The sequence below is a fragment of the Sus scrofa genome, chromosome 13 (genome assembly GCF_000003025.6).
Source record: "Sus scrofa isolate TJ Tabasco breed Duroc chromosome 13, Sscrofa11.1, whole genome shotgun sequence".
NCBI lineage: Eukaryota > Metazoa > Chordata > Mammalia > Artiodactyla > Suidae > Sus > Sus scrofa.
In genome coordinates, this window is record NC_010455.5 from 192,224,587 (window position 1) to 192,512,944 (window position 288,358).

The 288,358-nt window shown below is 40.0% G+C and overlaps 6 protein-coding genes across 30 annotated transcripts in view; 3 read left to right on the forward strand and 3 right to left on the reverse strand.

Annotated features, from left to right (window-relative positions):
* N6AMT1 (N-6 adenine-specific DNA methyltransferase 1 (putative)) lies at window positions 23,925-41,337 on the forward strand. Of its 3 annotated transcripts, XM_021070868.1 has the most exons (6): window positions 23,925-24,797; window positions 24,901-24,903; window positions 27,301-27,385; window positions 28,181-28,271; window positions 38,949-39,090; window positions 40,381-41,337. In XM_021070868.1, the coding sequence occupies exons 1-6, from the start codon at window positions 24,485-24,487 to the stop codon at window positions 40,506-40,508; spliced, it is 762 nt and encodes a 253-aa protein (XP_020926527.1). In that variant the 5' UTR covers window positions 23,925-24,484; the 3' UTR covers window positions 40,509-41,337. The 3 variants fall into 3 exon arrangements, 1 of the variants encoding a protein (XP_020926527.1); XR_002338026.1 differs by lacking the exon at window positions 38,949-39,090 and adding an exon at window positions 34,454-34,537 and having other exon boundaries at window positions 24,617-24,960; window positions 27,299-27,385; window positions 40,381-40,555; XR_002338025.1 differs by lacking the exons at window positions 24,901-24,903; window positions 38,949-39,090 and adding an exon at window positions 34,454-34,537 and having other exon boundaries at window positions 24,619-24,797; window positions 27,299-27,385.
* LTN1 (listerin E3 ubiquitin protein ligase 1) lies at window positions 71,178-134,176 on the reverse strand. The gene is made up of 30 exons (XM_013982552.2): window positions 134,024-134,176; window positions 128,036-128,239; window positions 127,290-127,388; window positions 125,761-125,991; window positions 123,017-123,069; window positions 121,650-121,830; window positions 116,348-116,521; window positions 115,561-115,751; window positions 114,357-114,492; window positions 112,716-113,525; window positions 111,874-111,915; window positions 108,839-109,028; window positions 108,083-108,322; window positions 106,475-106,628; window positions 105,322-105,466; window positions 104,700-104,886; window positions 100,410-100,569; window positions 99,069-99,173; window positions 95,893-96,035; window positions 91,196-91,331; window positions 90,850-90,994; window positions 89,270-89,483; window positions 88,255-88,492; window positions 87,834-87,908; window positions 83,870-84,056; window positions 78,793-78,964; window positions 77,696-77,916; window positions 75,926-76,120; window positions 74,280-74,447; window positions 71,178-73,701 (listed from the first exon to the last, which is right to left on the reverse strand). Exons 1-30 carry the CDS (start codon window positions 134,063-134,065, stop codon window positions 73,639-73,641), a joined length of 5,301 nt encoding a protein of 1,766 aa, XP_013838006.1. The 5' UTR covers window positions 134,066-134,176; the 3' UTR covers window positions 71,178-73,638.
* RWDD2B (RWD domain containing 2B) lies at window positions 135,386-149,768 on the reverse strand. Of its 2 annotated transcripts, XM_003358895.4 has the most exons (6): window positions 149,193-149,363; window positions 144,706-144,880; window positions 143,733-143,959; window positions 143,569-143,636; window positions 143,079-143,441; window positions 135,386-142,461 (listed from the first exon to the last, which is right to left on the reverse strand). In XM_003358895.4, the coding sequence occupies exons 3-6, from the start codon at window positions 143,937-143,939 to the stop codon at window positions 142,227-142,229; spliced, it is 873 nt and encodes a 290-aa protein (XP_003358943.1). In that variant the 5' UTR covers window positions 143,940-143,959; window positions 144,706-144,880; window positions 149,193-149,363; the 3' UTR covers window positions 135,386-142,226. The 2 variants fall into 2 exon arrangements, with proteins under 2 accessions (XP_003358943.1, XP_013838009.1); XM_013982555.2 differs by lacking the exon at window positions 144,706-144,880 and having other exon boundaries at window positions 149,193-149,768.
* On the forward strand, window positions 152,264-181,888 carry USP16 (ubiquitin specific peptidase 16). Of its 20 annotated transcripts, XM_021070870.1 has the most exons (21): window positions 152,266-152,433; window positions 152,593-152,660; window positions 153,196-153,385; window positions 153,529-153,608; window positions 156,045-156,146; window positions 158,361-158,536; window positions 162,051-162,154; window positions 163,489-163,592; window positions 164,843-165,030; window positions 165,802-165,897; window positions 166,484-166,614; window positions 166,958-167,045; window positions 168,101-168,179; window positions 170,045-170,136; window positions 170,733-170,789; window positions 171,674-171,850; window positions 173,723-174,377; window positions 176,022-176,116; window positions 177,047-177,133; window positions 181,198-181,354; window positions 181,460-181,747. In XM_021070870.1, the coding sequence occupies exons 5-21, from the start codon at window positions 156,086-156,088 to the stop codon at window positions 181,582-181,584; spliced, it is 2,472 nt and encodes an 823-aa protein (XP_020926529.1). In that variant the 5' UTR covers window positions 152,266-152,433; window positions 152,593-152,660; window positions 153,196-153,385; window positions 153,529-153,608; window positions 156,045-156,085; the 3' UTR covers window positions 181,585-181,747. The 20 variants fall into 20 exon arrangements, with proteins under 20 accessions (XP_005670378.1, XP_020926529.1, XP_020926530.1 ...); XM_021070871.1 differs by lacking the exon at window positions 153,529-153,608; XM_021070876.1 differs by lacking the exon at window positions 153,529-153,608 and having other exon boundaries at window positions 164,846-165,030.
* On the reverse strand, window positions 183,245-198,880 carry CCT8 (chaperonin containing TCP1 subunit 8). Its single transcript, XM_003358899.4, is given in 16 exon segments — window positions 183,245-183,470; window positions 186,920-187,039; window positions 187,281-187,445; window positions 187,539-187,610; window positions 188,327-188,442; window positions 188,530-188,617; window positions 188,695-188,761; window positions 189,393-189,571; window positions 190,642-190,763; window positions 190,766-190,778; window positions 191,650-191,711; window positions 191,823-192,003; window positions 193,121-193,270; window positions 194,788-194,867; window positions 196,152-196,242; window positions 198,723-198,880. Coding segments are annotated over 16 exon segments (1,644 nt in total). The 5' UTR covers window positions 198,783-198,880; the 3' UTR covers window positions 183,245-183,392.
* Window positions 264,351-288,358, forward strand: part of MAP3K7CL (MAP3K7 C-terminal like) — a 45,890-nt gene continuing 21,882 nt past the window's right edge. The window contains exons 1-5 of one of the 3 annotated variants that reach the window (XM_021070881.1): window positions 265,048-265,066; window positions 265,165-265,218; window positions 266,683-266,784; window positions 277,340-277,347; window positions 281,899-281,959. In XM_021070881.1, the coding sequence (XP_020926540.1) occupies window positions 265,064-265,066; window positions 265,165-265,218; window positions 266,683-266,784; window positions 277,340-277,347; window positions 281,899-281,959 (228 nt within the window). In that variant the 5' untranslated portion in view covers window positions 265,048-265,063. Of the gene's footprint in view, window positions 264,631-265,047; window positions 265,067-265,164; window positions 265,219-266,682; window positions 266,792-277,339; window positions 277,348-281,898; window positions 281,960-288,358 lie in introns of those variants that run through there. The other 2 variants (XM_021070880.1, XM_013982556.2) reach the window with 2 other exon arrangements.

Below are 288,358 nucleotides of genomic sequence, written 5' to 3' on the forward strand. Positions count from 1 at the left end.
ATGTATGAACTCTGATGACAGGAAGAATTTTACAGATTTGTCTGCCTTAGAAGACATCATCCTAGAAGTCTAACAGCTTTCCTTTATTCTGTTCCACTTGCTCTGTCCCTTTAGTTCAAACTGGCGGTGTCTCTGCTAGTATAATCCCATCTCTATTCCTGGCTTCTACTGAGAGGGCTGATCAAATCCAGAAGGACCCATGACCTCTTTATCAAATGGTTGTTCAGCCAACATCCTTTTTGTTCTTTTCAGAATGCAGTTCCTCACTTTTGGCATTACGGATAAGCTGTGATTTTCCAAATCACAGTCCTGGCTGCCTTTTGCTTAACAACTCCTTCAATTTCTCTCTTTTCTCTCCAATTTTACTATAAGTCATAGAGAGAAACCAAGCTGCTTTTTCAACCCTTTGCCTAGAAATCTCCTTGGCTAATGGTCCAATTTCATGCTCACACTGGAACATTATTCAGCCAAGTTCTTTGCTTCTTTATAACAAGGTTTGCCTTGTCCCCAGGTTCTAATAACCTCTTCCTCATTTCCATTTGTGACTTCACTGAAATTGCCTTTAAAATGCATACTTCTACCACCCCTTGATTCAAGACAGTCTAGGCTTTTTCTAGCATGCACCTCAAACCTCTCCCAGCCCCTGATTACTAACTACCCAGGCCCAAAGCCACTTCCTCATGTTTAGATATTTGTTCCCCATTTCTCAGTCCTAAAATCTGTATCAGGAGTTCCTGCTGTGGATCATTGGATTAAGAACCCAACTAGTATCAATGAGGATTCAAGTTCCATCCCTGGCATTCCTCAGTGGGTTAAGGATCCAGCATTGCTGCAAGCTGTGGTGTAGGTCACAGATGTGGCTTGGATCTGGCATTTCTGTGGATGTGGAGTAGGCTGAGCAACCTCAGTACTAATTTGACCTCTAGCCTGGAAACTTCCATATGCCACAGATGCAGCCCTCAAAAAAAAAAAAAAAAAAAAAAAAAGTATCAGTCAGCTTCAGCTGCTGTAACAAAATACCATTGGCTGGGCCTTAAACAAGAAAAATATATTTTCTCACAGTTCTGGAGGCTGGAAAGAGGTCTAAGATTAAGATTCCTGGTTAGAGCTCTCTTCCTGGCTTGTAGATGGTCATCTTCTTACTGTGTTCTCCCATGGCTTTTTCTCTTGGTACAAGCAGAGAAAAAGAGAGAGACATCATTCTGATATATCTTCTTCTAAGGACACTGATCCTATCATACCAGGAACATTTCACAATGATAAAGATTCAATTCCCCAGGAATACATAACTACTCTGAATTTGGTTATTATTAATATATGCTGAAAATCTATAATGCAAAAATTGAAAAATCTAAAATAGAAAACCAGAAATTCACAGTCGAAGTGGGAAACTTTAACACACGTCTTCCTATAACTGCTAGAACAAAGAGACAAAAACAATCAGTAAGGTCAGAGAAGACTTCCACAACATGAAAGTTGTCTTTCAAAGACTGAAACCAAAGCAAAGACAAAGATAATATATGCCTTTTAATGACCCAGAATTATTTCAGAAAATATCAGCATAAAATGTGGGATAGTGGGAGTTCCCTTCATGGCTCAGCCATTAAGGAACCCGATTAGGATCCATGAGGATTCAGTTCCATCCCTGGCCTCACTCAGTGGGTTAAGGATCCAGCATTGCTACGAGCTGTGATGTATGTCACAGACTCAGCTGGGATCTGGCATTGCTATGGCTATGGTGTAGGCCAGCAGCTGTAGCTCCAATTTGACCCCTAGCCTGGGAAATTCCATATGCCACACTTGTGGCCCTAGAAAGCCAAAAAAAAAAAAAAAAAATGTGGTTTAGTGGTGGGGAAGAGAACAAGTGACATGAGAGGACTCTAAATTACCTGTCTGGTTCAAGGGAAATATGAATATTTAAAAGCTTCAGGACTCAAGACAACCTACCAATTTTCTACAGGAAAAAATAGGTGCAAATGATGCAACCAATAGGGCTTAATTTCCAGAATATACATACAACTCAATAGCAAAAAAAAAAAAAAAATCGAAAAGTGAGCACTAAGACCTAAATAGACATTTCTCCAAAGAAGACATATGGACGGTCAATAGGCACATGAAAAAATGCTCAACATTACTAATTATTAGTGAAATGCAAATCAAAACTACAATGAGGTACAATGACCTCACACTAGTCAGAATAGCCACCATTACTAAGTCTATAAATACCAAAGCTTGAGAGGATGGGAAGAGAAGGATACCCTCCTATACAGTTGGTGGGAATATAAATTCATACAACCGCTATGGAAAACAGTATGGAGGTTCCTCAGAAAACTAAATGTAGAGCGATCATAAGATCAAGCAATCCTACTCCTGGGTGTATATCCAGACAAATCTTTCATTCAAAAATATGCATGCACCCTTTGTTCATTTCAGCTCTATTCACAACAGCCAAGACATGGAAACAACATAAATGTCCATTGACAGATGACTGGATTAAAAAAATATGGTATATATAACAATGGAATACTACGAAGCCATAAAAAAGAACAAAATAATGCCATTTGCAGCAACATGAATGGAGTTAGAGATTCTCACACTAAGTGAAGTATGTCAGAAAGAGAAAGACAAATACCACATGATATCCCTTATATGTGGAATCTAAAATAAGGCACAGATAAACCTATCTACAGAACAAAAATAGATTCACAGACATGGAGAGCAGACTTGTATTTGGTTGCCAAGGGGGAGGAAGAGGACAGAGTAGGATGGACAGGGAGTTTGGGGTTGGTAGATGCAAGCTATTGCATTCAGAATGGGTAAGCAATGAGGTCCTACTATACAGCACATGAAACTATGTCCAATCACTTGTGATAGAGAATGATAGAAGATAATATGAGAAAAAGATTGTATATATGTGAATGGCTAGGTCACTTGACTATATAGCAGAAAATGACAGAACCTTGTAAATCAACTATAATTTTAAAAAGAAATAGGAAAGCAACAACAAATAAATAAATATTCTAGGCCCTTGAAACAAAAAGAAATGTTTCAGGACTCAATAGAAAAAAAAATAACTATGACAATAGACTTAAGCATGGAGCAACCACCATAAGAATAAAAATAGAATATATGGCTTTAAAGCATAGAGGAAAAAAACTCTATATAGCTAAAGAAAAGTGGAAATTTGAAATGACAGACACAAACGTCCCCTCTTCAAAAAAAAAAAAAACACCCACACTGAGATAGTAAGTTCCACTAAACTTTAAATAAAATTGCATTTCGCAGTTCCAGCACCGAGACTATGTGAGCTTTGCAGAGGTTATTTTACCTCTCTGAGTGTAAATTCTTCTTCTGTAAAAGGAAATTGTTATTGCGCATAAGGAATTTAGCACAACGTCGGGGTAAGAGTAATCTTACTAACTTTTATTAGTATTGTTACTGTTTCTACTCCCATTATCCATGTTTCTTTATAGTCTCCTGAGTCCCTGATATAATGAACTCAACATTTTTTTTAGTTTGACTTATGCAAATAGATGTAATTAGATCTTGCAGATGTATGAGGAGTGTTTCTCAGCAGGATGAGATCCAGACAAAGAAAAGTTTGTGTGAGCTTCAGAGTAAGCCAGAAAGAGTATTATATGGTGGCATCGCTTCTGGAGGCGTAGAATGCATTAGAAAGTATTGGTTACAAAGACTGATTGATTTGGGTGTGGAAGGTATTCTTGCCCAGTTGGTGGAAGTGAGAGCAAAAAAGCTGAGAAGAGCTCATTCTTGTCCATGACTTACTGGTAGGGAGTCAGGAAGCATGTCACTATGTCTGTATGTTAAGCTTCTATATCTTCACCAGTGTTTAAGGCAGGGCAAACCTCAGTTCAACTTGGCTTTGCATAGAGTAGGTACTCAAGAAATATTTATCAACATTGGTCATTTTGTGTATTTAGCAATTTCAGTCATTTTATCAACATATCAGTTAGGTCATACAGAGTTTGCCACTCTTTTTCAGATTCCAAACTTTTCCAAAACTGATTTGTTTATCAATATCAGGTCTTCAGGCTAAGGAGACCCTACCTAATAGAGTAAAATTCAAACTAGGAGTCTGTGTTATTCATTATGGATGAATAAAAGAAAATTCGCTTTTCTTATCAATCCCTACAGAATGTGATGACCTGCTCTACCTTTCAGGAGGCATGGCTTGAAATTTTATAGAGTACTTATTAGAAACAAGAAAAATGAGGAGCTGCCACTGCTGCACAAGGACGCAACAGGATCCAGCATCTTGGAAGCACCGGTTCAAGGGTTTGATCAATGGCTGGCACAGTAGGTTAAGGGTCTGGTGCTGCTGCAGCTGCAGCTTAAGTGGAGACTACAGCTCAGATCTGATCTCTGGCCCAGAAGCTCCAGATGGGTCAAGGCAGCCAAAAATGGAAAAAAAGAGAGAGAAAGAGAGAAACAAGAAAATGAACACCTGAACAGTCAGGAAAACGTATCAAGGATAAATGCCTAAGCTCATAGCAAAATGTTTGGCAAGAAAAAGAATGTTGATGTTAGTGTGAAATACACAGTGGATTCAGTTATTAATTTTCCCATCAAAGTTTCACTTCAGAAAACAAGCTGTGCAGACTAGTCAATGTTTCATAATGGGAAGAAAAAAAAAAGGCATACCTTTGGAACTAGTTCAGGGAGTTATTTTAGTTCCCTTGCTTTGTTTTTCAATTAATCACTTGACTATTTTGTGTACTTCCTTTCCTTGGGGAGATATTCTTAATCTGATCTGACTGTTTTCTTAAACCTATTTCGTGTGTGCAAAATACTTCTGGTATTTTCAAATTTGCAAAATGTTCTTAACCTCAAGAGAAAATAAATAAGTTAGAGGAAATTAAAACAAGTCCAAATCATTAGGCACATTTTTTGAAATCCCTCAAGTGTAGGAAGAATGTAGGTAGATGAGAACAACAGTCAGGCTTGGCCCAGAACCTGGAGAAATCTCTGAAGATGTCAAAAATGATTTCATGTGAATAGTTGTGTTTAGGTTTTTTTTTTTCCTAAGGATTTCTTAAAAAGACAGAGAAGAGGTGGAGGAAAGCATAAAAGAGGCAAGCTTATCAGAATTCAAATTTGGCAAAGATATTTTGGTGTAGATAGCCCTCCCTAGCCCATCCAGCTTAACATCAAATGATAGTTTGATTTCCTTCAAATCAACGGGAAGGAGCCCAGGCTAGCACTGAGGGCAAAGAGAGCGATGGACAAGACCGGCTTCTCACTCACACAAACTATTTAAGATGATGACACTGGTTGAAATTTTTACAATAATATGATAATGTTGTATAGGATCATAACCTAATCATTTTATAAAGAGGATTTCCCAGGTCATCTTCTCCCAGAAGCCAAAGAAAGATGAACTCTACTTCTCGTCTGTTTAATCCTTCTTATCCCTTAGGCTTTGGTCCCACATCTGTTTCAGGCTCCACAAAATTTTCTACCTTGCTAGTTGTTAATGCTGCAAATGTGATTCCATTATAAACATTTCTTTCTTTTTTTTTTTTTGTCTTTTTGCCTTTTCTAGGGCCGCTCCCGCGGCATATGGAGGTTCCCAGGCTTGGGGTTCAATCGGAGCTGTAGCCACCGGCCTACGCCAGAGCCACAGCAACACCAGATCCAAGCTGCGTCTGCAGCTTACACCACAGCTCACGGCAACGCCAGATCCTTAACCCACTGAGTAAGGCCAGGAATCGAACCCGCAACCTCATGGTTCCTAGTCAGATTCGTTAACCACTGAGCCATGATGGGAACTCCTATAAACATTTCTTGATTTTAGTTCTAAAATCACTGAAAGAGTATCTTTGGCCCCAAGGGAGAATGCGGCATAATAAGCATGGGTAACAGAGCATAGTGGCTAAGAATTCAGACTTCAGAGCCAGATGATTATGGTATAAATCTCGGGATCACCAATGGGCAACTTTGGAACAGTTACTTAATCTTTCTAAGCCTCAGTTTCCTCATCTTCAAAATGGGTATATTAGCAGTTCTTACCCCATAGAGTTGTGAAGATCAAATGAGGCAGCAACTAAACTTAGAAAACTAATGGGCATAAATATTAGCTACATAGGCATTAGCTGTGATTAGCATTTTATATAGATATTTTCATTCGTGCAATCCGCAAATATTTCCTGCATGTCTATTCTGTGCCAGGTACTGGTCTAGGCACTGGACCTCAACAGTGAAAAACACTGACATGGTCCCATGAAGATTCCACTCTCTTCTCAACAGGAAAATTGGCTCCTTTAGGAAAAAGAGCATCAAATATTATTCCGTATCTCCCGTGATGCTTTGCACAAAATAGACAAGAGGTATTTGTGAGGAAATTACAATATAATAAGTGGAAGAAAAAAGATGTGCTTCTAAAATCTTGCATTCCTGGGCAAAGAAAATAACAGTTCTGTAGACAAACCAATTGTATTCAGCTAAGAAGTTCTGGAATCTAGCCCTTTAACATTTTTTAAAAGTCACTTCCTTGGTAAATGAAAATATAATGGATCACATGAAGTTTCCACCTGCCCCATGAGGCAGAGGAGTACGTGACATGAAGTTTCCACGTTTTGTCATGAGGTAGAGGAATAGATGGCATGGAGCACACTTCTGGGTTGTGATATTGAGCCAGGTAAACCAAGATCATCTTGGGTTTTGTGGTCGTTCAGTCTGAAGCATTTGACTGCCAGTTAGAAGGCTTGGCTTTGCTCTCAGCCTTAGCACTGCAGGAGATAGTCATGAGGCCAGAGTGACTGCAGGAGGCCAGGGAGGCCCAGGAACTCCTGGCTAAGGAGTTTTCACTTCTCTGAGACTTGAGTTACTATGAAAACATATATTCCTCTAGGGCAGTAATTTAAGTAATTTAATTTTTATTCACTCTTCATGGTAAATTAGAATCAGATATTGTCTTTTAAAAAAAAAAGAACTTCAGGAATTTCTAGTCTAATTTTAAAAATTATATTTTGTTCATTGAAAAAAACTGGAAGCCACAACTTTGCACACCTACACAGTCTTTCTAAAGAGCAAGTTTGGGGAGTCCCCTGGTGGCATAGTGGTTAAAGATCTGGCATTGTCACTGCTGTGGCAAGGGTTCAATCTCTGGCCCAGGAACTTATGCATGCTGTGGGCGTGCTCAAAAACAATTTTTTTTAATAGGGCAAGATTTAAGAATCATGGAGAAACTTAAACTAGGTTTGCAAAAGCATTGGTCTGGGGAGTCAGGAGACCTGGGTTCTAGTGCTGACTGCAATAAAGTAGCTTGTTGAAGCTAACAAGAGAAATAACATCTCTGGACCCCAGTTACCATATTTCTTAAGTGCCCTTTTCACTTCTATTTTTTTAAATTATTTATTAAATAATCATGTACCATAAGCCCATCTCTTTCACACAACCTTGTATGATAGTTACACTTTATGATGAGGAATTTAAGCCTCAAAGAAGCTTCTTTATTTACCCAGAGCTAAAGGATACGGGGCAAAGGTGTGATTTATGGGCATCTTCTGACTCAAAGTCATATCCTCTTCTTCCCAAACCACAGCTGCCTTTAATTAACTAGGGTGTAGGCATTCCCACTGTGGCTCAGTGCTAACGAACCCAACTAGTGTCCCTGAGGATGCGAGTTCAATCCCTGGCCTTACCTAATGGGTTAAGGATCTAGCATTGCTGTAAGCTGTGACGTATGTAGGTCACAGACTTGGCTCAGATCTGGCATTGCTGCGGCTGTGGTGTAGGCTGGCAACTGTCCCTCCATTTTGACCCCTAGCCTGGGAACTTCCATATGCCACAGGTGTGGCCCTAAAAAGACCAAAAAAAAAAAAAAAAAAGAAAAAAGAAAAAATTTACTACGGTTTGAAATGGCTCGAGGATGAAGAAAAAATGGCCCTGACAATACAACCTCCTTGCTTACCTGACCCTTTTGCCCAAGAGTATCTCTGGTCTTCTACCTCCTATAGAAAATCCTCTATGTTTTATATCTGTGAAATGAAGAAGTTAAAAAGTTGAGTCTTAGAGTTCCCTTGATGACTCAGCAGTTAACAACCTGACTAGGATCCATGAGGATGAGGGTTCAATCTCTGGCCTGGCTCAGTGGGTTAAGGATCCAGCATTTCCATGAGCTGTGCCATAGGTTGCAGACTGGGCTCAGATCTTGCGTGGCTGTGGCTGTAGTGTAGGCTGGCAGCTGTAGTTCTGATTCAACCCCAAACATGGGAACCTCCACATGCCATGGGTGTGGCCCTAAAAAAAGAAAAAATAAATAAATAAAATAAAACTTGAGTCTTACCCAGAGACTCTGAGTTTCGCTGACTGGAGCTTCGAAAGTTGTGCTCTCAGGGAACTATATACAATCTCTTGGGATAGAACATGATAGAAGATAATATGAGAAAAAGAATGTGTGTGTGTGTGTGTGTATGTATATATACATGGATGAATGGGTCACTTTGCTGTACAACAGAAACTGAGAGAACATTGTGTATCAACTGTAATTTAAAAAATTTAAAAATAAATAAAATAAAATACACAGAGAAAAGACAAAAAAAAAATTGCTCTCACATAAAAGTCTTTGTCTTTTTCCACCAGTGCTCCAATGATGGCAGTGGGATGTAGTCAGAAAATAAGATGGCATGGAGATTGAATCCAGCCGTGACCATCTCCCAGGAGCCATCAGATATATCAGTCATTGTGCCAATTATACTTACAACCTCAGTAAAAATAAGATGAGATAACCACCCAATCTCCCTGCTGAAAGGAAAGTCCTTTATTTTTTATTTTTTATTTTTTTTTTTTGTCTTTTTGCTATTTCTTTGGGCTGCTCCCGCGGCATATGGAGGTTCCCAGGCTAGGGGTTGAATCGGAGCCGTAGCCACTGGCCTACGCCAGAGCCACAGCAACGCGGGATCCGAGCCGCGTCTGCAACCTACACCATAGCTCACGGCAACGCCGGATCGTTAACCCACTGAGCAAGGGCAGGGACCGAACCGCAACCTCATGGTTCCTAGTCGGATTCGTTAACCACTGCGCCACGACGGGAACTCCCAGGAAAGCCCTTTAATTACCACTCAAGTTTGGCTCAGAGTCAAAGACCTGTCCCATGGCCAGCCAACCCACAGATTGGTCACTGGACTACAATGACCTGGCCAATAAATGCTTATCCAAACAGACCAGAATGCCAGTTTTAGGAATCTGAGGAGTGAAATACAGAAACATTAGGTCATTTGGTAGCCATAGCAAAGATACTGGATGTATAGTGTCTTCGTATTAAAATTGGGCACTCAGAACAAAATTAACAGGCCCCTACTTCTGAGGATCCAAGACTTGTGTTAGATTCCAAATCATTTCCCAGTCCCTGTTCCATTTTCCAGGGAAATTTTTCTATTAACCCTGTACTTGGAGACCGTTTTTCTAAAAGATGTATGTATACTGCTACATTAAAATGTTTAAATTATTGGGATAGGTGACTCTCCAGTATTTACAACCAAGAGAGCTGAATAAAACTGTGCACAATTATTTTATTACACTATATACTACTAAATCCCATTTAGTAGAACAAATAAAGTGTATTGGGTAGCATAATAAATTATTTTCCTATACTACATGCTACTGAACTCTGCCATGTCAAATAAGACTGAAATTAACAGGGATTTGCCACTTGGTCTGTTGATTTCAAGGCCTGATTTATTTCATTGCTGCATTATACTGCCTGTCATTCCTTGGCTAATCTGACTGGCTCAGTGATAATCACTGAGAATCTTAAGAATTCAGTAGGACATATCAGGAAGAGACATCTAGTACCATGACTTACCTATCAACCCAAAGACCATTTTCTTCTAAGACCAGTCCCATATTCTCTGGGAACAAATTTTGGGCCTTTGGTTTGAATCCATCCATAACTTCTACCAATAAGAAGCTGGATTTTTTTCAAATGTGATGAAACTATAGGTAGAAATACATGTATTGATTATTTATGAAAGTAATAAATACTTTCATAGTAGGTTGAGCAAGCTTCTCTTTAGAGGAACTTTTTGGCCAATAAAGTTGAATCAAAGGGTTTCCAACCTCTGACTTATTCAAGGCACTCAGCCCTGTAAGTTTCATTTCCATCAACAATAATGAGTTCTGCATGCCTTAGAAAAGAACAAAACACTTGGTTCTTGCCCTGAATTCTGACTCTCAACGTCCCCACTGCATCTAGCTCTTCTGATGCTCCTAGGAAGCTTCTTCACCTATTTTAATGTTAACGTTTCCCTCACTGGCTCATTAAATGCCCTCCAGTACAGAACCAATGAACCCCAAAGAGGTCTCCAGTTGCCCTGCAATGATGGTGAGCGATTCTCACCCTGCACTTCAGCCAACAAAAATGTTGGGCCTTTTTTACAAGCAGTAGAAGTCCCAGAAGGCCACATGGCTCCATGGCATAATATATGCAAAAAAATAATAAAAAGGTTTATATGGCTCTGGGAGAACCAACCGGTCTCAGTAAAGCCTCAAGGTAGGTAAACCTGGTGTGTCCTCACTCAGTCTCGTGCCTTGACAACATAACCAAGGGCACTTAGACTTGAAGTCTATTTGGGATAACCACTTGAACCAGGTTCTGCAAAGTGCATTTATACCAAACTGGTACCTTGCCTAAGAAATCGGGAGCATTCTTTTTTTTTTTTTTTGTCTTTTTTGTTGTTGTTGTTATTGTTGCTATTTCTTGGGCCGCTCCCGCGGCATATGGAGGTTCCCAGGCTAGGGGCTGAATCGGAGCTGTAGCCACCGGCCTACGCCAGAGCCACAGCAACGCAGAATCCGAGCCGCGTCTGCAACCTACACCACAGCTCACGGCAACGCCGGACCGTTAACCCACTGAGCAAGGGCAGGGACCGAACCCGCAACCTCATGGTTCCTAGTCGGATTCGTTAACCACTGCGCCACGACGGGAACTCCCGGGAGCATTCTTTATTGGAAACATGAAAGTTATTTTAATGAATGGGATTTTTTTATACCCTTGGCAAGCTAAGAAACATACATTCCACTTCCCATTGGGAAAAGAAGTAAGACTTTTGTCAATGGAAGTTCCATTGGATATTAGTGTCTGGTAGCTGACTTCCAATACAAGTGTTCATTGAAAAGCTTTCTCATACTCCCTGTGTGTATACCACAATGACAGATGTCCACAGGGACATCACCAGAAAGTGTGGAAACCTTTCCAGAGGTTACCATTTCTTTATAGACCCCTTTAGATGGTCAGTACTAACACCAAGAGGGACATGCTGGGTATGGTAGTCCCTACAAAATCAAGTGGAGAACTAGAGGTGGGGAAAGATGATCCAGGTAATTTAAGGAGAAATCCACCCACTAAGAATCATTTATAACTTTCATTCAGTTATTGACATTTTAATGTTTGTGTAGATTTCCTTAATATACATATTTGCTCAGGCCAAGAGTCAAATCATGAACGTTATGCCCTAGATGATACCTGCATCCCCTAAATGTCATAGAGAACCTGAAGACAAGGTCATTGTCTTTTATCCAACATTCGTCACTTTGCTTTTGCCATTATATAACTATATATGTATGTGTATTAGGAATATACATGTATGTATGCACATGTAACTATACACATACTATATACATGTATTATATGTGTTAATATATACATAATACATATTATATGTATATATGTGTTATATATGTGTGTGTATATAAATAATATATATGTATTGATATGCTAATACACATATATAGTTTTTTCTTCACTGAATCTAAGGTAATCACCACCCACAATATAATTGCTTACAGATTCTGTTGCGTTTCCTAAGATTTCTTGATCCTACAAACATTAATTTGGTCCAGGAAATTACACTGGCTAGATGCCTTCGTGAAACATGGACTGGATTTCAAAAGAAATTCTATTTCCTCAGAAAAAGAAAGATGTCATGTTCGTGAGGGCTTGTGAGAAGACAAAAAAAAAGACCTAAATGATCCCAAACTATCCCTCCTGCCTGCAGGCACAAAGGCATATGTACCCCGAATGTTGAAGCTGTGGTTTCCATATTCCTAAACCATATTGAAATTCACCCATGTCCAGGCTGCTCTAACTTAATCATTCATTTGCTAGCATGCTCAGTTCTTACCCAGACACATTTGTGTTAGTGAATCCAAAAGTTTTAGATTTTTCCTAACAGCTTCGATTAGATGATTTCATGCAGGCCAGCTGCCTCTTCTTTTTCATTCTAAGCCTTCCTTGTGAGTATTCCTACAGCAGACAGGGAAAATATGCTTTTTATTTTACCCTGACAATGACTTAATGTTAAGATTTTCATAGTAACAATGTCTTCATATTTACAGACCACCTTTCCTTTCTTGGAAAGAAAGGCAACAAAGCATGTGCAAAGATCATCTTCACCCATTCACCAAAGCACCTTTCTTCATGCCAAAATGTCACCTTTGAGCTGCCAACATTATTCCCTGCAATTCCCCTAAGCTTTTCCTCCAGATCTTTTTTTCAAAATCTTACCACAGTTGAATTTGAGACTGTGGAGATCAGACTCTAGGAGAAGGTGACTATAAAAAAGGGAGATCGTAATTGCTAAATGCATCAAATGTGTATAAATAAACCATGTAACGCTTTCAACTGCATTTGTATATTCATTACTCAATAATATATTAATCAGCATGTAAATAATCTGTATTCTGTTAATTAATTATTAAAAGAATTGTCTGTTTAGAACAGGATTGTCCAATGAAAACATAATATGACCCACCCACATATGTAAATTAAATGTTATTTTACATTCAAAAAGTAAAATGGAATTGAAATTTAATACAGTATTTTACCCATTATGTCTAAAACAGTAATATTTCAACATGTGGTCAATTTTAAAATTATTAATGAGATATTTTCCATTCTTCTTTACAACATCCATAGTATGTTTTACACTTGCAGCCCACCTCATTTCACACTGGCCAGATTTTCAGAGCTCAGTAGCCCCAGAGGTGTAGGCAGTGCAGGTTTAAAGGGTGATGGATCTTAAAAGACAAGTCTTGTATGCCCACTACCAGCTCCCCCAGCTTTCAGCGAGGTACCAATGCATGTTAGAGCCTTAAATTAGCCAGTCTTTTAAATCCACCACCTTGCTAAAACGTCAGGTGCCTCTGTACACGATGCCAAATAGAAACATGGAGACAGAGTTGGAGGACACAGAAAAAGTAGTTTCAATTGCCAGGCAAAGAGGGAAAACGGTAGGCTAGTGCCTCATTTTGCCCCCCCGGGAGAGGGTAGTGAGGAGTCTCATAACGTGCAAGGAGCAGAGCATGATCAGCTCATGGACAATTTCCTGACTGGTGGATGGTGAGGTAACTGGGAATCAGTGTCATCAACATTCTGGTTCCAGCCAGACAGGTTTGTTGGCAGCATACAGTTAACTTCTTCCACCCTTTGGGGGCTTCAGCACCTGCAAAATAGCTCCAAAGGCATGTTCAGCATATTTTCTATAGTCTTTGAGGAACAACTAAAGGTCCTTGGCTTTGTTGAATGATTAAACTATTATTATTCTGTCTTGCTTGATGGTTAACTAAAGTTTTCCTATAGACAAAAAGGCCAGTGGAGGACCTGAGTGGGGTCCCCTCTAGGAAGGCCTCACGGGGTCCTGCTTGGTGACAGCCATGCTTGTGTCTTTAGAGATTTGGAATGAGTGTCTAAAGTTTAAATTGCTTTTAATTGGTATTAGTAGAACCATGTTAAGAAAATAAAATCAGTGGCAATTGACGTATTATTTCCTATGGCTGCCGTAACAAATTACCACAAACATAGTGGCTTAAAACAACACAGATCCATTATCTTACAATTCAAGAGATCAAAGTCTAACACAGGCTGGCAGAACTGCATTCTTCTGGAGGCCCAGGGAAGAAACATTTCCTGGCAATTTCCAGCTTCTAGAGGCCCCCCATATTTCTTGGCTTGCTCTCTTCCTCCATCTTCAAAACCAGCACTTTCAGGTTACTTTCTCTCAATTTGACTGCTGCAGCCATCACCACATTTCCTATGCTAACCCTGACTCTGCTCCCTCCCTCTTAGAAGGAGCTTTATGATTACACTGAGCCCACTCAGATAATCCAGGATACTCTCCCCCTATCAAGATAATTAATTTCATCACATATGTAAAATCCCCATTTGCCAGGTAAGGTAAAATAGTCACAGATTCTGGGGATTAGGATGTGGACATTTGGGGGGACCACAATTCTGTCCACCACAATGGAATCTGTACAACTTAGGTCTATAGGTAAAATTCCATCACAACTCATTTAGGTATGACATAGATTGACAAGTGACAAAAACTAGCCATGTCTTAGATGAACCCTTACTGTTTCAAGTAATATTGCATACAGTAAATATCCAGGACCATAAATATAAGACATATGCATATGCTCAGCATCTGTTTTTAAAAAGTAGGATTTGGCAGTTTCTAGAAGTAATTTAGGCTGGAAGTTTGTATCTTTTGATGACCTTCACCCACTTCAAAGTTAGAATAGGTCAAAAGGTGCAACCTCCTACCTTAAATTACTTGTGGTATAAGTGAGCCATAAAAGCATACTTCTGACAAGAACATAATAAAGTTTTTGATAGGCATTCTATTCTTTGCTAAAGTTGTGCCATGAAATAGAAAATATCTTCACCCAAATGAAAAAATATTTAATGAGAGCAGTATGAGGAAGGCATAGTGCTCAGCTCAGAACATTCCATGACTTAAATTATAAATTCAACTTTCTTAAAATAATAACTGCTTCTAGAATTTCCCTTCATTAGCAGACAGTGCAGGCAAAATGATCATCTGACTTACAAATTGTTCATTGATCCCACTGGAATGCTACCCTTTTAAGGCTGTCCCTTCAACTTAACTGTCTTCTAAGGTTCTATTTATATACTAAAAGAGGCAGAAAATGAAACTGTAAAGCATGTGTTCCTGAACTGCCTGGAACACCATTTGAATTCCCATTGGAACCTTTGTGTGTGCTCTTGTTCCAAGTATCTTGTCCTTGGGGGATATGTTAGTAACTTAAGGCGATCATAACAAAATACTATTAACTGAGTGGTTTAAACAACATTTATTTCTCACAGTCCTGGAGGTTGGAAGTCTGAGGTCAGGGTGCCAGCATGGCTGAGTTCTGGTGGGGACCCCTTCCTGCCTTGCAGATCACTGCCTTCCCTCAAAGAAAGAGAGACAGCAAGCTCTCTGATGTCTCTCTCTCACTATCTCTATCTCTTCATCCATGGCATGCGGATGTTCCCAGGTCAGGGATCAAACTTCCAGCACAGCAACAACCTGAGCCACAGCAGTGACAATGCCATATCCGTAACCCACAGATCCACCAGGGAACTCCTGGTGTTTTTTCTGATAAGGACATCAATCTCATCATGAGGCCTGCCCTCTCATGACCTCATCTAAACATAATTACCTCCCAAAGGCCCCACCTCCAAATACCATGACATTGGGGGTTATGGCATCTACGTGAGAAGGGGCAGGGGGAACACAACTCTATCCACAGGAGGGCACACATAAGATGTAAGCAAAGAAGAGCCTCAGAGTGATGGTACATGTTCTGGCAACCTGATAAAAGTCAGCACTTTAGTCATCATCCAGTTCATCTGGAGATTTCTTCCAGACTGGGAAGAAATAAAAAAGCTCATTTTTCAGATCTCTAAACATGGCTTCAATGGGCAACCTCCAAAGGGTGTTTTCTACCCCAAAGTGTAGCTTTACAGTTAATCAATCATATTCTTGAAATGATGTAACAGAGAAAAATAAACCTGATTCATATTGGATCTGTTCCTTTAGCTCTTAACTTTTGTGCTCTGTTGCCTATGCTTAGCCATGCTGGTTCTGCACCTTTTGTAGAACATTGCCTGTAGCCTGAAATATACAGGATAGCCCATTCTCAATGCTCTGACCTCTATTTTTTCCTTCCAGTTTTATTGAGATATAATTGACATACAGCACTAAGTTTAAGGTATACAGCATCATGATTTGATGTACATACGTCATGAAGTGATGACTGCAATAAGTTTAGTGAATATCCATCATCTTATGTAGGTAAAAAATTAAATAGAAAAAAATTTTTTCTTGTAATAAGAACTTTTAGGATTTACTCTCTTAATAGCTTTCACATATGATATTCAGCAGTGCTAATTGTATTATAATGTTATACATAACATCCCTAGTACTAATGTATCTCTCTTTTTTTGGCCATGGCCATAGAAGGCTCTGACCTTTAAAGTATAACACTTTTCCATTCATATAGAGAGAAAAAATTGCAGCACAAAGAATTACATTTGTCTTGTTGGAGGTTTATAGGAATATTGTGACCATACCTACCCTATACAGCTGCAAGAACAAAAAAGTCCAGCACCAAGAAGTTTCATACAACCAGCCCTTTTAGTATAAAAAAGTCTGAGTTCTAACTCAGATAAGGTGGTTCTTTGGGACATTAGTCCACCATCTTCTCAGTCTAACAGCTTTCTCAATAAAGTTGCATTCCTTAAACTCATCTCTACATGTATTATCCTGTCATGCTGTGAGCTGTCTGAGCTGGGTAACAATGTCTAGAGTGATTGAGTTTTTCTGAATTGACATATCTAAGGAGAAACCAAAAACCTAGGTAGAATATGACTTTATTATTTAATCTTGCCTTTTAAAATATTTTTATTTGTCTTGTGGAGTTCCGTTGTAGCTCAGTTGTTAACGAATCCAACTAGGAACCACGAGGTTGTGGGTTCAATCCCTGGCCTTGCTCAGTGGGTTAAGGATCCTGCATTGCCATAAGCTGTGATATAGGTCATAGACACAGTTCGGATCCCATGTTGCTGTGGCAGCTACAGCTCCAATGAGACCCCTGGCCTGGGAAACTCCATATGCCGTGGAGCGGCCCAAGAAATGGCAAAAAGACAAAAAAAATAAAATAAAATAAAATAAAATAAAATATTTTTATTTGTCTTGAAATAGAAATGGAGAGGGTAACATTTCATAATCCAGGAGAAAGACTCAGTTTATAATTCCTAAACTAAAATATCACTGTGCTGAAAAGAGAAATGAAAGATGAGTACCCATGAGGATCATTTTCATAAAAACTCAGTTTCAAAAAGACACTGAATTCCACTCTGGAGTTCTCATTGCGCCTCAGCAGTAACAAACATGATTAGCATCCATGAGGATGTGGGTTCGATCCCTAGCCTTGCTCAGTGGGTTAAGGATTCGGCATTGCTATGAGCTGCAGTATAGGTCACAGAAGTGTGGATCTGGCATTGCTGTGGCTGTGGTGTAGGCCAGCAGCTGTAGCTCCAATTCAACCCCTAGCCTGTGAACTTCCAGATGTTGTGGGTACAGCCCTAAAAAGCAAAAAACAAAACAAAACAAAACAAAACAAAAAACAAAAAACTCTGAATTTCACTCTTGATTCATCTTTTTGAAAAAAGAAAGGGTAATCATTAACCAGAGAGGTTAACTGCAAAGGTTGTCTATTTTTATGCTTTATCCTGTATAAACACAATGTAATTACGATTTCTGTTATGAATTTCAGTAAAGCATGATTTAAAACTACAGCAAGGGTGCCATTAAAATGGGAATATTAACTTTCCAATAATTTCTAGAAATTGAAATGAAATCTGTTTGGCAATAACACGACATTTTGACACCAATGAAAATATTTTATGTAGTTATGTAAGCGATAAAAATAAATATTTTATAAAAATTTACCCAGAAGGACTTATAACTAGGAAAAACAATCATAATTAACAAGATTTCATAAAGTACACAGAAGCCAAAGATAACTTTTAGACCAGCTGAATGTGATGAGGTCATTGCTGGTCCTAAGTTCATAAGATCTGAGCACCTGTAGAGATTTTTTTCAAGCCCTTAAAAGAATTAATTTTCCAACTATAGCCAGGCTGGAAGAGTCTCCTTCTTTTACATGACTTTCTATTGTGCCAAAATAGTGGAACTGAATGCATACTTCAGCTTTTCTAGCAGCAGTTCCTATGGTGCAGAAGTAAATGTGGAAACCCTACCAGAACCAGCTGGAAAAAAAGACATGAGTCTACTATTTGCGAATGTATTATGGAGCTTGGATTTTTGTTTCCAATGTAGAATGTGTCCAAAGCAATCAAATTTAAGAAGAGGACTGTGAAATTATCCAGTGGATGAGTAACCATCTTGACAATTCAACTGGCTGATGAAAACAGAGCTATGTTGGCGGTAACGATACCGCTTACTGTGCTGGCTGTGCAGTACTGGAGAGATTATTTTGAACATTTTTAACTAAATTCTTATACCACGAGAAAAGTTACAACAGCAACATCAGAGGAACAAAAAACAATTTTGTCAAGTATGTATTTTTTTTCAATAAAAACATCACTTGATCACTAAATTTATAAAGTCTATTGCAGGTTCTTAAATTATTATGATAATAGTAATAATAGAAGGCATTTCATTGACTTAAACATGCTTATCTTTTGACTCTTAAAAAAAATTTAAACTTCTAAGCCTAAAAAATACCAAAAAAAATATTTTTAGTGTGGCATAGTTTTCTTTTAAAAAAAAAAAAAAGCAGTTTTAGATTCACAGTCAAATTGAATAGGAAGTAAAGAATTTAAATATATCCCCTGCCCAGACAAACATACTGTCTCCACACTATCAATATCCCCCACTACAGTGGGACATTTGTTACAATCGATGAATATGCCCTGACACATCATTATCACTTAAAGTCCATAGTTTACAACTACGGGTCACACTTGGTGTTGTACATTCTATGGGTTTTGACAAATGGTATAACGACATGTATTCACTATTTTGTATCATACAGAATATTTTCCCTGCCCTAAAAACCCTCTAGGTTCTGTTTCTTCACCCTACCTCCCCCCCTAACTCTTGAAAGGAGTGATATTTTTAGTGTCACCAGAGTTTTGCCTTTTCCAAAATGTCAATGGGTTAGAATCAAACTGTATATCACCTTTTAAATTTGGCTTCTTTCACTTTGAAATATTTGTTTAAGTTTCCTCCCTATCTTCTTGTGGCTTGATAGTTTATTTCTTTAAAGAGCTGAATAATATTCCACTGTCTAGAAGTATCACAATGTAACCATTCACCTACTGAAGGACATCTTTGTTGCTTCCAAATTTGGGCAATTACGAATAAAGATGCTATAAACATTTGTGCACAAATTTTTGTCTGGACCCACATTTTCCATTCCTTTGCGTAAGTATCGAGGAGTGCGATTGCTGGCTCATATGGCAAGGGTATGTTTAGTTTTGAAAGGAACCACCAAACTGTCTTTCGAAGTGGCTGTAGGAGTTCCCTTTGTGACTCAGTGGGTTAAGAATCCAACTAGTATCCATGAGGATATGGGTTCAAACCCTGGCCTCGCTCAGTGAGTTAAAGGATCTGGTGTTGCCATGAACTGTGGTATAGGTTACAGACGTGGCTTGGATCTGGCATTGTTGTGGCTATGATGTAGAACAGCAGTTGCATCTCCAGTTGGAATCCTAACCTGGGAACTTCCATATGCTGCTCGTTCGGCACCTAAAAAAAAGCAAAAAACAAAAAAACAAACAAAAATAAAACAAAAAACAAAGTGTCTAACAATTTTGTATTCCCCTTAGCAACATATGAGAGTTCCTATTGCTCCACGTCTTTATTAGTATTTGGTGTTATCAGTGTTTTGGATTTTAGCCATTCTAATAAATGCATAGTCATATTATTTTAAGATTTCCTAATTACAGATAATGCAGAACATTTTTTCATATGTTTACATGCAATCTGTATGTCTTTGGTGAGATGACTGTTCAGATCTTTTGCTCAATTTTTAATCATGTTGTTTGCTTTCTTGTTGAGTTTTAGGAGTTCTTTGTATATTTTGGCTAACAGTATCTTATGTGTATTTTGCAAGTATTTTCTCCCAGTCTGTATCTGTGTCATAGAGTTTTTAAGTATAGGGAACAATCTTGAAGCACTCATGCTCGAAAGATTTAGAGCCATTCTTGAAAATGCACTAAAAATGATATTTGATTCAAGTATTATTTCATCAACTATGAAACCATGGTGGAATAAAATGAAATTATCTACATAACCACCTTACATCAAGAGGAGACTTGGAAAGTAATCAAGGTTGGTTCCATTCTTGGATATCATGAGGAGAGCCAGCTGCCACTTGCGATTTCTATTAAAATGTAAGCCGGGTTAAGGTAAGACAAGAGCCTGGTAAATATTTCTTGCCAGAAAAAAAGAAAAGCTATTATTTCTTATGCAAAAGCCTTGTACCAAAACATTTTTCGAGTAGAAACATAGCTTATACAGTATGCTATTAGACACCATTACCTTTGAGAAAAAAAGAATTCTCACCAGGAAGATGAAATCAAAATGCCCAACTAAGCATTTGATTTTACTACCATACCACCAAGACCACTAGCAATGATGGAACCAAATTCCCTTAAAATAATAAATGTAAATATCTCTGAAATAAGAGGGCATTAACACATGCACAATACCACAACATATGAGAAAATGCAGGCAATCCCTTTATATAGTGAGATTTTTGTTGCATACAAGAGAATCCACTTTAATTCGTTCAAGCTACAGGATATCTAACAGGTGTTATAATCATCAAAATGCTTTAAATGACCAGCCCTGAACTGAATTTCCAGGAGCACCACCTAAATAAAGCCACATTGCAGAATTGAGGTGCTAGCCCTACCCGAGTCAGCAAAGCTTGAAATCAGGAATCAGCTGCTGCAGCTACTAACTCCACAGCCAGACCACATATACCCATGTCCACAGCAGCAAAATGAAGCTGTGCTCAGCCTCTCAAAACCTGTGAAGCTAGAGGCGTAATGCTGAGACTCCTGCCACAGTTGTAGCAGAAAAATCAAACTCTTCTATAACTCAGCTTGCCAGCAGAAATAAGAGAGGCAAGAAGTCAGCATCTACATTAGAGGATGTCACTCTTCCTTCCAAAACTTACGTGCTTGTAAATGATCGGTGGGACCTAAATCACATCTAACACTGGAGTTTCAGGGGAAGTTGAAACATGTAGTTTTCAAGACCCTGGTTTCCCTTCAGATCGTATAAATCTTTCACCTTTTTAAAATATGTAGTTTTCTTATATGTGGAAGCTAAAATATGGCACAAATGAACCTATCTACAAAACAGAAACAGACTCACAGACATAAAGAACAGACTTGTATTTGCCAAGAGGGAAGGGGAGGGAGTGGGATGCATGGAGAGTTTGGGGTTGGTAGATGAAAACTATTACCTTCAGAGGAGTTCCCATCATGGCTCAGTGGAAATGAATCTGACTAGTATCCATGAGGGATGCAGGTTTGATCCCAGGCCTCACTCAATGGGTTAAGAATCCCGTGTTGCCATGAGCTGGAGGAGGTCACAGACGCAGCTCAGATCTGGTGTTTCTATGTTTGTGGCATAGGCTGGCAGCTGCAGCTCTGATTCTACCCTTAGCCTGGGAAGCTCCATATATCATGGGTGTGGCCCTAAAGAAAAAAAAAAAGAAAGAATGGACGGATAAGCATTGAGTTCCTACTGCATAGCACAGGGAACCATGTCCGGTCTCTTGGGATAGGCCATACATATATATAGACGTCACGAGACATGTTTCTACAATATTTTTTTAACCCTCTTTGCTGAAAACTCCATCTTGTCCTGCTTTACTCTATCCCGTCTTCCTGCTTTACTTTATCCCATCTTCCTGCTTGAAAAACAGTCACAGTGCTGCTAAATGACTTAAGCTTAAGAACAAAGACCTAAAGGCATAAGCTATTCATAGGGTCAGCTGAATGAGGACATAATGTGTTGGTCTAGGCACACCAGACCTGTGCAGATTGGCACGCTGTTTGCACAAGCATGATATATCCTCTAAGGAATAAGAGAAAGAGTGAACCTCAAGGCCAAGTGGTTTAGGAGCGGTTGTTAGCAGAACATGCATTAGCAAAGAGAACCAAGGTGCAAGCCTAGGCATGCAGGGTTGCTGCAATTAGGCATGCTCTTTGTGGAAGCACAGAGAGGATTCTCTGGAATGCTATGCATAGCTAACTCAAATGCTAATGATTATTATGTGCCTAAAGGTCAGAGTAAAAGCTTAACCTTTTACCAGCTAAATGGCTTTTAAAGTAATAAAAGAACTTATAAAATAGTAAACCCTATATTCTCTACCCATGGCCCCTCCTCACTTGAGAACAATAAAAGCGGTGTGGTTTCTTGAGGTGGGGCTTTTGGTCCCTGAGACCTTGTGTCCCCTGGTTCCCACTTTTACTTAAAATAAATGTCTCTGTGTCTTGTTTTATGTTAACTTTACTCCTTAAGTTTCACAGCACCCGTTCTTCAGCCCCATCCTGCTCAGCTGGTCTTGGCATATAGACATATATATATGTATATATGTATGATTGGGTCACTTTGCTGTACAGCAGGAATTGGCACAACATTATAAATCACCCAAAATTCTTAAAAAATGTAATACAAATAAATAAATAAAATGGCTTTACTGCCACTCCAAAAGAATAAAATAAAGTGTAGTTTTGAGGGTTGCAGCCTCAGTAATTCAGTAATATGTTCAATTAAAGAGATGATATGATAAGATGGTGTAGGGGGCGCTGTAGTGAGCCACCCAGATTCCTCTTTATGGACCAAGGCACTCAACCTACCCCCTGTTGGCTGCCGACAGTTCTCAGCCAAGTCTCTTCCCAGGAACTGTCTTCAGGAAAAAGAAATGCTTGCCCAAGTTTACATCCTCTCTTCAAAGGCACACAGGTCCTCTTACTTGAAGTTCCATGTAAGGACAGCTGAGGCCTTGGTTGCAACTGCATCATGGCTCAGCTTCTCCCTTTGCTCTACCCTGCTTCTCTCTCCCTCACAGATATTGTTTCTTAGAGAATTTTGGCAATAAACTTCCCATACACATACCTCCACATCGAGTCTGTTTCAGGTAGTCCAATCTAAGACAGATGGAAGGAATAAAAATAAAAAGACCTGCAGTTCCTGATGTGGCTCAGTGGGCTAAGGACCCAACCCGTTGTCTCTGTGGCCTGGGAATTTCCATATTCCATGCGTGTGGCCTTAAAAAGAAAAAAAGAACAACATAAGGCCATTTGCAGCAACATAGTTGCAACTAGAGATTATCATGTTAAGTAAGTCAGAAAGAGAAAGACAAATACCAATCCAAAATATGACACAAATGAACCTATCTACAAAGCAGAAACAACTCATAGACATAGAGAACAGATTTGTGGTTGCCAAGGGGAAGGGGGAGGGAGTGGGATGGACTGGAGGTTTGGAGTTAGTAGATGTGAACTATTACATTTCGAATGGATAGGCAATGAGGTCCCACTGTATGGTACAGGGAACTGCATCCAATCTCCTGGGACAGAGCATGATGGAAGATAGTATGAGAAAAGGAATGCGTATGTATCTATGGCTGGATCACTTTGCTGTACAGCAGAAATTGGCACAATATTTCAAATAACTGTAATTATAAAAATGAAAAAAAATGTGTATACATTACAACACTGTTGACCCATTCTGGGCTGAATCCCAGGAGATTACTGTAAAAGCTAGAAAAAGTCATGTTTAAGGAAGCCAATTACAGTATTTTTCATAATAGTGAAAACGTGGAAAAAACTAAATGCTTACCAATTGATATTGGTCATTCCAGACAGAATTTTTTTTTTTTTTTTTTTTTTTTTTGTCTTTTCTAAGGCCACTACCTCGGCATATGGAGATTCCCAGGCTAGGGGTCTACTCGGAGCTGTAGCCGCAGGCCTACGCCAGAGCCACAGCAACACGGGATCCGAGCTGCGTCTGCAACCTACACCACAGCTCACGTCAACGCCGGATCCTTAACCCACTGAGCAAATTTTATTCACAAATTTCAAAAATTGACTTAAAAAGAATGCAAATATCTGAATAGTCTAATAACGTATAGGGTATGCCCCAAAACATCAGAGAAGCACGAAGCCAAATCAATATCATAGGTAGTTCTACCATATGTTCCAGAAACAATGACCAAAGGATAGCATAACCCTGATAAGAAACAGAGCTAGACCATTACCATTCCAAATACAGCAGTGCATTAAAAGAAAAATATATCAATCTTGCTTGAGTGAGGTTTATAAAATTCACCAGTCAACAGGCACTTTTTGTAACATACGACACTGAAAAATGAAATAAAGGAAAAAATTCTTAATCTTAAGGCTGAAAGTTGACAGTTCAACTGATGTAGGAGAAATAAAAGGTAAAATTTAGTAACCATTCCATCATGTTTTTTTTTTTCAAATCTTTGCAAACTAGGAATAGAAAATGTGTAGATGCTGAATAAGGAGGGGGATAAAACATTCCCCTTAACCAAAAACAATAGAAGATGCCTCTACGTGCTCCATAAAATAAAGTAAGTTTTAATATTCTAAAGAAGAAAGCAAATGTCTGTAGTTGCAGAGTATGCAACTTTCTACTTAAAATTTCCGACAGCAGCTACTAACAACCTGCGAGCTAAGCGACTCTCCGCCCCGGTGCCCCGCCTCCACCGGCGGGCTGGCGCCTTTGCACGTACGCATGCGCACTTCTGGCGCTTGCGCGTGAGGAGGAAGCGAGAATATGGCGGCCCGGCCCCGAGCTTCCCCACGCCGGAGTACGGGCATGTGGGTCGTGGCGTCTTCAGCGACGTGTACGAGCCCGCGGAGGACACGTTTCTGCTGCTGGACGCTCTTGAGGCGGCGGGGCCGAATTCTCAGGGTGCGAGGAGGGCGAGGGTCCCCGCGGGAGAGGGCGAGGGAGTCCTGGCGAGGCGGCGGCGGAGGACCAAGGCAAGGACTGTCGCCGCCCTCCCCGGGAGGAGGCGGTGTCGGCCCGCTTGGCGACCAGCACACCGTACCTGAGGATTTTCCCGTAGAGAGACGTAAGCAGTGTGGCAAGCATCTATCCGCTTTTGCCAAGGTGATGTCTTGGTTCCCGGAGGCCCCGTGCTTCCTTACCACGCCAGGATGTATTTTTACCTTTCAGCTGTTAGTCTGGAGGGTATGTCCCCCTACGAGGAGCGGTATTGTGACACATTCAAAAACAAAACTTTCCGAAAGCACTGCTTGAAAAAATTGTTAGGACATTTTTAGTAAATATCAATTTTTAGGAAGTATCTATGCTGCGTGGCACTGTTTAATTTACTCGGTGCTTAAAAGCATCCTCTAGCAGTGGAGGGGTGCAGAAAATGAAACGAGGGTGTGAAGTATTGGCGAGGGTGTGTAGGGGAGTGTATTTAAGCCCACTGAATAGCATACTCAGCTGTGTGGCACCAGCCCTTAGCCACATGTAGCTCCTGAAGTGAGACTAGTACTGAATTTTTCATTTAATTGTAAAAAAATGTAAAGTAAAATGCAGGTAGCCGCCTATAGAATTTACCCGAACACCCAGTAAAGTATTAAAATTGACTTTTTTAAGTACTCAGTGTAAATTATAAATTAATATGAAAAGAGTGAATATCTACATTGTCCTTTTTTTTTTTTTCAATGAAAGACATTTGGGTAATTGATTTGGAGATCAAAACTTGAAATGGGTTTTCTCAGGATGAAACTGAGCTGTCATCTTCCAAAATCCGTATTATATTTGTTTCTGTTGGTCAGATTTTTCCATATATAAAATGCCCCAGCCCTTATTAAACTAGTTTTTCATTAGAAATAGTAGAACTTTTGGACATACTGGAATATAGAATGGAACAGTACTGTTTTTGTTTTATAACTTGTCTTTTATTCTCAAGATACCCCAGAAAGATTTACAAGCACAAATTGCCTTGCAAAGTATGCTGTAAAAGGAGTTGATTTTGTTTTAAAGCCTTGGATATTTCTGATCTTGGAATTCTAATTGTTTATGAGGGCATGATAGTTATTTTCAAATAGAAGCCGCCTGGTAGGATTCAAAAGACTTCCTCCAGCACAATAAAGGCTTGTCTGATATGGAATGGTTCCAAAAGTTAGAAACCCCTAGAGTTTGTTGTTTTTGAGAGTTGTTGGGGAAGGTAGTGCTAGAGAGGCCCCTAAGTCCCATCCAGCCTTTTTCTGTAATGGGGATAATGGGGCCTTTGATGGATATATAAGATTATAGGCAAGGACAAATACAGTAAATCCAGAATTTACTATATTCAAGAGCACTCTTAAGAATATTATTAACATTCTAAGATCAGATACTTGGATATTTCCCAATTTAGTGAAGAGGTATACAAATTTGGAACTTCTTTGCCTAAGTCTGTTTATTAGTAGAATGGGGGAACTTTGCTTTCTCTGGGATATGCTGATGGATTTATGATTACTTCAGTTTTTTGGGTTTATTTATTTATTTATATTGCTTTTCAGGGCCACATTTGTGGCATTTGGAAGTTCCCAGGCCAGGTGTTGAATTGGAGCTACAGCTGCAGCTGCCAGCCTACACCACAGGCACAACAACTCAGGATTCAAGCAGCATCTGCGACCTACACCACAGCTCATAGCAACGCAGGATCCCCAACCCACCAACCAAGGCCAGGGATCGAACCCCAAATCATCATGGATACTAGTCAGATTCGTTTCTGTTGCACCACAACAGGAGCTCCTGAATTACTTTATGATTTTTTTTTTTTTTTTGTCTTTTTAGGGCCACAGCCATGGCATATGGAGGTTCCCAGGCTAGGGGTCCAATTGGAGCTGTGGCTGCTGGCCTACACCACAACCACAGCAATGCCAGATCCTTAACCCACTGAGCGAGGCCAGGGACTGAACCTACAACCTCATGGTTCCTAGTCGGATTTGGTTCGCTACGCTGAGACGGGAACTCCCAGGAGCTCCTGAATTACTTTAAAATGATAAAGAAAATAATTGTTCATATGTGAATTTTAATAGTACTAACCCTAGCATTTTAGGAAATACCAAGTTTGGAGCTCCTTGTGAGAAGGGCTGATGTCTTCCATATTAATATTTCCAATCCTTAATTAATGTTCTATAGTTTTTTATGTAATGTTTTATAGAAAAATTGAAAACTATTATATTACTATTTTACAGGCTTAAATTACAAAATTTTAAGTTTTGAGCTCTGCGATATTAAAGAAGCAAAAAGTGGTTATCAGAATTAGCTTATTTATAAATTTTTTATACTTCTATACATGTTGCAGGTGAAGGATGCTAGAGAATCCACATTAAAAGCAGCATGCTTTGTTTTCTCTTATGTATATTTTAATACAACTGTATAATACTTACTCTATTTTGGTTTTTTAGAGTGGAAATATGCCTTGAAGTAGGGTCAGGGTCTGGAGTGGTATCTGCGTTCCTAGCCTCTGTGATAGGTCCTCAGGCTTTGTACATGTAAGTATAAGTATCCAAAGTCATCCATATCATCTCTAAACTTGAATATGTAATTCTTTATAAAAAAATTGGAAATTACTAATTTATTTTTTTTTTTTTTTTTTTTGTCTTTCTGCCTTTTCTAGGACCGCACCCGCAGCATATGGAGGTTCCCAGGCTAGGGGTCTAATCAGAGCTGTAGCGGCCAGCCTATGCCACAGCCACAGCAACGCCAGATCCAAGCCGTGTCTGTGACCCACACCACAGCTCACGGCAATGCCAGATCCTTAACCCACTGAGTAAGGACAGGGATCGAACCCGCAACCTCGTGGTTCCTAGTTGGATTCGTTAACCACTGCGCCACGACAGGAACTCCTAAAATTTCTTTTTAGAATATTTGAGAATATAGAAATATAAAGAAGAAAATAAATTTTCTTTATTCACCTATAAATTTTACCACAGGTAGTCCAAGTGTATTTCCTTCACTTTTTTAAATTTCCTCTTTTTCATTTCATATTGTATCAGAAGCATTATCCTTTTAATATTCGTTTTTGGTAGCTATGTAGTATTCCTTCATTGGATTCATAATTTAATTCCTTCAAATATTTATACTTATAAATGTGTTCTTCTATTCTTAGACATTACATCAGTATAACAGTTTTTATTATCAATGTAGTAAATCTTGGTTCTTTTTTTATTCATCATTACTAAAGCATTCCAGTTTTTTTTCTAAATCTGCTTGATGTAAAAAGAATGGAACATTCCTTGAATTTTTGTCCAGAGACATAGGATATAGTTTTTCTTTTCTGTTTATAGGTGCACTGATGTCAACCCTGAGGCAGCAGCCTGTACCCTGGAAACAGCACGCTGTAACAAAGTCCACATTCAACCAATAATTACAGATTTGGTAAGCTATTAGTCTTTGTCCAGTACTGTAATAATTAATTTTCTTTTCAAGTAAGTTAAGGTCAAGATGATTTAGGTCAAAGAAACTTGAGTGAGTAATTAACTTTTTTTCCTTTGCCGTACCTGTGGCGTGCAGAAGTTCCCAGGCCAGGGATCAAACCCAAGCCACAGTAGTGGCCAAAACCACTGCAGTGACAATGCCAAGTTCTTAACACACTGCACCATAGGGAACTCCTAGTTAATTAACTTTAACCTGCTAAACAAAGTAAATTCCAGGAGTTCTCTTGTGGCACAGCAGGTTAATGTTTATCACTGTAGCAGCTCAGGTCACTGCTGTGGCAAAGGTTCAGTCCCTGGCCCCGGAACTTCTACATGCCTCAGGTGTGGCCAGAAAAGGAAAAAGAACACAAATAACAAATGTTGGGAGTTCCCATTGTGGTGCAGCAGAAATGGATCCAACTAGTATCCTTGAGGATGTGGGTTCATCCCTGGCCTCGCTCAGTGGGTTGATAAGGATCTGGTGTTGCCATGAACTGTGGTGTAGGTCAAAGACACAGCTCAGATCTGGAGTTGCTGTGGCTGTGGCATAGCAGGCAGCTATAGCTTGGATTCGACCCCTAGCCTAGGAACTTCAATATGCCGTGGGTGAGGCCCTAAAAAGCAAAAAAAAACAAAAACAAAAAAAACGTAAATGTTGGCAAGGATGTGAAGAAAAGGGAACTCTTATATAATGTAAATTGGTACAGCCACTATAGAAAACAGTATGGAGTTCCTCCAAAAACTAAAAATAGAACTAATACATGACCCAGAAATTCTACTCTTGGGTATATATCTAAAGAAAATGGGATTCCATTGGCATGTTACGAAACTAGAACATGAGGCGGGTGCCTGCTCAGGGTAGGATTGGAGTGGGTGGGGAGGGCAATGAGTGTGGTGGTAGGGGTACAGTGAAAACTAATCAATGAAAAAAAAAAAAAAAAAAAAAAAAAAAGAAAATGGAAACACTACTTTGAAAAGATACATGCACCCAGTGTTCATAGTAACATTGTTTACAATTGCCAAGCCATATGGAAGCCACCAAGTGTCATCAACAGATGAATGGATAAAGAAGCTGAGGTGGAAAAATACGATGGAAGACTACTTAACCAAAAAAAAAGCAAAGTAAATTCTTGACTGATATAATCCATCTTTCCCACAATTCAAAGAAACTTCCTATTGGCTTATGTAGATGAGACATCCTTCAGTCAGAAATAAAGAGAATCTGGGAGTTCCCGTCGTGGCGCAGTGATTAACGAATCCGACTAGGCACTATGAGGTTGCAGGTTCGGTCCCTGCCCTTGCTCAGTGGGTTAGGATCCAGTGTTGCCGTGAGCTGTGGTGTAGTTTACAGACGCGGCTCGGATCCTGCGTTGCTGTGGCTCTGGCGTAGGCTGGCGGCTACAGCTCCGATTCGACCCCTAGCCTGGGAACCTCCATTGCCGCAGAAGCGGCCCAAAAAAATAGCAAAAAGACAAAAAAAAAAAAAGAAATGCAGAGAATCCATCAAACTGGCTTAATAACAAGAGTGGATTGTTTGAAGCACAGCTGGCTGAGGAACTCAAATAGTTATAAGGATCTTTCTTCTTAGCTCTACATTTCTCTCTAGTGGGCTTTTCCTCACAGTCTTTCCCTTCATGGTAACAAGATGATTACATGTCCTTATTTCTCAGTATCCTCTATGAAACTAGAAAATTCTATTCAATTACTCTGGCAAAAGCCCCAGAATGGGTATCATTTGTATCAACTTTGGTCATATACCTATCTCTTAATGTCTTGCTTGATCAAGGGGGACTGGAATATGGACATGATTGGCTTAAACCTGTGCCTCACTCTGGCAGCTGGACTGGGATAAACCCTACCCAAGCCACTGGACTGAGAATGAGAGGAGGTAGTTTTCCCAATGAAAGTCAAGGAGATGTAATCAGGAAAAAAAAAGGCAGAAAAGGTGTTCCTGTTGTGACTCAGTGGTAACAAATCTGACTAGTAATATCCATGAGGACTCAGGTTCAATTCCTGCCCTCCTCAGTCGGTTAAGAATCCAGCGTTGCTGTGAGCTGTGGTGTAGGTCACAGGTCGGCTCCAATCTGGTGTTGCTGTGGCTGTGGTGTAGGCCAATTGAACCCCTAGCTTGGGAACTTAGGTGTGGCCCTAAAAAAGCAAAAAAATAAAAGAAAAAAAGCGGAATGGATCCTAGGCAGATAAAAACAACGAACGACAACCACAGAACCATCATTTTAAGTAACACATCGTACATTTTTCAGTTACAGTTTTAAAATATTTCAGATTATATTAGTAAGATTTGGATAATTTTGAACTTATTTTTAGTTATAAATGTGAATGTCTCTTCATAAGCAAAAATCATGATAGCATGTACCATATAGGTGTAAGAAAGAAAAACCACTTTCCATGCTTCTTGACCTCTATTATTCTTTTTTTTTTTCTTTTTCTTTTTGTCTGTTTTTAGGGCTGTACCCACAGCATATGGAGGTTCCCAGGCTAGGGGTCAGATCAGAGCTATGAGGGATCTGAGCCACATCTGATGTGACCATGCCAGATCCTTACCCCTCTGAACAAGACCAGGGGTTGAATCTGCATCCTTATGGATACTATGTCAGGTTCTTAACCTGCTCAGCCACAACAGAACTCCATTATTTTTTTTGTTTTTGTTTTTTTTGCTTTTTTGCCTTTTCTAGGGCTGCTCCTGCAGCTGTGGAGGTTCCCAGGCTAAGGGTCCAATCAGAGCTGTAACCGCTGGCCTATGCCAGAGCCACAGCAACGCGGGATCCGAGCCTCATCAGCTCACAGCAACGCTGGATCCTTAACCCACTGAGCAATGCCATGGATCGAACCCGAAACCTTATGGTTCCTAGTCGGATTCGTTAACCACTGAGCCACGATGGGAACTCCTCCACTTTCTTTTTAACTCCATGATTTTCTATTTGTTTAATATCAGTTTTTTCCCTTTATTTAAAATCTAGTACTGAAATAATTACTAGTATATAGAACCTCAAGGCCATCATAAATAGTTACAGAGCAAATTCTTTTCTAATTTCGTCATTCACATTTTTGGAAAATTACATTTTGAATTCATTTTACAGTTGGGAAACTTAATTTCTTTATAGGATTGAAAATAGCTTCTGGTTATTTCCAATATAATTCCTCATTCTCCAGTGTTAGTAGAAGGAAGAGCAGATTACCTAGTTACCTTTCTGCTTGCAGAGAAAGATGTACCTCATCACTTCCCTCAAAATAATCATCTCTTCTCTTTTTAAATGAGTAGAAAAAGAAAAGTTACCTTTTTCTTTTTTTTCTTTTTTTTTTTTCTTTTTATGGCTGCACCTATGGCACATGGAATCTCCCAGGCCAGGGGGTCGACTCAGAGCTGTAGCTGCCAGCCTGTGCCACAGCAACACCAGATGTGAGCCACATCCACAACCCAAACCACAGCTCACAGCAATGCCAGATCCTTTAACCCCTGAGCGAGGCCAAGGATGGAACTGTATCCTCATGGATACTAGTTCTTAACTGTTTAGCCACAATGCGAATGCCAAGAAAAATTACCTTTTAAGAGTAATATATCTTTTTTCTTTCTTTTTATGGCCACACCTGCAATTCCCAGGCTAGGGGCTGAATTGGAGCTGCAAGCTGAGGCCTACACCACGGCAACGCTGGATCTGAGTCACATCTCTGACCTAAGCCGCAGTTTGCAGTAACATGGGATCCTTAACCCACTGAGCAAGGCCATGGATTGAAGCTGCATGCTCACAGATACATCAAGTCCTTAACCCACCGAGCACAGTGGGAATGCCAAGGGCATGTGTCTTTAAAGATACTATTCATGTGCTTTGAATTGCATAGTTAACAGGATTATTAAGACGATACAAATGAGATTGCTCTCAATAAGTAGATAAGGTCAGAACAGTGTCTGGTGATGTATGTAAATAGCCCAGTGATAACCAAATACTTGATGGTAATACTGAGTATTAAGTAATTTTGAATCACATAATATAAAATCTGTTCCCTCCTTAATTCTTTTCAGCCATTCTGATTTCATCTAAAGAGAAGGTCTCAGTTTGGTGCTATTCTTTAATACCTTTTAAATACTTAGAAATGCCCCTTTAACAAAGAGGATAAGCCTGGGTCACTCTTAGACTGGCCCTAGTAACTAACAACATTTTTCATTTATATTGCATTTATTCTTGTAGTAATTTATTTATATTTCCAGGAAGGAATATGGATTGTCCACTTACAGCAGTAATGTAAATCTCCCTTTACAGCAAATTTAACACAGAAAGGTTTATTCAAAGAAATATATCCAATAAATGATGGCAGGTACCTGTGCACATATGGGAAAATTGTGAGAATGTTAATAAAATAACTACACTGTGGACACTGCCTTGGGGTACTTCAGTTAGTTACTCCATCTCAAGAAACAGGGTTGGTGAGTTCCTGTTGTGACTCAGCAGGTTAAGAACCTGACTTCTCTGTGAGAATCTGAGTTTAATCCCTGGCCTGGCTCAGTGGCTTAAGGATCCAGCGTTGCCACAAGCTGCAGCATAGGTTACAGATGTGGCTCAGATTTGGTGTTGCCTCACCTGCAGATCCATTCAGTGGTGTAGGCCTCAGCTGTAAATCCACTTTGACCCTTAGCCCTGGAACTTTCATATGCCATAGAGGCATTCGTTTAAAAAAAAAAAAAGAAGAACGAAAGAAACAGGGTTGGAATTCATAGTTAAGAGTTGGTGTAAACTGATAGTTGAAGGAAATGGCTTTAGGGGTGAGAACTTATCCAAATACAGTATTTTTACCTAACTGCCCGTGAGGGTATAGGATGATATCATCAGACATAATTTTTAAAATACTTAAGTATTTAATTCAATCAAAGGAATACTTTAAATGATATTTTGCCCGACCTGAACTTTTTTTTTTTTTTTTTTTTTAGGGCCACATCCTTGGCATATGGAGGCTCCCAGGCTAGGGGTCGAATCTGAGCTACAGCTCTGGCCTATGCCAGAGCCATAGCAACTCGGGATCCAAGCCATGTCTGCGACCTACACCGCAGTTCACAGCAATGCCGGATCCTTAACCCTCTGAGCAAGGCCAGGGATTGAAATCGCTAGGATGCTAGTCAGGTTCGTTAACCACTGAGCCACAATGGGAACTACATGCACTTTCTTTAAAATACATTTTTCAGGAGTTCCCTTCATGGCTCAGTGGAAACAAATCTAACTATCATCCATGAGGACGAAGGTTCGATCCCTGGCCTTGCTCAGTGAGCTATGGTGTAGGTTGCAGACGCGGCTCGGATCTCGAGTTGCTGTGGCTGTGGTGTAGGCCAGCAGCTACAGCTTCGATTTGACCCCTAGCCTGGGAACCTCTATATGCCTCGAGTGCAGTCTTTAAAAGACAAAAAAAAATCTTCATTTAACTTAGGGTATTTACTCCTACTGCTTATATTCTGTCTGCCAGGAGAAACCAGTTGGGCTTTGCAAATTAAAAAATAAATAAATAAATACATTTTTCCTGTCGTTCCACAGAAAATTGTATCCAGATCAAAGACTTATATAATGCCAGGCAACTGATGTTTTTGGTGTCTCTTCCCACTATTTCTAGTCATTTCTTTCTTTGATATCTGTTTCAGCCACTATATTTACAAGTAATTAAAGAAGTAGAACAAGAAAATCCCATCTTCTGGTATTTTTGTCATATATATGTTTTCTATCATCTTGTCAAACATTTTCCTTGGTTATAGAAAATAAATGTTTAACTTAGCAGCTATAACTTTATAGTTGTGTACAAATTTACATAGAATATATAAGAGCTTGCCTCCTTATTTTATCTTCTGAAAGTGAGCCCAGAGTGTAAATATGTGAGCTGTTGAAGAGCAGAGATTTTCTTGAACTTTTTTGTTCATTCTGATAAATAATTTCCTTATTTTTAGGTAAACTCATATAACTTTTATCTGAGTGAAAGTCTAAAAATATTTAGTCTCCATTTCTGTCTTAAGTTTTGGCCCTTTAACACATTTTTTTCTAAAAACATGAGAGAGTATTTTTAAAGACTGATTGATCTGTCTATTCATCTATTTATTTATTTATTTATTTATTTTGGGGTCTAGCTTAAAGTTCTATTTCAAACATTTAGGTCAAAGGCTTGCTACCAAGATTGAAGGAAAAAGTTGATCTTCTGGTGTTTAATCCCCCCTATGTAGTGACTCCATCTGCAGAGGTAAGACAGATACAAAATTTAATTGCTAATATTTTCAGCTATTTTCTATCTAAAATCAAGTCTACATCATTGTATACCAATCAGCTGCTAATTTAACACAAACTGCTCTGATTTTACTCATTACTGACAATTATTAGAATAAGAAAGGAACCAAAAATTAATGGAAATACAAACTGTGACCCATATCCATTCTTAAAAACCCCATTCAGTTCAGGCCATCGTGTTTAAATACGTATATGTGTGTATCCTTTATCATGAATAATAAATTTGCAAACAAAATGTTTTTATCAACATTAAATTCACATAAGAATTCTTTCTGGGAGTTCCCGTCGTGGCGCAGTGGTTAACAAATCCGACTAGGAACCATGAGGTTGCGGGTTCGGTCCCTGCCCTTGCTCAGTGGGTTAACGATCCGGCGTTGCCGTGAGCTGTGGTGTAGGTTGCAGACGCGGCTCGGATCCTGCGTTGCTGTGGCTCTGGCGTAGGCCGGTGGCTGCAGCTCCGATTCAACCCCTAGCCTGGGAACCTCCATATGCCGCGGGAGCGGCCCAAGAAATAGCAACAACAACAACAACAGGAGTTCCCGTCGTGGCGCAGTGGTTAACGAATCCGACTAGGAACCATGAGGTTGCGGGTTCGGTCCCTGCCCTTGCTCAGTGGGTTAACGATCCGGCGTTGCCATGAGCTGTGATGTAGGTTGCAGACGCGGCTCGGATCCCGCGTTGCTGTGGCTCTGGCGTAGGCTGGTGGCTACAGTTCCAGTTGGACCCCTAGCCTGGGAACCTCCATGTGCTGCGGGAGCGGCCCAAGAAATAGCAAAAAAAAAAAAAAAAAAAAAAAAGAATTCTTTCTGAAAATCTCAGGTTTCCTTCTTTCACATTTCAGGTAGGAAAAAGGTATAACCTTGAAATACGTGGTTGGAAAATTTTCAGTGAAGAGGTAAACCATATGAACCACTTCCCAAAGAGAGAGAATGGTCAAAGTTTAATAATGGATGAAGCTAGCTTTCCTTTGAATTACTGTAATTATCTTACTCTTCGATGATCCATCTCTGGCAAGGCTGATAAGAATTACATTCACCTCTACCAAGATGGGAAAAGTCTAAGTTGCTGCTGTTACTACTAAAAAGCTGTTGTTCCCCTGACATGAATGAACTCCTATGAGAAGTCATTGTCATAAGTGGATAGCAGTGGATAGAAATGCAGTTTAATAAAACTCTTTAGGAAAGCACTATAGGATAAATACCAAGAGTGACAGAAATGTTTTAGTCCAATAATCTGTCTTTGAGATCCAACTTAGGAAAATAATTCAACAATAGAATAAAAATTATAACTTAAAAAATATGTTTATTGCACTTTTATTTATAATGGCAAAAAAAAATGAACCTATACCTGTAACCAAAGAGAAACAATTGGAATTAAATCATGGTTTATCACGTCTACCAACTGCTGGGAAGACTAGTGAATGAAGAGGAGATTCTGTGAACCTGATCACCCTTTCCCCCATGTTCCTCCTACCAAGCTGTATGCTTGCTTAGCTACTGGGGCATATAGGTTATTGAGGATAGGCAGTGCTTTGGGCTCTGTCACAGTTCTAACAGCGAGTGTTAGGATGTCCATTAGCTGAGCAGTTACCTGGAGAGCAGGATTAAAATGCAGTACAACAAAGGAGTTCCCGTTGTGGTGCAGTGGTTAAGAATCCGACTAGGAACCATGAGGTTGTGGGTTCAATCTCTGGCCTCGCTCAGTGGGTTAAGGATCCAGCGTTGCCATGAGCTGTGGCATAGGTTGCAGACTCGGCTCAGATCCCGTGTTGCTGTGGCTGTGGCGTAGGCTGGCGGCTACAGCTCAATTTCGACCCCTAGCCTGGGAACCTCCATATGCCGTGGAAAGTGGCCCTAGAAAAGGCAAAAAGACCAAAAAAAAAAAAAAAAAGCAGTAAAACAAAGATTTCTTGGAGCTTAAAAACCTGTTCTAATTAACCTGTTTAATTCTAAAAGAGAATGTAGTCTCAAGACCTGAATCAGCGGTGTGGAAACCAAATGAAAGAAATATTTCAGTGCATAGAGCATAAGATAAAAAAAGAAATCACAAAGGCAAAATTTAAGAGACTTAGAGGTTAGATCCAGGAGACATAATATACAAGTAATAAGAATTTGTGCATATAGAAAGCTGTGGCTGTACTTACTATTACATCCCTAAACACGAGGTTAGGTACTGTTGGTTTGTACTCATGACCTATAAAAGATCAAGAGCAGGCACCTCGAGACCAGGTAGCAGGCAGTCAGCAGACCACCAAACCCAGCTCCTCCTTCTGAAGATGGAAACCTTCCTTCTGTGGCCTGTGAGAATGTGGGTGGTCCTCCTGGAGGGCCATCTCTAGTGCAGGCAGACACACCTGGCTGGCATCCCTGGGGAGGCATGTAAACAGGATCCAGCTCAGGGGACTCTTAGTCCGCACTGAAACAGCATGACAAGGGAAAGGCTGCCGTATCCACACAGTCTGTCCACAGATCACTTTACCTATGAAGCATCCAGAAAATGGGCTCCACCAAAATAAGGGAGTAAGCTAAGGAGGAAGACATGAGCCCCAGAAAAAGGGAATTCTAGGAATGCTAGGAAAGGAAATCTCCAGGAGGAAAGTCTTGACAAAAAACAGAGGAACTGATAAATTCTCTAATGTGATTACTTTATGGAAAATAATATTGAGAGGCTTATGATAAATGAGAATAATTTAAATTAGACACAAAATGTTAAGCAAGTAGACATACTGAATGCTCATCAATAGCTAAATAAGATATACTTTTCCATCATAAAGTATTGTGCAGTCATTAAAAAGGAAATTACAAATATACCTGATCACATGAAGAGATTTCTATAAGGTATTGTTGAGTGAGAAAAGCAAATATAGGGTAAGACTGTACATATAATCCTATCTTTGTAAATATCCACATGTTATAAAACAGAAAAGAAAAACTGTGTGTGTGAACATGGGGGGTTGGGGAGGCAGACAACAAAAAGTAAAAGAGGAAAGTACTTTTTTTTCTTTATATGGCTGCACCTTCAGTGTATGGAAGCAGGCTAGGGGTCGAATAAGAGCTGCAGCTGCTGGCCTACGCCACAGCCACAGCAATGTGGGATTTGAGCCACCCCTTCTTGTGGCAACACTGGATCTTTAACCCACTGAGTGAGGTCAGGGACCAACTCACATCCTCCTGGACACTGCCAGGTTCTTAACCTGCTGAGCTACAGTGGGATCTCCAAAAGTACATTTTCTTAAAACAGGTTGTTAAAAGCATTTATTTTTAAAATTAGAAGTATACATGGTTATACGTATAATAATTTTTAATAGGGAAATATATGCCATGATAAATGAATAAAAGCAGAATATACAATTGTATGTAAATAATTTAAAGCATGGACAAAAGCCATTGAAAGGATTAGGAAGAGGAAGTTCTTTTGTGGCTCAGCAGGTTAAGAACCCAACTAGTAGCCATGAGGAATTGGATTCAATCCCTGCCCTCGCTCAGTGGGTAAAGGATCCAGCATTGCCACAAGCTGTGGTTGGTTGTAGGTCACAGATGCAGCTCAGATCTGGTGTTGCTGTACCGTAGGCCAGCAGCTGCAGCTCTGATTTGACCTCTTGCCAGGTGCATTCCTAAAAAGGAAAAAAAAAAGGATTAGGAAGAAAATAATTGTATTAGGGTTTAAAGTGGTTTTGAGTAATATCTTCAAAGTATTCCTTAATTTTAGAAACCATATATGTGATGAAGATCTAAAGATTTTTAGTACTATATAAACGCTCATGGGCTTTGTTTCTATAAGATAATTAGGGTATTATACGAACAAAAATGCCTCAATATACCTTTATGTAATAAATGTTTCTTTAAAAACGCTATGTGATTCTTACTGTCAGTAATCTAGAAGAGGTCCAGATACAATGGGACATTTTGAAACATTGTTTCTAAGAAGTAGATGTCTCATAACACAAGTTCTCCCTTCTAGTTTCTTCCTAATTGTACTATATTAAGTATAAGAATTTAAACAACATATTAATAGTAGCAGCTATTATTAAGCCCTTAATTTGTGCAGGGCCCTGTTCTTACAGTTTAAATATACTTCCTCAATTATTCCTGATGGACAAAAATATTTTTTATCATTTTCCTAATTTTATAGATGAAATTGTTATTTTTCTAATTTCACAGTAAGAGGAAATTAATTCATCAAGATTACAGACTTACATAAGGTCACACAAACTAGGAGATCATGGGGCTCAGATTTAACTTTACTGCCACCTCATCAGCAGTAAAATACAAAATATATACCTTTTTGGTGAATATTACTTGTCCAAAAGATTCAGCTTTTTAAATATAGCTTAACTCAAAATAGACAATCTTTCTAATTGGTCACAGGTAGGGAGTCACGGGATAGAAGCAGCTTGGGCTGGTGGCAGAAATGGTCGTGAAGTAATGGACAGATTCTTTCCACTGGCTCCGGAGCTCCTTTCACCAAGAGGATTATTCTATTTAGTTACCATTAAAGAAAACAATCCAGGTAATACAGACCTGTGTGTCTTTTAAGCATCTACTTAGCTGAAATCAAGGTCAATTATGTCAAAGACTGACTTATAAAGTAACCTGGAATGTGAATGAATGTCATCACTGACAATAGCTAAGACAGACAACATTCATGCTGAAAAAAAGAGATTTTTGAGGCAGGCTTTTCTGGTTTTAAAGAGTGTTGTCTTTTTTGTGTTGGGGGGGGAGTTTTTTTCCCTAATTTACAAAGTAATATTCAAATACAGAGTCTGTAATTTCTTCTTTGAATGCTCCCTCTCAGTACTGTCAGTTTTCTCTCCATCTGCTAGTCTTCACATCCTTGACAGTTCTGCTATAAACTCCTTAGTTCATCTGAAGTTTTATCATGAAAGGTATCTCCTGATATTAATTTTAATATCTTGATTTTCAGATTACTTAGCAACTACATTGACCATAATCTTTCTTCTGTTTTCTGTACATCTCAGGTTTGATTTTTAGTTTATATTCTCAGTCCTTCAAACCACATCATAATTACTAGAGCTTTTTGGTTTGGTTGTTTTGAGGGGCTTTGTTTTGGTTTTTTTTTTTTTTTAATATCTCCCCTTTTTTGTTTGGTCCTTTTAATGTTACTTATTTACAAAAGGAAGGTATTGCTTTTTTCACTACTCCCGAAAGAAAAAAGCTATTTCATTCACTGCCAGTATTCAAAGTTGTTATATTGTTTGCCCATACCCTCAGCAATTTTCATCGAAAGGAAGGATATAGGACAGAGACTAGAGCCAAGCAACTAAAAAGTGAACCAATTACTGTAACAACAAGTATAATTTTTTTTTCTTTTACTTTTAGGGTTGCACCTGCAGCATATGGAAGTTCCCAGGCTAGGGGTGGAATCATAGCTATAGCTACTTGCCTACACCACAGCCACAGCAACATGGGATCCCAGCCCATTGATCAAGACCAGGGATTGATCCTGCATCCTCATGGATAACTAGTTGGGTTGTAACCTGCTGAGCCACAACAGGAACTCCATAACAAGTGTGATTAATATTTCTGTTGAGTCCAGAGTAGGCTACCACTGAAAAACACTCATTCGGTCTTATTAAAATTGTCAGCAACACCCTGAAAATACAAACTGTTTTCATCCATATGAAGTCCAAGTTCACTTTGATAGAAATTACATGGTATATGCTCTTTTCTCAGATGACTAGAACTTATAGTCTGTTTATCATCTTATTAAACTGCTTAGTGATTATATACACTTCAGCAAATGATTTGATTGGATTTTACCTTTTAATTTTCATTTTAGAAGAAATTTTGAAAACAATGAAGACAAAAGGTCTCCAAGGAACCACTGTACTTTCCAGGCAAGCAGGCCAAGAAATGCTTTCAGTCCTCAAGTTCACTAAGTCCTCATCTACAGTGTGCGCCACGTAAAGCTGAATGCATTCAGCATATTTTGAAACTGAAGTTATTTCTTGGTTAACAAGTAAAATTGTCAGAAATTTGTCATATAGAAAAAGAAGAGTAGGGCATTTCCTTTTACCATGGAATCAGGTCTACAGAAATATTTGCACAAATGCAGGTAAAAAATTTATATTTTATATATATATATTATATATACATATATATTTATATATACATATGCAGTTTACATATATATATATGTGGAGTATGTATTATAAAAGTTGTATTTATATTATATATGAGAGGATGTTCATTTCAGCATTAGTTGTAATAGGAAAACAGTGAGGTAACCTAAATGTCCATCAGCAAAGGGGTTGGCAAAATAAATCACAGTATATTCATGTTATTGAACATGAGTGAATATCTAGCCATTATACATGTCAGAGGGGGTCCCTTGTGATGCAGCAGATTAAGGATCCAGCACTGTCACTGGAGCAGCTCAAGTTGCTGCTGTGGCATGGGTTTGATCCCTGGCCCAGGAACTTCCACATGCCCCAGGGGCAGCCAAAAGATTAAAGGAAAAAAAAAAAAACAACCATGAGTGAGGTCTGTTTATGCTGAACCAGAAGGGCCTCAGGATGTACTATTGAGTTGTGAAAAAAATGCACATTGCAAAATATTATTAAGCTATATGTATATTTTGAAAAATTAACAAAGAGTCTATGTGTGTATGTATATATAAGACATTCTTAGAAGCTAAACAACAATTGGGAATAGAGGAACTTTGATTCTTTTTGTATAATGACGATGTATCGCTTATATAAGTAAAAAGTTTTTATTTAAAAAAATTTCAACTTTATATTTGCTTGCTTCTTGCTTATTGTCTCTATTCTCTGTTATTTAGAATGGCTTCTGCCTCCACTCTTCTCCCTGGTCACATTTTCCTACTTTTTAACTTATATCATGTATTTCTATTTTCTTGTATATATAGTGTAAACTATTTTCCTGTTTTTCTTAGATCAAGGAGAGTTGTAAGTAAACTCACCACTCAGTCACATTTTTAAGAGCTCACATGTATATTTCAAGAAATTTACTAAATTTACTAAATTTAGGAACCTCCTCTGTAACTTACCCATTTAAAAATATACAGTTCTTCCAGAAATAAAACTATCACTATTTGCAGGTGACATGATACTATACCTAGAGAATCCTAAAGACTCTACCAGAAAACTGTTAGAGCTCATCCGTGAATTTGGCAAAGTTGCAGGATACAAAATTAATACACAGAAATTGATGGCATGTCTATACACTAACAATGAAAGATAAGAGAAATTAGAGAAGCGTCCCATTTACCATCACATCCAAAAAAATAAAATACCTAGGAGTAAACCTACCCTGTCAAAAGACCTGTACTCTGGAAACTATAAGACACTGATTAAAGACATCAAAGATGACACAAATAGATGGAAAGACATAATACCATGCTCTTGGATTGGAAGAGTTAATACCAAAATGACTATACTGCCTAAGGCAATATGCAGATTGAGTGCTATCCCTATCAAATTACCAAAGACATTTTTCACAGAACTCAAAATATTTTAAAGTTTATTTGGAAGCACAAAAGACCCAGAATAACCAAAGACATCCTGAAAAAGAAAAATGGAGCTGGAGGAATCAGGCTTCTGGACTTCAGACTACACTACAAAGCAACAATCACCAAAACTGTATGGTACTGGCACAAAGACAGAAATATAGATCAGTGGAACAGGATAGAAAGCCCAGAATTAAACTCACACCTACAGCCAACTAATCTATGACAAAGGAGGCAAGAATATACATTGGAGAAAAGACAGGTTGTTCAGTAAGTGGTGCTGAGAAAACTTGACAGCCACATGGAAAGAATGAAATTAGAACACTCCCTGACACCATACACAAAAATAAACTCCAAATGGATTAAAGACCTAGATATAAGACCAGACACTATAAAACTCTTAGAGGAAAAAATAGGCCAAACACTCTGGCATAAACAACAGTAACATCTCAGATCCACCCCTTAGAGTAAGACAGTAAAAACAAAAATAAACAAATGGGACCTAATTAAACTTAAAAGTTTCTGCACAGCAAAGGAAACCCTAAACGAAATGAAAAGACAACCCACAGAATGGGAGAAAATCTTTGCAAATGAATTGACTGACAAGGCATTAATCTCCAAAATTTATGAACACCTTCTGCAGCTCCATACCAAAAAAAACAACCCCATCAAAACATGGGCAGAAGATCTAAACAGACAGTTCTCCAAAGAAGACATGCAGATGGCCAAAAAACACATGAAAGCTGTTAAGCATCACTCATTATTAGAGAAATGCAAATAAACACCACTATGAGGTACCACCTTATACCAGCCAGAATGGCCATCATCAAAAAGTCTATGAACAATAAGTGCTGGAGAGGGTGTGGAGAAAAAGGAACCCTATTATACTGTTGGTGGGATTGTAAATTGGTGCAACCACTGTGGAAAACAGTATGGCGATTCCTCAGAAAACTAAACATAGAACTACCGTTTGAACCAGCAATCCCACTCCTGGGCATCTATCCAGAGGAAACCATGACTCAAAGACATGTACTCTGATGTTCATTGCAGCACTATTTTCAATACCCAAGACATGGAAACAACCTAAATGTCCATTGCCAGAGGTGTGGAACAAGAAGATGTGGTACATATACACAATGGAATATTACTCAGCCATTAAAAGGAAGAAATACTGGCATTTTTAGCAACATGGATGGACCTAGAAATTATCATGCTAAGTGAAGTCAGCCATACAATGAGACACCAACATCAAATGCTTTCACTGAATCTGAAAAAAGGACAGAATGACTTCTTTGCAGAACAGATACTGATGCACGACGTTGAAAAGCTTATGGTCTCTAAAGGAGACAGTTTGGGCGTTGGGATGTGCTGGGGTTGTGGATGGAAATCCTATAAAATTGGATTGGGGATGATCATCGTACAACTACAAATGTAACAAATTCATTGAGTAAATGAAAAAAAATTAAGAAATAAAAATATACAGTTCTTCCACGAAATAATAGAGGAAGGAACACTCTCAAGATATTCTCTGAGGCTACAATCACCCTGATACCAAAACTAGACAAAGATGCCACAAAAAGAGAAAATTACATGCCGGTATCATTGATGAACATAGATGCAAAAATCCGCAACAAAATATCAGCAAACTGGATTCACAATACATCAAAAGGATCATACACCATGATCAAGTGGGATCTATCCCAGGGATGCAAATATTTTTTAATAACTGCAAATCAGTGTTATATACCACATCAACAAACTAAAGAATAAAAACATATGGTCATCTCAATAGATGCAGAAAAAGCCTTTGATAAAATTCAACACCCATTTGTGATAAAAACGTTTCATAAAGGGGGCATAGAGGGACACTACCTCAACATAATAAGCCCATGTATGACAAACCAATAGCTAACATCATTTTCAGTGGTGAAAGCATTTCCACTAAGATCAGGAATAAGATAAGGATGTCCACTTTCACCACTTTTATTCAACATAGTTTTGGAGGTCCTGGCTACAGCAATCTGAAAGGAATTCAAACTGAAAAAAAGCAAAACTGTCACTGTTAGTAGTTGACGTGATATACGATACATAAAAAATCCTAAAGATGCTATCGGAAAACTACTAGAGCTCATCAATAAACTCAGTAATGTTGCAGGATATGAAATAAATACACAAAAATCTCTTGCATTCCTATACACTAAAACAAAAGATCAGAAAAAGAAATTAAGGAAACAGTGCTATTTACCATTGCATTAAAGAAAAAAATACCTAGGAATCCACCTACCTAAAGAGGCAAAAAACTTGTACTCTGAAAACTATAAGACATTAATGAAGAAATCAAAGGTGACACACACAGATGGAAAGATAAACCATGTTCTTGGTTTGGAAGAATCAGTATCAAAATGTACTACCCAGGGAAATCTACAGATTCAATGCAATTCCTCTCAAATTACCAATGACATTTTTCACAGAACTAGAACCGGAAAAAACTTTAATTTATATGTAAACACAAAAGACCATGAATAGGCAAAGCAATCCTGAGAAAGAAAAATGTAACAGGAAGAATCAGTCTCCCTGGCTTAAGACTATACTACAAAGCTACAGTCATCAAAACAGTATGGTACTGGGAAAAAAAACCCAAATACATCAATGGAATAGCATAGAAAGCTCAGAAATAGGAGTTCCCACTGTGGCACAGCTGGTTAGGGATCTGTCATTGTCTCTTTGGTGGCATGGCTTCAATCTCTGCCCTGGTGCAGTGGGTTAAGGATCCAGCGTTACTGCAGCTGTGGTGTAGTTTGCAGCTGTGGCTTGGATTTGATCCCTGGCCTGGGAACCTCCATGTGCTGCAAATGTGGCCAAAAACAAGGCAAAGAAATAAATCCATGCACCTATTGTCAATTAATCTACAAAAAAGGAGGCATGAATGTACAGTGGAGAAAACATAGCCTCTTCAATAAATGGTGCTAGGGAGTTTACAGCGTGGCTCAGCAGGGACAAATGTGACTAGCATCCATGAGGACGCAGGTTCAATCCCTGGCCTTGCTCAATTGTTTGAGGATCTTGTGTTGCCATGAGCTGTAGTGTAGGTTGCAGACACAACTCACATCTGATGTGGCTGTGGCTGTGGCTCTGATTTGACCTCTCTCCTGGGAATGTCCATAGCTGCAGGTGCGGCCCTAAAAAGACTGAAAAAATATAGGAATAACTGAAACATTGAAGAGTTACATATAAATTAGGTCATTTTGATCAGGGTCAAAGTGTTCTAAATTCTTTGCATTGTTCAGGAAGTAAAGATAGGACTCAAATTAATATGTGTGTATCAGGCTGAATAGTAGCCTCCAGAGATATCCATATTCTCATTTCTAGAACCCTGTGAATGTTACTTTATGTGCAAAAGGAATTTTGCAAAAGTGATTAAAGATTTTGAGATATGAAGATTATCTGGGATTATCCAGGTGGGCCCTAAGTGTAATCACAAGTGTATTATAAGAGAGGCAGAGGGAATTTTAATACAATAAAGGAGAAGGGATGATGATGAGGATGATGATGTGGATGGTGACTCTGAAGATGGAAAAAGGGACCACAAGCCACAAATGACAAAGAATGAGCCCTGGAAGCTCAAAAAGACAAGGAAACGATTCTCCCCTAGAGCCTCCCAAGGCAATGAAGCCCTGCTGGCACTTTAGCTTTGGCCCAGAGAAACTCATTTCATGTTTCTCTCCACCAGAACTGCAAGGGAATAAACTCCTGTTGTTCTAAGCCACTGAGGTTGTGGTAATCTGTTCTGGCAGCCACAGGAGACTAATACAGTATGGTCAAAGTTCAGGGAAACCACCTAGATAGTAGAAATGGGAGGAAAACAGCGAATTATAAAACAAAAAGCCCCAGTTTAAAAAAAAGGCAAATAGAAAGGGAGGGGACATGCAAATCAAAGATAAGTGATATACATACTGGAGCACAAAGCTAACCTCAACAAATTTAAGAATACAGAAATTATTTCAAGTATCTTCTCTGACCACAATGGCATGAAACTAGAAATCAACCACAGGAAAAGAAATGAGAAAAAACTTACTACATGGAGACTAAACAGCACGCTACTAAAAAACCAGTGGGTCAATAAGGAAATTAAGAAGGAAATTAAAAAATACCTCAAGATAAATGATAATGAAGACACATCCACTGAAAATCTATGGGATGCCGCAAAAGCAGTGCTCAGAGGGAAATTCATAGCAATACAGGCCTTCCTCAAAAAAGAAAAATCTCAAATTGACAACCCAACGCCTAAATGAATTAGAAAAAGAACAACAACAACAACAAAAAAAAAAAACCCTAAAGTCAGCAGAAGGAAGGAAATCATAAAGATCAAAGAGGAAATCAATAAAATAGAGATTAAAAAAACATTTGAAGAAATGAATAAAACCAAAAGCTGGCTTTTTGAAAAGGGAAACAAAATTGACAAACCTCTTCTGCTAGACTCACCAAGAAGAGAAGAGAAAAAACCAAATAAAATCAGAAATGAAAAAGGAGAAGTCACAACGGATGCTACAGAAATACAAAAAACCATGAGAGAATACTATGAACAATTGTAGGCCAACGCATTTGACAACCTGGAAGAAATGGACAACTTTCTAGAGACTTACAGCCTGCCAAAACTGAGTCAAGAAGAAATAGATCAACTGAACAGACCAATCACTAGAAATGAGATTGAATATGTCATAAAAACACTCCCTACAATAAAAGTCCAGGACCAGATGGCTTCACAGGTGAATTCTACCAAACATACAAAGAGGAACTTATAACCATCCTCCTTAACTTTTTTCAAATGGTTGAAGAAGGAACACTCGCAAAGACATTCTATGATGCCACCATCACCCTAATTCCAAAACCAGACAAAGATACCACCAAAAAAGAAAACTATAGGCCAATATCTCATGAATATAGACACAAAAATTCTCAACAAAATTTTAGCCATTCGAATCCAACAACATATAAAAAAGATCATACACCACGACCAGGTGGGATTCATCCCAGGTGCACAAGGATGGTTCAGCATATGCAAATCAATCAACGTCATACACCACATTAACAAAAGAAAAGTCAAAAACCACATGATCATCTCAATAGACGCAGAAAAAGCATTTGACAAAGTCCAACATCCATTCATGATGAAAACTCTTAACCAAAGTGGGTATAGAGGGAACATACCCTAACATAATCAAAGCCATTTATGACAAACCCACAGCAAATATAATACTCAATGGAGAAAAGCTGAAAGCCTTTCCACTAAAATCTGGAACAATACAAGGATGTCCACTCTCACCACGGTTATTTAACATAGTACTGGAAGTCCTAGCCACAGCAATCAGACAAACAAAAGAAATAAAAGGCATCCAAATAGGAAGAGAAGAGGTAAAACTGTCACTTTATGCAGATGACATGATACTATATATAAAAAACCCTAAGAACTCAACCTAAAAACTAATTGAACTGATCAACAAATTCAGCAAAGTAGCAGGATATAAGATTAACATTCAGAAGTCAGTCACATTTCTGTATACTAACAATGAAATATTAGAAAAGGGATACAAAAATACAGTACCTTTTAAAATTGCACCCCAAAAGAGATCAAACACCTGGGAATACACCTGACCAAAGAGGTAAAGGACTTATATGCTGAGAACTATAAAACATTAATCAAGGAAATTAAAGAAGGTGTAAAGAAATGGAAAGATACTCCATGCTCCTGGGTTGGAAAAATTAATATTGTAAAAATGGCTATACTACCCAAAGCAATCTATAGATTCAGTGCAATCCCTATCAAATTACCCATGACATTTTTCGTAGACCTAGAACAAACAATCCAAAAATTTATATGGAACCACAAAACACCCAGAATTGCCAAAGCAATTCTGAGGAATGAACACAAAGCAGGAGGCATAACTCCCCCAGACTTCAGGAAATATTACAAAGCTACAGCCATCAAGACAGTGTGGTACTGGTACCAAAACAGACATACAGACCAATGGAACAGAATAGAGAACGCAGGAATAAATCCGGACACCAATGGTCAATTAATCTTTGACAAAGGAGCAAGCAACTTATACAACTCGACAGCAAAAAAGCCAACAACCCAATTGAAAAATGGGCAAAAGACCTGAATAGACATTTTTCCAAGGAAGATGTACAGATGACCAACAAGCACATGACAGAATGCTCAACACCACTGAGTATTAGAGAAAAGCAAATCAAAACTACCACGAGATACCACCTCACACCAGTCAGAATGGCCATCATTAATAAGTCCACAAATAACAAATGCTGGAGGGGTTGTAGAGAAAAGGGAACCCTCCTTCACTTTTGGTGGGACTGTAAGCTGGTACAACCACTATGGAGATCAGTATGGAGATACCTTAGAAATCTATACCTAGAACTACCATATGACCCAGCAATCCCACTCTTGGGCATATATCCAGACAAAAAAGACACATGCACCTGCATGTTCACTGCAGCTCTATTCACAACAGCCAAGACATGGAAACAACCCAGATGTTCATCGACAGATGATTGGATTAGGAAGATGTGGTATATATACACAATGGAATACTACTCTGCCATTAAAAAGAATGAAATAATGCCATTTGCAGCAACATGGATGGACCAAGAGACTCTCATACTGAGTGGAGTAAGTCAGGAAAGAAAGACAAATACCATATGATATCACCTATATCTGGAATCTAATATAAGGCACAAATGAACCTTTCCACAGAAAAGAAAATCATGGACTTGCAGAAGAGACTTGTGGTTGCCAAAGGCAAGGGAGTGTGGTGGTTGAGGAGCTTGGGGTTAGTAGATACAAACTGTTCTCTTTGGAATGGATTAGCAATGAGATCCTGCTGTGTAGCACGGGGAACTATGTCTAGTCACTTATGATGGAGCATGATAATGTGTGAAAATAGAATGTGTACATGTATGTGTAACTGGGTCACCATGCTGTACAGTAGAAAAAAATGTATTGGGGAAATAACTATTAAAAAAATTGAAAAAAAAAGATCAAGTGATAGAGAATCTCTCAGTTATCCAAGTAATTGAATTAAACCCCAGAAGAAAAATGTTCTAATTTTTTAATTTCACAAAGTGATTATAAGAGACTTGCTTGAAGTAGAGTACATTTTAAGACTGGAAATAAAAGGATGGAAAAGGATATACTAGACAAATCAACAAGCTGAGATAGCTACATTGATAGTTGACTGTCCTGGGTTGAATATATTCCCCCAAAATTCATGTCCAACCAGAACCTGTGAATGTGACCTTAATTTGTAAATAAGGTCTCTGCAGATGTAATCAAGGTAAGTGACATCATACTGGGTCAGGGTGGGCCCTAAGTCCATTATGACTGGTGTCCTTGTTAAAAGAAGGAAATCTGGATGTAGAGACACAGGCACAAGGAAAATACCATATGAAGATGAGGCAGAGATTGGAGTCATGAGTCTACCAACAAGGAATACCAGGGATTGCCGGCAGCTACCAGAAGCAGGAAGAGGCAAGAGACGGTTCTTCCCTAGATCCTTCATATGGAGCATGGCCCTTCTGACACTTAGACTTCAGATTTCTAGTCTCCAGAACTCTGAGCAAATACATTTCTATTCAATAAATTGTTTTAAGCCACCCAGCTTGTGGTATTTTGTTACAGCACTCCGGGAAACTAATACACTGACAATAAGTCTAAAAGCATTTTAGGGATAGAAATGGACTCTAAAGAATGATAGAGTTCCTGTTGTGGTGCAGTGGAAACAAATATGACTAAGACCTATGAGGTTTCAGGTTTGATCCCTGGCCACGCTCAGTGGGTTAAGGCTCTAGAGTTGCCATGAGCTGTGGTGTATAGGTTGCAGACATGGCTCAGATCAGATGTTGCTGTGGCTATGGCATAGGCCAGCAGCTATAGCTCCGATTGGACCCCTAGCCTGGGAACCTCCATATGTCACGGGTTCAGCCCTAAAGAACAATAACAACAACAAAAGATAAAAGATGTACAGGCAGATACAGTTATAAACTTCAGTGAGGCTAGTAAAAGAGCCTCATACTATACAAAATAAAAATATAAATGCAAGTATGAATTGACAGATCTATCATACAGGAAGATTTTAAAACCCCTCTCAATTACTACATCAAGATTTACAAAAAAAGAAAGGTAGAAAATAGCTATAAGTTTGATTTTTAGACTAATGTAGAACTCTGGAGTCAACAAGTAGAGATTACATAAATATATGTGGGATGTTTACAAATATAATTAGGCCAAAAGCAAGTCCCCATGAAAATGAAAGAATTGGTATCATATAGCCCATATTTTCTGACTATAAAGCAATTAGGTTATAAATCACTAAGAGATAATTCTTAAGACTCTTCATACATTTGCAAAACTTAAAACATGCTTCTAGGAGTTCCTGCTGTGGCAACAGTGGGTTAAGAATCTGACTGCAGCAGCTCGGGTTGCTGTGGAAGCTTGGTTTGATCCCTGGCCTGGCATAGTGGGTTAAAGAATCTGGCATTGCCACAGCTGCAGCCTAGGTCACAGTTGCAGCTCAAATTCAATCCCTGGACTCGGAACTTCCATATGCCACAAGTGCAGCCACTGAAAAAAAAATTAAAAATATGAAGGCTTCTAAGTAATTCATAGGTCAAAGAATAAATAATAATGGTCTTTTTAAAATTAATGATATGAAAATTTTAATAACAGAACTTAGGGAATCCAGTATAAGCAAACTTAGAAGGAAATGTATAGCCTTAAATAAAAGGAAAGAAGAAGGCTTAGAATTAATATATTAGGTGTTCAGTCTGAGAAGTTAGAATAAATTCAAATAAAAGTAGGAAAATGGGCAATATGATAAAGATGAGAGCAAAAGTTGATTTTAAGAAATACCATAATATAATGCCAAAGGGAAAATATTTGAAAAATAAGAAATTCTATCAATAGAGAAGTCACAAACAAAAATATTGAGAAAACTTGGCTGCCAATAATTTTTTTATATAGAGATGAAATGGACAACTTCTTAGACCTTTCTCAAGCTTCAGTCTTCACTACAATATGCTGTATGCATTGTTAAACCTCAAGATGAAAGTAGCACATGTTTGCATCTGAGTAGTTTTCTCAAGATGGTCCCTGTTTTATAGATGTTTGGCGGTCCAAAATCTCTTTTCATTTTGTATGCTCTTTGTCCCTTTCAGTCCAAGCTGGTTTTCCACTGATATAATTCTCTTTAAAACTAGAAATTCTCCTGAAAAACCTTTCTAGGGTTAACCTGATTAGATATATGCCGTATACATATATATCTTGTCAAGATAAGCCCTTCTCTACCTTGGGTTTCTGCTGAGATATCTTGTTAGAGTTGATGCCCTTAAGCTTCCTAGAGGCCCTATTACTTAAGAGAATCTATGAAGCTCACCCTTAAAATATTTCAAGAGCCTTTATTCTAACCAAAAGTGCTTTGAGATACCACCTTTGATCTTTCCGAGGTCTCAGTGAAGGATTTTAGTGTTCCTTTACGTCATCTTTAGGCCATGCTTTTCTGAGTATGCCCTAAATTTGATTTTTGCCCAAATTTTGCAAAGTGGAAGCAACTTAGGCCAAGTTTCACTGTCAGTTTCACAGATCTTTAAATGCCAACTTGATTGGCTTAGCTCTTTGGCATAGGCAGTAGTACAACTGGCAACAAAAACCTCATGATTTAAGTGAAGAGTGGGAAAGGAGTGTGAAGTATAGGTCATCAGGGAAACTTGTTTCCACGCTGTAGCCCTTGGCTATGGGTCCTTTGGAAGTACTTTTGCAAATGTACCATGAGGACATTTTTGGTGGTGGACTATCGCGTGAAGGCCCATTCACTCCAGTATGCCAGCAGTATTGGAGATTCTGTGGGAAAACTGCAGGACACAGCAATGTCAAGAAATATGAAAGATCTGAGCTTTTACCTATTTGTAAGCTAATGGGTTAGCCTGACACAATTTCACCATTTTCAGAAGAAAGAAGTCTTCTGGGTCGGAAACAAAGAACTTATCACTCAGCATAACAATTAATACGAGTATCAGAATATTTTCATCAGCTTCTTGCTCCCAAGTCCTGTGGGAGCAACATGGAGGGATCCAGGTGGCTACCTGCATACACAGTGGGTTGCATTATAGTAGAGAAATCCTGAACTTAGGGAACCCCAATTTTTGTTATGGGCATTAAGCATGCCTTCCCTTTGCTATGGAGAGACACTATGTTTATTAGACTAGAGGGTAAGAATTCCTGCTCTTTATTCAAGAAGTGTCTTCTGCTTTGGAGAGAGATACTATCCCTATCTTCCAAAGGATGTTTACTGTACAAATATTCTTGAAAAAATAATCCAGAACAAAGGGACATGACTGCCTTGATTTCAAGACATGAAGAAACACAACAGAACCACGAAGAATTATCTTCCAACGTGTGTTTTCAGCCAAGTGAGGGAGAGACCAGGGACTAGGAACAGTGACTGCATGTCCACAGAGCCTTCTGCTGAGACACCGCTTATGTGGCAAGAGTGCCAGAGACAGGGCCTTCTGGCTCTGAGATTGTTTCTCCTTCAGGACTGCCACAATAGGGTAATGGTGGGGATTCTGGTCAGAGGTTAGGCCCTATGGCTCCAGTCCTATTCAGGACAAATGATACCACAACTAGGGCTATGCAAAGCAGCTAGTATCAAATGTGTGACAACTAGGAAAATGTAACCCCACTGACTATGGCCAGAATTCAGACTACATTACTGAGACTCCTGAAGTTTGGTGGCACTGCCAGAGCCTTCTGTTGAAACTCTGGGATGCTGCTCATGTTGTGTCGATCTAGTTCGAGGGATGGCAAACTACAGCCCACAGACCAAATCTGGCCTACCACCTGTTTTTGTAAATAAAGTTTTATTGGACCACAGCTTTTCATTCACTCATCATCTGCTTTTGTGATACACTAACAGAATTGAATAGTTGCCCATAAAGCCTAAAATATTCACTACCTGGCTCTTTACAGAAAGTTTTCAAGGAGAAAATAGATCAATATTTCTTAATTCTCACTGCACATTATAACTGCTTGAATATATCTCAAAATATACTGATGCCAGAGGTCCCACCGTACACCATTGAATCAGAATCTTGAGGATGACAGCTGGGAATTGGTATATTTTCAAAACTCCCCATGTGATTCTAATATGCATTCCAGGGTGAATAACCACAGGAATTTGGTAAGAAATGCCCATAACCTTCACAGATGCACTCTAAGCAATGCCTTTGTCTCAGAGTAAAGGAAAAGGGGACACTTGTGTTGGCAAGGATTGGGCTTTTCCTGAACTGGCCCTAGAATACAGACACTGGACCTAAGAAGAGAGTCTGAACCAATGGCCATTATATCCCTTGTTTCAGCACTAGCCTCTCACCAGAGTAGTTCACCCAAGAGTCAGAGAACTGGCATTGCCAATGTCATTGCCACTCTTAGGAGGGAGGCGTAATCTATGTTGATGGGCTAAGTCCTCAAGCACCTGCTAGAGCTGTTCCATTTAAGGTACAAGTAGTCATGTGGAATATGCACAAACAACACAAGATGCAGTGGCTGGCATGTGTAACATGGCACTAGTGCAGAGTGGGGCTGAATATGCCACAGCTAAGGGTGCTAGTAATAGAGAACTTAAAAGTGATGATGGAGTTTCCGTCGTGGCGCAGTTGTTAACGAATCCGACTAGGAACCATGAGATTGCGGGTTCGGTCCCTGCACTTGCTCAGTGGGTTAACGATCCGGCGTTGCCGTGAGCTGTGGTGTAGGTTGCAGACGCGGCTCGGATCCCAAGTTGCTGTGGCTCTGGCGTAGGCTGGTGGCTACAGCTCCGATTCGACCCTAGCCTGGAACCTCCATATGCCGCGGGAGCGGCCAAGAAATAACAAAAAGGCAAAAAAAAAAAAAAAAAAAGGAAGAAAAAGTGATGATGGAGACTCTGAGAGTTGGTTGATAAAGGTATCACAGCTTCTATCCTATGGTCCTGGACCATTCACTTGGGAGGAATCCAGATGCCTTATTTGTAAGAAACTCAAGCAGCCCCTTGAGGATGTCTCTGTGGTGAGGGGCCACAGTCTCCTAAACAGCTCATGTGAGTGGATCATTGGGAAGGGTATCCTCCAACTTTGATCAAGCCTTCGGATGGTAGGTGCAGACACAACCAACATCATGACATCAACTTCACCACAGACTCCAAAACAGAACTACCCAGGTAAGACATCTTCAAACCTGACCCACAGAAACTGTTATAAAATAAACGTTTGTTGTTTTAAACTAAGTTGTGTGTTTTGTTTTTGTTTTTTGTCTTTTTAGGGCTGCGCCCATGGCATATGGAAGTTCCCAGGTAGGGGTCCAATGAGAGCTGCAGCTGCCGGCCTACACCTCAGCCACAGCAACACAGGATGGGAGTCGCATCTGCAACCTACACCACAGCTCACAGCAATGCCGGATCCTCAACCCACTGAACAGGGATCAAACCCACAACCTCATGGCTCCTAGTCAGATTTGTTTCCGACGTGCCATGACGGGAACGCCTACATTTTTGAAGTAGACAGATGTGGCGGCTTATTTAGCAGATTTGCTAAGTTCTGATACCACCCTGGCTCCCATAGTGTATGGTAAATATCATATTTTAAAATTTTGTTTATTTTTTGTTTTAAGAGCAGCTTAAATATTTAATAGTTCAGTTAGTATAAAGTGCATGTGTGTGTGTAGATTAACTACAGGAGTATTTGGTAGAATATCACAGTTTGGATGTAATCATAAATAATATAGTCACTGCAACCAATTTCAAATTCATTCCTGCATCATAGCCTTCTCTTTCCTTCTTTCTTTTTTTAGGGCTGCACCCACAGCATATTGGAGGTTCCCAGGATAGGGGTCGAATAGGAGCTACAGCTGCCGGCCTACACCACAGCCAGAGCAATGCAGGACCTGAGCTGCATCTGTGACCTGCACCACAGCTCACAGCAATGCCAGATCCTTAACCCACTGAGCAAGGCCAGGAATTGAACCCGCATCCTCATGGATACTAGTCGGGTTTGTTAACTGCTGAACCACGATGGGAACTCCCCATAGTTTTCTTAAATTAGAAATTTGCACAACACTGTGCTTCACCATAATCTGTGTGTACATTAGCTCCACTGTGGGGATTTTTAAAAGTCTGTCCACAAATTCTTTGACACGCCTCCTTTCAAAAGTAGATGCTAGTTTTCAAGCCTTGAGTGTGAGCTGGACTTAGTGACTCACTTCTATGGATTAGAATATGCAAAGGGAAAAATAGTAACCACAACAAAGTAGAAATAATAATCACAATGAAGTCCATTTAGAAATTTACTTCAAAAAGTGAAAATAAAAATGAAAGCCAGGAGTTCCCATCGTGGCACAGTGGTTAAGGATCTGGCATTGCCATGAGCTGTGGTGAGGTCATAGACGCAGCTCAGATCCCAAGTTGCTGTGGTATGGCTAGAAGCTCCAATTCAACCCCTAGCCTGGGAACTTCCATATGTTGCACATGTGGACCTATAAAAAGAAGAAGAAAAAAAAAGCATTTGTATTTGCCATTCACCATTCCTTTAGGGTTTAAAAATGTAAGAAAAAAAAAGAAAATTCCCAATACAGAGTATGTACCTTAAACTTATAAATATGTATCACATTTAGTACTTAAAATATTCTATTTTAAAATCAATCAAAAAACAAGGAAGGGTGCTTAGTGAGAAGTCCTGTCAGCAAAGTAAGATGAAAAAAACAAAATGTGAAATTCTATAGGACGTTCTCAGAACAAATACTGTCAAGCAGACTATGGCAAAGTTTGAGTTATGTAGGCATGAAAGGGTACTGAATTAAGGAAAGTGCTTTCCAAAGAAAAGCTACTTAACTGTAATCTTTTTTTTTTTTTTTCCCTTGGTCTTTTTAGGGCCATACCTGCGGCATATGGAGGTTCCCAGGCTAGGGGTCCAATCAGAGCTATAGCCGCCGGCCTATGCCAGAGCCACAGAAACACAGGATCCAAGCCGTGTCTGCGACCTACACCACAGCTCACGGCAACGCAGATCCTTAACCCACTGAGTGAGGCCAGGGATTGAACTCACGTCCTCATAGATGCTAGTCAGGTTGGTTAACTACTGAGCCACAAAGGAAACTCCTAATTCTAATCTTGTAACAACTAAAAAATCATTTCTAGTAAGACTTGTCAAAATATACATTCTTTTGTTAATAGAAAATGTAACTTTCACATATCTGTGTGGGGTTGGTTGTATATATATATACACACAAAATAAAACTGCAGCCAAATGAAAGCAGAAGCAGACATGAGCAGCCATTTGTCTTCTATCAAGTCGGAAGTTAAAGAATTTTGCAAAAACCGAAAATGGTGCTCTTGCCCTAAACATTTTATTCTGAAAAATATAATTATTTGTCATAGAAATATCAGTTCTATGTTAACAGGTGATATATTTGTTACTGTTACTGCAAATAAATTAATATGTATTTTTTTTAAAAAAAAGAAGATAGAACCTTTTCACTTTGTAAGAGCTGTCAGTTCTGTTATTACGGAAGAATTAGGCTTTGACTACATAGTGTCCCCTTTGCCTTCTCCCTTTCCTGGCAATAGCGAGAATCTTAGCAAGAGCTTTTGGAAGATACGACATAAGCAGTAGAGCAGTTTCTTCAACACTTCTAGCACTATGACTTACTGACTCACCTGGAGATAGTGTGACATGCTACTCACAACAGATTCTCTAGCACCAAATCTAAAGTTAAGAATTATCTTTAAGGGAGTTCCCGTCGTGGCGCAGTGGTTAACGAATCTGACTAGGAACCATGAGGTTGCGGGTTCGGTCCCTGCCCTTGCTCAGTGGGTTGAGGATCCGGCGTTGCCGTGAGCTGTGGTGTAGGTTGCAGACATGGCTCGGATCCCACGTTGCTGTGGCTCTGGTGTAGGCCGGTGGCTACAGCTCCGATTGGACCCCTAGCTGGGAACCTCCATATGCCGAGGCAGCAGCCCAAGAAATAGCAAAAAAAGACCAAAAAAAAAAAAAGAATTATCTTTAAATCTCTCTAGGACCATCAAGAAAGACCTAACTGTGGGTCTCTTTAACTGTGCTGTGGGAACCTACTGCCAGCCTTTCACTTAGCATTTCACTGCCAGGACAGTGTCTTCAGACTTCATTGCTTGCATAATACCTCAAAACAAATTTGTTTTTTCACTTCACATATTTTAAAACTGATACCTAACATTTACGATCATGTTAACTAAGTGTAAGATAATTTCCACGGACATACTATTATATCATTTTTAAAAATGTTTCCAATAGAATCTAAATACTATAGCAATTGGATTCTCACCATAAAACAAAATAATAAAATATAAAATAAAATAATACATGAAAACTTTCCAACAGTTGGATATTCAACATCATTCATTGGATCTGTATTTTTACTCCATTTCCCTTACAGAGTTATAGTCTATTTGGAGGCTTAAAATGTTCTCTTTACCCCCTTTCAATGCCACTATATGATAAAAATATGACTATAAATTAAATTTAAAAAATTAACTTCCTGTTATTGATAAGCCATGGGTATTAAAAATATTTTTCTAGGAGATCCAGCATTGCTATGGTGGTGGTGCAGATTCAATCCCTGGCCTAGAAACTTCTGCGTGCCATGGGCATGGCCGAAGAAAATAATTAAATAAATAAATAAATAAATTCAAACTAAAATATTCAGTGAAAATTACTGAACCAAGACAGATTGGATTCGTTTGAGATCAAATGAAAAGGTCAAGTGTGATCTGCAGCTGGCTTCACCAGTGGTTCTACACCACAGCCTCTGCCCACCCATGCATGAGTTGGTAAATGTATATAAAAGCTCTACATAGACTGAGACATAGACAGGTAAAAGATCTCCAAAAGTGCTCAGGCAAAGATAACTAAATATTGCATGTGCATACAGTATTGATATGAAGGTTATAAAGTTTTTAAAAGAAGAAAGAGGAGAAAATGAATGAAATTGATATTTTAGGAATAAACTCAGTACTGCTTTCCTCTAGTGGAAACTTTTGTCATGGAACAGACTGAGGGGACCTCTTACTTTGGCTATAGATTTTAGCAGGCCAATTACTCTAGCCAAAAATTAGAGTTATAGATGCAGAGATGGAGATCTCTATGGTCTGCTTGAAAAAATCAGAGCCACCAAGGCAATTAGGACTTGAAGAATCTAGACCATGTCCAGAAAGGAAGTATGAAAGTGAGATTGATATTTAGCACCTATTTTCCCCTTAAGGCAATTGCCAATTCACAACAAGCAGTGGCCTAAGGTTGAAAAGCTAAAGGTGGGAAAATCTGAGCAGAAAATGGTAGCCTAGGAGTTTCCATTGTAGCTCAGCGGTAATGAACCCAACTGGTATCCATGAGGATGCAGGTTTGATCCCTGGCCTCACTCAGTGGGTTGGGGATCCAGCATTGCCATGGGCTGTGGTGTAGGTTGCAGACATGGGTCAGATCCTGCATTGCTAATGGTTGTGGTGTAGGCTGGCAGCTGCAGCTCCAATTCAACCCCTAGCCTGGGAACTTCCATATGCCATGAGTACAGCCCTAAAAAGCAAGAGGAAAGAAAGAAAGAAAACTGGTAGCCCAAAGGTTGAAAGAGTAAGTAGAGTTTAAGGCAGTCTTAAAGGTCTGGAGATGTGAAGATTGATTGGAGTTCAAGATGAAACAGGACTGGCTGAAATGTAAATACACTAACCCTCAAAAGGACTAAAGATCAGCTTTGAACCAGCTAATTCACACTGATCTGCTCTTAAAAAAACTGCCTTCTAGGAGTTCCCTGGTGACCTTAAGGATTTGGCATTGTCAATTCTGTGGCTTAGGATTGATCCCTGGCTTGGGGGCAACTTTTGTATGCCATGGGAATAGCCAAAAAAAAGAAACCAAACTGCCTGCTAGCAACAAAAAGTAAATCCTTTCTGAAAGAAGATAACTTCAAGAGTTAATATCATCATCTCAATAATTTTTCATGTACAACGTCAGGTGTTCAGGCAAAAATTACCTACCATACCAGGAGGTAAGACCAAATGATTAAAAATCAAGAGAAAAACAGAAACTGGTAATAAGAACTATTGAGCATGCGCTTCCAAATAACTTTCAAGTAACTGTAATGTGTTCAAGAAAATATAGAAGGATGAAGAATTTTAGCAGCATTCAGATAATAAAAAGGAATTAAGTTGATATTATAGAAATGAAAAAGAATGTAGCTGAAATTAAGGACTCAGATGAGTTAAACGGCAGATTAGATACAGCTAAAGAGAACACTGGTAAGTTAGAAGATAGGACAAAAGAAAAAAATCCAGGCTGAACACGAAGAGAGAATAAAACAACAAAACAGAAAAGCATCTAAGACATATTTGATTTATAGTGCAAGTCCTAATTAAGCAGGAGAGGCAAGAGAAAGAAGAACATGATATTAGAAGAATTTATGACTTGATCCCCTTGCTGTACAGTGGGAAAATAAAATAAAATAAAATTAAATTAAATTAAATTTAAAAAGAATTTATGCCTAAGGTTTTCCCCCAAATGACTAAAAACATCAAATCGCAGATTAGTTTTACAACTCCTAGCAGAGAAAAATCCACATCTGGAGACACCATAAACAAAACAGAAAATTTTAACAGCAGTCAGGGAAGGGGGACAGGGTGGGACAAGGGACACATTTCCTTAAAAGGAATAACAACAGCACTTACAGATTATCTGCAACAGAAACAATAAAACTCTAAAAGCCAAATGAGTGACACTGTCAAGGTAGGTGATGAAAGAAAAAACTGTCACAGATGCATGGAGTTCCCGTCGTGGCGCAGTGGTTAACGAATCCGACTAGGAACCATGAGGTTGCGGGTTCGGTCCCTGCCCTTGCTCAGTGGGTTAACGATCCGGCATTGCCGTGAGCTGTGGTGTAGGTTGCAGACGCGGCTCGGATCCCACGTTGCTGTGGCTCTGGTGTAGGCTGGCGGCTATAGCTCCGATTCGACCCCTAGCCTGGGAACCTCCATATGCCACGGGAGCGGCCCAAGAAATGGCAAAAAGACAAAAAACAAAAAACAAAAAAACTGTCAAAGATGCAGAAAAGATGAAAAGCAACACAAATAGTAATTATGACATATATAAATTAATATACTTATAAAATGATACTGTCTTATGCATTTTAAAATATAAAGAAAAATAAAATACTTATTTTATAGCAGTATAAAAAAATAATACTGAGGTTACATTAGGGTCCTTGAATTGTCCAGGAAGCCCAATTTATTTCTCCAAGCAAGATATACATATGATCAACAAATATATGAAAAAATGCTCAAAATCACTAATCATTAGAGAAATTCAAATCAAGACCACAATGAGGAGTTCCCTTTGTGGCTCAGAGGTAATGAACCCAACTAGTGTCCAGGAGGATGCAGGTTCAATCCCTTGTCCCGCTTAGTGGGTTAAGGATCTGGCATCGATGTGAGCTGTGGCGTAGGCCAGAAGCTGCACCTCCGATTTGATCCCTGGCCTGGGAACTTCCATATGCCATGAGTGTGACCCTGAAAAACAAACCACCACAATGAGATCAAACCACATACCCACTAGGATGACTATAATTTTTTTTAAATGCAAAATAACAAGTGTTGGTGAGAATACGAAGAAACTGGAACCCTCATACATTGCTGAGTAGGAATGTAAAATATGGCAGCTACTGTGGAAAAGTTTGATGTTTCCTTAAAAATTAAACAGAATGACTAGCAATTCTACTCCTATGTACATAGCCAGAAGAATTGAAAACAGGTTCTCATAAAAATACTTGTACACAAATGTCCTTAGAAGCGCTATTCACAATAAAGAAAAAATGGAAGTAACCCAACAGTCCATCAACAGAAGAATCACGAGCGTTGTGGTATTATGCATGCTATGGAATATCATTCAGCCATAAAAAAGAACACAGCATTGATACTTGCTACAGTGTGGATAAATCTCAAAAACATGCGAAGTGAAAGAAAACAGGCATAAAAGGTCACATGTTGCACAATTCCATTTATATGAGAGTCAGAAAGCAAATCTGTGGTTACCACGGGTAGGGTGGGTGGGAGGTTGGGGAGTAATTTGTTTGTTTATTTTTTGTCTTTTGGAGGCTGAACCCATGATATATATGGAGACTCCCAGAGTGGGCAGAATTAAGAGCTGTAGCTTCCAGCCTGTGCCACAGCCACAACAATGCCGTATCTGAGCTATGTTTGCGACCCACACCATAGCTCACAGCAACACCGGATCCCTAACCCACTGAGTGAGGCCAGGGATCAAACCCTCATCCTCACTGATACTAGTCGGGTTCATTAACCGCTGAGCAATGATGGGAACTCCTGGGGAATAACTGTTTAGTGTACTAAATGTCCACTTTAAAATGGTTTAATTTTACGTTATGTGGATTTTACTTCACTAAAAAAAAATGTAAATCTAGCAAAAACTACATAACCAACAAACCTATTTCTTCAAGACGTAATGTAATCCTTTATTAAAGTATAGTTGATTCACAACAAATTGATGTGCCAATTTTGGCTGTAGAGCAAAGTGACTACATTTTGTGTGTGTGTGTGTGTGTGTGTGTGTGTGTGTGTATAAATTTTCTTTTCCATCATGGTCTATCCCAGGAGACTGGATATAGTTTCCTGTGCTATACAGTAGGGCCTTCTTGCTTATCCGTTCTAAATGTAATAGTTTGCATCTACTAACCACAAACTCCCAGTCCATCCCCCTCCTTACCCCTCCCCTTGACAACTACAAATCTGTTCTTGATGTCGGTGAGTCTGCCCAACAAACCTATTAAGAATAACACAGCCTCCTTCTCCACAGTCTTGATAAAAGACTGCCTGCTAAATTAGAATCAGTAATTTTTAACAAGTAGAACCAGTAAATCTATTTAATCGACAATAATCTGATTCAGTAACCTTGCCTCCGGAAGCCAGTCATTCAATGACAGTCAAACTTTTGAAGGTCAACCAGTCAACAATAAACTTACCACTGAAAGAATCTTCTGAAAGCCAGATGGCCAACATGTCTTGCCAGAATGACCACGTTTGGAGTTCCTGTCATGGCTCAGTGGTTAACGAATCCGACTAGGAACCATGAGGTTGCGGGTTCGACCCCTGGCCTTGCTCAGTGGGTTAAGGATCCAGCATTGCCATGAGATGTGGTGTGGGTCGCAGACGCGGCTCGGATCCCGTGTTGCTGTGGCTCTGGTATAGGCTGGTGGCTACAGCTCCGATTCGACCCCTCGCCGGGGAACCTCCATATGCCGCAGGAACGGCCCAAGACATGGCAAAAAGACTAAAAAAAAAAAAAAAGAATAACCACATTTGTAAGGGTGACGTCAACCCACTCCACCTCTGTAACCAACACAACACCAAAACAATACCTGACTCAGAAACCGTATGTAAAATTAGCAGTTGGATTTACTCAAAATGACAAGCCTAACCAGCACAACTCTCCCTTTCTTAAGTAATACAGTTTTTATTTCAGATATCATGTGATCACTTTGGTCTCTCCCTTAGACAATCCTCACACTGAGATTTCTAATACCTCACCTGACAGTAATCCACCGGACCCTTGGACCAACAGGAAAGATCAGTGGCCTCTTGAGTCCCAAACGCCAACAGTCCTCATATCTGTTGTCAAGTGAGTTTCTCAGAAACTATCTGAACTCTGACTAGGTTCACTGAGCTTTAATTGCTGAATTGATTTTATCTAAGACTTCTAAACAAACAGATCTTCATATAACGTTACTTAGTACATTTAGGTCTGTCTTTATGATAATCAAGACCCCCTGCTTGGTTTTCCTTCACGTTCTTGTTCATCTATTTATATAAATTCTTGTCTTCTGTGTTCTTAATTTGTCCTTTATTGTCTTGTATCTGTTTAACATACAAGGAAGTACTTTAGAGGAAACAGATGGAGGTATAAGTCAAGTCTCCAAATCAACATAAGTCGGCGCTAAAGCTAATGATCCATTAGGCTGATGTCCACTGGCTGCTAAAATGATTGGTCAAACTTAGCCTTGGGTTCCCTGCGAGATCCTCTTAAGAGTAGTCCCCAAGGCCTGGCAGTTTGTGAAAGAAGTTCATTTTGTTTAGTCCATATTTTAGGATCAGTTGCTGGAGTCACTGACCACATGGCTCCTTCCTATCCTCTCGGTTGAAGAACTTCAATCACTAGCAAACACACTTGACTGATGTGCCTTTTTCTTGTTTTTCACTGATTGTCTACGTCAAAGGCACAATCTCCTTCTGGCCAAATTTTTGTTATAAACCTAACTCTTGCGCTTAACTTTTTTTGATTGTTTGTTTGTTTGTTTTTTGGTCTCTTTAGGGCCGCATCTGTGGCACATGAAAGTTCCCAGGCTAGGGATCCAACTGGAGCTGTAGCTGCCAGCCTACACCACAGCCACAGCAACGCCAGATCCAAACCATGTCTGCGACCTACACCACAGCTCACAGAACACCAGTTCCTTAACCCACTGAGCAAGGCCAGAGATCAAACCTGCGTCCTCATGGATACTAGCTGGATTTGTTACTGCTGAGCCATGACAGGAACTCCATTGTGCTTAACTTGATAAAGGCAATTTTTTGCTAAAAATGACTTAGATTTACAATAGCTATAATAGGGAACTTCTGATATATCAAAATTAATATATTTCAAAAGAGCTCTAGAAAAATTAGTGGGGGGGAACCCTAGAGCATTCAACAGTCAACTTTTTTGGGGGGGGCCATACTTGCAGCATGCAGAAGTTCCTGGGTCGGGGACAGAATCCCCACCACCACAGTAACCAAAGTCACAGCAGCGACAATGCTGGATCCTTAACCTGCTGAGTCATAACGGAACTCCATCAACAGTCAACTTTTGATTAAAAAGCTGAGGCATCAAAATGAAACAATGACTCTTTGAAAGCCTCTCTCAAAACACCAGTTTGTTCCATTCAAACCTTCTGAAACTCACCCTCCTCGCGCCTTTTCTCCCTACCCAGCTGTATCTTCACCACCAACACCCCTTCTATCCTCCTGCAGCTTCTTTTTTTCTCATACCCACGGCATGTGGCAGTTCCTGGGCCGGGGGTCAAATCCGTGCCTCAGCAGTGACCCGAGCCGCCACAGAGACAATTCCAGATCCTTAGCTAGCTGAGCCACAGCAAGAATGCCCTTTTGTACCGTCTTTTACCTCCAAAACAACTAATACCTTCCTCAAAGTTTTTCTTAACACAGATCAATCACATTATATAATATCCTTTCAAAACTATCAGACCAGAATGCAGATCTAAAGACACTGATATTTGAACCTTGGTTTGGAGTCAAGTTGAGAACTTGAATCAAGGATTTTCTTAACCTCAGGAAGACAAATTTGTACAGAATTCAGGATTTTGTTAGATATTTATCGTCCTGGATTACTAGGTCTGTATCAAGCTGTTCATTTAATTATCAGCTCCTCAGATGAGAGAAAAATGGTTAAAAGTAGCAAAATCAATGACAACGAAACGCACACACAAAACTAGGAGATAGTTTAAATAACTCAGCTCTTCATAATTTAAGAAATTGAAAGTTAAGCAAACAGGAAATGCACTACATAAGGCCATTTCAGATGCCTTTCCTTTATGAAAAGTCTTAACAAACAGCAACCAAAAAAAAAAAAATCAAAACGATAAACAAACAAACAAAGAAGATGAGTAATTAGCAGACTCCAAAAACAAACCCAGGAAAAATTTCTGACAATATTCTGGAGTATCCCCAAGAACTAACATAAAGACAGACAGCCTTGTCCTTTTTTTTTTTTTTTTTTAAAATGGACTCAGAAATGCCAATTTAGATGACCTCCAACACGTCATTCAACATTTCAAAAATCTAGGAGTTCCTGTCGTGGCGCAGTGGAAACGAATCCGACTAGGAACCATGAGGTTTCGGGTTCAATCCCTGGCCTTGCTCAGTGGGTTAAGGATCCAGCATTGCCATGAGCTGTGGTATAAGTTGCAGTCATGGCTTGGATCTAGTAATGCTGTGACTCTGGCGCAGGCTGGCAGCAACAACTCTGATTAGACCCTTAGCCTGGGAACCTCCATATGTGTGGCCCTAAAAAAAAGACAAAAAAAAAAAAATTTAAAAATCTAGAAACTTCTGACCTTCAAGATAAAGCAGCTGATAGCCAAACAAAAATAAGACCAAATGGTTCTCTGTTCTATGAGAAGTGAGCAGCTGTGATTAATAATACTATAAACAGAAGGACCAGGAAAAGAATTAACGTCCTATAATGGCTAAAAAACGGACAATTATCCATATTCTCTCCAATGATGCCACTCCCAGAAACATTAGCATTTAATAATTCCTGAACCTTTTCTAGACTCCTAGAGATATAAATATAATATGAAAAATAATGCACAGGAGTTTCCCTTGTGGTGCAATGGAAACGAATGCGACTAGTATCCATGAAGATGCGGGTTCGATCCTTGGCCTCGCTCAGTGGGTCGGGATCTGGCATTGCAGGGAGCTGTGGTAGCTGTAGCTCCGATTTGACTCCTAGCCAGGGAACTTCCACATGCCGCAGGTATGGCCCTGAAAAAAAAAAAAAAAAAGGCACCAAAAAAAAATACACAGACATGGGTAACTATATCCAGTAATAGTCCTAGTACCATAGAACATCAGATCCCTCAGACTACTAAAACTACTCCAATTGTGGCAATGTCTGACAATCTATATTATTTTGGGATCATTATCAGAACATAGTACTTCACAATACAACCATTTCAATAGACAAGATTCTGCTTAATAAATGGAACTGCCAGGTAACATTCACTCCAGGATTATTTTTTAAAATTCTGGAAAATGCTACATACGACCAAAGTATAGCTGATTTTCACATATAACTACACTATGTGTGATCCAAAAAAAAAAACCAAAGGATAAGTTATGATTCTAGAATTTTTATTGGCAAAAGATCTCAAGACACAGGTAAAGTATCTGGAACTGAGTGTAAGAGTCCAGATTAGGGCATTCCCTTCGCGGCTCAGTGGTTAACGAACCCGACTGGGATCCTTGGGGATGTGGGTTCGATCCCTGGGCATTGCTGTGAGTTGTGGTGTAGGTTGCAGATGTGGCTCGGATCCTGCGATGCTATGGCTGTGGTGTAGCTCCAATTCGACGCCTAGCCTGGGAACCTCCATATACCGCAGGTGCGGCCCTTAAAAAAAAAAAAAAAGAGAGAGAGAGAGAGAGTACTGACTAATTCTTCCTAGATCATCATACACTGTTCTGTTCATATGTACCTGCAGGGTTAGGCCAGCATAGCCCAACATAACAGCCACTATAACGATCATTTGAAATGTGCAAGTGTGACTAAGGAACAAAATTGTAAATTTTTACTTCATTTCAACTAATTAAAATTTCAAAATGGACACTGGCTCTACTTATTGGAAAACATTTAAGACTGTTTAGAAAAAACCTGATATGTGAATTTGCTTCTTGAGCTGTAAACTTTCTGAAATATAAATACCAATCGAGTATTTCTGATCAAAATTTCCTATCTAAATTGAAATGGGCTATAAATTTAAAAAACACTGGATTTCAAAACTTAGTATGTGGGAATTCCCTGGTGGCTCAGCAGGTTAAGGATCTGGCATTGTCACCGCTGTGGTTCTAGTTGCTGCTGTGGCACCGGTTTGATACCTGGCCTGGGAACTTCCACATGCCATGGGTGAAGCCAAAACAAACAAACAAACAAATCAACATAAAAAAGAATGTAAAATATCCAACTTTATTTTTTCTTTTTATAGCCACACTTGCAGCTTATACAGGTTCCTGGGCCAGAGGTTGAATTGGAGCTGAGCTGTAGCCTATGCTACAGCCACGGCAACACAGGATCTGAGCTGCATCTGCAAACTATGGTACAGCTTGCAGCAATGCTAGATCCTCAAACCCTGAGTGAGGCCAGGGATCGAACCTGCATCCTTACAGAGACAGAGTTGGGTCTTTAACCCACTGAGCCACAAGAACTCCTCAACTTTCATTAGATTTTGAAATAGTATTTTGGTTACCAAGTTCAACAAAACGTGTTATTAAAATTAATTTCACTGGGTTCCCTGGTTGCTCAGCAGGTTAAGGATCTGGTATTGTCCCTGCTGTGGCTTTGGGGTTGCTGCTGTGGTATGGGTTCCATTTCTGGCCTGGGAATTTCTGCATGCCACAAGCACGGCCAAAAATAGTAATAATAATTTCACCAATTTCTTCTTAAATTTGGCTACTAACAAAACTTAAAACAGTACATGCGGCTCATAATACAGTTCTACTGAATGGTACTTGATTAGTCTATTCTCTAAGGAAATGGCTGTCAACTGAGGGCAATTTTGCCACGCAGGGGACACTTGACAATGTCTAGACGTTTTTGGTTTCACAACTGGGATGGTATACTAGCATCGACCTGCTAAAACATCCTACAATGCACAGGACAGTCCCCAAAACAAAGAATTATGCAGCTCAAAATGCCAAGAGTACTGAGATTGAGAAACTCTGCTCTAACGGTTTTTCAACAGCATGGCGTGCATCAAAAATGTGTTGCCTCTTAGAGCCTATCCTTTATTCAATAGCTTATTCTCCTTTGCATTGAAAAACTGCATCCTAATCAGCTGAACTATCTTCAGAATTAGTACTTAGTTTCACCTTTAAATCTGACTGTATCAACCACAGCTAACATCACAATGCTACAAGACTGAAAGCTTACTCGCTAAGATCAGGAACAAAACAAAGATATTTGCGCTCGCCACTTGTGTTCAACACTGGAGGTTCTAGCTAGATGCCTGATAAAAGATCCAGGTTGGAAAAGAAGTAAAACTATCTCTACTGCCAATGACAAGATCTTGTATATAAAAAATCCTAAGGAATAAACACACACAGAGAACTAATAAGTGCAGCAAGATTGCAAAGTACAAGATCAATATGCAAAAGTAAATCTGATGATAGCATATAATGTGTATTTGTACTTTCTCCTCATTTTGCAATCAACTGGTGTAGCCCTCTCAAATCCAGAAACTCTCTTAACTCTAGCTGATGAAAGATATTTCCGTGATTATGGTTCTGCAGTTTAGAAAGTCCATGCCCAGAACAGACATTTTCAACACTCCAGCACACTAAACTCTTATACTCATTGCTTGTTAACGGGCCTTATCTTAAAGAATGAAAAGGAACAATACTAACTGACTATACACTAACTACACCAGAATTTTTTAAGTATCCAGTACCTAACCAGATAGGCTCAAGTGGTCAAACTTACAATCTTCTATAGGACATATCGTACTGCTAAAAAAATAAAAGACTAAATCGATATACTGTGGCGTTTTTGAAACAGCACATCAATATGGAATGCCATGAAAACTGAGATTTCTTAACCTCCTCAGATACCCCTATAAAATCTGGATAACAAATACATATAAATGATATGATGCCTTGGTGCTACCCTAGGAAGCTGATATCCTTTAAAAAAAAGTCATAGGAATTCCTGTCGTGGCTCAGTGGTAGTGAACCTGACTAGTATTCATGAGGACTTGGGTTTGATCCCTGGCCTCGCTCAGTGGGTTAAGGATCCGGTGTTGCTGTGAACTCTAATGTAGTCACAGATGTGGCTCAGATCCCCAGTTGCTGTGGCAGTGGTGTAGGCTGGCATCTGTAGCTTGGATTCGACCCCTAGCCTGAGAACTTTCATATGCTATGGGCACAGCTCTAAAAAAGACCAAAAAAAAAAAAAAAAATTACAGTATATACATTTTAAAAAAAGACATTACTAAAGCTATTGGAAACAGCTGACCCCATGCTAAACAATTTGATCAACCCAAAGTCTTTTGCAAGGAATTTTTTTTTTTTTTTTTTTGTCTTTTTGTCTTTTTGCTATTTCTTTGGGCCGCTCCCGCGGCATATGGAGGTTCCCAGGCTAGGGGTCCAATCGGAGCTGTAGCCACCAGCCTACACCAGAGCCCCAGCAACGCAGGATCAGAGCTGCGTCTGCAACCTACACCACAGCTCACGGCAACGCCGGAGGATCGTTAACCCACTGAGCAAGGGCAGGGACCAACCCACAACCTCATGGTTCCTAGTCAGATTCCTTAACCACTGCGCCATGACGGGAACTCCGCAAGGAACTTTTAAAAACTGGGAAGAAAAATTCCATAGAGAGGTTCAAAGATTCCATCATAAATATATAATTTTTTTGCCTCTAATTTTGAAAACAAAACAAACAGAGAATAACTGGACCGAGCCTCCTGGTCACACTAGATAAAACCTAGGATGGACACTTGCCTAATTTTCCCATTCGACATCTCGTACAGTTAATGACAAATTGGCCATGATAGTAAATAAGGGGAAAAGAAATTCTTGGATAGCAGAGGATGTGACTACCCCAGAAAAGTCTTGAAAAAGAGCAAGAGTAGAAAACTACCTGTCTACTCTTCAAGATTAAATATAAAGCTGATTTTTAAAGAAAAATTTGTGAGAGTTAACACAGATAAATAGACCAATGGAATGGATTACAGAGGGCAGAAACCAACACACACACAAGGAGATTTGGCAGTCTAAGAGAGGAGGCCCTACAAAGTCAATGGGTGATGGCAGACTAGTTAATAAATGATAGTCTGAGAAATGGCTATCAATATGCTATAGAATTCGACCTTACAATAGCCACAAAATTTAGTTTCAAGTGAATTAGGTATATTTTGAAATTCATAACTCTTAGAACAAAATATAACAGAAGATTTTAAAATTTTCTCAGGGAAGGAACAAGTTTTTAAACCTAACACAGAAAAAACTCAATCATAAAGGAAAAGAATGATAAATGTGACTAAAAATAACTGACAAAGTCTGTAGAATTAGGGACAGCCACAGACCATGTTAAAGCCAAGTCACATACTAGAAAAAGCCCTGTAAGAGACAAAGCATTAGGATCAACAAGAATATATGCAACCTGTGGCAAAAACAGGCATATAGAGAACATATTCACATACACACAAACAACCAATAAATATCCTGGTATCCAGCAAACTACAAATTAGATATAAAAAGAGCTACCATCTCACAGCTCTGAAAGGAAAACTTTTTTTTTTTTTCTTTTTTTAAGCTCTTTAGGGTCTCACTTGGGGGATATGAAAGTTCCCAGGCTAGGGGTCTAATGGAGCTACAGCTGCCTGCCTATGCTGCAGCCACAGCAACAAGGGATCTAAGCCGCCTCTGTCACCTACACCACAACTCATGGCAACGCCAGATGCTTAACTCACTGAGCAAGGCCAGAATTGAACCTGCATCCTCATGGATACCAGTTGGATTCATTTCCGCTGTGCCACAACAGAAACTCCAGGAAAACTTTTTTAAAAGTCTGATAAGACTTCATTGTACTACCATAAAAGTAATGAAATTCACTGAGTAATTAAAAAAAAAGAGAAATGTCTGGGAAAATATTATAGAGCAAAAAGATAAAGTAGGAATATGTATTTTAAAAAATAAAAAAATAAAAGTCTGATAAGACCAAGAGTTTTGGTGATGATGTAAGAAAACCAGAATTTTCTTACACTGCCATTGGGAGTGCAAACTTGCACACCACTTTGGATGGCAATTTGACAATATCTGAAATCACAGAGTATCTACTACCTGAAATTCCATTTGGGGGCATCTGGCTGGAATATCTAGCACATTTACATGAGAACACATTATTAAGAATGTACACTTGCAGCACTGTTCAAAATGGCAAAAAAGAAGAACTGAAATGACCACTGGTGAGCGAAATGGCAGGCAAACTTATGATTCTGAACAGCAGTTACGCTGGGTGAAAAGGGAAGTTACGAAAGAACACTTGCAATAGGATATCGTAAATATAAACTTTGAAAAAACTGCTATATATTATTTACGGATACAAACATGTGGTGAAATATAAAATCTTAAATAGGAAGGAATCACACCAACCTTCAGAATAGTGGATTAGCTCTAAGGAGGGAAGGAGGAAATGGCATCAGGGAGGAGTACAAAAGAGTAACATTTTATTTCTTTAAAAATCAGAAGCAAATATGGCAAAATAGTTTATGAAGAGTACAAGGGCATTTATAGTATTATTATGTATATTTGAAGTATTTCGCAATTAAAAAAATTTAATGGGCACATATGGTATAACAATCAAATAATAACATTAATTATTCACACCACAAAAACCTGTCAGGTAATAACATTAATTGCTATTAATTAAGCCACAGAAACTTATGTACATACATTACAGCAGATGATAAATAAGAGTTAAAAATAAATTTTAAAATTTGCAATTTACATTACGGTTTTAAATTAATAATTTTGCTTGTGGGCTTTGAACCTCATGCAATTTTAAGATGTCCTTATGCTAGAATTTTAAGAGATGCTCTCAAGTTGTCAAGGCTATATAAATAAACTTTAATGTGGTATTCTGAACTTCAGTCTTATTTTGGAAAGTTTTTTTTTTTTAGCATATAAACAATAATGAGCTTTACATTTATATTTACAAATCTCAAAGAAATGTGCTAAGAGTCCTAGGTATGAAGAGTAAGGTATCCCACTTAATTATAGTGTTTCACACCAAGAACCTGATGCCCTAAATAATAACGTGGAAAAATAATGCTCCATTATTTCCTTTTCTTTTCTACTTGGGGTTGGGTCAGAAGCCTAGCTGTACCAATATTGGAAAAGTTATAAATAAAGTCTTATTATAAAACACTTTTTTTTTTCTTGGAGCGCACCCGGGGCATGTGGAAGTTCCTGGGCCAAGGACTGAACCTGTGCCCCAGCAGTGACAAAGCTGGGTCCTTTAACCTGCTGAGCCACGGAAGAACTCCTGTAAAACCATTTTTAAAGGAAAAGTGTGTAATTTTCACAGAGGAGTAACACAATCCTTTGGGTTTACTATGTCAGAGAGACATAGAAAGTCAGACAATGTTTTAAGAAAGGGGTTAAGAAGAGGTAGTAGAATTTTACTATCTGCCCTTCACTTCCTGACTCCTTGAGCCTCAAGGCTGTAAGATAATAAACACTACAGAGGGAAATTTAGGAGACAGACAAAACTGGGCAGGACACTGCATCTACAAATATATCTTTAACCCACACATAATACTTCACTCTCCACTACAATACTCTGACCACATTCATACTATTTCAATAATACCATTTTACCCAGTTGATGGTAAGCAGTACTTTTATTTAACATGAGTTGCTCTTGGCCAATCAAACATTTCCAACAGAGATGATTAGCTGATCCTTCAAGTAACCTTGCTCTTAGATATGCTAATATTTTCCATGTAATGGAAGACTGCAATAAAATCATTCCAAGTTCCAAACTTCCACACTTTCATTCTTTGGGCACAATTTTTAAGGGCAATAGCGCTGTGACAAAAGGCAGTTTTTCACTTAATGCCATTTCAGCATGTTGTACTGAATTTTACTTAGTATCAAAATTCTTAACTTGCATTTCTGAAGGCTAGAAAAAAATTAGCTCCCCCAAATCTCTAATTTAGCGTAACTCTGACCAGTAAGAAGAGCAAAATTTGCTTACAAAATTGAAAGCCTCCTACAACATTTTCACATCCTTTGTTTTTCCAACACCCTTAAGTTTCAGAAATAACTCATTTATTTCTTTGCTCCTGACAGAGAAATTACTACTCTGCTTCATGACTAAAATAATCTAATTCCTATTTCTCTCAAATTCTTACCCCCTGGAGACTCATCCCAACTGAGTAATAAATTCACTGACAAGTCTGCAATTCACAAGGAAATTCTCTTACAGTAAAAGGTCAGTGTCATGAATTTAATTTTCTGAATTTCATAACCCTTGATAAATGGAGGCACCTTAAAGTTCAGTTTATACTTTTATATATAGGATTTCAGAGCATGCTTTAAATAGCTTAAGATAAGCTATATTAATAGCTTAATGTCATTTTATCATTAAAATAATCTACAAATATCAGTATACTAATTAATTTTGTGTCATAACTAACAAATAAGTCTTAAAATATTTGTTGTAGGTGTAAATCAATTCTCTCAATTCATTTGCCTCACTTGGACTGTTCTAGAACACAGATTAACAAACTGGGTTTATCGGTATAATACAGTTGTACAATGCGTTCACAAATTCCAATTCTGTAATTTAGGAATTTCCATATTTATTTTTAAATATACAAAGAGATTAAACTATTAATATAAATATTTTCTCTCCAATATGTAATATTCTTATGTAAAAGAAAACGTTTCCAAACATTTACAAAGCAATCTAAAGGTAAGTAAACCTGATTTTAGGATCATTACATTAATCAAAATAATTTTCCAGATAAGGTCTTATTCGAAAGTAATGCTCACTCGCCTCCTCAAATCAACGCTTGAAGATGAATCCAAATCCACTGTCTTTGCCTGATTTACTTCAGGATCATTTCCAATGTGAAAAAACAAAAACAAAAACAAACAAACCTCAGAAAAAGGTCTCACGACAGAGTGGACAAGTGGATTTGTTGCTAGACGTGAACCATTTGTACTGAAAAAGAAAAGTTTATTTCAATGTTAAAAGAACTTCTAAAATTGTCATTTTGCATATACATCTCGAGCAACTTTAAAATGATAAAGTAAAAAAGGGTGACTACTGAAATGTTTGCTCCCTCCATTAATCTCCAAAATCAGCACAACTCAGCATTCCTTCCAAAGGCCACAGTGTGACGCCTTCCGCCTAGGCTCATGCACCAACCATGAGGGTACGTAAGGAAGACTCCCTTCTGAAGGAACCGAACACATACTGACTTCTTCTCAATATGATGTTTAAAAAGAGCAAAAAGCTCTGATGCCAAGTGGCTACCAGTTCCATTTTTTTCAGTTTCCTCTACAGTGTAGATTTTACAGGACCATCTATCTATTTCTTGAGTGCTAAGAGCTACTTTAGAAACATCCACATATTAAAGTGCTTTGATGCCACTTCAGTAAATGACCATTTTTAATGTTTCCCATTAACTACAATGAGGAGTTTAACATCCATTGTGTTCCCAGGTTAGATATCATATATATATATATATATATGATACACATAAGAATACAAATAAGTTAATTTCTCTTTAGACTTACCAAGCAGGCTGAATGGAACTTTTTCTTGCATGTCCTACAGGCTTTTTTGGGAAGAGAATAGTTGAAGCCGTGAATGACCGAGAAACAGATCATGCAATCTTCAACACCCTCAAAACGTTTGTCTACATTATTTTTCCACAATGCTAAGCCTTCCATAATACTTCCATTCTGTTAATAAGAAAAAAATAAAGTCAATATACACTGAAAGCCACCAATGTCATTTTTATTCAATTTCACAATTTTTTTTTTTTTTCTGTCTGTTGTCCTTTTAGGGCCTCACCAGCGACCTCATGGATTTTAATCGGGTTTGAGCCACCATGGAAACTCCTCTTACTGCTTTTGTTTTGTTTTGTTTTGTTTTTGGTCTTTTTGCCATTTCTTGGGCCGCTCCCGCGGCATATGGAGGTTCCCAGGCTAGGGGTCTAATCAGAGCTGCTGCTGCCAGCCCACACCAGAGCCACAGCAACACCAGATCCGGGCCGCATCTGCTGCCTACACCACAACTCACTGCAACACCGGATCCTCAACCCACTGAGAGAGGCCAGGGATCGAGCCTGCAACCTCATGGTTCCTGTCAGATTTGTTTCCACTATGCCATGACGGGAACTCCCATATCTCACAAATTTTAAAGCTGAATTATAATTTGGAGAGAAAGAGAATCTGCTTGGCTATGTTCACAATTCTGGGTTTTATGCCTATTGGTTTTTACTTCCCAAGTATTAGGAACCAGATATAATTTTTTCCAAATTAAAGGCAGGCTTGAAAGAAAGGCTTCCGCCTCAGTTTTCAAGTTTTACAGTCTCAGCATGTTGTCTGATGAAACATTGAAGCTAATGAAGTCATTTGGATAGGTTCTCCCAATTTTTAACTAAAAATGATGAAATTAATTCTCTCACCTTCTCAAATGCTGATTTGTTCCAGCTCTACAATACTGGTGAATATACTTGTTTTAAAATAATTTTTCTTCACTGTAGAATGCCTGAGATCCAGCACAATGTGCAAACAAAACTAAAGAAGACTTATCATTTGTTTAAAGGGCACGGGTATTTGCAAGTACTGGGATTTCTCTAACCACAGGAGAGCTGATCTATATCTTACAAAAAGATTCTCTCTCAAAAATTTTTTAGTGTTGTCTGACATCATCTACAGTATTAATGAGGTAAAGTCGATTCTTCTCAGGCACCAGAAAAAAAGTTTGGAGAGCCTTAAAAATTAATACAGCATGGCAGGCTCATGTCATTTAGGCAAATAAAATATCACATCCATTTCTTTTTTTTTTTTTTTTGTCTTTTTGCTATTTTCTTGGGCCGCTTTCGCGGCATATGGAGGTTCCCAGGCTAGGGGTCCAATCGGAGCTGTAGCCACTGGCCTACGCCAGAGCCACAGCAACGCGGGATCCGAGCCGCGTCTGCGACCTACACCACAGCTCACGGCAACGCCGGATCGTTAACCCACTGAGCAAGGACAGGGATGGAACCCGCAACCTCATGGTTCCTAGTCGGATTCGTTAACCACTGCACCACGACGGGAACTCCCCATTTCTATTTAAGCAGAAGAGATATAGTTTAAGTTTTACTGCCCTTTCAAATAGGAAATTGGCACTATCTCTCTAGTTTGGGAAGCCAAGTGTGTATGCAGACGCCTACCTGGTGGGTGAGGTAAGTGCTTAGCTGTAGCATCCAGTTCCGCCACTGCTGAACAGCCACGCCAACTCTTTTCCCACTTTCTACTGTTATTGAACCCAATGGGTAATTCGAAGGCAGCTGTATTATAAGTTCAATAACTATGTCCTCAATAGTATAAGTGGCCATGACTTCCCGAGTAGTAGCTCGAGCTTTAACCTGCCACACATGAAAGGTGATTTTTTTTTTTTTTTTTTTGCTAAATTTCTTTCTTTCCTATCATTCAAAAAACATCCTGACTGGTTGACAACTAGCAGCTAGTTCTCCAACACAGCACAGGTAAACATGTTTAATTAGCTGACGTAAGATATTTAATAGAGAGGTTCAAATGCCTGTCATATTTTATAGTGATGTTATAACATTCAAAGATGTTTCAAAACAAATGTAGTGCTCAGAAAATAGTATGTTTATTATATTAGGCTTGTCACATCATAGTTTTTGCATAGATCAAGAACAGAATGGATTATTATTAATTATTCCTTCTCTTCCAAAACCAGCATATCAAATACCACTTCTATTCAGATGTCTTCCAAACCTTTCTCTACCACAGAATTCTCCTGAACTTTAGAGCCAACCATCAACTGCCAAAACACTTATATCTGATCTTGATTTTCTTACTAGCATTGCAAACTCAACATAAAACACAAATTATCGTCCTTTACAAATTTATTCTTCTGCCTTTCCTATTCTATTTCCAGGCTGAAAAGCACAGCACCAACTTAAATTTCCCCTCTATCTTACCCCAGATATTAATTTAGTTTCAAGTTTGGACATATCACTAAAAAATCTCTCACATCCCCCGCCCATCTTTAAGGACGAATCTCACGGATACTACCTCCCCCAGGCCCCCTTCAAAATGTGCAGGAGACCAAGAGCCTCCCTAATGACTCATCTGAACTCAAGCTCCATGCCAACAGCCCAGGTTATGGGTTTCAGTCAGAGCAGTTTCACAGATTATAACTGACAGCATCACTGCCTCAAAAGAAAACTGTCAGTGCCGAACTGAGGACCAAATATTTTAGATTGTTACTTGAGGCCTTTGCCAGTGTGGCCCTAATCCATCATAGAAGAAGTTTGTTCTCTCCATGAATCCTACTTAAATGAACACTGCACTATCCTTCATTTCTTAGGAAATCACAAACATTACATTCTCATCTTCAAGTTATTTGCTACTGCCATGCTATTTTCTCTATGCCTCTATGCGTACATGCCTTTCCCCTCATTTTTCCCATAACAAAATCCTACCTCCCTCAAAGTAACTTCCTCCATAAAGTCTCACTAAATGCCCTCAGCCAGAGGAACTTTTCCCACTCTGACTGCAGATGAATCTTCCTCTCAATGGAAGCTTCCAGTTTCCAATGCAAAACACATTATTAGTATTGTTCTTTTCCCTTTATTAGATCCTATATTACTATAGGACAGGAACCTGACCCTTCCAACTTGTTCATTTTGCAGGTGAGTGGCACACAGAGCCTGGCATCTGTAGGTATTCCAATATATATTTTGAATTAACTAATGAATGTCCAAAACCTATTTGGTAGGGATAAATGAAATTATAACATTATTTCAATCTATGCATTAATTTGATATTTGATATAAAGAATCAGAAAATAAAATGAATAATTTCTGTACATTCTGAACCAGGAGCTACAACTGTGATGATTCCCACTAAACCAGACAGACATAACCAATATTGAAACAACTTTTCTAAAAAAAATTCAAGACAATACTAACCGTCATGCCATTAAATAGCTGTGTACTTGTTTGCACAGAAGATATTTCTTGAAAAGAAAGAACATTGCTAACATACTTGCTCGTAAATCTATCTACAATATTGAAAACACGTTTCTCACTACTATTCCACCATAGCCTAACCATGGCAGGCAAGTCTTTCAGTGTCATATGATAGACTGAACAAGCCAAGTGTGGGATATGGTAGGGAAGAGTTGAGGTATCTGAGGAAAAAACAAATTCTTAGTTAGTAACACACATTTCTTAGAGAGAAAAACAGACTTATATTAGTATTTTCCTTAGAAAATCATCTTTAATAACACGAGTGCTAGAACTCATAAAACAAACATACCAAAGAAGCCAGAACTCTACAGAGCATTTAGCTTTCTCTCGCACATTCAAAATCAACAGTTAGAATGGCCAAGAGTGAAGGTCCTGGATAACACTGAAAAATCTGCCTCGAAAGAGCACTCTATACTTCACATGAAAGATCACAAACAAATGAAACAAACAAACTTTAAAAAGGAGGAAAATTCCTTTTTCTTATAAATTATGAGAGTTTGGCCTCCTTTACTCTTCCTAGAGCTCACTGATGTGGTATACAAAAGTCCCAAAATCCCACCTCAGTATGCACAGGACCAAGTCCCATCCTCAGATTTCCAAGACATTTTAAAAATTCCTGTTCTCAGGAAATCACGTAGAATGCTGTAATACAGCTAGATACATGCATATTTATCCCTTCAGCTAAAATGTGAGCTCCCAGAGTAAAGAAAAAAATACATTTGACTCATCTTTGTTTCTCCAATTGAAGACTACTTATTTGCAGGCCTACGAAACATTATTATATAACAATTTTTTAAAAGAGTAACAGTCGCAACCAACTAAGCTTCAAAAATGAATTAACTTCTTAACAGCTTTATTGACATGATCTAATTGTACATCCTATTTAGAGAAATACGGAAAAGCTTACACCTTACACTTCACCATTCTCGAAGCTAGGATCCATGTTCAGCATTATTCTCCACACCCTCAGGGTAAAGCATAATACAACCTTCTGAACCTAGTCTCTAAGAAAGAACACAAACACACATAATACTGACCTCTAATACTCAACTGGAGCTCTTCTGTAAAGAATGTTTTAGGGTCCTTATTGGAGAGCTCAATAGCTGTCTCTGAAAACGTTGGGTTTTCGGGCATAAGCCTGAACAGGTGATAGAGCAGTTTATTCAAACTTTTTGTTTTTCGAAGGTACATTGAATACAGAGCTCGAAGCTGGTGGAGAGTAAAGGATTCTTGTTAGTAAGCCCAATTAAACCAAGACAATTGGTAAATACGAACAAATCAAAAGTATAACAGATTGCATAAGAGCCATTGCAAAAAATGCATTCGTTTAAACACTGAGAATCACATGGACGAGTCCTACAAAATATATGCCACAGTCTTAGTTTCCAGTGTGTCACCTAATGGCACTGCTCCTCCTTCTTATAAAGGACAGAAGTTTTCCCTAACCCCTCATTATTAGACATATGCCTCCAGCGTCTTTCTCTGTCTCCCTGTTGATAAGCTCTCCCCAACCTGGAGTCTCTGATTCGAAAAATCTACTTGTCACCTCCCCCCAAGACAATTTATTTACTCTCCTCCCATGTTTCCACACATTCCTTCCACACCATAATCCCTAATCTTTCAAAATTCATCTTAAAAGTAATCCTATTTTTATGGCTGAACTCACTCTATATCATTCCAGCATCCATTTATGACAGCACAAACTAGTAGTCCAAAACATCCTGGGGTCTTCTCAGTTATTCTATGAATCAGGAAAATTCACATAAAAATATGGATTTCTGGTTTGTTTGGTTTTTTCTTTTTTTTTTTGTCTTTTTTCTTTTCACATCTGCACCCATGGCATATGGAGGTTCCCAGGCTAGGGGTCCAACTGGAACTATAGCCACTGGCCTACATCACAGCTACAGCAACACAGGATCAGAGCTGCATCTGTGACCTACACCACAGCTCACGGCAACGCCGGATCCTTAACCCACTGAGCGAGGCCAGGGATCAAACCTGTGTCCTCATGGATGCTAGTCAGGTTCGTTTTCACTGAGCCACAATGGGAACTCCTGGTTTATTTTTTTAAAATAGGAAAATCTAGCACCACTGGGTGCACCATAGTTATCTGTATGAGGCATGTACTTTAAGATCATTCTCAACAATAATAATTTTCAGGTGTTCCCATTGTGGCCTAGCAGGTTAAGAGTCTGACTAGCATCCATGAGGATGTAGGTTCAATTCCAGACCTTGCTCAGTGGGTTAAGGATCCGGCTTTTTCACAAGCTTTGGCACAGGTCACAGACATCGCTCAGATCTTGAGTTATAAAGACAAAGGCAGGATTCCTGTGTGGCAGGTGGAAACGCACCCGACTAGGAACCATGAGGTTTCGGGTTCAATCCCTGGCCTCACTCAGTGGGTTAAGGATCCGGCGTTGCCATGAGCCGTGGTGTAGGCCACAGATGCGGCATTACTGTGGCTGTGGCCAGCAGCTGTAGCTCTGATTGAACCCTTAGCCTGGGAACCCCACATGCTGTGGGTGTGGCCCTAAAAAGACAAAAAAGACAATAAATAAATAAAGACAAAGAGTAAAAATAAAAATTAAAAAATATTAAGTTTTCATTTGTTCACATTTACTTTGCAGCTCCTTGGTATTTGTACCTGTTTTAAAATTATTTCTTTCACTATATCACATGTACCTCCGTAGTACAAAGACACCATTTTCTGAACACAATCAATGCTAAAACACTAAGATCAAGCCATAGGATTTGGAACTGATTCTTTAAAAACTGATCAAAGAACCTTTACAATGGAGAAGTCTAGCACTACCTTTACCAAGTAATAAAAACTAACCTCTCCAACAGAAGGATACATGACATTCTGTGCTCCTGAAGTGATACACTGAAAACACATCACCACTGTGCAGCAAATACTCTTACTGAAAAGTAACCAGAATCTAATCATGAGGAAACTATCAGCCAAATCCAGATTATAAAACAGTCTACAAAATAACAGACATGGTAAATGACAAGAAAGTAGAGGAATTATACATTAAAGAAATATGACAGAGAGGAGTTCCCCTCACGGCTCAGTGGAAATGAATCTGACTAGTATCCAAGAGGATGCAGGTTCACTCCCTGGCCTCACTCAATGGGTTAAGGATCCAGCATTGCCGTGAGCCGTGGTGTATAGGTCATAGACACAGCTCGGTGCCACACTGCTGTGACTGCGGTGCAGACTGGTAGCTACAGCATCGATTAGACCCCTAGACTGGGAACCTCCAAATGCCAGGGGTGCAGCCCTAAAAAGACAAAAAAAAAGAAATATGACAGACAAATGTAAACATGATTCTTGACTGAATCCTCAATAGAGAAGGAAAAATAACTTATAAAGGACATTACTGGGACAACCGGGAAAATTTAAATACAAAGTAGATAATATTTAAATACCAATAGATAATATTATCACACCAAAATTAAATTTGAGTGTAATAATTACATTTATGTTGAAACATGCCCTTTTTTTTAGAAGATATATGTTTAAATACTTTAAGTAAAGCATCATGATATCTGTTGTTCATCTTCTCTGTAAATATGAGTATTTTTCAAAATAAAAAGTTGGAAGGAAAATGAATTTTTTTAAAAAATGATCACATATATCAATAGGCTTTTAAAAACACATGTCGGAGTTCCGTCGTGGCGCAGTGGTTAACAAATCTGACCAGGACCATGAGGTTTCGGGTTTGGTCCCTGCCCTTGCTCAGTGGGTTAACGATCCGGCATTGCCATGAGCTGTGGTGTAGGTTGCAGACGAGGCTCGGACCCCACGTTGCTGTGGCTCTGATGTAGGCCGGCAGCTACAGCTCCGATTCAACCCCTAGCCTGGGAACTTCCATGTGCCGCAGGAGCGGCCCAAGAAATAGCAAAAAAGGACAAAAATAAATAAATAAATAAATAAATAAATAAAAACACATGTCTATTGCCCAGTAGTCCCACTCTTAGGTATCCAATACAAGATAAATGAAAATATATGTCCACACAAAAATGTATGCACCAATGTTCACAACGGCTTCCTGCACAATAGGCAAACACTAGAAACAACGTAATGTCCACGGATGAATGGATAAACAAACTGTGGTAGTCATACAACGGACTATTACTCAGACATTAGAAGAGGAATGCCATACTGATATAGGCTCCACTATGACTGAATCTTGAAAACATTACGCTACATGAAATAAACCAGACACAAAAGGCCATGTATGTGAAAGGTCCACCACTGGCAAATCCACTGAGACAGAAAATAGAAAGTGGTTGTCAGCGGATGGGAGGTCGGAGAGGAAATGGGAAGTGACTATAATGGGTAAGGGCTTTTTTTGGGTGGGGGTGTTAAAAAGTTAGTTCTAAAATTAGTGGTAATAGTTGTACAATTCTGTGACTATAGAAGCACCAAACTGTACACATTAAATAAGTAAAATTGATATGTGAAATATACCTCAGTAAAACTATAAAACAGAGAGTTTTGTTTCCAATTTAATCTGATTTACTAGTTTTTTTTTTTTTTTTTTTTTTTAAGAAAGTCAAAAAGGACTCAGATTAAGGACCAAAGATTTTTTGAAAATTCTCAGTTTGTTTTAGGATTACTCTAATTAGTATTATTTACTGGGTTACTTCGTTTATATGTTCAAGGCTCAATAAATTCTTCTGTTGTGTGGTCATGTTCCTAATTTCTGAATAAAAGATAAGAACATTCTTGAACATAAAAATCTCCATTTGCTGCAACTTTTAAAAGATCAACAATATTTTAAGAAATGAACATAAAAATTCAACAAGGAACTCCTGAAATATACCACCAGCAAATTAAAACTACCTGAAATCACAAACATAAGAGGTAGGCTTGAAAAGAAGTAAAATAATTTTTTAACATCTAGTTCAGTATTGCCTGTGATTTGACTTCCCCCTTAGATAAACAAATGCAAAAATGCATATGTTTATCTATTTATACCAAGGTATGGGTAATTAGGAACAACATAAATTATAACTTAAAGATTCTGAAAAATCGCATTGGAAATGAGCGTCATCACATTCGGTCCCACTTTAAAAACAAATCAATTAAGTCTTTTTGTATTAACCTGTCAAAGAAGCCACCTACTTAATAAACTGATTCAATCAGAGTTATCAAATCCAACTAGGAATCATGAGGTTGAGGGTTCAATCCCTGGTCTTGCTCAGTGGGCTAAGGATCTGGCATTGCCGTGAGCTGTGGCGTAGGTCACAGACCTGGCTCAGATCCCACATTGCTGTGGCTGTGGCATAGGCCAGCAGCTGTAGCTCCAATTCGACCCTAGTCTGGGAATCTCCATATGCCATGGGTGTGGCCCTAAAAAGCAAAAAAATAAATAAATAAAAATAAATAAATAAATAAACTGATTCAATCAATGTTTGAAACTTTTTAAAGTGAGGATATGTCTAAAAGAATTTTTTAAAATAGAGTAGATTTTTCCAGCTTCCTTCCTGGACGATGACGTCTTTCTTTTAAACATGAGACAACAGAGACATCTAGTGGCTGCCAAAATAATTTGAGCAAAATAATTACTATGGGGTATTTTCATTATTTAGCAGTAACAGTCTGAACTACATGTTAACATCTCATAGATCTTTTTCTAAACGCTGATCTTCAAGTAAGGTAAATTTCCAATAATGAATTAAGTGACATCTCCACAAGAGTCAGAAGCTGACCAAAGGGGTTAAACAAAAAATAGCAAGATCCAATTCTCTGGAAACTATTACTATGGGAACACAAAATTAAATCATAGAAATCTGGTTTACTACAATAAAAGGACTTGGTGGCTACATTCAGTTAGAATAAAAATAGATCCAAGCACATTAGAGAGGTTAAATTACTTTGCAAAAAGTGTGTGTGTGTGTGTGTGTGTGTAAAAAACTGGAAGGGTAAGGAAGCAGAGACAGAAATAAACTTAGGAGAATGTCTTAAATTATCCAGATACAATTAGATTAAAATGTGAGGCAGTTCTCCCTTTCTTTCCAAAAGGAGGGGAAGGAAGAGGTTTAGGACAATAACAGAAACACATACAGGACAGAACGGTCAAACACTGTCTCATATTCATTTACCTGAGACGAAGCAGCTTTGAAGAAAGTAAGTATTAATTTCCAAGTGAGGAGGTATCCCAGAACATAGCAGAAGTCTTCACTCAGAGGCTTAATAGTAACTATCTGTCCAACAGGAATACACCCCAAGACATTTTCTAGTAAGTCTTCTTGAGTACTAAGAAGAGACATCAGTGCTGCTGGTGGTGACCTAAGAATCGATGATTAAACATCACATAACTCATCCCTTAACAAAACTGACAGCATATATAATTTTGCACATTTTAGAAAAATCTTTCTCTATTTTCCAAAAACCACTTTAAATGCTCCCCCTCCCCTTCGCCTGCTTTTTGGCCGGTGGAAGTTCCTGGCCAGGGATTGAAACTGAGCCACAGCAGTGATCCAAGCTGCTGCAGTGACAACACCAGATCCTTAACCTGCTGCACCACAGGGGAACTTCCAAAAGTCCCCCGTTATAGATTCAATATGACTCCTAATTACACATTAAGGCAATTACAGAATCTGAAAGGCATTAAGCTATATAAACATATATTTTCCTATTTTAAATACATAAACATATAAAATATAAAATTGTATACTGTAAAACATGCTATAAAATAGGGACTCTGGCACTTAGCAGCACTTAAAGGAAAGAATACTTTTTTTTTTTTTTTTTTTGGTCTTTTTTGGGCCGAACCCACGGCATATGGAGGTTCCCAGGCTAGGGGTCCAATCAGAGCTATAGCCGCTGGCCTATGCCAGAGCCACAGCAACGCCAGATCTGAGCCACGTCTATGACCTACACCACAGCTCACGGTGACACTGGATCCTTAACCCACTGAGCGAGGCCAGGGATCGAACCTGAGTCTTCATGGATGCTAGTCAGGTTCGTTAACCGCTGAATCATGACAGGAACTCCAAGAATCCTTTTAGAAAATATACATCTCAATCTTCTGCTTTACAGATGAAAAAAAAATTCACACATCCAAAGAGGCTAAATGATTATTAGTCTGAAGTTCCCTGGCTGACAGTCAGGGGAATGATTAGGGTTAACAAATCCTACCAGGTCCTTTATTACCCTACAAAGGGTGAAAAGATCGTTAAGACTATGTGTCTGTTCAGTAAATTTAACATTCAAATTAATTAATGACATGAGTTAATTTTTTTTAACTGAAGAACTTACTGCATTCATTAATACTTTCAGATGAACTAATGAGATTCTCAAAAAGAGAAATATTTGCACATATCTCCCGTAAATTCTCTTCTCCATGATCTTCTAGCTTGGTTCTCTCCTTTCACCTCTGTGATCTGTGTCCCTTTATGGCTTCCTACTATCAGCCCATGAACAAAAGTCTTCTTCAAGCTTCTGCCCTAAAGTTTTTGTTTGTTAGTTTGTTTTGTCTTTTGTCTTTTTAGGGCTGCACCCACTGCATATGGAGGTCCCCAGGCTAGGGGTCTAATCGGAGCTACCGCTGCTGGCCTATGCCATAGCCACAGACACGCCAGATCCAAGCCGCGACTATGACCTACACCACAGCTCACCAGATCCTTAACTCATGCCCTAAGTCTTTACCTTCAAAATCACTATCTCATTACCAACCCTTCTCTCGATCCCATACCAAGAGTCACTAGAGTCTATAAAGAACAGCTCTCCACTTTCCACACTAACCTCCATGCACTGTTCATTATAACTTCTGGAATGGTCTCCACCTCAGCTTGCTTCTTTGAACAGCTTATGATTTATACTATGCCAGAATCAGCTGGTGGTATCCCATCTTCTACCAAACAGTAACTCCTAGAAAATGCCATTTTTTGGAGTTCCTCCTGTGGTGCAATGGCATCCGAGGCCTCTCTTGAGCACAGGGACCACAGGTTTGACCCCCGACCCAGAACAGTGGGTTAAGCGTGCAGTGTTGCCACAGCTTCGGTGTAGATCGCAACTGCAGCTTGGGTCTGAGCCCTGGCCTGGGAAGTCCACATGCCACAGGGCAGTCAAAAAAAAAAAAAAAAAAAAAAAAAAAAACCCAAAAAATGTCATTTTTAAGGTCCTTCATTATCCTTCCAGCTTTATTTTCCATTCTACCCTCCCTGCCTACTCCACACATACTCGTTCATTAATTTTTCATCAACAAACGGTGGAGTTCCAGTCGTGGCGCAGCGGAAATGAATCCAACTAGGAATCATGAGGTTGCAGGTTCGTCTCTGGCCTCGCTCAGTGGGTTAAGGATCCGGTGCTACCGTGAGCTGTGGTGTAGGTCGCAGATGCGGCTCGGATGTGGCATTGCTGTGGCTCTGGCGTAGGCCGGCAGCTACAGCTGATTAGACCCCTAGCCTGGGAACCCTCCATATGCTGTGGGTGCAGCCCTAAAAGGACAAAAGACAAAAAAAAAAAAAAAAGCACTGTTCCTAACTGTTTGAGGCCAAGAACCTGGATACTGTGAACATAGGAGTAACAGACAAAATGTCTGCCTTCACAGAGCTTACATGCCAGTGGAAGAAGATACAGACAATTTAAAAAATACATTAAATGGTGATTACTTGATATTCCCTAGGCCTGCCCTGAACATTCATGTCTCAATGTTTCTGCACATGGTGTTGCTATCTAACTTGTCTTTGCCCGGCCAAAATGCTATCTAACCTGAAAGGCCTCAAGTCAATGTCTCTTCCTCAAGATAAAGTCTTCTCTTTCTGGACACAGGAGAGGTGGCCTCCTAACATCTTTTTCTTTTCTTTTCTTTTGCTTTTTAGGGCCGTGCCTACAGCACATGAAGTTCCCAGGCTAGGGGTCAAATGGGAACTGCAGCTGCAGCTGCCAGACTATACCCCAGCCACAGCAACATGGGGTCCAGGCCCCATCTGCAAACCACACTGCTGCTGATGGCAACGCCAGATCCTTAACCCACTGAGCGAGGCCAGGGATCAAACCTGCCTCCTCATGGATACTAGTTGGGTTCGTTTCTGCTGAGCCACAACAGGAACTCCTATCCTTTTTCTTAGCACTTGTCATACACTGTCTTCTGTTACAAGATGGTAATATCATCTAAATTGAATTATAAGCTCTTTAAGAAAAAGACTGTTTACTTAACACTGCACTCTCCCCTCAACATTTAATACTTTGCACAAAGGTGTATGCAATAGATTTATGAATTGGTATACTCCTTCCACAGCTACCATGTAGAAAGTTTTACTAAACAGCAGCAAACTGAAAATTATTGAAGAACAATTAAGAAGAGAGAATGACTATCTTTGGGGGTGAACTCTAAATTTCATTTATATCTTACAGATAAATTTACAAGATCTATTGAATGAATATATACTTTATTTGTTTTTTTTTTCCCTTTTTGGCCATCCCACAGCATACAGAAGTTCCCGGGCCAGGGATGAATCCAAGCTGGAGCTGTGACCTACACTACAGCTGCGGCAACATCAGATCCTTAACCCTCTGTGCCAGGCCAGGGATCGAACTGGTGACTCCACAGAGATAGGAATTTAATAAAACAAACAACAAATTGTCTTCAATTTATGATGGTTTGACCTACAATTTTTCAACTTCACTATAGTGTGAAAGTGATAAGCATTCAGTAGAAACCATGCTATGAATTCTGATCTTTCCCCAGGCTGGTGATTTGCAGTATGATACTCTCATGATGCTGAGCAGTGGTGGCAAACTGCAGCTCTCAGTCAGCCATGTGGTCACAAGGGTAAGCAACTGTTCTGTACCCAAACAACCGTTCTGCTTTTCACTTTCAGTACAGTACCCAATAAACTAAATGAGATACTCAACACTCTGTCATGTTAGATGACTGTGCCCAGTGCAGGCTAATGTAAATGTTCAGAAGCACACTTAAGTAGCTAAGCGAGGCTGATGTTCAAGAGGTTAGGCATATCAAATGCATTTCTGACTCAACACTATCTTCAAGTTACGATGGCTTTATCAGGATGCAACCCCATCATAAATCAAGGAAGATTTGTATTTAAAAAAACTTACAAGGCTGGTTCTTCTTCTTCATCTCCGTATGATTTTAGATTATCCTGATCATACTGTGGGAATTCAGGCATCAATCTGGAAGTTAGAATATTATTTTAAGCTACAATTTAAACTGTTTGTTGTCAGATCATGCTTAAAAGAAGAAAGACCAATACTTATTTGGCAATGAGTATATCTTTTTACTGAGTTTTTTCTGAAATAACCCCTTATGGCCAGGACTATCTAAATGTAAACTTTGTGTGGAGAACAGTGACCTAAAAGATCAAAAACACGGCATCCCTGTTACTGAAAGGCACAGTCAAGTTTACTTCATTGTTGCTGCTTTTACTTTGACTTTTTTTAACGACTAAGAATTAAAACTAAATACATATTCCATTTCTTTAGACCACCACAACACTGATTTGATTGAAAGAATTCTTACTTGTATAGCATATGATAAACAGCAATTTGCACAGGCCGAGCTCTGTAAAGGAGTAATGGGGCTAATGTATTTAACAAATTCTGGAGATACTCTGGCAAGTTTGTTTTTTGGCCAGCAATCAATCTCGCAGGGAGCTTTTGACTCAGCAGTTGATCCTTTGGGATATAGGTTAATGTTTCACACATGGGCTTCAGCATCGCATTCTGAAACGATGTTTCAGATGTATCTTTGCTTTCATCTGAGGACAAAAAGGAAAGAAATATTCATACCCCAAAGCTAAATGAGTTAATACAGCTTGACTGATTCATAGACAACCAAATGTTATTTAAGAAAATGAAATAAAAATTTGACAAAAGTTAAAGCAGTCCCAACTAGAAACATGAACTGAATAGAGATTTTAGATAATCTCAACTGTGTAATGACTTCCATTTTCTCACCCTTAAAGGAAAACAGGTTTGAGTTAAAATAATCTATTCATGTTCTCTGAATTATTATTTTAATTTTTATTTTAATTTTTAATAGTCTTCTTTAATTTTAATAGTCAATAGTCTTCATTTTTCAATTCTTATCCATAAAGCAGAAGCATATATGATGCTTCTGAGGTGCCAAGCTTTCTCTCTGGATCTTTTTTACTATTTTGTACTGTATGACCTAAACAGCCAAAGGATTTTTTCTGGCTTTTATTTTTTTTTAGTTTTATAGCAAGCCATCTTCTTTTTCTTTCTTTCATTCTTTTTTGCTTTTTAGGGCCGCACTTGAGGCATATGGAAGTTCCCAGGCTAGGGTTGACTTGGAGCTACAGCTTCCGGCCTATGCCACAGCATAGCAACGCCAGATCCGAGCTGCATCTGTGACCTACATCACAGCTCACCAGCAACACCAGATCCTTAACCCACTGAGCCAGGCCAGGGATCACATCTGCTTCCTCATGGACACTGTGTCAGATTCTTAACCCACTGAGCCACAACAGGAACTTCCCAACAGGTCATCTCCTATTATTCCTTTTTTTACTTGCCTGTAAAAGTCACCAAAAGAGGTAAAAGCAAACTGTGGATGCCTTGAGAAAAAAATTCTTTCCATTCACTGATTAGATTTACAGGAAGACTGCCAGTGGTATCCGGTGTTGTGGAATCAAAAAAAGCGCTGAGTTCACAGGCCAAATCACAGCTGACACAGGCAAACAGTTGCACAAGTGGAACCGAATACAATGCCTGATTCTCATTTGTTGTCTGAAGAAACAAAAATCAAGTAAGTAAGCAGACTGCTTCTAGAATACTACAAATCAAGGCAATAAAAAGTCCCTTTCGCTTCTCTAAATGTAAAAATAAGAGGCAGTTGAAATGGATAGTCTCAGGAAACATGTATATATTGTACATCAAAAGAACGTTTTTTTCAAAATTAAATATTAGAATCAACTCATTTATTCTGAAATGTTTTTTATTTCTAAAACCATGAAAGGAAATAATTATCAATTGCCATTTAACAAGTTACATACATTAACAACACATTTATAATTTTCTCAGGAGTCCCACCAGTGGGTATTATTAAGTTATTTTATTAATGTTTTTGGCTGCACCTGTGGCATATGGAAGTTCCTGGGCCAGGGATCAAATCTGAGCCGCAGCTGCAACCTAGGCCACAGCTTTGGCAATTCTGAATCTTTAACCCACTACACTAGCTGGGGATCCAACTTGTGCCTCAGCAGAGACCTGAGGCACTGCAAAGACAACATGGATCCTTCACTAAGGATCCATGCACCACATGGAAACTCCTATTAAGTTATTTTAAAATAAGGAAACTGAGGTACGACTAGGTAAAGTTTAATACCCTAAGCCACACAGCTAATAGCAGGTAAAGCAGAGATTCAGACCAATTCAACTCCGACTTGTTGCATCAGAGCCCACAAGAATTACATATCTAGTTGCTCTGGATCATAAAAAGAACACTAATTGCCTCTGAATTTGCTTATTCTTTAATACCCTGCTCTGGCAAAACTGAAACAGTACATTTTAAGAATAATTTAATTAGAAGCAAAAAGACCAAAAAAGCTTGTCATGAAAAGATAAAACCTGAAAGGGCTATGCTGCAAATATTACATTAAAATGAGCTAATGGAGAGAACATTTTAAAAGCAGACAGAAATGCAAACTATTGCATTTGGAGTGGATAAGCAATGAGATCCTGCTGTATAGCACAGAGAACTATATCAAGTCACTTATGATGGAACATGATGGAGGATAATGTGAGAAAAAGAATATATATACATATACATATATGAGACTGGGTCACTTCCTGTACAGTAGAAATTGACAGAACACTGCATACCAACTATAATGGAAAAAATAAAAATCATTAAAAAAAATTTTTTTAAATAAAAAAGAAAAGCAGTCAGCAGATTGGTTACTGGCAGATAGCAAACTACAATCATTTTACTCATCTGTCAAGTAGTAGCTGGTGAAGAATATATCTATAAAGTGTTTAAATGTTTGCAAAGGAGCTAACTGCAATCACAACTTAAAGAAGATTAGTAAAGAGTTCTGGTACACAGATACACATAAAGACCCAACAAGGGTGATGACACATCAGGTTAATTTACCTCCAACCAAGCCAACATGGAGCACATGATAAAGTCCCATTCACTCTCTGCCAAAGGAGATGAGCAGTATTTCAGAAACAGGGATAGGAATCGGATTATTTCTATATTTACACCCAGTATCTCTGGGCTTACTTCTGACAGATTACTGAGATAAAGACAAAAACAAAACAAAATATTGAAAAATTATATACACATTCAACTAGAAAAACGTAAATCTTATATAGTTATAATAGACTGACTTAAATGTCCACTATCCTATTATTCTACGAAATTGTGACCTTAAGATATATAATCTGAGTCCATATCATAGAGAGAGAGGAAAATATAGTATAAAAAGATTACCTACCAACTGAAAAGAAAAATATCCTCATGGTCTTTCTTCCAGGTTATCAGAATTTTTAATATACCATGTAATAGTTCTCCATCATCTATGCTTTTAGTTTGCAGACACGAATTGAAAATGGCAAGATGTCCAAAACCTCCTAAAGAAAAATTTTTAATTAAAAAAAATTGTTTAATCATACTCTACTATAAAAAAGAAAATCTACTCTGACATAGGTTAAAAACTTCAAAAGTGTCTGGGCTGGAGTTCCTGCTGTGGCACAGTGGGTTAAGGATATGGTGTCGTCTCTGTGGCATCACAGGTTTGATCCCTGGTCCAGGGACTTCCATATGCCCCAGGGGCGGCCAAAAAAAGAAAAAAAAAAAAGTCCAGGTTAAGGACTCTAAAAATTAGGGCTTATATGAAAGAGTCGACAAATAAGCTTCTAAGCTCCACAGGGCACGGACCCTTTCTCACATGGATGCAGCACTCAGGACAGCACAGAAAAGAAAGTGTGGGGGTGGAGGTGGGGGAGGGGAGTGAAAGATACTGTGCATTAAACTAACCTGTGCTGTTTTTTTGTCTTAAGCATAGGACTCATTAAGCATGTTCACCTCTCAAAAAACAAACAAAACCCTAACTAGAGTGCAAAGTTAAATAAAATAGAACATACTGTTTCAAAATTCATTCAATAAGCATCTACTATGTGGATTCCCTCCTCTTCGGAATCCCTGTCCCCCCTTATGCTTCAGCTCTCAGCTCTGAAATTCCTTCCACTCTGCCTCCTCTCTGAAATTCCCAAGTATAAAAAATATGCCCCTCCTCACTTCTCTAATATAACTTGTTCATTGCCTTTATAACACTAATGTTTGTTTAGTTATTATCTCAATTAGAAAGTATGCCCGCCTAGCACAATGTCTGAGTTACAGATGTTGATTTTGACTGACTAAATCAAGAATAAATGAGTGAATACAAGCACCGCTAGATGCCAGGGAGAGAAAGCTGAGTAAGATTCTGTCCCCGAAGGAACTCATCTAGCGCTACTGGCAGACTTAAAAACAAATTAGAATACAATATGGACAAAACTGAGAGTCCAGGACAGGAATCTAGACTGAGTCAGAAAAGGCTTCCCAAAGCTGATGTTCTAACTGGTATTTATCAAAAGATAAATAAAAGTCTGCAAGAGTAGAAAAAGGATACTTCAAGGAGTGTGAAGGCACAAAGGTATAAGAAAGTATAGAATGTTCAAAATTCATGAGAATTTAGCATGGCCAGGGTCCCAGGAGGAAGCAAAAGAGGTAAAAATAGGGAAATCAGATGCAATTATAATTAAAAGTGTCTTATCAGCCAAACTATAGGTTTTTTTTTTTTTTTTTTTTTTTTTTTTTTGTTGTTTTTTTCCTATATTCAGCTTGAATCAGACTTAGCCACGGCCTACGCCAGAGCCACAGCAACGCGGGATCCGAGCCGCATCTGCAACCTACACCACAGCTCACGGCAACGCCAGATCGTTAACCCACTGAGCAAGGGCAGGACCTAACCCGCAACCTCATGGTTCCTAGTCGGATTCGTTAACCACTGCGCCACGACGGGAACTCCAGGACTTAGATTTTTTTATCGGGTAGGCAAAAGGGAACCAAGGAAGAAAGCAAAAATAAATAAAAATTTAAAAAATAATAATGTAGAGGAAGAATTTTTTTTCTACTTAATCTTCCTGAAGATTAAGGAATAAATAAAAGAGGCCCAAGTTTAATCAGAAACAATTGATTTTCTGATAACTAAACTATATTTGTTAGTTCATTTTCTTTCATCACTTTGGCTAGAAGAGCAAAATTGATTGTCAAATTCCCAAAATGTCCTCCTCTTCCTGGTGGCCTCTATATGGCTGGGTACTTCTGGTCTCTGTGAGCAGCACGCTGTTGTGTGAACTGCAGCCCTGTCTCCTGCCCCTTCGCTCAACACCCTCCTCCTCCAGTTACAACCTATGCTGGAGGAATCACCTGCACTCCCACGGGGTAACCCTCTCTTCCATGCAGTCAGTTCAACTGCATCCCTGCTGTTCCAGGACTGCAAATCCCAACCAAATCCCATAGTTTAATGATGTAAAGTAAAATCAACAGTAAAGTTTATGCCACATAAAATTTATTTTTGACATTGGCTGCCCTTCATGTTATCAAAGCAATTATTTTTTATTATGTTTGTTTATGGACATATTCTTCTTCCACGATTTCAAACTTTCACTACTTTCTTCTTAAAATCTACAATCTAGTTCCCACTTACTAAGTGACCAAAGAGACTTGAGGACATGAAGTTCCCAACAACCTTTATATCCACATCTATACCCAACATACAACTTCTCCTTATCCTGTGTCTACCTACACATGGTTGATAACTTTTTTTCCTTTTTCATTTTAGGGCCGCACCCATGGCATATGGAAGTTCCCAGGCTAGGGGACAAATCGGAGCTGCAGCTGCCAGCATACGCCACAGCCAAGCAACCTGGGATCCAAGCAACCTACACCACATCTCAAGGCAACGCCAGATTTTTAACACACTGGGCAAAGCCAGGGATCAAATCTGCTGATCCATGACGGGAACTCCATCTGTACCCAGCCTATACTGTCTCCTTATCTTGCCTCTACCTACACATGGTTGATTTCTTCTAACTGCTCTTTTTTTTTTTTTGGCTGCACCCACAGCATGTGGAAGTTCCCACACTAGGGATCAAGCCCATGCCACAGTAGCCACCTGAGCCTCTCCAGTGGCACAACAGATCTTTAATTCACAGCACCGTAAGAGAATTCCTCTTCTAATTGCTCTCGATCCCATGCTACATGCACCCCATCATCTTCTAAGTGGGAATTGCTGCAATTATTCCATCTCTATTTTCTATTCCTCTTCTCCCCCATAACCTATACCCCCCTTTGGCCTTGTGTTCGCCTCCAGCTTTCACCTCTTTATACATCCCCTTCCACCAAACACTTAGAACAGACTAACTGCCCCCACTTTCTCACCACTGTTCATTCCAACAATGCCAAAGCTAATGGATACTTTTCAGTATTTTAACTGACCTGTGGCATTTAACAGGTGATGAATATTAACCCAACTCTCCTTTGCTTCTCTTTTCTTTCTCTTCAGTGCTTATTCTCAGGTGTCCCTCCACCCACATACCCCCTTAAATCTATGAGCTGGTGTTCCCTTGATATTTTTTACACTCTTCACTCTCCCTAAATAAACTCCTCATTTATAGATTAGACAGCAAACTACATGACATGGACTTTGAAAGCAGTATTTCCACCTAGCCAATAGCCTATTGCTTATTGACAATCTCCATTTGAAGAGTTATTCCATATCCACCTAATCTCAATCTAATCTGTCTAAAACTTAACATCAGCTCCCTGTATACTCCTTCCCCATCGTCCTCTCAACCCTCAAGTCTCCTAAAGGGTTTCTGCAGGGCCTGATGGTACTTTCATCTACCCATTCCAGAAATATAATCACAGAGCCTCATCAATTCTATTTCCTACCTCTTCCATTTCCATCTCCTTTCTTTCACCTGTGCCCCGATTCGAGCTCCCTATCTTTCATTATGATTCTTCCACCAGCTCCCTATCTGGTTTCTACCCCCCATCTCTCTTCTCTCACATTTACCCTTCACACAGTTGTCAAAGTAATATTTCTAATAGAGATGTGACAATCTTACTACTCTCCCACCTAATTTGAGCCAATAGCTCCCTACCTCCAACAGCTTAAAGCTCAAACTCCTTAACCTCCAAAACTAGGCCTTTATATCTGTTTCCTACTATTTTTCAAAATCAACATTCTTGAGCACCCTAACACCCTTTGTCCCAACTTTCTACCTTAAATGCCAACCGAAATGAACAATCTGCACTCTGCTATGTTTCTAATGTACCTGGAATGCCCTTCCCCAACTATGTCCACATGGAAAACTACCCTTCATCACTCAGTTGAACTATTTCTCTTTGCGAAATCGCCACTGATATCTCAAAGCAAAGTGGAAAACTCCTTTTCTGCCACTTTAACACACATGACATCTTTTTTGCTACATCAGTTATCTTGTAACTTTCTACCTGTTTTCTCTACAAAAGGAACTGCCACTAGCCAGGGCTCAATAAATGCCTGTTAAATTAATAAACAAATGAACTAAAAGGGTACAGAATGTCCAAAAAGTTTAAAATATAACAAAAGCCATTCCCTCTTCTGTCTTTGTTCAATCACTGGTTGATGAGGGAGAAATGATGCATAGTTAAAAAAGCTATATAGAGAGAAGATGGTTAGAGGATAACTGTGGTTGTAAAACTTTCCTCAAGGCTGTAGCATTCCTCGGAAAAAAAAAAAAAAAAAAGTTCCCTGGTGGCTTAGCAAATTAAGGACCTGGTGCTATCATTGCTGTGGCTTGGATCACTGCTGTGGTGCAGGTTGGATCCCTGGCCCAGGAACTTCTGCGTACCAGAGGCATGCCCCCCCGCCCCAAAAAAACCCCACAACACTGTAGCATTTCTGTACTACAAAATGATAATAGCTACTCTCCAATGACACTCATTCTATTGAGTCTACTTATTACGTAGCAATAGGTACAAATTAAGAAAAAAAATCAGCTATAATTCATCTCTGCTCAATTGGACTTCGACACTAAGAAGCACCTATTTCATCTCAAATAACAATTAAATTAATGAAATATTTATTACCAAGCAACTAACCATTAATACTGCAAACATCTTCCTTGGTCCAAGCCAAAAGGGCAGGTATACATTGAGCAATGAATTCTTTCTTGTCTTCTTTTGGCAAAAATGGACAGAGACTCTGAATGGTATGCATATTACCTTCTGTTAGTGGGAAAAAACTGTTTAAAGAAAAAAAAAGGTAAGAATACTTATCTTAAATATTCAGTTATTTCAGAAAATTACTTTTACTCATACTATTCAACACGACTAATATTTCCACTAAATAACTACATAGAAAAAAAATAAAAGCAATAAAAAGAGATTGACACTTGCTAATTCTGAATCATGAGACTGCAGATAATTTTTTGCTGTTTCTTTCTCTTTTTAATGTTCCTAATTTGTAAAATAAGCATACATAACTTCCCCCATGTATGATTTTTTAAAATTATACAAACAATACATGATTACCCTCTGTTTAAGAGTCAAGTGATTCAGGAGGCCAGCCGCACGATGAAAAATGCACAATGAATAATGCGTCTGACGATGGATCAGAAGAGTCAACTGATTCAAATTAAAGAGCACCAGTCGCATGTCCTTTGTATGAACCGATAGCCCCCTATATGTGCATGTACGTATAGTTGGGTTTTATTTACCTAAGTTTTGTATTATTTGCCACTTACATACTCTGTACATCGCTTTACATCAGAATATCGGTGTGAAGTAGTCTTTCTATATTAAAGCTGCATAACCAAATTGAAAGCAAAACCAAAAATATTCCATATTATCATCATTTAACTATTTCTCTATTAGCGACCATTTAGTCCCCCCGCCCCAATTTTTCCTCTTACAAATAATTCTGTAATAAATGTCCTTGAGCAGAGACTAGTCTGCATACATGCAAATATCTCTTTAGGCTAGATTCCTGGAATCAGAACTGCAAAAAATCAAAGGATTTGAATGTATTATATTTTGATAATCTCAAACTGCTTTTCAAAAAAGTATAGCCAATTTACACTTTCATCGAAAATGTACAAATTTGATTGTTTTGCTGTACTGTTAATCAATTTTTAAATTCCTGGCAATATGGTAGATACAATTTTCTACTTTTAATTTATATTTCTGTCATCATTAATAAGGCAAATCCTTTCATATTTCACACTTCACAAATGAAATCTCCTTATATGACTATTTCATCTATGAATTATTTGTTCAAGTCCTAGGTACATTCTTCAATTTGAATAGTTTTACTAACAGAAGCTATGTACATATTATGGATATTACTTATTAATTTACAAATATTTTCTTCCATTTTGCCATCTGCCCTTTACCTTTTGCTTAATGTATTTTTATCATACAGAAATTTTCAACACAACACTGTAAATCAATTATATTTCAACAAAATTTTTAAAAATGAAAAAAGTTTTTTTCTTTTTAAATTGCAGTATAACATACATCATATAAAATTTATTATATTACCTTTTTCTTCTTTTTCTTTTTTTTCCTTTCTTTTTTGGCAGCCCCTGCAGCATATGGAAGTTCCCAGGCTAGGAAGTGAATCCTAGCCATAGCTGTGACCTACGCCATGGCGGCAGCAATACCAGATCTTTAACCCACTGTGCCAGGCTAGGGATGGACCCCACGCTTTCAGAAATGATCATTAACTCACTGGGCCACAGTGGAAACTCCTACAGTTACCATTTTTAAGTGTATAGTTCAGTAGTTTTAACTTCATTCACATTGTGGTGCCACCAATCTCCAGAACTTTCTCATTTCACAAAATTGAAACTCTACCCATTACATAACAACGGGCCATCTTCCTGCCCTCACCCTTGACGATTTACTTTCTGTCTCAATGAATTTGACTATGCTAGGTATCTCATATAAGTGGAATCGTACAGTATTTATCTTTTTGTGACTGGTTTACTTCACTTAGCATAATGTCCTCAAAATTCATCTCTTTTCTAGCATACCAAAATTTCCTTCATTTTTAAGGCAGAATAATATTGTATGTATATACCACATTTTTGTTTACTTATTCATCTGTCGATGGGCACCAAGGTTTTTGTTTTTATAAAATAAGATTATCTATCTTTTCTTTAATGGACTCTGGGTTTTGTGCTTTGCTTAAGATCTCTCTCATGCAAAGATTATACAGAGTCTCTTATTTTCCCCTAATACTTTTACAGATCTGTTCTTTTCATTTACTTTTCATCTGGACTTTGCTTTTACATGTAATGCAATGGAGTAGATCTCACAATTTTTTTCAAACACATCCAATTTTCCTAACATCATTTACCATCGACTCCTCCCACTATTTGAAAGAGTACTTGTATCAAAAACTAAACTTTCTGGAGTTCCCACCGTGGCTCAGCAGTCAACGAACCTGACTAATATCCATGAGGATTCGGGTTTGATCCCTGGCCTTGCTCAGTGGGTTAAGGATCCAGCGTTACTGTGAACTGTGATGTAGGTCACAGACATGGCTCGGATCCCGTGTCGCTGTGGCTGTGGTGTAGGCTGGCGGCTACAGCTCTGACTGGATCCCTAGCCTGGGAACCTCCATATGCCACAGGTGAGGCCCTAAAAAAGACAAACAAAACAAAACAAAACAAAAAAACTAAACTTTCATGGACGTTCCCTTGTGGCACAGTGGGTTAAGGATCCGGCATTGTCACTGCAGTGTCTCAGGTCAGTGCTGCAGTGAGGGTTCAATCCCTGTAGTGGGCATTTCCACATGCCACAGGCGTAGTCAAAACAAAACAAAACACAAAACCCCAACAAACCACATTTATTGCATTTTTAGAGTATATTTCAATCGGATGATCCCTATTTAGGAGAAGATTAAATAACATTTCCTGCCACTTCCATATAGCAAATAATGGAAGAAGCATGTTAGTGAGGAGGAAAAAAATAGATTCCAGAGAGATCTCTGGGGAAAAGAGAGTAAGTTTATGAAATGCAAATTGTTTAAAGCAAGCATACAATTCCACAACAAATGTTTTAAGATTAAAATGCTTATTTAAAAAAGCACTGTGTCCTCAACCTAAAATAAATGCAATTGTTTTATACTCTCTAAATCTCATTTTCTTTAATTTAATTTCCTCAGATTTCCTAACCTTGTTTTCTTGATTCCTTAGAGAATGTTAGTTTGGGGCTGCCAAAGTGACCAATCATAATAAATTTCAAAGTAAAAATATTTTAAATGAGAATACCCTTCTTTTCTCCTATAGTGCCGTTTTACTTCATCAGATGAAACACTTCGGGAAAGGATCAACTTAGCAATAATAAGAGACCAAAGGGTGCCATTTTCCCTGGATCTAAAAATGGAAAAAAAAAGAATCTGTTTGGAAAGTGTACTTAAGATTCTTAAGATTTTTAAACACTGTTTACACCTAGATTCCTTTTACAGAACAAAATAAAACACCTTGTGAGGATAAGAATTCAGACTCTTGCACCTAAACAACGGCTGTTACCAAAAGGAATGGGAACATAGGCTTCTGACACTCCTTTACCACTGGTTCTAAGTTCTCACCCCAAGGAAATCCCAAAGCCCCTCAAGTCCCAACAAGGGAGAGGACCTTAAAGATTAGGCTTTAGGACCAAAGGTGAGGGGGTATATCCCGGACGACACCTAGGGCCGTTGAAGGTGAGGAACCAAGGAGGTATTAATGTATTAGTATCTGCTGAGGAAAGTTTGAGTGTCTAGTATGTGGAATAGGATTGGAGAGGAAGACCTGTTCACCTGGGGCCTCTGATACTGCAAAGCAAATGAAAAATACTATAGGCCAAAGAAAAATTATTAATGAGGAGAACCCAACACAGTACTTTCAACAAGCTAAACATCTAACTGCTGTAATCTTTACAACTCTGTTTTCATACCTAGTTCCTCATCAAAGAGAGTTTTGTGGTTATGATATTAAGACACATCTGCAAAGACATGCAAGGAAAAAGGGAGAAAGAATAGTGGAAGGATGGGCCATATATGACAAATGAAAACAATTTCTACAGGGTTCAGTTTCCTTCTTTGTCATCTGTCCCTTGGTATTTAAGGATTTAGTAACACAGGCAAACTCCAAATACCTCCCCAGAGGAGTAAACTGAGTACTTAGTATCCACAAAGTATTTATCCTTAAGAATTGACCAAAAAAATAAATAAATAAATACATAAGAGTTCCTGTCTTGGCAAAGTGGAAATGAATCTGACTAGGAGCCATGAGGTTGTGGGTTCAATCCCTGGCCTCACTCAGTGGGTTAAGGATCTGTGAGCTGTGGTGTAGGTCACACATGCGGCTCGGATCTGACATTGCTGTGGCTCTGGCGTAGGCCAGCAGCAACATCTCCCATTAAACCCCTAGCCTAGGAACCTCCACATGCCGCGGGTGTGCCCCTAAAAAGACAAAAGACAAAAAAATTTTAAAAATTAAAAAAGAATTGGGATCAATCTAGATCAACCCTCTCATTCAAAGATTAGCATGAAGCCTGTTTACGTTTTATAGACACAGAGCCATAAACTAGCAAAACAGTTGTAAAAAATTGGAAAGTGATATTCTTACCTGTTAAATAACAGCTGTAAAAGGCCAGAAGTATTACCAAGTCCACATAAGTTATCATATGTAATGTTCATTTTTTGAAGCATTTCACAAAATCCAGTTAGAAAAATAGGTGGATTGTCTAATTCTTCATACCACTGCAATGAATAGAGCAGTTCTGCAACTAAGAGAATGGACAACACACTGTCAAATGCACTTTGTGAACAGACCTTTCAACTGTTTTCACTTCTCTGCCCCATTTTTAACATTGCTGTGCTCGCTAATTTCAAAATATCTATGAACTGATGTTCAACGATAATGAAAATAGAGGATATCCGGCACAAACCTTACTTGATCCCTTTTCTGATGAGTTAAGAATGTGATAGGGACCTCAGTTACCAGACACACTGACAGAATCTTTGTACTATTTTTGCTCCAAACGATATGAAGTTGCATCCAGGATAAACAACTATGTGATCCAAGACCTGAGGAGTTCGAGCTACTGTGTTAAGAAATGGGAGACAGAGTGCTATAGCAAACATGGCATGGGGCTCAGAACAGACTAGTCTGGATTCAAATGAGCTGTACACATATCAGCTAGGATCCTACAAATCTACCTCACAGGATACTGCGAGAATTAAATGACAAAAGTTTCACAAAATCTGGCATATCACAGATTTTTAATACATAATTAGAACTCTCTTTTATACAGCAAGGTATAAATTTTGGAGTCGTAAGACTTGTAACCTGGTTCAAAATCTAATTCCATCCCTTGCAAGCTCCAGATAAGGAAAACAGGACTCTCCGTGTGGCTCACAGCATAACCATCCGGCGTTGCTTCTACAGATAAGAAAAACAATAATATCTAACTGATAGAGTGCATGAGAAGATTAAATATCAAATATAGTAATGTTGTTAGTTTGTAATTTGTAACGCAATGAATAAAAATAAATTGCTACAAAATTTATTACTCTAATTTCCAGTTCTGTTTTTGGACAGATTCACTCTATGAGTAAACGGCACTGCAGGCTAGTCTCCTTGATCTCAACTACAAGTGCAGCTGGCTCACCCTAATAGGTGTTCCAGCTTTCTTTTACAGACCACATAATCTCCTCTGCAAGTAACTATACTCAGTTGAGAGCTCACAATCAAGACGGACACAGGAATCACGCAGGTCCTCCACCTTTCATACCATTCTACACAGGCCACACTCCTTCCTACGTGTCTGCATCGTTACCACAGGAAGCTTCTTAATCGTCTTCAAACTCAGGCCTTGAAACTCCACTTGATAGGAGAAAATGACAGGCCCACACAATGGGAGAATGATTCAAAAATTAACCAAAAATTCAGAATCCCCGGAGTTCCCGTTGTGGCTCAGTGGTTAACGAATCCGACTGGGAACCATGAGGTTTTGGGTTCAATCCCTGGCCTCGCTCAGTGGGTTAAGGATCCGGCATTGCCATGAGCTGCAGTGTAGGTCACAGACAAGGCTCAGATCCTGTGTTGCTGTGGCTCTGGTATAGGCTGGCAGTTACAGCTCCAATTAGACCCCTAGACTGGGAACCTCCATATGCCGTGGCTGTGGCCCTAGAAAAGGCGAAAAAAAAACCAAAAAAAAAAAAAAAAAAAAAAATTCAGATTCCCTGATGAAACAGAAGACTAACTTAACTGGTTTCTTTAGGGTTATATGTCACAGGATCTGCTTGACATTGACGTCATGCCAGTTTAAGTAACTGATCTGCTCTACTGCTAACAAGATCATAGCAAGATTTTAGTATACTTCACTCGAGTGCAATTTAACATTCGTCTCTTAAGTGCCCTCAAGTTTCTCATCACTAAAATAATGAAAAGGAGCTAAAGGTTCCCGATTTTTTTTAAAGATTTAAACTGCAGTATGATCTTACCCTAAGCAATCTACAGATGAAATGTGATCTCTGTCAAATTACCAATGACATTTTCAAGTAACTAGAACAAATAATCCTAAAATTTACATGGAACCACAAAAGACCTAGAATTGCCAAAGTAATCCAGAGGAAGAACAACAAAGCTGGAGACACTGCCCTCCCAGACTTCATATACCACAAAGCTATAGCAATCAAAATAGTATTGTATTGGTACAAAAACAGACATATGTATCAATGGAAAAGGACACAGAGACCAGAAATAAACCCACACATCTATGGTCAATTAATCTTTGACAAAGAAGGCAAGAACACACAATGGGGAAAAGACAGTCTCTTCAGCAAGTGGTGCTGGGAAAATTGGACAGCCGCATGTAATTCAATGAAGTTAGAACATATGCTCAACATGCACAAAAATAAACTCAAAATGACTTGAAGACTTAAATATAAGACATGACACCACAAAACTCCTAGAAGAGATCATAAGGCAAAACATTCCTTGACATAAACTGTACCAATACTCTCTTAGGTCAGTCTCCTAAGGCAACAGAAATAAAAACAGGAGTTCCCACTATGGCTAAGCACTAAACGAACCTGACTAGTAACCATGAGGACATGGGTTTGATCCCTGGCCTTCCTCAGTGGGTTAAGGGTCTGGCGTTGCTGTAAGCTGTGCTCCAGGTCACAGACTTGGCTCAGATCCCGCATTGCTGTGGCTGTGGCGTAGGCTCCAGCTGCAGCTCCAATTTGACCTCTAACCTGGGAACTTCCATATGCTGCAGGTGTGGCCCTAAAACAAAAACAAAAACAAAAACAAATAGGACCTAATCAAACTTATAAGCTTTTGCACAGCAAAGGAAACCATAAGGAAAATGAAAAAATAACCTACAGAATGGGAGAAAATATTTGCAAGTGATGCAACCAACAGGGGCTTAATTTCCAAAACATACAAACAGCTCATACAATTCAATAAAAAAAAAAAAAAAGTCAGAAGACCTAAATAGACATATCTCAAAAGATGGCCAAGAGGCACATGAAAAGATGCTTATCATTGCTAATTCTTAGAAAAATGGAAATCAAAATTACAATGAGGTACCACCACACACCAGGTCATAATGGTCATCATTAAAAAGTCTACAAATAACAAATGATGAAGAGAATGTGAAGAAAAGGGAACCTTCCTACATTATTGGTGGGAATGTAAACTGGAGCAGCCACTATGGAAAATAATGCGGATGTTACTCAAAAAAATAATATAGAACTACCACATGATTCAGCAATCCACTCTTGGGCCTATACCCAGACAAAACTATAATTCAAAAAGATACATGCACCCCTGTGTTCATAGCAGCACTATTTACAATACCCAAAACATGGAAGCATCTTAAATGTCCACTGACAGATAAAGAAGATGTGCACATATATACAATGGAATATTACTCAGCCATGAGAAAGAACAAAATAATGCCATTTGTGGCAACATGGATGACCTAGAGATCATCATACTAAGTGAAATAAGTCAGAAAGACAAATACCATGTTATCACTTATATGTAGAATCTAAAATATGGCACAAATGAACCTATCTACAGAATAGAAATGGACTCACACACATGGAAAACATTTACGGTTGCCAAGGAAGGGGTGGAAGGAGTGGGATGGATTGGGAGTTTGGGTTTAGCAGATGCAAACCATTACTTTTACAATAGATAAGCAATGAGGTACTGCTGTATAATACAGAAAAATATCCAATCACTTGTGACAGAACATGATAGAAGATAATATGAGAAAAAGATGTATATGTATATATATATATGTATATATATATATATACACACATATATATATATATAAAACTGGGTCGCTTTGCTGTACAACAGAAATTGACAGAACATTGTAAATCAACTACACTTTAATTAAAAAACTAAAAAAGAAAACCCAACAATAAATAAAGAAGTTCCTCAACCTACCACAGCAGGTTAAGGATCTAGTATCGTCTCTGTGATGGCATGGGCTAGATCCCCGGCCCGGCACAGTGTGTTAAGGATCTGGCGTTGCCCCAGCTGTGGTGTAGGCTGCAACTGCAGCTCTGATTCAGTCCCTGACCCAGGAACTTCCATGTGCTGTGGCTGAGGCCAAAAATATATAATAAATACATATATACATAGGGAGTTTCCTGGAGCTCAGCAGGTTAAGGATCCATTGTTGCCATTGCTGTGGCCTGGGTCACTGTTATGGCATGGATTCAATCCCTGGCCTGGGAATTTCCACATGCTGCAAGTGCCGCCAAAAATTTAAATTTAAATTTAAAAAATTTAAATAAATAAATTGTAGTACAATCAAAATTACTTCGAAATTTCATTATAATTAATCCAACATTACATGTACATTCCTGAATGCTCACATATACTTACTTATTTTCTCAAGCTCATTATTCTCTAGAACTATTTCCTTTTTCAGTGCAACTAATATCATTTTGCTTAATAACGCTGAAGTACACAAATGGCTGGGAAGTTTCTTTGTATTTTGTTCTTCAAAATCAGTTTTGAAACACTCATAATTCAAACTCAGTCTTCCTTCTAAAAGAGGTCGATGCAACCACTGTAAAAAACACATTAATTATACACAAAACCATTCAATAGTTTAAATTATTTTCTACCTATGCAATTAAAACAGGGAACAAAAATACATTATTAGAATATCTTCAAAATGTTAACTTCAAAAATGAAGCTATTGCTAGGTTATTAGTAAAATCACAGAGGCCTAGAAGTTAGGTTTCTACAAAGGAAATCATCGACATTGGGACTCCTTCAAGGCAGAAGTAAGTCTTATGCACCTTATACCATGGCGACTGCCAAGTTCAACTGCTGACGTGCAAAGAGCAAACATCCAATATATGAGCATTTAAAGGCAGAAAGGCAAAGTAAGATATTCATTTCATTTACTTTTCTTTCCCCCAGAATAAAATTAAAATATTTAAGCGTGGATGAAATCCAAACTTGGAATAAAATAAGCACTCTACAATCTCAAACATACCTGCATAGGGAGAGACTGCCTCATCTTTTCCCATTCACTGTTGTCTGGCATTACACTTCCAATATAAACTCTGAGAAGATAAGTATCTTCACTCTCTAAAAGCGCATTGAGCAAATCATCAACAGCAGACAAGAGGACCTGAAGACTGGGAAAAATGCAAAGAACTTAACTGCTGTAGTTAATGCTATGACCAATATGAAGGCCCTGTTTCACATTAAATACACTATGGCAGTTAACTGCTTACCTGAACAAAAAGACAAATAAAAATAAAGCAAATTTGTACCTTCCCCCCTCCAATATACACACAATCAAAAAGGGGATTTAATCCAACATTTCTTTTTTTTTTCTTTTTGCCTTTTCTAGGGCCGCTCCCGCGGCATATGGAGGTTCCCAGACTAGGGGTCTAATCGGAGCTGAAGCTAGCTGCCAGCCTATGCCACAGCCACAGCAGCTCAGGATTCGAGCTACATCTGCAACCTACACCACAGCTCTCGGCGGATCCTTAACCCACTCAGCAAGGCCAGGGATCGAACCTGCAACCTCATGGTTCCTAGTCGTAATCCAACATTTCTAATTTGAAATTGACTGCTGCTTCTATTTCAGAGGAAGGGGACATGACCTATTTCAGATCAGATATTTCTGAAATATAGCTACTTTATTCCGTGAAAAGAACATAATGATCAGAAAAAGATTTAACCCAACCCCAGTAGCAGGGGATGCATTCTCTTCATTTTCATTTTTATATGTGGATTTACATATGAGATGTGAAATACATTTACAATTTAACCCCTTACAGCAGTGGCTACCAGACCCCCTCCCCCTAAATAAAACAGTGAAGAACAACCATTGTCTGTGGTGGCCATGAGAGGCTTATGGTTATAATCCCCAGTGGCCTAAGACACAGTAGATAGCATCACCATCACATCACCGACCATAAATCAGAAGTCACGCAGATACGCTAAAACAAATCATTCTTCAATTAACTGAGTTTAAATGGATGATCATTAAAACAAATCCCTTTTGGAAAGAAATCTGTTTGGACCTCCTTTTAGAGTCCTGTAGATTTCTTACATAAGTCATTTTTCAGTACTCAAAATAATCGCAGAATATTATTTAAGGACAACTCTGCAGCTGAGCACACAAAAAAGGTTACCTTGTGATATCCAAAGATGAAGATTGAACTTGGTTCTTCAGCCACTGAGCAGATAAACGTAAGAAGGTACTCTGTTTGTATGTGTCGCCAGTTTGATGGACCAATAAATTCACACCAGAGAGCCAAGTATTTTTCAGTTTACAGATAAGAAAGTCTAAAATCAAGATGTCAACACTAATTTGTAATCTCTCTGAAGTTACTATAATCAGCACAAAATGTGTGAAAGAACACACTACAGATCTGAGATTTTTAAGGTACCATTAACAAAACATAAAATTACTATTCAGTTGTCAAATCAAAATAGCTATATCATAAACATGCAATAATGCAAGCTATCTCACGCCATACAACTATAACAATTTTATTTATCTATTCATTTATTTTTGCTTTTCAGGGCCACACCTGTGGCATATGCAAGTTTCCAGGCTTGGGGGTCCAATCCAAGCTGCAGCTGCCAGCCTATGCCATAGCCACAGCCACAAAGATCAAAGCAGCATCTGCAACCTACACCACAGCTCACGGCAATGCCGGATCCTTAACCCACTGAGTGAGGCCAGGGATCCAGCGTGGCTATGGCTCGGATCCAGCATGGCTGTGGCTGTGTTGTAGGCCGACAGCTACAGCTCTGATTCGATCCCTAGCATGGGACCTCCATATGCCACGGGTATGGCCCTAAAAAGAGAAAAAAACAGTAATAATAATAAAATAAAATAAAATGGTAAGATTTTTTTAAGTTAGCTCTTTTTCTGCTCTGAATTTATTTATGAGTGTTATCCCTTTGGAGATATGAAAAATATTATCCTTTTTCAAACAATGAAGTTAGTATTAAAGAAAGAGTTGGGCAGAAGGGCTCTCCATTGATAGTATTTTTTTTTATACTCCTTTCATAAATAAGTCTGAATTAATACATAAAACAGGAATATAGTCCTTAAAAAGGCAATCTCAATTTCATCTTAATATACACCAGGATTGAAAGTTTTAACTATAAAAGGAGATACTAATTTCCCCTTTTATGAATATGGAAATGAATATATATCAAGAAAGGAAGCAACTCAGAGTTCCTATCGTGGCTAAGCCAAAATGCATCTGACTAGTATCCCAAGAGGTCACAGGTTCAATCCCTGGCCTTGCTCAGCGGGTTAAGGATCTGGCATTACCATGAGTTGCGGTGCAGATTGCAAATGTGGCTCGGATCCCATGTTGCTGTGGCGTAGGCTGGGAGCTGTATCTCCGATTCAACGTCTAGCCTGGGAACCTCCAGTGCTGCAGGTGTGGCCCTAAAAAGCCCCCCTCCCCCAAAAAAAAGAAAAAGAAAAAAGAAAGGAAGCAACTTGCCAGAGCTATTGAAGGGGTTAAGATTCTAATTCATCTATCATGGCTCCTTCCAAAACTGTTTCCTTGATATCAGACAAGAACTTTGGACATAATGTCCACATACATTTTTAACTTGGTTTCTAAAGCTGAAAGAGTTTAAAATTTGTAGCCCTTTACTCAAAATGCTTTCAACTTTCAAATACATTATGATTCAATTAATAAAGCCTGGGCACTTACACTATGAAGGTCAGAGCCGGAGATTCCCAACAAAACATTTGAGCAGTAGGCTATTACCTGGCAAATGTGTTTTTTCTTTGCTCTCAGCACATAACTGAAAGAGAGTTAATAATAAATCTTCAGAGGATGACATTAGCAAGCATCCTTTTGCTGAGCTGAAATAGTTATAGGCCACATCACAGATAAAAGACACTGATGAGTCATTATTTTCAGCTTCTGACAATTTCTTTGCTTTGGATAAAGTTTCATGAAGTTTAACAATAATTCTTTCAACATATACTTCTCCAATCAAGTAATCTAGAGAAAAAAATTCAAACAGACAAAATATAAAAAATATTAACAATGCATTTCCTTTTTTTCAAAAAATATTTAAAAATATTTTTTTAAACACTTAATATTTCACGGTGGGTTAACATTCCATCGTGGTCTCCCCACACGTTTAAAAAAAAAAAAAAGTGTTTATGTATTGGACAAAAGAAAATCACATTAACAAATTAGTCTGTTCTCTCAGGCATAAAAAGCCCTCATACAAAAAAGCAGTTTTAAATGAAAAAGCAAAGTTTGACAAAATCAAAGTCAGCAGCTAAATTCAAAACCCATTAAAATATAATGCTAATATAGTATTAAATATCTTCCAGTTCATGTTACAAAGATTTATAAACATTTACAGTGCTTACAAAAGTAAGATATTTGAATGAACTAAGTCTAGTTGTTCTCAGCTAATACTATGCACACTGAGGAGCAAAGAATCCCCACAAAAGGTGAAGAAGTCGCTCCCTCCCTACTTAAAAACAAGAACATATTTTTACCTACCATTTTTAACATGTTGGGATAATACCAAGCTTAAGAGAGTCCATCTTTCTGAGAAGCAAGGTTCAGAGGATACCGTGGGTTCCAAGTCCTTATTACAAAGATGATCTGCCAAGGTTACCAATTTCTCTCCAAGGATATCTCCTTTTAGCCAAGAAGTTACTAACGCATGTTTATCTGCACTAGAACATGCCTAAAACCATAGAATTAAAACAAAGATTAGAAGATCAAAAAAGTGTAACTGTCCCAAATATTACCTGTACCATATTATCTCCCTTCACTATCATGGTCCCAACATTATCCCCCACTCCTCCTCCTCAAGTTCTGAGAAGGCTGGTATCTTCCCTAATCCCTATTAAGCCTTGCTTACATACATTTCCACGCTTTGTTCATGCTATCTTCCCAACCAGAAACATTCCCTCTTCTTTATTTATCAAAATCACATCCATTACTTGAGAATCAGTACAAATCCTACCTGCTTTATGAAGTTTCCCCCATCCATGCCAGCCCATACTCATCATTGCTTTTCTCTGAATTTCTAGAGCACTTACTGGATTGTATTATTATTTATAGTGTTTCATCTGTGTATGCCTTGTTTCCAATGAGATTTTAAGTTCCTTGACAGCAGACTGTGTTAAAACTTCTTTGACACCTGCTATCAACACTGCAGATGTGTTCAGTGAGTAAGGACTGGGTGAACTTTAAAGACAGATTTAAAAATGCTCTACAAATATTAAGTTTTTGTTCATTAATTTTGCTAAAATTAAGGAACAATATCCAATAGTGGTAAATTACTTCAATATGAACAATGGGACTTATTTCCCCAAATTCTCTAAAACAGTTACTGGGGCCAGATATCTGACAGCAGCTGGTTTATTTTCATAGGGCGGGGAAGCAAGGAGAAAAACTGTAAGTCCACCCCCAAAAGCATGGTGATCCATGTTCCCAGAGCTTCTGATTTAAATGCTGAGAAGAAAGGAATTTGCAACTTGATTCATTTCAAAGCAATCTGGAAAAAAAAAAAATCCAAGTGCGGATTGGATAGTGCCTGAGAACCTGTTTTTCTCTTTATTTAAAAAATTGTAGGCAACTAGAACGTTTATTTTAGCCCAAGTTTTACCACTATTCTGGCTTTAAGGCCATGGACAAATCTCTTAACTAACCTTGGCCTGCTTCTAAATTTGAAAAATGAAGATTAACTTAGAAAATCTCTAAGGTCCTTTCCTGGTTACAAAAATCAGGTTTGTTTTCAAAGAAGCTGACTTTAGAACTCTGCTCATAAAGTATGATGTTGCATAAAAACAAGAAAAATCAGAATTCAGATGGCTATAATATTGGCTTTCCTGAGATAGTTAACCAAATAAAACCAATCTACTTTATAGAATCTTACAGAATCCAGAAAATAAACTTCTAAATAAAATATCTCTCAGGTTGGCAAGACATGAAGTCCAAATGCTCAAAGTTTTAACATCCCCACAGAAAGAATCTGACCAGTTTAAGGGGATGGAGAGATTAGCCAGTCATGGAAGTATAGGAGGCAAATTATGAACTTCCAACATTGCCCAGGAAGAGGAGTTCTCTAAACAGATATATCTGAACTACCTGGCTGGTACATTCTAAGCTGGAAATGGATATATCAATCTCCTCTCTTTTTTAAAAAAATTTTTTTTATTTTTATTTTAGTTATTTTTTTTTATTTTATGCTGCACCCTCAGCATATGGAAGTTCCAGGACCAGGGGTTGAATCTGAGCAGCAGCTGCATTGTATGCCACATGCTGCAATTTTTTTTTTTTAATTTTTATTTTTTTTTTTAATTTTATGGCCGCACCCTCAGCATATGGAAGTTCCAGGACCAGGGGTTGAATCTGAGCAGCAGCTACATTGTATGCCACATGCTGCCACTGTACTGGACCAGGGATTGAACCCTCATCTCCGCAGTGACTCAAGCTGCTGCAGTTGGACTCTTAATCCACTGTACCACAGCAGAAACTCCTCAATCTTCTCTTCTCAAATTATGAACTACTTTCACTTATCAGCAGCTTTCTCATAGTTTGGCTTTTCATATAGCCTGCCTATAGGGAGAGAAGGTAGTGCACAATGTAATATAGATGCTGTGCCTGATACATTGTATTTCTCATTGAAAAATAGTAAATTAATACTCTATTTTGTAAAAATAAACTATTGAGAGAAATGGAGAGTTACTGTATAATGGGTTTAGAGTTTCAAATTTGCAAGATGAATAAATTCCAAAGACTGGGTGCACAATATGTGAATGTACTTAAAACTACTGAACTGAACACCTAGACATAGCTAAGACGGTAAATTTTATGTTATGCATTTTTTACCATAATTTTAAAATATAGAAAAAAAGGAACTTGTAAATTAAAGGATTATCTATGTAAAATTTTAAATGCATTAAAAAAGGGAATAATTTTAGGTAGCTAGTCATAACAACATTTCACAGAAGTGTTACATCATTTACATCCTCATTAGGAAAGAATATTTAAAGTCATTTTTTAAATTTTCTAAATTATGTCCCTTGATTTTTTTTCATTATTCTCATCACCAATTTTCCTAATTAGTCACATGGTTATTAAACAAAGGTAGGAAGACTTTCAAGTTTTTATAGTATTCCAAGGTAAAAGAAACTTAATTTCCTGATGTGTTCTAGTAAAAGCTAGAACCACTTAATCCATTTCTACAGAAGAAGAAATAAGTAGGATAAGATTAGAAACATACAGCCTTAGTTTAAAAGATAAACTATGATAAAAGATAAAATGTTTAACTCTTCCTTTATTACCTACTAAAGAAGAAGCACTGGATTTTCCAGAACCTGTTCATTGCTCCCCGATATTCCTAACTAGAAAAATACTATAGAAAGGTGAACATCATGTTTCCTCAAATTAAGGGAAGAAAATTCAATAATAAGGAAGTTCTCTAACACAGACACCTGATCACATACTAGTACATGAATAAGCAGTGGTTTCAATTTTTCTATACCTATTAATATATAAAAGAGAAAGATTCCCTAAAATACCTTTTCAATGACCTGAAGAATAGAATTCCATTTCAGATCCACCTGAAAGAGGAAAAGAGAATCTCCTCTAAGTAAATAATAAAACTGTTTACAAGTAAATGAATTGACCATGGAACCATTCCAAAACTACGTTTTTCAGTAAGCCCTACTTTTAGTGAGTCCAACTTCTGGACTAAAAGAACTTAAAACTTTTATTAGCAAGTTTTTGTCATCTTAAAACACTCAGCCTTAGGAGTTCCCGTCATGGCGCAGCGCTTAATGAATCTGACTAGCATCCCTGGCCTTGCTCAGTTGGTTAAGGATCCGGCCTTGCCATGAGCTGTGGTGTAGGTCGAAGTCATGACTCGGATCCTGTGTTACTGTGGCTGTGACGTAGGCTGGCAGCTACAGCTCCAATTCGACCCCTAGCCTGGGAACCTCCATATGCCGAAGGTGCAGCCCTTAAAAGAAAAACAAAAACAAAAACAAAACACTCAGCCTTATCGAACATCTACCCAGAAGTCTCACACACTCCCCAATCACAATCCAGAATATATTGCTTGTCGGAGTTCCCGTTGTGGTGCAGTGGTTAACGAATCCAATTAGGAACCATGAGGTTGCGGGTTCGGCCCCTGCCCTTGCTCAGTGGGTTAAGGATCCAGCGTTGCCGTGAGCTGTGGTGTAGGTTGCAGATGAGGCTCGGATCCCGAGTCGCTGTGGCTGTGGCGTAGGCTGGCGGCTACAGCTCCGATTCGACCCCTAGCCTGGGAACCTCCATATGCCGCGGGAGTGGCGCAAGAAAAGGCAAAAAGACAAAAAAATTAAAAAATTAAAAAATAAAACATTAGTATTTAAAATAGTACCTCAATGAGATCATCCAAGACAGCTTTTCTTTCCAAATCGCTATCACAGCAACGGAGGGCACTGTACAAAATGTCCACCAAGAAACCGGCATCCTTCCTTTGATCTTCATTTAGCCAACCTATTATTTTCTGGTATAAAAACTGTACTGCGGGATTTTTTTGTGCAAGTCTGGCTATTTCAAGAGGTTTGGATTTAACAATATTCTGTTTTTCATCTCCTAGTAGCACTTTAAATACTTGGCTTGAAGAAAAGGAGTTGAGCAGAGTGGAAAGAAACCTTAGATGTTGCTCTGACTTTTGTTCATTGACATAATTAATACTCATCTCTGCTAGTTTACAGACTAAGTCTTCCAAAGGTTTTTTCCTTAGCGGAGATATGAGGTCCGAGCAATTCTGAGTTAGAGAAGGTTCAGCCATTAATTCAGAGCCTTCACTATTCTCTCCTTCTGAGGAGACACATTTTTCATTTTCTTTATTACTTTCGGGCATCTCATCAGCAAATCTAACCTTTCCAACTTTTTTTCTATTTAACTTCAAGGAGCTCTTTGGCTTTTGAAGGATCTGTAATAGGTTAGAAATACCCAAAACTGACTTAACATTGGCTTCTGGCTCACTGATTTTCTCAACACAGATTTCTGACAATCTTTCCCAGAAATTCAGTAGCACTTTCTCCAAATTGTGAGCTATTTTATCATCTTTTTCCAAATCTGCTTTGGCTTCCCATGAACTTAAAGTGTCTGCCAAATGGTTAAACAGCTGCCCATCCTGTAATCTTGGGTCTTTGAGAACTTCATCAATAAAAGGAATCAACTGAAAGAGAAGGTAGAAACATACCAATTCTGTTTTCAAAAGAAATAAAATTTAAACCAGGTAGTTGTAAAACATTATACATTTTTATATTTAATAACTGAAAAACAGGAATTTTTTCTTAAAATTCTGAATAGAGTTAACTTGAACTTGAAAATCATTTTCATATCATTCAAAGAGCCTAATGATTCCACTGTATCCCCCCTGAATTACTCCTTTTCTATAATATAACTGATCAAGATTACTGGTCATCAAAAAGTGATAGTTTTCTTTGCATCTTCCTGAACTTATCCAAGCTTCTTTCTTTCTTCTAAACCAGTATGAAAGACATATAGGATGAACAGAATTCAGAATGCTTTCTCTTAATTATAAAGATAAGAGAAGTTATCTAGCTGAGATCTGAAGTTAACTAGGATTATGTAATTTACATAGAACCATATTCCAGCATCAGCTCTCATCACAGGTTCTAAAGCCAAGCACAATTGTTCACAAAAGAATAAGTTCAATGCATGTTTTAGAAACAACAGACGATTATTATTTAAAATAAAATACAAAAGACTAAAATCGTGTCTTCTAAATTGTTTTGCATTACAGCTCTCTAAAACAGAGTTTGTACATCCAGAGGCTGACTAGTCCTGAGGCATTATAGTATTTCGCTAGTAACTGACAGTATAGAAATTTTTATTTCTCTGGTCAGAAACATACATTACTTAATCTGCTAATCATAAAAATGAAATCTTTACAAGGTTAATTAATAAAAACGGCAACAAGATACAGGGAGCTTGATTCTTTAGTTAGTGTGCAAAGGCACTGATAATTTTTACATACACGCACCTGATCATTGACGAGCATGTCTTCTATCTCTTCCTCACCTAAGTTTTGTTGCATTATAAAACGTAAGCATTCAAAAAATGCAGATATTATTGCTGAGCATTCTGAAACGCTGGTTTTTGTTCTTTCTGTTGAGAGCCTAAGAAATAATAAATAACTGTGGCTTACTTTTCATGAAAAAGAAAATATGCAAGTCAGAAATAGCAAAACAAAGGCATGGAAAAGTGATCATACAAAAAGAGGATTTTTAAAATTAAAATTCTTAAGTGAAAAACTAAAAACAAGCAGCCAAAATATAGGCTTACTAGAATAAAAACTTGAAGAACTGTGAAAAAAAACCATATCTTCAAAAGTGTGTCAACAAAAGATAACATTTATTTTCTTCTCAAGAACCAAACCACCTGCAAATTTCAAAAAGGGGGCTTAACCAAATAAAGCTAATAGTGCAATGAAAAAAATTTTTAATCATTAATAAAACTGGGTATCCTTTAAGTTCAACAAATAAACTGAAATGACATTTTTAAGTGCAACTTTAAAACAGCTATTTAAGGGAGTTCCCGTCTTGGCTCAGTGGTTAACAAATCCGACTAGGAACCATGAGGTTGCGGGTTTCATCCCTGGCCTTGCTCAGTGGGTTAAGGATCCGGTGTTGCTGTGAGCTGTGGTGTAGTGTAGATCACAGATGCAGCTCAGATCCAGCATTGCTGTGGCTCTGGTGTAGGTCGGCGGCTACAGCTCCGATTAGACCCCTAGCCTGGAAACCTCCATATGCCGTGGGTGATGCCCTAAAAAAGACAAAAAAAAAATAAAAAAAAAAACAGCTATTTAAGTTTATTGGAAACTTCACTGGTTCATTTTCTGAATTTGTGCATTTGTATTTATCAACACACAAAAAATGGCCCATCTGAAAAAGAGCCTATTTCTACCTAAGGGCCTTACCATAATTTATCTCACTTTCTGCTACATACTACCACTGAAGCCTTGAAAATACCCAAGAAAAGAAATCCAACTGTAATTCTCCGAAAATTTTAGTTATACTGTGAGCCACACAGGAAGTCCTGTAATCCTCTGAAAACTTTAGAAGTGTTTAATGAACAGCAAAATAATTCAGAGAAATTTAAATACAACAACAATGTCATTCTACCCATTTATGAAAATATGAAAAAAATCTATTTTGCTTTAAAGGTCAAGAATTTAAATTCCTTACCCTGCAACTAGGGAGGTAAGAAAATTTTTGAAGAAATCCAACTTTGGATCTGTAATGGACTGAGGGAGTTTGCTGATAAATGGCAGAAGATAAGGATATATGACAGTAGCCAGACCCCGACCTCCTTCACGAACCATAGCTGACAGCTTGGGAAACACACTTTTTTTTGCATTTACGTGAAGCCAACAGTCCTTAACAAAGAAAAGATTATAAGGATAATTAGAGATCATAAACATATATGCCCCAATTAAGAGAGAAGACATAAAGGATCTCAAAAATAAAAATCAAGTATTCTACCTAAAGAGGGCAAAAACCTGTCATCACCATTAAAAACTAAAACTCTGAGATTATAAGAAATTTATTATATATAGTAAAACCATGAATCCAACGTGCTTCCAGGACAATACTGATTGGAAATAATTATTTAACTTAAAAGATTTCTATAAAAGCTGCTTGCTAAATAAAAATCAAAACAAAACATGCTTTCTAAAAGAGACAGCAGTATTTAAACATAAGATTCAGATATACTGACTTCAGTGGGCCACATAGGTTTAAAGAATAATTGATACTGGTTAAACTGAAAGTAAAATAAAAACTACATACCATTTTCTAGTCAGCTTAAGATTTGCACCAAGTTCTGGATTAAGTATTTCTAAGAAAGCATTTTTCTAGTAAGTTTTAAATATTATAATCTGATAGGCTCTCTTGCATGATATGTAAGGCTTCTAAAACACAACTAAGAAGACAGGTATTCCCAGATGTACTAAAGGTACCTCTCTTTACTTACCTCAATAGTTGTAAGTGTATAAAGCACAGCCTCCCAGAGAGCTGGGCATACAACGGGGTCGCTGTCATCAATACTAAGAAGAACAGAGGGGCTCACTTTGGATGCTTCATCTTTCATCAACTGTGGAATACGCTGGCACAAAGCAGAAACTAACTCAAAATAAGCTGAGCGGATCTAAAAGAAATAATGGAAAGCCAAATTAAATTAAAGCCTAGTAAAGCTATGATAAGATTTTTTATTTATGGTAACAGTAGGTAGGTTATTCATACTAACCCTCCTGTTAATAAATAAAAGCGCTAGAAAAAAATACTTTCTAAAATCTTAAGAATGCCACATAGCTGAAAAGACATTAGGAATTACCAAGCCTAAAGCGAAGAGAGAAAGAATTCAACTTTCTATTTCTTTGTGCTGAAGCAACTACGAATCCTCTCTAGTGTCAGAAGCCTTCACTGGGGTGGAGGGGGAGTTCCCATCGTGGCTCAGTGGTAGCGAAACCAACCAGTATCCATAGGGACACAAGAAGGATCTGGCGTTGCCATGAGCTGTGGTGTAGGTCACAGATGCGGCTCAAATCTGGCATTGCTATGGCTGTGGTGTAGGTCGGCAGCTGTAGCTCAGATTCTACCCCTAGTCTGGGAACTTCCATGTGCAGTGGGTGTGGCCCTAAAAAGACACATACACACAAAAAAGAAGCCTTCATTAGGGGCCTCAAATTATTCCTATGAATATACCAGCCAGCACAGAGTTAAATATAGTCAAACAAAAATTAAGACACTATGAGCCACTATTAGCAGAAACAAAAGATAACACAGAGGTGTGAGACTCTAAATCTTAGAATTATCTATCAGTTACAAATTCCATATCAACAATGTTTAAAGAAACAAAAGTTTAAAGAAATCTGAAGGGAAAAAGATATTAGAAGGAGTTCTGTTGTGGCTTAGCAAAAATGAATCTGACTAGCATTCATGAGGACACAGGTTCGATATCTGGCCTCGCTTAGTGGGTTAAGGATCCGGTGTTGCCATGAGCTGTGGTGTAGGTCGCAGAGGCAGCTCAGATCTGGTGTTGCTGTGGCATAGGCCAGCAGCTACAACTCCAATTCCCTAGCCTGGGAACCTTCATATGCATGGGTGCAGTCCTAAAAAAAAAAAAAAGATATTAGAAACAGCACAGCAGATCTGAAAAAGAACCAAGCACAACTCTCAAACTAAAAATAAATAAGAGCACAATTCATAGTTTAAGAGCATCATACTTAACATTGAGATTCCACAACTATTTAAATTAAAGTTAGGAACAAATAAAAGATGCCTGCTACCAATACTCCTATTCAACGTGGTACTGAGAACATAATTAGGACAAAGAAAAGGGGGGAGGAAAACTGGACAGTAATCCCAATTACTGTCTATAGTCATAGCAAGATAAAAGGGTATTAAAAATATTCAAAAAGATCTGAAGATAAACTATAAGAACTAACAGGAATTTGGAAGAGTTGTCAGATACAAAATTAACATACAAAAGCATAAAATTCCTATACAACAGTAGAAACAGAGTAGAAAATGGAATCAAAAGAGAAAACCCATTTCAAAATAGTAGCGAAAACCATAAAGGCATGTTTGGTATGTAGCATATTATGAAATATTATTCTAGGATGACGAGAGCCTAATATAGCCTATACAATCTTAAAAAAGAACAAAGTTGAAGGGTTTCAAGACTTAGTATAAAACAATCATAATCAAGAGTATGTGGTACTGGTATAAAGATAGACATTAAATGTAATGGAATAAAGATTCAAATGAAAATCCCACAGAAGTTCTCATGAGGCGCAGTGGGTAAAGGATCTGGCATTGTCACTGGAGTGGCTTGGGTCGCTGCTGTGGCGTAGGTTCGATCTCTGGCCCAGGAACTTCTACATGCCTTGGGTGTGGCCAAGAAAAAAAACCCTCAAATCTCACATACATGGTCAAATGAATTTGTCAAAGGTGCCAGACTGGAGGGGGCAGGAAAGTCTTTCAACAAATGGATATCCATATGAAAAAAAATCTGACTCTCACCTTTATGCCATATACAAAAGTAACTCTAAATGGACCTAACCTTAACATTTCTAGAATAAAATATATAATAATCTTTGCAACCTTGAGTTAGGCAAAGATTCCTTAGATTAAGACATCAAAAGTGTGAACTGTAAAAGAAAAGTATTGATAAATGGGACTTTAAAACACCTACTCTCCAAAGACCATGAACAAAGCAAAAAAGTAAGCCACAAACTCAAAGAAAATATTCATGACTCTTTATCTGACAAAATACTTGTATCCAGAATAAATAAATCACATTCATAACTCAAAAATAAAACTTAAAAAACCAACTTAAAAATAGATGAGAATACTAGTAGTGAAAGACTGATACACTGACCTTCCTGCAAAGCACAACTATGGACTCTGTGAGCCAAACACAAAAAGCTATCTGAGGGCTCTGAAGACTGAAATGCACATTTTGGAGCGGGTATCATAACTTGGAGTAAGCAATCTACACATTCTGAGTTCCCATTTTGTGCAGCTTTGCCCTGTGCAGAAGCACAGGGGCCGCTACAACTCCAAAAGAAAGCCTGACATCCTTCTGGTCGGAGGAACTGAAAGAACCAGGAAAAGGAGCCCAGGGTAACGACAAAGCTGCAAGAGAGTGACAGGGAACTCTAGAAAGGAGAAAACCAAAGAAGAGAATCTCACCTTCTGTGTTTAAATAGCCTAAATCTACAGCTGACACTTGAACCAGCTCACCGCAGGTATGAGTTTGCTGTTTGAGTCTAACTGCCCACTAACACAAAGACATCAACACCCTTTGGAGCATTATAAAATAATCCAGCCTCCCAAAACATAACATTTCAGGATACAATCTAAAATTACTCAACCTACTGGAAGACAAGAAAATGTGATCCCATCTCAAGGGATAAAATAATTAACTGACGCCAATCCCAAGACGACCCAGATGTTACTATCCAACACAGACTTCATTTTTATTTTAACTTTTTGGCTGCGCCTATGGCATGTTAAAGTTCCCGGCCCAGGGATCAAACCCATGCCATGGCAGTGACCCAAGAGCTGCAGTGACAAGGCCAGATCCTTATTTCACTGTGCCACAAGGAAACTCCCAGACACGGACTTTAAAGCAGCTATTATAACTATACTCAGTGAGGTAAAGAAAAACATAACAATGAATAAAGAAATAGGAAACAGACTCATGTCATTATACTTTGTCCGAACCTACAGAATACACAACAGTGAATACTAACGTAAATTATGGATTCTGGATGATAATGATGTATCAACAGAGGTTCATCAACTATATAAAAAGGTACCACTCTGATGAGGAAATGTTGATAACAGAGGAAGCTATGCATGTGAGGGGCAGGGAAATCTCTGTACTTTTTCCTCAATTTTTCTGTGAACCTAAAACTGCTCTAAAAGAGTCTTGGAGGAGTTCTGCTATGGACCACCAGGTTAAGGATCCAGCACTGTCACTGTAGTGGCTTGGGTCGCTGACTCCATCCCTGACCTGGGAACTTCTGCACACTGCAGGGAGAGCCAAAAGAAAAAGAAAAAGAGGAAGCAGAATAATGCCTAGTCCTGCCTAGGATATAAAGAGCACAGTATTCCTCATGTATTGATGGTTGAGTCTAGAGCACTACTTCAAAAAATTAAGTACGCTATACTCTTTGACTCAGCAATTCAGAAAATGAATCTCAGAAAAAGAAATTCTCATAGCTAGGGATACATGAATAAAGACGCGCATTGCTGCTTTATCTGTGAAAGCGAGGAGTCCAGGCAATCAGGGTATCTATCACAGAAGGAATGGACAGGTACAATGGAATGAACACAAACTTCTGAATACTACACAGCAGTTAGAAGCCGTGGACCAGATATACTTATAGGAATGTGATGGATTTAAAGTATTTTAGTACTTTTTAAAAAAAATTACTAAGTAAAGAGCAACAAATGGAATGAAATACAACACAATATCATTTTTGTGAATTAAAAACACATTCAAAAAGGCGGTGATGTGCCCAACAAAGAAAATTAGATAACCTTCTTTCAAGCATTATGTACAGTTCAATGTTAGTGAATCAGCAATGTGCATTAAATAAGGTGTCTTTAAACAGACACACACAAAATAAGGTTATATACTGACCAATTGTCAAAAATGTTCTGACCAGAGACTAACAAGAACTTAATTCTCTATTTCCCCTAAGTGCAATGCTTCAGCATGTACTAATTCAATGTTCACACGACTTTATAGAGCATAATTCCTGCAAATAATGGAATCAACTACACAAACAAAAGCACATACATTAATCACACTTAAAATGATCAGCTGGTAGAGGTGAAGAACAGAAGAGACAAAGGGAAAAAATAGAAACATTAAATGAAAGAGCCTTACGCACGGTCACAATTATTTTTTTCTTTTTTCTTTTCTTTTCTTTTTTTTTTTTTGCTGCACAGGTCAGGGATCAAACCCTCACCACAGCAATGACCCCAGTTGTTGTAGTGATAATGCAGGATCCTTAACCCACTGTGCTGCAAGGGAACACCACACACCCATAATTTTAAAGTGCCATGAACAAAGAAAGATAACTCAACTCTGAATCTGAGCTCCAAATAACTAAATAAAAAAACGAAAATAGGAAGTTTCTTGTGGCGCAGGGTAAGGATCCATCATTGTCACTATACCAGTTCTGGCTGCTGCAGTGGCGTCAGTTCAATCCTGACCCAGGAACTTATGCATGCCTCAGGTATGACCAAAAAAAGGAAAAAAAAGAAAGAAAAGGGGAGTTCCCATTGTGGCTCAGCAAGCGGTTAAGAACCCAACTAGTATCCATGAGGATGTGGGTTTGATCCCTGGCCTCACTCAGTGAGCTAGAGATCTTGTGTTGCTGCAAGCATCGGCAAAGGTTACAGATGCAGCTGTGTTGCTGTGGCCTGGCAAAGGCTGCTGACCATGTCTCCAATTCAATGCCTAGCCTGGAAACTTCCACATGCTGTGGGGTCTGGCGGAAAGAAGGAAGGAAGGAAGGGAAGAAGGGAGGAAAGGAGGGAGGGAGGGAGGAAAAAGGGAGGAAGGGAGGAAGAGAGGGAAGGAGAAAGAAAAAGATAATACATTCTAGTAAGATTCTAGGAAGACAGGCAATTCAGTCCCACCACAAAAATGTGTTTGCAGAGCTTTAAACATAAACATAAAGCATAAATAAAACTAACAAGCAAGGAGGGGAAGGAATCAGAGAAATGTCTTAAAATATAAAAGATTAAGATACCTGAGGTATACTGTGTTTTCCATACTTCCAAAACTTATTCTGTGATAAAAGAGACTTGAATTTCTCCTCCAGAGAATCAAGCTCATTATCAGGTAAGAGGCAAAGCAATTTCTTTAATGCCAATAAGGAACAAGTTACAACTCGATAGAATTTAGCTTCTCTCTCTTCCTCTGGAACAGTTCTAGATGTAAAAAGAGATTGAGAATAAGAAAACTACAGATTCAGTCCTTCTATTTTATTTTTTATTTTTATCTTTTTGCTTTTTAAGGCTGCACCCACGGCATATGGAAGTTCTCACGCTAGGGGATCAAATCGGAGCTACAGTTGCTGGCCTACACCATAGCCACAGCAACTCGGGATCCAAGCTGTGTCTGCGACCTACACCAGAGCTCATGGCAATGCCAGATCCTTAAGCCACTGAGCAAGGCCAAGGACAGAACCTGCATCCTCATGGATACTAGTCAGATTTGCTTGTGCTGCACCACAACGGGAACTCCACAGTCCTTCTATTTTAAATGTTTAATCATTAAACATCTACCAAAGTTGCTTCATTTCTATATTCATTCTCCCTGTGCCCCCCCAAAGTACAAACATACATAGAATTTTAATCACATATTTTTCAAATAATACAAGGTGAAAGGAGATGAAAAGCTATGGCTTGAGGGAAGTGTGCATGTAACTCCTCTCAGTTAATCAGATGATTCAAAAGAATAAGTAACATTGCATCTAAGATTATTTCCCTTATAAACTACTAATAGTTTGATTAGAACACAGGAGTAAAATGTAAATGAAACATTTTATTATTATTTCAATAGAACTACTCATAGTTCTTCACATTATTTTCAACCAGACCTTAGGACATTTCCTGCTATGACCATAAAAAGAAAACATGGAAAAATTCTGAAAACATGTCTTTGTAGAAGGACCAAACCTGTGAGCTCCCAGATAACTCAAGTTAAATAGATGGACATGGAGTTCCTGCTGCGTTGTAGTGGGTTAAGAATTCGACAGCAGGCTTGGGTTGCTGCAGAGGCCTGGGTTTGATCCTCGCCTCAGCAGTGGGTTAAAGGATTCCACACTGTTGCAGCTGTAGCACAGTCACAGCTGCTGCTCAGATTCAATCCTTGGCTCGGGAACTTCTACATGATGCAGGTGAGGCCATTAAAAAAAAAAAAAAATAGTGAGACAATTTGCAAGTAATAGCACTTAAAGCAGCACCTGGCATATAGCACTATATTAAATATTTTTATCTCTACATTTAGAATCTCCTTTTTTTTTTTAATGTTACATTGAAATTATCATCTTATTACCTATGAGTGAAATACAGTTTCACGTAACCTGAATTACACAGATACAATACAACTTACTGTGGGTCACTGAGTGTATCAGGTGTTTCTTTTATAAGATGATCCTGCAGCACCTACAGAGGAAAGGAAAATCCCATATCCTTGAGATTTTATTGAGAGGCAGAGCATAGGCTTCATCTCATCTAAAAGTCTATAATCCCAGTGCTCACAAAAGTAGCAAAATTAAGTAGCAAAACTAAAAGATTTGAATTTTACCATTTTCCCCCCATCAATCCCCAAGGCCACTCCAGGGATAAGGATAGGGTACTTCTTCCAAATACCTCCAGTTTCCATCGAGAGGACTTTTCCCCTAAATACTCCTGGCCTCTTGCTTCCCCACTCCTTTTACACATGGCAGTGAAGTGAACAGGATACCCAATTAGTAAGTTTAGGAAAGAATTAGGCTCTGCTTTTCTTGCCCTGTTTTTTTTTTTTTTTTTTAGCACCTCCCTACCTACAAAAAGAACACCCATTGTACTCTGCTCCATCATGGAGGAAGGTCTAAGGTTCCATTTGAAATGTTAAGTCCGCTTACTTCTGGGGTACAGTACTAGCAAGTCCACTGTTCCAGTATCAATTTTATTAGCAATAATAATAGCTAATATTTATTGAGCTTTTCTACCTGCCATGTACTGCTTTGAGCATATGTCATGCATTAACTAACCCTCACAACTCGCTGCGGTACAAGTTAATTCCCACTTTAACAGATGAGGAAATGCAGGCACAGAAACTTGCCCCCGATCAAACACATCTAATTGCAGAGTGGGACTAAAAGCCGATGGTATGACCCAGAGCCCATGTTCTCTTGTACATGGTATGACATTTTGATCTCATTTGCCTAACTCTTCTCTGATAAACTGGTTTTGAACTTGGGAAAGTTCATTCCCAATATTTGTATAACTGTACAGACAACTAAAGGTAAAATAATCGAAGAAATAATCCCATATTCATTGCCGAGTTATCCATTCATAACAAAGCCAAGAACAAAAAATCAAACAGGATCTGGCGCTGTCTCTGTGGCAGCATGGTTTCATCTCTGGCCCCGTGCACTTGGTTAAGGATCTGGCATTGCCACAATAATGGTGCAGGTCACAGCTGCAGCTTGGATTCTATCCCTGGCCTGGGAATTTCATATGCGGTGGGTATAGCCGAAAAAGAAAACACAAAACAAAAAACTATGAACAGCCAAATTAACTGTCTCGAAATCCATTTTCTAAAACTCTTAGTGTCCAAACTCATGATACTTCACTGTCTTAACATTTATAACTTAGTATTTTAAATAAACCAATGACCCCCTTTTTTTTTTTAGGGTCACATATCAGCATATGGAAATTCCCAGGCTGGGGGTCCAATCGGAGCTGCAGCTGCTGGCCTGGCCACAGTACAGCAATGTGGGATACAAGCTGCATTTGTGATCTGTAACGCAGCTCACAGCAATGTGGGATCCTTAACCCACTGAGTGAGGCCAGGGATCAAACCCACATCCTCATAGATACTAGTCGGGTTCTTAATTCACTCAGCCACAATGGGAACTCCTAAACCAATGATTCTTACTTTACAGTTGGGTTAGAGAACTCCCTTTGAGAATATGATTAGAGCTACAAACCCTCACCCTAAAAAAATGAACATACAGCAGAAAAATAATGAATGGAAGACCCAAGAACTTAAATGGGGAACTAGAATGTATATGTGTGCTTACGTGGAGAAATGCTGGGTGAGGAACCAGAGAGGTAAGAAGGGACCCGATCATGCAGAGTCCTGTAGCCCAAGAAAAGAAATCTGGACTTGTAAGTATAATGGGAAGCCAGAGAAAAGCTGACTAATTAAAAAGAAAAAGGAAAGGGGGAGGAAGGTGGATGTTTGGGTAGGAGTACACACAGGGTGCTATGGAAATGTGAGAGTACTAAATAAGGAAATGAATGTAGGTGCGATTTTTTAAAAATCCTCACTTCTCCTCAATGGACTCAGAGTCCACCGACTTTTACTTCTTGTTATAACACTAACAACTCTGACATCTAGTTTTTTCCAATCCATATATTAGGAATAGCAAATAATGAGGAGAAAAAAGGAGGAAGATGGCATTACATATATACTGAAAGCCACAAAAGTTATGGCTGATATCAGTCTGGCAAAAGTGTTGGCCAAGTATTGGAAACATATATCTGTTAATGGGACTAGAAATTTGTATGGCCTTCTGAAGGGCAATTTATTCATACCTACATATAGTTACTAGAAGTTCTGGTAACTCTCACCCCACAGGGTATGAAGAGATCTACTCAAGAATGTTCACTAAAGCACACTGTTATCGTAAAAAACTGGGGGGAAACCCTCAAATGTATATTAAAAAGAAAGAAGTTAAATAAACTGTTGTAATAGCTACTTGGTACACCAAAGGAACACCAGGATAAAACAGATCTGTGTACATGTATATTTGGAAATACGGGGGAAAAGTTTAATTTTTGGGTGTATTCTTTTTTTAGATTATATATTACAAAGTAGATATCTAAATTTTTTAGATATGATTAATTAGGATATTAAAGAGGAAAATTTAAATAATTTAGAAAGATCCAACCAAAAGCGAATTATGTTTAAAAAGCCAAAACGGTCAGTTTTGTTAAACACCACTTAAAAAAGGCAATCTTCCATTGAAAATATTTCATTTCTCATGCTTTCACAATGCTAAGTTAAAAAAGCTCCCTTTGTAACATGCCTTATATTCCTTAAATACTTTAAAAAATAAATATAGAATCGGTCCAAGGACTTACACTTGTAATTTCATCCTTACAAAATGCTATGGCTTCAGGTTGCTTGCTCGGAGGGAAAGCTGCTTCAAAGGCATCTTTTGCTGCAGAGGCAGCTGGTGTATAAGTGTCACATTGAGCCATGAGCCAATAGCCCATTACACTTTTCAAATAAGGAGCCAAGTGTTTCTTTACTTTCAGGATAAGTTTTTCAAAAGCTTGCTGTGTGGCTTCTCGAACCCGGCGGTCATGATCCTATTGAAAATATAATAAGGTTTAAAACAGCTCTAACCCATGAAAACAAATACAGACATCTCTGAGTATGCTATGATGACCCATTAAAAGAATTCACCTAGGTGCAAAGTGAAACTAAAATCAATAATTACGTAAAAAATTGATTACTTTTTCCTTCTCCCCTTTTCCCAATGAGATAAAAATGACCACATTCAAGATACAGTAAAGGCTAAGGCTTGAATAATTAAGCAATTCATCCACATTATTCTACAGTGAATATACAAAGAAATTAAATTGTCAGGATTTACTATGACTGAAAAATATCTGAGTAACTCTATAGTAATGACCTAATTTTTTTTTTCATTTTTTTTATTACTCAAATGAATTTATCACATCTGTAGGTGTATAATGATCATAACAATCTGATTTCACAGGATTTCCATCCCACGGCCTAGGCACATCCCCCCACCCAAACTGTCTCCTCCGGAGACCATAAGTTTTTCAATGTCTGTGAGTCAGCATCTGTTCTGCAAAGAAGTTCAGTCTGTCCTTTTTTCAGATTCCACATGTCAATGAAAGCATTGGATGTTGGTGTCTCATTGTATGGCTGACTTCACTTAGCATGATAGTTTCTAGGTCCATCCATGTTGCAAAAAATGCTGGTATTTCGTTCTTTTTAATGGCTAATATTCCATTGTGTATATGTACCACATCTTCTGGATCCACTCCTCCGTCGATGGACATTTAGGTTGTTTCCATGTCCTGGCTATTGTAAATAGTGCTGCAATGAACACTGGAGTACATGTGTCTTTGCGAGTCGTGGTTTTCTCTGGATAGATGCCCAGGAGTGGGATTGCTGGATCAAATGGTAGTTCTATGTTTAGTTTTCTGAGGAATCTCCATACTGCTTTCCACAGTGGTTGCACCAATTTACAATCCCACCAACAGTGTACTAAGGTTCCTTTTTCTCCGCACCATCCCCAGCACTTATTGTTTGTAGACTTTTGGATGATGGCCAGTCTGGCTGGTGTAAGGTGTTACCTCAGAGTGGTTTTGATTTGCATCTCTCTAATAATGAGTGACGTTGAACAGCTTTTCATGTGTTTCTTGGCCATCTGTATGAGTAATGACCTAATTTCTGAGAACACAAACTCCTGCATACTTTTCACAACCCAAGATGATCCTACCTGCATAATACTGACATAACATTCCATAACCCTCACCCAAAATGAATCATATAAATTTGACAGTCCCCACAACTTCAGCGAGAAACCAACAAACCCACAATAGAAATAAACTAGTAAGGTCTTAATACTTACAAGTGAAATTTTGCAGAAAATTCTTGGCCAGTATGGAAGAACACCTTTTACAATTTCCGTATCTCTCTCTGTACACATGGTACCAAATTCCTGCATTGCCTAAAAATAAATTATTAAAATCATTAAGAATCAATAGCCATAACATTGTCTCTTGATTATATCTACACTGTTCCACAAGCTTAGTCTATTTTATGTAACATAAAAATATACTATTTCTGTTTGTGCCATATAGGACTAATTTGAAGAGTTCCTTCAATTACTATGGTAGAAATTTTTCAGGTTTTTTTTTTTAATACAAAATGTATATAAACAAACATTTAGAATTGCAGGATCAAAGTTACATTTTCTAATAGGAAAAATATAAAGTCAGAAATCCAAAGTGATTCTAAAAAGTTCAGAACAACAAACTAACTTATAACCCAGAAAGTAAGTATAAACTAAACTTAAAACTGTCAGAAAAAAGTTCAGTTGTGGGAGTTCTCTTGTGGCATAGAGGGTTAAGGACCTAGCAATGTCATTGCTGTGGGTTTTGGTTACTGCTGTGAAGCAGGTTTGATCCCTGGCCTGGGAATTTCCATATACTGACAGTATAGTCAGAAAAAAAAAAAAAAAAAAAAGAAAGAAAAAGTTCAGCTGTAAAAATACTTATCGGTGAGAAATGATTCTTCATTTTTCTTTATGTAAAATATGCCAATGACATTTTAACAGACTATCTTGATCATTTTAATGAAAGCAGTAAAACTTGCTTTTAGTTTTGTTGTGACATCTTTCTTAGAAAGTTTCCGCAGCACCATTCGGAAATCAGAATCCACAAGACTGTCTATTTCTTCAGCTCCTTGAATAGCAGGAACATAACCTAGGTCACTGTGAGATGTTCCAAAACCAATAAATCCAGGCACCGTTCCCTGTTCCTTGGCAAGGAGTTCTGCAGCTCGGCCACTGTTTGAAGGCTAATAATAAAGTAGGGAGAGAAAAAGTCAGAGTCCAGGAAGAGCACCAACTTTGAGTTCTTTAGAGTAATCCCTTGAAGCAAACTTTTATTTGAGGACTTTTTCCCCTAGCCTACGCATCTATTCCAATGTTCCCCTAAAATGAATATTTTTGTCACTGAGTACTTATCAATAATGACCCTAGGAGCAATTTCCTGGTTTCCTAAGCATCAGAACAATGCTTTTTACATCATGATTACAAGCCAGTAGAGGCCCGTGATATCAACTTTACAGACCATGACAACATTTTAAAGAAATAGAATAAAACTGTAAAAATCAGAATACATCATATATGGTAAGAATACATACTGTTTTATGAAATTTTTTATTTCTAATTTTTGTATAAATAGTATATATAAACACATATGTGTACTGTGTGGTGATGCAAAATTAACTCATAAATGGATTACATCTTTTCATTCATCTACTCATCCAACAAATATTTATTAAGCAACTACCATAGGACAAGTCTAATAACAGCAACTTTTAGACCAGGAGTTCCTCATGGGCAGACACACTCATTCCCACACACTCAAAGGCTGGTGGACTGTCCTTGGGCTAAAATGGTTACAAATTACATTATTAGGGAAATAAAAAGCAATACAATTGTTAAGATATAAGACATACTCCTTTGTTTTAAACCATAGTCAACAGTTGCATTTGATAAACAATACAGTAGCTTCCAGTACTAAAAGTTAAAGGATTTGTTGCGACAGAGAAAGTATTTAAACCAATGAAAGAAATTAATATATTTACTGTCATCTAATAGGAAAATGCCTCAGTTCGAGGTTCAGAATGACATCACAACCCATATAAACTCATCAGTTTCTTATTCTTCTGTAACAAGGTCTGAAAATCTTGTAGTTCCCTAGTGGCCTAGTGGAATCCAGGTTAAAGATCTGGTGCTATCACTGCTGTGCCTTGGGTCACTGCTGTGGCAGGGGTTCCATCCCTGGCTTGGGAACTTTCATACGCTATGGGCACAGTCAAAAAAAGAAAAAAAGTGTCTGAAAATCAAAACATGTGATACAATTTACCCTACCTAGCAAAACTGTTTGGGAGATTTGTTGATCAAGGAATAATAATCTGTACTCCTTTCTAAACTGAAATGAATGAAATGAAATTAGTGACCAGAAATGAAAATGGCCTAAATTAATTTTTTTTCCAAAACAGAGCATTTAAGACTAATTTCAAAAAAGGTTCTCTATTTCAAAACTTTATTATGGAGTTCCCGTCGTGGCGCAGTGGTTAACAAATCCGACTAGGAACCATGAGGTTGCGGGTTCGGTCCCTGCCCTGCTCAGTGGGTTAACGATCCGGCGTTGCCGTGAGCTGTGGTATAGGTCGCAGATGCAGCTCGGATCCCGCGTTGCTGTGGCTCTGGCGTAGGCCGGTGGCTACAGCTCTGATTAGACCCCTAGCTTGGGAACCTCCATATGCCGCGGGAGCAGCCCAAGAAATGGCAAAAAGACAAAAATAAAAGTTAAAAATAAAATAAAAATAAAACTTTATAAAATGAACTATCATCAGGAGTTCGCTGGTGGTCTGGTAGTTAGAACTCAGCACTTTCACTGCTGCAGCCTAGCTTCAATCTGTGGTCTGAAAACTGAGATCCCACATCAAGCCGCTGCATGTGGCAGCCAAAAAAAAAGAACTAACATTATTCAGTTCACCTTTCTCAATACTGATACATGAATAAAGAGGTACAAAGGAAGTTAGAGAACTATAATTCTGAAAAACAAATATGACGGCATTAAGACATTGGAATTTTATCTACAATCTCATATGTAAAAAGTTTTATTATGAAACAGTCAAGGCCGAATTCTTTTTTTTTTTTTGGTCTGTCTTTTCTAGGGCTGCACCCATGGCATGTGGAGGTTCCCAACCTAGGGGTCTAATTGCAGCTGTAGCCACCAGCCTACACCAGAGCCACAACAAAGCAGATCCTTAACCTGCTGAGCAAGGTCAGGGATTGAACCTGCAACCTCATGGTTCCTAGTCAGATTCATTAACCACTGAGCCATGACAGGAACTCCCAAGGCTGAATTCTTAATTAACCTGAAGACCAGAGCTGACAGTGATAACTAGGTATAGAAAGAAAGGTATCAGATTTACTGCTTCGAGGTAACAAATTATTTTTAAATGTACTAATTGTATCTTTTTTTTCAAAGTTTACTTTGAATTTAAAATATAGTTACTGCTTTTTATCACTTCCTCTACTGTATGTTATAATGCTTATACCTGTGGTCCAAAAATTAAGAACCTTGATTCTACTTCTGGCAGTGAATTTTCTTATACTATACCTACTTCATTCTTTTGTACCTGGCTTCTAGAGGTATTTGAGGTGGAAATCCTAAATCAACAGTTTAAAGACTAAATTCAGGAAGACATGCAAGATCTTTTGTCATCTGGCCTCAACCTCTCCTGTCATCTTCCTGCCACTCTTTTCTTCCCTTATCCCACTTCCTCCTCCCCTCTCCCAATTTTGCTCCCACCATTTACATTCAAGTCCCAAAGTGAATACAAAGTTTCCCCAAATCTGTTATGCCTTTTCACAATTAGGTCTTTGTGTAATCTTTCCTGTGCCCCAAAACCATTTCTTCCTTTTCACTGCCTGATAAACTCCTACTTATCCTTCAAAACACATTCATGTTTTCAACATTTGCCCCCCTCAGGCCAATCACCATTCTGCTCTGTTCTCCCACTTTCTTTCTACTAATAACTGCATCATAATTCTTTAGTATAATTATTTGCTTATCATCTCTATCATCAAACTAATAGTTCAAGAATAGAAGAAATCTGTCTATTATCTTTTTTTTTCCCCTTTTTATGGCCATATCTGCAGCACATGGAAGTTCCCAGGCTAGGGGTCCAACTGGAGCTGCAGCTGCCAGCCTATGCCACAGGCACACCAAATCCAAGACCCATCTGTGATCTATGCTGTGTGTGGCAGCTTGGGGCAACTCCAGATCCTTAACCCATTGAACAAGGCCAGGGATTGAACCCTCATCCTCACAACCCACTAAGCCACAACAGAGACTTCTATCTAGTATCTTTGAATACATGGCATTCAGTATTCAAAGTCTTCTGTTGAATGAATGACTGCTGCTCTGAAGTTCAAATCCCAACTCCACAATTTCCTGACTACATGAGCTTAGGCAAGTTCATTTCTCTAAGCCCCAGAATCATCATTTTTAAAATAACAGTAACTAAATTATTACTTAGAGTGCTGTCAAGGTTAAACATAAGTTTTCAAACCACTGTAATAGCAAGATGATTCCAGCAAGAATCACCAGAGAATTATCAAAGAATCATCAAACACCATTAAGTGAAAGTTTGTGAGAGAACAGGTTATTTCCAATTTCAAACTACCACTCCACATATAATTTGTTAATAGCCAATGGAAAGAAGCATACATACAATAGACATCACCTTAATCAAGTGATTAAATATACACTACCAATAATGGGACAAGCAGGCATCATGTGCCCCTGTAGTGTTAGAAGCACTGGGAAATATACATCATCTATGAAGCATTTCTGTCAAAAATTAACATGAATCTAATCATAAGGAACAAGTAAACAAATTTAAGTGAAAGCAAATCAGCTGCCTAGACTCTTCCTTTTGTCCATGTCATAAAAATATCCCTCTCAAAAAAAAAAAAAAAAAAAAGCAGCACTAAGAAATTGTCTACATTTAATCTAAATGATAATCCTTGAATGGATCTTTTTTAATGTTATATCTAAAATAAAATTATAGAGAATATTGAGATGACTGTAGAAATGTTAATACAAAAATGTATATTATTAGATAATAGTATTACACTGAATGTTATAATTGTTCATAATTATGTAGAAGAATGATGCTCTTTTTCTAGTAACATGCCATGGGGAGTTTCCATTGTGGCGCAGTGGAAACTAATCTGATTAGCATCCATGAGGATAAAGGTTCAATCCCTGAAGCACTCAGTAGGTTAAGGATCCCACGTTGCCATGAGCTGTGGTGTAGGTCACAGATGAGGCTCAGATCCTCCGTTGCTGTAGCTGTGGCACAGGCCTGCAGCTGTAGCTCTGATTTGACCCCTAACCTGGGAACCTCCATATGCCCGGGTGTGGCAAAAGAATATACATGCTGAAGTATTTAGAAGTTAAAGGTCATGATTTCTGCAACTAACTCTCATATGGTTCAACAAAATACATATATTTAGAGAGAGAAAACAAATGTGATCAAAGATTAATAATTGGTGACTCTAGGTAAAGAATTTACAAGTTGCTCTAATATTCTCGCAACTTTTCTTCATTTTTAAAATATTTCAAGGAGTTCCCGTCGTGGCGCAGTGGTTAACGAATCCGACTAGGAACCATGAGGTTGCGAGTTCCATCCCTGCCCTTGCTCAGTGGGTTAATGATCCGGCGTTGCCGTGACCTGTGGTGTAGGTTGCAGACGCGGCTCGGATCCCGCGTTGCTGTGGCTCTGGCGTAGGCCGGTGGCTACAGCTCTGATTAGACCCCTAGCCTGGGAACCTCCATATGCTGCGGGAGCGGCCCAAGAAATAGCAAAAAGACAAATAAATAAATAAAATATTTCAAAACTAAAACACGGAGGAAATTTTTAAATAAAAATTAAAATGCAAATACAAATGAAGCATTTAAAAAAGTACTGGACACAAGGTAAGTTACTATTATTATTGATATTATTAAGCTTCAAAACAGCTCAAGTGGCAGATCTAAGAAAATGTCATACTGAAATCACTAGAATTGGACTAGAAACAGGGAAAAGCATTCTCATAAAACTTTGTGTCATAATAAACCTAATACCACAAAAGAAATCATTATAACATCCCCAATCGTACAGGTGTAGTCCACTTTGGGGTTTAAACACATATTTAGTGAGCTATATGCCAATCCTTGTTCTAGGCTCCGAGGCTAACGGCACCAGACCCACCTGCCTTCCTAATACTTATATCCCATACTTACATCCTGCTGAAAGGAGACAGTAAATGAAGCGGGACAGTCAACTAGAAGTCATAAGTGTAATGGTGCAATAAAGTAGGAAAGGATAACGGGGAAGGGGGCTACAATTTAAAATAGGAGAGATCTGACTGAGATGTCTCAGGCAAAATTTGGAGCCACCTAACAAGAGAGCATCAGGGAACCTGCCAGGCAAGGTCAAGGCTCAGTGAAGAGATCAGTGTGGCCAGATGGGGTGAGGGAGAAGGGAGTTGGAAGACGGGGTCGGAGACGGAAAGGGGCCCGAGAAGACCACATACCGTGTATACCATCGTAAAGGCTTTGGCCTTTACCCCGAAGGATATGGGAAGCCACAGCAGGTTTTTGAGCGAAGGAGCGACGTGGTCCGAGATACCCTACACACCAAGCTCACTTCAACTGCTTCCCACCCAACTCCCTTGTTCACGATACTACCTACCCCCGCTACCCTGGCCAGGTAACCTTCCAAGTGAAGCTGACACTGAACAAATTCTTAACGAAAATGTAGGAAGGAGGGTTGTGCTCGAGTAGGGACAGCTCTGGCATGGGACATCTTTCCTCTCACGACTCCCCAGTCTGCTCAGAGATAACCCACCCCGCCCGCAGGGACGCACACACAACAGAGAGGTCACACTCGACACGCAAACACACGCTTCCCCACAGCCACGCTCCACATATCCTCCAGCCGTGCACACGGGGTGGAGTCTGCCGCTGCGAGGAGAGGACTCCCCGGTCGGCTGGGCCACCCCGCACTCACCCTCAGGTTCCCCTTGGTCCTCTGCTTGTTCTTCCCGCCCATGGTAGCGGTCTTAGCAGCACCTTCAGCCGGCAGCCCCCGGTTGACACAGCCGGGCCACAACTTCCGGTCCCTCGCACCGGAAAAGGGCCCACAAAAAAGACTGCCTTCGGCCCGCCCCTTCCGCCACCTACCTCACCCTCCTGCCTCCCCACTTCCTCTCCCGCCTCCAGCCGCGCTTCTGACCCTCAGCCTTGGGTGACGTCATAATTAGAGCCGCGCCCACCCACCTGAATGACGTCATCTCTGTCCAATAGGAAGCGAAGCATTGGACCCACGGCGCCTAATTGTGCTTTCCCTCTTTTTTGCAGCACGATTTGTACCCTGTTTAGCCAGTAGGGGATTAGCATAAGTAAGAGGCATTTTCACACATGGACAGCAACAGAAAGACATGGTAGTGGCTGAGGGAAGATGAGAAAATGTTAGACCTTTCAAAATGCTATTATTTCCATCATCTGGATGTTTCTTAGAAATACAGACTGTCAGGCCCACTTGGGATAATTAAATCAGATTTTACTTTTTTTTTTTTTTTTTTTTTTTTTTTGTCTTTTGTCTTTTTGTGGTTGTTGTTGCTGTTGATATTTCTTGGGCCGCTCCTGCGGCATATGGAGGTTCCCAGGCTAGGGGTCGAATCGGAGCTGTAGCCACCGGCCTATGCCAGAGCCACAGCAACGCGGGATCCGAGCCGCGTCTGCAACCTACACCACAGCTCACGGCAACGCCGGATCGTTAACCCACTGAGCAAGGGCAGGGACCGAACCCGCAACAGCTCTGATTGGACCCCTAGCCTGGGAACCTCCATATGCCGCGGGAAGCGGCCCTCGAAAAGGCAAAAGACTACAAAATAAAAAAATAAAGTTGGAAATTTACAGGTTTTTTTAGTTAGTGATTTTGCTTCTTAGAATCACATTTAGGGAAACATAAGCAGTTGTTGTTGTTTTGTCTTTTTTTGCCATTTCTTGGGCCGCTTCCGCGGCATATGGAGGTTCCCAGACTAGGGGTCGATTTGGAGCTGCAGCCACCGGCCTACGCCAGAGCCACAGCAACGCAGGATCCGAGCCCTGTCTGCAACCTACACCACAGCCCGGCCAGGGATCGAACCCGCAACCTCATGGTTCCTGGTCGGATTAGTTAACCACTGCGCCTCGACGGGAACTCCAGAAGTTGTTGTTTATTGTCGCTCATGCCCATGCACTCAACCTTTTATACTCAACTCTATGATACTGAGGCTCTGCAAACTATTTCTCCTTTAGTCAACTGGCTTCCTGTTATGTTCTGTCAACAGGGGACTAGATGCAGACCGAAAGAGAAGAGCAAATAGAAGGGACTTGCTCCATACTGTTAGCATCATCCGAGCAGCAGCGCTTTGCCCGGCAGCAAAAATTGGTTTAGGCAGAAGATGTTTTCAGTCTCCAGCAATCAGAATCATCCTTTAGGGGCACCAGCAGCAGCCAGGCAGAACTCTAGTTCCCCTCAGAGGTCTGAGTGCTACCTCCATGGAGCCCCTCCTCCGAGCTCTTGAGACAGCCAATGGTGGCCTCATCTCAGAAATCAGAGTCCCAGCATCACGGGGTCTCTTCTTTGAGCGCCAGAGAAAAACTACAGCCAGGAACCCCCCCTCTTTTCATGGGCTTGAGCTGAGACCCAGCTTTTCAGGGCCTCCTTCCAAACTTCAAAATTCAGATTACCCCAACCTCTTCTTCCTTCCTTCCCTTCCCAGCCCTAGGGATAGTAGCTGCTCAGTGGAAATTCCTCTTTGTTACCTCAGGAGTCTCTCTTTGTTTTTACCATTCTTTTAAACCAATTTACCATGTTAAAATTTTATTTTATTTTATTGGCCAGGGAGTGAAACCACACAATATCAGTGACCCAAGATGCTGCAGTGACAATGCTGGGTCCTTAACCTAATGCTGGTTCACTGCACCACTGAATTCCAAATTTTTTCTTTTTCTTTTTTTTCTTTTTAAATAAGTAGTGAAGTTTCTGCTTTCCTGACTGAACTCTGAAAAATGCATAAAATGGAATAGACCTGCTGTATAGCACAGGGAACTCAACCCAATATTGTGTATGGAAAAAGAATCTGAAAAAGAATGGATATATGTATATGCAGAACTGAATCACTTTGTTGTACAACAGAAATTATCACATCATCAATTATACCTCAATAGAATGTTTAAAAAATGAAAAAGACTACATACACACATATGCAAAATAATATACAAATTTTGTCTTCTTTGGGCTAGTGTCCAGCAACTTGATGTTCCAGATCAGTGATGAACCCAAGTCCCTGTGGTGAAAGCCCCAAGTCCTAAACACTAGACCACCAGGGAACTCCTAAGGGGGTGGAGGCCTTAAATCCAGTTATTTGTACATTTTCTATAATGGCCATCTTTTCAAACAGAAATGTATTATACACATTTATTTACATAAATTTGGGGGGCAGGAAGAAGCAAGAGGGAACAAATTCACACAATCTGAAATGCTAATTGCCCCCAGGGAGAAAAAATTGAGCCCCCATATTATATGAGCAAAATTTCTACACTTAAACATCCAAAGCAAACTATTATTGGATTTCCCAGTGTAGCTCAGTGGGTTTAGAACCAGACATAGTGTCCGTAGGATGCGGGTTCAATCCCTGGCTTCACTCAGTGGCTCAGATCCAGCATTGCTTGGCTGTGGTGTAGACATCAGGGGCAACTCAGATTCTCGACCCCTAGCCCAGCAACTTCCATATGCCACAGGTGTGGCCATAAAACAAACAAAAACCAAAGAAAACTATTATTTAGGAACTATTCGAAAATGGATAAGCTGAAAATATTTATTATACGCTAGATTTATTTAAGAACAAGAGAAAAATAACATCAAAAATCACTTTTTTCTATCATATTGGATTTGGGGTTATATTTAGTGTTAGTTACTTTAAAGAATCATAAGTTAGAACTTAAAACCTCTCAGGAAGGCAATAAATATTGCTGTGAACACATCTCTGATACTATTTCAATTTCTTTCAAACAATGCAGTATCAGTTTAAAACCAAATTAAAATACATGTAATATTAAATACATTAAGCCTCCATTTCAGTTATTCCTTCGGGATACCCTGAACCTCGAAGGTGCCACCCCGGCCCAACTACTCCAGCTCTTAGAAACATTCCAGAAACACCTAGGCCTTTTTTTTTTTTTTTCCTCTCTCAAAGACGAGTATTTAAAAAAAAAAAAAAAAATCACATCTAAAGACAGGTCCACAGCACAAGACTCAAACCAGGGCCAAAACCTTCAAACTAGATCCCAAGAAATCCAGCAGTCCCAGATGTGGTTATGCTATTTGTCCACTGGCCCAGAGCTGACCATGCTCCCACCCTCTGGCTAGTGCTGTCTGGGCGCACCGAGGAAGATGGGGCTTGTGTGTGCAGCCTTGTAGGGCCCTCCCTGCTTCCATCTATGCAGGAAGCTGTGCAGGCAGCAGTCTGGGAAAAGGCCAAGGTGTTGGATACCAGTGCATTTGGTATCCACTTGAGACTGGGTGTCTGAAAGTAGCCAGGCCCCTGCCTTTCATGCTGAGTTAGAATCTTACCTCACCCAGCCCTGTTCCTCCAAGGGGTCCACTTTGACGTTTGCTAGTGGTTGGTAAAGGATTTCAATGTCTACATGCCTCCCCTGACACTGTGGGATCAGATTGCTGGATTGTGCTAAGTGAAAAAGCTCCTTGTGGACCTTTGCAGAATGTTTGTGGCCTAGGTTTATAGGAAGTGGTTGTAATCATTTTTTCCAGCGGGGGCAAGGAACTGGAAAGTAATGTATATGCACCTGTCCTTATATGCCATTAACTCTATGTTGCCCTGCAGCTTTAATGGAATTTCATGAATGGTACATTCTGTTGGGTTTCCCGGAATTACAACTTAAAAAAAAAAAAATCTGTGTCACAGTTATTTTGACATAAATGCAAAAAAAAAAAATCGTCAGTTCTGCATTGCAGCAGATGCAATTATTTTTTTTCAAATGCAGTTTATCAAATTAAAGTGCAGATGATGAGACTGGCTTTGACTTTGTCACTCCAAGTTCAAGTAAATTGGATTTGTGGAATTAATTTTAGAATTTTAAAATTTTGTTTTGTTTCACTTTGACATGAGAATAGTATTGTTTGGCAGAAATGAATCCGATTAGGAACCATGAGGTTGTGGGTTCAATCCCTGGCCTTGCTCAGGGTGGGTTAAGGATCCAGTGTTGCCGTGAGCTGTGGCGTAGGCTGGTAGCTGTAGCTTCAATTAGACCCCTAGCCTGGGAACCCCCATATGCTGCAGATAAGGCCTAAGAAGCAAAAAAAAGCAAAAAATGCAAAAAAAAAAAGTTTAAAAAATAATACTATTGTTTGTGCAAGAATTACATTTACAAATAAAAATGGACATGTAGTCAGTATTTCCTGCCGACACTCTTGCTTTCTATAGATCTTTTAACTTTTAAACCTAACTTGGTTTGGAACTAATAGTTTCTTTTAAGGATTTATCATCATTTCTTTATAGATGATTCTAATATAAGATATTTTTCAGATTAATACATTGACAAATTGTCATTATGGAATAAACATACATGCAATCATACTGAATGTAATTTTACATTTAAGGGTGTTCATATATGAAACATAATCATTGGTGAAACGTCTAAGAAAACTATATTGCCTACATTTCTAACATTTAACTATAATTTCTTACAGCTTTTATTGTGTCTCTTACTTTTTTTTTTTTTCAGGTTGTGCCAGTGGCATGCAGAAGTTCCCAGGCCAGGGATCAAACCTGTGCCACAGCAGTGACAATGATAGATCCTTAATCCACTGTGCCGTGAAGGAATTCCTAACTTGTTGGAGTTTTTCGGTTTTTTGCTGTTTAGGGCCGCACCTATGGTGTATGAAAGTTCCCAGGCTACGGGTCGAATCAGAGCTACAGCTGAGGGCCTACGCCACAGCCACAGCAATGCTGGATCCAAGCTGCTGCATCTGCGAGCTACACTGCAGCTCATGGCAATGCCAGATGCTTAACCCACTGAGCTAGTCCAGGGATTGAACCCACAACCTCATGGTTCCTAGTTGGATTTGTTTCCGTGCCACGGCAGGAGCTCCCATAACTTGGTGTTTTTTTGATGACAATACTTCCATCCACTTTCAAAAAAGTGTACTAATCATGAGGTTGGGAAATTTGTACTTCTCTTGGTCACTCTCTTAATAATCCAATGTCTAAATTTGACAGGTCTGTCTCAGAAGAAAACTTATAAAGCTACCTTATTGCAGTCTATGTTTTTATATTACACTTCAGATCTATATATTTGTACATAGCAATGCTATTTTTTCATTAAAATAATGTACAAGGACTAAAAAGGTTTTAGCAGTTCAGTTCTACTGAAGTAATGCGTGCATCATCCGTCCCCTTTGGTGGCCTCTAGGGTTGCCAGTCCCATGCTCTGTGGAATATTTCATCCAAATCTGGATGAAAGTGGCTGGGGAGTAGGGGAAGTGAGAAACTAAATGTAGAGCTGGTCCATCTGGCTGTGTGGGGGCAGCAGAGGAAGGATTGGCATTTTCAGGGCAACTGACAGGACAATGGGGAGATGGACATCAGGGTAGCAACATAAGGCACATAAGATTTGCATCCAGGGAGTCCCCATCGTGGCTCAGTGGTAAGGAACCCGACTCTGATCCACGAGGACTTAGGTTCAATCCCTGGCCCCAATCAGGTTAAGGACTTGGCATTGCCATGAGTCGTGGCTGCAGACGCAGCTCGGATCCCGAGTTGCTACGGCTGTGGCATAGGCCAGCAGCTACAGTGCTGATACAACCCTAGCATTGTGCTATGAGTACCATTTGTATTCCTGTTTTCCTTCTTCTTTTTTGGCTGCCCTGAGGCATATGAAGTTCCCAGGCCAGGGATCAGATCCAAGCCTCAGTTGTGACATAAGCTGGAGCTGCAGAAATGCTGGATCATTAACCCACTGTGCCGGGCCTGGGATCAAATCTGTTTCCGGTGCTCCCAAGACACTGCTGATCTGACTCATTGCACCACAGGGGTTACTCCTTTACTTATGTTTATATTTAAGATCTATCCACACTACCTTCTTAGTTCTACCTTATTCCTATTGATTCCTACCTAGTATCGGATAAAATGTAGCATAATGTATTTACTGATTCACTTAGTGTTGGGCACATAGGTTGCCTCCAACTTTTTACTGAGGCGAGCAATGCACTGTGAGCGTTCCTACTGTGCACTGGGTAAGGACCCAGTGTTGCCGCAGCTGTGGCTCAGATTCTTTCCCTGGCCCTGGAAACACATATGCTGTGGGTGCAGTGAAAAAAACCCAAAAAAGGGAGTTCCCGTTGTGACTCAGTGGGTTACAAACACGACATAGTATCTGCTAGCATGCAGTTCAATCCCTGGCCTCTCTCAGTGGGTTAAGGATCCAGCCTTGCTGCAAGCCATGTTGTAGGTCGCAGATGTGGCTCAGATCCTGCCTTGCTGTGACTGTGGCATAGGCTGGCAGCTATAGCTCTGATTCAACCCCTAGCCCAGCAACTTCCATATGCCACAAGTGTGGCCCTAAAAAAAAACAAAAAAAGAAAAACAAAAAACCTCCAATGTTTTCTGTCCTCCACCTCCACCTCATTCCTCTATCCAAGTCTGACTCATCAAGGGATACCCAACATACAATACCAACCTGAGTGCTGGCAATTAGTAAATATTTAATAAGCACTTTTAGAACTGATGTATGGAGGGCCTCAAAAATCATGCAGTGTGTTTATTTGTAGGTCAGTTTACCAAAAAAAAAATTACAGAAATCCACCTCCTGAGGGAAACATTTGTCAAAATCCAATTGTCAAAAAATGAATGCTCTAAATCACCAATGTGATGAATCATTGAGGGCTATTAAAAAGTTTGAGCTCTGTTCATGCTTGAAAGCCTTCTGTGAGGTGAGCCAAGGAGCAAGGGCAGAACATTAAGTATATAAAAATAGAGATAAACTGCAAACTCCATTTAGGAAGAATTTCAGAGTTCCCTGGTAGCCTAGTGGTTAAGGATCTGGCACTGTCACTGCTGTGGCACTGGGTTCAATCCCTGGCCCAGGAAATTTTACATGCTGTGGGCATGTAGAAAAAAAAAATAAAAAGAAAAAAATTTTCACCCATCTTTGTATCAAATGTAAAATTAAGGCTTTGAAAAAAAAAACAAAAACGGGTATGGCAAACTAGCTTTCAACTGCTAGTAACAGGCATAGAAATAGAAATAAAACTTGTTTTATTTCATAATCATCTGTCTAGAGATAGGCAGGGGCTAGTGTTGGATCAATAGTTCAGCAATGTGAGGACTGGCATCTCTGCAGCTCTCTTGAAAGTTGAAAGGACTACTGCAGCTCCAACCATCACTTTGGTGTTTGTGACAGAGAGAGGGAAGGTGGGCCCTTGGTGCACCTATCATTTTAACCAGGAAAGCAAAGGTTTTCCCAGAAGTTCCCCAGCCAAAGCTATGTCCCCAGGCCACCCTAGCTGCAAAAGAGGCTGAGAAAGGTGAGCATTTAGCTTTTCCAGGTTCTTTAGTAGAGGAAGATAAAGGGGAATGGGGTGGCAAAGGGTGGCCCCACCAACGTCATTGTCATCAAATATAATTAACTTTATATGTCAAAAAAATTTCTTTCTTTCTTTTTTTTTTTTTTTTTTTCTTTTTAGGGCTGCACCCATGATATATGGAAGTTCCCAGGCTAGGGATGGATTTGGAGCCGTTGCTGCCCACCACAGCCACAGCAATGCCAGATCAGAGCCACATCTTCGAACTACACTGTAGCATGTAGCAAAGCTTCATCATTAACCCACTGAGCAAGGCCAGGGATTGAACCTGCATCCTCATGGATTCTAATTGGGCTCTTAACCCGTTGAACCGCAATAGGAACTCCATGTCAAGAAATTTCTATCAACAATTTTAAGACTATAATGTAAAACTCAGGTCTGCATTCAATCATGACAGAGTTTTAACAGATGCATTTCGGCTATACTGAAATATACTTTTCCTCTTTCTTTCCCCCTAACATTCTAGAATGGGACTAAAGTAAAATTACCTAATCTTTCAAGGAGGAGTGGGCAAAAAGTCAAAAGACTAACAGTGACAAAACACTTTCAAATATTCTTCTGCTCACTGTCCTTCCACGCCAAAGAACATCTGGAAAACATCCCCGCATCCTTTGGCACTCAAAAACTGATACAGCTGACCAAAGTCCATGTGGTTTCCTCTGGCTCCATTAACACTGAACACTTTTTCTTCAAAAACTGCAAATTTTCTCTGTCTCTCCATTTCCTCATTTGTACCATCGAAAGGAATGTCTTCTCGATGGCGAATTAAAATTCTCTTCCAGTTTAATTTTCTGAGTCTGAAAAGAAATTTTCAAAGTAGAAATTGTGAACAGTGTATCCTAGAGCACTGCAAATCAGTGTTATAGAACAGATTTAGCAATGCCTTTTTTCCCAGAAGTAAAGAAAGCCACTTTCATCTCACAGGGATTTATCTTAATCAAATAGGATTCTGGTCATAATCCCATCCCCATACTCATTTATTGCCATTATCACTGCCTGGTATCAACATTTTAGAAATGTGGGATTGAACTGCTGAATCTCAGCTTCCCACAGGGACTTCTCAGAAACTCATTCAGGATATCAGGAGAGAAGTGAGAAGATTGGGAATCGCCTTGTTTCACAGGTAGACACAACTTACAGCATCACTAAGATGAGGAAAGAATCATCCATAGAAATGGGGGGGGGGAACAGGAGACAGTATCTTGGTTGGCAGCTGGGACTTAACATCTACCCACAGCACATTTTCTATGTGCTCTGTGTCAGGTGAGGGGAGTGATGCTGACAGCATGTAAAGGCTGTTTTAGACCGAATCGCCACAAGATACAACCTCGGGGACATACTGATTTCCACATCCCCAGGATTGTGGTTAGTACTAAAATTGTTGACAAGGTGTACAAAAGTAGCGAAAGCCAACCTGGACCAGAATTCTTCACAGGCACTTTGTGGGCCTTCCACACAAACAACACCAGGCTTCCCAGGCATGCTAAACCCAGACAGGGAAAGCTCCTTTGCCCACTCTAGAATATTCTTTCTCTTGCATTTGTTGTAGATGTGATGGCTGTAGACCCACAGTCTCGTGAGAATGAGGTCAACTGGCTGGCCTGTACTTCCTGGAGTGGGGGCAGGTGTGGTGTCTTTGCTGACATAGCCAGAAGCGTGTTCTCTAACCCACTCAGCGGCATTCAAAATACAGACATCCCCGAGACAGTTCTTCTGTAGGTATGTGGTCAGATCTGTATTCAGCTGAGCCTGCTGGGATCTACTTAATAATACTGATCTGATGGAAAAGATATTGGATTTAAAAATCAAAATTAATTTCTTGGAATAGAATACCAAACTTGATGATTGCTTTTATTCTCAGATTAGTTTTCACACTCTAATGCTGGCAAGTTTCTGTAACGTACCTGACAGTAATTTCAGGCAGAACTGCAGGGTATTTAAAGGGAAGTATACACGCCAGAGAAAATGTCACCTGATTTTTAAAAAGAGAGAGAGAGAGAGAAAATGCTCTAACTGCTGTCTTAAGTCTTGACGTGTTTCAATTTTTCTAAAAGTAAAACTGAATCACCATTGCTTCCTCAGATATATCCAGGTTCATATTGATTGTAAAGTAAACTTTTGAAGATCGTCCTTCCATTGTCCTCTTTTCAATACAGTCTTTCAGTTCTGCTAAAGCCAGCTGGTCATTCACTATGAGCTCATTCTCGCCAGGGAACATACTGGCCAGCAGGTCTAACTCAGAGAGCTGGGCCTCTGCCTGTTCAATCTCAGTCATTTTGGGATATCTGTAAGTTTCTAAGAAGGTAAGATAAGAGAGACATTTACAAATATAAGTTTGGGAGAACTCAAGAGGTCAATATGGGTACTTATCAAAAATTAAATTTCTTCATAAAATATGAAACTTAACTAGAGTACTTCCTATTATTATCCTTTCAGATGTAATATGCTAAGGACCCAAACTAAGGGACAATCCAATGAGAGGCGTAAAACTCTAATAATAACCATGCACCAGGAGATTACATTGTGGCTCAGTAGAAACAAACCTGACTAGTATTCATGAGGATGTGGGTTCAATCCCTGGCCTCGCTCAGTGGTCTAAGGATCCAGTGTTGCTGTAAGTTGCCATATAGGTCAAAGACGAGGCTCGGATCTAGTGTTGCTGTGGCTGTGGTGTAGGCTGGCAACTGTGGCTCCGATTGAACCTCTAGCCTGGGAACTTCCATATGCCGTGTGTGGTGCCCCCAAAAAAAGATTGTTTTACAATATAAGTAAATTAATAACCTTCCTAGTTATTCTTACGCTGTCACACATACATGAAAAAAATGACAAAGAGTATTCATCAAACTATTAACAGTTGGCTAAATGTTGGTGGAGAGAAGAAGAGGAGGATTTTCACTTTTAAATTCGTATGCTTCTATATCCTTTGAGGTTTCATGATTACCATGCGGTACTTCTAAATTCAGCACAAAATAAGAAGGGTTACACTTTTGAAAAGAAAAGAAGAGCTCAATCCCGTTGCTGCAGAGGAAAACACGGCTTACCTCCTTAAGGAGAATTTATGCTGTGAAACCAAACACCATTATTTTGGTTAGTGGTATCTTTATGGAATTCCTTTTCATCTCTGGTAAAAGTTTATTGAGCAGCTATTATACGGAGAGTGTCATCCTTCACTCCTTCCTGGAACTTTCTATTTAGTCTGAAGAGCAGGACTTATATCTAATAAAACATAGAACAATGAAGGCCAGGTGTTAAATGACTAGTATAACTATTATCACAAGGATGAAGGTGAGGGCACAGTCAATGAGATGGGTGATGAGGAAAGATTTGAGGAAGGTGGCAGGATTGAACCTGGAAGAGAGGCTAAGACTTGGATAAGTGGAAGAAGACGTATAGTAGGGAGAGAAGAAAGGTGGGCAAGGCAGGAAAGCACAAGGAAAAGAGCATAGACCTGAACCTGGCCCTTCTTTACAAGTCCAACTCCCAAGGCCTAATTCAGGGACTCATTTTCTTGAGTATTTCCTCTTGTGCTAGTTACTTTCTGGTTGTCCTCTAATGCCATTCCTTGCCCTTCTGTTCCCTGTCCTGGATTCTGGACAGCTGACCTACACAACCTATAGCACTCAAATCTTTTTTATGGCTGGGTTCAGCCAATGATCTCGCAGGAGGTGAGAGGATGGGAGGAGAAAGAGGTCGGGGTTATTTCCTCACTCCTTCTCTACATTGGTGGGATTCTGACAATTTCTCCTGGCATGTATTTAATCTAAAAAAAAAAAAAAAAAAAAAAAAAGAATCTGACTGCAGTGGCTTGGGTTGCTGCAGAGGTGTGGTTAATCCCTGGCCTCGGCACAGTGGGTTAAAGGATCCAGCATTACCATAGCTGTGACTTGGATTTAATCCCCTGGGCTGGGAATGTCCATATGCAGAGGGTGCAGCTCATAAAAGGAAAAAAAAAAAAAAAATCAGGAGTTCCAGTAGTGGCTCAGCCGTTAATGAACCTGACTAGCATCCATGAGGACATGCGTTTGATCCCTGGCCTCATTCAGTGGGTTAAAGAACTGGCATTGCCATGAGCTGTGGTGGTCGCAGACACAGCTTGGATCCCACATTGCTGTGGCTGTGGTGCAGGCCAGTGGCTACAGCTCCAGTTCAACTCCTTGCCGGGGAACCTCCATACGCCACAGGTGTTTCCCTTAAGAGACAAAAAAAAAAAAAAGAAAGAAAAAAATCAAAGATTATGAGAATTATGGACGTGGGGGGTGTTGACTTCATTAGGATTAACTGGACACAAATCAGGAAAATATGAAGCACTCTTGCACACGTCAGGCAGTCTGCACAAATCAGAGTATACCCAACACCATGTCATTCCTGATCCCAGTGTGTTTTCAACTCATGTCCTTAAAACATCTTACCAAGGGGTCAATGCCACGCTAGGAAAAAAAAATTTACATAAAACACTTTGTGCTTAAGTAAGTAAGTTCTTGAAATGCTGACTCACACAAATTTTTGTTTGTTTTTTTAGGGTGACATCCTATTATCCTGACTGGTTTAATGTTTATCCTACACAAAAGTGACCACGTTTGGACAATAAATTATACAGCACACTTTTTGTGTGTGGTTTCTCAGAGTCTTTATTGTTAGATGCCAATATGTACCATGAATTTCTAAGAGGAGGGTTTAGTTTGCATAGTACTCCAAACCTATCTGACCCCACACATTTTTCCCCAGACCTAATGATATTAGCTCTCCTCTACACAGTTAAGACCTGCAGGCTCTTCCTTCCTTTATTTATTTATTTATTTATTTATTTATGTTTTATGGCTGAAATTGTGGCATGTGGAAGTTAGCAGATCAGGATTTGAATTCGAGCTGCAGATGTAACCTATATTGCAGCTTTGGCAACCCCAGATCCTTTAATCCACTATGCTGGGGCTGGGGATGGAACCCATGCCTCCTTGGCGACCTGAGGTGCCGCAGTCAGATTCTTAATCCACTACGCCACATCAGGAACTCCTACTTTATTTTATGTTTTGGTTTTGCGCACAGCATGAAGAAGTTCTCAGGCCAGGGACTGAACCCAAACCATGCCAATAACAATGCCAAGACCTTAACTGCTAGGCCACCAGGGAACACCTCCCTCCTTTAAGCATAATGTTTGCTTTACTTTTCAGTGGCTTCACTTTTTTCTTTTTTTTTTTTAGGTTTTTTAGAGCTGCACCTGCAGCATATGGAAGTTCCCAGGCTAGATGTCAAATCGGGAGCTGTAGCTGCTGGACTACACCACAACCACAGTAATGCCAGATCCGAGCAGTGTCTGCGATCTACACCACAGCTCACAGTAACACCGGATCCTTAACAGACTGAGCAAGGCCAGGGATAGAACCTGCATCCTCACAGATACTAGTCAGATTCGTTACTGTTAAGCCATGATGGGAACTCCCCCTTCATATGTTTTTAGACCGTACCATTTTCACTTGATATCCTAACTCAAGCATTTGCTCTGTTATTAAAAATGTCTTTATAAATATTTAAAATTCCTGGATTATTGGAATTTCATAAATATCTTGTCTACTCATGTTGGAGTTGAGATAACTAGGAAACAACTTATTAGGTAGTTACTAGAGGAAGTTAATTTTTTTTGTTTTTTAAAACCATAGTGGTTTAAGTATGTTTAAGTCTGTTACCAGACTGCCAGGGGGGCAACTCCTGGCTCTGCACTTAACCAACTATGTGACCTTAGGCAGGTGGCTTAATTTTTTTGTGCCTCAGGCACCCCATCTCCAGAATGGGAATAACAGGGTTGCTGTGAGGATTAAATGAGGACATGTGGAAAGTACTTAAAAGAAGTGCCTGGTAGTAGAGTAAATGCCATAAAAGTGCTTGCTATTATTATTATAATATTCATTCAGCATATGTTTCTTGAGTACCTATTGTGTGTCAAGTACTAAGACTGTAAGAATGGACAAAAGTAACAAAAAACTCTGCGGTCAGAGATTTAATCTGGTGAGAAGTCCATGATAAAAGCAACAACAACAACATCATACACACCTCTCCAGTGAATAACTGTTATAAGGAAGAAAAAGAGGAGTTCCCTTGTGGTGCAGCAGGTTAAGGATCCGGCTTTGTCACTGTATCCTTAGCCTGGAGAACATCCCCCCCCCCCAAAAAAAAAGATAAAGAGGATAAGGCACAAGTTAAGGAGATGGAGGAGTGGTTCAGTTTTCACTGGGTGGGCAGGGAAAGCCTCTCTGCTAAGGTGACTGTGGAAAAGAGACTTGAAGTCACTGAATAAGAAGCCATGTATTATCTGGACAAAAACTTTTCCAGCAAAAGTTCAAAGTCCCTGTTCAAAGTCCATGAAGTAGGATGGTGCTACACCAGGTGGCTGCAGCAGAGTGACTGAGAAGAACAGTTTTAGAAGACAAGTTCATAGAAGAAATCTGGGACAGTTTATGTTGGAATTCCTAGGGAATGGCCAGAATTTGGGGTTTTATCCTGAGTGATATGGAAGGCCACTGTAGGGGTTTGACTTACTTATGAAGAAGCCCACACTCACTGCTTGAAAGGACAAAAGCAGGGTAACCAGGTAGGCACTGGTTGGAGGAGAGATGAGGGTGACATCCATGGATTAAGGTGTGGTGGTCGAGGTGGTGAGCGACCCTTAGTGTTCTGCACGTACAGAAAAAAGCAGAACCAACAGGCTCATTGCTAAATTATATGTGATATATATAACCCAAGACTTTAAGAAACTCCAGGGATGGACTTACTATTTACTTAGATGGGGAAGACTGTGGAAATCTGAAGCTTAGTTTTGGACATACTTGGTAATGAAGGGCCTATCAAGCCACCTCCTAACCAGAAATGTCCAGCAGGCAATTGGACGTACAAATATGGCATTAAGAAGTGATCTGGCTGGAGATATAATTTAGGAAGTAATCAACATTTAAAAGGCACGTTTGTGTAATCACTCAGGGAGTGAGTGAATTCGGGAGAAGGTTTCATTGCGTTTGGAGGTCTGAAAGATGAAACGGAACCAGAAGTTTGGGACCAGGCGACCCATAGGTGGACAACTACAGAGGAGATGTCACAAGTAAGTGATTTGTCAGTTTTTGTAGATGAGGTTTCCATCCCAGATACACCTTTAAGAGAATTTTTTGACTTAAGATTTTTGTGCATGCTATAAGAACGCAGAATGAAACTTGAGTCTCCTGAGCAGGATCCTTTTTCCCCGCTTTTTTTTTTTTTTTTTTTTAAAGTTTGGATTGAGTCTGACCGCTCAAACCCAGTCTTTCTGGGAAGTTTCCCTGGGTTACTACCGAAGCCCTTCACGCAGGCGCCATGGCCCCTCACAACTGGCTAGGCTAGGTGAGGTAGGCGGGGCAAGGAAACTCCGAAGCCAGCCCTAACCAATGAGCGGTGAGCAGCTGGTGGGGAGGCGGTGCTACCATTTCCCCAAATTCCCCGGCGGTGAAAGGAGCGGCTGCGGCGTGGGAACCCTGACCCGCTGGGTAGCAATTAACCGAAGACTCACCTGAAGCCATGGACCGCCTCGGTGCTGTAACCCAGATGTCCTGGCTGCACAATTCTCATCTGAAGGGAGCCTCAGAATTCTAGGGCTAGGCAACCCGAGGCCTCCAAACCGCTCTGGCCGGCGGCCTAGGAAAAGTGAGACAGCTCCCTCCCAGGCTGGCGCAGGCGCGCTCGCAGGCCCACGTGTCCCGGAAGCCAGAGCGCGGACTCCTGGTATTCCTAGGCCGCACCAGGTTCTTCTCAGTGGCAAAGTTTTTATTCTACCCCAGTGGCGTTTCCCACCTGTTGCCATTGTCTGTGAGGAACATTGCCGGCAAGTGTCCTGGGTCAGGGAATAGTCCGCTAAAGTAACGCTGCTCAAATTCGAAATCTTTCCTGGATCTTGGTATAATGCAGAACAGTATTGGGAAGGTAGTAGGAGGTCCTACATTTTGCATTCCTAAGATGTTCCAAACAGTAGAGATCTTACCGGTCCCTGAACGACACCGAATAGCAAGGCAGTAAGGAGAGGTGAGCATGGGTTGTAGCTTTGGAGACTTTTGTAAGGACCATGTGCATGTACAGAAATTTATCCCGGCTAATAGGACAGTTTGAGGGCAACTACAACGAGTAATTAGAAATGTTTTTCTTCACAAACTAAATGTACACAATGCAGTTTTTCCTTTGCTACATATTGTTGTAGAAGTCCCATAAGATTTTTTTTGGGGGGGGTCTTTTTAGGGCTGCACCTGCGGCATATTTAAGTTCCCAGGCTAGGGGTTGAATTGGAGCTACAGCCTCCAGCTTACACTACAGCCATAGCAACGCTGGATCCTTAACCCACTGAGCAAGGACAGGGCTCAAACCTGCATTCCCTTGGATACTAGTGGGATTTCTTTCTGCTGTGCCTGAATGGGAAATCCAGCAGTAGGTACTTTTGTGTAGGCTTCTTTCCGTATGATATTTTATTATTATTATTATTATTATTTTGTCTTTTTACCTTTTCTAGGGCTGCTCTCGTGGCATATGGAGGTTCCCAGCCTAGGGGTCTAATCAGAGCTGTAGCTGCCTGCCTACACCAGAGCCACAGCAACTCAGCATCTGAGCTGTGTCTGCGACCTACACCACAGCTCACGGCAACACCAGATCCTTAACCCACTGAGCGAGGCCAGGGGTCGAACCTGCAACCTCATAGTTCCTAGTCAGATTCATTAATCACTGAGCCACAACGGGAACTCCAGTGAACATTCTTGTACAAGCATTTCATTTCTCATGGGTATATTTCTTCAACAAGTATTTATTAAGTTTAGTGTGTTCCAGACACTTCTAGGCACTAGAGATATAGCCATGAACAGGACGAAGATGTTCCATCTCTCGGAGTTCCTGCTGTGGTACAGTGGGCTTAGAATCCCCCTGCAGTGACTCGGGTCACTGCAAGAGAGCAGGTTCAATTCCCAGCTCTGTGCAGTGGATTAAAGGATCCCGTATAGCCACAACTGCAGCAGAGGTTGCAACTGCAGCTTGGATTCAGTCCCTGGCCTGAGAATTTCCATATGTGGTGGGTGTGACCATAAAAAGAAAAAAAAAGTCCCATCTCTCAAAAAGTTTACATTTACTTGTTTCTGTGTATTTATGAGGGTAGGGGGATGGGGTGGGGAAGATAAATATAGAGGTAAATGTGAAATAAAAATACCAGATAGTGATTTGCTAGGCTGAAAAGTAAAATAAGGTGATGTGATTGGGTGGCTATGTTAACTAGGTTGCTCTTTCAATTTCTTTGTGAGAAAGTGACTTTTAAGGTATGAACAAAATTAGGGTAAGATCAAAGGGGAACAGCATTCTAGGAAAGGGAAGCAGGTGGTACAATGGCTCCAAATCTGCTTTTTGTTTTGTTTTTTCTTTTTATAGCTAAACTTGTGACATATGGAAGTTCTCAGGCTAGGGGTCAAAGTGGAGCTGCAGCTGCCAGCCTACGCCCCAGCTACACCAGATCCAAGCTACATCTGCAACCCACGTCTCAGCTTGCAGCAATGGCAGATCCTTAACCCACTGAGCGAGGCCAGGGATGGAACCTGCATCCTTATGGATATGAGTAGGGTTGGTGACCCACTAAGCCACAATGGGAACTTCTCATACCATGTTCTTTTATTTATTTTATTGAAAAAAATTTTTTTGGCTGCACCCATGGCATATGGAAATTCCTGGTCCAGAAATTGAATCCTTGCTGTAGTGGTAACGTGAGCCACAGCAGTGACAACATGGTATCCTTAACCCACTGAGCCACACAGGAACTCCCATATCATTTTCTATTATTGTGAATTATCTGTTTATAACCGTGGCCTACTTTTCTACTGGAATCTGCATCCTTTTTCCCCTAAAGATTATTGTGTCTTCTGCATAAGACAAGGCCTAAGTTAATTTAAGTTGCTCTGCAGAAGGCTTGGCACTTAGCTATTTCGAACAAATAAACAGTAATTATTTATAAATTTTACCCTCCGTCAGCAAAGTTACTTCAAGACCATTTATTTAAATACTCAACTTTAGAAACTGATTGGAAAGAACTATGGAAACTGCGTGAAATTTAAATGCCGCCCCCCCATCACATCTTCAGATGTGATATGTTTGAGTAAGGTAACAATCCATGAGACTCCAAACTTCCGGCCACATACCCATACTTTTAGAATTTTTTTTTTTTTTTTGTCTTTTTGCTATTTCTTTGGGCAGCTCCCGCGGCATATGGAGGTTCCCAGGCTAGGGGTTGAATCGGAGCTGTAGCCACCGGCCTACGCCAGAGTCACAGCAACGCAGGATCTGAGCCGCGTCTGCAACCTACACCACAGCTCACGGCAACGCCGGATCGTTAACCCACAGAGCAAGGGCAGGGGCCGAACCCGCAACCTCATGGTTCCTAGTCGGATTCATTAACCACTGCGCCACGACGGGAACTCCTAGAATTATTTAGATAACCTCAGAGACTGACTGCCGAGCGGGGAAAACTGATTGACAGTTAGACTTCCGGGTGAGGAGGCGTCCAGACTTCCGGGCGTGAGCCTCGCGCAGGCGCTGATTAAGCAGCGTCAGTGCCGCTGGATCCTGGGGCCAAAGCCACTTCCCATGATGCTGCGTACCGGAAGTTGTTGCTTTCTAGGGGTCACGCTGGCTTCGGCTCTGTCGCTCTCAATTCGTCACCAGGAGGAAGACGCAGCTGGTTGCCCAGCCCAAAGGCCCATTAGGGGATGCAGTTATGGGCTCTGTCGCCGTGGGTGAGTTCTGCCCCATAACCTCGCAGTCACCATTCGCCGGGAGCCTGAATTTCCTGCCCCGACTTCCTTCTCTTCTCGAAGGCCCTTCTTCCATAATCACGTTACCTGGCCTTGGCCCGGTACCGTGTTCTCATTGGCCTCATGTCCTGTCACTTCCAGGAGCTGGCCAATGAGTTGTCGGTGCTGGAGCCCTTCTCGACCCCGTGGACCCCGAGGTTCCCCCGTGGGTATGGAGCAGTTGGAAGGGAAGGGGAGGTGTGGCGGGTGCCGCGAGGCTAGGGGCATCCTACGGGTTGGGGCTGGGTTTGCTGCCCCGACCGTGTGGTGTTTAGTGGAAGGCAAGATCTGTCACCTAACTGATCCACTGCTCCCAGGGTAGGACAAATTATGCAAACTTGAAAGCCATGTTTTAGTCCTGCTGGCAAAAATTTACAAACGCTTGCATTTTTGTAATGGAACGGAGCAAAAGCTTGGGAAGACTAGGAGGGTGGAGAGGGAAGGGAACTGGATTAATGTGAAAGTCGCCAAGACCAGCTTTGATTAAATTTTGTGTGGAGTCCTGCACAGAGTAATTTGGCTAAGAAGGTAATGCTCATATAAAGACTCACCTGAAAACTTTAATAGATTTATTGATATTCAGGCTTATGGAACTGACAGTCCTCTCTTTTCACAACTCATTAGATGCCCTTTGTAGTTGTCAAAACTTTCCTGGAGCTCTTTACACATCATTGAAGCGAACCCCCTACTGTCTTCTGCCTGCAGCAATTACAGTTCGTCTTTCAAGTTTTCCTTTGGCGTCTGTGGTACTGCTGTCTTCAAAGCAGATTTATTAGTGCTGTCTTCTGTACTGCAGATTTCTTCATTCTTTACCTTTTTCTTTTTCATCGGAACTTGTGTGCTTCATTCTTACGTACCTACTTTTGCACCTTATAATCATCCTTTATGCCTCCAGGTACTATTCTCTTTTTCTATTTCTATGTAAGAAGTATTTCTTGACCAAATATATACTAACACTATGCTAGATGCTGTAGTCAATTCAGAAGTAACGCCTAATACCATTTCTTTCTCCTAGAATTTGTTTTTTTTTTCTCCTAGAACTTTAGATTCCAGATAGAGAAATAACACACGTTCAAGTTAAAGATTAAAGAAGCAGCTCACTTTTGTATCTGATTAAGGTAAAGGATGCATAGTGCACACTATACATGCCTGGGAAGTTCAGTTGAGAGGTTCTTTAGAATGGCTTACCTAAGGCTCCACTGAAATGGAAATCTTGGAAGACTGGGAAAATTTGGATGGACAGAGAGAACTTCTAGCTAGGGATTAAAGGCAGAGAGGTGGGGCCAAGGTGTTTTGTAGTGGAGAATATCAAAAAGACTGGCTTGATTCTGTCTTGGAACCAAAAGATCTGCATTTCATTTCCATCTCTACCATCCTATGAGCTTTCTTTCTTTTTTTTTTTTTTTAATTTATTTTTCCACTTATAGCATGGGGGCGAAGTTACACTTACATGTATACATTTTTTTTCCACCCTTTGTTCTGTTGCAATGTAAGTATCTAGACATAGTTCTCAATGCTACTCAGCAGGATCTCATTGTAAATCCATTCCAAGTTGTATCGGATTACCCCAAGCTCCCCATCCCTCCCACTCCCTCCCTCTCCCCCAGGCGGCCACAAGTCAGTTCTTCCCTGTGAGCTTTCATTATTTTGTTTTGAGTTTCCTTCTTTAGTGAAGTGCTCCGTTTACAGGATTTTGTGAAAATTAAAGGAGATAATGTTTATGAAAAGACTCTGAAGATCAGAAGCACTGTATAATTAAACTTTAGTGGTTCTTTGTTGAGAAGTAATGAGAGTCAGGGTTAGCAGAACATTGGGGACAATTTGTAAGGGACCATGAGTGCATAGCACAGGAGGGTGTGCTGAAAATCTGTACTTTGAATAAAGTATGATGAAAATGGAGGTGAAAACTTGAGTGCTATTTTTTCCTCTTAAAATCTACAACTCTAGATAAGATAAATCATGTTAAATTTTATTTTAGGGAGAGACAAGTACATGAAATATACTCTCATTTTATATATACCTAAAATATAAAAATATAGCAAAAGATTGTTGCTGTGGCTGTGGTGTAGGCTGGTGCTACAGCTCCAGTTCGACCCCTAGTTCTGTATGCAGTGGGTGCAGCCCTAAAAAAAAAAAAAAAAAAAAAGACAAAAAAAATATAGCACAAATACTGTTCTTTTGCTAGTGGTTAATTCATTTACTTTGTAAACTTGAAACCTTGTTTCATTTTATATTATCTTTGAAAAGGTTAACAATTATTTGATTTGGCATTCATTTTTCATGCACACCTTTGGAATTACCTTTAATTACACTAACCCATTAATAGCTAAAGGAGGGATACATCTAAGACTCTAAGCCAGGGAAGGATGACAGCTAAGTATCAGAATTAATTGGGAAGTATTTTTGAGAACACATGTCCCAGTTCCTACTTTCCTTTTATGCCATTAGAATTTTGAAAAGCATTCTAGGTAAAATTATTATAGTCATTTAAGCAATTTTTATGCTGTTTTTCTAATGTATTTAAAATGTAACTTTTCAAAATCTCTAATATTTAAAGTTTGCTAGGAGTTCCCTTTGTGGCTCAGCAGTAACAAACCTGACTAGTATCCATGAGGATGCAGGTTCAATCCCTGGCCCTACGCAGTGGGTACAGGATCTGGTGTTGCCGTGAGCTGCAGTGTAGGTTGAAGATGCGGCTCAGATGTGGCGTTGCTGTGGCTCTGGTGTAGACCGGCAGCTGCAGGTCCTATTTGACCCCTAGCCTCCTGGGAACTTCATATGCCACAGGTGTGGCCCTAAAAAATAATAATAAAGCTAGATGGACTTATATGTACTTTCAATGTTTTTCATGTTTTTAAATTTTGAATTGTTGACCAAAGAGGTGAAGATTTGATATGAACTAGATTTGTCATAGTCTTCCAAACTGATTTTGGCAAGAATAATAATGTAAATGGTTGAGAATGTAGATGTAATCAATTTTCAGCTAACATCCATAGCAAGTCCTGGTGTGGAAAAATGCAACACTGCGTATCACAGTGTTTTATATGTGGCTTTGAAGTTATTTTGTAAATTTTCTAACTCCTTCTCAGAGATTGTTCTCAGAATTATTTTAAATTTTCTTTGAGAAATTATCATTCTAATTGCATTACCTGCAAGAGTTAAGAAAGATAGCTTAGAAGGAAGGGAAATTACATTTCAAAGTGCCACCACTATTCCACATTTACGTAGTGAGAAGTTGAATTCCTAATAGTGTATAAAGTGCTGAGACTTTTCGAGATCTGTGTAAAAAGACATAGGTTGCCTCCTATGACCTTTGCATTTATTGTAGATTTCTTAATCTTACTAAGAATCAGCTTCTTGAGCCATGAAAAACAGAGGTAATACTCTGTCTACTTCAGAGTTCTTATGGAAAACTAGATTACATGTGTGAGTGGTTTTTATAACTTATAAAAGTATGATAGACACACAAAATGTGGTTTAGATATATTACTATCTCCTAGAGAATTGTGAAACATACTTTTTTTTTGTCAAGCTAACTTTATCTTGTCTTCTAGATTGTTATTTTGTGTCAGTAAGTAATCCATAAAGTGCCAACATGGGAAAGAAACGGACAAAGGGAAAAACTGTTCCAATTGATGATTCTTCTGAATCTTTAGGTATATTTCACCAATTAAATCTTTAATGGTATATATTTTAATATGTAAAAATAGGATCAAAGTGTACATTATTGTTCTTTAATTTGCGTTTTAACTTCATGTTTGTGTAGACATGTCATTTAATAGTCTTTGCAACATTTTAACAACATGATATTTATTCCAGTGATGTAAAAGACCATGAGTGTATATTTCATAATTTATTTAGATAATCCCCTATTGTTATAAATTTAGGTAGTCTTAACTTCATTGTTATGAATGGAGTGATAGCACACATTTTTTGTAGCTAAAACTCTGCACATCTGGTTATCTTCTCCTTACATATCCAAGAATTAGAGTTGCTGAATTAAATGGCATAAATATTTCAAGGCTCTTTGGATCTGTTGCCAAATTGTTCTTAGAAACATTTTACTAGGAAGTTCCCATTGTGGCACAGCGGAAACGAATATGACCAGTATCCATGAGGATGTGGGTTCAGTCCCTGGCCTCTTTCAGTGGGTTAGGATCCGGTGTTGCTGTGAGCTGTGGTATATGTAGTTCACAGACATGGCTCAGATCCCGAGTTGCCCTGGCTGTGGTGTAGGCTGGCAGCTGTAGATCTAATTTGACCTCTACCCTGGGAGCTTCAATATGCTGCAGGTGCAGCCCTAAAAAGCAAAAAACAAACAAAAAAAACCAGAAATGTGTTACTAATTGATAGGCCCCCTGGCAGGATAACATAGTGCTCATTTCCCTGAACCCTTATTAACACAGGTTAGCATCATTTGTAAAAAATCTTTGCTGATTTGCTAGTTGAAAAAGTATTTTCTTTTTTCTGGTTGTGTTTTTTTGGCTACTTGCTAGGATTTAGTAGTTTTTCACGTGATCTTATTTGCAGTTATATTTTTTTGGTGCAAGGTCGTTGGGCATAAAGCTGATTGTGCCACTTGATGAGTTTCTAAACCTTTAGGGGCCCTGAAAATACTGAAGCTCTTTAGAATGGCTTGCAAAGCCTGATACTGATCTGACCCTAGTGGGTTTTCATTCTCAAGTCCAGCTGCTCCTTTTTACACGTGTGACTGCCATTCTGAGCAGACAGCATGCACTTTTACATTTATATCTTCATTCCTTTGATTGCAGGATGTAGCCTCTTCCGATTGTTTTTTACCCCATGAGGTCATAGTTTAAACTATGAGCTTGAAATAAAGAAGACTTGAGTCCAAATTCCAGCATAACCACTCAGTAGCTCTGTGACCTCAAGCAATAAATTTGAGTTTTTTTCTCATCTGTCATTGGGATGGTAGTGTCTTCCTTCGAGGGTAGTTGTACAGAGTAAATGAGATACTGTGTGCAAACATTTAGTACAGTTTCTGGCTTGTGGTTAAGTGCTTAAACAATATGATAAATTTTTATTTCTGAAAATATCTTCCAAGATTATACAGACATTGCCTCCCTTGTGAAACTTTCATTGACATTAGCCTTCTTTTGGGCTACAATAGTATGTTTTGGAGATTCTTGTACATTTTTTTTTTTGTTGTTGTTGTTGTTGTTGCTATTTCTTGGGCCGCTCCCGCGGCATATGGAGGTTCCCAGGCTAGGGGTTGAATCAGAGCTGTAGCCACCGGCCTACGCCAGAGCCACAACAACGCGGGATCCGAGCCGCATCTGCAACCTACACCACAGCTCATGGCAATGCCGGATCGTTAACCCACTGAGCAAGGGCAGGGACCGAACCCGCAACCTCATGGTTCCTAGTCGGATTTGTTAACCACTGCGCCACGACGGGAACTCCATCTTGTACATTTATTTACTTATTTGCCTCTCCTGCCAGCATGGAGCTGCTCAAAGAAAGAGCTGTGAGTTGGTCACTTTTAGGTTTCCGGGCATCTACCACAGTGCCAGGCCTGCGCTGGCTGTGCTATTGACTATTGTTGAATGAGGGACCTTCTCTACAGACATTTTAAAATAAAAGAGAATAATGCATGTGATAAAGAAATTGAAGTGAATTTGGGGTGGTGGTGGTTATATGGAGGACTTCAAAATTTGTATAAAATCACTTTCTTACATAATCTCATAATCAAATATCAAACAAACAAAAATGTAAGGTTTTGGGTTATCTAACAATTTGTTTATAGAGTAAATTCATTTTTGAAGTTCAAATCAAGTGTGTAAGTTTTGAGATTAACTGAAGAAAGTCATATTTTACCTCATGTCCTCCTTTATTATTTGTTTTAATAGAACCCACATGCAGACACATTAGAAAAGGACTGGAACAAGGTAATTTGAAAAAGGCTTTGGTGAATGTGGAATGGAACATTTGCCAAGATTGTAAGACGGACAATAAAGTAAAAGATAAATCTGAAGAAGAAACAGAAAATCCTTCGGTTTGGCTTTGTCTTAAATGTGGCCATCAGGTATGCTTAGATTTTGATTCATGTGGGGTTTTATTAAACTCTTTGAACTTATTTTAGAAGGTATTACCTAAAAGCATGGTATGGGTAACCAGAATGTTAGCTAGCATATGTCATGTTCTCTGGGGAACAGATTCTGATATTGAAATTTGTGTGTAGGTGGTTTATTGGGGAGTGTTCTCAGGTACTGTGCCAGAAAAACAGTGAGGGAGCAGGGAGGTAATATGTGTACAAAGAGGCAGTGCTACGGGGCCTCAGCTGATCCCAGAATGAACTCTGCCCTTCAGAGAGGTCCTGAATTGAGGCAAGGGGCCAGACTTTTGTGCTTGTGCCTGGATCAGTTATTGGATGTGGGCTCCCCCTGGGGATGGGAACTGACCTTGGGCAAGGTAGCTTCTTTCCACTGAGGATAGTTCCTGGGGATGGACAGCTGTGAACTGTCACCAAACCACAATCCTGGCAGCTGGGGAAATGAATGCCTTGGGAGTGGAAGATCTCTGGGTGGCAGAACAGCTTACAGGTATTACCATGGAACTGAATGTCAGGAGGGCCTCTTAGTCAGCCTTGGTGGTAGGTTCAGTTTATATATTAGGGAACTGTGCTACCAGGCAGTAGTAACATTTTATAAAACTGTAATATAATATTACAACCAAGATACCAACATTGACACAATCCATCAGTCGTAATCAGGTCTCCCCAGTTTTACTTCTCTTTGTGTGTGTATATGTGTGTTGTACATGTGTGTTTGTGTATATTAAGTTCTGTACAGTTTGTCATCTGTGTGGATTCATGTATCCACAAACAGTCAAGGTATTGAATAGTTCCACCATCACATGGATCTCTTGTGTTGCCTTTGTAAAATCATATCACTTCTCTACTGCTGTCCCTCCCTTCTAGCCCCTAGCAAGCACTGATCTGTTAATTTTGTCATTTCAAAAATGTATCAGTGGATCATGTAGTATACAACATTTGGACATTGGCTTTTTTCACTCAGCATAATCATCTGAAGGTTCCTCACACCGTATGTATCAATAGTTTGTTCTTTTTTATTGCTGAGTAGTATTCCATGGTATGGCTGTACTGATTCTTTTTTTTTTTTAGGCTAGGGGTTGAGTCAGAGCTACAGCTGCCAGCCGACACCACAGCCACAGCAATTCAGGATCCGAGCCTTGTCTGTGACCTACACCACGGCTCACGGCAATGCCAGATCCTTAACCCACTGACTGAGGCCAGGGATCCCTGCATCCTCGTGGACCCTAGTCAGATTAGTTTCTGCTGAGCCATGATGGGAACTGCACAATATTTTATTTTAACTGTTTGATAGATGATGTCTCATTGTGGTCAGACAGTTTTAGGTATTAGCAAAGAACATATTTATTGTTCATTTTGTATTTGAAAAGCTTTCATTGAATCTCTTAAATACATATGGCGAGCATGAATATATTTTGCTACTTCAAATGTTCCACAATACATTTCCAATTAAAAATTTTATTTATTTTGCTGTGTATTTTTATAATTCCTAAGGGTAAGATAATGTCAATATTAACCGTTAACTTTAATCCTATAGTTATCTTTTGCACTGTTAGCAAGGGATTCTCAACTGTTGTCTTAAAATAACTCATCTTGTTTTTAGGTTTCAGATGATCTCAAATGGTGTTATAATTTTCAAAATTAATATCAAATTTTATTTATTTTAGAATTAAATGTTGAGTGAGATAAATCAGTAGGTTTATGTCATAGTTAAGACATAGATTAGAAGCCATTGATAAGTTTTTCCCCTACAAAGTGTATTTTTAGGAGCTGTAGTAGAAACAGGACCACTTATTGTAATGCCATCCAAGGGAGTTGGAGGCCTGGTTCAGATAGATACACAGTAAAGATGTATTTCTTAGCAGTGATTTAATCATCTGGATTAGACAGTCTGATCATGTTCCTTTATGAATATGCTTATGCATCTTCTAGGTAAAGATCTCCCATTTCCTTGTTCAATTAATACTTGTTGATGTTCATTTTGCTAGTTTTTTGGTAATAGATTGATTCTGTTTTTCATGCCTTCAAGAATTACAGTCAAGGGGAGAAAGGATATCAGCATTAACAACTTTTTTTTTTTGTCTTTTGTCTTTTGTTGTTGTTGTTGTTGCTATTTCTTGGGCTGCTCCCGCGGCATATGGAGGTTCCCAGGCTAGGGTCTAATCGGAGCTGTAGCCACCGGCCTACGCCAGAGCCACAGCAACTCGGGATCCGAGCCGCGTCTGCAACCTACACCACAGCTCACGGCAACGCCGGATCCTTAACCCACTGAGCGAGGCCAGGGACCGAACCCGCAACCTCATGGTTCCTAGTCAGATTCGTTAATCACTGCGCCACAACGGGAACTCCAGCATTAACAACTTTAACATAAGATAGAAAAAAAGGAATGCCACCGGGAATTTATGGCATATTTTGTAGGAGTTTGTTGATAGGAAGAATACAGCATTTTCTCATGAGAGGATAAGCATAGGCTTCTGAGAGGAAGTGGCCTTTGAGCAAGATTCTAAAGACTAGGTGAGATTTGATCAGTGGCAGAACTGTAAAGGATTTCATGACAGGAGTTCCCATTGTGGCTCAGTGGGTTAAGAACCCGACTAGTATCCATGAGGATGCGTGTTTGATCCCTGGCATCTCAGTGGGTTCAGGATCCGATGTTGTCACATGTTGTGGCATAGGTTGCAGATGTGGTTCAGATCTGGTGTTGCTGTGGTGTGGGCTGGCAGCTACAGCTCCATCTGGGAACTTCCATGTGCCTCATGTGTGGCCCTGGAAAAAAAAAAAAAAAGAATTTCAAGACAAATGAAATAATGTGAAAAAAATTGTATTGTGGAAGTGCTGAGTGTTTTTAGATGGTAGACGATATTCAAATAGGAGCATGTGGGAGCTAACCCTGGAAAGGTGCATTGGAGTCAGAGAGTATTGGGTGTATTGAGTAAGAGTTTAAGAATAATTCATCACTTTTGAATTGACTATATTAACAAAGCTTTGTTTTAGGAGTATTAAACTGAGAAAATGTGTATATGAAGAAATGTTGGGGAGTTCCCTCTTGGCTCAGTGAAGTTAAAGATCTGGTGTTGTCCCTGCTGTGTGTGGGGTGTGATCCTTGGCCCAGGAACTTCTGCATGCTGCAGACATGGCCAAAAAAATTTAAAAAAGAAAGATTAAAGTTAGGAAAACATTTAGAAAGGTGTTACGGGGTCCAAACTAAATCTAGTGAATGACTGCATTAGCCTGGCTTAGTTGGGACTGAAAAGGGCAAGTTGGCACAGAAGAGCACTTGTCGTGCAGGGTTTTCGAAATACCTTCTTCCTTAGATGTCCTCATTGCCTATTCTTTTTAAGTTTTAACAATCTCTCTAGAGTCTAAAGTTTTATTTTCAAAATTGTAAGAATGGCAGAATCTCTTGATCCACTTTGTTTATTGTAGATCATGAATTCTCTCCTGGTGAATGTTTGTGCCTTTGAGGTTTATGATTATGGTTTTCTAGGGCTGTGGCAGAGATTCTCAGGAGCAGCATGCCTTGAAGCACTACATGACGCCAAGATCTGAACCTCATTGCCTGGTTCTTAGTTTGGACAACTGGAGTGTATGGTGAGTTTCAACTCCTGTGCCCACTTACTGGAAATTATTTGAAATATTGGAGAATGGAGGTGTTTGAAATGTTGAAGGAGCAAGGAAGTTAAAATTTTTGTAGTATTTGTTTAAGTGTGTTCAGAAGGCTAGAGAATGTGATGAGAAGTACTGTATAAACACAAAAACTGTAGCATGTAAAAGACTTAAGAATTCTCACCCCTTTTCTTGCTTGTGGTATTATAGAGCATTGGTAGATTGTTTTTAGTTTAAAAATTGAGGGAGTTCCCGTCGTGGCGCAGTGGTTAACGAATCCGACTAGGAACAATGAGGTTGCGGGTTCGGCCCCTGCCCTTGCTCAGTGGGTTAAGGATCCGGTGTTGCTGTGGCTCTGGCGTAGGCCAGTGGCTACAGCTCTGATTAGACCCCTAGCCTGGGAACCTCCATATGCCATGGGAGCGGCCCAAGAAAATGCAAAATAAATAAATAAAGAAATAAAAATTGGGACACCCACATGACTGTCAATAAAGAGCTAGTGAAATAACTTATGCAATGGAATACTATGCATTTGTTTAAAAGACTGAGTTATAGTACCGTGAACTGACATGGAATTGCCTCTGCTTTATATTGTCAAGTAAAAAAGGTAAGCTGTAGAAAAATGTGTACAGTATGCTCTAATTTTGGCTTTGATAAAAGAGGGCTATTCCTCCATATGCATGCCTGTATATGCATGTATGTTTTTTAAGGAAAACTCTCAGTAGCATTTTGGAAGTAAAAATGATATAAACCATCTAAAGAGAAAGAACACTTTATGTATTGGCAGAGGACTCAATCTACGCATCAATAAATTGTGATTAATTAAATTTAAAAAAAACCCATGCATTTGAACTACAAAAAATAAATAAATAAATAAATTGTGAAAAAAAAATTGGGACACTAAGTACAAATTGCAGAAAAGCTGAGAATATGGTAAGTTTTGGCAATAAATCTGCATGAAAATGTCAGGCTGGCGTTTCCTGTTTTTTAATATCATTCAAATATAGTTTTACATCTTTAAAAACCAGTGTTAACATAATAAGAAAAATCTTTCGACTTTAATGGTTAAAAATAGCCATTTCAGTAAAATGTTTGGAGTTTTTTCACAGTATTTATAGATAGTCATAATTGAAGCTAACCTTACCTAACAGTACACCAGTCTTAATATGTGTAGTCCTTCAAGAGAACATGACATTTTTGTTTTTAGTATCTTAGAGTAATTTGAGGGTTACACACTTTGAGGTCCATGAATTAAAATGTGTTCCCCCTTGTGGTTGTCAGTTGGTTACTTTTCTTCTCTGGGATCTTTTGGGACACAGGTGTTACCTATGTGATGATGAGGTCCAGTATTGTAATTCAAACCGATTGGGTCAGGTGGTTGACTATGTTAGAAAACAAGCTGGTATTACAGCTCCAAAATCAGGTAAAATAACTTGTTTCTTAATATATACTGTAATGTTGACTTATATAATCTGCTGATACTTAGATAAGTATTCTGGAGCATTACATATAGCTGAATAATATTATTTATGATTGATTTCAAACTATGAAACTCTTTTTGGTTAAAAATGTGAAACAGTGAGAATGTAGATAATTATAAGGAGTTAGAATTAGACAGGAACCTGAGGAATAAGGTATGTGATGAGGAGTTTGGACTAAGTAATGGGCGGTAGCATCCTGTTCCCATACCCTGGCACAGGGGCCTAAGGAAGACCTGTCTTATAATGAATTTATTTGTTACATTGGATGATGTAAACATAAAGCGCTTGTTACTTCTTCAAAGGCCTGATACTTCTTAAGTTTTTTTTTTCATTCATAATTTTACTGTGTTGGTTTTCATCATTACATGCTTTAAAAGCTTGTTTAGATTTTTTTCTGTCACAGAAGTATCGTTTGCAGAGCCAGAGCCAGAACTGTTTGTTCCTAACTCCAGGTTGTTGGGCGTTTTTTGTTGTTGCTGTTAATTAAAGTATGGTTGATGTACAGTGTTGTGCACGTTGGCTTTTTTTTTTTTTTTTTTTTTTTTTTTTTTTGGTCTTTCTAGGGCTGCACCCACGGCATATGGTGGTTCCCAGGCTAAGGGTCTAATCGGAGCTACAGCTGCCCCGCCTACTCCAGAGCCACAGCAACGCCAGATCCGAGCCACATCTGTGACCTACACCACAGCACCACAGCTCATGGCAACGCCGGATCCTTAATCCACTGAACAAGGCCAGGGATCAAACCCGAGACCGCATGATTCCTAGTTGCATTTGTTTCTGTTGCACCACAACGGGAATTCCCGCAAGTTGGTTTTTGACTCTTGAACTTCATTTAAAAATTTCATGTCCGCATTCTTTTCTTAATTGCTTTATACTCTGATTTCACAGGGTAAAATATGCCCATTTGTAAAACCATATGTGGTAAAAAAAAAAGGGGGGGTTTATATTGAAGCATATAACATTTGTTTCAATTGTCAAAGTAATACTTAAGTCAGTTCCGAACATTTTTTGTTAATTGGTGTTCCCTCTTGATGATAATTTACTTACAAGAAAACACTGAAAATCAAATAGATGGCAAATCATGCTATTGGGTAAAATTCACAAATTCTGGTCCCAAGTATAACTTTGCCTTTGGTATGGCTGTATTACACATTTTGCTATGTCTTTTCTTTTTCTTTTTTTTTCCAAAAAGCAGCCAAAGATAATGGTAATATTGAACTTGAAAATAAAAAACTGGAAAAAGAAAGTAAAAATGAGCAAGAGAGAGAAAAAAAAGAAAACAAGGCTAAAGAAAATCCTTCCATGAATTCTGCTTCCCAAATAACTGTGAAAGGACTCAGTAACTTGGGAAATACATGTTTCTTCAATGCAGTTATGCAGGTGCCAAACTTAACTTTTCCCCCTTTAAAAAAATTTGATGTTTCCCTTGTAGGTGTTTTGTTTTTTTGTTTTTTTGTCTGCCCCACAGCATATGGAGTTTCCAGGCCAGGGGTCAGATCCGAGGTGCAGTTGTGACCTAAGCCACAGCTATGGCAACACTGGATCCTTAACCCAGGGCTGTGCTGGGCTGGGGATTGAATCCATATCCCAGTGCTCCCAAGATGCCTCTGATCCTATTGCACCACAGCCCGAACTCCTAGGGTGTTTTTACTTACTTGCTACTTATAATGTTGAGCTTCTCCCTCCTGAGTAGTTTGTTTCTATGTTTCCAAAGAAAATTCAAGGGAATGATTACCTTGCATGATAGTAAGACCCTGTGCTAAGCGCTGGGGTGCAGTAGGGTTCAAAACAAACACTGCCCCTTCTTTCATAGAACTTTCACTTGGGAAGCACAGGAGAACTGAGTACAGAAAGAAATACTTTAGTTACAAGTGGTGGTAAGAGGTGGTGGTGGTAGGGTAGCCCCTTCATATTTGGTGGCTGGGAGAATGCCTTCTGAGGTGACAAGTAAGCCCAGAACTGAAGTACTGATGAGCCACATAGAGTGGTGAGAAGAGCGTGATGTTACTTTTTGTTTCCCAAGGTAGACACAATAAGAGTTGCAGTGTCTTTAGTGATTTTCTGTTTGGATAGAATAGACACTTGAAAAGTATTTAAATGAACTGATTTGCCTTTAAATATTTCCCTTTTCTTTTCTATGCTGTATTCCAGAATTTGTCACAGACCCCAGTGCTTAGAGAATTACTAAAAGAAGTAAAAATGTCTGGAACAATTGTAAAAATTGAACCACCTGATTTGGCCCTAACAGTATGTACTTTAAAATTTTCTTCTATAGTCAGTACTTTTCTTCTCTCAGCATCCACATTTTATATTATTTTTAAGAATTGATGTTCATTTTCACCTTTTTTGTTTGTTTTGTTTCAAGCTACCAAGTGAAAGATTTTCAGGCTAAATTATAAGGGGTCTTTACATTGATTTGCTCTGTGTAGGCCGTCTTCTGCTGGTGCTGAGTGTTTGGCTTCCTTCTTGGAAATGCTGTTAGTGTTTGTAAAGCCCTAGGCATGCGATATTACTTTTAACGTCTTACGGTGACTTAAATGCTGTGTAGCTAAGTTAATTTTACCTTATCCACTTTTATTATTTACATTTTGCTTTGGCTCTTTCAGTTCTTAGGTAGTAAGTTCCCGATTATCTAAAACTAAGAGTAGAACTGCATTCTTTGTCAAACTGTCCGTGACCAGAAACTTTCTCCATCTTTTCATGTACATGTTGAACTTTTATTTGGGACAGCTCTGTTAGGAACATTGGCAATGTAAGTTGACTAGTTACATTTTGATAAAGTAAATGATTCTGAAATTTCACTGAAGAAAGTAATTTTTATTCCCGTATTCAGGAACCCTTAGAAATAAACCTTGAGCCTCCAGGCCCTCTTACTTTAGCCATGAGCCAGTTTCTTAATGAGATGCAAGAGACCAAAAAGGGAATCGTGACACCTAGAGAACTCTTTTCTCAGGTCTGTAAAAAGTGAGTATCTGCTTTGATTCTGCTTTCATTGCATAAGTAAGATGCTGGGAAATAATACAAAGAAAGTTAGTAGCATTAGAGTCAATTCAGTAGATGCATTAAAGCATGCTTTATTTCATTTGGATTAAGAAAATACATACTTTTAATTTTCACATAAAGTATATTTAATTTCACATAATCTGCCAGTGATGTTGGACTAAATAGATTTTGAGAAACTAGAGCAAGATTTGGGATATGGTCCTAAGATTTTATAAAAATAGTCTCTTTCATATTTTAGTAGACTCAACCGTTGTTTTTCTTTTTCCTTTTCTTTTCCTTTTTTTTTTTTTTTTTTTTTCTGTAGAGCAGTGCGTTTTAAAGGCTATCAGCAGCAAGACAGCCAGGAGCTGCTTCGATATTTATTGGATGGAATGAGAGCAGAAGAACATCAAGTTAGCATATTTTGACAAGTGTATTTTATAGTCTCATCTTCATTAACTTGTCTGTCATTTGATGTCTTAAGGGTTTTAGAGTAATGAAAACTAGTTATTGAGATTATCATATTACAGTGTTTTTCTCCTTTATCAGCCTTTCAACCAGTATATTTTAATTATTGGAATGAATGGAGGAAATTAGTAATGAGTCTCCTTTTCAATTTGCTTGATGTTTACAGCATTATTCTTTAAGGGTTCTCTTCTACCAGTCTATCCCGGGAGAGCTACAAAGTACTGGAAAATGTTTCTCCTTGAACAATTCCCAGTTGCAGTGCACCCTTACTCTTATTCTGAGTGTGATTTAACACTGCTTTTTGACTCTAGGAAGGTTTTTTTGTATTATTATTTTGTAAGAGTCAGGGAACATTTTTTTGCATTTTAAAATTTTTGTTATTTGCTAAGATGTAAAGTAATTTTGGGGGATGTGAATATATAGCAATAGTAATAGTACAGTGGTAACAACTAATATTTATTTTGCTCTTATTTTATGTTAAGCACTATTCTCAGTATTTTATGTGAATTACTGTACTCAGTCCTCCCAGCAGTTCTGAGATAGATGCTGTAATTTGCTCACTCTGGATTCTGAAGCTCGGATGTAGAGAAGTTCAGTACCTGGTTCAAAGTCACCCAGTAATGATGGAGCTGGGCTTTGAGCACTAGAGTCAGTCCCTGTAGCTCTCATTTAACCCCTATGCTTGTATGACATGGTATTTCAGTGGTTTTTCCAGAGGAGGTGGGCATGTTCTGAAAAGCTTTGGTTTGAGTAGGTTAGAATCTTGAAATTATAAGATGGTGCCTTTGTTCAGGAGGGTTAGTGATTATTTCATAAGTATAATTCTTTTTATTTCCTTGAATTAATTTTTATAAAGTGATGTTAGAAATACTAATTTTTATTCAGCAAGTTTGGGGGAGCTGACTGATCACTTTCTTGACTTGATTACATATTTTCTAAGGAAAATAACTAAAATTTCAAATTTAATAGTATATGTATATATCCATTTTATTACTTTTAGAGAGTGAGTAAAGGAATTCTTAAAGCATTTGGTAATTCTACTGAAAAACTGGATGAAGAACTAAAAAATAAAGTTAAAGGTAATGTCTGACTTTTTGAACTAAAACAGAATAGTTGAATTCCTCTATTCTTTAGGACAGGATTGGTGGCACATGTATTTGAATTCACAGTTATTAACATATAGTTTCTCTTTATTTCCATTGATTTAAAAAATTATCCAGTACTCTAAAGGTGAATACTTTAGAAGCTAACTTTTGGTATGTTCTTTTTATGCAGTATTATGGTGAAATTTATAAAGATAGAACTAAGGTGACATCACAATTTTATTTTTCAAAAGCTTAGACTTTAGCAAAGATATGGGAATTACACTTGTCTTTGTGAGTTGTCAGCTGGTTTACTAATCATGGAGCCAGCTTTATTCTTTCTTTCTTTTTTTTTTTTGTAAATTTTTTTTTTTGCTTTTTTAGGGCTACACCCATGGCATATGAAGGTTCCCAGGCTAGGAGTCGAACTGGAGCTACAGCTGCCAGCCTACACCACAGCCACAGCAACTCAGAATCCAAGCCATGTCTTTGGCCTACACCATACAGCTCACGGCAATGACAGATCCCTGACCCACTAAGCAAGGCCAGGGATCGAACCTCGTCCTCATGGATACTAGTCAGGCTCGTTTCTGCTGAGCCGTAATGGGGACTCCCCCCAACTTTATTCTTGTTGTTGTATGACATTTAAAGAGTCAAGAAAAGTCTGTCCAACAGAACTTTCTTTGATGAGGAAGCACTACCATATCTGCAGTTTGATATAGTAGTCACATGTGGTTGTTGGGCCCTTAAGATGTGACTGGTGCAACTGAGGAGCTAAATTATTATTTTCAATTAGTTTTAGTTCATTTAGTTCAAATTAAATGAACTAAATTCTACTCCTTTTACTAGTAGTGACTATTGTATTGTAAAGCACCTTTTACTAGAAGTGACTACTGTATTGTAAAGCACAGTTGAGGATCCAAATATAGCAACTTTTTGCCTCCTTGGTGCTGATTGGTGAGCAACGGAAAGAATCATGCCTGCTCACACTGTCTGTCATAAAATGTGTTACTGTAGAAAACATGTCATTTGAATAAGGCTTACAGATTTCATGTATTTAAAAATTTGAATGATTAGGTAGTAAAATTATTTCACCTTATACTAAACTATTTCTGGGAACGTAGAAAAACAAAAGAAGAATTTTGTCTGAAACATTTTCCTTTGGGCTTTTGTTTGTTCATTTTTGTTTTGCTTTTCTTTATTTTATTTTTATTTTTATATTTTTTGCTTTTTAGGGCCGCACCTGGGGCCTATGGAAGTTCCCAGGCCATAGCAACATGGAATCTGAGCCGCATCTGCGATCTACACCACAGCTCATGGCAGTGCCAGATCCTTGACCCACTGAGCAAGGCCAGGGGATTGAACCCATGTACCTCATGGATGCTTGTCGAATTCGTTTCTGCTGTTCCACATCGGGAACTGCTGTTTTGCTTTTAAATGGAGTTCAGTCTCAAGAGTTCACAAAACAAGTTTCTCCCAAATTTGTTGCCAGTGTTAGAATGTTAAAACTAGAAGTGAGCTAGAATCATCCAGCCTAGCCTGATCTGCTCCTTTTACTAGTTAATAATATATTGATATACAGAAAGTCTCAGTTACTTTCACAGTTTATTTTCCACAGACTATATCTTCGAAAAGAACTTTTTTTTTTACAAGATGTGATTGTGTTAAATTGTGTAATGCTCAGAAGTAGCATATATGCTGCTGAAAATTATGGTAATTATGAATAATTATGGTAATTGTGAATAGAGAAAAGCAAGTCTATGGGATAGGAAATTAAAAATAAAATTTTAGGGATAGGTAAGTAGTTTTAACTTGTTTCATTAATTATATAAGGATAATTGATATATTTTTTTTTCTTATAGATTATGAAAAGAAAAAATCTGTACCAAGTTTTGTGGACCGAATATTTGGTGGTGAACTAACTAGTACAATCATGTGTGACGAATGCAGAACTGTAAGTAGATGTAGTAGAGACTGGATTTATTAATAGAGTACAGTTGTCAATTATTTCTTGCAAAAACAGAAGCATCTAGATTCATAAGATAGTCTTTGTGGAACTGTCCAAGTATGCATACAATTTTTTTCTGGAACTCTAAACACTCTGTTTGAGGAAGAAGTTTAACATTTTACTTTATTTCCCCTAACCCAGAGTCCTCAACACTGTGTAACTTTTCTTTTTTTTGTCTTTTGTCTTTTTAGGGCTGCACCTGCAGCATATGGAGGTTCTCAGGCTAGGGGTTGACCAGAGCTGTAGCTGCGGGCCTACACCACAGCTACAGCAATGTCATATTCGAGCCATGTCTGTGACCTACACCACAGCTCACAGTAACACCTGCTCCTTAATCCACTGAGTGAGGCCAGGGATTGAACCTGCAACCTCATGGTTCCTAGTAAGATTCGTTTCTGCTGCACCATGACGCGAACTCCTCATTTCATTTTCTTAAAGCTTTATTTTAAAATTTACCACCAGCCCCCAACCATGATCTTACTATATAATGTTTAAAGTAAATCTTTTCTTTCCTTTAACGTTTTTTTTTTTGGTTGGTTAAGGTATCCTTGGTTCATGAATCTTTCCTTGATTTGTCTCTACCAGTTTTAGATGATCAGGTAAGACTGTTGAGTTTATTTTATTTAAGTAGATTTTTTTTTCTTTCCTGTGCTAAATTATATGGGGGAGGGCCTGTCATATTTTCCATGTTCATTCATTAGGATGTCATGCATGAGAATTTTTGCTTAATGTATATGACATAGAAAAATTTAAATATTTGAATAAAGAATGGGATAAATATGTTTTTTGAAAGAGCATGTCTAGAATTATTTATAGATAATTCACTTGATTAGTTTACATATAGGGAAATGTTCTCTTCATATTATAAGTTACTTTTTCATTATTTAAGACTAACCACAAATCCTTCCAGTCTTAAGTTCATAAATGTTAACAGAAACTATCTCAGTTTTAAGCCATATTAATTTAATTCCTATCAAGTAGTAGGAAAAAAGAGTACATATTATGAATACTGGATAAATCATTAACTTAATATGAATTGGGGGGGTCCCTTTAAATCACTATTACTTAATGATTAAAGTCTTACTGAACTTAACCTTTTTTTTCATTCTTTAACACTGTCATTTACATGCAAAGAAAAGCAAGAATAGAAAGGAAATCACTTATCAACATAAAGGACTGTTAGAAATAAGACATAATTATAGCATGATACAGCATGTATCTAATATAACTTGTATTCCTTTCTATTACACCTGCATGTGAAGTTGCCTTTTTTCTGGTTTGTTTGTTTGCTTGTTTTCTCAGTATATGAAGATTGCTTTCTAATATTTGGGATGAATGAATTTTTTTCCTGCATATATTTCTAATCATTGTGAAAATAAATCTATTGTAAAATAGGAGTAAAAAATTATTTAGGTAACATGAAATCTCTTCAACGGTAGTTACAAAGTTTTATTTTTGGCCCATTCTCTCTCCATATTTTAAGAGTGGTAAGAAAAGTATAAATGATAAAAATCTGAAAAAGACAATGGAGGATGAAGATAAAGACTGTGAGGAAGAAAAAGATAATGACAGTTACATAAAGGAGAGAAATGATATTCCTTCAGGAACAAGTAAGCACTTACAGAAAAAAGCAAAGAAGCAAGCCAAAAAGCAAGCCAAGGTGGGTAATTAGGAGGAAAACTGTGCTTTTCTAATTTTACTTTTTTTTGGCCTTTTAGGGCTGCATCCACAGCATATGGAGCTTCCCAGGCTGGGGGTCTAATCAGAGCTATAGCTGTGGGTCTATGCCACAGCAACACAGACAGGTTCCAAGTCACGTCTGCGACCTACACCACAGCTCACGGCAACATCAGATCCTTAACCCACTGATCGAGGCCAGGGATCGAACCCGCAACCTCGTGGTTCCTAGTCGGATGTGTTTCCGCTGCACCACGACGGGAACTCCTCTAATTTTTAATTTTTTAACTATCGAGTTTGAAGTCTGCATAACATTGGTAGAAATATCTGTTCTCTTATATACAGCACTTTCACATGGAGTTATAGGATTAGCTCACTTAGTATTCTCTGTAGTGAAATTTCTTTGAATATATGTGAAAATAATGTGCTCTTTTTTTTTTAAATGGCCGCGCCTGCAGCATATGGACGGTCCCAGGCTAGGGGTCAAATTGGAGCTGCAGCCGCTGGCCTCCACCACAGCCACAGTAACATGTGATCCAAGCCTAATCTGCAACCTAAACCACAGCTAATGGCAATACTGGATGCAAAACTCATTGTGGGAGGCCAGGGGTAGAACCTGCATCCTCATGGATACTAGTAGGTTCTTAACCCACTGAGCCACAATGGGAACTCCTCTAAATGTCCTTTTTTTTTTTTTTTTTAAATTTATTTTTTTGGTCTTTTTAGGGCTGCACCTGCGGCATATGGATGTTCCCAGGCCAGGGATCGAATGGGAGTTGTAGCTGTGGCCGGCCTACGCCACAGCCAGAGCAACATCAGATCCGAGCCACGTCTTTGACCTACACCACAGGTCACGGCAATGTCGGATCCTAAACCCACTGAGCAAGGTCAGGAATCGAACCCATAACCTCATGGTTCCTAGTCAGATTCGTTTCCACTGCGCCACGACAGGAACTCCCATCAGTTCGGTTTTATTTTCCATTAATTTCAGTGTAAATGAAGTTAAACTTGTTTTTATGTTTAAGAGCCATTTGTGTTTCCTTTGAGTATTCACTTCTGTCCTTTCCCCATTTTCCTTTTTGCCTGTAACTCTATTTTTAACTGAAGCACATCAGAATCGGTTTGTGTCCAAGGTCCTGTATGTTGTCCTTCAGCTTTCTGGTGTTAGAAACTCTCGTCACGGGGCTGTGCTTTCAGTGACAGTGCTAACCCCTTGCATCTTTAGGCAATTCAGTAACAGGAGTCTTGATGAAATCTCCCCCACCCCTCACCCCCTGCACTTGGGAATATGCTGCAAATGCAAAGAAGGTGATTTAAGCAGGTGGCGTCTTTTTTATTGTTCTCTGTACCTATGGCTTCCTTGCTTCCTCTCTAGTTTGGGGCCATTCATTTCCCTGAATGTTTTCCTCTGTCCCTCTGCCTAAAGCAGTTCTGTGCTTGTACATCCTTGCGTTTTCAGTTTTTTTTTATCTCTTCAGTGAAACCTTGATCCTGTAGTTACAACTCAGATGGATATATCCCTTCCTGGTGCATGTGTAGTCACTGACCCCTGCTGGAGTTCAGTAGCCTTACTGCTCTGCATAGCCCTCTTCTCTTGGAATAGAGGCCCTGTATGACAGCATTTTACTGATTGGTGATGGTTTATCTCTGCTTTAAATCAGAGAACTTCTTTATAATTTATTTGATCCTTCGTAGTAAAGGAACTTTTAGGATCAGAATTCTGGAAGTGAAGTCTTCATGATTAGCTTCCTTATTTTGATTGATAAGCAAGAAAACCTGATGTGATTCATGTACACCTTTTCTCTTCCCCTCTCATTCTATTTCTTTCTTTTAATGTTTTATGCTTTTTACACAGTACCAACGAAGGCAACAAAAAATTCAAGGAAAAGTTCTTCATTTAAATGATGTCTGTGCCGTTGACCATCCTGAAGATAATGAATGTGAAGTTGAAGCGTCCACTTCAGAAGTGGATGTTAAATCCAGCCATACCTCACAAGAGGAAGTTATGCATAAGGAATGTTGTGAGAAAGATTTGAATGGCCATGAAAAAACAGTAGAAAGTGTGACTGACAATCAAAAATCCACAGAGGAAGGAGATATGAAAATTGTCAACCTGGACAATGATCTAGAGGTTTTAGCCTCTTCTCCCACGGAATGTACTGGGAATTTGAATGGTGCCTACCTGAAGGCAGGGAGCAACGGGGAAGTGGACATTTCCAGTGGTTTTAAGAACCTTAACTTGAATGCTGCTCTTGAACCTGACGAGATAAATATAGAGATTCTGAATGATGATCTTACTCCTGGGGCGAAGGTATATGAGGTTGTAAATGAAGATCCAGAAACTGCTTTCTGTACTCTTGCAAACAGGGAAGCTTTCAATACGGATGAGTGTTCAATCCAACATTGTTTATATCAGTTCACTCGAAATGAGAAACTTCGAGATGCTAATAAACTGCTTTGTGAAGTGTGCACGCGGAGACAGTATAGTGGACCAAAGGCAAATATAAAAGGTATTTAGATTCTTTCACATTCGGTGGCATGTTTTGCATGGCATAGGTAGAGTGCTGCTGTGTTAATTGTATCAGGATTTCAGTGATGTCAGTAAGTTCCCTTTTCTGTGTGAATATATTAATGGATGGGTAAGCGGAATTCAGAATTCTGTTGAAGTGGCTAGTGCTCTATGATATGCCAGCAGCAGGTGAAGCCGGGCAGCGTGCTGACCCCACACCCTGGGAGGCGGTCATCCCACTGAGGTCGCTGCAGCACCGGGCTCCACAGACAGTGGCTGTCTCTGTTGCCTCAGTTTCTGGCCAGCATTTGTGATAGCCCTCATCTCCCTTGCACCCAGAAGGTCCCACTCTAATTCTCCAGTGTGCTGAAGTGACAGTCCTAGTGCAGGGGGTGGGGAGGACAGTACTTTCTTACAGTCTTTTCTCCAGTACAGAATAGGAAGATACTGATAATTCCCCTCCTAACCTTTGCTTTTTGTTTTTTTTTTTTTTTTTTGAGCTTGGGTAAATAGGATAAGGAGGGATCATAGATTCCTAAGGATTCTTACTAGAATTGTTGAAACATTTGAAAAGCCTAGGAGTTCCCTTTGTGGCTCAAAAGAAACAAATCTGACTAGTATCTATGAGGACGCAGGTTCCATCCCTGGCCTCGCGCAGTGGGTTAAGGATCTGGCATTGCCGTGAGCTGTGGTATAGGTTGCAGACGAGGCTTGGATCCTGCGTGGCTGTGGTGTAGGCCAGCAGCTACAGCTCTGATTCATCTCCTAGCCTGGGAACCTCCATATGCTGTGGGTGCAGCCCTAAGAAGACAAAAAAAGCCTAGCTTTTTGGGGGGGATGAGTAGGTGCTCAGCAGTGGCATGTGGAAATTCCCCAGCCAGGGATTGAACCCACACCACAGCAGTGACAACACCAGATCCCTAACCTGCTGAGCCACCAGAGAATTCCTATAAAGTCTAGCTTTTTATTTATTTACATGTTGATACTAAAGTAAATTGTATTGACTTTATAGCACTTCTGTTCACTTTAGAACAGGTTTCATCTATCCATGGTTTACAAGCTAAATTTGGCCTGTCTCTTGTTTTTGTGTGATTTCGGAGCTAAAAATATTTTTTATAGATGGAAATTTGAAAATTATGTGGTAGAAAATGTTAACTTTGAACTCCAATTAAATGTTCTCTCTCCAAAAAATAATTCCATTCTTCAGTTTGGTAGACTGCTATCGTATTCAGTTATTTTATTATATTTTTAATTCCATCAGTAAAAATTTGTGGACATTTTCCTCTCATGTAAAAATAATGACAAATATCCTTGATTTTGCTTCTTGGTCCAAAAAACCTAAAAAAAATTTTTTTTTCTTTTTTGTCTGCCCTGTGGCATATGGATTTCCCAGGGCAGGGATCAGATCCAAGCTGCACTTGCAGCCTAAGCTGCAGCTGCGGCAACACTGGATCCTTAACCCACTGCTGGGCCACCTCTCCCAAGACACCATTGCACCACAGCGGGAACTCCCTAAATATGTTTCTTTCCAGAAAGTTTACTGATCCTTGCTTCAGATGTTTGAAATGATTTTAAATTAGCAGATATGAATGCTTTAGTGGTTTAAAGTGATCCTCTCACTGCTAAAATTTCTTTCTTTCTGAAGGTGAAAGGAAACATGTTTACACCAATGCTAAGAAGCAGATGCTAATTTCTCTTGCTCCTCCTGTTCTCACTCTTCATTTAAAGAGATTTCAGCAGGTACCTTTTGTTAAGGAAAATTTGAATTTGTAACACCTGTTTTATTTGTTACTGTGTAAACATATTACTCTGGGTTTTTGTTATTTCTTAATTCTAACTTCAGAGAAGTAGAAAAGTAAAAGAATACATATAGATAAAACAAAAAAGGTTTGATGCATGTAAGATGCATGTCATGGTGGAGGAGAAATTTAGGCACAATCTCTCCTCAGTTTTACTAGACTCATTTTGCTCTTTTTAGTAATATTAGCATCTTACTCTAACCTTAATTTCAGGTTTTTTTTTTTTTTTAAAGACTAACTTACTAGTTATATCTCATAGCTGGGAAATTTAGTGATGTTTTTCTGTTTTGATTGTGGTATCTTGTTTTTATTGACCCTGCATACAAAAAGGCATTGGTTGGATTTTCATCATTTTAATGATTCCGTCTTTTCTGGAAGACTTGCTATGACCAGTACAACTTGCACATTCAGCTCCAGCTTCCCCAGATATCCTCAGAATGTTTTCTCTTCTGTGGTTGGTGTGAGCTTGACTAATTGAGTGGGTCTCTATGAACAATTCACCAAGCTTGGTTAGAGAGTGAGGCTGGAAGTGTGTGCTTTGTAGAAAAATATTCTGCACACTGAGTTTCAAGTGCTCAGAACCTCTGGTGTAATCTGGCTTTTCTGGATGGCTAACACAGAAACACAGAGGATTTTCTTAAGGAGTAGCTTTCTCCGTGTGTGGGACTGTATGTGTATGTGTATGTTTCACTTAGCAAAAGTGAATCAACTGGAAATCAGTTAGTGGTCAGGCAGGTAAAGTCTCCTAAGAAGATTGAACTAGGGCTGGATATTAGTGTTTTTCTAGGCATTGGGGTGGGACTACACAGTTTAACTAACACGTATAGCTTTTCCAAGAAAAGAACTTAATCTATTATCCTTCTTTTTTTAGGCTGGTTTTAACCTACGCAAAGTTAACAAACACATAAAATTTCCAGAAATCTTAGATTTGGCTCCTTTTTGTACCCTTAAGTGTAAGGTAGGTGAAAGTTGCCTTTTTGGGGAAATCCATTAAAGGGAAATCATAGCTTATCACCAAATACTCTAACAGCAACTCATATAAGTATGAAGTTGATAAGAGCTACTGAGTAGACTTTTTTTTTTTTCCTTTGGAATGCCTATAGTATGCAAATTCCTGGACCAGGAATCAAGCCTGTGTGACAGCAGCGACCCCAGCCACTGTAGTGACAGTGCAGGATCCTTAACCTGCTGTGCCACAAGGGAACTCCAAACACTTTTTTGGCTGCACCTGTGGCCTGCAGAAGTTTTAGGGCCAGAGATCGAAGTTGCACCACAGCTGTAGGCTGGGTCTTTGATCTCTGCACCTTTATAATTTCAAGATCTGTGGCGAATCATTTTGAACATTAGGTGGTTATTTCAGTTCAGCATTCCTTTGAACCCCCATTATTGTGGCAGACATTGTCTTGGGAACTGAGGGCATGTAACTAAAGATGAGCAGATAGATTTATGGATAATCTCAGTTTAATATGGTTGACTGTTAAGGTTGGTATACACAGAGCAGGGGTGATATGCACTTAACCCAGCATGTTGGTGCTTCAGGGAAGGCTGCTGCTTCAAGGAGAAGATTTAATATGATGACTCGAGAGGAAACAAGTTTTCCAGGCAGAGGAAGCAGCAGGAGCAAAGGCAGAGCAGTGTAAAGGGCATGGTGGGTGCTGGGGACTGGCTGTGGAAGCACTTCTAGCTTATACTACAAGGTCTTGGGAACAGTAGGGGATGAAGCCAGAGTAGTGAGATCAGAATGAGGTGTTGGAAGATTATCTTGATGAGGAACTTGGGCTTTTTATGTTGACAGTGGGGAGCCACTAAAGAATTTCAAGCAACGGGGCCGCACAGTCAGATCTGTATATTTCTTGCTGAAGCAATGGAGGCTGGATTTTAGGAGGGGAAGTCCAGGAGGCGGGGAAGTTAGGAGGCTATAGAATTAATTCAGTCACTAGATGATGACAGCTTAAACTAGGGCTGGAGCTGGGGAGATTGAAGGAATATTTCAGAAGGTGAAGTTAAAAGGACTTTTTGATCTGTTGCCTCTGGAAGATGAGGCAGAGGCCTTTAAATGGATGCTGAGCGTGGCAAAGGAAAGAGTTAATCATGATTCCCAGGGCCTGGCTTGAGTGTCTGGCAGTGCCATACATTGAGGTAAGAGCAAGTTGGGAAGTGGAGAAGGGAATGATGTCTTGGAAACATTGAATTTCTGGTATTTTTGAGATATTCACTTGGATATGTTTAGAAAGCAGTTGGATGTACAAGACTGAGGGCCAGAATAGAGAAGTGAGGGCTGGAGATAAGGATTTGGAAATCAATACAGAGGTGGTGGTTAAAACTATGAGAGAGAGTTCCTGTTGTGGCTCAGCGGAAACAAGCCAACTAGGATCCATGAGGATGCTGGTTCCATCCCTGGCCTTGATCTGTGGGTTAGGGATCTGGCGTTGCTGTGGCTGTGGTGTAGGCTGGCAGCTGTAGCTCTGATTCTACCCCTAGCCTGGGAACTAACATCTACCTCAGGTGCAGCCGTAAAAAGAAAAAACAAAACTCCAAAAAACTGTTAAAGGATGGGATCTTGTGTCAAGTGTGGAGAGGGAAAGAGGTAGTTAAGGACTCTGGTGAGTGTGTGTAAGAGGCATAGGTAAAAGAGGACACCCCAAGGATGCCAGCAAGTCTGTGTTGAAGTAAAATTTGGAGAATCAAAGAAGCTGTGCTGTTGTTCTTTATTCAGATTTTAAATACTGCAGTATATTGATAAAGTATATGCACAACTTGAAGTGATGGGAACCCCCCCTTTCTTTCTCCCAATTTTAAAATTCTTTAAGAAAGGTATTTCAGAGGCGGTGTGTGGAGTGAATTGTCATTACTATGTTTTTACCATAGGACAGGGCCCCTTCTGCTGGTACAGATATTTTGTGTTCTGTTCAGACCGCAGTAAAGCAGATATTGCAGTAAAGCAAGTCACCTGAATTTTTTGGTTTCATGGTGTGTAAAAAACCTATGTTTACACTATATTGCAGTGTATTAACTGTGTAATAGCATATGTCTAAAGAAACTATATACATATCTTAATTAAAAAATACTTTATTTCTAAAAAATGCTAACCATCACAGGCCCTCAGTCAGTTGTAATCTTTCAGCTGGTAGAGAGTTTGAAATATTGAGATTCATCTAAATGTGACACACACAAACACCAAGTGAGCAAATGCCACTGAAAAAAATGGCACCAATATATTTTCTCAATACAGGGTTGCCATAAACCTTCAGTTTGTAAAAAATGCATTATCTGCAGAGAACAGGAAAGTGAGGAATGCTTGTGAACAGAAATATGTTTGGCTGGATTAGTTTTGAATACATCATCAGGAGTCAGTCTTTTGCCTAAAATGCCATGGCCCTGTGTTCAAGTTCCAAGGAAAGAATTAAATGGCCTCACTGTCAGAATATCAGAGAAGACCAGAAAGCATTTTATGGATTGGGCAGAATAGAGGTCATGGTAAAATTTTCAAGAAGTGTTGGTAACTTCAGTAAGTGGAGAAGAGGGTGAGAATATTGGAGATAGAGCATATAGGTATGTTAGAGCCTTGGCTTAAGGAAAAAGCAGTGGATCAATGAAGTTTTTTTTTGTTTGTTTGTTTTTAATCTTAGGAGACTTAAATAGGTTTGTAGGCCAAGAGGAAACTCTAGAAGTAGAATATACAGAAAAAAGAGCTAAGTGATTGAGTGAGATCCTGAAAGAGGCCGAAAGGGCTGGGATGAGGACTCTACGTTAGAGAATCTCGCAGCCAGAGGGAGAGGATACTTCATGTTCCTGAGAATGGGCAGCTTGCGGTTGGGTCGGGTTATGTATGTCTCAGTTTTCCTGAGGTGGAAGGTGAGGTCAACTATAGAAAATAGAAGGGGATGAAGAGAGGCTACAAGAGAGGTGAAAGTTTGGTGCAGTTGCTGCAACATCTATCGAAGAGGCAGCTAACTAAGGACACATCGTAAGATTATAATGTCACACTGAGGACCTGAATTTACCAGTCTTCATGGTTACAGAATTTTGTCTTCTGGCAATAGCAGCTTTCCATGTAGAGTTGGGAAAGGTACCTTGTAGAATTCAGAGTTGGGTTATATGAATTGGATGTGGTGGCAGGGCTGGTGGTAGGCGTTGAGGCATTACTCGTGAGACATGTGGCCAAGGGCTTTAATGTGGATGTAGGGTGGGTTCTAAGATTTGACCGTCTCCCTAAAAGGCTCTCGGGCCACGTTGATGTTGCTGTTCCGTTACATTTTGAGTAGTGAAGAAAGATTTTACATGGGATGAGGCTGGATGAGGCTTCGTAGGCCAGGAGAAAACAAGGGTTAGCTTGAGGATTCTGTTAGGTTGACTAGTATAAATGAGATGAGTCGGAAGACTAGACTTGTGGACTGAGACTAGAAAACTGGTAAGATTTTTGAAGTTGAAGAATTCTGGGTGATGCACAATTCCAGAATGTAGGCCAGGGTATGCAGGCAGTGAATATCCTGTGAGGTCTATTGGACACCGAAATCCCTGAGGAAGCTGACAGGATTTGGAATGACATAAGCAACCTCCAAGGCTATATGGGGAAAGTGAGCTCTGAATGTGCTTCTCACCAGACCGGCAGGGGTTTTTTGAAAATGTAAGGGGTGGTTTGAGGTGTGACCTAAATGCTATATTCTCTTGCTATTAAAAAGGCTTACATTTGGGGCTAGAAATAGGATGAGTTGTTGAGGTATTTTGGAGTTATCTAATTGCTAAAGAAACTTGGGCAAGTTCAGTTACTTATCTGGGCCAGGTAACTGATTATAGCAAGTGGCCTCTGGTTTATGGTTCTTCTAGCAGGGCAACAGCAATAGCAGCTTTCTGATAACACATAAGCAAGGCACTACTCAGCTGGGTAGAGAGAAAATAGTCAAATTCAGACTCGTGATTGTTGCATTCTCAAAGGTTAGAGACCCTTTGAATAGTTTAAAATTGTCTTGCCAATAGCATCTAAGTGGGACTCTAACTTTTGAATTCTGTTCATTTTTAAAGAATGTTGCTGAAGAAAATACAAGGGTACTGTACTCCTTATATGGAGTCGTTGAACACAGTGGTACCATGCGGTCAGGGCATTATACTGCCTATGCCAAGGCAAGAACTGCAAACAGCCATCTCTCTGATCTTGTTCTCCACGGTGATATTCCACAAGGTAAGAGATCTTAAAATTCTGGAATTCAGCAGGTATTTATGGCAGAACCAAAAAATAAACTTGAATCTTTCCATTTATGTTTAATTTTACATTTCCTCTTCACAGATTTTGAAATGGAGTCAACCAAAGGGCAGTGGTTTCACATCAGCGACACACATGTGCAAGCTGTGCCTACAACTAAAGTACTAAACTCACAGGCTTACCTCCTATTTTATGAGAGAATACTGTAACAATTTCAAAAAACGCTTTCTCTGGAAACATGTTTATGGCTTTTATAATGGCTGTAATAAAAAAAAAAGTAAAGACTAACTGTAAATCATGTTCACTTAAAATTAAATACATGCCAGAAGAAATCATGTTTATTGAATACTAAAGGGAAAATACTTAAAAATTTACAGTGGTTTTGTATTGTAATGGTTTTTATTCCTGCTTCCAGTTTCTGGAAAGGAGTCTGAATTACTAAAGTCCTCTGTGCTTATTAATATGTTTGGGTGGTGGTTTGCAACACATCAATAAAATGAATTACCCCCAAAATTTGTTCTATTACTTAGAAGATTTTCTGACATACCCTACTAGGTAACAACAACAAAGTTTCAGACTGACTGGCTAATAAAACCTTAAGTGAGTTTTAAAAATGTTAATTTTGAAAGCACAGGTAATTTGACCATGGCAGTAACTAATTTTTTTTTTTGGTCTTTTTAGGGCTGCACCCGTGGCACATGGAGGTTCCCACGTTAGGGCTCCATTTGGAACTGTAGCAGCTGGCCTATGCCAGAGCCACAGCAGTGTGAGATACAAGCTGCGTCTGTGACCTACACCACAGCTCACGGCAACACCGGATCCTTAACCCACTGAGCAAGGCCAGGGATTGAATCTGCATCCTCATGGATACTAGTCAGATTCATTTACACTTAAGCCACGATGGGAACTCCTATATGTGAGTATTCTCATGCCATGCAGTGTGCACAAGCTGGGGTGTTGGCAGGACTCCATACCTGCTCTGTGCCAATTGTTAATAGACTAAAGGAAGACATTCATGGGAATCCCTTTAATGCCACCAGGCCAGAAAACCTGTGAACTGTCCTGATAAATTTTTACTCAAGCCAGTCAGTGTTTCCAAGTTGCATACAACCCTAAGAGCCTTAAGGATACCAAACCTGTCTAAACTTTCTGTAAGGTTCTCTATTAGGATTTCTTTGATGAACTCTTTAAGATTTGAGTTTATCTAAGACTCAGCCATATTGCTTCCAAATTACTTTGAAATACCAAAAATATAAAATTTCAAAGTGTTATTCAAGGACTGTATTTAACACACATAGTAGCACTAATGTTCTGTAAAATAAACTTTTTAGTGTTCTTTGTTTTAAAAAACCCACTGTATAAAAACTGATTTGGTAATTTATACATCAGGAGACATAGTTTCAGTTGCATCACAAGTATCTTTCTTTACCACCAGAACATATGTTATTTCAAGTCAGCCATTCAACACATCACTCAATACTACTGAGTCACCAGTCTTAGTCTTAGGAATTTTCAGAACTGTGAAAAATACTCAAATCTGGCCCAAGGATTGACTTTCTACACAAGGTCTTCCAAACCTCCCCCATAGAGCACTTAATATTACACGCACTTCCTATAGGGAGTAAATATCAGGCCTCCAAGGCCACTTGGTCTCTGCTGCAACTATCCAACTGGGCCATTCCCTTGTAGAAAGTAGCAACAGAGTATGTAAATACACGATCATGGCCATGTTCTAAACTTTACGAACAAAAACAGGCAGCAGGCCAGATTTCTAAAAGGCCCCTAATAACTTAGGTGCCACAGCTAATTTTATTAACAAGGCTGAGACAAAATAGGTTACTAGATCCAAGAACAATGGTTCTCAGACAATGAAGTTCTGATAGTAACAAGTTTATTATATCATCCAGTGGAGGAACAAACACAAAACACTTCTTAATTTAAGGAGAATATGAAAACAGGCAATTTCTAGAGTACTACTACAAATACAGCCTTTGCCTAGAGTAAAAATTAAAGCCATTCAATCATTTTGGTCATCATCCCAGTCTTTCTTTCCACTTGGAGGCTTAGGCCCACCAGCTGGTTTTGCCATGATGATCTGCAAAACAAAATCCATAAGCTTCAGAATGAAGAGAAAGAATACTCTTCTGTTAGCCTGATTCAACATTAAGCAATCATCGCCAATGAGCAATCTAGAATACACTGCATATGAAGTATTGCAGCATAATGTTAATTAGTTTCCAGCAGTATGAGTTTTCTGCTTTTGTGGACACTAACAGCAATAATTTCACACAGAAACAAGGGCATTCTAAGACATGCACTTCAACATCCCAATGCGTCAAATATGAAAAACATCTGCATGCATCACTGGTATAAATCAGTCTGGCACCTGATTTGCTATTTATATATGAGATTCGTCTTGCCAACCATCTTTATCCCAATTTCCTTGTGGTTTAGGAGCTTTAGGTCCACCTGCCAGTTTTGCCATTATAATCTAAAGTAGTTGATACACAAACATACATTAAGGTCAACACTGAAATCTTCTAGTATGTATAAATAACCATTCAAGTGCAGGAAGTGTGAGTTCATACACAAAAGAATCCCAAGCACCTAGTTGCCTGGAAACTTAACATACCAGAAATCATTTTACCTAGAAATCGCTAATCCAGCATTTTCCAAGTATTACCATTTAGCACTTTAAAAGGATTTATATTTGGGCAAAAAAAAGGGAGAAGGGCTGTCAGCTTGGGGCTCAAATAAATTTGGGAGAAGTTTGAGATAGATGGCTTTCCTCTGAGTAGACTTCTCAGACTGACAGACTTCACAATTACTTTCAATAGTCCCCCCCCCCTTTCCTTCAGAAGCTGCTTTCCTAAAGAAACCTAAATCTGAAGTTCTTGGAATAACATTTTTCCACCTGAGGACAAACTCGGACTGAATTAAGGACTTTACATATAATTTTAAAACCTGAGTATGGTTTTGATTAAGAAAAGAGTACCTAAAATAATAGTTCTCAAATTTTAGTGGGCATCATAACCACCTGAAGGGTTATTTAAAACAGACTAATGGGACTCTGCAGAGTTTCTGACTCAGAGAGTCTGGGAATTCATAATTTTTAACAAGTTCTTAGATTATGCTGATGCTACTAATGAGGGGCTAATTTGAGAACTAGAAAAATAAACACTTGAACAAAGATTAATCTAGCCCAAAGCTTAAAAAACCTGATTTACAAGTCTTTTCCCAGAGTACATGCTATATGCAAAATTAGGTACAACTATATTAAAAAGTACAAGTTTGTTACAGTTAACACAAACTGGTTAAAACAGTCAGATGGGTTTTTCAGATACATATCCCATGTACAGCGCCAAGGGGCCCGTAACAATGAATACCTCCCCCTAAGGTAAAACAAAACACAGCCTTCCCAGTATAAAACCAAAATTCAGAAGTACCTGTGTGGGTAAATTGCTTGTTATTCACACCACTGTCTTGCTAGGACACCTGACCCAAGAGTCCCTTAGGAACTTCTACTATTAGAATTTCTGTTTACCTCATGCTTCAATCTACTTAGCTTCTGTCCCTTTCTATTCTTGGGTCTTTTTATTCTTAGCCACATATTAACTTAAAGAACAAACATTTCCTTAGGGCTCTCATTATTTTTAAAAATCTTCAAAAAAAATTAAGAAAAAAAAAACCCCTCCAAAAACATAGTCTTCCACTAAAAACTACCTAACAAATGGATGTAAAAACATCCTATTAATAAATGGACATGGACATCCAGTCTATGATTATCTCCAATGAGCTGAAACTGGACCTCCAGTTCCATATTTGGTCATCTTATCTAGGGAAGTGTTCTTCCTTGACCAAAGTGAAATTTGTTTTGCTATATTTACAACCATTGGTCCCTTACTGTGCTGAGAATAGGTCTGATTTCCTTTTCATTTCTACCCAAAACTTGCTTCTCTTGATCAATTTGGCATGAATTTCATTTAATGATTTATACTGTGCCCCTAACAATTAAAATGTTCTATTTGAAAATAACTCATTACTTAATAATCATGTCTACTTTCTTTTCGGCCGGGCCTGCAGCATGTGGAAACTCCTGGGTCAGGGACTTAACCCACACCACAGCATCAACCTGAGCCACAGCAGAGACAACACCAGAACCCTAACCCACTAGGCCACTAGGGAACTCCTAATAATCACTTATAGAACTCTGTGGAAGATAGATAAAATTAGATTTACTAGAAAACACATTTTTTGGAGTTCCCTTGGTTGCACAGCGGTTAACATATCCGACTAGGAACCATGAGGTTGCAGGTTCGATCCGTGGCCTCACTCAGTGGGTTAAGGATCCAGCATTGCCGTGAGCTGTGGTGTAGGTCGCAGACGAGGCTTGGATCCTGAGTTGCTGTGGTTCTGGCGTAGGCTGGTGGCTACAGCTCCGATTAGACCCCTAGCCTGGGAACCTCCATATGTCACAGGAAGCGGCCCAAGAAATGGCAAAAAACAAAAAACAAAACAAAAACCACATTTTTGAAAAATTATAAATTCCCCTTTATCTCTGAATCCAAATGGTCTTTACCACTTTTCTGCTTTACTGTTAATTCCTTAAAAATACTGGCAGAAACACTATGGCATAATTTGTCAGAGAAGAAAAAAATATAAGCACTAGATTCTATCATCTCTACATCTCCTTGAAGGTGGTACAGGAGTTTTCCCTTAGATACCTTCCAAGATCCTCAGTGGATGCCCGAAACTGAGTACAATCACCATATATACATTGTTTTTTTCCCCATACAAACCATAAGGTTTAACTGATAAAGTTAAGCACAATAAGAATACCGCAATTGGTGGCATCGCTTCTCTTATGCTTTGGGACCATAAGGGTTACCTGAGCACAAACACTGCAACAGCATGACAGTGGATCTGATAACTGAAAGGGCTCATGGGCAGGTAGCTTACACAGCGTGGATACAATGAACAAAAGGGATGAGTCATCCTGCAGCAGGACAGCATGGGCTTTCATCATGCTACTCAGAATGGCATGTAATTTAAAACTTATGAAGTATTGATTTCCAGGATTTTCCACTTAATATTGTGGGATTGCATTTGACATGTGGGTAAACTGAAACCACAAAAAGCAAAACTGCAAATGGCGGGGGGGAGGGGGTACTATAGTGTGCAATACCAGTTTCAAGGCTTTATGGCCCTTCCATGTTAATATTCCAGATTATAGTTCTTGGATTATTTCTACAAAGGGATTCTTATACTAAGAAACCTTGAAAACTATGAATTTAAATCAGATTTATTTTACCCATTCCAGTTCCTAAATGGCAAAGGATTCTTTAACTAGAAAAACCTTCATTTTAAATTAGCCGAAATACATGCAATAAAACTTAAAACTATAAAATGGAAAAAACCACAAATTTTTCGAGGAGGTACTTTGAATAAAATGAGAACTGTGCTATGTTGTACTTCCATGTAATACACACTGAACTACATACAAATTAGCATTATTTAAAGATCAAAATTCTACTTCTCACTTACCTGATCCACTCTAAGTACAGTGACAGCAGCATTCGTAGCCAGTTTGATAGCCCAGTATTTTCCCAGGTAAGTATCTAGAACACCAGCTTCCAACATGTCCTTTACAGCAGGAACTTCAGCCTGTCAACACAATTTTCATTCTTTCACTTAAGAGTTCACGTGAAAAAGTTTAACAAACATGGCTACTTACTTAAGGAAAACTTAAATTCTCCTCTATCAAGCTATATAAAAGGCTAATATGAAAATCACTTGCTCAAAATCAGAATGTCTTCTGATTTTTCTTTTAAACTTAGTATGTCTACTTTCAGGTTGTGCATTCATGAAATAAGACATGTAAAAAATTCAGTACTTTTTCAAATACCTCAATATCTAATCCAACATTTTTATTTCCTTCTTGATGTACTGCATAAAGTTTAGAGATTACTTCATTGGCCTTAACTCCAGAGTTTTCTGCCAGTGCCCGGGGAATAGATTCAAATGCCTCAGCAAACTTCTTAATGGCATACTGTTCAAGTCCAGGACATGTCTAAAACAAACAAACCAAAAAAAAACGTGTTTATTACTGAACTCTATTCAAGCAACAACAAGAAGGTCAGTTCATACACAGAAAGCCATATACCTCTCCATATGATGTGATCTGTTTGGCCAACTCAATTTCTGTTGCTCCACCTCCAGGTACAAGACGTTTATCCTGTAATACACAATTAAAGTCACCAAGAAGCAGTTTCCGGTTTTCTCATCTTTTCAGACTCCAGTAATCTATGAGACTATAATAGTTTTTAATCAGATTTAATAACAAGTTTTGTAAAATTCAAGTTCTAACTATAAATTTCATAAAAATGGAGTGATTTTGACAGATTATCTTACTGCACAAAGTGTCTGCTATACAAAAAAGAAAGACCAAAATTAAAAATGACATCGTTTCTACAGATACAGCACTAAGAATAGTGCTGAAGCAACCGAAGGTACATTAGAACTGAAGACCATGATAAACTATCCCTTTAAAACTGTTTTTAAAAAAGCTTTGATTTGCTGTTGATTCCTTTACATATTCCATTTTAGAACACTGGAGTTCCCGCTGTGGTACAACAGAATTGGCAGCATCTTGGCAGATTCGATCCCTGGCCCAGCACAGTGGGTTAAAGATCCTGCATTGCTGCAGCTCTGCCATAGGTCACAATTGTCTTAGACCTGGTCCCTAGCCCAGGATCTCCCTATGCTGCAGAGCAGCCAAAAAAGAAAGAGAGGAAAATCCATCAGCAACAAATACCTAATAGTCTTAAGAATAGTGCTTTGTTTTACACAAGTGATTTTTTCATTTTGAAGTTCTCAGAATGTTCAAGAGTGTACAAACTCTGTTTTTGAGGACTTAAAAATTGCGAAATTAAGACTACTGCTAATACTGACCCTTGTGAGAACTTTGAAAGTATTAACACCATCATCAACTGCCCTTTCTATATCATCCATCAGATTGTCTGTTGAGCCTCGAAGCACTATGGTGGAAATGGCACCATCTTCCTTTTCTGTCAATAAAGTAAATATATTTGGGGATTAGTAAAAGAAAACCAACACCCCAGACTTCATATACATGTTTTACCATTACTACTTACCGTGCTTAAAAACAACCACCTGCGTATCTCCAACCTCTGAGAGGTAAACACTGTCACAATGTCCCATTTCTTCAAGGACAGGGGGAGTCTGTGAGAAAATGACTCTTGTAATAAAAACAATACAAATAGGTTCAACTATCTTTTAATGTTGTCCAAAATACATACCAATCTAGGAAGGGCTGTGGCACCAACTGTTTTACATAGTCTTCTGAGATCCCATTTTGAGTTCAGCCTTTAAAAATCAAAGCAAAGACCCTTAACAAAAACATTAATTCCATGAGATACCATAGTTAAATGAAGAGATTAAACAGGAAATAATTTCGCCCCAAGTCACATTGTTTTCCCCTGAAGGTTCATGCCCAGAGTAGGTCTGGATTGCACTGTGCAAACCAGTCATCAGCATTTACGGCATTATTCTAGAACAGAGAGAGTTCAAGTCTCCTCAGAATGTCAACTGCATGTTCTGTGAGAAAGAAGTGATGTACTCCGCATGTTGCATTATGTGCTAGGAGAGATAAATAAGTTGTCTACTGTAACCCACAAATGCGGTTCAATGAATTTAAAGTCATATTCCTGACCTCATACTCTAACTGACAGTGGTTATTAAGCTTGTGTCTGGTCTCTTGAAGCTCTTCCTCTTCAATAAATGACAGCTGCTGACTGCTCCTTTAGCTCTTAGCCTAAAGGTAAGTTTTCTCAGAGGTGTCTCCTGTTGCCCTAGCTCAAGTTAGGTCCCCTTGCTATTGATCTAACACCTTATACTTTCCCCTTTTAAGAGTCTTTCACGGTGTGTTGAATTTGTTTAGTGTTTCATTACTCTAAGGCCGTTTACAATATATGTTAATAGGATGCAGCGCTCTTACCTCACCAACATGATATTGTATTTGTTTGCATAATGAAGAGCCATGTCCGCCACTTTGCCTCCTGTTACTACAACATTTGCACCAGTATCAGCAATAGCTTTGACTTGCGCCTCCATGAGATTTTCTTCTCCCTTACTAAAGTTCATCAATTCTTCAGCAGTCTTTATCAGTACTGTTCCCTAGCAAACAAGCAAGGATTTTCTTCAAAACCATTTCACCACTTTGGGGTTCTAAGTCACAGAGCAATAGTTTACTGAGGAAATAACTTCAACATTCAGGAGAAAATATGAAAATAAATATACACATATTATGAAGAGAATACAAAATCTGTATGAAATTAATAGAAAAATTCAGCTTGTTCCTAGACCAACTCTCCCCCAACTCCCCAAACTGGTGCCTTTACCCTTTCACAGGCATTTTGGTGGAAAAACTGGAGAAACACTGTTCTTTTAGGTAAATTACACAGGTGCCCCTGACATCTTTCATTTTTCATTGATAGACAAGAAATAGATTAGGATAGAAGGTTTGTGAGAGGTGCAAGCAGCAGGCAGGCACGGAAGCTCTGCTTTTTTTTTTTTTTTTTTTTGCTTTTTAGGGCTGCATTTGCTGCATATGGAGATTCTCAGGCTATGGGTCGAAATAGAGCCACAGCCATGCCAGATCCGAGCCGTGTCTGCGACCTACAGCCACAGCTCACGGCAACGCCAGATTCTTAACACACTGAGCGAGGCCAGGGATTGAAACCGCAACATCATGGTTCCTAGTCAGATTTGCTTCCACTGCGCCACAACGGGAACTCCTTTAACATGTATTTTTAAAAACCAACTGAATTACAATTGTTACTAATTTCAAATTATATTAGCAAGTATTTTTGTTTTAGAATGCCACAAAATTTCACTGTTATTTTAAATGTCTTATTGAAAAGCATATACATACTCTTATTTTCTTCACTGAATTTTTAAGTTGTTGAATTTGTAAAAGGTTTTTCCTCAATCTTGACTAGAAGAGCTGAGTATAAGAATATAGACAATACCCCCGTCGACTCATTATTTCAAGTTTTGTATTTAGTATTTGAATTAGATATTCAAAAATAAATCAAATTAAAAAACAGACATGACCCTGCAGTGTGCAGTAATTATGCAGTATTCACTAAATTAAGAGCAAACTCTATCTCAAAACTTTAAAATTATAAAACAATCTGGAAGGGCAATCCCAAATTTTTACTTTTAAGTTTCTGAAATCTACCTACCTTTGTTTCTGTTATCATGCCATCAAAAGGACAAGAGTACACTGCTATTTTTGCATCTTTGACAGATGTTACATCACCTTCGGTTTCCTTCTTAAAAACCATGCCATGCAATACTGAAGAGAATGGACACCAGAGCCCTAAGGAGTTGGATACCAAAATCACCACTGATTTCATGAAAATAACACCAGGGCTAATTTAATTTTTTGATTCTGCATGCACCAAAAATACTCGTTTCTGAATAAAGTAATACACCAAGGCAGTGAGTGACTCCTAGAGATGAGTAGGATACAGACATAAAGCATTCAGGTCTGCTCACTACAGGAATCACTGCGGGAAGCAGCAGCTGTTATGAACGGGAGTCCTCCAGGGTACTGGGAAGGATTAAAGATAGAAAACTGCTCTACACCATTCACTCACTCGGTACTGATTTACCTGTCAGTACTGGGGATAGAACAGAGATCAAAGCTAAGTTTCTGACTTCACAAGCTTATGTAACAGGGAAGGTGAGGCAGTACACAGATAGTCAGAAAACACACATACTTATTAGCTAACACATGCCCTTACGTAAGCTAAACTTAAGTACATTAACAACCATGGGTCATTGTGTAAAACCACACAGTCATTCATTTTATCAAGCGTATTCTTAGCAAATACATACTTTCAATATTAAAAGTACGCATTTTTTAATTACAGAGCAAGAGAACTTCCATATCATTCAAAAGTGTTATAAATCAGCATATATGAAAAAATGCAAAAAAACTTATTTTGCTTATGAACTACTTTCGACCTTCCGGCTGTCACGGAAAAATGATGACTTAAGATAATATGTTGATAATCTTTTAAATCTAATAGGTAGTAGTATTTCAATCAAATAATATCAAAATGTTACAATGAAGGCAGGAAGTCCTAAATATCTAAAACCTCTAAGGTAAAATTTAGGTTAACAGCTTTTTTACATGAAAAAAAAAAGACCTATCTAGATAACATTAATGCATTTTCTAAACTTACCAGAATCTTACAAACTCTGATGTTATCAACATTGAAATGGCCAGAGTCAGGAAAGATAGATACTGTTAAGAAAACAAGACATATCAAAAGATATGGTGAAACAAGAGAGAAAATATCTTAGTCACATTAAGACATTTCAATTTTGGATCTTTCACTTACTGATATTTACTCACCACATGCCTGAGCAATGAGCTTGGCCAGAAACGCTTCATTGCCATACTGCTTACTCATTACTGAGGTATGAAGTAGAGATGACACTTCATCAACATCCCGGAGATTTTTTGCAGAACAACACACCAAGTCAGGAAGAATCTCATGGGCTTTTCTGCAGGCTATTTCATAACCTTCTATGACCTTAAATGTAAAGGGCAAAACTTTTCTTTAAAATACATATTTGACACGACTTAAAGTAGCTTATTTTCTTAACACAATAAATACGGATATTTATTTTCAATACAAAAAGACAGTATACTTCCAGAATAACATTCACAACAAAGCCTACTAGTTAAGGGTATAGGCTTTGGTGACAGCCCAAACTGAAACCTAACTGCCACTTATTAGCTACTCAAACAAGATTTTTCTAACTTAAGGCTCACTTTCCTTATCTGAAACAGACAGTATTAATTTGAATAAGCCCCACTCACAGAGGGTTGTTTTTTTTGCTTTTTAGGGCTACCCCTGTGGCATATGAAAGTTCCCAGGCTAGGGATCAAGTTAGAGATACAGCTACCAGTCTACACACAGCCATGCCAGATCAGAGCCTCGTCTGTGACCTACATGATAGACCATGGGAAAGCCAGATCCTTAACCCCCTGAGCGGGGCCAGGGATCAAACCCGCATCTTCATGGATCCTAGTCGGGTTTGTTTCCACCCAGCCACAAAGGGAACTTCTCATACAGTTTTTTTAAATTATTATTATTACTCAAATAAATTTATCACATCTGTAGATGTATAATGATCATAACGATCTAATTTCACAGGATTTCCATCCCACAGCCCAAGCACATCCCCCCACCCATACGGTTCTTTTAAGGATAGAATGAGGAGTTCCTGTCGTGGCACAGTGGTTAGCGAATCAGACTAGGAACCATGAGGTTGTGGGTTCGGTCCCTGCCCTTGCTCAGTGGGTTGACGATCCAGCATTTCCGTGAGCTGTGGTGTAGGTTGCAGATGCGGCTTGGATCCTGCGTTGCTGTGGCTCTGGCGTAGGCCAGTGGCTACAGCTCCGATTGGACCCCTAGCCTGGGAACCTCCATATGCCACGGGAGCGGCCCAAGAAATAGCAAAAAGACAAAAAAAAAAAGGATAGAATGAGATACTACACGTGGAGTATATGCACTACAATGCCTGGCACAGAGAAAACTATCCAATATTAGCTATTACTGCAGCAATGAGTCTTATTTAGGTTTGAAATAGAAGGTATACATAGCCAAAAATGAAACAGGAATAGTTTATAAAATGAACACTCACTTCTGAAACTGACAGGCCAATTCTCAGAAGCTCTTCAGCTAATTCCAGAAGAGCTCCAGCAAAAACCAGAACAAAATTTGTGCCATCTCCAACCTCCTGCTCCTGCATGTGAGAGGCCATTACAATCATTTTTGCAGCAGGATGCTGTACCTGGTAGAAGAGTGTGAATTAAAAATAACAGGTTAAAACACTTGATCCTTAAAGCAATATACAACTGTTCATTTCCACTTCTTAAACTAATGGACTCCAGTCTCTCTGTAGGCCAAAGTAACTCACTTGATCACACCACTACACACTACCTGGTGTGGAGACAAGACAATTCAAGTCCCCCAGGCCTGCGAGCACAAGTGCATGACCGTAAGTGAAAATAACTTTTCAAAGGGTGCTTTAGTAGTCAGTACCCTTATGTATGCAATAGGTGCATCTGCATACATAAGGTTCAGAATATTGTACGTTCACTAAATGAAAAAAACAAAGTAATTAGAACCACTACACACTAAGGCATTTTTATTAAAAAAATTTTTTTGCCATGCCCTTAGTATGCAGAAGCTCATGGACCAGGTATCAAACCCATACCACAGCAGTGACAATGCCAGCTCCTTTACCCACTAGGCCACCAGGGAACTGCCCGTACCACCCCCCACACCCGCATTAAAAAAAAAAAAAACACAAAACTTCAGAAGTGCTAATAAAATAGACATGATTTTACCTGGTCATTAGCCTCAATTTCTACACATATTCTTATTGCAAGGGGTTATCAATTATAGCGTAAAAAGGAATATAAAAATATTTCTTTAAAAAAAGGTGCATTAAAATTTTAGGTGGTCTTTCCTTAGGGTTTAGATGCTTTTTAAGAAATAAGGAATAACAATGGATAGCGGTGAGAAAAGTAAAAAGGTGACACTGTGGTTTATCATGAAATCAGCCTCGTCGTCATACTTGACTACTTACCTTCTGATAGCATCACAGAGAACACAGGTTCACAACAACGAGTCCCTCCACAAATATCTTATGGAATTAAATTTGTTTTGTTCATTATTATTAAGACTCTATCGTTATTTAAGAAGTCGAAGAAATGTTAACCTATCCACAGAGTTTTGTTTAAAAGGATTCATTGCTGTGTTTTAAGAGCCAAGTTCAGGAAACATCCCCGAGATTGAACACATTCTTCAATTACAAAGCAGCTGGTTGAGAAATGGCTGTGTGTGTGTTTAGATGCCAGACCGTCCACCTAACCCTGCTGGCAGCATCTATTCTACAAACTTCTGTAACATCAAAACTGCAGGTGAACAAAGCAAAATTCCAACAACTATTTCCACAAAGACAATTTGTTTTAAACCGGTATGGCTGTTTCTCCGTAATAGAAAAGTTCACTTTAGTGACACGCTACGGAATAAGACAACATATTCAATTTAATATGATTATTAGCAAATACATTTTTATCCCTACCAATTCCTCCATAAATAATTTAGGAGATTAAATTGCAGTTGTTAACATGTTGAACATAATGAAGCTTTTCATAATTAGGAAAATCTGTACATCTTCAAGTTGGGGCAAAAAAATTCCTTAACATACAGTCTAAAATAAGTGGCTTCCTCTATGTTAAACTATACTGAATTTCTAACGTCACCAAAACATGTCTTGGCTTTTTTAAAGAAATCACTTACTTCCAGCTCTCTTAAAATAGTTGCTGCATCATTTGTCACAAACAACTTCTCCAGGTGGTTGATGACCATTTTGTTCATTCCTCAAAAATAGTAATTAGAAAAAGACATCCATCATTACTTAAATCCTTCTCCAAATACCCAAGAAAATCTAGTCAAGAAATACAAATTTGTATCCATTACTTAAAAGAATTTTGTAAAAACTCAAAACACACCCCCTAATTTTTAAGATTATTTCATGGCCCCGTGGCTTTTCCTGACTGTGCTCCAGTACTCTTTCCTTTGTACTCTCCTAGAACGTTTACTATGGAGGATGCCAATTTCATGATATTTTTGTTCAATAAATACAAATTACGTTAACATGTACAAAGACTGATGCAATCTACTTAAAAGTACGTTAACTTTTTTGCTTACTCCATAAATTTGTATCAGTTAATTCAGTTGATGGTAAGAGGCAAGAGAGAATACTTCTCCCTTAAATTATTATTTTTTTCGGCAAGCAAGCAAAGTCTTCATTACAGGAAAGCAAACAGCTCCCAGGACAGCTGGGAAGGGGAAGACGTGTCCCCCTCTCTACTGTCCTATAGGGATTTTTATCCCTTAAAGATGGGGGTTACCAACATGGGGGTCCAGAAAGATGTGGTTTTCTTCCATTGGGCTTGCCCAATTTCCTCTATCAGTCCTTGTCCAATAGAGTTTTTTGGGATGGAAATGTCCCATAAGTCCCTTAAATTATGATGTCACTTTATATAAAACTATAACCACATCTGTGACAATGTAGAACACTAAGTACTATCTCCATGGTGAAAGGGCCTTAACTTTTCTATCCTCTCAATAGGACAAAAAGTAACATTTTGATTCCTACTTTTCTAAAAAGACCTGAATTGCTAGTTACAGATTAGATATAGTGTACTGGTGTCACTGAACTATGAACTAATTTTCAAAGTAACACTGTATTATGGCTAAAAATATCAATTCACATGTAATGTCTTCAAAACTAATTTCAAAGAACCAGTACACAAAATTCTATTACTGTATCTTTTAAAACATGAATTTAGAAATTACCATTTGGGGAGTTGCCATCATGGCTCAGTGGTTAATGAATCCAGTGGTTAGGAACCGTGAGGTTGCGGGTTCGATCCCTGGCCTTGTTCAGTGGGTTAAGGATCCGGCGTTGCCGTGAGCTGTGTGGTGTAGGTTGCAGAAGCGGCTTGGATCCCGCGTTGCTGTGGCTGTGGTGTAGGCTGGTGGCTACAGCTCTGATTTGACCCCTAGCCTGGGAACCTCCATATGCCACGAGAGCGGCCCAAGAAATGGCAAAAAGACAAAAAAAAAAAAAAAAAGAAAGAAAGAAAGAAAGAAATTACCATTTGGTCCATATGCTGTACGAGTCGTTTGGGCAAGCTCCTTGCAAGCCTGTATGTTCCTGTAGACAGCCTCTTCTAAACCTGAAAAATGCTGTAAAAGAAAACTTCTGATTTTACAGGACAGTAAAACTCAACACTTTCTTCACCTGTAAAATGGGGGTAATATAACTGTACCTGTCTCAGAGGATTGTGGAGATTATCAAGCAAGATTTATATATGTTAAATATGGGGCTTGGTATTCACAAATGAGCCATGAATTCGCCCACTAGCTAAATGAATGAATAAAAGCATGACTTTTTAGGGACTACAGACACCCACCTCCTTACATCAGAACAAAAGCCTGTAATCTTAAATTGTGAAAAGTGCAGGGAAGAGAGCTAAGAGTCATTACAGAATGCATACGAACTATTTCAGGTAAAAATACCTTTTTATCAGTACTTTGTAAAAGCTGAAATGTGGTATGAATATTTATGGTGTTAGAACCCAAGCACCATAAAACCAGCAGTTCTATGTTCACTGGGAGTTAGCATTTCTGCCTCGTTAATGTTTAGGAACTAAAGCACACAGATTTTGAACACGCTTTTGAAATGCAACACAATTCCAATGCGTACACATTGAAAACTGCCAAACTGCTCATAGTACTAAAATTCTCAAGTTTTACAAGGGACTTATTTTAGACTTGGGATTTGCTTGTGGTTTCAGATAAATTTAAAGAGCCTACTGTTCTCACGAATATTTTTATAGAGCTGTTTTGCCCTATGTAATAACCACTAGCTGCAAGTGCATATTTAAAGTACTTAAAATTTCAGCCCCTCAATTGCACTAGGCACAATTCAAGTGCCCAGTAGCTACATGTGGCTAGTGGATGCCACACTGGACAGTGCTGATACAGAACATTTCCATCATCACACCTAGATAATGTGTATATTCCATAGTACAGAGCATGGCTTTTGCAACACTCATAAAGGGAACTAGGATCCAAATAAGATTAATAACCACTACTTTAGATCTGTCTGTCTTCAGGGACACAGGTAGACTTAAAATAGCACTTAATCTGATCTCCTGCCTTACACTCTTGTTTTTCTCCTTATGCCCATTTTCTGAGGAACAATCATGTCATTATAAAGCAGATCCTCTCAAACCCTTCGATGACTTCCCATCACTCTTAGCATAAAATGTAAATTCCTTGTCAGGGCCACAAAGCTCTATACATTCTAACCCTTGCCCACAGCTCTTCTAAATTCATCTCTTACCATTCCTGCCTTTCCTCCATAAGCTTCAGCCCCCTCACCTTTCTTATTTTGTTTTGAAAGGTAAAAATCATTCCATCTTTTGGGTCTTTGTACTTAGTGGTCCCCCAGCCTGGAACACTTCTGCCTTTAATCTTGGCTGGTTCTGTCCACCACTAAGCACTTAGTTGAGAGTTCTTGCCTGAATATCTTTTTTAATTGATCTCCCTGATGCTTCCTTTATTTTTAGAAGCAGACTTTCCTATTTCCTTTATCACTATTTGAAATTATCCTTGTTTAGTTGCTCATTTATTATTTCTGCCTCAGAAGAATAAAAACTGAAAATTTTCAGCCTTTTAAAAAGTGAGCAATGTTGTTTTCAGAAAAGCTCTTTCAGCAATATTTACATTAGACCTTGATACTTACTTGATGTTCACATTATCCCAAAAGTGCATCCTGCCAACAAGAACCCAGTTCCCTAAAACGGTTAGGGTTAAGTGGAACCACACTCATCTATGTTCCTTCAATTAAATACAAAAAATTGGGGGACAAATGAAGGAACATTACTTTTTGAACACAAGAGATACATTTATTCAGTGCTTTAAGATGTTTTTAAAAGACTATGCTTTTGAAATTACGTCCAAGACCTCACCATAACAAAGTAGTTTTACATAGGCCAGGGAGTCACTTAAACCTTTTAGGTTACAACTCCTTTCGTCCAGTCTCAATTTTATATGTATGAGGAAAGCAAGACCCAAAAGGATGTTTTACACTGAGCTAGCTAACCTAAGCTGGGGCCACAAATCACTCGGATTGTAATTAATGTTTATCCTACTATAATGCACTACTTCTGCGAACTAAATGGGGAGCCCTCTGCTCTCATTTGGAAGAAAGCTATCAAGACTGTCCTCCCCTCTGCACCACCCACTCCTTCAACTGTGTCAAGCGGTTTCGCCGTTCCAAAGCAATTTCACCAGCTTCACGTTCTAAAGGAGCGCCTCATCATCGCCGTTTTACCGAAGGATAAAAAAACGCACGGGGCGGACGTCACGCCTGACCCGCTATAAAACGCGAAATATAAAACGCGAAGCCTGCGGCCTCGTCCCCCACTCGCCGCCTCTGCCCCCTCGACCCTTCCAGGGGTCGGTAAAGAACCGAAATTCCTGCGGGCCTCCGCGGCCGAGCCCTCCCAAGAACACCTCCCTTTCTGGAATCTTCTCTCCCTCCGACCGCCGTGTCGTGGAAGCATGCCCGGCCCGTTAGTAGGCCTTTCTCCTTCGCCACGACCGCCGCAGCCCTGTGCCGACTCTCCCACCTCACTCCCCCTTCCTCCTTTTCTTACCTTCGCTCCTTCTTTGAGCATCTGGGCAAAGCCCGGAGCCTTGGGGACGTGAAGCGCCATGGCCAGACGGCAGGTAGCTATTCACGCGCCCGCTCAGAAGATCCCGGAGGAAGTGAGGGGCGCGCACAGCCTCCTGGGAACGCAGCGTGCGGCGGCCTCACGCTCCGCCTTTCTCTCCAGCCGGGCCGCCCCTTCCCGAGTCGCCTGTAGTGAAGCATCGCGAGAAGGAGCAGTTCGCGTAGCCAGACTGAAATGAGGATCCTCGATCAGGTCGATTGATGGGCGGGCCGGGGGCGTGAGCTCTCCACCTTCCGGCCGTCGCACGCGCAGGTTGCCGGACAGCTGTGGCTCGCTCGGGTTTTTCCTTCCGTAGGCTGCTGCCTGGGATGTTTGAGTTTTATCAGTTCGTACCTGCAAGCCGTGCCTTTACAAAATTGTCTTCCTTGTAACCTTCCAGACCTTCCTACAACATCAGGGCAGGTGTGCCCTTTTCTTTTTTCTGAGGCAGAGCACCTCAGAATCTACCGTTAAGCGTGTTCCCTGCTGTATAAGCTCTGGGGACTTGAAATTGGTAAATAAAACCTCTAAGGACAGCTGCATACTGATTACTCCTATGCTGCAGGCTCTGTGCTATTTGCTTTACACGCAGTATCTTAGCTAATGGTTAATCTTACAAGGTAATTCTTATTTCTGTTTTTTGTTTGGCTTTTAGGTTTTGTTTGTTTTTGCTTTTTAGGGCCGCACCCGCTGGCATATGGAGGTTCCCCAGGCTAGGGCTCCAACTGGGGCTACAGCTGCCGGCCTATGCCACAGCCACAGCATTGGGATCAGAGCTGCGTCTGTGACCTACACCACCGCTTCTGGCAACACGGGATTCTTAACCGACTGAGCAAGGCCGGGGATCAAGCCTGCAACCTCATGGTTCCCAGTCGGATTCGTTTCCACTGTGCCACAACAGGAACTTCCGTTTTTTGGTGGTTTTTTTGTTTGTTTGTTTGTTTTTTCTTTTATCTTTTAGGGCCTCACCTGGGGCTAGGGGTGGAATCCGAGCTACAGCTGCTGACCTACACCACAGCCGCAGCAACGCCAGATCCAAGCCGTGTCTGTGGAAAATCAGGGATGCTTAACCCACTGAGCGGGGCTAGGATTCGAACCTGCCTCCTCATGGACGCTAGTCAGATTTGTTTCTGCTGAGCCACGACGGGAACTCCTTTTATTTCCGTTTGATAGAAGGGGAATTTGCAGTTTACAAAGGACGATTTGTGCAAGATCACAGCACTAGTAATGCTAATGCTAGGATTCCTACCCAGATCAAGTTGATTGCAATATGCACATTGTTAACCAACTACATTACTCTTTCTTGCTTTTTCTTGGAAATATAAATCCCTTTTACTCTCACAGAATCCTTTAAAACCTAACCTCTCTGTCTAACTACGTCAACACATGGCTGATTTAAAAAAAATTAAATGGTAATAGAATGTGAAAGTAATCCACTCTTTTGCTGAAAATACAAAAAAAAAAAAAAAGTGGAGCAGAACTTTGGCTGGACTTTTGTTCTTTGCTTGAACACTTGCGAATGACTTATTTCCCTTAAATTGGGACAAATTTAGTGTACTTTAAGGAGTAATCATGTGTCAAGTGTATTCATTATAACTTTTTCTAATGAACACCGAAAATACATATGTACTAAAAAATACTTTTAAGGTTCTCCTGTGGTGCAGTGGGTTAAGGATCCAGGGCATTATCACTGCAGTAGCTTGGGTCCCTGCTGTGGCACCAACTGGATCCTTGGTCCTGGAACTTACACATGCCCCAGGTGCAGCTAAACAAAAACAAAAACAAACCAAAAAACCCAAAACTTGCCACGTCACTCAAATCAAATGCTATGTGAACTACCTGTTGGAAAACATAAGAGTTTAGCAATTCTCAGTATTGTTTAGGGACATCCTGAGATTTTTCTTACGGATTCCCTAAGAAATAAAAACTCATTTGTCTAACTCAAAGAGAGCATTGCTGATAAACATAACCAACACACACACACACAACCTGAAAGGGGTTAAAAATGACATGATGAAATTTTAATCAAAATGACTAAGGCGTCAAATCTTGTTTTGTTTTATTTTTTCTTTTAAGGGCGGCTCGCTGGGGCATATGAAAGTTCCCAGGCTAGGGGTTGAATTAGAGCCACGGCTGCTGGGCTACACCACAGCCACAGCAATGCAGGATCCGAGCTGCATCTGCAACCTACACCACAGCTCCTGGCAATGCCAGATCCTTAACCCACTGAGCGAGACCAGGGTTCGAACCCAAGTCCTCATGGATCCTAGTTGGGTTCGTTAACCACTGAGTCACCAGGGGAACTCCTAAGTCATCAAATCTTGATAAGGACACTGGAAGAGAGCTCGAGGGTAAAAGTATTGATGAGTCATGTTTTCATGGAAAGTTTGTAATAAAAATTGATCTTAATTAATTTTAGTAAATTAAGGAAATGGACAGGATTGAAATCAAAATTTTCTATTTGGTAATTTGTCAAGGGTTATATTGATCTAATTAAGAAGAATGCTATTTAGATAAAAATTCATTGATTTTTCTATTATTTGGGTTAAATGGTGTATTCATAATTATGGAATCAAATATCAAGGGCAAAATTTCCACTGAATGCAAAGAGCAGGTCAAATCCTTTGCCCAGAATAGAAAATAAGCAGGAATCCTCAGTGTGACTTCAAGGCCTAGGTTCTGGTCCCTGCTTACAGCACATGTATCTGCCCTCTTGACCTTCTTCTCTGAATAGTTCATTCTGTCTGCTTTACCTCTTCTGCTTCATGGTCTCATTTTATTTATTTACTTATTTTTTGCTGCCCTGTGCCACGTGGAGTTCCCAGGCCAGAGGTCAAATCTGAGCCATAGCTGCAATCTAAGCTGTGGCTGCAACAACACGGAATCCTTAACCCACTGCACTGGGCTGTGGATCTAACCTGCATTCCAGCACTCAGGAGACTGCCAATCCCATTGTGCCACTTTGGGAAGTCCTGCTTCAGGGTCGCATCCTACTTTTTTTTTTTTTTTTTTTTGTCTTTTTAGGGCCGAATCTATGGCATATGGAAGTTCCTAGGCTAAGGGTCAAATAAGAGCTGCAGCTGCCAGCCTACACCACAGCCACAGCAAATTGGGATCTGAGCCATGTCTGCAGCCTATACACAGCTCACGGCAACATCGGATCCTTAACCCCTTGAGCAAGGCCAGGGATCGAACCTGCATCCATGGATACTAGTCGGATTCATTAACTGCCGAGCCACGATGGGAACTCCCAGGGTTTCAACTTTTGTTGTTTTTTATTAGAATGTTCTTCTGCTCCCTTTTGACTGAGTTAATATTGCTTCAGTAAACAGACACTTAGGTTAGAAAGTCTTTGATGACACCCAAGATAGTCCCTGTTAGTCATTCTCACAGATCCTCTGCTTCTCCATTCATAGCACTTACCATAGCTGTAGTGACAAAATTGATTACAAGCTTTCCTAACAGGTAGGTAGGTAAGTACTGTATCATTAGCACCTATCACTGGATGTTGCATGAAGTAGAGACTTAATGGATGAGTAAATGAGTGTCCTAAGAGAAGACCAAAGAATTGGGAGATAAGATTTCTTTCTTTTTCTTTTCTTTTTTTTGGTTTCATCCATGGCATGGAAGTTCCAGGACCAGGGATTGAACCCGAGCTGCAGCAGTGACCCTAGCTGCTGCAGTGACAACACCAGTCCCTTAACCTGCTGCACCACAGAACTCTTGGAGATGAGGTTTCTATTCATCCCTTCTGGATTTACATGCTTTAAAACCAGAGAACAACACACAGCAATCAGGAGAGTGTCCCCAGGAGTCTGAAAAAGGAGACACAGTTCAGTCCCTAGCATTCTCTATGTTCATAGGAACCCTTTCTGTCCTAATTAATTTATATGATAGATCAGATAAGATTTGCCTTGATACCTGTATGCCCTTCTCAGATTGCCCACTGTCTGCTTGCGTGTTGGACCACATTTCTGTCATTTGGGGTTTTAATTTATTCTGTGAACTTCATAGTGGGAAGAACCGTGTAAACACCTGGTCTGTGTTTAACATCTTTAAAACTCAAACCACCAAATGACAGATTTCTCTTCCCATGAACAATTTCTACTGGGACATGTTGAATGGTAAATTCCTTACCAACTTCATTTGCATGGAGGCTGCTCATTCTGAAAGGTAATGCATGGGATAAGTCTGGAGAGGTCACTTCCCACCTCTCTGGGAGTGGTATATGAGTTAGGCTCTTCCGAGTTGCAAGGAAAGGAAATGCTGAGATCATTTTAGAGGATGTGGGTTATTAAGGATTACAAAAAGGTAAGACATTGCACAATTGTCCTGGAGCCAGATGACTGTTAGGGTATACCACCACAGGTTGGGTGACCTTAAGGAATGCTTTGCAGCTGTTTTGTATGAAAATCGGCTGTGCAGGTGGCCCACAGAGTTTTATAAGTAGTCCAGTCAATCGGCCAAGGCTATGCTGTAGTTAGTAGCTTCCTTAAAGTCTTTCAGAATCAAGGCAAAGTAAAAAGAAATGAAATGCATAGTTCATCGCTCTTCGGTTTTTACCGTTCTGAGACGGGAGATCTTGGACTGTATGAAAATGGTCATTTTCCCCTTACTTTAAACGTTGGCTTCGTTGTTCAGTTGCCTATTTATGGCTGGCCATAATTGAGCTGCTTAGGTTATGGGGGTGAGAGAGGTAAAATGGAGGGAGGGAGAACATTTAACTTCTACTAGTGACACCTTAGATCTCTAGAGATTGATGAAATCTGTATCTTAGTTGACTTGAGAGAGAAGCTTCCCTACAGCTTTCATGAGTGGATTGATGAGAAACTAAAACTGTTTATCTGTCCCTCACTTAGTAAAATTAGAAATTACTGCCCCAGTTCCTCTGATGGACGTGCTAGCTTGTGCAGTCTTGTTTTGCAGAGGCCAGAGAGCTTAAACTATATTTCCCAGGTTCCCTTTCAGTCACGGTTCAGGATGTAAATAAGTCTCCACCAATTAGATAAAACCCATGTGAAGGTTGCAAGGTGGGAGGGAGACAAAGTCTATTTTCCTCCTGCTTTGGTAGTTCTGCCAGCAGGTAGAGTCATGAAAGGATACAGTTTTGGGGTTTTTTTTTTTTTTTTTTTGGATACATTTATGGCAATACTGTTCCAGTAGTTACCTTGTGTGGAGGGGCAGCTGTGGAGATGGTGACATTTTCCTTATCTTGGCTTCTTTCTTAATCCTCTGCATCACAGGTGCCATGTGCTTGGTCTCAGGCTGTCTGGTAGTGATTCCTGATTCCACACTCCCTTCCTTCCTTCCTTTTGCTTTTTAGGGCCAAATCTTTGGCATATGGAAGTTCCCACACTAGGGGTTGAATTGGAGCTGCAGCTCCTGGCTACAGCCACAGCAACAGCAAGACTAGATCCGAGCCAAGTCTGTGACCTACACCACAGCTCACGGCAACACCAGATCCTTAACCCACTGAGCAAGGCCAGGGATAGAACCCAAATCCTCATGGATACTAGTCCGATTCATTTCTTCTGTACTATAACAGGAACTCCTTTCTTTCTTTCTTTCTTTCTTTCTTTCTTTCTTTCTTTCTTTCTTTCTTTCTTTCTTTCTTTCTTTCTTTTTCTTTCCTTCTTTCTTTCTTTCTCTTTCTTTCTTTCCTTCCTTCCTTCCTTCCTCTTTCTTTCTTTCTTTCTTTCTTTTTTTTTTTTTTTTTGGTATGGTTGTACCTGCAGCATATGGAAGTTCCCAGGCTAGAGGTCTAATTGGAGCTGCAGCTGCCAGCCTACACCACATCCACAGCAACACAAGATCAGAGCCACATCTTCTACCTACACCACAGCTCACGTTAGGCAACGCCTGGTCCTTAACCCACTGAGCAGGAATAAAACCCACATCCTCATGGATGCTAGTCAGGTTCGTTATCACTGAGCCACAATGGGAACGCCCAGAAGTCATTCATTCAGGATCTTGCCAAATCTAATTTTTACTTTGATTTTTAAGGAATTTGGGGTTTTAACAATCAATTTTTTTGAGGGGGGCCCTAGAACTGAGAGTCAGAAAAGATTTCAAGATGAAACCTGATGAGAAAGATTGAAGGCCCAATATCAAGCCACGTGGGAGACCACCCCTTTTCTCAAGTTTGTAATTTGTGATGAATTGCTTCTCTCTAGTACATGAAGAAAACATTTCTTTTCATAATCTAATTGATTAAAAAAGTTAAATTAAATATGTTACCTGGTGAAATTTTCTTTTTTTCCTCTTAGGGCCACACTGGTGGCCCATGGAGGTTCCCAGACTAGGGGTCTAATTGGAGTTATAGCTGCCGACCTACACCACAGCCACAGCAATGGGGACCTGAGCAGCATCTTCGACCTATAGCACAACTTATGGCAACACCGGATCCTTAACTCACTGAGCAAGGCCAGAGGTCGAACCTGTGTCCTTGTGGATAAGAGTCAGATTCATTAACCATCGAGCCGAAATGGGAACTCCTGGTGAAATTTTCTGTTATTAAAATTGTTCATAGTGTGCTGGTAACTGGCCTTTTTAACTTTGTTCTAATGGACCAAAGGACAAAGTTTTTTTTTTTTTTTTTTTTAATGGACGTTCCCAGGCTAGGGGTCAAATCAGAGCGTTGCTGCCGGCCTACACCACAGCCACGGTAATGCTGGATCCTTAACCCACTGACTGAGTGAGGCCAGGGGGTAGGTCCTGTGTCGTCATGGATACTAGTTGGGTTTGTTACTGATGAACCATGATGGGAACTCCATCCCCCTCCTCTTTTTTTTATTTTTTTGCATTTTTGGCCACTCGAAAGCAATTCTTCAAATTCTCTTTTGGTGTGCTACTGAGAATTTTTTTTTTTTCTTTTCTTGGGCCACAATGAATGCCTGGTTATATCTGTATTGAAAAGATTAAGGCTAGGAGTTCCCTTCGTGGCTCAGTGGTTAATGAATCCGACTAGAAACCATGAGGTTGCAGGTCTGATCCCTGGCCTCGATCAGTGGGTTAAGAATCCGGCATTGCCGTGAGCTGTGGTGTAGGTTGCAGACACGCAGACACGGCTCTGATCCCATGTTGCTGTGGCTCTGCCCTAGGTGGGCGGCTACAGCTCTGATTCGACCCCTAGCCTGGGAACCTCCATATGTCGCGGAAGCGGCCCAAGAAAAGGCAAAAAGACAAAAAAAAAAAAAAAAGAAAAGAAAAGATTCAGGCTAAAAATTAGTGTCGTCATTTTTTGTGTTGTAGGGCTTTGATGTCTTACTTTTGCATTTAAAACAAGGAGTGCCCGTCGTGTCTCAGTGGAAACGAATCTGACTAGTATCCAAGAGGATGCAGGTTTGATCCCTGGCCTCGATCAGTGGGTTAAGGATCCATCATGGCCGTGAGCTGCGGTGTCGTTCACAGATGTGGCTCAGATCTGGCCTTGCTGTGGCTATGGTGTAGGCTGGCAGCTACAGCTCCAATTCTACCCCTAGCCTGGGAACCTCCATATGACTTGGGTGCGGCCCTAAAAATAAATGTAGAATTTTGGGGAAGGCACGATGTTGGTACTTTCTAAAGGTATTTAAGGGTTTGCCTTGGTTAGTTTTTCAATTTTCTCTGCTTTACCACACAGACTATCTGTACCTTGGATTCTAGTTCGAGAATATAACTTTTAATCAAATTCTTATCAAAAGCCTAATTGCAAACATTAATCTTTGAGGGAAATTCCGTAAATGCCCTGTATTCTCATTTGAAGAATAAAATATTGCCCTTGGATCAATCCAGACCATGAACATTCTAGTTCTTTGCAGAAGTGAATTTGACAAAATGCACTTTGGTATCATGCCATTGTCTTAGTAAGGAATAATAAAGGAACAGCCAAATGTAATGGAACAGACACTTATGTGTACCCTGTAGGCCTGTTTTTATGAATGTCTAACATTACATTACAAGGTATCCTTTGTATATGACCTGTGACGAAAACTTATCATTCAACCATTGTCTTTATTTTAGGATCTCTATGAAGCTGACAACTTTTAAAATTTTTTTTAATTACTAGAAGCTTTGAGCCAATATGCAGCCCAGCTCTAGCAATTGCGTAGAACTATGGTGCGATAGTTCTATATACTGCTTAGTAGTTGGCTTTACCATTTTCTTCCTTGCTTTTTACTTTGCCCGGGCCATCTCAATTTTTAAAAATCTTTATTAATTTTATTTGTTTTTATAAGCCATGTCACATCCCTTGTGGATAGATTGGTTGCTCACGTGGCATGTGGAAGTTCCTGGGCCAGGGATGGAACCTGCACCACAGCAATGACCCAAGCTGCTGCAGTGACAATGCTAGATCCTTAACCCATGGAGCCACGAGAGAACTAAATATATATATATATATATTTTTTTTTTTAAGTGCTAGTTTATGGATTAACACATGGTATAGGCATGACTAAAGGGGTTAGAAGCCTTACTTCAGAATGAATATTCCCCTTTCCTTCTTTTCTTATTAATTTAAAAAGAGGAAATTACATTTTTGCTAGAAACACAACCACTTTCTAAGTAGCACAAAACCAAAGTCTAAGACAAACTTGAGACTTTCTTATATTACTAAACATTATTGATTCCATTAAAAGCAATAAGGGGAACCAAAGATCTTTGTAGAATTTTTTTCCTTGAGGTACACACATTAAGTGATTCGTGTAAGATGGTCCCTGATCTCTTTTAGTTATTTAGCCCATGAGCTAGTGCTTATTTTTGTGGTTGGATTAGTAAGGATGCTTGATGATTCAAATGCTTATCAGCCATCGTCATTCTCACTTGTCCTATTCTTAATGTTTTGGTTATTTTTGTTACAATGATTTCTACTAGGATTTTCATTAGTCTCAGGGGGAATAAAATTAAGAAGGATCTATGTGTCTATTTATGCAATGGTTGGCTGGCTCAATTACATTTTCTCATTGCTATTTGACTGAGCTGTTTTCTGTTCCTTAAGAGATATTCACTTTTCTGACTCTATTCCAAACTGCACCGGGGAGGTAAAAGTTAAATCGCATTAAGAATCCTGATGAAGAAGGAGCAGAATGCTACCAAAAAATCCCTTCCAAGAGGTCTTTTTATCTCCCTACATCATCATACAGTGATTTTTGACAACTAAGGAAAAGAGTCTAAAAACAGTTAGAAATTAACTTTCTGAGATGAATAAGAAAATTTATTTTGAAGAGCGCCCGTTGTGCCTCAGTGGTAACGAATCCAACTAGTATCTATGAGGATTTGGGTTCAATCACTGGCCTTGCTCAGTGGTTTAAGGATCCAGCGTTGCCATGTGGTGTAGGCTGGCAGATGCACCTCTGATTCAACCCCTAGCCTGTGAATTTCCATATGCCAAGAGTGCGGTCCTAAAAAAAAAAGCCCCTCTACCAAAAAAAAAAAAAAAGGAAACAAAAAGAAAGTTTACTTTGAAAGAAGAGATGCAAGGAAATATGCATTAGAGAATACAAGGCCAAGTTTAGAAAATGTAAAAACACTCAGCCGCTTATCTCCAGATTACTCGCAAGCTTTGCAAAAAAAAAAATTATAAAGGAAACTGGAAAAAAAAAATAGCAAGAAAAATTCCAGTCTCCGAGGCCATGCACTTTCTCCTCATTTGAGATGTGGAAGGACCATTAGCCCCTAACTGCAGGTCTTTGGGCTGAGAAGTATAAAATAATCAGCTCATTCCCAAAGCTTTATCATCTGATTGTTCAGGTAAAGCCAATGAGAACAGGTGTGGGAAAGCACAAGATAGGAACAATCATAAAGAGTCAGATAACAGGAGTTCCCGTCGTGGCTCAGTGGTTAACGAATCCGACTAGGAACCATGAGGTTGCCGGTTCGGTCCCTGCCCTCGCTCAGCGGGTTAAAGATCCGGCGTTGCCGTGAGCTGTGGTGTAGGTCGCAGACGCGGCTCAGATCCCGCATTGCTGTGGCTCTGGTGTAGGCTGGTGGCTACAGCTCCGATTAGACCCCTAGCCTGGGAACCTCCATATGCCGAGGGAGCGGCCCAAGAAATAGCAAAAAGACAAAAAACAAACAAACAAACAAAAAAAAGTCTGACATACTTAAAGGAGACTTGAAGAACTAGAGAAACGTAATTGGGACTATTTAGTGACACCACTGCCTGTCAGTGTATTGCATTTAAAGTGATCATTGGCTATAAATAAGCAAAATAAAGAATGATTCTTGCACCTTGTTGAGGCAGTTGTTGAATATGTGAAATACATTTAAATTCGACCAAAAATGGAGTTCCCATTGTTCCACAGTGGGATCTTGTGGCATCTTGGGAGTGCTGGGAGAAAGGTTCGATCCTTGGCCTAGCACAGTGGGTTAAGCATCCAGTGTTACACAGCTGGGGCTTACACTGCAACTATAGATCGGATCTGATCTGATGCTTTGGGTCCAACAACAACAAAAAAATTCTACCGAAAAAGATGGCAAATTTTGAAACATCTTTTGGTTCTTGATGAGAAAGCTTCACTTGTCTGGAAAAGTCATTTGCAAAGACAGCTTCATTCCTCTGAGAGTATATATGACTGAAAGACTATTACATTTACCATTAATTGAATGCCAGTGACATGGTTGTGTGTTGTTTGAAGCAACGTGGTGATGGCTTCGATGCAGAATCATAACTCTTTGTCGCTCTCTCTGAAAAACAACTCAGGTAAATTGCTTCCATGCAAGGTGACTGGATGGTTCAGAAAACTGCACCTTCAGCAGTATGTGGGGTGTGGTGACAGCTCTTAATGTGTGCCCCCCTCTAACCTCTTCCCCTAAGACTGTCAACTGTGGTCCTGTATTTCATTGAAAATAGGGTAGGAAAAATATAGAAAAGCAGCAGAAACCAGCGAGCCTTGGAAGTCTCTGCGCCACTTCCTGCCGCTGGCATCCTTTGGGCAATATGGGGCAGGTCAGTCGCTTTTTCGTTGAGGTGCTGATTGAAACTCTGGGACACTGGTTCTTTCCCTTAATACAAAACCAATTTTGAGCCAAGCCATTTAAGACCTCTTGAAAGCTGACTCTGAAATAGCATGTGATATCCTGAGGAAAAAATAAACCATGATTTAGTAAACCAAATGATCCACAGAGGAAGGATTGCTTTATATGGTGTTCTCGAAGTAGCAGAAGGCACAGATGCTCAAGTGTGGCCAGGAAAAATAATCCTTGATGCTTCCATGTGCGTTCCTACTTGACATGGATTTCTCGATGCTCCCAGCCCAGTGTTGCTGCCCACCTGCTTTGGGAAGTGGGAGGAAGTATTCTCATCGAGCCTGGGAAGTAGAAAGTCCACTTATCCAATGCTAAGGAGATCCAAGGAGAAATTAAAAACTGTTCATGTCATTTCCTAGTGACCATGGCATTGGGATGGCGCCTTCAGATTCATTTAGCCAGAGGCAGATGGCCAAAAGCAAAAATGCTGGAGAGTGCTGGCCTAAGTTACAACTTCAGTTTAATTGAGGCTAATGATGTTAAGAAAGATAATTCTTGGAGTTCCCCTTGCGGCTCAATGGGTTGAGGACCCATGCTGTTTCCATGAAGTTTTGAGTTTGATCCCCGGCCTTGCTCAGTGGGTTAAGGATCTGGGGTTGCCATGAGCTGTGGTGTGGTTCGAACATGCAGCTCGGATCCCACGTTGCCGTGGCTGTGTAGCTGCAGCTCCGATTTGATCCCTAGCTTAGGAACTTCCATATGCTGCAGGTGTGGCCATAAAAAGAAAAAAAGAAAGATAATGCAGTAAAGCAGACCTCACAGTGGTGAGAATTTGGCTTTCTTATCATCTGCTCATACCCTGTTCTCGCTACATTAATCTTGCAATATATTTGACCCAGAACTGTATAAGAATGAACATTCTGCACCTCACAGATGGGTTTAAGGATGATGATGGTGAGTGTTCACTCTGTGCCATGTGTTTCTTTTGCTAAGCTCTCCATGTTTGTTATCTTATTTTCATTTAATCTTGACAACTGGCTTGATGGAAAACCTCTTTTTTTTTTTTTTTTTTTTTTTTTTTTTTTTTTTTTTTTGGCCTCGTCATGCAGAAGTTCCCAGGCCAGGGATTGAACCCATGTCACAGCAGCCACCTGAGCCACAGCAGAGACAACGCTGGATCCCTAACCTGCCGAGCCCCAAAGGGACTCCTGGAAAGCCTCTGATGACTTCACATTGGACTTAAAATAAAAACCAAGCTCTATCCCAGGGCCTCTAAGGCCCAGTACTATCAACCTCTTGTCCTGTTTCGTTTTCATTCACTCTGCCCTAGCCACAAGGGGCATTCATTTTGTTCTTGAACATGCCAAGCTATTCCTCTCCTTAGTGCTTTTCTTCCAGCCATGGTCTCTGCCTGGACCACTCTTCTCCCAAATCTTAGCATGATGAGTCCTCTTGTCATTCAGTTCCCGGGTTAAATCTCACCTCCCAGAGAAGTTTGATCACTCCGTCTAAAGCATCAATGCCTCTTTCACATCACTCTGTTTGATTTTCATCATAACACCTACTACTCCTGGAAATTTTGCTTTTGCCTTTGCTTTTCAGGGCCATGCCCACAGCATACGGAAGTTCCCAGTTTAGGGGGCGACTAGGCATTGCAGGTGCCGGCCTTCACCACAGCCACAGCAACTTGGGATTCCAGCTGCATCTGTTACGTATACCACAGCTCATGACAATGTGGTATCCTTAACCTACTGAGCAAGGCCAGGGATTGAACCCACATCCTCAGGGATACTCATTGGGTTCTTAACCTGCTGAGTTACAATAGAAACTCCCCCCGAAAATTTTTATGTTAATTAATTAAAACTGTCTCCACCCATGTAATTTAAGAATTAAATTCTCAGGATTGTAATCTTCCTGAGCATTTGGACCAAACATGTTATTATGTCTCTAGCTCTTAGAACAGTGCTTGGCATATTCAGTCAATGAATTAACCCCAATTTTTGGATCAGGAAGCTGAAGCACAGAGAGTTTAAGTTATAAATTTTAGGTCACACAGCTCCTAAAGATTTATGCAATGTTTTTTTTAGGCTTAATTCCAAAGCCTATGTTCTTTTTTCTTTCTTTCTTTTTTGGTTGCACCTGAGGCATGTGGAAATTCCCAGGCCAGGGATGGAATCCTAGACATAGCTGCAACCTACTCCACAGCCGTGGCAATGCTAGATCCTTAGCCCACTGCGCTGGACCAGGGATAGAATCTGTGCTGCTGACAAGGCAGAAATGATGCCAGATCCTTAATGATCTGCACCACAGTGGGAGCTCTCCAAAGCCCATTTCTTAACCACCATCTCTAAGACACTGATTAAGAGATGGCTTTATATCAAACCTGGACTCACACAGAGGTAAGAGCTGAAAACTAAACTTAGATGCCCAGGAGAGGAATTCTGGCTGTGTTTTAATCTACTACCTAAGTTAACTTGTTGAACCACTTTATCGAACCGCTATGCATTAAATAGTGCCCGTATTTCTTAAAAGTGCTGAATTTCAAGATTATGCATTCAGGAGAGAGCAGAGCTGTAACAATATTGCACTTCTGTTCTAATATTTCTTCTCAGGATAGATGCTTTTATTCTTTTTCAGCAGTGCAACTATGAAAAATGAAGTTTAAATATACATATAATTTAGGCTGTTCTAAACATGCTTTTTTTGTGTGTGTGTGACCATGCCCAAGGCATGCAGAAATTCCTGGACCAGGGATTGAACCCATGCCACAGCAGAGACAATGCCAGATGCGTAACCCCACCAGGGAACTCCTAAAATGCTTGATAAGAAGTTTAAGCAGGAGTTCCCGTCGTGGCGCAGTGGTTAACGAGTCCGACTAGGAACCATGAGGTTGAGGGTTCGGTCCCTGCCCTTGCTCAGTGGGTTAACGATCCGGCGTTGCCCTGAGCTGTGGTGTAGGTTGCAGACGCGGCTCGGATCCCGTGTTGCTGTGGCTCTGGCGTAGGCTGGTGGCTGCAGCTCCAATTCGACCCCTAGCCTGGGAACCTCCATATGCCGCGGGAGCAGCCCAAGAAATAGCAACAACAACAACAAAAGACAAAAAAAAAAAAAAAAAAAAAAAAGAAGTTTAAGCATAAGCAAAAGGAATGGCAAATAATAAACACTAATACTTTTTGTTGTATTCTCTTACAAGTGTTTACATTAAAACATGTCATCGATTTTGACAAACAGCCCACAAGTTTACAGGCTTGCATTACGTTTTCATCCTGTTTTGAATTATGTGTAAGGAATAAATATAATTTCTGGATTCTTATAAGCTCCCTTATAAGCTGTCCTTAAGTTATTTCACACCCTGCAAAGTTTAGTTTACGCATGCTAGTTTTATTTGATAGGTTAAAAGGAATTAAGTTGCCTTTAAAATAAATTATGTTGCAAATAATAAAAATGCTAATAGGAGATGTATTCCATAACACTAATGCTGTATTTCTTGAGGCTACTGAAGCCCTGTTATTGTCATCATTATAATAGCCTACAATTGATCAAGTTAGGAAATGAGTTTTGGTGACATAGGGGAAAATGTATATGTATGTGTGTGTGTTTTGAAGAAGGCAAGGTCCTGCTTTCTCTGACCTCCAGATGTTGTGAACTTTCCTTCATTTCCTTGTTCTTTAGTTTAGAATCTTGGTGTGTGATTGTCTCAGTGAGTTAACTCCTTTTTTTCTTTGCAATATAGAGAGCGAAGAAGACACCAGTTGCTGAGTGTATCAGAGGTACTTCTCATCCCTAAATCAAGAAGTTGAGGAGTTCCCCTGTGGCTCAGTAGGTTAAGAACCCGACTAGTATCCATGAGGATGCAGGTTTGATCCCTGGCCTCGCTCAGTGGGTTAAGGATCTGGCATTGCTACAGCTGTAGTGTAGATCCTGGATGTGGCTCAGATCTGGTGTTGCTGTGGCTGTGGTGTAGGCTGGTGGCTGAGGCTCTGATTTGATCCCTAGCCTGGGCACTTCCATGTGCCACTGGCACACCCTTAAAAAAAAAAAAGGTTGAGGAAGAGCTGCTCAGACTGCTTGGAGAAAGTAGGTAGGATGGGCTCCTGAGATCCCAAGTTGGGACTTTCATGGGTCTTTTCCCATAAAAATACTGTAATATATTATTTTTATAGAGTCGAAATAATGGTGTTGTTAGTATTCTGTCTTAGACACATTCTAGGTTAGTGTGTATTTGCATATTTGCAAACTGGCCAGGAACAAATGAGAAAAAGCTGTTTAATTCTAAACAACCAGCATATAAACTGCCTCTGGGAAGACAGCAATTTCCTAAGTTGATGGCTGCTCATCATGCTGCACTTGACACAATTAAATCTGTGGCTTGTGAATGTTTGTGGGCCCATAATTTCTTTTTTCTTTCTTTCTTTCTTTTTGTATTTTTAGGGCTTCACTCTTGGCATATGGAAGTTCCCAGGCTAGGGGTGGAATCTGAGGTGCAGTTGCTGGCCTACACCGTAGCCACAGCAATACCAGATCCGAGCCTCGTCTGTGACCTACACCACAGCTCACAGCAATGCCAGATCCTTAACCCACTGAGCAGGGTTAGGGGTCAAACCCTTGTCCTCATGGATAATAGTCAGGTTCCTTACCACTGAGCCATGACGGGAACTCCGTGGTCTCATAATTTCTTGATCTTATCTTCCAGGTTGGTTTTAGACACATGAAAGAAGTATTAACCTCATAAAGAAATTGTCTAGAAATAAGCAGCATAGATCTTGACGTTGAATTTGACCTAGTGCTTTTTGTCTTTACATATGATTTACAAAAAGGGTGTGTCCGAGCTATTCTAAAGGAGAAAGAAAAAAAGGATGGAAGGAAAGAGGGAGGGAATGGGTGGAAGGAAAGAATTACAAGCAGGAGAGAAGAAAAGAAGAAAGAGTTGACATGACCTAATATTAACCCTATTTCCTTGCCCTCATTTCCATCACCATTGAATCCCTGTTGAAAGATGTAAGTGCAATAATGTGAAATGTGGGCTCCTCATCTGCAGCTCTGTTTTCCACTCCCCAAACTATAAAACCACTTCCTAATCCCTTCCAAGGGGGCACAGTCTTTAGGGCATTAGCCCGCTGTGGCCCCCTTTGACTGGCGAAGCAATAAAGCTATCTTTTTCTCCTTCAAATAATAATAATGATGATAATGATGATGATAATAATAATTAATAATAATAATAATAATAATAATAATAATAATAATAATAATAATAATGTGATGGAGTTCCCGACGTGGCTCAGTGGTTAACGAATCTGACTAGCATCCATGAGGATGCAGGGTCTATCCCTGGCCTTGTTCTGTGGGTTAAGGATCTGTTGTTGCCGTGAGCTGTGGTGTAGGTCACAAATGCAGCTCGGATCTGGCGTCAGTGAGGCTGTAGGGTTAGGGTTAGGGTTAGGCCGGCAGCTGTAGCTCCAATTAGACCCCAAGTCTGAGAACCTCCATGTGCTGAGAGTGCAGCCCTAGAAAGCAAAAACAACCAAAACAAACTAAGTAGCCTGCAGAGGGTGCTCTTTCCTTAATTTAAGTCTTTCCAACCGCTTAACCAAAAAAGGATGCGTTGTTTTATGAGATCAAAAACTGTTATCCAGTGAAAAGAGGTGAAGGACCTACAACCTCCCTTTTCTTTCCTGTTCCAAATGTTACCAAAAGGAATATGTAAAAGGCAGAGGGGATGCAGTCTCTTTTAGCTTTTTTGTTAATAGAAAAATCAAATCTTGACTGCTTCCTTTATGTGGAGCTAGGATTTTCAAGCCTGTGTTCTTTGTGAATTGATGTTTTTTTGTTTTTTTTTTTTCAATTTGCTACATCTTTGGTGCTTCCTTTTTCTCTCAATCTGTGTGTGTGTGTGTGTGTGTGTGTGTGTGTGTGTGTGTGTGTGTGTGTGTATTCTTCCCTTCTTCCTATACCAGCATTGTCTAATAGAGATATAATGCAATCTGTGCTTGTAATTTAAAAGTTTTAGTAGTCGCCTTAGAAAAGTAGAGAGGAACAGATGAAAATAATTTTTAAATAAATTTTATTTACTTCAATGTATCTAATTTTTATCATTTTGATGTATGGCCAATATTAGCAAGAAATTTTACCTTTCTTTGTCGGTACTAAGTCTTTGAAATCTAGTTACGTCACATCTTGAACTGGTCACTTTCGACTGTTCAATAGTCACATATGACCAGTGGCTACAACCATTGGAGAGCTCAGTTCCATACCTTCCCTGTTTCATTCATCATTTCCCCGCTGCTGACTAAACTAGCAGAAAACAATGTATTACAAAATGGTGCTATATGTGCAGGGACCCTGTATGGCTACTAATTTGCATTATGCAGGAAACATGACAAATGACTTACATTCTTTTTGAGAGACTGTTATCTACCAGTTCTGGGATCTTTTTAATGGAACGTAGGTAATATTTCTTAGCCTGTCAATTTTGAAGGGACTCTAATTCTCTCTGTTACAATAGGAGGTGTAGATTTTACTCAAAGCCTTCAATTTTATTTTTCTGAGTGTCCATTTTCAAGTACGTGGCAACAACTACAGTCTACGGTGTGCTTGCTGCCTCTACGCCAAGGTCTGTGTGCTGTTTGTTTATTCAAATGATTCCATTTAATTGTCACAATAGCCCTTTGGGGTAGATACTATTATTATCACTTCTATTTTAAAGATGAGGAAACTTGGATGGGAAGGGTTAGGGAGTTGTCTGGTGTGATCCGGCCAGAACACAGCAGAGCTGAGATTTCATGTTGGGGTCTGCTGGTCTCCTCGTCCCAGCTTCTTTATTAACTGTTTTTTTTTTTTGTTTTTTTGTTTTTTTTTTTTCGGTTTTTATGGTCACACTTGTGGCATGTGGAAGTTTCCAGGCTAGGGGTTGAATCAGAGAAGCAGCTGCTGAACTATGCCATGGCCACAGAAACACGGTATTCAAGCCGTGACTGCAACCTACACCACAGCTCATGACAACGCCAGATCCTTAACCCACTGAGCGAGGCCAGGGGTCAAAGCTGCATCCTCATGGATACTAGTCGGATCATTACTGCTGAGCCACAACGAGAACTCAAACTTTTTTTTTTTTTAATTAAAGTACAGTTGATTTACAATGTTTGGTCAATTTCTGCTATACAGGAAAAGGATGCAGCCGTACATATATATACATTCTTCTCACATAATCTTCCATCATGTTCTATCACAAGTGATTGAACGTAATTCCCTGTGTCATACAGCAGGACCTCATTGCTTATCCATTCCAAATGTAATAGTTTGCATTTACTAACCCCAAACTCCTAGTCCATTCCACTCCCTCCACTTCCCCCAGCTTCTTTAACTTTATGCACCTTATTTCCCAAGTTGTGAGTATATTAACTGGCAAGTTTAGGATGTTGGTAGAGTAGAATTCTACAAGGACAAGAAATCCTAAAGTTCCTCTTATTAGATCTCTTTGTTTTATAGGATACACACACACACACACACACCCACACACACACACACACACACACACACCCAAACCCAAACCTGAGGGTAAGGGTGGCTCAGTAGCTTCTCCTTTGAATACACAGGTCTTGAACCCAGGCCTTCTGGCTCCAAGCCCACTGCTCTTTCCTCTGATTAGTAACGTTTCCAGACTTAGGCTCCAGTTTATAGGCCCATTAATGATCCTCTCTAAAAAGGAGACAAGAGGTTTCAGATTCTGCTCAGGGCAAAACAGAACTGACATCAAAAGGTTTGTTTGAGGTCATTTGTTTCATCGCGACTTTGATTTGGCCTTGATCTTTATTTAGCATTACAATTTTATGCTCTGTGACAAGTTTGGCCATGTCGAAGGACCGTCCAAAGGTCATCCAGTTGGCCGCTGGCAGTGGGATGCTCCCTCCGAAGCCAAAGTCTATTACTGTGCCGTGGAAATCCCCAGCTCACCTCTGCAGGAGTATTGCGTCCCCGCTCTGGAAGTTGTGGGTGTGGCAGGGTTTTTGCACACTGCTCCTCGGGGGCCGATGCTGGTCAGCACTTCATTCTGTTGGGGGAGGCGAGGGGTGGGGTCGGGTCACTTGGGTCACTGCAGGTCCCTGTGGGTCACTGCAGGTCAATGGGCATCCTCTTTCTTTCTCATTCAATGATTCTGATTCCATTTCACTTTCTCATCAGGGGCTGTGGTTTAGAGGAGAAAGACTATTCCTGAATTTAATGGCGCTCCTTCTTTCTCTTCTCTGATGTGAGTAAAACTCTCCCTGACATCTTGCCTGAGGCTCATGATAATGCTCATAAAGCTTTTGTTTTCAAGTAGTAACTCATGCCAACATCTGTAAATAGGCTTCTCCTAATCTTGGATATACAGCACATTTTTCATATTAAGTAGTATGTTTAAATATTCCTACAACTCCTACTTCTCAGCTAAGATTGAATTTATTCCAAGAGCAATGACATTGTTCAAGGCTAGAAATAGCCCCTCCATGACCTGTTTAAGAAGATAATTCTCTTTATCTATGAAAAAGGATGATCTGGGCTTAAGTTCCAACTCTGCTACTTAGCAGGCAATGACTTTGGGCACATGGAGTAACCTCTGTGAATTTGTTTCCTTACCAGTAATACGAGAATGGTGGTGATTACCGTCCTTATAGGATTTGTACGAAGAACAAGTGACATATGCGAAAGTACCTTGTAAAGAGTAAACTATTCAAACCTTAGTTTATGTCACACTGTCACAAATCTGTGAACATGTGAATGCATGTTTGTCAGGGACACGATTGTTCACATATCATGATTTAGGCATGGACCTGTCTAGGTCAGAGTTGTCACTCTAGGGCAGTAGTTCTCAGCTGGGGGCACCTGTGGCATATGGAAGTTCCCAGGCTAGGCATCCAATCAGCTACAGCTGCCAGCCTATGCCACAGCCACAGCAACACCAGATGCGAGCTGCCTCTGCAACCTACACCACAGCTCATGGCAACGCCAGATCTAAACAGCATCCTCATGGATCCTCGTCGGGTTCGTTAACCACTGAGCCACAAAGGGAACTCCGATGGGGGCAATTTTTTATCCCAGAGGATATCTAGCAATGTCTGGAGATATTTTGGAGTGGTGTCACATTAGGGGAACACTCTAATTTCGTGCTGAAATTTAGTAGGTAAAGGCCAGATATTCATCCATACATCCTACAAAGCACAGGATAACCCCCCAAAGAATTATCTGAGAAACCCTCCTTTAGAGCATTGCTTCTTTTTAAAAAAATTTTATTGGAGTATAGTTGACTTACAATGTTGTTTTAGGTGTACATCAAAATAAATCAGTTATACATATACATATATCCATTCTTTTTCAGATGCTTTTCCATGTAGGTTATTACAGAGTATTGAGCAGATTTCCCTGTGCTCTATGGTTGGTCCTTGTTACTTATCTATTTTATATATAGTAGTGTGTGTATGTTAATCCCAACCTCCTAATTTATCCCTCCCCCTGCCCCCAATGTTTCTGATTTGGTAACCATAAAGTCTGTTTTTGTCTTGTGAATAAGTTACTTTGTATCATTTTTATTAGGTTCCACATATTAGTGATCTCTTATACTTGTCTTTGACATACTTCATTTAGTATCATAATCTCTAGGTCCGTCCATGTTGCTGCAAATAGCATTATTTCATTCTTTTTTATGGCTGAATAATATTCCATTGCATAGGAGTACTGCATCATTTTTATCCATTCCTCTGTTGATTGACATTATGGTTGCTTCCATGTCTTGGCTACTGTAGAGTGTTGCAATGAACACTGGGATGGGTGTATCTTTTTTTTTTTTTTGTCTTTTTGCCATTTCTTGGGCTGCTCCCAAGGCATATGGAGGGTCCCAGGCTAGGGGTCTAATCAGAGCCATAGCCACTGGCCTACACCAGAGCCACAGCAACGCGGGATCCGAGCCTTGTCTGCGACCTACACCACAGCTCATGGCAACGCCGGATCGTTAACCCACTGAGCAAGGCCAGGGATCAAACTCGCAACCTCATGGTTCCTAGTCGGATTCGTTAACCACTGAACCACAATGGGAACTCCTGGGTGTATCTTTTTGAATTATGGTTTTCTCCAGATATATGCCCAGCAGTGGGATTACTGGGTCATATAATAGTTCTATATTTAGTTGTTTATTTATTTATTTATAGCTTTATTGAAGTATAGTTGACTACAAGTTTGTGATTATTTCTTCTGTACAACAAAGTGATTCAGTTATACATGTACACACATCCATTCTCTTTCAGATTCTTTTTCCACACAGATTATCACAGAATATTGGGTAGAGTTCCCTGTGCTCTGCAGCAGGCCCTGACGATATTTAGTTTTTTGAGGAACCTCCATATTGTTCTCCATAGTGGTTGCACCAATTTACATTCCCACCACGCAGCATTGCTTCTTAAACTTTAGCATCCATCAGTGCCATCTGGAAGCTTGTCAACACAAGTTGCTGGGCTCCACCTCTACATTTTCTGATTCAGAAGGTCCAGGGTGGGGTCCAGGAATTTGCTTTTTTGTAGGGCTGTACTTGCAGCATGTGGAAGTTCCCAGGCTAGGGGTCAAATCAGAGCTACAGCTGTAGGTGTACACCACAGCCACAGCAACGTGGGATCTGACCCTGGCAGCTCTGGGTCCTTAACCTACTGAGTAAGGCCAGGGATCAAACCAGCGTCCTCATGGATACTAGTCAGTTTCATTAACCGCTGAGCCAGGATGGAAACTCCTGGAACCTTTCCCTTTTGCCTCTTGCTTGTAGCAAGTGAATAGAGCCCTGATTGTTACTCAGTTTGACTCATTGTCCTAATTGACCACTTTGAAACCTGGTTCAACAACAGTAAGAAATTCTACTAAATTCTATTAAGTATTTAATGCAAACAGTAAGTATTTTCCAGGAGTTCCGTTGTGGCTCAGTGGAAATGAATACGACTAGTATTCATGAGGATGTGGGTTTGATCCCTGGCCTCGCTCACTGTGTTAGGGATCTGGTGTTGCTGAGAGCCGTGGTGTAGGTTGCAGATGTGACTCAGATCCCACATTGCTGTGGCTGTGGCATAGGCCAGCAGCTGTAGCTCCGATTGGACCCCTAGCCTGGGAACCTCCATATGCCGCAGGTGTGGCCCTAAAAAAAGCAAAAAAAAAAAAAAAATGTTTTCCTTTACCCATAGTCTCCCCTCAGCCTAAGTGCTGTCATATAAATGCCATGGTACAAAAATATCTGGTGTCACTGAGTGCCCAGAGAAGCCTTGGCTATATGTTGCCATTACCTGGGAATCTTATTAAAATGCACTTTCTAATTCAATAGGCCTGAGGTGGGCCTTGAGAGTCTGCATTTCTGCAAAGCTCTGAGATGATGTCATTTCTGCTGGTTCAGAGACCACACTTTGAGTGGTAAGACTAAGGTTTTAAGGAACTAATGATTTCATTAAGAGAATTAGAATAAAACACAGAGACATACAAAACAATAAGAGTGATACCACTTGGTGGTATCAGCTGTTTCTAACATTAAAAAATGAGGTGATTATTTTGGAGTTCCCTGGTGGCTCAGGGGGTTAAGGATCTGGCATTGTCACTGCTGTGGTGAGGGTTTAATCCCTGGTCTGGTAACTTTCACATGCTGTGGGTGTGGCCAGAAAAATTATTTTTTAGGGTCACACCCACAGCATGTGGAAGTTCCCAGGCTAGTGTTCAAACTGGAGTTGCAGCTGTTGGCCTACACCACAGCCACAGCAATGCAGGATCTGAGCTGTGTCTGCAAACTACACCACAGCTCACGGCAACACCAGATCCTTAACCCACCGAGTGAGGCCAGGGATTGAACCTGTGTCCTCATGGATATTAGTCAGGTTCGTAACCTACTGAACCACAACAGGAACTCTAAAACGGGGTGATTGAGAAAAGTGGTGCTCAACCCAGGGTGCATCTAAGGAGCCTATGGTTTTAAGTATAGAAACATATTTTTTGGAAGCATTTTGTTGTCAGTTTCAAAGGAGAAAAAGAGAAAACACCATTCACTTATTTGTTCATACCAGACGTACATTAGGTAGGTACTCTGGGCCCAAAATTATACTAGGTGCTGGGGAATACATCAGTGAAAAGAGATACAGTCCCTGGCGTCATGGAGCTTGGAGTCTGGTGGTGAAGACAAGCATCAAAGAGGAAATAATAATGTGAGTGTTATGATTGGGGAAGCACAGGGTATCTTGGGAGCTCATAGCAGGTGACTTAGCGTCATCTGAAAGTCAGGGGGTAACCGCCACAAGAAAGTGATATTCAAGGTGGGATTGAAGGCAAGGGCTCCAGGCAGATGGATGCTATTGTTCAAAGACCCAGCAGTGAAAGCTGTTTGTGTATGGCTGGAGCATGCAGAGTGAAGGAGAGGGTGGATCCTTATGAATCTGAACAGCTGCTATCTTCAGGACACATTTGGTTACAGGTGATAGAAGCCCAACCCATAGAGCTGAAGTGTAAAAGGGAAATTGATGGGTGACTGTAATCCCTAAGTGGAGCTGGCCTCAAAGGGGTGAAATGAGATCATCAGTCTCTTTCTTCCTTTCTTCCTTCCTTCTGCCAAATCGGTGGCATATAGAAGTCCCCAGCCCAAGGTTAGAATCAGAGCTGTAGCTGCTGTGGCTTGGGGCAACACCGGATCCTTAATCCATTAAGCGAGGCCAGGGATTGAACCTATATCCTCACAGACACAACATTGGGTCTTTTTAAATCACTGAGCCGCATTGGGAAATCCCATCAGGCCTGTGGGATTTCCTCTACTTTCCTCTGTGTGCTGGTGTTATTCTCATTTCAGAGGCACTTCTTTTAGATGGCTGGGAAATGCCAGGGCATGATTAGAGGCAGCTCAAGGTTTACAGGATCCCAAGTTATCTATTATAAAGGAAAGTGAGGTCTCCTTTCTTCCATGATTTGTATAAATCCCAGAGGAGAACTCAAATTGTACCATGTACCCTTCCAGCCAATGACTGTGGTTAGGGGATAGGAGGATTACCGTGATTGGCTATCCCACCAAAATCACCGGGGGGAAGGATATTTCCTTAGGGAGAAAGGAGTTGCTTTTATCAGAATGGGGGAGGAGTTCCCACTGTGGTGCAATGGGTTAAGGACCTGACTGTAGTGGCTCCGGTTGCTGTGGAAGTGTGGGTTCGATCCTGGGCCTGGTGCAGCGGGTTAAAGGATTCAGCATTGCCGCAGCTGTGGCTTGGGTCGAAGCTGTGGTTCAGATTCATATCCCTGGTTTGGGAACTTCCCTATGCTGTGGGCACAGCCAGAAAAATAAAAGGGGTGAAGGGAAGATGAGGCTGAGCAGAAAATATTCACTATGAGTATCTAGTAGCAGTATGGGGGGAGGAGTATGCCACGATAAGACCTTGAACATTTCCCCGAATGCAGCTTAGATGAAAAGTTTGGCTTGGAATACATTATTGAGCTGCATATGGATTACCTGGTAGCCAGCAGCTATTTGGAGCTCACCTAAGGAAATTGAGAAAAGAGAAAGGAAGAAAAGAAAAAGGAAATTTGCAAATAAACTGAGAGTATTACCACTGCATACAAAATGTGAGAAAGAACAAAATTAAAATTTATTTTCAATTTTAATATCACCAGTTAATTTCCCTTAAATTGACCTTGAGGTGCCTGCTAAGTACCTGTGGTTTGATGACAACTTCAGTCCTTAGGCTAGAAGACAGTCAGATTTATTGCTGGTTTTGTTGAGGTCATAGCCTTTCTGAGTCCTCTTGAAATTAATTGTTTCTCCTGTAGGCATTATGGTCAAGCACATGATATGTAGTTACCACAGCAATTGATTCCACATGAATTAGGCAGAGGAGCAATATTCCACTTAATTAAAACATGCAATGATATAATTTATATGATGTTTACAATTGGTCAGAGTAGGTTACCCATTAATATTATGTTGGAATTAATAGAAGCTGAAGAGAATGTCCCTGGTGGTCCAGTGGTTAGGGATCCAGTATTGTCAATGCTGTGGCTCGGGTTCAATTCCTGCTCAAGAATTTCCACATATCATGGTGCGGCCAAGAAAAAGTAGACACAGAAAAGTCTTGATAATTTTTTTCAGAATTTAGCTCAGTCAACAGAAACTAAGATTAGATAAGATTAGGAGTTCTCCTTTGTGTTGCAACAGGATTGGAGGTGAGTTAAGGATCAAGCATTGCTGCAGCTGGCTAGGTTGCAACTATGGCTGGGATCTGATCCCTGGCCCAGGAACTCCGTATGCCCCAGGGAGGCCAAAAAAGAAGAAAAGATTAGATAAGATTATAAAAATTAGATAAAGATTATAAAGTGAAAGCAAATTGTAGGTTCTATAAATTGGGTCTGTATAATTTGAAGAGATTATGGAGGAAAACATCTAGAGGATATATTACCTAGACTTGCACTGTTCAAAATAGTAACTATATAAATTGAAATTAATTAATATTAGGTAAACTAAAATTCAGTTCCTTAGTACACACTTCGAGTGCTCATTAGGCTTCTGCGGCTACGTTCTGCCATGTTGGATGGCACCAAAGAACATTACTATCACCACTGAAAGTTCCCTTGGACAATGCTAATCTAGAGAGCATTGATGGGTCCAGTGCCCTTTCTTTGGGGCGAAATAAGATAAATACAAATTTTCAACTGTTTCTTTGTTGTTGCTTTTTGGCCATGCCCATGGCATGTGGAAGTTCCGGGGCCAGGGATCAAACCCATGCGCAGCAGTGACCCGAGCCGCAGCAGTGACCCGAGCCACAGCAGTGACTATGTCAAATCCTTAACCCACTGAGCCATCAGGGTAAAACCGACAGCACTAACAGCCTGAACCTAGCCAGAACCCAGATTGAATTTGAACCCACAGTTTTAAGTTAGAATCACTCACCTGGTGCCTGGACTTACAGAGGTTCAGGTTCTTCATGCCTCTGCATGGAAGGAATTCAGAGAGCGACAAAATGATAGGCGAGAAATAGACTTATTAAGATAGGATGTTTGTGAGAGATGCAAGCGGGCAGGCAAGAAGCTCTGCCCTAGGATTAGGTGGGCTGCGGTTTTATCATCCAAGGGGTGTGGGGTTGAGAAAAGACCGCCTCTTCCTCCTTCTTCAGTAGTAGCTCCTCCTTGGTATCCGGTAAGAGAGTATTTGACCCCACAAGGTCAGACTAGGACGGTCGTGGTGCTTATTCAAATCAGCAGAAGGGAGGTCCTCAAATTCCCCGCCCTTGGTCTGAACTTGAATACAGGCTTTACCCCATCCCCCACCCAATGACCCGAGGCATATCTCGGTCAAGCAAACTTGCCTTGTTCTGATGGCCCTCTTGAGCAGTTACTAACTTACAGTGATCTCCCAAAGTCCCCTAGGGGTGCTCATAAATACAAATTTTAAAGGGCTGTTTCTCCCTCCTCATGCCCCAGAGTAAGGTGTGTCAACTGGACCTTTATAACACATTTCCAGATCTGCTCTCTTCTTTCCTTTTCTATTGCTATTCTGAGTCCAAACCATGATAATCTCCTACTTGCACAATTTCAATAGCCTCCTGACTCATCTCCTTTCCTTTCATTCTATTTATATATGGTCTCCAAACAACAGCCAGGGAGATTTTCCAAAAAATGAATCAAATGTGTATTTAAAAAAAAAAAAGAATGCAAAAGAAGGAAATCAAAGATTTATTGAATTCCCATTAATTTTCACCACTGTGCGCTAAGGGAACTGTCTCTTTAATCCGCCAAATAAGACATGAGGGAGGTATTCCTTCCTTCTTGCAAAGGTAGAAATGAAAGTTCAGAGAAGGCAAATCACTTGTCTGTGTTTACCTAGCTAGTGAGTGACAGAGCTGTTGAAGAAATGAGTGATCAGACAGCAAAGTCCACCAGTGTACCTCGAGATTGACTTGCCAAACACTGTTGAACCCCAAAGGGGATTTGTTATTGGGCTTCTTTCTTTTGAGGATGAGAGGGACCCTTTTATCTTTATCTACCTTATCCATTTATTTATCTGGACTCTACGTCCTTAGTTGTGAGACAGTAGCGTCCTGAGGAGCTTAGAGTTGAAGGTCTCTATTGCTTTAACTCCTAAAGATGCCAAAGTGACAGAGTTTTGAAATAGCTTGTACTGAAAGGGTTCCCCCTCGTTGACTAAGTTAGGGCTGTGTCCAAGGGTTTAAAGCAGTGACTCCCCACTTTTTTTGGGTTTGAAGCATAGCTTAAAATACTAGAGCTCTAGAGCTCTCTCTCTCTCTCTCTCTTTTTTTTTTTTTTTTGGTTTGGTTTCTTGGGCCACATGGGCAGCATCTGTAAGTTCCCAGGCTAAGGGTTGAATTGGAGCTATAGCTATCACCCTACACCACAGTCACAGCAATGCAGGATCTGAGCTGCATCTGCAACCTACACTACAGCTCAAGGCAATCCTGGATTTTTAACCCACTGGGTGAGGCCAGGGATTGAACCTGTGTCCTTATGGATACTAGTTGGGTTTGTTTTCTGCTGTGCCACAATGGGAACTCCTACTAGAGTTCTTAAAAGCATACAGAAAGAGATTGAGAGGATAAAAACAGCACACACACAGAAAGCCAGTAAAAATGTTAACAAAGCGTAATAAAGTAAAACAATATCTCAGTATATGTAAATTCAATCAAAATTATCACTGTCCGTCATGGAGTCCCTCTTTGATACTGTGCCACCTCTTTCTCTGCACTGGAAAGCATGTTCCATCTGCCACATCACTGTACGAAGAATACGAATGCTGCAGCAAAAGGAAGTCTTACTGTTTTTTTCTTTGTTTTCTTTTTAGGGCTGTACTTGCAGTGTATGGAAGCTCTCAGTCTAGGGGTTGAATTGAAGCTGCAGCTGCTGGCCTACACCAAAGCCATAGCAACATGGGATCCAAGCCACATCTGTGATCTACACTGCAGCTTGTGGAAGCACCAGATCCTTAACCCACTGAGCGAGGCCAGGGATTGAACCCCCATCCTCATGGGCACTATGTCAGCTTCTTAACCTTCTGAACCACAATGAGAACTCTGGTCTTATTACTTATATAGCATTTGTGAAAGCTGAAGGATCTCTGTGCAGAGACTGAAACAGCAGTTGGTCAGAGTAGAGGCTCTTTGTTTTCTCTTAAGAAACAGAACTCACCCCCTTTTATCCTCTGAGTGGGCAGCACTGGGACCTACGGGAAGCTGCCTGTACAAGCGTCTTAAACAACAGAGAGATTTCCAAGCTTTGGTGGTTTGGGGCTTCATGTCTTAGGATTTTAACTCAAAACAGCTCCATGGCTTTCTCCTGCATAAGGTATCTCTTGCTTGCTTTCCTGGTAAGTGACCTGAATTCTGGGGTCATGGGACAAAATCAAGGTATAGAGGATACTTCTGTATGTCTCTCTTAGGAACCTTTGCCAAATTTCTCTGTATTTTACATAGGTTCTCATCTTTCCCAAGTTTCCAACCCCCTGGCCATACAGTGCCTTTAATTTATGTTCAGAGTCCCCATTGGCACAAACTCTTTTTTTAAAAAATACTTAATTTTATTGGAGTATAGTTGACTTATAATGCTACATAGTGTCAGGTATACAGCAAAGTGAATCAGTCATACATATAAATCTATCCATTATTTTTTCCCATGTAGGTTATTACAAACTATTGAGTAGATTTTCCGGTGCTCTACAGTAGGTTCTCATTAATCATTTATTTTATACAGGGGTGTGTATATGTTATTCCTACCCTCCCAATTCTTTTCTGCCTGTAACAGTTACACTATGGGAACTATAAGATTGGTTTTGAAATCTGTGACTTCGTTTCTGTTTTATAAATAAGTTCTTTTGTGTCTTTTTTCTTTCTTTTTCTTTAGGGCTGCACCTGCGGCATATGGGGGTCAAATTGGAGCTACTGCTGCCAGCCTACATCACAGCAACGCCTGTTCTGAGCAGTGTCTGTGACCTATGCTGCCGCTTGCAGCAACACAGGGTCCTTAACCCACTGAGTGAGGCCAGGGGTTGAACCTGCATCCTTGTGGATGCTAGTTGGGTTCTTAATCTGCTGAGCCACAATGGGAATTCCCCGTTTTCTTTCCTTCTTGAGGCACATTTTCCTGTAAACCAATCTCAGGCCTTGTATGCTCTAAGGCCATGATACTCAGAGGGTAAGTGTCAGCATCCCGTCAAATGATCCCTTAAAAACAACAGGTAGGAGTTCCCGTCATGGCGCAGCTGAAACAAATCCGACCAGGAACCATGAGGTTGCGGGCTCCATTCTTGGCCTCGCTCAGTGAGTTAGAGATCTGGCATTGCTGTGAGCTGTGGTGTAGGTCGCAGACACGGCCTGGCTCCCACGTTGCTGTGGCTGTGGTGTAGGCCAGCAGCTGTAGCTTCGATTCAGTCCCTGGCCTGGGAATCTCCATATGCCATGGATGCAGCCCTAAAAATCAAAAATAGGTAAATAAATAAAAACAACAGATAATTCCACTTCTGGGTACTTATTAGAAGGAAATGAAATCATTAATTCAAAACCATATCTTCACCTGCACATTTATTGCAGCATTATTTAAAATAGTCAAGACATGGAAACAACCTAGGTGCCCATTGATGGGTGAATGGCAAAAGAAAATGTGATATAGGAAGTTCCCTTCATGGCTCAGTAGTTAACGAATCCAACTAGGATCCATGAGGATGGGGGTTTGGTCCCTGGCCTCTCTCGGTGGGTTAAGGATCCAGCGTTGCCCTGAGCTGTGGCGTAGGTCACAGATGCAGCTTGGATATGACATTGCTGTGGCTGCGGTGTAGGCTGGTGACTGTAGCTCCAATCTGACCCCTAGCCTGGGAACTTCCATATGCCTCAGGCACGGCCCTACAATGGAATCATATTCGGCCATAAAAATGGAAGAAGTCTTGCCATTTGCAACGACGTGGATGGACCTTGAGGGCACTATGCTAAAAGAAATATGTCAGGTAGAGAAAGACAAATACTTTATGATCTCATTTTTATATACGATCTAAAAACACCTAAAAAACAAAAGACCTTGAGCGCACAGATACAGAGAACAGATTGGTGGTTGCCAGAGGCAGGAGGAGAAGGGTGGGTGAAATGGATGAAGGTGGTCAAAGGTACAAACTTCCAGTTACAAAAGAAAGAAACCCTGGAGAGGTAATGTACAGCATGGGGACTCTGATTATTGATACTGTGTTTAAACTTGAAAGTTGCAGAGAGTAGATCTTAAAAGTTCTCATCACAAGAAAAAAACGTAACTATGTGTGTTGTGAATCCTAACTATGACTTATTGTCATAACTATTTCAGAATATATACAATTTTTTTTTCTTTCTCTCTCTCTCTCTTTTTTTGTCATTTTAGAGCCGCACCTTTGGCATATGGAAGTTCTCAGGCTAGGGGTTGAATCTGAACTGTAGCTGCTGGCCTACAACACAGCCACAGCCATAGCCACAGCCACACAGGATCAGAGCTACACCTGCAACCTACACCAGAGCTCACGGCAACAACGGATCCCCAACCCACTGAGCGAGGCCAGGGATCGAACCTGAGTCCTTATGGATATTAGTTGGATTCGTTACAGCTGAGCTACGTCGGGAACTCCCAACAATTTTTTTCCTTAATTTTTCTAATTTTATTTTTTAAAATTTATTATAGTGGATTTACAATGTTCTGTCAATTTCTGCTGTATAGAAAAGTGACCCAGTTATACATTTATATACATTCTTTTTTTTTCATATTATCCTCCATCATGTGCCATCAGCAGTGATCAGATTTAATTCCCGGGGCTATACAGCAGAATCTCACTGCAATTTCTTTTTAGGGCTGCACCTGTGTTTTATGGAAGTTCCCAGGCTAGGGGTCAAATTGGAGTTGCAATTTCCAGCTTACACCATAGCTTCAGCAACACTGGATCCAAGTCGAATCTGCCACCCATGCTGTGGGATCCTTAACCCACTGGGCGAAGTCAGGGATGGATTCCACAGCCTCATGGACATAATGTTCTATCCACTGATCCACAATGGGAACTCTTAAAAATATGTACAAATATGTACAAATATGGAATCACGCTGTACGCCTGAAACGAATACAACGTTGTATGTCAGTTTTATCTCAAAAAAAGATTTCCCTCCCTCAACTTCCCTCCTGTTCCACTTTCAGAAATATTCTCCAGGGCTCCTCTCAGCAAGAGCTCTGGTTTACACTTAAACTATTGCTGTCCCGGTAGAAACCCCCCTTTGCACACCTGTAAACATGTTCCCTTTTGCCCACCGCGTGATCAGAAGCATAAGTTGGGAAGTGAGCAGTAGTCATTTCATTTCCAACTGCGCTGCTAACTGAACGCTAAGCAAATCCCCCACGTGGAGGCGAACTGTGCCGTTTTCCACTGGGCGCTGACCAGCCTTACCCACATACCGCTAATTTGAGAACCTCCTTTGCTCAGAGGGAGAGCTTGTCTGGATTAGAAAAGTCCTGCGTAGAAACTTGACACTGTCCTGGGCCGGGAGTATTTGGAATCGCACACAGGAAAGGGCTGCGTATTTGTTGACCTGCCTAAATGACAGTATGTGTGTGTGGCCGTCTCTAATTACAGCACTCCAGGAAGCAGCACCCCCAAAGTACCGCTGCTATGAACCACGGCATGTCCTCCAGCTAATCCTCACGAACGGAGCTGGAGAGTCACTTTCTGCTCCAACGATATCCTTCCTGCAGTCTTTTCCTGCCGGAGTGACTCACTGGGCCCATCTTCTAGGGCCTGGCTTTGCCTGAGATCAGAAAGAGCCAATAGTTATTCAATAGCTTTGTTAATAATCAGCTCTCCTTAGGCAAAGTCTGGGTCCCATTGAAGTGGCCGGGGTAGGGGCCTAGAGAGCCACAGGTAGGGTTTCTGACACTGAGAAGCACGTGTCCTGAGGAGAAAGGAGGAATCCCGGCTACAGCCATTTGATTTCTAGTTGGGTATCTGACCTGGCTTGGTGGCTGCGGCCCCACTGCTGATTCGCCTCTGAGCCAATCCTGATCGCCTGCTTTCTGTACTGGAAGGGGACCTGGCCTTGAGGGACTTTAGGCTAATGGGGTGGGGGGGCTTTCTCTCCTCTCCTTCTCAATGCTCCTTCCGGTGGTTTTCCACCCCTCCCCCACATCATGCTGATCATTAACCTTCAGTTGGTTGGGGGCTGCCCTTCTTTCTGATCCTGGCTCAGTCCGTGGAGCTTCTTGTGCTCTGAGATGAACGCTGAAATGATAAGGATAAGGTCATTGGCCCGGAGGAGGAGTTCCCTGCCTCGTTGTTGAGTCACACCTGTAAACTCGTAATTGCAGGGAAATCTGATTAGTGATCTAAAGGACATTCAAGTGCTATTGCATCCTTGAAAAAGGAGCAAGGAACAGTTTACCTGGAGGACAAGTTGGGGGAGTGGGAGGAGGTTCTAGGTGTGGGAATAAACATCAATGTAGACGTACAGGGGCACAGAAATACAAGATACATGCAAGGAAGTGTTGTAAGAAGTTCACTTTCAAGGACATTCTTTTCGTAGATTTTATTCTGGGAGTTTGGTGCAGAAGGGCCAGTAGGAGATCAGAGTGGTGACATTCAAGACTGCCTTATTTTTTTTTTAGAGACTTTTATTTTTTCCATTATAGCTGATTTACAACGTTCTGTCAATTTCTGCTGTACTAAATGACAGTATGTGTGTGCGGCCGTCTCTAATTACAGCACTCCAGGAAGCAGCACCGCCAAAGTACCGCTGCTATGAACTTCAACTGAGCAAAGTGACTCAGTCATATATGTATATATACACACACATATATATATATTATTTTTCACACACACACACACACGTATTCTTTCCCCACATTATCCTTCATCATGTTCCATCACAAGTAACTAGAAATAGTTTCCTGTGAAGACTGCTTTAAATCATCTACCCAGACTGCCTAGGACTGAGGGTGAGCCCTGCTCAGAGTTCCCTTTTGGCTGGAATATACATGGCCCTGCACTCTAGCTTTGTGGGAAGAAGGCTACTCGGAAGGAGATTCTGTTTTACGGAAGCACAGAAAGCATTTTTTTTTTTTTTTCTTTAAAATATTGCTGAAGTTAGGTCTGCAAAAGTAGGTTCTAGGCAGTCCTTGCCTGGTTCCTGGCCTTTTCTCCCCGCAATTGGAATCCCTTGAACCTCCTTGTCTTCCCACCTTTAGGTTCATCCCAGTCTCTAGGCTCTAGGATCAAGCCAGACAGGGCTACCAGTAGCCCATGTGGAATTTCCCCTTAAATTAGAGAGGGGCACCTTCCACTGGATGGTCCAGGGTTTGGCAAGCCTAAGGCTCCTTTGTTAGGTACCAAGGGTGGCCCTCCTGGAGAAGATGCTTCCTTCTTCAGGAAGATGGAGCTCAGCAATGGGGTCATGGCTTGGAGGGCAGTGCTGAGCTGGGTTTTGACCCCTCTATCTACTTCTTTTGGTCTAGGGGCCTTGCACTGATCACAATCTGCACAACTACATGAGGCAGCCCTGAAGCATGACCTCTGGCGGAGAGTCCAGAATTGCAAGACTTGGAATCGAATCACCACTGCCGTTAGTTCCCCTCTAGCATGATCCCCCAGCTCTGAGCAGGATTTTGCAGTAGGATTCAGGGTAGGCATGTGACCCATTTCTGGGGACGTCTGCTGAGGGCTTCTGGGGAGGATCTCTCTCCCTCACCACCCCCACCTAACTTTGGAAGTTGTCATGTGGGGATGCGGTCTATAGAGCTGCAGCTGCCATCTTGAAACCACCAGGAAATAAAGTTATGAAAACAACAGGAAAGCTATTAAAAATCCCTGACTTTGCTGAGATGCTAAACTAACTAATCCTGCTTCTTTTTTTTTGGGTCTTTGTGGCCACACCAGAGGCATGTGGAAGTTCCCAGGCTAGGGGTCGAATCAGGGCTATAGCTGCTGGGCTACACAGCAACAGCCACAGCAACACCAGATCCTAGCCATGTCTGCACCCCACACCACAGCTCATGGCAATGAGCAGGGGCCAGGGATTGAACTGGCATCCTCATGAATACTAGTCAGGTTTGTTACTGCTGAGCCACCACAGGAACTCCCTAATCCTGTTTCTTGATTTCTTGTTATGTGAGAGAATAAATGTCCATTGGTTAAGCCATTTTTTTTTTTTGAGTGTTCTGTTAATGGCTAATGAAAATGTCTGATACGGAAACTATGAGTTGCCAGGTACTGTGCCAGATCTTTGTAATATTCATAACACCTCTAAGCAGTATGTATTGCTGTTACCTATTTTTTTGGATATGAAGTTCAGAAATATAATGCGTTTTGCCCAAGAACCCTGAATTTCTCTTGTTTATGGTATTTTGTTTTGGCAGCTTAAGACACCTATTTTAAGGCTTTGATAACTAGTGCCCTCCAGACACTTTTACCAGATGACACCCCCACGATTATCTTGTAAAAATACACATTCCTTATACTAATACCCATGTTGAATGTAATCTTAGAAGACTTGAATTTGAATTGCAGTTGACATGTTCGCACCTGGGTATGCTTCGGCAGGCCACTCTCCCCTCTGAATCCCAGTATTCCCATTTTCCAAATTAGCATAACAATAATTATCCCGCGATCTCACAGGACCATTGAGAATGCCAATGAGAGAAAGGAGGGGAGTTCCTGCTGCGGTGCATCAGAAATGAATCTGACAAGTATCCATGAGGATGTAGATTCTATTCCTAGCCCTGCTCAGTGGATTAAGGATCCAGGGTTGCCGTGAGCTGTGGTGTAGGACACAGATGAGGCTTGGATCTGGCATTGCGATGGCTGTGGTGTAGGCTGGCAGCTGCACCTTGGATTCGACAGCCCCTGGGAACTTCCCTATGCTGCGGGTGAGGCCTTAAAAGAAAAAAAACTGTAAAGTAAAACAACATGGGTGCTAGTGGCTGTGTTAATTAATCTTATCGCCACAGGAGAACAAACATTAGAATATTTAGAAGGTTAAAACCATCTGAAGTAATATTGCTGTGTTAAATGGACTTAAATGGTGTGACAATTAGTCCATATGAAATATGCAGAAGTATTTTCGTGGGAGTCCCAAAGTTCAACTTGAATCCGAATTCAAGGTAGACTGGGCCCAAACCACTTTCTGGTTCTAGAAGAATAGCTCAAGGGTCCTTGAGATTCCTTTTCTTCACTGAATAATTATATTCCTGAGATGCTATTCTGTACCTTCCTATGAGGCTGACATTCTGGCTAGGGGTCAAATTGGAGGTACAGCTGCCGGCCTACGCAGGATCTAAATCTCATCTGTGATCTACACCAAGGCTCATGGCAACCCTGGGTCCTTAACCCCCTGAGCGAGGCCAGGGGTCAAACCTGCATCATCATGGACACTTGTTGGATTCGTTTCCATTGAGCCATGATGGGAACTCTGAGGCTGACATCCTTAATCTCCATGGATTCTTTCCAAGAAGCTTCATCTATCACCCTGTCTCCAAATTATGATAACAAGTGGGTCTTTGAGAAGATACTTAATCCCTCCTCCTTCTTAACCCCTGATGCTCTAGACCTTTCCTAGGAAAAGTTCTGTGGACGTAGAAAGGCATCTAGATGAGTATTAAGTGCTGTCAGTTCCAAGGAGGAAGAAATCCCATTATGCACAACCAGGCAGTGCTCTTTTGAGTAATGCTTCCTTTACACCCATTTCATTAATACCATCATTACTATTTTCTCTAGTAATTAACTTAATCTTCATTAGTAATAGAAAGAGAGATTTAATCTTATTTCCACTGGAAATCAGAGAAAGCTTACACATTTAAAAAAATGCTTGCTCAGGAGGTGTGAAGACTTTCATACGTGTGAGACTTGTGACAAAACCCCATCCTACCAATCGATTGCTCTCCCTTTGTCGTAGACACAGATTTAGGAATGGATTTTGATTGATGATTCCATATGAATTTTACTTTACTGCAAGTCTTTTCTTGATTTACACATCACGTATCTAACTTAAATACACCAGTTTTCCAGACACAGAGGTGGTATCATAATGATGCATGTTTATAAGCGATGGTACCCCAAATTTGGGGATAAACTGCAATTTCAATACAGTCGACCCTTGAACAATGCGGAGTTAGGGGCGCCCGCCCTCTGCATAGTGGAACATCCGCAGAACTTGTAGTTGACTCTCAGTATCTGAGATTTTTCCATATTCAAGGTTCTGCATCTGCAGATTCAACCAACCAAGAATCACGTTGTACTGTAGTATTCATTCCTGAAAAAAAATCTGCGTGTAAGTGGACCTGCGTCATTCAAACTTGTGTTGTTCAAGGGCCAACTATGTAAACAGTTGGGCCTCGAGCTGACCCTAGGCCAAATGGTAAAATCATCCAACGTTTGTTTACGCTTTGGCTTTTCTACTCTTCTCTTATTCATAATTCCTCTTATGCACAATGCCCAGGGAATCCTCCAGGTCCCAGTATTAAAGTAAGTCATTTGAGACACGGCATGTAAACTTACCAAGTCAAGATGTCAAATCATGACAGTCTCTGGGCTTCACAAAGTGACAGTGCCTTAATATTATCCAACCAGTCTCTCCCTTTTTTGAAGATACAACAGTATTTTTTCCTATAAGTTAAAAAATTTATAACTCAGGTGTAAATGCATAAATGTGATCAAAACTTGGCTCCAGTTTTAAGTGAATTTTTTTCTTTTTTGCTTGTTTTCCCCTCCCTCTTCTCAGTGTCCCACATGACCCACTTTACCTCACTTTTCCTCCCTATCCTTGTTCACAAAACTGTTTTTCTATATTCTTCTCCAGTCTCATACAAACCTACTCAAACACTGTACATGCAGAGGACCATATATCACTATGTATCTATTTTATGCAAATAAATCATACTATATCTGCATTTCTGCCTCTTGCTTCTTTTCACTCAACAGCTCCAGGCAGTAATCTCTCTAAGTCAGTTTCTATAGCTCAGATTTGTCACGAGACATGTTTCTACAATATTTTCTTAGCCTCTTTGCTTCTATTATCTGTGCTGAAAACTCCATCTTGTCCTGCCTTACTTTACCCCAGATTCCTTCTTGAAAAACAGTTGCAGTGCTGGTAAATGACTTAAGCTTAAGAACAAAGATCTAAAGGCATACGTTGTTCACGTGGTCAGCTGAATGAGGACATAACGCGTTGGTCTAGGCATGCCGGACCTGGACCTGTGCAGATAGGCACGTCGTTTGCATACCATGATGTCTCCTCTAAAGAATAAGAGGAAGATAAGCCTCGTGGCCCCAAGGGGATTATGAGGGGTTGTTAGCAGGATATGCATTAGCAAGGAGAACCGAGGTGCAAACCTAGGCATGCTGGGTTGCTGCAGATGGGCACGCTGTCTGCAGAAGCACACTGGTGATTCTCTAGAATGCTATGCATAGATAGCTGAGGATAAGCTTCCTCAATGCTAATGATAGTTAAATGCCTAAGGGTCAGAATAAAAGCTTAATCAGCTACTGGCTCTGTGACTTTTAAAATAATTAAAAAAAAACCCTATATCCTGCACCTACAACCCCCTCCTCACTTGACGTAATCCTCAAGAGCACAATAAAAGCAGTGTGATTTCTTGAGATGGCACTCTTGGTCCCTGAGACCTTGAGTCCCCCAGTTCCCACATTTTCTTAAGATAAATGTCTCTGTGTCTTGTTTTATGTTAACTTTTTCCTTAAGTTTCACAGCATTGTTCTTCAGCCCTCACCTGCTGAGCTGGTCTCGGCACAGATTCAGTCTTTTTTTTTTCCTTTTTCTTTTTCTTTCTTTCTTTTCTTTTTTTTTCCTTTTTCCTTTTTAAGGCTGCACCAATGGCATATGGAAGTTCCCAGGCTAGGGGTCAAATCAGACCTGCATCTGCTGGCCTATACCACAGCCAGATCCAAGCCAAGTCTGTAACTTATATTGCAGCTTGTAGCAATGCCAGATCCTTAACCCACTGAGCAAAGCCCGAGACTGAACCCACCTCCTCATGGATACTAGTCAGGTTCTTAATCCACTGAGCCAAATGGGAACTCCTAGATTCATTCTTTTGAATGGCTATAGTACATCCCCTCATAAGAAAATACTACAGTTGAATCAACTGAGGGACACTCACTTTGTTTTTCTTTTTGCCATTATGTACTGCACTGCACTGTACCACTATCTTGTACATAAATCCTCTGTCCTGTAGCTTTCAGTTTTTATAGTGTAGACTCCCAGGAGTGAGATTTCTGGGTGAAAGGGTATTTAGAATTTAAATTTTAATTGATGTCAGATTTTATCCAAGAAGACATTAATCTAGCAATGCATAACTATGTATTTTCCTTGTAACCCTGCCAACAAGATATTATCTGTTTTTAAAACGTTGATAATTGACTGGACTGATAGTCCAGTGATGTATACAGTGATATGGCATTGTGTATTTAATTCGCATTTCTTTGACTCAGTAAATTTGAGCATATTTTTACTTTTCTTCAAACCTTCTACAACCTGTATCCATTCAAGCTTTCTTCCTTTTCTTTTCTTTTTAGGTCTGTACCCTCTGCACATGGAAGTTCTCAGGCCACAGGGCTAATCAGAGCTACAGCTGCCGGCCTACGCCACAGCCACAGCAATGCCAGATCCAAGCCACCTCTGTGACCTACACCACAGCTCACAGCAATGCTGGATCCTTTAACACCGAGAGAGGCCAGGGATTGAACTTGCCTGCTCATGGATGCTATTTGGATTTGTTTCTGCTGAGCCATGACAGGAACGCCCATGTTTTTTTGTTTTTTGTTTTTTTCTTTTACCATCTTCCATTACATCCTGGGCCAGACAGTTTACTTTTTTTTTTTTAGGTTTTTATTTTTTTCTATTATAGTATATTTACATTGTTCTGTCGATTTCTGCTGTACAGCAAAGTGGCACACACACATGCGCACGTACACACACACACACACTCACACACCCATTCGTTTTCTTATATTATCCTCCATCATGTTCCATCACAGTTTACTTTAAACACAAAATTATTCCAAATTTTCCTTTCTAAAAAAACAATATATGAACATATATTCATATTTATCATTATGTTTTGACTTTCCATGTATATAAGATAAATTTATATATATGCATATTAATTACCAATTTTAACTGAAGTCATTAACTTTGAGTTCATTAGTTTTCTCCTTTTTCACCTTCTGAAAGTCTTTATTCAAATGTTGGTGGGACTATGTCTCAGATTTTTCTTATCTCCTCCACCCCTGCTCCATTTTCTATTTTCTTTTTCTGTTCTTTTCTTTTCTTTTCTTTATAAGCCAGTGGCTGCCATTTTCCATTTTCCATCTCTGTACATCTCTGCTTTATTTTCCGGTAGGTATTTAATTTTCTATTTTACCCTATCCATTGAGTTTTTTCACTTCTACTTTCATGTTTTTAATTTCAAATAACTTCTTTTTCTTCTCTGAATTTTTTTTATGCTATCCATTTTGTTTCATGGATGCAATATCTTCTTTTAAGTCTGTGTATATATATATATAGAATAGGCTAAGTATATATATATATAATCTGAATATATATTATGTATGTATTTTAAAGAAGCATTTTTTTCTCTCTCATCATTCTTGTTTCCTTCAAGATGCTTTCTTTGGACTTTATCTCTCACATTAGAAATGTTCATCCAGTGTCTGGTCATCTTCAGTTGTCTGTCCTTATATAAAAGTGAGGAGCCAGGGAGTTCCCTTGTGGCCTAGTGGTTAAGGATCCAGCATTGTCACTGCAGAGGTTCCCACCTCTGGCTTGGGAACTTCTATATGCTATGGGTGAAGCAAAAAAAAAAAAAAGAGAGAGAGAGAAGCTAAAATTCTGAATGGAAGTTCTGAGTGTATTGGCAGACTAGTGGACTGGAGGGGATCTGGTTGTGGAATTTGTTGGGAACTCCTCCTTTTCCTGGTATGAATATCTTTATTTATTTATTTTTATTTTTATTTATTTTTTGTCTTTTTGCCTTTTCTAGGGCCACACCCGAGGCATATGGAGGTTCCCAGGCTAGGGGTTGAATTGGAGCTGTAGACGCCGGCCTTCACCACAGCCACGGCAATGCCAGATCCTTAACCCACTGAGCAAGGCCAGGGATTGAACCCTCAACCTCATGGTTCCTAGTCGGATTCGTTAACCACTGAGCTACGATGGGAACTCCTGGTATGAATATCTTTAGATCTGTCTTCTCAGGCCTGTCAGTTTCGCTGAGAAGAATCTTCCAGCCTCTTGCCTGTCTGGAGAATGAAGGCTCGTCAGCATGTGGAAGTTGAGAAGGTCAGGAGGACTGTGTACTCGCGCTTGAGCCCCCCTGTTTCTAGCTGGTGCGTGCGCGGAGCCTCCCTTCCCCCCTCCTCAGAGAATAAGCCTCCCTCTTCCAGTAGGTGAGGAAAGGCCTGCGGCGCAGGAAAGGGATGTAAGGGCTTCGCTCTGTTTTAAGTGGATTTCAATACATTCTTTTTATTTTAGTCTCTCACTTTGTCCCCACTTTCAGAGAGTCCTGCCACCACCAATTCCTGACCTTTGGAGGATTCTGTGTTGTATCAAGTTGGTTCTTGACCTTCTCTGATGATGGCTTACAACCTTTGGCGTGCCAAGCCCTCTGTTATTTTCACATCTGGATACTTTTGAACCCAAGCTTGGTGTTGCCTCCTCTCCAATATTCTGTTTCCTTCAGATTCAGTGCTCATTCATTACAAAATCTTTGGCTGTAGGTTTGGAAGGATAGAAATTTGATGAAATCATCTATCATTATAGAGGCAAACTTTTCTTGATCACTTTATGTGACTTTCTTGTGGTTAGGATATAGTCAGGATTTCTTTTTTAACCCAATCTGACAATCTCTGCCTTGTAGTTTAATGATTGATGCATTCAATTCATTCCACATCTGTTTTTTGTTTGTTTGGTTGTTTGTTTGTTTTGTCTTTTGTCTTTTTAGGGCTGCACCTGCAGCATATGGATGTTCCCAGGCTAGGCTAGGGGTCAAATCAGAGCCATAGCTGCTAGTCTATGCCACAGCCACAGCAATGAAGGATCAGAGCCGTGTCTGTGACCTACACCACAGCTCACAGAAACTCGGGATCCAAGCAGCATCTGCAACCTACACCACAGCTGAGTGAGGCCAGGGATTGAACCTATGGCCTCATGGATACTAGTCAGGTTTGTTACTGCCAAGCCACGATGGGAACTCTGTTCTTTATATTTTTTATTTATTTTAGATTTCTATGTTTTTTCTTTTTTTTCTTTGGTGAGTCTGATCATATTCCAATTCATTGCTTTTCCTTTGGTAATAATTATACTTTTCCCATTGTATTTTCTCTTTTTTAAAAATTGGTTCCTTTAAAATTTTTTTATTATAGTTGATGTACAATGTCGTGCCAATTTCTGCTGTACAGCAAAGTGACCCAGTTTATATGTGTATGTATATATATATATATACATTTTTTCTCATACTATCTTCTATTGTATTCTATCCCAAGATATTGGATATAGTTCCCTGTGCTCTACAGTAGAACCTCGTTGCTTATTCATTCTAAGTGTAATGGTTTGCATCCACTAACCCCAAACTCCCGGTCCATCCCACTCCCACCCTCTTCCCCTTTGGCAACCACAAGTCTGTTTTCCATGTCTGTGAGTCTGTTTCTGTTCTGTAGATAGGTTCATTTGTGCCACATTTTAGATTCCACATATAAGTGATATAATATAGTATTTGTCTTTCTCTTTCTGACTTACTTCATTTAGTATGAGAATCTCTAGTTTCATCCACGTTGCTGCAAATGGCATTATTTTGTTCTTTTTTTATGGGTGAGTAGTATTCCATTGTGTATATGTACCACATCTTCTTAATTCATTCATCTGTCAATGGACATTTAGGTTGTTTCCATGTCTTGGCTATTGTGAATAGTGCTGCAACGAACATACAGGTGTATGTATACTTTGAATTGTAGTTTTTTTTCTGGATATGGGCTCAGGTGTGGGATTGCTGGATCATACAGTAGTCTATCTTTAGTTTCCTGAAGAACCTCCATTCTGGTTCCCATAGTGGAAACAGTACATTCCCACCAACAGTGAAGGAATATTCCCTTTTCTCCACACCCTCTCCAGCATTTGTTATTTGTAGACTTATTAATGATGGCCATTCTGACCGATGTGAGGTGGTACCTCATTGTAGTTTTGATATCTTCTCTTTTTGGTTCTTCTAATTATATACATATTTCTCTACCATTGCTGGAAACAAGATACCATTTATTTCCCTTATCAAGATGCTCTTTATACTTTACCACATGCCTCTCCCATCTTGATTATCTGACTCCTCCAGAATGCTTTGACTCTTCCTCTGCCTTCCCTCCTAACAAATGAGACCTTTGGAACTTTTACTCTAAATCCTTCCTACCTCCCAGTGTCAATTCTCCACTCTAAGACTTTTGGGTGAAATAGTTGAGAACTTTTGATTCTAGACTCCTGCTAGAATTTCTCCTTGGAGTATATTTCTTCTTCAAGAGTCCCATTTTGAAAACAATTCTGGGTCGTTGTGTTTAAATACATAGGTTCAGGACCCAGACTACCTAGGTTTGAATCCTGGTTCTGCTCCTTCCTTGTTTTGTGACTATGGTAACTGTTACAATTTGCATAAAGTCAGTTACTTAATGACTTTGTGCATCAGTTTCCTCCTTGGTGAAATGAGTTTAATACCAGTGCTGTCCTCATAGGGGTTTTATAAACATTTAGTTACTGTATGACAAGAACTTCAAACAGCTCCTCTTTATGGTTAAATAAATGTTAACATATTAATATTTTTATACACATTCTTAGATAGTAAATCATTGTTCATTTACATATATATTGTCAAGGTATATATAAATGTATCTACGTATGCATATGTATATAATGTTTCAGCATTTTCATTGACCTATTTATATGCATGCATGTATATATTCAAGGATTATTACTCTTTTATTTTTCCCCTTTTTATCTCCCTCTGTGCCTTGGAGCTTCTGTCATGGTTTTTCCCGGCACATAACTTGGACATAGATTTCTTAGATTGTAGCTGTTTTCTCTAGAAATTCTTTGCCCTTCTTTCATGATTTCCACCTGTTTATGTTTTTGCTTTGTACTTTAAGAACTTATTTCATTAGATATTTTACACCACTATTCTGAATTTCAACATGGTATGGCTTTCTTTTCCTCTAACTCATCTTGTGAAATGTCAGCTTTGAAATTAGGACTTTTAGCTCCGGACTGTTTTCGAACCTGAATTGAGACTTTTTTTCACTTTTTCCCCCCTAAGCATTCTCCTCCACCTCTGTTTCTCTTGGCCCGTGCTAAATCAAAACAATCTGATTGATCGCTCCCCCTCTGACCACACTAATGTGTGCCTATTTTTCTTCACCACTCCCTGTGACATCATTTTGCTTGTTGGGGGTCTCCAAATGGCAGCAGCCAAGCCTCCAGGGGCGGTATTCTAGATACAGGCAGACCACTGACCCATCGCTGAGACATCTGGAAAGATAGTCCCTTTCTTTCTCCCTCCTGCTTTCCCAGCTTCCAGATCTGTGAGCTTTCAGCTCACCTCTTGAGGACAGGGAGGCCATTTCTCTGGGGTCCATGGGAAGAAAGACCTTCACCATTTTTCTCCTCTGCAACGCCTATAGAGCCCAAAACTTTTCCTTGTATCCAGATGGTTATCACTTGTCATTGTGTGGTCAGGGGAGAGAAATGGGTTGGCACTGATAGCGGAGAGGAAGGGAATATTGATTACTGACTTCCTGGAAAGAGACTTCAAACACCAAAATGTTGATAAAGCAGAGCGAGGTCTAAGAAGCTTCCTGGGGGTGAGAGGGTAAAGGTGGAATATTTAAGGGGTTAGGAGTAAGGTGGGTCTTTCAACATGGCAGGAGTTGATTGGTCTTTTTAGCTTTTTTTTTTTTTTCATTTGTTTACCTCCACTCCCACAGCATATGGAAGTTCCTGGGCTAGGGGTTGAATTGGAGCTGCAGCTGCCAGCCTCTGCCACAGCTACAGCAATGCCAGCTCCACGCCGCATCTGAAAACTGCACCGCAGCTTGCCACATTGTCAGATCCTTAACCCACTGATCAAAGTCAGGAATTGAAACCGCATCTTCACCGATGCTATGTCGGGTTTTTAGCCTGCTGAGCCACAGCAGGAACTATCAGGAGTTGACTGGGATTTGGCAAAGTTTGTAATATAGCAATTCGGAATTGTTAGACCTAAAGAGAGTCTTCGAGCCAGTCAGGAAGCATAAACACTCATCTGATGAGACTGGTTAAGGGAACTGCTGTTCTGAGAAGTGGGTATTTGCTCTGATGAGGAATATCGAGTGGTTGTGTGCTTGGATAAATACATTTTTCAAGGCAGTTCCTGAAATGCTCAAGTTATTCACAACTTCATCTTCCAAGTTTCCTGGAAGAGTAAAATGATGTTAATGTAGGTAGAGAGGCATATGGTTGCACGTGGTTTCTGTGATCAGGGGTCAAGGTCAGACACCATCCTTCCATGCTTGGCGGCTGCCAGCCATAAGCCTTTACAGGGGCAGCTTCAATTCTGCCATTTCAGGGTCAGGGTTTCTGACTTTTGGTTGCACACACTGTAGTGATGACGCTAGAATGAATTCTGGGCTGGGCTGGAGGGACGGCTTGTCCCTCAACAGACAATGCAGAATGGGTTTGCAGGTGGGGAAGACTTCAGGGCATCCTGTTCCCTGGTGGTTCTAAACAGGGAGACAGGTTGGGAGACCTCCTAAAGGAGACTGTTGTTGGTTAACTGACTACATAGTAAAAGTCATAGAGGTTCTTATTGACCAATTGGAAAATCATAATAGTCTAAGAACTATGGGATTGCATTGGCTTTGTCTAATCTAATCAGAAAGTAATAGGCCATTTTAGCAGAGAACACGAAGATTCTTTACAATCCTTCATTTCATATAAGACTACACCATCAGTTACTGAGTCTGTTCAGTGTTGCTCACATGGTTCGGGTCTGCACTGGGCAAGGGCAATGAGATGTACATTCCGTTTGGAACAGCACCTTCCATCATTCTGCTTGGTGATATTTCTGCCCAGATCTGGGGGGCTTAAAAAAAATTTTTTTTTTGTCTTTTTTTTTTTTTTTTTGTCTTTTTGCTATTTCTTGGGCCGCTCCCGTGGCATATGGAGGTTCCCAGGCTAGGGGTCTAATCGGAGCTGTGGCCGCCAGCCTATGCCAGAGCCACAGCAACGCAGGATCCGAGCCGCGTCTGCAACCTACACCACAGCTCATGGCAACGCCGGATCCTTAACCCACTGAGCAAGGGCAGGGACCGAACCCGAAACCTCATGGTTCCTAGTCGGATTCGTTAACCACTGCACCACGATGGGAACTCCTTTTTTTGTCTTTTTATTTTATTTTTTATTTTAATTTTTTTGTCTTTTTGCCTTTTCTAGAGCCGCTCCTGCGGCATATGGAGGTTCCCAGGCTAGGGGTCCAATCAGAGCTGTAGCCACCAGCCTACGGCAGAGCCACAGCAACTCGGGATCTGAACCGCGTCTGCGACCTACACCACAGCTCACGGCAACGCTGGATCCTTAACCCACTGAGTAAGACCAGAGATCGAACCTGCAATCTCATGGTTTCTAGTCGGATTTGTTAACCACTTCGCCACGATGGGAACTCCTTTTTTGTCTTTTTTAAGCTGTGCACGCAGCATATGGAAGTTCCCATGCTAGGGGTCGAATCAGAGCTGCATCTGTGACCCACACCACAGCTCATGGAAATGCCAGGTCCTTAACCCACTGAGCGAGGCCTCATGGATACTAGTCAGATTCGTTTCTGCTGAGCTACTATGGGAACTCCAAAAATTTTTTGAATTCTTTTTTATGGCTGCACCCACAGCATATGGAAGTTCCTGTCCCGGGGTTTGAATCTGAGCTGCAGCTGCCAGCTACAATCCACTACAGTTGGATTCTTAACCCACTACACTGCAGCGGGAACTCCATCTGGGTAGGTTTTTTTTTTTGCTGACCCATGTTTGGACATTAGTTTTACAATTAATAAAACAAAATGTTTTAATTCTGATTTTAAACAATCAAAAGTAGAATGCAGACAGTAAACTAAACAATAGCGACTAGTAATAATAATGACACTAATGATAAAAATAACTCTCAGTGCTTATATCATATGGATCAGGCCCCGGACTTGAGCAATGTCTGCAGTTCACTCCCTTGAGCTCATAGATTTTAGTCAAAGCAAAGCACCCCCCTGTTCCCTTCCAGAGGAGATGGGAATGGACAAGCGTTGGGCAGGAAACCCTGAAAGCTGAAGGAGGCCAGATGCTTCTCTCAATAGGGATCTTGACCTTTGACTCAGAGCCTTCAGGAAATCTTGACTCTTTTCTGTAGTGTTTGATCCTTAGCTGATGCAAGCCTTTTATTTATGTTTGCCCATTGGACAGCAGGGCAGTTGGGCTGTTTTCACGTCTATAAAAGGCAGCACAGACTGTTTCCTTTGATCTGACCCGCCTCTGCTGTGGCATCACCATTTCCAGCTAACTTGGTCTTCCCCATGTAGGGTGCTGGATCCCAGTCCTAAAAGCTCTAATTTGGGGATCAGAGCTTGAAATAGCCCCAAAGGTTTCCTGTTTAGCTTGTCATTTAAATGGCTAAGCCCCTGCCGCAGCCGTTAAAAACCCTCTCACCTTTCATTTAGCTAAGCAGTTCTTTTTTCAAATTAGGCTTGTTTGTGAGCACACCATCTCTTTTTCTTTATCCAGTGCAATTTGGCATCTATAAAAAGCATTGATTGAAGAAGGAGAGAGCGTGAAATCAACACTCCTTTTAGTAAACGAACGACCTTAGCTGGAACTATAAAACTAGCTGGGATCTGAGCATAATGGCTTCGAATGTCTCCTTGGCAGGTGCAGAGGTGTGTAGGTGTGAATCTTAGCTCCAGTAATGAGTAGCTTTTTGACCTTGGTCAGGTTACTTAAACTCTCTTTGCCTCAGTTTCTACATCTGTAAAATGGGAGTGAGAATAGGGCTAATCTCACAGACGGTAATTTGCAAAGCCCCTTGTTCGAATTCTGATGTTATAAAAATGCTGGGCCCATTGTCCCAATTGCAAGCAGAGCATTAAAACCAAGTTGGGGGGGGGGTCCTCCTGAGTAAGAGGCCCGGTGTCACTGCCCAGGAAGCTGACCCCGGTCGTAGGAGTGTTGGGAGGATTAAATGATTGATCGTATTTAAAGTTCTTAAAGTGGTGTCTGACACATATCCAAGCTACAGAAATGTTAGTTAAATCTAACATTTTTTTAGAATGTTAGGCAGTTCCAGGCGTGGCTCAGTGGTTAACAAACCTGTCTAGGAACCATGAGGTTGCAGGTTCAATCCCTGGCCTTGTTCAGTGGGTTAAGGGTCTAGCGTTGCTGTGAGCTGTGGTGTAGGTCACAGACATGGCTCAGATCCCATGTTGCTGTGGCTGTGGCTGTGGTATAGGCTAGCAGCTGTAGCTTGAGTTGACCCCTAGTCTGGGAACCTCCATGTGCTGCGGGCGTGGCCATGAAAAAGACAACAACAACAAAAAAACACAAACAAAAAAATGACAGTAGGGTAATCTGGGAACTGAGGAGTTCACTCAGAGAAACAGTGAGTTGGTGGTAAAGTGAGGCTTAGATTGGGTTTTTCTATGGCTCCCTGCCTAGTTTATTTAGGTATGCGCCATGCTTTCTTCAGTGAAGTTCGTTCAATCAGCATTTTTTTTTTTTTTTTTAATGGCTGCACTGAAGGCATACGGAAGTTCCCAGGCTAGGGACTGAATCTGAGCCACAGCTGTGGCAACACTGCACCCTTTAACCCACTGAGCCAGGCTGGGGATTGAACCGAGAGCCACTGCAGCTGGATTTTTAATTCACTGTGCCACAGCAGGAACCCCCTCCATCAGCATTTTTGAATGCTTTTAATGTTCCATGCACAGCAGTAGACAGTTCCAATATGTAGCTCATGAGTTTTTTTTTCTTTTTGGCTGTGCCTGCGACATACAGAAATTCCCAGGCCAGGGATCAAACCTGTGCCACAGCAGGGTTGGGAGCCCCTGCACCACAAGGCAATTCCCCATATACATTTAGAAGAGTCAAGGAAATGACATTTGCATCTTGCTATCAAATAGGAACAAAACCTGTGGGTGCAGATTGTTTTAAAAAGATAAATATAAATATAAATGATGAATGAGTTTTCTCAAGGGGTAAACCAGGGGATATGTTAGGTGATTAAAAAAAATCTGCTACTCTTGGAGTTCCTATTGTGGCTCAGTGGTTAATGAACCCAACTAGTATCCACGAGGCCTCGAGTTTGATCCCTGGTCTTGCTCAGTGGGTTAAGGATTTGGCACTGATTGCCCTAACCTGTGGTGTAGGTAGAAGATGAGGTTTGGATTCCACATTGCTGTGGCTGTGGCTGTGGTATAGGTTGGCAGCTATAGCTCTGATTGGACTCCTAGCCTGGAAACCTCCATATGCTGTGGGTGTGGTCCTAAAAAGAAAAAAAAAAAATCGACTGCTTCTAACATTAGTAATATAATCACATGTGTTGCATTTCTTCTTCTTCTTTTTTTTCTTTTGTCTTTTGAGGGCCACACCCTCGGCATATGGAGGTTCCCAGGCTAGGGGCCTACTCGGAGCTACAGCTGACAGCCTACACACAGCCACAGCAACACCAGATCTGAGCCGTGTCTGCGGCCTACACCACAGCTCACAGCAACGCCAGATCCTTAACCCACTGAGTGAAGCCAGGGATCGAACCCTCAACCTCGTGGCTCCTAGCTGGATTTGTTTCCTCTGCTACACGAGGGGAACTCCTTGCAGTTCTTCCTTCTTACTGCCCATGTAGACACAAATGGAAAGGCCTCATCAAAAAGACTCTATTTTTTTAATCTTAATATGCCCTTAAAGAAATTATTAAAAACATCTCAGATCAATGACAGATAAAATGTTCTTAAAATAATCGTTTGAAAAACCTAAATGGAGTACAAAATACTCTTCTGTCTGTATTCTGATTAATCTTCCTTTACTTTTTCTTGATAAAAAGGGAATGTCATTCTTATTCATTGTGAATTTCAGAATCCACATTTGAAAGAAAATTGTAAAAGCATGCTAATTAGGCTCTGAAGTGAGTTCTTTAAGACTTTGAATATATAAATAACTTCACCATTCAAAGTATGAATTAGCTACAGTTAGTCTAGAGGACTTTTAAAGCCTTACACTTTTGTGTGTGTGTTCAGGAATGTTTTTCTTTTTCTTTTTTGCTAAAATGATTTAATTAAAAAATAATTATTGGAGTTCCCGTTGTGGCTTAGTGGTTAATGACTCCAACTAGAAACCATGAGGTTTCAGAATTCGATCCCTGGCCTTGCTCAGTGGGTTAAGGATGCAGCATTGCTGTGAGCTGTGGTATATGTCAAAGACACGGCTTGAATCCTGAATTGCTGTGGCTCTGGCGTAGGCCGGTGGCTACAGCTCTGATTCGACCCCTAGCCTGGGAACCTCCATATGCCACGGGAGTGGCCCAAGAAATGGAAAAAAAAAAATTATTATATAAGTAGACTGTGAATGTTTTTTTTTATATTACTCAATGAATTTATTACATTTATAGTTGTACAATGATCATCACAACCCATATTTATAGCCTTTCCATCCCAAACCCCCGGTGCATCCCCCCTCACTCCAGAAATGTTTTTCTAATAGAGAAATAACTGTCATTTTCACGGAATTCCAGACCATAAAGGGCCCTGTAGGATAGACTTACCTAATTTGAGTTGTTTGGATTAATTTGGCCACCTTGATGGATCACTTTGATTCTTATCTTGGTCATGCTCGCCTTGAGGAAGGCTTTTTGTTGGTTAATATTGGTTAATAAAGTAAGCTCTCATCTCAAACACAAAAGCATTTGTGAGCTCTGTCCTAACTATTGAGAGATTTCTTATATTTAATATATTCTCACATCTCCAAAGGAGATACTCTCCTGTCCTTCGCTGGGATTTTTCTGTTCCAGGAAAATGTCAGTTTCTATTTGTAGACTCTTCTAGGAAATCTTCATTCTCCTTTAGCTGGAGCAATGATGGGAAGCTGCCCCTTCTCCGACAGACTTAACAGTTCTATTTCTGTATCTCATTTGAGAGACTGGGCAGCCATTCATTTGTGGTTAATACTGTAATTCTTAAAATGTATTTTTAAGAAGAGGATGGAAATAACTGAAGCTCCATTTTAGTTTGAATGTTATCATTGCTGAAGCACATACAGAACTGTCAGCAAATTGCTGTTTGGGTTGAGCAACTCCATGAATTGAAAGCAGCGAAGATAAAAAAAGGGAAATTGACAGGTGTCTTATTAGCCCTTAGCTATTAGTCATTTTTGTATCTGCGCAAGTAATTGACACTCCTCTTCTAAACAAGGAGTGTGCATTTGCATGCTTTCAGGAAGAAGTCCTGCTGGGTGATTCTAAGCCACTATTTTAGGACATGATGGCTTAATCTGAAAAATGTTTTGATGAACAAAACATGATCGCTTCCTTGTCACTTTTCTGGATGTCCTCAGGGTTCACAGTATAATCAGGGGCTGAATGGATTTTGCTCAGATATGAAATAACTGATGACTAAGGAGGTTTGGCAGTTAAATTGGGGGTGGTGTTGGTAACTGGCTTCAACAGGAAAAAGAAGAGGGATTATCTTCATTCTGTTCTTTTCTTGATGATTGCTGTAAAATGTATTTTTGGGTTATTACAAACCAGTTGACTCTACTGAATCAAAACTAGGGAAAGAATTCTGAGGATAATTCTTTTTCCATGTTTGGGCCATTCCACCTCCCCAAATGAAAGAATTTAAATTGTAAAGAACTTTAGAGCATCAATTTTAAATCCCTCCCTTCCAGATGAGAAACTCTTGTCCAGAGACGTGAAGTGGTCATCCCAATGAGAGTAAACGAATTAGAAGCAGAACCAAGAAGAAAAACTTTACTAGAACAGTTTGATGCCATTTATGGAACTAGAGTCCTCTTTCTTCCATCTTTGTGTTAGTGACTTTTCCCACAAAAAGGTGGATGGCTAAACCGCATCCCAATGTCCACCCACTGCACTTCTGTCGTCATTTTACTTTAGACCCTATCTCTGAAAATATGGATTATGTCTAAACTGATAATCAAATGGAAAAGTTTGAGTGGGTGATTTGAGGAAGGAAATGCCACCACCATCAACCATAAAATGGTTCCATACCAGCAGCTTCCCAGTTAGGTGATTGCTACAACTCCTCATGTTATTGGTCTTTGTCACACTATTCAGGAATTGTGTCATACCCCAAAGTGTCATACCCCTTTGAGTAACCTCTGTTGTCTCCCCATGACCAATAACTCACTTCTTCCATCCTCAAGATACACCACTCCAAAAGCATGGGTGAATGATGAGGGTTTTACTCAATGTGTTACCAAACTGAGGTTGAAAACCCAATACTCAAGAGACGAGCGCTGTGGGGAGGGAGTGGGATGGACTGGGAGTTAGTCTGGGGTTAGCAGTGTGGCTGAAACTTGGACTCTGTTCACCAGTGCCGAATAGAAAATCAGAGACAGAGTTTTGGGTGGAGAAAAAATAATGTTATTGCTTTGCCAGGCAAGGAGGCCACAGCAAGCTAATGCCTTAAAGACTGTGCCCACTTGGGAGAGATTAGGAGGTGGTTTTTACAGTTTCACAAATGGAAAATAGGGCCATAGATAAAGATCAGGCTAGAGGCAAGTTTGCATTGTTTCTCAAAGCTAGTGTTTAGTGGTCCAGGACTGGTTCTGGTGGTCCTCCTTCTTTCTGGAATGAAGAATGTTTCATCAAGTCGTTAACATCTTCCATTTGTTGGGAGTTTTAGTTCTGCAGAAAGGCTCAAAGTACTGGTATGTATGTATATTCCTTGAAGAGGAACCAGGACCCTGTCCCAAGGCTGCACTATTGTCTCTTGACTTCTTCCTGGTCTCTGCATCCCATCTCTTCCCTGATTACCAACTGTTTGAACCCATCCTTTGGAACTCAGGGAAGGTCGCGGAGCTTGAAACCTGTTGCCTAGAAATAAGAAATGGGGGATGCAGAAAGTCTTGTATGCTCAGGAGTCCCACAGGGCCTGCTTGGTTACAGTAGATGCAAACTATTACAGTTAGAATGGCTAAGGAATGAGGTCCTACTGCACAGCACAGAGAGCTATATCCAATCTCTTGTGATAGAACATGATGGAAGATAATATGAGAAAAAATGTATGTATAGGTATGACTGGTCATTTTGCTGTATAGCAGAAACTGACACAACATTGTAAGTCAACTATACCTTAATAAGATATTAACAAAAAACAGACACGTGCTGGCAGGAAGAGAGAGAGTGCTTTATGCAGGAGACTGGCAACCTGGGAGAATGGTGGATTCATGTCCAAACACCAACTCTGAAGATCTGCTCGCCCATGAAAGTTTTTAAAGGGGGAATCCTTTGGGGAGGGAGTCAGAGTCTTTTGTCTCTGTTATCGGCTACTGTGTTCAGGCTTTCTTCTGATTGGCTGCTGATGACACAACAGGGTGGTGCTCCGGGAATCCTGGGCTCAGCCAGAGGTTACCATCTTCTACCTGGGGTGGGGGCCTCAGTTCCTACTGAAAAACTCAAAGGTATTTTGTTATGTATGTTCCTTTAGGAGGAACCAGGACCCTGCCTCGTGGCTGCACTACTGTTTCTTGGCTAGTCCTTCCTTGTTTCTGCCTTCCCTCCCTTGCCTGATAAGCAGCTGCTTGAATCTGTCCTTTGGAACTCTGGCAATGTCAAGGAGGCTGAAGCTTTTTTCCTGCAAACAAGAAGTGGGGAACACAGAAAGGATTTTTACCTGGGAGGGCCCCATGGGGTCCTGATCTACTTTGAATATTTCCTGGTGAGATAGAGAGGATGGTTTCAACACGTAACACACAGAAAAACTCAGGCTGTCCCTCTGGACATCCCTTTTGGAATTTTAGGTTACCCTTCGTGGCATCTCATTTTCTTTCTCTGCCACAGCTTTTAAAATCCCTTTTATTTTCTGGAGCCACTCAGCTCTGGCCTGAAGAGAAGAGGCCCCCACACAAACCAATAGTCTGTGGGGAACGACAAGCAGGTGTGTTCCTCAAAAGTGCCTTTTAGGAGTTCCCGTCATGGCTTAGTGGTAATAAACCCACTAGTATCCATGAGGATGCAGATTCAATTCCTGACCTTGCTCATTAGGTTAAGGATTTGGCCTTGTCTCTGTGGTGTAGGTTACAGACTTGGCTTGGATCCCAAGTTGCTGTGGCTGTGGTGTAGGCCGGCAGCTGCAGCTCTGATTCACCCCCTAGCCTGGGAACTCCATATGCTGCAGGTCCAGCCCTAAAAAAAAAAAAAAAGAAGACAAAAAAAAGCAAAAACAAAACTAAACCCCAAAAAACAAAAACATGATGTTTAGGGCAAGGGTGTGAAGTAAGTCAGAAGAGAAAGACAAACATCACATGATATCACTTATAGGTGGACTCTAAAAAGCATGATACAAATGAACTTATTACTTATTTACAAAATGGAAACAGACTCACAGACTTCAAAAACAAACTTACGGTTTCCCAAGGGGAAAGGCTGGGTGAGGGATAAATTAGGAGTTTGAGGTTAACATATATACACTACCATATATAAAATATATAATCAATGAGAATCTACTGTATAGCACAGGGAATGCTACTCTGTGATAGTCAGTAATAACCTATGTGGGAAAAGAATCTGAGAAAGAATGGATATTATATATATATCTGAATCACTACACATAAAACAAACATAACATTGTAAATCAACTATACATCAATAAAAAGTAAAAATTAAAAACAAAGGATAAAACAAAACAAACAAGCAAATATCTTAACTTGAATCCAAGTCTGACAATAGACAAAATTCCAGCAAACTCAGCTGATATCTCTTAAATTTCTCCTGGCATCCTTGGCTTCTATGGGTGTTTTCCCCACTAGATACTGTATCCCAGCTTCAATTTAGTCCAGGAAATATTTATTGAGCTCCTACTATGGACCAGGCAGTGTGCATGTGTCTTTCCTCTCTTAGTCTTGAAACAGAAGGGAGGGTGCCCAGGCACAACCATTAAAAGAATGACATAGGTGACAATGTCGAGGATACAGTAAAAACTGATTAGAATCTACTAGGCCCAAGTTGGCGGAAGGTTAGACTTCCAATAAATTTTAATCCTCATTATATGCTCACTGTAATACATTAGCTAAATGATACACCCACAGGCTGTGGGCAATAGGTCCAAAAGGCCAAAAAATGGGTGGTGGCCCAATTCCTGGAAATCCCGCCCTTTCCCCAAAATAGTTGGAATAATGCTCCCACTCATTAGCCTATGAAATTACTCAGCCCATAGAAACAAACCACCCCATGTTATGGGGCAGCTCTCCCTTTTGAGATGGACCACGCGTTCTGCCTATAGAATATGTATATCTCTAAATAAACTTGCTTTCACTTTACCAAGGCTTGATCTTTTTTTTTTTTTTTTTTTTTTTTGCCCAGGGCTGTGTAGGGGGTGGAGGATGCACCTGCAGCATATGGAAGTTCCCAGGATAGCAGTCTTATCAGAGCTTGTAGCTGCTGGCTTATACCATAGCCACAGGAACACCTGTTCTGAGCTGCGGCTGTGACCTACATATGCCTCATCTTTCTGCAACATTGTATCCTTAACCCACTGAGTGAGACCAGGGATTGAACATGGATACTAGCTGGGTTTGCTACTGCTGAGCCACAGTGGGAACTCCCTACTAAGGCTTGCTCTTGAGTTCTTTCTTGCACAAAGCCAAGGACACTCGTTTGGCAGCCTGTCCCATGGACTTGCCCGAGAGGATGGGCTGTGACCATCGTCTCATGCCCATTTTCCTGCAACAGTTTAATGGGAAAGGGGTCAGCTGGTAAGGAGACAGAAGCAATGCTACATCACTAACCGCTTTGCATGCAAATGAAAAAAGGGCCTTGGGAGCACTGAGGGTGGCATGATGACATAGAGTAGGTGACAGCAGAGATGGCCTCGATCTGCAAAGGCACAATGTTGACACCATGTTATCCTCTAGGCAAGAGTGAGTCAACAGATGGATCTTTTGACATTTTAATTTATATCTAAGTTTTCCTTGCACTTCCTTTGAAGAACCAAATGGTCCTGCAAGATTTGTTATAAAAACCCTCGCAAGGCTCAGGCCTCCCTGTTCCAATCTTCCCTGTCTGAGGTAGTCATTCTCTAGAGGATTATGTTGGTCTTTGCCTCCCACATTTTTTTTTTCTTTTTCTTTCTTTCTTTCTTTCTTTTTTTTTTTTTTTTTAATTTTTTAAGGCCCCACCCACAGCATATGGAGGTTCCCAAGCTAGGGGTCAAATCAGAGCTAGAGCTGCCAGCCACAGCTACTCGGGATCTGAGCCAAGTCCTCGAGCTATACCACAGCTCATGGCAGTGCTGGATACCCGACCCACTGAGTGAGGCTAGGGATTGAACCCACATCCTCATGGATGCTGGTCAGATTTGTTTCCACTGAACTACGACAGGAACTCCTTTGCCTCCCACTTCTACAAGATGTGTCTGCATTACAGTTTCTAGCTTTTAAAATCCAGGCCATTGTTTGTTGTCTTCCCATCACGAGGATGAGGATTTAGCCCTTTTCTCCCCACATCCCACATCCCAACACCATCTCTCTCTCTCACACATGCACACACACACACACACCTTTCCTAAACCATCTCATTTCCACAGTGTCTTTTTAATTAGATCAATATTCAGTATTCACATTATTAAGGTCATGTAAATGCACTCAAAGCTGAGGTGAATAGTCAACCACCGTTACTTTGACTTGGCTGCAGACTGCCCTTGGAGTCCTTTTGTTTGTTTGCTTTTTCATTTCCTATATTTGTCACTAATTCAACCCTAGAAGTCTTTGCCTTTCTGCAAGTCTTCTAAATCTCTTTTCATAGCCACAGTACCTATCAAGTAATCCTACCATTTCCTGTTCCTAAGGAGCTATTCCTGTGGCTTTTGGACCTGCTTCTGTGGAGGCTAGAGCTGGGCTGCCCTCTACTTCTGCCACAAGGGTCACCCTAATTTTTCACTGTCATCCTAAAGTGTTATTTTAACCTCTCTCGCATTGGATCTTTCTGTCCCATATTCCAGTCTTCCTCTTTCTTGGTTTACCCTAGTAACTTTCTCAGAAAAAGTGCACAGGATGTAAATTTTTTTTTTTAAGACTTTGGAAGACAACTATGCTCACCACCATAACACCAACGCTGCTATTTTTTTTTTTTTTAAGACTTTGATCCTCAGTTATAATTGGTAGTTGGGTCAGGTATGGAATTCTTGGTTGGAAATAATTTTTTCCTTTAGAATATTGTAAACTAATTTTATTTCCTTACAGTCTCTGATGTTACTTTTGAGACCTCCAAAAACCTTTTAAACTAATGATTCTTTTTTTTTTCTCCTTTTATGAAAAGTGAAAGGTGTTTGATTCTCAGCTTTCCCTGCATGAAGTTTGATTCAGCTCTCCCTGGCCTGCTAATCATCTCTTACCACCCTCCTACTCACAGAATTTCCTTCCTATTGTCTTCTTTCCCATTCTCCACATCCTTGTGGATTTATGACTAAAAGTAAAACTAAACCAATAAAGAAACAAAAAATACAGCAGAACTTTACTATCACTTTAGTAGGGTTTTAGAAATAGAAAATGTGGAAGCTGCCATTTTTTTTTTCTTTCTTTTTAGGGCTGCATATGGACGTTCCCAGGCTAGAGGTCAAATGGGAGCTATTGCTGCTGGCCTATGCCACAGCCGCATCTGCAACCTACACCACAGCTCAGGGCAACAAGGATCCTTAACCCCCTGACTGAGGCCAGGGATCAAACCTGCACTTCATGGTCAGGTTATTACCACTGCGCCACCATGGGAATGACTTTTTTTTTTTTTTTTTTAGTGAGATAAATAAGTGTTTATTTAAAGAGAGAAAAGATAGGTGTGGAGAAAGCATAGGTAGGGTTTGTGAAAAGAGAAGAGAGAGAGAAGATAGGTGTGGAAAAAGCTCAGGCACAGGCAGGCTGGGGGGTGGGGAGGGTGAGGGGGTGGAAAGGGAGAGAGAAGGATAGAGACAGACAGAAAGAGAAAGAAAGGAAGAGAATGAAGCTGCCATATTTATCTGGAAGTTTCTTTAGGTTTTCCCAAATCTGAATGTTATGAATCCTTGCTCTCACAGAGTCCCAGTTTGCTTTCAAATGTATTATTTGCATGATATTCCTGTACTCCTGTATAAAGTAAGTTAAAAGAGAAGATGGCAATGCTGGTTCAGGTGTAAATTTCAGCACAATTCTCCTTCATTTTTGTTCTTCAGTCCAAAGGTTTAACTCTTTCCCTGGGTCTCAGTTTCCTCAAAAAGGAGTTGGATTTAGTCCATTTTGCTTTAAGACGCCATGTTTCTCTGATCACTAATTACACAGATACCATATTAATTCCTTATACAAGGAATAACTCATGGTTTTATTCACTGGATAAGGTGATCAGATTTGTATTTACTGGTATTAAATTATTTTGGTTTTTTTTTTTTGTCTTTTGTCGTTTTTTAGGGCCGCACCCACAGCATATGGAGGTTCCCAGGCAAGGGGGTCTCATTGGAGCTACAGCTGCTGGCCTACCCCACAGCCACAGCAATGCAGGATCCGAGGTATGTCTGAAACGTACACCACAGTTCATGGCAATGCTGGATCCTTAACCCACTGAGCAAGGCCAGGAATTGAACCCGAGTCCTCATGGATACTAGTCAGGTATATTAACTGCTGAGCCATGACAAGAACCCCAAGAAATAGTTTTTTGAAACTCTCAATCTGGTGATAGGAATAGGCATCTCTTACAAAGGTAATTTTAGCCACAGGCCTTAAACCAGATCTTGGTTTATAGATGATTTGGCCAACAAATTGGCTCTATATCTTCATTAGCTCTGGAAATTTGGACAAATTGCTAAAACTTCTTGAGTCTCAGTTTCTTTTTCCATAAAGCAGAAATGACAGTAGCTATCTTAAAGCGTGTTTTCAACATTAAGTGGCATTATAAGTATGGAAAGAGCCTAGCTAAGTGTCTGGGACATTGAAACACTCAACTTATGAATATATTAGCATAAATATTTTAAGTGACTTTTTCTTTTTCTTCGCCCCCCCCCCTTTTTTTTTTTGTATTTTTAGGGCTGTACCTGAGGCATATGGAAGTTCCCAGGCTAGGGGTTGAAATGGAGATGTAGCAGCCAGGCTACACCACAACCACAGCAACACACCAGATCTGAGCTGAGTCTGCAAAACACATCTTAGCTTACTGCAATGCTGGATCCTTAACCCACTGAGCAAGGCCAAGGATCGAACCTCCTCATGGGTACAAGTTGGGTTCATTACTGTTACTGCTGAGCCACAATGGGAACTTCTGGTCTTTTTCTTTCTTTCTTTCTTTCTTTCTTTCTTTCTTTCTTTCTTTCTTTCTTTCTTTCTTTCTTTCTTTCTTTCTTTTGGTATACTTTATTTTTCATATTCTTATTTATTTATTTTTTTTTAAGGCTGTACCCATGGCATATGGAGGTTCCCAGTCTTGGGCTCTGCGACCTATACCACAGCTCACAGCAAGTTCCTTAACCTACTGAGCGAGGCCAGGGATTGAACCTGCATCCTCATGAGTACTTGTGGGTTTGTTAAAACCGAGCCACAATGGGAGCTCCTAAAACTTCTTTTTTTTCTTTCTCCTCATTCACATGGGGATTTGCCTGGCATTTGATCCTCTCTTGCATTAGAAAGCTTTCAAAGTAAAGGTATACACTAAAAGGGGCAGGAGAAATCCACCATACTTAATGGATGATACAGCTCAGTGTTTGGGATTTTTAGAAATAGTTCAATGAGTTTCCTTAATAATATTAGTACAGATATGAACTTAAATATGAAGCTCACTTGAGAAATGTCTGAAAGGCTGTCGAGATACATCTCTTTAAGACTTTCAACTTTGACAGGTGTGTGTTCTTGGTCTAAAATGGTGCAAAGAAAGAGTTATAGTTAGAAAAAAAAAAGAGACCAATGTTTACAGACACCAGGTGCTCAGCTCTTCAAATGCGTGCCTGTTGTATGAAGGCCAAGGTTGTCATGGGTACCACTCTGATATGAAAATCAAAGCAGGTCAACATCTCACATGGAGCCAGGCATCATGCCCATGTCAGGTGGGGAGGAAGAACCCAGTGAATCAGTGCTCAAGAAGGAGTCATGTTGGAGCTGTGTGTGCTTGCTAATTTTCCAGGAAGCATTTTGTTTTGGAGCTTCCATCTTTTCTTTGTCATCTTTCACTCTGTTACCCTGACAGGCAGGTTTGGGGAGGAATGGCAGCATCACTGTGTGTAAGGACTGCAAAGAGCCTTCTCTGGGACCATGGAAAATCTCAGCTGAGGAATGACCGGGGCCAGGCACAGAGGAAGAGACCACTTAGAAGAGCACCAGCGTGGGACCTGCTCACAGCTTTCCCACCATTTCACTTGCACGCAGGTGAACCAAGGAGAAGACGTACAGCTTTATTGTGGTTCCTATCACAAGAAGTTTGCCTTCCATCCATTACATCCAGCAAATCTACTAAACCCTTGTACTTGCTTATTTAAATATATATTCTCTTGGTTTTTTTTTTTTTTTTTTTTTTCACTTGTGTTTTTTTTTCAAACAGATGTATCAGTGAGTGTTCTATAGCTGTTAAGAAAGAACTCTGGGGCCTTCTGTATCATTGACTGAAGGAAACTCTGACCTGTAATAATTATTTGTATGGATGGAGTTGGAAGGGATGAATAGAAGAAAGGAAACTAAGAGTGGCAGAAAAAATAAGTTATTTTTCCCCAAGGAGGAGACTCTGTTCCTGCCATTGTCAGGGAGCTATGTCTTGGTTGACCACTGGACCTTTAGGTTGTGGTAAGGTGAGGTATGGGTTGGTAAACTCTGGCCCGTGGACTGAATTCAGGCTGCTCTCTGTTTTTGTAAATAAAGTTTTATTGGAACCCAGACATGTCCATTTGTTTCCTGTTTTTGTAGATAAAGTTGGAGCCCATCCATTCAAATACATCTTGTCAGTGGCTGCTTTCATGCTACAATGGCAGAGGTGAGTAGTTCTAACAGTGAGCTTACTAGTGAATCTAGCGTAAAACATTTATTATCTGGAATTCCCGTTGTGGCTCAGTAGGTTAAAAACACTTCATAGTGTCTGTGAGGATGTAGGTTTGATTTTTGGCCTTGCTCAGTGGGTTAAAGATCCGGTATTGCCACAAGCTGCGGCGTAGGTCAAAGATGAGGCTCAGATCTGGTGTTGCCATGTCTTTAGTGTAGGCCCTGCAGGTGCAGTTCCAATTATTCTTCTAGGTGGGGAACTTCCATGTGCTATAGGTGCTGGTATGAAAAGAAAAGAAAAGGGAAAAAAAAAAAAAAAAAGAACAAACATTTATTTTCTGGTCTTTTGCAGGAAAAAAATGCTGACTTGTGGTTATAAGGGAAGACATTATTTCACTACCATGAAATTTTTTTTTTGAAGATTGCAGGCTGCTTGTCTCACAGATCAGTGGAGCACTAAATTTATTTTTTAATCTTAAACTTATTTATTTATTATTTATTTTTAAATTTTTTATGAGTAATTTATTCACCCTTTTCCCAAGTTTAGAAATTCTTATGATTCCCTCAGACACTTCCTTCTGGAACAAGCTTTCCTCTTCGCCCCCAGCCATCCCCAGTGGGTTCACCTTTACAGGCTCTGAGACTAGGACAGGAGTTAAGACGTGAGAATGTTTCTTCATAGGGGATATTTTTAATTTATTCTCTTTGATCACTCCTGTAGTATGTGGAAGTTACCAGGTCAAGGATGGAACCTGCCCAGTTGTGCTCTCCTACGCTTTGGCAGCTGCTGGGCCATGAGGGAGATTCCTGGAGAACTAACTTTAAAGTGTTGATGAAAATCTCTTTTAAACCATTTTCTAAATCCTGCACATAAACATTAGCATGTCTTATTGATTGATTGATTGTCTTTTTAGGGCTGCACCAAAGGCATATGGAAGTTCACAGGCTAGGGGTCTAATCTGAGCTGTAACTGCCGACCTATGCCACAGCCAGAGCAACGTGGGATCCAAGCCACATCTGTGACCTACACCACAGTTCATGGCAATGTCAAATCCTTAACCCACTGAGCGAGGCCAGGGATCAAACCTGAGTCTCATGGATCCCAGTCTGGTACGTTACCACTGAGCCACAAGGGGGACCCCAGCATTTCTTCTCTAAATTTATAAAATCCCGGACCATCCCAGACTTTCTGAGTCAAAGTCATGGCAGAGCCAGTGAACAGGGATTTTAAAAGGTATGAACCCCTAATGAAGCAAATTTGGGAAATGCTAGGTTGGCACGTACCGAGTCTTTGCCAAATGCTTATTGAATTGTATTGAGACAGAGAACGCATTAATTGTAATATCACTCTGGACCATGAGCTGCTGTGCATATTTATAGACTGCAATTCAGAAACAAGTCAAGGGTTCATTATTTGAAAAGCTTCTTGAATTCTATTAAAAATAACTTTCCATGTAAGTCAAAATTCATTTACTGCTGAAAAGGAGAAAATAAAAATTCTGCATATTACTTCTACCCAGAGATATATAGCTAATCTGTTAATATTTTGATGTACACACACTCTCCTTTCTGGATTGAATTAGTATAATTCTATTGAATTCTTAAAATACCACATAGTTATTTTGGGTTACAGTTATGGGAAGGGATTTCACTTGGGTTTCAGATTTGTTACTCTCTTGGAAGTGTTCAGATAAAGGGCCAAGAAATATATCTTTGCTCCCACGGGAACAGAAAAACTGGTGAATATCAATTATATAAAGCCTTGGATTTATATGATCGGGCTTGGAGAGAGCACCTTTAGACTTTTTAGATATTCGTTGGTTGTTGTTGTTTTTTACTTATTGTTATCAGATAATCCTTTAATGAAATCTTTTCTTTTGTATTTCTTTACCAACTGGGCATCACCACACCACTGTCGATGTTACAAGGCTATAGCCTCTGGTATTGTAGCCCACACAATGGCAGTCCGCAGCATTGCCTTAAAGATGCTGGTGAATTTTCAGATAAAGATCTATGCTGCATCTGTCAGGTGTTTTTGACAATACCACAAGAGGCAATCTTTCCATTGTGTTTCAGGTGCTTAATTTTTCTATCTTTTCTATCACCCAGATGACCAGGGCAGAGGACGAAGGTGCTACATCATTCTGGATCTTTCTATTCTATAGGGTAAACTTCACTGGAATCCAGATGCTTCTAGTCACTAATTCCTTTGGCAAAGTCCCTGTTACCACCAGGTTTTCTAAAGGCATAGCCAGGAGCTGATTTGGGAGCCAGTGCAGAACTAGTAGACACTTCGCCATTAGCACACACAAGATCCACAATTTTTTTTAAGAAAAAAATTGTATTTTATTATTTTTGAAATGATTTTTATTTTTTTCCATTATAGCTGGTTTACAGTGTTCTGTCAATTTTTCTACTGTTCAACAAAGTGACCCAGTCACACACACACACACACATATATACATATACATATATATATATATACACATTCTTTTTCTCACATTATCCTCCATCATGCTCCATCACAAGTGACTAGATATAGTTCCCAGTGTTACACAGCAGTTTAAGATCCACAGCTTTGATTTTCTTGGCATTGAACTGAGGTGTCAGGATACAGATGGCTGGTATCAGATGAACCTGGATACTAGACCATGAAGAAATGATTTTTCTTTGTATCTTTCAAGCCATTCATTGGGAGTCAAATACTGTTGTTGTTGTTTTTAAGAGTCAGATTTTTTTTTTTTAGGGCCCACCTTCGGCATATGGAAGTTCCCAGGCTGGGGGTCAAACCGAGGCTGCAGCTGCTGGCCTACACTACAGCCACAGCAACACTGGAACCTTAACCCACTGAGCAAGGGCAGGGATCAAACCTGCATCCTCATGGATACTAGTCGGATTCGTTTCTGCTGCGCCAGAATGGGAACTTCCCAAGAGTCAGATATTGGGGTTTTTTTTTTGTTTTATTTTTCCTTTTAGGTCTGCACCCGTGGCATATGGCCAGGGATTAAACCTGCTCATGGATACCAGTCAGATTCGTTTCCGCTGAGCCACGATGGGAACTCTGGAGAGTCAGATGTTGTTAATGAAACAACTCAATTTGACCTTTCACGCAGAGTGCATTCTGGTGTAGTGGAAGTAGCAGGAACTAAAAATTAAAAAATGTGGATCTATCTGGGTCATTATTCCAAAGTGATCTTTTATCCTTGAGCCTGTTATTTAAATTGCCTAAGTCTCAGTTTGCTCATCTGTTAGGGATAAAAATATTGACCATGATCATTTCATAGGATTATCAGGAAGATGAAGATGAGGTCGCAGATGAGACTCTTTTGATAAATGTTAATGCAATATGTAAGATGATATTATTAACCATAAAATAACATCAAAACTGTAATAATTCCTGGAAAGATTTGCAGTTAGAAATGCAAATAGTTCTGCATGTGAATGCTTTTAATCATATGAATCTGTGCTCCTCATTACTATGGATAGCATAACAAATGAGCCTTTTATTCACAAGCTCAAGGATACCTAAGTCCTTTTACTAATTTATTTAACATTTTTAAATAGTTTGAGATTTATAGGGAAAAAATGAGTGAAAATCACGGAGTTCTCATCCTCTCCCCACACTTCTCCTCTCCTAATTTCCCCAGTTATTAATCTTTCATTAGTGTGGTACATTTGCTACAATTGATGAATAAATATAGATACATTATTATTAACTAAAGCCCATAGTTTATAACTCTTGGTATTGTACATTTTATGGGTTTTGACAGATGCATAATGACATGTTTCCACCGTTACAGTGTCATACGTAATAGTTGCCCTTAAAATCCTGACTCCCCACCTTCGTTCTTCTCTCCCTCTGCCAGAAGCCCCGACAACTGCTGATCTTTTTAGTGTCTCCATAATGTGCTTTTCCATAATGTCATGTAGTTGGAATCATACAGTCCATAGCCTTTTCAGATTGGCTTTTTTTTTTTTTTTCTCTTAATAATACTCACGTTTCCTCCATGTCTTTTTGTGGCTTGATAGCTCATTTCTTTTTATCACTAAATAGTAATTCATCGGATGTATCACAGTTTGTTATCCACTCAGCTGTGGAAGCACATCTTGTTTGCCTCCAAGTTTTGGCAAATATGAATAAAGCTGTTCTAAACATCTGTGTATAAGTTTTTGTGCGGACATAAGTTTTCAGTTCCTTTGGGTAAATAGCAAGCAGTGATTCCTGGATCATGTAGTAAGAATATATTTCGTCTTATAGGAAACTGCCAAACTGTCTTCCAAAGTAGCTGCCCCATTTTCCCTCCTCATCAGTATTTGGTGTTGTCAGTGTTTTGGATTTAGGCCATTCTAATAGGTGTGTAGTGATAAGTCGTTGCTTTAATTTGCAATTTCCTAATGACATATGGTGTCCATATCTTTTCATATGATTATTTGTCATCTGTATATCTTCTTTTATGAGATGTCTGTTGAGATCTTTTGCCCATTTTAAAATTGGGTTGTTTTCCTATTGTTGAGTTTCAAGAGTTTTTTTTATATTTTGGATACCAGTCCTTTATCTGGTAGGTATTTTGCAAAGACTTTCCCCCCTGTCTGCCCATTCTCTTAATACTTGTTTATCTTGAATTATTTATCCTCAACATCATCATCCAACTATTTTATTTATTTGTTTATTTATTTATTTATTTTTTGGTCTTTTTGCCTTTTCTAGGGCTGCTCCCATGGCATATGGAGGTTCTCAGGCTAGGGGTCTAATCGGAGCTGCAGCCACCGGCCTACGTCAGAGCCACAGCAACACGGGATCTGAGCCGTGTCTGCGACCTACACCACAGCTCAGGGCAACGCCGGATCCTTAACCCACTGAGCAAGGGCAGGGATCGAACCCACAACCTCATGGTTCCTAGTCAGGTTTGTTAACCACTGCACCACGACGGGAACTCCCCATCCAACTATTTTAAGGTACTACTGACCTTCAGGTTGATAGCTATTAAAAAATTTGAGGAGTTCTAAGTCCCTTCCCAGTCACCATTGAGTCGTTCTGCAGTCAGTTGCATTCGTAGATGGAATCAGGTCATCAAGCCCAACAGCAGCTCAACCTCAGCTCTCACGTTCCTAAGCGGCATCACCGCTGCTATCATCTCAGAGTTGGCTGTGGCCGTCCAAGTTGGCTGGGTCCCGGGAGCTGATTGGAGCGGCCGACATTTTTGCTGACTGGAGTCATTCTATCTTTGCCAGTTTGCTGGAATAGACACAGACACCGATTGGGTCACACTGAAGACATTCCTGTCTTGTGAAGCAAGTCTGTTTGTATTTTAGGTTTGCCAGGACTAATGAATTAAAACATTTGGACTCTCCACAACTTGCTGTTTATCAATGCCTCTGACAGGAGGAGGGTTTTCTTTTGCTCTTGCTTTTTCTAGAAGCATGACAACATCCTGGCTGTTGGAGAGGCAAGGAAAGGAGAGAGGGGTAGTGGAGGAAGCGGAACAGGGAGGCCCCGTGGGACGCTGGGGTCTGGGGGACAGCAGGTAGCAGTGAGCCGCCCTCCCAGCTGTCACTGCCCCTCAGATTGTCACTGTCTGCTATGCAGCAGGTGCAGCCTGCTCTGCTACTAGGTCTTTATTCCACAAAGGCAACGACCGGCCAAGGCAGTGGCTGGCCCTGGATTACACAAGTGCAGACACTCAACTAAGTGAGGTAAGGCAACAGGTGTGAAAACCCAACTAAATGCTCAGAGCACCAGCAACTTAACCAAAGCTCTGCTACTGCCGAGAGGAGGAATCAGTGGCCCATTTCCCCAGGCGGTGTGATGAAAAGGCAAGTTGGTTCAGGGGCTCTTGTGGTTGACACCGTGTGGAACTCCAAATCCACCCAACTTTGCCGCCGCCATCCTTGGGGAAGCAGCAGACAGATGTTCTCTGTTGTGTGGAGGGGAGGGACTCTAGCTAGCTGCCTTTCTCAGTTCCATTTCCCCTGGCTGGAAACCCTATCTGAGATCTATTTACAAAATCCTGGAGGCAAATTTCCACCTCTCGGGGTTGATTTCTTGGTGCAGGAAACTGTTGGGAGATTTAGTCAAAAGAGGAGTGAAGCTTTTCATCCTCGGTTGTTATGATGAAATGATTTGGTGATGGTACAGGGCGTAATAATAAGACTTCTTTTGGCTACAACTTTAAGGGGATTTTTATTGTTTGTTTTGTTAAATTTGAGACAGTCTGTTCTATTCCCTAGGAACAGGTGGCTAACGAGATGGTTGATTCTAAGCAGACGAGACTACACAGAAATGTATGTCAGAGCTAAGATAAAACAAATTTTAAGTCAAGTAACAGTGATTTTCTATTACCCTTTTCTTGAGTCGAATGTTTCATGTTAATCCTTTCTTTCTAACTTAGAATGACATGACTGGGAGTGCTTTATGGTTTATTGCTACTTGTAATGTTAAATGAATGGGCTGAGTATGATTCTAACTGGGTGATAAACAGTTACCGGTGTTTCTCCAAAGCATACTAGGTGTTTAATATAAACCTATTCTCTTTTCATATACTGGGTAAGATGGTTCCATTTGTATGACTGTCTAAATATAAGTATATATATATTTATATATACACGCATTCGCTTTGGCTCTATAAATAATTGTAATAACAAAATTCGGTATTCTAGACACTATTTATAGATTGAGAAAAGCTATGGGAAAGAATCAAAAACCTTGCTCTGAGAAAATGACCTGCTAAAGCAGTTCCCAGAATCTTGCTAAGAATGGTTAAAGAGATGATTTATATTTTGCCATTTTTAGAGACATTTTCCTTAAAATATCATTCAGCGTTTTTGGTTTACTGTCTCCACAAGAAGGAAAGTAGAGGGTTTAGTGGGAGCTTGACTGAAAATAGAAAAGTTAAATATATGTATTTAAATGACAAAGATACTGTGTATTTGTAATAACATCTTTTCCTAGTCCCACTGAACGAAAATTATCAAGTATCTTGGTTAAAATGTATTTGGGTTGAATTCTCTTATTATAACAAAGAAATATTCATGTATTTTCATTCACCCCAACCCATCTTATCTGTATGATGTTTTTCCGTTCATTCTATCTTAGTTTATTAATTAAATGGCTATTTACCAGGTGGGGTAGAACATCAATAGGATGTTTTTAGGATTTGTCTTTTGTTGTAGCATACACTGTGCACAACCTTAGAAATGTTTGATAAATTTACAGGTAGTTAATCAGATATTTAAAGCACCTACTATTCATAATGTAATTGTGGGATATTTTAAAGGAGTCTTTGGTATTCTTGAAATAATTCCGTGATGCTCATTTGTTACCACTCCTAGATCAATAATTCAGTTCCAATTTAGGCTTTCGTGTGTGAAAAGTTGTCTGATGCCTTATTAAGACTTCTTTATCCCCTCAATTAGAAATAAAACACTATACAAGACCTTGAAAGGCCAGGCTTGGACTGGTCAGTGTGGAGGGATACTAAAAAAGCGAGGTGGGTGGAGATTTTGCTCCACCTTGTCTATTTCATTCTAGATGTATTTTCAAAGTGAATTTTTTTTTTTTTTTGGTAAGCCAGAAAAAGAATTTTAAATGGAGGCAGGTGTAGGGGAAGAAAGCTAGGGGCTGAGAGTATCATTAAGATAAGAAAGAAATCAGGGTTTACTAACTTTCCCCTCTAATTTCCAAAGGTCTCTGAGTAGTGAAGGGACAATGTTGGGTAAAATGACAATGGCTCTTTCTTGTTTCTACAGCTGGAAGACCCAGGGGAAGGCCAAGGCTCAGGTGCCCACATGATCAGCACAGCCAGGGTACCTGCAGATAAGCCAGTACGCATTGCCTTCAGCCTCGATAATGCCCCAGGTATGCTCCACTCTGTGGGAAACGGCTCCCCTCTCCCCTACCCCCCACCACCTGCTGCCTTCTTACCATCATCTTTTCTTGTTCCACCAAGGGCATTTAGAAATGCATGCCTGGCATGACCCAGTGATGGGGAATGTGATTTTTCATCATGCATTGTTGCAGTGTGGCTTCCAGAAATGCCTCTGCTACTGCTTCCATCTCTAAACCTTTGGTTGTGTGAGCACCTTTCTCCTTCTTTCTTACTTTTTCCATTTTAGCTTTAATTTATTATAAAACTGATGAAGCTATATAACCATTTCTAACAAGAGCAAATTATGTCCTTAGTAAAACTGCATGAGGAGGGAATTCCCACTGAGGATCATTGGAAATGAACCCAACTAGTATCCATGAGGGTGTGGGTTCCAACCCTGGCCCTGCTCAGTGGGTTAAAGGATACAGCCTTGCTGTGAGCTGTCGTATAGGTCGCAGATGTGGCTCGGATCTGGTATTGCTGTGGCTGTGGTGTAGGCTGGCAACTAGAGCTCCTTTTCGACCCCTAGCCTGGGAACTGCCCTATGCCGAGGGTATAGACCTAAAAAGCAGAAAACAAAAACAAGAACAAACACTGCATGAGGAAATGCTTCTTAAGAGCTGGCACTGGGTCAGGTAATATAAAAATATCACTGTTCTGGTTCTAGCAGCATTTCCTGAAGCCCAAGTTCTACAATGTGGTTTCTCACGGGTGCTCCCACACTTCCAGCTAAATTATCACACTTCAGTGGGAGGGATGAATGGGACAGGTGAGATGGACCCTCTTGAAATAGTGAGATCTGAGATGAGGTTGCCATACATAGAGCCCTTTGCCATGGCTTCCCTCAGTGGTCTCTTAACACACTTAAGATGTGCAGAAGGGAAGGCTACTATCTCTTCCACTGATGTCAGCTTTGGCTCTTAGTCTAGTGTCATCTGTTAAAAATCACATAATTATAGGCTCAAACAACATTACCATTTAAACCTTGGCTCTTCTGAGGATCAATTTTTTCCTCCTCTTTCTCCCCCCTTTCCTTCCGCCCTCTCTTCTTTCCTTCCTTCCTTCCTTCCTATGTTCCTGCAGGAAAGAATGCTTTAAAAGGTAATGATTGAAAAGGGACAGGTTCCTCCTTAAAATAATACAAATTAAGGATGTCAGGCTCTGTGAAGTCTGATGCGTCACAGCCCATTCAGACTTGACCACACCAAGTAGTTATTGTGGTAGCACCTCTACCTTGGGGTTTCTGGATTGTACAGCCCCTAGGGGAGGATTGGTTCTAGAGCAGGAAGGAGTGAAGCCTTGATTCTTCACCATCTCTTCTTCCAACACTTCCTGTGGCCACTGTTATACTATATTCCTACTCAGGATTGCCTTGAAAGACAATGGTGAAGGGAAATCCTCCCAACAGGCAAACAAATCCATCCCAAGTTAAAAATGACAACAACCATTAATTGTGTTTGTCTTTGCTTTAGACCTTCATTTATATTCTATCTGATCTTGCAATTAACCATGCAGTGTAGGCATTAGCAGTCCCAATTTGCAGAGACAGAAATCAAAGTCCAGAGACTGCACTGTTAGTAACAGCTATGATTTAAACTCAGGTCCCAGTGTTCCCTGGCTCAGTGATAACGAACCTGACTAGTATCCATGAGGACGCAGATTTGATCCCTGGCCTTGCTCAGTGGGTTAAGGATCCGGCATTGCCATGAGCTGTGGTGTAGTCCACAGATGTGGCTCCAATCTGGCGTTGCTGTGGCTGTGGTGTAGGCTGGCAGCTGCAGCTCCAGTTCAACTCCTAGCCTGGGAATTTCCATATGGTTCTGGTGCAGCCCTAAAAAGACAAAAATAAATACATAAAATAAAAAAAAATAAAAGATCAACTCAGATCCCTAGAATGGACTGTGTGAACTCTCCATTATCCCCTGCTACATCTTTTAGAAAAAACAAACAAACAAAAACAACTGTGTGCATAGGGACAGAAGAGTATGTTAGACTTTCCTGTAGTTTATGTTCAATTTATCTGTAAACTTACAACTGCTCTAAAATATAAAGTCAATAATTAAAAAACAAAATGAAACAAAAAACCAAAAATAAAACCTTCTTCTGTTTGTACACACTTCATAAATGTAAGCTTTTGAGGAATAACCAGTGCTTGAGTGGCCAGCTTTCAAGACTGACACCTGTAAACCCCAAACCCAGGGAGGAAGATGTAACATTTTCTTCCTTGTGTCACAATCAACATTGTTACAAAGAGAATTTAGTCTATAAAGCTTGTTTATGCCAAACAATATTATTGTATCATAACTGGGCAAGACAAATAAATGCATTGTTCCCTCATCTTCAACTTAACAGAATTTACCAGAAACAAGTCATGGAGAGGTAGATCTTGTTCTTTGGGCTGCACGAATAGACTCTTCTTTGAAGTACAAGATGTACAACTTGTAATTATTTTGCTACCATCCTTTGCATGCTCTGGGTCCCCGACTGGGAACTCCTGTGCATTTTTCATCATTCCATTTAGATTGATTTGTTCCAGTCTCTTTCAAATGTCCCAAGGATGCTCACTTCTGAAATTCAAGTTTTTTGATATAAATTTTGGTAGTTTCCAATAAGGGTTATCATTTAGGTCAAGTAATTCCTGTCTTCTAGTTCTACGAAAAGATGCTGAGGATGCCTTAGGAAGAACTTTCCAAAATTAATTTTTTAAAAAATGATCAGTGGTGTCCCCATATCTCTAGAAAGGGCACCTCATCAGAAAATCCAAGCAGGACCTGGGGTTGTGCGTTGCTCAACCTTTCTTAAAATAATCACCTTAGAGCCCTCATGGAAAATAAATGTTCCATGGCCCTACTTCTACTGCAGCAGCTCAGACTGAAGCCAGCAATCTGTATTTTCCCACGCACCTGAGGTTACAAGAGCACGGAAAGATGCTCGGCAGATGTTTAGGGACCCTCCCTCTGAATTCTTGAATAAGGAGTGTGTGGAGTGTCACTCCAAGCAACACTTGCCATCACACACATTGTGCATGCCTTTCGAATTCCAGTGCATGTGGCCTACAGACCACACATAGGGAGAAATACAGAGGAAAGCATTCTAGATTTCCGTAATACATGGGAAAACCCAGGTCAGGTTTTAAGGCATAATTCCATAGTATTGAATTTATTGCTGAGGGGTCAGCAGAGTCCATGAGAAAAGGTGATATTTTTGCCTGTTGGTGTTGACTTAGTCATTTCTTATGAGCCTAGTACAGTGCTTCTTCCTCCAATTATGTTAGGACCATTTTTGTTTTGTTTCATTTTGGGGTCTACTTTTCTGAGATGGTTTGCTGTAGAGGTTAAGGGCATAGGGCTTTGGAATCAGTGAGTTGTGGTTTCTAGACCCATTTCCCTCAATGTTTTTATGATCTTAGGGAAGACACTCAACTGTGTTGAACTTCAGTTTCCCTTAAGATGTGTGTATAGTAATAATTCAGAGAGCTGTAAGAATTAAATAACACTGTATGGGTAAAGTACTTAGCACTTGACACAAATTAGGGGCCCCACTAGCCCCTGTTTATGAAGATCGATGTTGACATATTAAGGAAAGTATAAACTATGAGGCAGCTTCACACCTACATCTCATACCTTTACCTCATGTCAAGGTAGGGTTTATAGTATAACTAAGCCACAATTATTTAGGGACTAGTTATTTGAAGGCAGGGAGGGTACAGAATGTAGTGTAGGAAAGGTGCCATTCCTGGATACCAGGAGATAAAAAAAGGAAGCTACACATGTTTTTCTCTCTCCCTGTCTTTCTTTCTTTCTTTCTTTCTTTCTTTCTTTCTTTCTTTCTTTCTTTCTTTCTTTCCTTTCCTTTCCTTTCCTTTCCTTTCCTTTCCTTTCCTTTCCTTTCCTTTTCTTTTCTTTTCTTTTCTTTTCTTTTCTTTTCTTTTCTTTCTTTCTCTTCTTTCCCTCCCTCCCACCTTTCTTTCTTTCTTTCTCTTCCTTCCTTCTCTCCCTCCCTCCTTTCTTTCTTTCTTTCTTTCTTTCTTTCTTTCTTTCTTTCTTTCTTTCTTTCTTTCTTTCTTTCTTTCTTTCTTTCTTTCTTTCTTCCTTTCTGTCTGTCTGTCTGTCTTTCTTTCCTTCTTTCTTTGCTTTTTACTTTTTTAGGGCTACACCCACAGCATATGGAAGTTCCCAGGGTAGGGGTCAAATCAGAGCTGCCGCTGCCAGCCACAGCCACAGCAATGCCAGATCCAAGCCACATCTGTGACCTACACCACAGTTCACGGCAACGCTGGATCCCAAACCCACTGATTGAGGCCAGGGATCACACCTGCACCCTCATGGATCCTAGTCGGGTTTGTTGCTTCTGAGCCATGATGGGACCCCCTGGAAGCTACGTATCTTTGAACAATTCTTCCTTTTTCCTTCATTCAGAAAGTATGAGCAGAACCTAAGCATCAGGAAGAGCATGATTTGTTCAGAAATGCTAAAACTCGCTTCATTTGGAACAGAGCCCTGAATTGTGGAAGAGCAACCTGCCATTTTCCAAGCCCTGCTTTGAGTCAGGCTCTGTGCCGGAGTCTTATGCAGGATGTCTGCTTACATAGCAGTGGACTAGTGTTACCAAGTCAGTCTTAAAATGTCAGTGACAGAGTGGATTTGATCAGAAGCAACAGAGTGTCAAAATTTCCTGATGATGAAAATGGTGGGTGTTCAGCTGGAGTAGTCTGGAATGTGGGGAGAGGAGAGAACGGAAGAGGCTTTTTATCATGATACATAGACAAAGTGATGAAAGCCTGAATTACAGAATGGAATGGGATGACTGGATCCAGAGTACATTTTGAGGAAAGGTTGAAGGGGCTTGGTAACAGACTGCCCTGCATTGGGGAATTGATAACTGTCTTTTTGGGGACTTGAATATCTTACAAGTCTCCCAAAAGACCATGGATCTCCAGGGGTTTAACTAAAGGAAACAAGTTTTTAGGAGGGAAAAAGTCCTTTAAAATACAATCACCATTTCTAGCCTATCGTTAGAGCCCTTCATTAAATAACACTTTGCTAACCGTAACTCCCACAGACTGCAATACTTGTCTTTTTTTTTTTTTTTCTTTTTTAGGGCCACACCCATGGCACATGGAGATTCTCAGACTTGGGGTAGAATCGGGGCTGTAGTTGCCAGCCTATGCAACAGCTACAGCAATGTCAGATCCGAGCCACATCTGCGACCTACACCACAGCTCACGGTAATGCCAGATCCTTAACCCACTGAGAAAGGCCAGGGACGAACCTGCGTCCTCATGGATGCTAGTCAGATTCATTTCCACTGAGCCACAGTGGGAACTCCTGCAATACTGTCTTTAATAAATTAATGCTATGATTGGTATTACTTCTAAACTGGGAATTCCAGAGAGTTTGACTTTCGCAATTGGGACTTTCATGGAATTAGTTTTCCCAATAGCAAATAGGCAGAAGAGAAACAAGAATCCCACCTCTTGGGTTTATTAAAGAATCACTAGCCCTTCTCTAATTAAAGAATCTAGAGTTGGACAGACATGAGGATTTTATGTTAATTACTTGAGAATTTTCCTTATCTTCAGTGGAGCCAAAATCTGGCACACTCTCTTAGAAAGAGTCAAGCATATTGGTAATCAGTCAGAGCTAGTTGCTTTCAACATTTTGTTTTAGAAAATTCTTTCCAGCAGGAATTCCTATTGTGGCTCAGCAGGTTAAGGACTGGTCATTGTTTCTGTGAGGATGCGGGTTTGATCCTGGCCTTCCTCAGTGGATTAAGGGTCTGGCTTTTCGACCAGCTGCAGCATAGGTTGCAGATGTGGCTTGGATCTGGTATGGCTGTGGCTGTGGCTGTGGCTGCAGCTCCAGCTCCAGTTTTACTCCCAGCCCAAGAATATCCGTATGCTGTAGGTGCAGGTGTAAAAAGAAGCAAAAAAAAAAAAAAAAAAAAAAAAAAAAAAAAAAAATTCTTTCAAGCTGCTTGAATTTTTCATATCTGGACATGAATTAATTATAAGCCATTTAATTAAAAAAATCCAAGGCCCGCTCTGTTGGTGTCTCTTTTAAGTAATATTATTTTGTCTTCACATATCGGGCATTTTTTGTGGCAGTGAGAATTATGTGGACTAGCTGAAATAGCTATCTTAGAATTTAAATGGGTATTGTGTGCATGTGCAAAGCTGGCTCTCAGCAGAATTGTGAGGCAGGTGAAACGTCTTTTGTCATGGTCCTCGCCATTCAGCTTTTTCAATCTTTGGTACCTTTTGCTGTTATTTCTCTCTTCCTCCCCAGATCCCCAAAGTTTCTATATTCTCGTCTCATCACACTCTCAATCCTTGTTTTCAGGAAAGACTCTGGAAAACCTCATTCAGACTAAGCAATATGGAATATCAAAGGTTTACCTTTCTATCTCTCTTGGGGTAGTTTTTTTTTTTTTTTTTTTTTTTGCATATCCACAGAGGAATCAGTAGGAAGTCTAGGATAAAATTCCCACTTTACTGATTCTGCCAGCCAACCTGATAGGAATGGCATTTGGGAAAATGGGCTGGGTGAGCCTCTTTTTCTTTTTTTTTTCTTTTTCTTTTTTTGTTTTTGGTCTTTTTGCCATTTCTTGGGCTGCTCCTGCAGCACATGGAGGTTCCTAGGCTAGGGGTCGAGTCGGAGCTGCAGCCACCAGCCTACGCCAGACCCACAACAACACAGGATCCGAGCCGTGTCTGCAACCTAACCACAGCTCACGGCAACGCCGGATCCTTAACCCACTGAGCAAGGCCAGGGATCAAACATGTGTCCTCATGGTTCCTAGTTGGATTCGTTAACCACTGAGCCACAACGGGAACTCCTAGGTGCGCCTCTTTGAATGCTCCCAAGTTCTATTCTGTCCCAACTCTGATCCCACCTTTAAAGCTGCCTCAGCGTGCAGTGACATCAATCAGTTGAAAACCTTTCAAGGCTGCAATGGCAGTGGTGGCAGGGTCTCCTATATTTACATCCTCGGCAGAGCACAGAAAAGAACCATCGTTGAAACTTAATTATCAAATACTATAAAATCAAGACTACAATATCTATAACCCCCCTGAATTGGTTATTCTGATATCTGGTGAAGAGTCTTTGAGATACAACTGGATGCATTGGTTGGACTCTGTTGTGTAAGACTCTAAAGAAAGGTGAGAAAGGAAATGAATGCTTATGGAGCTCCTAGGTGCTCTTGCTTGAACCATCTCATCAATTTGGCACAGGTGATAACTCTGCAGGAAGTGTTATTATATCCATTTTACAGATGTGGAAGTGTTGGCTAAGGTTAAGTAACTTGCCTCTGATCAAGCAGTTAATAAGTAATGGGAAGGGATTCAAAGCCAGGCTCTTGGGGTTGTTTTTACTTTATTACTCATCAAGAGGTAGGATCCATGTAAAAAGAGAAAAGCATGAATGTTTCTGTCAGCAAATGGCTCCCTCAATGGTCATGGGAAATGATGGAAGAACGTTAGTTCTGATATGTTTTTATAGAGTAGGAAAGAAGAAAGGGAAATGTAAATTTTATTTAGTGGTGTGCTGAGAAATAAATATATTTCCAATGGGTTCTTCTTGAAGCAGATGTTTCTGGGTGGATGAGTAGGTTTTTTAAGCTAAATGAGTCAAAAGATACTTACAAAAGGATAAATCAATAAGGTCAGAAAATGATAGCTACAGTAATAGTGAATAGATGAGTGTTTCTAAGGAACATAAAAGCTTCTTTAAACTGAGTCAAGTCTCTTTGTGCAGAGAACTATCATTCAGTCTATTTGATGTATGATCTTGTTTGCCTGATAGTTTTAGGTACTGGTTAAAGTAGCATGGTGATTTTTATTAATTATAAGGAATTGACAATAACTAGGTATCATACCAAAACTCAACCTTTATTCATATTCACAGTTATAGTTTTCATTTTATGGGCCCTGAAAATCCAATGTGTATGAAAGGCATCACATTTCTAATATTTAACAAGCAGGAAGCAAAGTTTAAAAAAGCTTTTGATGTATCTCAAAATGATGTGATGCTCTAACAAGAACCAAGGTATCTAGAAATTTTAAAAATAGTTTTTTGATGTATTTGTAATAGGAGTTGGCAGCCTCACGTCACTTACTTTATTTCTAAAAACAAAATGTGAACTTGATTTAAACTTAAAATGAAAATACTCAGAGACCTTTCAGGCATAAATTAAAAAAAATTTTTAACAGTATTTTATATAGAAAGTGTTTGCTTGGATAGGGATGTAAAAAAGTCCTTTTAAAATTCAGGATTTAGGGAGTTCCTATTGTGGCACAGTGGAAATGAATCTGACTAGTATCCATGAGGATGCAGCTTTGGTTCCTGGCCTCGCTCAGTGGGTCTGGGATCCAGCATTGCCATGAGCTGTGGTAGGTAGCAGACGTGGCTCGGATGCTGCATTGCTGTGGCTGTGGTGTAGGACAGCAGCTGTAGCTCTGATTCAACCCCTAGCCTAAGAACTTCCATTTGCTGAAAGTGCGGCCCTAAAAAGCAAAAAAAAAAAAAAAAAAAAAAAAAAAAAATTCAGATTTAGATGAAGAGAGGGGAGTTCCTGTTCTGGCTCCGAGGTAACATATCCAACTAGTATATGTGAGGACTTGGATTTGCTTCCTGGCCTTGCTCAGTGGGTTAAGGATCTGGCATTGCTGTGAGCTGTGGTGTAGGTCACAGATGTGGCTTAGATCCCCAGTGGCTCTGACTGTGGTGTAGGGTGGCAGTAGGGGCTCTGAATTGACCCCTAGCCTGGGAGCTTCCATATGCTGCAGGTGTGGCCCTACAAAGACGAAAGACAGAAAAAACAAAGAAAAAGAAATTCAGGAGTTTCCGTCATGGAGCAGCAGAAACAAATCCCACTAGGAACCATGAGGTTTTGGGTTCGATCTTTGGCCTCTCTCAGTGGGTTAAGGATCTGGCATTGCTGTGAGCTGGGGTGTAGGTCGAAGATGCAGCTTGGATCCTGTGTTTCTGTGGCTATGGTGTATGCCAGCAGCTACAGCTCCCATTCAACCCCTAGCCTGGGAATCTCCATATGCTATGGGTGCGGCCCTAAAAAGACGAAGACCAAAAAAAAAAAAAAGAAAGACCAAAAAAAAGAAGAAATTTATTGGTAAAGGAATGCACCACAGCTCAAGCAACGCTAGATGCTTATCCCACTGAGCAAAGCCAAGGATGGAACCTGTGTCCTCATGGATACTAGTGAGGTTTGTTAATTACTGATCCACGAGGGGAACTCCACTAATAAATTTCTGATGTAGGGAATATTATGCCCATTTTGTAGAGGAGAAAACTGAGTCTCAAAGAGATGATGTAGATCGTCCTTATTCATCTATTAAAACGTGACTGACCCAAGATTCATGTGCAGGTCTGTCCTACGAAATGGCACTGACCTGCTGTTTCCTTAGAGGTTAGGAGGCTTCGCAGACAGTTACCAGGAAAGATGCTGCATGAGCCCCTGAACTGTAGCCACTGCCCAAACTCACTTGCCTCTTAAGTGTCAGTTTGCCCTTGGTGCCCTGAAGGATAGTCGCCAGGACACCAGCACTCAGCTGTTGTCCTGTAACTACATAATTTGTGGAGGCACGGTGCAGAAAAAAGGGGGCTCTTAGTTCAAAAATTATTGCCGATTTCAAGATAATGTATTCGATTATTAAGCCAAGTGCTGGCCTGTCTGGGCCAAGGGCTCTTGCGGCTGTGCAAGCATATTCCCATCTAGTCAGCTCTGACTGCAGGCTGCAGGAAGTGTAGACGCATTGAATGGATTCTGGCTGGGTTAACTGCCTCTCAAGTTCCAGGTAGGGGAGTGGAATGAGCCTTGGGAATATTCTCTGAGTGTGACTTCTCTCTCTCCTGAGGGCTTCTTCTCCATGTGGAAACCTACACTTATTCTACCAAGGATTTAGAGTTTCCAGCCTAGACACAGCTGGGTGGGGGTGGGAGTGATGGTCTCGGAAGTCTAGTCACGATGCTGACTAGAGCAGTTGTTCTCAAATGCTGGTCTGCAGACCTGGCCTGGCCTTGATGAAGTTTGCCTTTCTGATGGAAAACAAAAGAAATAAAGACATAGAAAGTGAGGTTGTGTGTGTGTGTGTGTGTGTGTGTGTGCGTGTGTGTAAAGCTAAATTTATCCAATATGATGGATATGCTTGTATTCTAAGATGATGCTTGTCTTAACGATTTGGCATTAAAATAGTCACTGTCATAAAGTGATGCTAATAATTCATGGTAGTTGTTTTGGAATCATCTTCACTAGCTGAATAAACATTTGGACACTCTAAGGGCACAATTCCCAATGTCTGGGGGGAAAATTTATTGGCTTATAATATACAAAATGTGTTGGGGGGGCCATGGACCGGAAGGTGAAGACGAGCAGAGCGGTATGGTGAAGAGCCCGGGTCCAGGAGACACCTCTTAGTCTTTCCAGACCACTTCCCCTTCTTTGGGCCCTTGTCTTCAGCTCTGCTCCGAGTCTGGGGCCAGATGACTGGCCAGTTCCTTCCAGCTGCAGCATTCTCTGAGAGCTCTGAGTGCATAGATCTAATTACTAAAGACTAATAACCCAGTGAGGAGCTGGATTACAGACCCAATGGGTCCCACTTCTCTGATTCACAGAGAGACACTGAGCAGACAATTTAAGGAAATCTGAAACAGAATAACCACCAAAGCAATCCAACAGCTGCTAAATAGATACTGGGACAAGCCCATCACAAAATGTACTATGGTATGTTATAATGGTTGGGATACCAATAAGACAGTTCTATCTTAAGTACCATTGACTTAGTCACATCGTGTTTGCAAAACAGGCAGTGAACATCTGCTTGCTTAAAAAAAAAATTCCTCTTTCATTCTTTCCTTTGTATTTCATTCTTTAACAAATTCCTGAGGATACGTTTTGCTTAGTCCATCCAGCCCACAGTGCCATTTTGAAAAGGAAACCTATGAATTATTTTATTAATGCATTAAAAATTTTATGAAGTGATTTGCCCATTTAGCATAGAACCTCAGTCCCTTGAATATAATAGGCATTCAACAAATATTTGGTAAATAAACACATTGTAATAATGTGCTTTTATCACATTGTAAACATACCTAGCCATGACTCTCCTTTTTTTTTTTTTTAAAGCCAAATTTGCCAAGGGGGTGTCTTGCATAGCTACTGTACATTCTACTTCTGGAATTGTCAAAACAAACTTAATTGCTCTTAGAAACTCTGATCCGGTATCACTGTCAAAATGTTTTACAGCGATTCGGCCAAATGTTTGTGGAACAGCTGTGCTACTAGTCTGCCTGAGTCATTTTCCTTCTTTCCTTTTGGCCCAATCCTGTGATTCATCATTCTGCTTTTAGAATATTTGCCTATTTTTAAAACCAGTCAAAGAAGGCAGCCACTGTTTAAAAGTAAACACACCACACATCAACTTGGAGCAGCTTTGTAAGCAGCTTTGCAAGCCCTGAAATTTCTGGCTGGCAAGGATGCCAGCCAAACCAGATGGCATCAGGCAGTGAAGTACAGGACTGGCTTTCAAACTCGGTAGTCTCCTTACATCTGCCTTTGGTTTTCTAGTTTCCGCTGCCATTTCCTGCTTGGATTAATCCACCTTGATCCAGTCTTTAACAAAAACCTTGCTTTTATTGTGTATGTCCCTCTAAATCATTTATTATATGTTTATTTATATGTCAATCAATTAGACTTTTTTTTTTTTTTTTCAACTCGAGGAGTCTGATCTTAAACCTTTACTTATCTGTAAAATTATCAGCCTGGTCACATATTTGCTTCTACATGGTGTGACTATTAACAATGACAGATTTTTATAATGGGGTTTATTAATTCTAAGTCATACCAGATATTTGCTATTTACTATAGTAAAATAAATGAATACATTTTTTCCTTTTTTATAATTAAGCAGGAAGGAGTGTGACTTCACAGGGAACAAGGTGGATTAATTCCCAGGAAGCCTTGATTTCCATCTCTGGCTGTCTTTTGGAATTCTAGAATGCACGATTTGCTCTTGTACTTCATAGAAATGGTTTCTCCTTCCAACAAATACCTGTTCATCTATGATTATTAGGGTTGGGGTGCCAGAGTATAACATGTTCCCATTTACCCGTGACAAATTGTTCTGGCCTTGAACTCAATGAGAGAAAATAATCACGATATTTGGGTTATTGCTATTTTATTGAAGTAAATTTAAAGGTACCTTAGACCAAAATCAGTTTAAAAAAAGATTTTTTTTTTTTCTTTTTCGGCTGCACCCATGGCATGTAGAAGTTCCCAGGCCAGGGATCAAATCTGAGCCAGAGCTGCAGCCTATGCCATGGCTGCCGCAATGCCAGATCCTTAACTCACTGAGCCACAGCAGGAATTTGCCAAATCGGTTTTATAAACTATAGGTTTTATAATAAAAGCTACCTCCAAAGGGTCAGTAGAAACAAGTGACTGGTTCTGTCTTTAAAAAAAAAAAAATCTGTTTTTTGTCCAATTTTTTTGCAAATGGTGGCGTAGATTTAAAAAATCACCTTATTTGGCAGAAGTTTCACCTCTTGGTAGGAACAGAGTATTCCAAGAGCTGGGGATTGGTTCTCCTTGTTTCTTAGTGCGACAGCTCTGCAGCCTGCAGCGAGGATCTTAGGAAGATTCCCCTGTTTAAACTCACTCTGTGATGCTATGTCAGTGAACTTGAGGGCGTCCAAGTTCAGGTATAGGAACAAATGAATTCACAGCTGGTCCCCAATTGTCATTGACTTAAGCCACTTTTAAGTGGCAGTATTATTATACTACTCTTTTTGTTTTTTTTGTTTGTTTGTTTTTTGTTTTTTAGGGCTGCACCTGCAACGTATGGAAGTTTCCAGGCTAGGGGTCGAACTGGAGCTACAGCTGCCCGCCTACGCTACAGCCACAGCAACACCAGATCCAAGCTGAGTCTGCAACCTACACCCTAGCTCACAGCAATGCCAGATCCTTAACCCACTGAGCAAAGCCAGGAACTGAACCCGAATCCTCATGGATACTAGTCAGGTTCGTTACAGCTGAGGCATAACGGGACGCCCTATCATACTAATCTTCACTAAAATATACCAGAGGCCCTTGAGGTGTTTAGCAGAGGTGAATCCTGTCCTTGTTTGAATTATCTTTCTGACGATTATCTTCGATGCTCTCAAAGAAATGTAATCTCTTAGAAGCTAGGAGCTCCTGGCGTGCTGTGTTTTATTCTGGATAGTACTGTCAGTGAGTAGGGAGAGGATGCTTGCTTCTGCTGCTGTATATGGCCCATACTGCTTCCTTTAATTTTTTTTGTTAATGGCTGCACCTGGGGTATATGAAAGTTCCCAGGCCAAGTTGGAGTGCAGCTGCTGGCCTATGCCACAGCCACAGCAACACCGGATCTGAGCTGCATCTTTGACCCATGCCACGGCTTATAGCAATGCCAGGTCCTTGACCCACTGAGCAAGGTCAGGGATTGAACATGCATCCTCACAGAGATAACATCATGGCCTTAACCCACTGAGCCACAGCAGGAACTCCTGCTTCCTTTAATTCAAATAGACCTTCAATGGCTTTTATAAATAAATTTGGTTACGGCAGTGAGAACATAAAAACCCTGATTTTTTTTCTTCTAGTTTAAAATAACATTTTTTTCTTCTTCTTTCTCTTTCTTTCTAGGGCCACACTCATGGCATATGGAAGTTCTCAGGCCAGCCGTTGAATGGGAGCTGTACCTGCTGGCCTACACCATAGCCATAGTAACACGAGATCTGAGCCACGTCTGTGACCTACACCACAGCTCATGGCAATGCTTGATCCCCGACCCACTGAGTGAGGGCAGGGATCAAACCCACATCCTCATAGATACTAGCTGGGTTTGTAACCTCTGAGCCACGACAGGAACTTCTGAAGTAGATTTGATGTTTCTGTTTTTTAGCCTATATTTGTCGTATTCTCCTAGACATACCTGGGATAGCTGTTGTCGATAAGGAGAGGACAGGAAATCAATGGCCAGGGGACCTGCAGATCCAGAGTTCACCAGGAGACACATAGGTTCTGCTGACAAGAGGGCTGTCCTCTAGTACCAGGGCTGGGCCAGACATATGTTCTTTTTTTTTTTTTTTTTTTTTTTTTAAAAATCATTCTCTTTGCGGCTGCTCCTGCACCTCATGGAAGTTTCTGGGCTAGAGGTTGAATCTGAGCTGCACCTGCCCCCTGCACTGTAGCTTGCAGCAACACCGAATCCTTAACCCACTGAGTGAGGTTAGAGATCGAACTTGTGTCCTCATGGACCCTATGACAGGTTCTTAACCCATTGAGCCACAACGGGAACTCCAGCAGCAGTTTGTTCTTGAAGATGCTTGAGAAAACTTCTCTCAGCTTTCCTCTGATACTTCTGTGAACTGCCTCTCTTGATTCAGCAAAGACCTGCTATTGCCAGTCAGCCCCCTGAAGGCAGCTGAGGACAGAGTGGCGGGTGCTCCCACGGCAGAGCAGTGGATTGGGTCCCAGGGTGGGGTTGCTGCCTGGTGCGTTGGGAAGAAATGCCCCAGTCGAGCTGCTGCCTGTTACCCACTCTAACCCTGGTCAGCTGCCCGTTAGTGGTGGTTTGTGGGGAGAGCAGAGGGCAAACCCATCACAGCTTGCCACCCTTGGAGTCTTTCAGAGCAGCACTGACACTTCTCTTTTTTACTAACACATTCTCCTGTCCCACGGAGGTTGTCCCGGTCACCCCATTAGCACCTTGTTAAAGCACTTTCCTGCGTATCATATTTTTTTTTGGTTTTGGCTCACGTAGGCGTATTGAAAGACAAGCAGTATTTCTTAGAGAGCTACCAGGCTGAACATTTGAGGATTCCGCTACTTGTCTGCAAAGTTTTGTTCAGACTAACGAAGCTCTCTGTGCTACTGTGTGTACCAAAGATGAGCAAAATTGCCTTCTGCATTCTTTCTGTCTCTAACTGGATGCATGAAAATAACCGAAGTAGGGTATACTGAAGATTTAACTCTGCAAGTCCAAAAATGGTAACGGCAAGACAGTTCTCCTGAGAGAAAGGGCTCCATAGTGAAGAATCATTTTATTTTCATGTTTTAGTGATACACCTCCTGAAGACTCTGATCCTCTGGCCTTTCCAGAATTAGAACAGCAGCTGCAGGTAAGGATGGTTCTAGAGTCTTTCTTCTTTCCTCCTTAGTTTCACAAAATACAGTGAGTGGAAAAGTGGCCTGATTGGGAAAGACTGACTTGGAGACAGAGTGGGGAAGCTTTCATGTCATCCAGGTTGGCATTTCTAGAGTTTCAAGGTCATGAAGCCTTCAGATAACATTCTCTGTCTGTTTATATCTGGCTATTATATGAGAATATCTAGGACTTAGGGTATAAATGGGCTGCTACTTCTAAGGAGTTCTGGACCCTGGAGATGGGATAGGTCCCTGCTCTTCTTGGCTGTGGATGTTTCTGGGCCATTGTAATTTTGCCCATTTTGGATGAGTGATTTAGTGATACACTGCAGAGACACTTATCACATATGGCAAGACTTCAGAATAATCTTCCTTTCTCTACTTCACCCCCACCTACCTCTCCCTAGGTCTCTGACAACTTTTAATAGAATGTTGTTATTATTGTTATTATTGTTTTAATTGGCCACACCTGACGCATACGGAAGTTCCTGGGCCAGGGATTGAATCTGCACTGCAGCTGCAGCAAAGCCAGATCCTTTAGCCCACTGCGCTGGGCCCAGGATTGAACCCACACCTCTGAAGCAACCTGAGCCACTGCAGTCATTTTCTTTACTGAGCCATAGAAGGAACCTCCCTAGAATGTAATTATTTTAAGTAAAGCCTTCTGCACACTGGGAGTTCCTGTTGTGGCACAGTAGAAAAGACTCTGACCAGTATCCATGAGGATGCAGGTTTGATTCCTGGCCTCTCTCATTGGGTCAGGGTCAGGGGTCAGGGGTCCGGCATTGCCATGAAGGTCAAAGACGCAGCTCAGATCTCACATTGCTGTACATTGCTGTGGCTGTGGTGTAGTCTGGCAGCTGTAGCTCTGATTCAACCCTTATTTCGGGAACTTCCAGATGCTGCGTGTGTGGCCCTAAAACAAACAAACATAAACCTTCTGCATACTGTCTGGTTTAACCCATGAAAAATATTTTGTGTGGAAAGTTTATGGATGGTCTATCAAAAATATCCCATTTTAATATACCAGAATTATTGGAAAGGACCTAATTTATGATACTTGAATTTTTTTTTAGATGGTGTATAGTGGTTCCAGAAAGGTGGCTTTAGGAAGATGTTCTGCCTAGAATACCTGGATGCTGCCTTGGGTCAGACATTCACCTGAGTGCTTCCTTTGCAGTCACATTAGACACATCTAATAGGGGTCTTCAGTCTTGTGCGCAGATGATTGCTTAGTTGAAGCGTTTTTTGTTTTTTGTTTTTTGTTTTTGTCTTTTCTAGGGCCGCTTCTCATGGCATGTGGAGGTTCCCAGGCTAGGGGTCCAATCGGAGCTGTAGCCGTCGGCCTACACCAGAGCCACAGCAATGGGGGATCCCAGCCTTGGGTAGATGAAAATCTACCCAAAACAACTCAAGTTGTTTCGGACCTTTTGGAAGAACCCTCCTCTCACCTCTGCAGTCTTGAGCATCATCCAGCCTTTCAACAAAAAGCCTGGCACAGAGCAATATCAGTAATGAAGAGATGACTGAAGCCTGTCCAGGAGGTGGGAGGGTTATACTGATGACGATAAAGCTGTCAAAAGACAGCATGGTCTTAAATTTCTTTTGCAGCTGGAGTTCTTCTGTGGTACAATGGGTTAAAGATCTGGCACCGTCACTGCAGTGGCTCAGGTTGCTCCTGTGGTGAGGGTTAGATCCCTGGTCCAGGAACTTCCACATTTCATGAGCAAAAAAAAAAAATGTCTTCTGGGAGTTCCCACCATGACTCAGGGGCAACAAGCCTGACTAGTATCCATGAGGAGGCTGGTTTGATCCCTGGCCTCGCTCAGTGGGTTAAGGATCTGGCATTTCCATGAGCTGTTGTCAGAGATACAGCTTGGATCTGGTGTTGCTGTGGCTGTGGTATAGGCTGGTGGCTGCAGCTCTTATTTGACCCCCAGCCTGGGAACTTCCAAATGCTGTGGGTTTGGCCCTAAAAAAAAAAATATATATTATGGATCATTAATTCTACTTTTTGGTATTGACGTGTTTTTTTTTTTTTTTTTTTTTTTTCCCTTTGGGAACATGAATGGGCCGCCCTGGTTGTGGGTCATTCTTCACAGGATTCAGAGCACCCCTGGCCATTATCCAAATAATTTTTCTGTTAAAGTCTTACAAGATCCATTTGACTTTAAGAACTTTATTTCCATGTGACATATGTTAGACATTAAGTCTATCTAATTATTTTATCCAATGAGACTATGTCTCTTCATTGAGTCAGGCAGCTGAGAGGCTGATTTCTGGCTCATGGGTTTTGATCACCCCACTTTCCACCCTAAAATACAGTTTTTTTTGTTTGTTTGTTTTGTTTGTTTGTTTTTTTTTTTGCCTGTTCACAAACAGAGAGAACATTTCCAGCACCACGACTAAAAGTATTTAAGTGCTTGTTTGTTGGGTGGAGATATGATTGAGTCTGTTACAAACATTTAGCAGTGGTCAAGCCATTTGGTTAGGGTTGCCTCTGTCTAAGGATGTTGTTGGTTACTTTATTCTACACACTCCAGGGCATGAGAACCTAAAAAACAAGACAGCAGAGATTGAGAGGGGAAAGATGACACAGAAAGCTACATCTACAACAGATTAGTTCCTGTCATGGCTCAGCAGTAACGATCTCAACTAGTGTCCATGAGGATTCAGGTTCGATCCCTGGCCTTGCTCAGTGGGTTAAAGACCTGGTGTCGCCGAGACTGTGGTGTAGGCCAGCAGCCGCAACTCGATTTGGCCCCTAGCCTGGGGACATCCATATGTCTCAGGTGCGGCCCTATAAAGGAAAAAAATAAAAATAAAAAATAAAAACAGATTCTTGTTTCCATGCTTTGGGTAGGCATATACATTTTAGCTGTTCTGCAGAAGTCTCTGTATTGAAAGCAATGAAAATGCTTTATGTATGAAAGGAACTATCCATTCCATGGAGCAATCTGTTTTGACACTAATAATGTGTGCTTTTATCACTAATAATGGCTCTTGGAATTTTCCTGAAAATCCCTCTACAGAAGAATAAAAGTAAAAGAATAAATAAAAGGTATATGAAGTGCCTGGTGGCTGTCACTATTTGCTTGAGGACAAACTGGCTCTTACTTATCTCTACTAGAGCCTTATAAACTTGTCTTTGAGGGAGCTCCCATTGTAGCTAAGTGGTGATGAACCCAACTAGTATCCACAAGGACTCGAGTTCGATCCCTGGCCTCTCTCAGTGGGTTAAGGATCTGGCGTTGCCGTGAGCTGCAGTGTAAGCTTTGGATGCAGCTTGGATCTGACATTGCTGTGGCTGTGGCGTAGGCCGGTGGCTACAGGTCTGATTCAACTCCTAGCCTGGGAACTTCCATATGTTGAGGGTATGGCCCTAAAGAGACAAAACAAAACAAAAACAAACTTGCCTTTGAAAAATAATTGATGGCAGGTGATTATTGCCATCCCGACTCTGCACATACTGAGGTTCAGATCCTACCCACACACACTGAGTACTGAGTACTAGTCAAGGGGTGCTTCCCTGCCAATGATCTCATTTGATCCTTGCAACAACTGTGGATGCTATTATGTCTCTGCTTTAGGGATAAGAAACATGAGGTCCAATTGTGGTCTACACACAGTCGCTAATTCACACTAGATCTCTGATTCTGAGTCTAGGTTTCCTTCATTCCTTTACAACTTTGGTGGAACCTATGGGCTGCTTAAATTATGTTGCTAGGTGGAGAGTTTTTGGTTTCTCATTTGCAGCGTTGCCATAATACGGTGATAGAACAGCCTTGTAAAATCTGTTCCGTCATATCCATTACACATCTCTCATAGTTTGTAAAATGCAACTATAAAGTACCTATTTGGTAGACACTCTATCACCAATTTGACCCGCAAGATTTTTCTCTCGCTTTGCCAAGAATGTGGACATGTTTGAGCATGTAATTCGTGGTGCTTCTATTTTCAAAGAAGCCAAAAAAAGCCTTGGGCGAGAATAACAGTGACAAACATTTCTCTTGATGTCTCTATTAATGCAAAATGTTAGGCAAGAAACCTTGGGGTCAGGTAGGTGTTAAAATGAACATCTCTTTATAGGCCTCAGCCCAGGGACAGGTGGTAGGTTGGTTCTATTTTGTGTGGCTTCCTTTCTTAGAACTTGGTTTCTAAATTCTCTGTGTCCATTAGGGGCAATATTTTGGTAGAGCTTATTTAGACCATGCAGTCAAAAGAAGGGAGGTCCAGTTTTATGTCCACTTGTAAGAATGAATGAAAAATCATCACTTTTATTTAGGCATCAATTTCCTTCTTTTTTTTAAATTTTTTTTTGTGGCTTAGCCCTCTGCATATGGAAGTCCCTGGGTCTGGATTGAACCAGAGCCACAGCAGTGACAATGCTGAATCCTTAATCACTAGGCCACCAGGGAACTCCAGTTTCTTTCTATTTGAAAAAGAGGCAGTGGAGTTCCCTGGTAGCTCAGCAGGTTAAGGATCTGGCATTGTCACTTCTGTGGCATGGGTTTGATCCCTGGCCTGGGAACTGCCACACGCTATGGTCATAAAAAGGGAAAAGTAAAAGAAAAAGAGGTAATGACTGACCTCCCTCTCTATTCTGAAGAATACAACTTTCCTTTAATTATCCCAGGGTCTAGGACCAACGCTGTATTAAAATTTAACTACATGTTAAATTTGGAGGTTTTTGTTTGACTTATAGATGATTCGAAGCTAAGCTTTGTGGTCTTAGGTAACCCAGATCAGGAGTTCCCGTTGTATTGCAGTGGTTAACAAATCCAACTAGGAACCATGAGGTTGTGGGTTTGATCCCTGGCCTTGCTCAGTGGGTTAAGGATCCAGCGTTGCTGTGAGCTGTGGTGTGGGCTGGCAGCTGTAGCTCTGATTAGACCCCTAGCCTGGGAACCTCCACATGCCACGAGTGCGGCCCTAAAAAGACAAAAGACAAAAAACCAAAACAAACAAACAAACAAAAGTAACCCAGATGGAAGAATATGTTTTTTTAATCAGGTGGAGAACATGCTAACGACTGGACTGTAATAAACTTGCCAAGGGAGTGACAATGACTGGGGCAGGGACAGTGCCATTAGGTTAGATTGATTTTGGATCTCAGCTCTACACTGACTAGTTTTGTGATTTGGGGCACATGTTTTTTTTTTTTTGTTTGTTTTTTGCTTTTTAGGGCTGCAACCGCAGCATATGGAAGTTCCCAGGCTAGGGGTCTAATTGGAGCTACAGTTGCCAGCCTACACCACAGCCACAGCCACAGCCACTTGGGATCCAACCCATGAAAACTACCTATACCACAGCTCACAGAAACACCAGATCCTTAACCCACTGAGTGAGGCCAGGGATCGAACCCACATCCTCATGGATCCTAGTTGGGTTCATTAACCACTGTGCCATGAAGGGAACTCCCAGAGCTTGTGGTTTTCTTCTACTAAACCTCACTTTTCTGATCTGCGAATCAGAGATAATATCTCACACATTTGTTGTGTGAATTAATTGTGATAAAGAATAGATCTAGCACAGTGCTTGGCAAAACCATTGCTCAGTTAATGTTTATTTCCTTCTCTAGTGAAATTATTTATTTTTTGGACACCCTTAGGCATATGGGGTTTCAGGGCCAGAGATCAGATCCATGCTTCAGTTCCACCTACGCCACAACTGTGGCAATGCCGGATCCTTAACCCACTGTGCCAGGCTGGGGATTGAACCTTCGCCTTAGTGGTCCCAGGACACCACCCATCCTGTTGTGCCACAGCCGGAACCTCGAAATCGTTTATTGAATGAAATATTGAAGTGCTAGTATCTCTGAAATGAGAGCAGCATCTCTTTGGATTTTTGAGTTAGAAGCAGAAGTGTTGATGTCCTCTTCTCTTTGAGCTTAAGGTGCTTGGAAAACCACATGCCTTTTTTTTTTTTTTTTTTTTTTGAACCAAATTGAGCAATCGTTTCAATCCCTCCTAAAGTTCTTGCATCTAATCTGAGGACAGTGACAGGTGTCTCCATGGTACACATTGAACTTGCTTTTTTCTCAGACAGAGTTTGGTAAGTCCAGAAACTGATGTCACCTCCACAAATAAACAGTTTGGTAGCTTCAGTTGTGTACTATAGTATCTTGTTATCCCAGCAGTCTCTCCAGAAACTTCTTTTAGGTCTTGCATCAGTGTATCACTTGATATCTGGGAAATGAGAAAGTTAGAAAACGGAGGAGTCTTAGCATTTCAGGATTCTGTGGCACTGGTCTTGAACATCCAGATACACAGTTAGGAAACAGCCCCATAGAAAACACTGAAAAAATGTATGCAGTTTTCTCTCTCACACACACTTGTTAAAAAGAAGTATCTTACAGTTGTTTTTTGGCAGCT

What these genes read in the sequence shown, in the direction of transcription:
- RWDD2B (XM_013982555.2), bottom strand. An exon ending in CTGCCTGAAATTACTGTCAG is followed by an intron (nt 143,442 to 143,568) that starts GTACGTTACAGA and finishes CTTTTCCATCAG; the next exon opens with ATCAGTATTATTAAGTAGAT. An exon ending in TGTGAAGAATTCTGGTCCAG is followed by an intron (nt 142,462 to 143,078) that starts GTTGGCTTTCGC and finishes ATTTCTTTTCAG; the next exon opens with ACTCAGAAAATTAAACTGGA.
- N6AMT1 (XM_021070868.1), top strand. Translation starts at nt 24,485, where the DNA reads ATGTCTGTAGTTGCAGAGTATGCAACTTTCTACTTAAAATTTCCGACA. An exon ending in GGTCCTCAGGCTTTGTACAT is followed by an intron (nt 27,386 to 28,180) that starts GTAAGTATAAGT and finishes TTCTGTTTATAG; the next exon opens with GTGCACTGATGTCAACCCTG. An exon ending in AACCAATAATTACAGATTTG is followed by an intron (nt 28,272 to 38,948) that starts GTAAGCTATTAG and finishes AATTGGTCACAG; the next exon opens with GTAGGGAGTCACGGGATAGA.
- LTN1 (XM_013982552.2), bottom strand. Translation starts at nt 134,065, where the DNA reads ATGGGCGGGAAGAACAAGCAGAGGACCAAGGGGAACCTGAGG. An exon ending in CCATGTTGGCTTGGTTGGAG is followed by an intron (nt 89,484 to 90,849) that starts GTAAATTAACCT and finishes TTGTTTCTTCAG; the next exon opens with ACAACAAATGAGAATCAGGC. An exon ending in GCTCCAGTTGAGTATTAGAG is followed by an intron (nt 77,917 to 78,792) that starts GTCAGTATTATG and finishes TTTTTTCCTCAG; the next exon opens with ATACCTCAACTCTTCCCTAC.
- USP16 (XM_021070872.1), top strand. Translation starts at nt 156,086, where the DNA reads ATGGGAAAGAAACGGACAAAGGGAAAAACTGTTCCAATTGATGATTCT. An exon ending in TTTTCTCAGGTCTGTAAAAA is followed by an intron (nt 166,615 to 166,957) that starts GTGAGTATCTGC and finishes TTTTTTCTGTAG; the next exon opens with AGCAGTGCGTTTTAAAGGCT. An exon ending in TACCAGTTTTAGATGATCAG is followed by an intron (nt 170,790 to 171,673) that starts GTAAGACTGTTG and finishes CCATATTTTAAG; the next exon opens with AGTGGTAAGAAAAGTATAAA.